Source organism: Polypterus senegalus, chromosome 3, assembly GCF_016835505.1.
Source record: "Polypterus senegalus isolate Bchr_013 chromosome 3, ASM1683550v1, whole genome shotgun sequence".
Classification (NCBI taxonomy): Eukaryota; Metazoa; Chordata; class Cladistia; order Polypteriformes; family Polypteridae; genus Polypterus; species Polypterus senegalus.
Genome location: NC_053156.1, coordinates 208488737 through 208777094, shown reverse-complemented (window position 1 = coordinate 208777094; position 288358 = coordinate 208488737). Strand labels below are relative to the sequence as shown.

At 38.2% G+C, this 288358-nt stretch overlaps 2 protein-coding genes across 3 annotated transcripts; one reads left to right on the top strand and one right to left on the bottom strand.

Moving 5' to 3' along the window:
- The first annotated feature begins 52077 nt into the window (after positions 1-52077).
- On the top strand, positions 52078-164791 carry LOC120525794 (fasciculation and elongation protein zeta-2-like). Of its 2 annotated transcripts, XM_039748392.1 has the most exons (9): positions 52078-52490; positions 110667-110775; positions 112132-112248; positions 115853-115997; positions 120719-120987; positions 127350-127430; positions 140152-140227; positions 142272-142337; positions 163853-164791. In XM_039748392.1, exons 1-9 carry the CDS (start codon positions 52183-52185, stop codon positions 163867-163869), a joined length of 1188 nt encoding a protein of 395 aa, XP_039604326.1. In that variant the 5' UTR covers positions 52078-52182; the 3' UTR covers positions 163870-164791. The 2 variants fall into 2 exon arrangements, with proteins under 2 accessions (XP_039604326.1, XP_039604328.1); XM_039748394.1 differs by lacking the exon at positions 127350-127430 and having other exon boundaries at positions 52082-52490.
- Positions 164792-201023: 36232 nt separating this feature from the next.
- riox1 (ribosomal oxygenase 1) lies at positions 201024-287980 on the bottom strand. The gene is made up of 15 exons (XM_039748390.1): positions 287434-287980; positions 273926-274186; positions 263699-263844; positions 263261-263360; positions 255982-256095; positions 252833-252939; positions 245207-245314; positions 240250-240284; positions 239334-239512; positions 239059-239163; positions 221828-221969; positions 219072-219192; positions 216456-216555; positions 207120-207206; positions 201024-201417 (listed from the first exon to the last, which is right to left on the bottom strand). Exons 1-15 carry the CDS (start codon positions 287488-287490, stop codon positions 201349-201351), a joined length of 1731 nt encoding a protein of 576 aa, XP_039604324.1. The 5' UTR covers positions 287491-287980; the 3' UTR covers positions 201024-201348.
- Between the last annotated feature and the right edge of the window lie 378 nt (positions 287981-288358).

Sequence of the window (288358 nt, the reverse complement as noted above, 5' to 3'; positions counted from 1 at the left end):
AAGCCAAAAGAATAAAACATAATGCACAGTTAGAATTTAAAATTAAAAGTCCGTCTGTGTTACCTAAGAGAGATATAGGCAGACAGATAGATAGATAGATAGATAGATAGATAGATAGATAGATAGATAGATAGATAGATAGATAGATAGATAGATAGATACTATATTAATCCCCAAAGGGAAATTCACATACTACAGAAGCAGCATACTGATAAAAACAATATTAATTAAGGTGTGATAAAAATGCAGTGCAAGTTAAAAAACATAAGGTGGAGACTGCGAGGCAGGTATAGCAGACAATAACATTGTATATTGGTAACGTTTACCCCCCCGGGTGGAATTGAAGAGTCACATAGTGTGGGGGAGGAATGATCTCCTCAGTCTGTCAGTGGAGCAGGACAGTGACAGCAATCTGTTGCTGAAGCTGCTCCTCTGTCTGGAGAAGATCCTGTTCAGTGGATGCAGCGGATTTTCCATTATTGGCAGGAGCCTGCTCAGTACCTGTCGCTCTGCCACGGATGTCAACCTGTCTACAATAGAGTCTGCCTTCCTCACCAGTTTGCCCAGGTGTGAGATGTCCTTCTTCTTTATGCTGCCTCCCCAGCACACCACCGCGTAGAAGAGGGCACTCATCACAACCGTCTGATAGAACATCTGCAGCATCTTATTGCAGATGTTGAAGGACGCCAGCCTTCTAAGGAAGTATAGTCGGCTCTGTCCTTTCTTACACAGAGCATCAGTATTGGCAGTCCAGTCCAATTTCTCATTCAGCTACACTCCTAGGTATTTATAAGTCTGCACCCTCTGCACACAGTCACCTCTAATGATCACAGGTCCATGAGGGGCCTGGGCCTCCTAAAATCCACCACCAGCTCCTTAGGTTTGCTGGTGTTCAGATTTGGTGGTTTGAGTCGCACCATTTAACAAAGTCCTTGATTAGGTTCCTATACTCCTCCTCCTGCCCACTCCTGATGCAGCCCACGATAGCAGTGTCGTCAACGAACTTTTGCACGTGCGCAGGACTCCGAGTTGTATTGGAAGTCCGATGTACATAGGCTGAACAGGACCAGAGAAAGCACAGTCCTTCTGCCTTGGCTGTCACAGTAATGGTGAGGCATTATGCAGGCATATTGCTGTTGGTATAAAGAAGCCCCAGTGCCGTTTATTGACACACTATTGTTGAATAATTTGTTGCCAGAAAGTATTAAGTGTTAGTGTGTCAGAGAGAGGATGTACAGCATTGTTCACAATGGCACTTAATTTTGTTTAAATTCTCTCCCCCACTACTACCTCCAATGGAGTCCAGAGTGCATCCCATAACAGAGTTTACCAGTTTACTTAGCTTGTTGATTCGTTGTGCCTCTCTGGAAGTGATGTCACCAGTGCAGCAAACCACAGCATTGAAAATCACACTGGCCATCACAGAGTTATAGTAGATGTGAGGATGTCACCTCCCACATTAATGGAACGTAATATCCTAAGGAAAAAGAGAATGTTCTGCCCATTCTTTTATAGTTCCTCTGTGTACCAATACCAGCCCAACCTGTTATTAATGTGGACACCTAGTCAATTCTAGGAATTCTGTACTTCTAGGTACATCCACTCCCTGAATAGTGACCAGACATAGAGTTTCTTTGGTTTGGCGAAAAGTCAATAGCCAGTTACTTCGTTTCGCTGATGTTAAGATGCAGACAGTTCTTTTTGCAAAAAGAAACAAAGTTGACTCCTATACTGTGTGCTATCCCCTTGATCAATACACCCCATAAGTGCAGAACAATCTGAGAATTTCTGCAGGTGACATGACTTGGTGTTATATTTGTAGTCTGAATTGTACAGAGTGAAGAAAAATGCCACATGGAACACAAAAATGATATAATTATAAAGCGTGTTTCCAGATCTAATTATGCACATCCAGTCGTCTGGATGACTTTGATTTATGTAAGGACGATTCCAGTACGGCTCGAAGACGATTCTTCATGTCGTCAGTTCACACACTTCTCGATGGCCTGGGATTTTTCGGGTGATTTTCTATGTGATAAAATTAATAAGTTATAGCGTAATGAAAATTGCATAATTAATTCTGGACCGCCCTATACAGTATATGTAGCTGCATTTCTCAAGACTTTCTAAATAGTTCAAAACAGTTAATAGATCAAATGCAGCAACCAGAATGGGATTTCACAGTAGTATGACTCACCATACATAAAAAAACTCCACAGTATAAGTGTCTATGTTTTAAAGATTTTAGTGAAACCAAAAAGCAAACAGTTCACACATTAAATAAAGAAAAAGGTTGATAATATATGCAAGAAAGAGAAAAAGGGAAACTTCTTGTCTATTATAAGTATCCAGATAACATTCTTAAGGTTTCTACCTGTTATCACATACACTAGGACCAACGTTTGATCTACATACTGTATTGAACAGCACAAATGGAATGACATCCTGACTGGGACTGGGATCAAGGATCCTTGCCCAGCCAGGAGGCCAGTACAATGGAAGGACACGGGGAGATGAGCACTGATAAATATTTTCTCCCTTAATAGGCTAAGTGGCAGCCTCCCTGGATTAGGATTCACAGAATGACCATGCAGAGTTATGTGTGGCACACCTGGGGGCGCTGAAGGGATTCACAATCCCTTCTTTTGGGCATTTTCAACTGACCTATTAAGGAATGCCTTAGCACTGGAAATACTCTCAGGTCCAAGATAAACGAGACCACCGATCAACCTCATCCAGGCCATGTAGTTAGGTGTGGAGGATGGACAAAACTTGCCTGGGAGGTGTGGAAGAGTAGAAATAGGGAGAATAATTATGTTCAGATGTATTTATGTTACTTTTGGAACCTTGTGTAAGGTATTTTGTGAAAATAAACCTTTTATTATACCAGAACTTGTGTCTGTGAGGTTGCGTCTGGGGTTTGGGGTTCTGGTTTAGTGGACACAATACATAACTTGCATAATGATCTAAAAACTGTATGCCCTTAATGCCTAGCTGACTGACAGTTCATGTTTATTACTAGCTGTCTAATTTCAATCTATGAGCTATTCTATTGTCACACAGAGATAACATTACAAACATTCCACTATCTTTAACTCATAGAGGGTTAAAACTGAATTAAATTATATTGTTAAATTACAATATATTCAATTTCAAAACGAAGCAAACTAAGATAAATATATCATTAACATTAAAAGGTTTCGTCTCTTACAATGTCGATGGAAAATCATGCATAAAATTGTTAAGATAACAACAAATAGTTGGTAACACTATAAGAAAGGGCTTTTTGGTTTTGATATAGCACATTTATTATTCACATAGTGTTATGTAACACAAATGAAACCTATAACCATAACTAGATGAACTTAGACACACTCTCTGGTCTTAAGTGTTGTTACTGTTGTTTTGCAGGTGCTATTAAAATAAAAAAAAATTTATTATTACATAGCACTGACTGACTAATAGATGCATCTTAGTAGGCCCTATTCAAAGTGTTACCAAATAATTTTTATCAGTGCTACACATACAACAGGTGTATGAAAGTGGATATGTTCCCTTTTGACATTTCTAACTGTATCAGGAATTACTTAGTGTGACAGACAGAGGGCGCTATCGTCCTCTTGAATCCTCAGACTATATGATAGACACCAGGTAAAAGTCCATATATTGACTTTATTATTAATAAACAGTGCACAAAGCACCCTCCTCTCCACAATGCTCATATAAATCACCACAATAATCAATAATACAATCCTTCTACTCTCCCAGATGCATTGCCACCCTTCCACCCTGCTCTGCTTGTCGTCTGGAGATTTCCCACAGTTCTTTATAGTCCTTGACCCAGAAGTGGGTCAGATAAAAATTACTTTTTCTTCAAGCCGGAAGCACATCATTCCTCTTGTCCATGTGACTCAGACGTATTTCCGGGACGTAGGGCAAATACTCTTTGTTCTTCCCTGCAGTATCCTCTAGTGGCCCCCATGGTATCCAGCAGGGCTGTGAATAAACACTCCAATGTCCATGATGCCCTGCTGGAATTCGGGGCCCCTCCATGCTACAGAGAGGGCTCCATCTGGCGGTCTGGGGGTATTGGCCGGGATGAACTGCCGGCCATATATCACATTAGTAACAGAGATAGTATAAAACAGTATCAAAACACAAGGCTAGACCAAGAGATTCTAAACAGTAGGATACATCGTTATCTTTACTTAGCTCAAAAAGCATAAAAATGTTACATTTTAAATATATATGTATATATTTTTAAAATGTCAAATGAAATTATAATCATTACTTCTTAAGGACGATTTTACAATTTTTAATTTAGAGATGCTATGCTGTTTTAGCTTTCAGTTTCATCTGGCAAGCTTCTTTCACTCCTGCAGGAATGTTTAAGGGCCTGTTATTTCTTTCTACCTACACCTGAACAGCGTTTCTTTGCATTGCCATTTAACCACAAGGTGGTAGTCTTGTGATCTTTAGAAAATGATAACACAGAAAGTTAAAATCATGTTTTTCATTTATTTTAAGACAGTGTATAACATGCACATGCACATACACAGAAACAAAAATATAAACTAACACCAAAACTCAACTCATCAGATCCTTCTTCAGGATTGATTAGATGCTACTCAGGCAGTAGCCTTTATTATCTGTCATTAGATTTTTTCATACCAGTCCCTCTTATTTCCAGTTCCATTTTCTGGTCTAGCTTCATTTTTTCACATTTGTTTTCCCCTAATTCATTATATTTATGTATTGTAGCATCCTAGGTACGGACCTGAGTGAAACAAGTTCTTTAGGTGGAGGTGAACTTTCAGAGGTGGTACGATAGCTGGAGAAGGAGAGGAGCAGGGTAGGGGTCGGGGAACAGGGGATTTCTGTTGCAGACACATAAAGAACCCTTCTTATGCATCTCCCTAATGCTAAAGGCCATAAGCTTGAAAGGCACCAGCGAGCCTAGATTTCTACTTTCAGATTTGTTACCTTGCAGTTGAACTCCAATAAAACTGAGGTGCTTCTTATGGGCATGAAATCTGCAATTGCGAAGGCATCAAAGATCTCAGTATTAATAGACAACACATTTGTTACCTGTACAGGTCAGATAAAAAGCCTTGGTGTAATTCTGGACAGCACGTTGTCTTTCCAGTCTCACATCAGTTCTGTTACTCGAGCAGCTTACTTCCACCTGTGAAACATTAATCGTCTGCGTCCATTTCTGTCAAATCACTCTACTGCCATTTTAGTCAACAGTTTCGTCACCTCCCGCCTGGACTATTGCAACTCACTTCTCTTTGGTCTGCCCCAAAAGTTACTACATAAACTTCAACTTGTTCAAAATTCGGCTGCTCATATAATCACCAAAACACCCTACTCTGATCACATCACACCCGTTATTCAGCAGCTTCATTGGCTGCCAATAAAGTTCAGGGTCAACTACAAAATTTTAGTCCTTACATATAAGGCCATTCATAATCTTACCCCCACATATCTCTCACAGCTCCTACAAGTCATTAAACCCTCTCGCATGCTCACATCCTCTTCTTCCATCAACTTAAATAATCCACCAGCACATCTTGTCACGATGGGATACCGAGCATTTAGCAGATCGGCACCTTCCCTATGGAACTCATTACCTGCTTACCTTAGGAACATGACTACCCTTCATCAATTCCAGGCTAATCTCAAAACTCATCTGTTCAAAATTGCTTATTCACTGTTATTGGTGTTTTATCTGATGTTTTATTTTGGTTTTAAATTTTCTAGTCATTGAATGTTTTTATTTTTTTAACCTGATTGTACAGTGACCTTGAGTTTTTTGAAAGGCGCTCCAAATAAAATGTATTATTATTATTATTATTATTATATTACCAAGCTAATTATTCTTTTGTATTTTGTTGTTTTTTCCCCAAGAGTTAACTTTTCAACAACACTCTAATTCAAAAATCATTTAGTTTATATTACATATTTTAGCATTTAGAAGGGACTGGGCGGTCTCATGGTCTGGAATCCCTACAGATTTTATTTTTTTCTCCAGCCGTCTGGAGTTTTTTTTGTTTTTTCTGTCCCCCCTGGCCATTGGACCTTACTCTTTTTCGATGTTAATTAATGTTGATTTATTTTGTTTTCTTATTGTGTCTTTTATTTTTCTATTCTTTATTATGTAAAGCACTTTGAGCTACTGTTTGTATGAAAATGTGCTATAGAAATAAATGTTGTTGTTGTTGTTGTTGTTGTTATGGGTGGGGGGTTTTGTGTGCTCCAATGATTTTTACAGCCATGTTGCTAAAAGTTTTCTGTTCCTGGATTATTTATGGAAAATTTGTCTCATTGAAGATAACAGAGGAAAAACAACTCATGGTGGCTGTAGTAATTAAAACCTTGTCTGTGACCAACTATTGAAGTAAGGCTGGGGGACTGATGTGTTCTTGAAAACAACTGGCTGTCTATCCATGCATCCAAGTACCATGGGGCAAAGACCAATAATCAACTCTGTAGTTTGCTGTATATTTTTTGTCAATCCCCAGGCACAGAAAATTGATGACTTTGTATCTGGTCATTACCTGGCACTGGATTGGCTCATACACGTAGAGCATTCGCTCGACAGACCTGAAAGAACAATACAGAAAGTAGTGCTGTGCTAGGAACAGTTAGCACTTGCCTGTTTTGGGGCTTTGAGAGGCTGGTCCTTGACTGTGTCCTCTAAGCCATTCTCAACAAACAATGGAGAAATTTAATATTCTGCTAAATATATCACTTAGACATGGAAGAAGCATTTCAAGGAAAACCCATGGATATGCCTTTCTGGCTGAAGTCACTGTGGTGATTGGAAAACATGATTATTGCAAGGCTGTAGGGAGAGATGAGATAATGCACAAAAGTGCTAAAAGCATTGGATATTGTGGGTGGTGTTAACAACCCTACCTTGTGTTGCCTGTTACAATGTTTCAAGACTGGTAGTATGTAATGGTGGTCACTATTTTTATACAGTGGAAAACAGTACTACAAATATAACTTCATAGTTGAATCACAGTTGAAAGAGTTCTCTTCGGGCTCTGCTTTGAAAATACAGGATTCTGAGGCCACTGTTTCATGACATTCAGTTCTTCTACTTGAAAAATTAGAGGTTTCCATATCTGCCACTAAAAACAAACAAGTTTGATATGAACAAGAAATTTAGTCAAAGGTGTGTTTTGATTCCTGTCAAACTTTTAATTTTTGTGTAGATGGAAACAAAGCACATATATGATAAAGCTTAGAAATTATCTAGTTTAGGGACCTAAGATTCGCATCTGATGTTTGCAATGATGTTTTCCTCTTGGCTCCTTTAGATTGTTATATGTCTGCACATAACTGAAAGGTCCACTGCTACACGTACATGTTCTGAGTAAGAATTACCTCCTCCAAGTCTGAAGTCAGGGTCCTCTCTAGTATAGGAGCAGTGTGTCCCCTGAAAGGAAGTCTGGCAGCTGGCCCAAGTGTTCAGGATTGAAGGTATAGGTGACAATGAAATTTAAAAATGAATTTTTGAATGGGTGACAGTTCTGCAGATTTATTTTTACTGGGAAATGGTGAAGAAGTGGGAACTAGGTACTCAGAATACACTTTTAATTTACTGATAAGTCATCTGAATCCATTCACATGGTTATGAGCTCTAGAGGTTAACTATGATAGTAGTCACAGTCCACTGAGAGAAAACTCAGAGCACAGTGTGTGGATTATCCTTTTCAGACAGCCTGAGAGCAGAGAAGACCTGCATAGAAGGTGTTTAACACTGCTGTTAAAGACAGGCAGGCCTAGTCTACTTAGCTTGCATGTTGCCACCTGACCCACTACTGGAAGAAGCTGATCAAAAGTAAATTAGTTAGCCAGACTTAAAAATGTATTTATTATATGTTAGGGGTCTCTTTTGAAATACCTCTTGCAAATTGAATACTTTTGTTTAGCTGACTTTGTGTCCAAAATTCCACGCAGGTCTCAACAGTGCAATTAAAGATGCTGCTAACTTATTGAAACACTGTCTGCAATTGAAGCCTTTACATTACCACTTATCATTATAAAACAAGTACAGTGACTTCAGGTTTGATTTTGTGCAGTTTACTTAAGATGATCCCATTTCATCCAAATATCTTAACCATTTCCCCATATGTAAAATAATGGTGCCAGTTGTGTTTCTTTTAGTAAAGACCTCAAACCAATTCAAAGTGTAATGAGGAATACTGTAGCTAATAGAGATGGGGAAAATACATACAACAAAATATTGCAATATTTATGTTTGGTCATAACACCAATACATAGAGGATTTTTTTGACATTTTTGAATTTTTGCACTTTGTATACATATGAGAATTTACACAGTAGTGGCAATGTTTGTTATTTGCAATCTGTTGGAAAGTCAGTCAGTCTGTCAGTTATTATCCAACCCGCTAAATCCTAACAAAGAGTCACGGGGGTCTGCTGGAGCCATTCCCAGCCAGCACAGGGCACAAGGCAGGAACAAATCCCCAGGCAGGGCACCAATCCACCGCAGTCTGTTGGAAAGTAAAAAACAAATTCATTTTATTAAACCATGTCTTAGAAAATCAAAAATACAGTCCTACAGCTGGCATACAGTGAAACTTAGCAATTATGCATTGATTCTTATACTAAAAGCTCAGACTATGACTGAATCAAACATTCAAGTTCATTTTGTTTTTCACAAATAGTACTGAAAAAAGTGCTTAATGTGAAAGCAAGCATTCTAAAATTAAAATAAAGTACTGCAGTTAACTAGATCTCTCTCTTCAGATGGAGCTAATTTGTACTGAATTTACAATTTTTCAAAAGTGGAAAAGCAAGAAACTTTATCTGAAATCACTCATCTTTTGTATGCTCCATATTGTTTACTCCTGTCCTGACTGGCCAAAGTTTAGTTGCAATGATGCTTTAGTTGCAAAAGGAAAGCTAGTGCTCTTAAAATAAAACAGATAAAGGCAAGAATTAAAAATATCACAGAACTTTTTCCCTAATGAATAACATGACATTTTTATACCCCTCATGCAACTCCTCTGTGAATAGATGAGTTGCTGCTCTCAGCTTTCCTACTGAACCTTAATCAGGAAAAACTTAAAGATGTATTCTTCGCACTGGTTGTTACTTTCAGTTATAGCATCACCAATACCCAGAATAAATTAGCTGGCTTTATCCTAAATACCAAGTTACAAACAATAGTTCTCAGAATTAAAAGCAAATGTCTTACGGTTTGGTTCTTGTTATTCCATCCATCCATCCATCCATCCATCCATCCAGGGTCATGCCAGTCCCAGCAAGCATTGAGCGTGAGTCAGGAACAATCCCAGGACAGGGAGCCAGCTCATCGCAGGGTGAGTAAGAGCACACATACACTAGTAGTGTCAATTTAGCATCACCAAATCCCCTAACCTGCATTCATTTAGAAGGAAACCGAAGCACACGGAGGAAATACCCACCAGGAAAACATACAAACTCCAGACAGGGAACACCCAGGACATGATCCCCTTACTGCTAGGCAGCAGCGTTTCTGCCACACTACTGTGCTCACACATGTTTGTTAACAGTATACATTATTTAAATGAAGTTGACAATTTATCTGTAAAATCTAATAAACATGCTTTTATGTATTTTGTCATAAAAATGATATCAGGTATACATCCTAGTATTCAAACAGCACACAGCTCCAAGAGGTCAGTTCTTGGAAATGTAAATCGACTTAGAAGCCAGTCATCATCATGGGACAGGAAATCAGTATGATCTCTGAATACGTGCTCTCTTCTAATTCTTCCATGTGCAATGTCTTCTAACAACGATAAAGCAGCCCGGACTGCTGGAATGCTTTGGCCATTCTGTGCAACATAATATTGTTACAGAATGATTATGATCAAATTCGTTAAATTTTTAAATGATATGCAGTTAATTTCAGTGTATTTGATAAAGCCCATGTCACTGATGAGAATCTTAAAAAGAAAAGGACACCACACAAAAATAGTAGCACTGCTTTAACACTGAGGGCCGCCCGTTACAAAACAACACAAACATACGTATGCATGGTTTGAGGCTGCCATTAAAATGTGTGTAGCTTTACACCAAGTTTACTTTTTATACACTTTGATGTGAGGGTGGAAATGGCTGTACAAAACATTCTTGTGTGTATTGTTAACACATGAGGCAAAGTTTCATCCATCAAGGTTGTCAATGATTAAGTTATGGTTCTACATTCACTGATCAAGTGTTTAAACATTGCTTCACTAAGAAATCTCTGGATGTGATTGACCAGTCTTATCAGAGGAGACCCTGAAACTGAATTATTATTATTACTTATTATATGGCTCCAGTTCATCTGTTGGAGTATAGAATGTCTGTTGGTAGTGGTACTGAGTTCTTGTTATGAACAACTTTATCTCTTCAGTCTAGTGGTGATTATTGTGTCAGCATTGCTGCTTTTCATTTAATTTCAATTATTTGGATATGCTTTATTAAAGTAGTTGTCTTTAGGTTTTGGTTATATTAATTAGTACATTTGTATAAGTTATATTCCTCTTCTACATGGCTCATAGCCCCACCTGTCGGCAACAGGTCCTCAGTAGAAATGGCAGCAGAGATTCTGCCTGCATATGCTACCTCTACAAACAATAACTTGACAGAGCAAATTACCATCATTCATCTTATACAGACTTGTTAAAAAATATGTATTAAACAAAAATGTGGTATCAGTCTGTTTGATGAAGTAAATAAAAAATGAATGCACTCCAACTTTCAAAATAGTTAACACAATCCACAAATGTACCTGAATGTTACACCATACATATTGTACATTTTCCAGCTTATTGACAAAGTAAAACTTTTATAGCAATTACAATAAATAGGCGAGCAAACTTAAAAAAAACATTTTCTGTTATTTTAACATTGTTAGATGTATGTGTGTACTTTTTTCTAATATCTAAACATAAGTTTAAAATGAGAGTTACTTTATATTGGAAGCTTATATTACAAACAATGTATGGTATTTGAGTTGGGGCAATAATACAGTTTTATGGTTCATCTGAGCTCCAGGCCTTAATGTCACTTTGCCAAAAGTTAAATAACACTAATTTCATCCACATCTGCTACTTTGCTAAAGGTGATAGGTACAGTAAATTGGTGAAAACTTTGCTGGAAGCCGAAAGTCTGTTAAGAATGGCAGGACTTGCTTTTAGTGCAAGAAGAGCAAAGCTAGATTCCCAAAATTAACCAAAAAACACTTTAGCTTTAGATAAGGATAGGAGGACAGGAGCCATAGAGAGAAGAACCAAGAAGGTAGGGGTGTGAAGGATAAAGAATAGAAGGGATAGAAGGTAGAAGGAGATGGATATCTAAAAGCGGAAGAAAAGAGAGAGTAAAATTTGATACAAAAGGAGAAAAGACTGAGCTATGGGAGAAAAGGACAGACTTTTGTTTGCAGTTATATTACAAAAGTGTACTATCCATCCATCCATTATCCAGCCCACTATATCTTAACTATAGGGTCACAGGGGTCTTCTGGAGCCAATCCCAGCCAACACAGGGCACAAGGCAAGAAACAAACCCCGGGCAGGGTACCAGGCCACCACAGAAAGTGTACTGTTAGTGTTTTTTTGATTTTAATAAAATGTTTATTTGGCAAAAGGAAGGCAGTATGGATTATTTTCAGTGTGTAAGATTTTTTTGACTATATATGAAACAATGAAAGATTCTACATTTACTTTTGATGCTTAAGTACACATATGCTGGATGCTTTAAACCTTCTATTTGAATAGGTTTCTCATTGGCAACCTTTATTTAAGTAATTTTATAGAAAGGTATCTCTACTTTAACTCAAGTATGGTTATTGGATATTTTGTTATACACTGAAAAGGACACCTGCACCAGTAACACCACATCTGAGTATTTAAAGAAAGAGAATGACTCTTGGGTGACAACTGGGGTACACCTTCACAAGTCTGTGACTTGGATTTTTGGTTAGTTTCTTGGTCTGATTTATTAAGATCTGTTGAGACTTCAACTGTATTTACTCTATCTGTTCAGAAGGTAGCTCTCTTGATCTGTCCCTAAAAGCACACCAGTGTAATCTGTCCTTCAGTTGCTACAGCAATTGCAGCTTTTTCATTTCAACCAAACCTAACCATTGCAGCCGTCCATTAATTCAACTTCAGGCACCTGGAGCTCCATAGTGTAGGCTCTGGGCTGCAGAGATACCAGATTCATTGAAGCTTTGGTTCTGTTTGACTGAAAATACTTGATCTTCACTGGATACAAATACTTACACAGAAAAGAATATTAGAGGAATTTAAAAATGTTTGGTTATCTAGATGTGAATTACACTAGTGTCCATCACTGTGCAGATTATTTGTCCATGAACTTTGCAGTGTTTTTTTTTGTATTACAAAGTAATGTTCCATAACTTTTCTCAGTTAGGCAGACTTGAGTTAGAAGACAGTTGCAAAGACAGCTTTTTGTGTCATAATGCAACTGCTGAAAAATTAATTTTTAGTGTTAATAACTTGTTTTCAATTTTGCACATTTAAAGAAAAAATGTCAAAGTGTTTGTCCATTTTTTGTTTTCTGCGAAAACCATTAAAAAATAGATAAATTACATGTTTTTTTTGGTTTTCAATACTGTGTTCAAAATAAAATGAAAGCAGTCATGCCCTTCTGTTTCTCACATTCAGCCATGGACAGATTTCTATAGTACTGTAAAGGACATCAGCGAGCTTTGGTATTTTAGGACTGATGTGCACAAATGTGTTACCTACAAGGGGAACAATTCAGAGAGTATATCAAAGTAACTGAATTATTTAGAAGAGATGCATAGAGCAGGTACCATGCTCTTTGAAAAGCTAAATTCTTTGATAAAGTTGAGTTTATGCAGTTTCTGTGTTGTAAGTCACTAATACACTGGTTTACAGTATGTCCTAACATGCGTGGGGTGTTTTGTCTTATCTTTGAAGCCTGCTACTTGGTATTTACCATCATAGAGAATCTATGTAGCATGCCATACTAGAAAGATAATGTGGATTTTTGCAATACATTAGAATTACGTCTGATGTTAAGAGGTCCATGAAAATGTGAAGTTTCAGTTTGACTTCATGTATCTATTACTTCAGAACATCCTTCATGAGGATGGGGGTTACATATTATTAGACATTTCTAAAGAGTGTTGAGGGTGATGTTAGGTGAAAAAACATACTTGAAATAAATAATGTGGCCTAACTTGATCCTATACTGTTATTTCACTCTCTTATTCATTAAATATATTCACAAAATGATCGTCTATAAAATGAACACACATATTTTCGGTTTCAAACATCAAACTATAAACATACTGTACTTAAAAATCATTAACTGTTAATAACATTTGCCTTTATTGATTTCTGTAATTTGAATTGTGATCACATTTTTTGTTTGGGATTAGAGCTATGAAACCAATGCCATGTTTCAGCATCCTGTTGTGTATATTCCCACTCTCAGACTGGTGAGATCCTTTTCCATGCCTTAATCCACTGTCTAAAGCAGTGTTTCCCAAACTTGGTCCTGGGGAACCCCTGTAGCTGCAGGTTTTTATTCCAACCAGCTTCTGTTTTTAATCGAACTCCTGGCTTAATTAAGTGAACCGATATCTCCCAAATTCTGTGTTTAGGAAACAATATAGAAATTAGAAAACTAAGTTTGCTAAAAGAAAAAAAAAATTAAAATGTACCAAGCTGTTATATAGGAATAATGTATTTTTTTTCTTTTTAACAGTATTTTCATCTTGATTTCATCCTACTTTTCAAGGTGTTCTAATTGTTTAATTAATCTATTATTTACTAATTAGTGGGTCTGACTGATTATTCAGTGTTTGCTGGGTGTCTGATCTGCTCATTTTAAATTGTCATTAATAAGATACAATGAAGGGGGAAAAACAGCACAGAGAAAGGGCAAAGTATAATGAAATCAACAAAAGAGAGTTAAACATTTAAATCTATAGCAAAAGCAGAACTATTTATAAATATCTTATAAAAGTAAAAATCCTGCTGCTGTGCTTTTCTGAATGTCGAATAAAAGAAAAAAAAATACCAGCTAATTAAATGAGCTCAGTGTTATCAGGTGTTATCACTGATCAGAAATGTGGCTGGAACAAAAACCTGCAGCCACAGGGGTTCCCCAGGACTGAGTTTGGGAAACACTGGTCTAAAATAAATATGGAGGGGTTCAGTAGAGCAGAGTCTCGATTGCTCATTCAGAGAATTAGCAAATTGGGGCTGGAACTAGTTCAATTCTTGTTAATGCTTGGTTTTGGACTTGATCTTGGACATGGTCTCACTATTATTTGGACTTGGTCTTGAACCCTCTTAGTCTCTGCCTTGACTCGATCTCGACTAGTTGTGGTCTTGGATCAGTCGTGAACTCAATAAAGGTGAACTTAACTACAGCTTTAAAATTAACTAGCCCAGTATGGGTGAAATTGGTTGTGTAAATACTTTGAATTTGAGGAAGACAGAATCCTAAGAATGAAGAAACACTAAAATAGGGAAAACAAGTAAGCTCCACAGAAATGGTATTCCAGCCTGGGATTTCAGCTCTGTTACATATCCATGCTACATGTTGTGCCACTCCTGTTTAAGATGTCTTTAAATAATACAGAAAACGGAGTACTCTTCAGCTATCCCACACCCAATCTGACAAAACTGGATTCCCAAAGCAATAATAGAAAAGGGTTTACTAAAAGGAAAGGAGTATTTATAGGGTAACAAGTATAAACAAATGGGTAAAATGAAAAAGACCTATACCCTACTGAGGCAAAAAAATTCACTGACTCACCCTGTTCATCTTCCAAACACCACAACTTTCATTGCTCTTTCCTTCCTTCTCCTGCCAGTTGAGCCCTTGTTCAACCATCCTCCTAACTCCAAGCTGAAAAAGAGACTGGCTGAATGGTGCTTTTATAGCCAGATCCCTAGACACTTTCATGTAAAGCCTAGGACTGTCCACAATCATCATAGCCAGTGAGACAATGAGTCGATAACCCCCACCTTGTTCTGCACACATGTATACAAACATATACAAACACTTGGCTGGATACAATACACTTAGCCTATGATACAATACATACTGCAATTGAAACTTCACAGCACAATATGGCCATTATATGAAATCTTCATAAAAGAAACTGTGTACTGTATTTAGTGCTATTTATTATTGGACATTTATATATTAAAAACACTACAAAATAAATTTGAATAAGTACACATATACACAGGTTTTAACATATATTTTTATAAGCTTCTTGTTTTTATTGAAATAATCTTCAATATTAACATAAAATATTTGCATTGCAGTAACATAAGAAATTTTACTTTTTGGCAAAAAAATTCAGCCAACTGTGTAATATAATTTACTTGACAGGATTTCTTAAAATAAGCTAAATAATCTTAAGTACAAATTTCTTCATAAGTCAATAAATCCTACAATGAGGAAAACAAGAGTTAATTGTTTGATACAGAAACTTTTCACTTGCTTAGATATTATTTTTTACAGTGGGGATGTTTAAAAAACTTACATAGGTGTGATGATTACAGGTCCACAAACTTTTCGTTATATAATTTATTTTGCATAAGTGAAGTCTATATGTTAACTGATTTAGTAATGAAATAGTAGAAATAAGAGCGGAATGTATCATTGTGATAGCAATGTCATATTATTTTCTTACCCACTTAATCCAGTCCAGGGTTGTTGGTTGCTGAAGCCTGTCCCAACTAGCAGAGGGCACAATGCAGGAATCAACCCTTGACACCAGGTGTGATGGTAATATCTTTTTTTAAATTTTATAAATATGGGGTACGTTTTATTTTTTAAATTTCCCACTCTCTTTTATTATGATAGAGTGAGAATATGGATTACTTGTCTATATAGTGGTTTGTACTTTACTTTTTCACCCTTTAGTATATGCTTTCAGAGCTTCTTGGCTATTTTGTGTGAATTATTGATCCCAAATCACCATCTTCTGTCTGAATGGTTAGGTATGGCCTATGCCTATGGAAATACATTCCTAAAAGCTGTAGTAATTCCTTTGATAGCTCTCCTTTTTTCCACAATTTCACCTCTAAAGTTAAGAAATCTACTTCATTGGGTATGGAAGCCAAATGCTCTTTCAAGTTCAGCCTTTTCTGTTACCTTCAAGAATTTTAGTGAAAAACACTTATACCAATTTAGTAGGGTTCAATATGCAAGGGTACCACAAGAATTTTAAAGTTTACAGTAAAAAAAAATAAAGTCTACACACTCAGTTGAAAATGAACACAATCAGATCTAAAATCAAGAAGAGCAATGTGCAGCTCCACAATGTGAAATGTTTGCTAACATCCAGCATTGAACCACTGGAGCAGATCAGGACTGCTACACATAACAAGGTTATTGTTTTAGAAAGCAAAGTTAAGAAGTTTTGGAAATAATTTCTTGATGAGCAAGAGTATAATTAGGCACAAAAATTTCAACATTTTTAGCAGTCAGAAAAACATGGAGTCTAGCAATACCAATACATTCATTTTAGCGTTTAGAAACATTCTTGGAGATGCTATTAAGACAAATCTATAAATTGAATATGTGCATTGCTTACCTGGCAGACATTCTCCTAGGGCAAGAAAAAGGAAATATTGTGTGTGGAATCAAAATAAAACAAAGAGGTTCTGTATGAGAACAACCCATCTATATTTTTCTTGACTTTTTTAGTGTAAGTGCAAATGTCCCAAATTACTAATAAAACTGGGCAGCAAAATTAAACACATAAAAATTTAAATTGTAAATAATTATTGTTATTTGTATTTATTCAAACAAAAAAATCTAATTAGAATGTATCCATCACAACACATTTAAGTACAAAGAAATTTAAATAAAATATTACAAATTGCACATTTTATTCATGTATACAATATTGTTCTAAATCACTTTAACATGAAAATATTTGTTCAGTTTCATATTTTGAAACATATATGTAAAGAAAACAGTGATACATATTAATTGACTTACATATACCTTCTCTAGTTTTTTTGATCCAAAACTTTGATTGGTGGCCAGTTGTTGTACACTTTTTCTGGTGCATCCCTATGAATCACACAGCAGTAGTGAGTCATTAAATTGACATCCCAACAGCCCTGGTATCTTATTTCCAGGTCCTTGATAACCTGATGAAGTCTTTTACCCTGCACTTCACTCACTGCACCAAGAGTTTCTGGGAAAAATTCTAAATGCAAAATCAGAAAGTGAGCCTTGAGACTCCTTACGCTTAACTCATATAATTTTCACAATTTCTCTGTAATTTGGATTTTTATTGTAACCTAAAAACTTCTGACTTCTTTGAATGATACCGAAGCATCTCATTCAGGAGGTTCTATGCAAATTCTACATCAGAAATCAGTTTTATAATTTCCTCTTTCAACAAATCTGGAAATTTTCAGAGCAAATACATAAAACAGACATCATCTTTTGGTTAGGGCTTTGATAAACTGCTTCATTAAATTAGGGTTAATATTAAATAGTGGTAGCAGCAACACCAAGTTAGGTCTGATGATGTTTTTGGCACCAACTTGTAGCTTTTCTCTAACTGGCCATTCCTCCTGAACTCAGTGTAAATTCTTGGCTCCTATATCCCAATCACAGAGAAAACATGAGAATTTTTTTGTGCCCTGAATGCTGAAGATACACACAACTTTAATTTTCTCAAAAAGATTATCAAGGTTCTCATAGGTTTCTTTCAAATACACAGAATGAGCAGCAGGTATTGATGAGTGTTTATTACTGTTATGAAGAAGTACTCCTTTTAGGCTTCTTTTAGATGAGTTAATAAGTAGTCTCCATTCTTCTGCAATGTAATTTCTGCCAAATTTCCGCATTAGGCCTGTTAAATCAGTGCAGTAAACCAAGGATCTTTCTTGAAATATACTGCAAACTTTTCTTCTTGGTTTCAGTACCTAGAAAAAATTGTTTCTGATGAGTTTATGATGAGTTTTTATCTATATTATCTATTTAAATAATGAATATTTTGTGGCAGCTATGACACATGTGTACGCAATGTTTTGGAGAAACTGGGAAATGACAACACACTTGATCAAGCAGGGAAATGCAGCCAAACCTAGTAAATGCCGGTTCATGCGTTTAATAATTTATATCACCAGATGTCATTGGAATGTATGTTGAAATGACAAACATATTACACTTCAAAAATGATGAATATGATGTACAAGAGAAACCAGTATTGTCTATTTGCACTGAAGAACTTGTTTGGTTTTTCATCAGTTTATATCAGCTACTTGTTGTTAGTTTGCAGGGAACTGGCCTACAGGACAGGAATATCTCGACCAAGCTTCCCTCCATCATGTTTGATGTGCTTGAAGCCATTAACTGACCAGTGAGACACTACATCCATTTTTCATATGATGTGGGTGTACATACATAAAACATAACATGTTTTTGCCAAAGTAAAAAGGCAATATGCAGAAGTGTCTGGTTCTCATAATGTAATTGAAGAAATGTACTACACTTACTGCAATAAGGGCACCTATAGCTGCTTTTATTAATTGTGAGCATTAATGCACAAGTCATCTGTGATGACAAGATGTGATGGATAAACATCATGTCTTAGTGGCCAAGTTCAACCTCTGATCAATTTATTTTGAGGAAAAGTAGCTTTGGAAGACATGATGGTACTGTACATAGTGGCAGGCTTGCTGTTAAGGCAACTGGATGAACCTTTTGTGTTTCATAGGGCCTGTACTATTCACTGTGACAGAAATCACGTCATTATGTGTGCCAGGTGATAGAGGCTACCCACTCAGACCCTGGCACCTTATTCCTTTCCTGGACCCTAAGAATGCAGAGGAGGGGAGCTATCATGCTGTGCATGATCTTGCATTCTCAGTTGCAGAGCACAATCAGATACCTTTGAATGCAAATGCAGGGGTCTCGATGTGTCAGGAGGGAGGCTGCTCTACCAGCCAAAGAAGTTTTGCAGCATTGTGATGGCATATGTATGAAGTTGATTAGTTTACTCCATATATGGAAGTTTCAAGGTGGCATTTAAGGCACAGTCACGTATGCATATTTACAAGGTGACTGTGATTTTTAAAGTGTAAATTGTGTACATCGGTGCATAAATCTGGTTATATAAAATTGATTTTTTTTTTTTTTTTGCCATTTGCATTTTCCTATTTTTTTCGATTCCACATAAAGTTTCTAAATGAGGCTCCAGGACTGTTAACATAACCTCCAGAGGCCATAATATGAACTAAGAATACAACAAAAAAAGAAAAAATGCTTCTGTGATCACTTCCAAGTGAATTGAGCTACTGAGGTCTGTTTTCTACATGCCTGGTGCATTGTGTTTTATTCCAGCTATATTCTGACTTTATTTTCAAATAAAATAATGGTTTTGCTTTAAACACAATCCATCCAACCATCCATTATCCATCCCGCTATATCCTAATTATAGGGTCACAGGGATCCGCTGGAGCAAATCCCAGCCAACAAAGGGTGCAAGGTAGGAAAGAAACCCCGGGCATGGCGCCAGCCCACCACAGGCTTTAAACATTGATTTTAATATTAGGAAATATTAAAATCAAAAAAAATAATTAAAATAAAGTACTGATAAATTATAGAGCAAAAACAAATTTAAAAAACCTGCACTTGACAGCTAAAAATGTGTTTTGTGAAAAAATGTAACTTGATGAAGAAAAATGGTTTTTATGTTTTAATTCAGCAGCCAAAAATATTCAAAATTCTTTTAGTAATCAAAACAATTTTTTCAGAGTATACCTATTATCTTTTTTATCCAACCAAATGTAAAGTGGTACTTTCATGTTCCTATGAGTGAAGTCTTTGAATATATTTTGCCAGATTTATTTCAGACTTGAATAGGAAAGAATTTTTAAAAAGAACAGAAAACACATATATAAAGAAAGCTTCACTGTGTAAAATGTGTAGAAATAAGTATGTGATTTCTATTACAGAACTGAAGTGACAGAAGGAAAAATAAACAAAAAAATAAAGTTAAATGCAAATGATCTTGAGTATTATAGTGATATATATACTGCTCAAAAATTAAAAAAACACTCTTTAATCAGAGTATAGCATCAAGTCAGTGAAACTTCTAGGATATTGATCTGGTCAGTTAAGTAGCAGAGGGGGTTGTTAATAAGTTTCAGCTGCTTTGGTGTTAATTAAATTAACAACAGATGCACTAGAGGGGCAACAATGAGACGACCCCCAAAACAGGAATGGTTTAACAGGTGGAGGCCACTGACATTTTTCCCTCCTCATCTTTTCTGACTGTTTGTTCACTAGTTTTGCATTTGGCTACAGTCAGTGTCACTACTGGTAGCATGAGGCGATACCTGGACCCTACAGAGGTTGCACAGGTAGTCCAACTTCTCCAGGATGGCACATCAATACGTGTCATTGCCAGAAGGTTTGCTGTGTCTCCCTGCACAGTCTCAAGGGCATGGAGGAGATTCTAGGAGACAAGCAGTTACTCTAGGAGAGCTGGAGAGGGCCATAGAAGGTCCATAACCCATCAGCAGGACCAGTATCTGCTCCTTTGGGCAAGGTGGAACAGGATGAGCACTGCCAGAGCCCTACAAAATGACCTCCAGCAGGCCACTGGTGTGAATGTCTCTGACCAAACAATCAGAAACAGACTTCATGAGGGAGGCCTGGATGCCCAACGTGTTCTCACTCCCCGGCAGCCTGGAGCTCAATTGGTATTTGACATAGAATACCAGAATTGGCAGGTCCACCACTGGTGTCCTGTTATTTTCACAGATGACAGCAGGTTCACCCTGAGCACATGTGACAGACAGGATAGGGTCTGGAGAAACTGTGGAGAATCATTCAGCATGACTGGTTTGGTGGTGGGTCTTTGATGGTCTGAGAGGCATATCTATGGAGGGACTCACAGACCTCTACAGGCTAGACAATGGCACCTTGATTGCCATTAGGTATAGGGATGAAATCCTTGAACCCATTGTCGGACCCTATGCTGGTGCAGTAGGTCCTGGGTTCCTCCTGGTGAACGACAATGCCCAGCCTCATGTGGCAAGAGTATGCAGGCAGTTCCTGGAGGATGAAGGAATTAATACCATTGACTGGCCCCCACACTTGCCTGACCTAAATCCAATAGTACAATTTTCAGTTGCTGCAATGAAATTTTAACAAAATGGATTAAACTGGCGCATCATTTTTTCACTTTGATTTTCAGGGGGGGTCTTTGAATTGAACCCTCTGTAGGTTGATAATTTTCATTTCCATCAAACAATGTGGCATCTTTTCATTCCTAACACATTACCTAGTCCATATCAGTATAGACATCCAGCATAATTTTATTCCCACTGAGATCTGATGTGTTTTCAAAGTGTCTCTTTAATTTTTGAGCAGTTTATATTGTAGCGACCCGTGGTCGAGTCTTGAAGTTTTTAAAGCCGATCTCTGCCGTGCACCTCTCCCAAGCTGTCGGCTACCGGTTTGCCAGCGTTGTGCACGCAGCTGTACCCAGCTCTTTAAGTAACGAGCACTCGTGTCCCATACACCGCACGACTACGAGTGTCTCGGCAGCACCCAGCTGTACCCAGCTCCTTAAGTAACGAGCACTCGTGTCCCATACACCGCACGACTCCGAGTGTCTCGGCATTAATTGCTTAGATGAAATCTTAGCAATGAATACAGCTCTGTCCTGTTGTATCTCTTTATTCACAGATAGCCAGTAAACAAAGCTCGACATTATTGCACTGCCATTGTCAAGGTCATGCACGAAGACACATTTCACATAACCGGTACTTTTTACAAAATAAATAACCCCGGACGGCGATAACCCAAACCCACCCAACTAATTGAACACAAACACAACATTATTTACAAGTTAAGAAATTAATAAATACAACAGGAAAAACATTAGAAAAATCAGTGAACGTACAACCTTCCCACAATGCATCACTCCGGCAGCGCTGACTGCCGGGTCGCTACATAGCCCCCTCCCAAGAGGGTTTAGTGTCCTCACAACCCTAGTCATTACATTCAAAGTCTATTAAATATCCCGGTCGGCGACGGACACGCTTTGGCCTGCTTGACTCTCCACGACTCGTGTCAGGTTCAGTCCGGAGACTTTCAATGTCTGTCTCGACACCGAGTGTGGAGGTTGGAGAGCCACTTTGAGTTCTAATTCCTTCTGGTGCTGGGGCCAATGGGTGGTATGGTGCTAAACGATCTTTATGTAGCACCATCCGTCTGCCCCGTCCAGGCATTCGGACTCGAAAAACAACTTCCGAAATTATGTCCAGAATTTCTCCCGGTCCCTGCCAATGGTGTGTCAGTTTTGGGGACAACCCCCGTTTCCTTTGTGGGCAAAAGACCCACACTTTGTCCCCTTGCTTGAAAGTTGGACCATGAGCCCGAATGTCATATGCCCGTTTCTGACGGGCTCCAGCTCCCGCTAGGGCCTCCCTGGCCAGTTGATGCACGGTGTTCAGCCGCTCTTTTAATCGTCGGAAATAGTCCGTTTCGTGACCACCAACAAGCTCAGTCTCAGGGGGCGAGCCAAACACCAAGTCCACCGGCGTGCGCATCTCTTCCGAACATCAGCCCGCCGGTGTGCATTGACTCAATTCCTGAACGGCCGTCCTATACGCCCACAAGACCAGAGGCAAATGTTGGTCCCAGTCTCTCTGGTGTTGACTAGTGAGGATGGCAAGTTGGGCGGCCAGGGTGCGGTTAAACCGTTCGACCAGTCCATCGCTTTGAGGGTGAAGGGGAGTGGTTCGGGTCTTCTTCACCCCCAGCCGCTGTGCAGTTCATTCGGCACCCCAAATCGAGTGAACATTTCATCCAGCAATTTTTGAGCGGCTGTGGAGGCACTTTGATCTGGAATGGCATATGCCTCCGGCCATTTAGTAAAGTAGTCCATCGCCACCAAAACAAAACGATTTCCGGCCTCTGTGGTAGGGAAAGGACCCAGTACATCTACCCCAATCCTCTCCATGGGAGCCCCGACAAGATACTGTTGCAATGGTGCGTGAGAGCGTTGGCCAGGTCCTTTCTGCGCAGTACAAACGTCACAGCAGTGGACGTGCATCTCCGCATCTTGTCGACACCCGGGCCAATAGAATCGCTGCCGCAGCCGACGCACTGTCTTTGCATTTCCAAAGTGCCCAGATCCAGCTGCTCCATGAACCCAACGGAGGACCGTTGTACGTAAAGCCTGGGGAACCAGAAGTTGCAAACGGTCAGTTCCCCCCCTTGGTGCCTGCCATCTTCTGTAGATCACACCATCGTGCAACTCCAGGCTGCCCCACTGCGAATGTAACAACTTGAGTTCCGGCCCCTGGGAAGACACGGTTTGCCAATCGGGGCATTCCTGGGTCTCCAGCCAACCCCTTACCTTCTCTAGCACTTGGTCGTTTGCCTGTAGTTGCCGTAACTGTTCGATGGTGAATGGTTCCCCTGCTCCATCAGTGTCCTCTAGCCCGGCTGCTGCTGATGATGGTCCCATACCCCTTTCTTCTTGTCGACGACAATATCGACAGTCGTTGAGTATGCATGGTCGCCTGGAGAGGGCATCAGCATTTGCATGCTGCCGTCCTGGTCGGTGTTGCACCTCGAAATCATACTCCTGAAGTATCTCTATCCACCTTGCCACCTGGCCCTCAGGTTGCCGGAAATTTAACAGCCATGTAAGGCTAGCATGGTCAGTTCGAATCGTAAACTTAGTGCCCAACAGGTAAGGCTTGAAGTGTCTACTGCCAGGATCACTGCCAATAGCTCCCGCCGGGTAACGCAGTAATTTTTCTCCGGTCGACTGAGGCTGCAGCTATAGTAGGCCACCACTCTCTCTCCGGTCTCCCCCTTCTGGGAGAGTACTGCGCCAACCCCCACATTACTAGTGTCAGTGTCCAAAATAAAGGGTTGGTTGGGGTCAGGGTAAGCCAGGACAGGTGCACTGGTGAGAGCAGCTTTTAGTTGTTGGAAAGCGGCGGCGCAGTCCTCCGTCCACCCAAACTGTTGGCCCTTACTCGTCAGCTGGTGCAAGGGGCTAGCAATGGTTGCAAAGTTTTTCACGAATCTCCGGTAGTATGAGGCTAAGCCCAGAAAGCTCCGCAGCTCGGTGATGTGGGCTGGTGGGGGCCAGTTGCTCACGGCAGTCACCTTCGCTGGGTCGGTAGCCACTCCACTCTTGCTAACCACATGTCCCAGAAACTGAGTCTGTCGGGAGAGGAGGTTACATTTCGCGGGGTTCAACCGCAACCCGGCGCTACGAATGGCTGTCAGGACTTCCCTTAAATTGTGGACAGCCTGATCAAAGTCTCTGGCATGGATTAACAGATCGTCCAGATAGACCACACATCGGGTTCGGGGAATGTCTTTTAGGACCCGCTCCATCAGTCTTTCAAAGGTGGCCAGTGCGTTACACAGTCCAAACGGCATCACCTTGAATTGCCACAGCCCTTGTCCGATGGTGAATGCGGTTTTGTGTCGGTCCTCTGATGCCAGTTCCACTTGCCAATACCCACTGCGCAAGTCCAAGGTGCTGAACCAACAGGATCCAGCCACATAATCCAATGCATCATCGATGCGTGGCAGTGGGTATTAATCTTTTCGAGTGACTTCGTTTAACCTCCGAAAGTCCACACAGGGGTGCCAACCCCCCGTTTTCTTCCGTACCATGACCATTGGTGCAGCCCAGGGGCTGTCCGAAGGCTCAATAACATCGTTGGCTGCCATCTCACAAATCATTTCCTCGGCAGCTTGACGCTTCGCAAGAGGCAATCGGTGGGGGCGCAACGAATGGGAGCGGCATGGCCAGTGTCTATGTGGTGTTTCACTAAATTCGTTCTAGTACAGTCCTCCTCTCGAGCCGCAAAAATGTCCACAAAGTCTCTCAAAAGTTGTTGAAGTTGCTCCTGCTGTGGCGCGTTCAGATGTTCCCCACTTCGACGGCCCAATTCCTCTACAGCGGCAACTGTCTCAGCTGATGGGTGGTCGCGTGAGGAAAACCGTTGGGACGCACTGGTCTGAGCTGCATCACTCTCCTGGGGGTCCTCTTGAGTCTCTGCATCTTCCGAACAACGGTCGGGAGCCGGTGAGCCGTGGTATCCAGGCAAATCCAAGCCAGCAGTCCTTCCAGGACGGTTCCAGCCCGATTGGAGCGACACAGTCTCATTACCTAGGCAGAGGACGGCCCTAGACACATCAACACATGCTCCCCAGTGGGCCAACAAGTCCAACCCAATAATGCACTGATCTTTAATGTCCGCAAGCCAGAATTCGTGGTTGGTCTGGCTCGTCCCTACCAACACAGATAACAGTTTCTTTCCGGGCATTACTGTCCGTTCACCCGTAACCGTGCATAGTTCGCTATTTGTGGGGGTCCAGCCCTCGGGAAGAAGACTAGCTGTTTCTGGCAACACTCCTTTTCTTAGCAAACAAATAGTGGACCCCGTGTCCACTAAAGCACTGCATGGCCGTCCATCAATAGTGCAGTCTAGGTATAGTCCAGTGGAAAATCCACAGCGCCCAACTTTGAAGCAGTCTTTGTTGAGGGGTGCTGAAAAACGGAGCGAGGGTCCCCTCACGGCCTCACCCCGATGTCGTTTCCCTGCGGTGATGCTGTACGAGGCAACGGACTTGGGGCAGGGCAATCCCTGGCAAAGTGCCCTGGTTCTCCGCGATCGAAAACAGCAGTCCACTCGTTGTCTCTGTCGGGGGGTTGATGTTGATTGGGCGCGGCTGACCTCCACTACCTCAGACAGGTCCCCTTCCGCCTCGGTTCAACTGCTCTTGTTAGTCGACTCGGGCGTGGCGTTCGTCTTGTCGGTGACTCAGCCTGTAGTACGTCTTCAACTCGCTCAGCCTCTTTTAGTGCCTCGCTCAAATCTCGGGGTGACGATAGACAGACATGCTGGCGAAGACGTTCTGGTGTGAGGCCCTGCAGGAAAGCATGAAGACTGAGTTCTTCCCTCACTGCTGTTGAGAAAGTAGGGTAACCTTTTCGTGTATATACCCTGACGTCAGCGGCACAGGCTCCTACACTCTCACCTTCATGCCGACGTCGGCTAGTCAGCTTTTCTCTGCTGCATTCTGCTGAAGTTCTTTGTCCAAAGCGACGGGTGAGAGCAGCGGTGAGAGCCTGAAGATCACGACACTCTTCCGATGACAGATCAATGAGTACCTGAAGTGCGGGACCCTCCAAGGCAAGGGCCAAGTGTGTCGCAGCTTCCTCACGGTTCCACTCATTGTGTATCGCGGCCAGATCCACTTGTGCGAGGTATGGTTCTAAAGGAGTCAATCCGCTGTATCGCGGCAGCTTAGCAGGTGACCGTGAGAAGCGGACCGTCCGACTGGTAACCTGGGGTATCGCTGCGGCAGCCGACGGCCCCTCTGGCGTGCTCAGAAGATCACAACACTGTCCGGGAAATACTGGTACCATCAGGCCGGTCTGCCGCTTTCCTCCGCACAGCTCCGCTGATCAGGCGCTCTAACGTAACGCTGTTCTCTAAGATGGCACCCTCTAATTCTTCAAGACTCTGTTCCATAACGGCGTCTTCTAAACAGCCTGGTCTCCCACTTCTGACACCAATGTAGCGACCCGTGGTCGAGTCTTGAAGTTTTTAAAGCCAATCTCTGCCGTGCACCTCTCCCAAGCTGTGGGCTAGCGGTTTGCCAGCGTTGTTACATGCAGCTGTACCCAGCTCTTTAAGTAACGAGCACTCGTGTCCCATACACCGCACGACTACGAGTGTCTCGGCAGCACCCAGCTGTACCCAGCTCCTTAAGTAACGAGCACTCGTGTCCCATACACCGCACGACTCCGAGTGTCTCGGCATTAATTGCTTAGATGAAATCTTAGCAATGAATACAGCTCTGTCCTGTTGTATCTCTTTATTCACAGATAGCCAGTAAACAAAGCTCGACATTATTGCACTGCCATTGTCAAGGTCATGCACGAAGACACATTTCACATAACCGGTACTTTTTACAAAATAAATAACCCCGGACGGCGATAACCCAAACCCACCCAACTAATTGAACACAAACACAACATTATTTACAAGTTAAGAAATTAATAAATACAACAGGAAAAACATTAGAAAAATCAGTGAACGTACAACCTTCCCACAATGCATCACTCCGGCAGCGCTGACTGCCGGGTCGCTACAATATATATATATATATTAGGCCTGGGAAAGTTAACATATTAATTTTTGTGAATAATGTAGCCAGGTTAACACATTAAGTAATATTTTTGCATCCAGGGCAGGCAACGAGGTGATCGTCTCATACTGGTGTTCATTTTCTTGTTTTACACATACCAACATATAGCGTTAAGGAAGGCAGTCAAATGCGAGTTCATACTAGGATGGCAAGACCTACCCAAGGAGAGTTGAGCACAACACCTACACAGAAACACCATCACCTGCTAAACCAGCCCACTGAGTTTGTCTAGTACATCAGTCTTAACAAGATACTAACTGAGGTGGACAGATGTGAATCTGTCCGAGCTGTGCAGCTTGCACAGAGGAAGCTGAATGCCCAAAGATCAGGCATAGCATCTGGGACACAGGGATTGAGATGCAGTGGTGGTAAAGAGCCTCTTCCCAGGCAGACAACATTATTCTGATGCCCATTACTGTCTCTCTCAAAGAATGGCACCTCCGACAGGTTGGCACTGTGGCCACGTAGGTTACATACAGAAATTCTGCATGACAGGCACAAGAAGCGGGAACTTTGGCAAAGCGAGGTAGGTGGGGAGCGCAATGGTCATGATGCGAGGTGGGGGGTCTTTGTCGGGTTCAGTAACAGTCTCAGGAGCCCAGAGACAACCTTAAGCCTGAACATTGGTACTCATAGGGTAAATTGGAACTGATTATTACTGCCACCTGCACACCTGGATTGGTGGCCAGGTGGTGAAAGCCTTAATTGACATGGGGGCAACAGCATCACTAATCTGGCTTCACATGGTCCCTGAGGGCACAGGATCATCCACCACACAGGGATGTTTTTCCACAGCTACCAGGGAAGTGGCTGTCATGAAGGGAAAAGTGAAGATAAATGTCTGCACTGGGGAATGACGGTGAACTCAGCAGATCTGGTTGGCAGACATATGAGACCCCTGTATGTTGGGGCTGGACTTTTTAAAGGACATTGGGTCACAACTGGATTTTAATCGGGTGATGTTAACCTTGGAAGCAAGAGGATGAGGGTGCTGCCTTGCCAGTCTCATCAAGCATTCTGAATCTTTGTGGAGCTTGCCTGTAGTCTTAGTAAAGAAAAAGAGCCGGAGATTCTGTGTAGACTACAGGCATGTGAATTCAGTCACATGCACACTCATATCCCCTGCCATGTATTGATGTGTCCTTGAATTCGATTGCGGGGTCAAGTTGGTTTCATCACTCAACCTCCAGAATGGTTACTGGCAGGTAGAACTGGCCCCTGTTGCAAGGGAGAAAACAGCTTTTTCTGTTGGAGGAAGACTCTGCCATTTCCATGTCCTACAGAAGGACAGGTGGCTTTAAGCATTGCACTCATAAAGAAGAAAGGGAACAGGAGCATATCTTACAGGAAGGAATCTGCTGCTGTGCACTGACTGTACCAGAAGCAGAGGAGTAATGGAGTAAATGCCAGCAAGCAGACCCTGACCTATGCCAAGTGAGGGGCTGGATAGAAACCAACACCCTCCCCATCTGGAGTAAGTGGCTCCAGAGAACAATACCGTCAAGGGACTTTGGTCCCAATGGGACAATTTAGACATTAAGGATGGAAAATTGCAGCGACAATGGTGCAACCCCGACACTTATTTTATTATTATTTTATTATTATTTTTACGATTATTTTTTTTCTCCAGCCGTCTGGAGTTTTTGTTTTTTTTTTTCTGTCCACCCTGGCCATCGGACCTTACTTATTCTATGTTAATTAATGTTGACTTATTTTATTTTCTTACTGTGTCTTTTATTTTTCTATTCTTCATTTTGTAAAGCACTTTGAGCTACATTTTTTTGTATGAAAATGTGCTATATAAATAAATGTCTTTGTTGTTGACACTGGAGAGGGAAGTTGGCATGGCATTTCATGGTAGAAGAATCAACAGGATGCACATCCATGCTGCTGATGCTGGACTGTGAACTCAAGACTCAAACGTCTCTCTAACAGACTGCCTCCTAACCATCCAAGGGAAACCCTAGGTTCTGAATACACCTATAAGTTGCAGAAGAGAATTGAAGTCACCCATGACTTTGCTAGGTCATGGCCACAAGAAACTAGGCAGAAACAGAAGACACATTTTGACCTACGAGTATGAGGACATCCCTTTAATGCTGGAGATTTTCTCTGGGTATATAGCCACAAGAGAAAAAAAAAATGGTCACCTAAACTGGACAGTGCCTGGATAGGCCCCTGTCATGAACAGAGTGGGGGAGGTTGTTTACTGGGTACTGCTACTATCTTCAAGTCGAAGGGTACTTTAACACTAAGATCGGCTAGCACCATACCGAGGCAAGGCAGATGAAGCACCTGAAATCGACATGGTAATAAACCCAGAAAAGCTGGCCTCATCCCCTCCTATGGCTGCAGTTCCGCAAAGGGCAAAGTGACACACATTGCTGCTTGGTCAATTCAAAAACTTTGTATTATCCTTGGGGATGAGAGCTTGTGGTGTTGGGGGAATCAGTGTAATGCTAGACCTTTGAGGAAACCACACAGGTGAGGGCTGTACAGCAGCTGAGGAAGGTGGCGGAGCTGTGACCAATGAGTGACATAAAAACGGACCAGGACAGCTACCTGGAACTGACACTTTTAATCACTGGTGGTGGTATTTCCCATAGCCACACAACCGGAGTTTGAGATGGTGATTTAGAATCCAGTGGGGCATTCAATAAAGAAAGCTTTTGACAACTACTGGTGTCTCTTCAGCAGTCTTCCTTGCTATTGGTTCATTACAGTATCTTTGCTAATTTATGCAAAGAACACAACATAAGCATCCAAGTAATGCATGGTGTTAGTTTATAAGCGAGATAGCAGCTAGTGAGATCTTTCTTAGCACGTCAGGAGCAACGGTGTAGGTAGAGTAGTGTCTTCCAGCCATTTTTCTGTTGGAACACTTTTTGTAACTCAGAAAATCCCAAGGCACACCACAATCCTACCATCTACAAAAGCATTAAACGTCATACATGTGTCAAACTGTTTGGAGTGTCTTTACTACCAGATACGCCATAAAAAAATCAGTTTGGAGACTATCACTCAGAGACATAGCACTTAGTGAGCACTAGTATGCCCACTGTCCCTCAGCTCTGCAAGAGTAACTGGTGAACACGCCACCTAGCAGCTGAACCCCCAACACATCTTCAGGCTGCTAAAGTGCACTCTAATTGCTGTGTCTGCAAAACAGTGATTGGAGAACTGCTTTTATGTTGGCATCTCCAGGTAGTCCTGCCCTTCTCAGACAGGTCTCGACCACCTGAGGAGCATGGCTCTCTCTTAGGTCAGGTCCCGGGGAACTACACTGTTATTTCCATGGCGCAGCAGTTAAAAAAAAAATTGTGTAGGGTATAACTATCAAGTCGTTGATGATGATGTCCAATAGTGAATTTTATTTGTGCAGTTTTAATACAATTTTAATGTATGCCCATTTAGGAGATGCATATAGTTACTTTCAATTAAATCAATCTTTAGCTGCGCATTCAAAATGTACGTAGTTATTTCGACTGTTTAGTTTTACTATGACACGTCTGTGTTTTATATACTATGCCAATTTGAGAATCATCAAAAGACTTTTTTGTTGTAATTTTTGTATGTGCTTATAATACATTGACCTCATTTTCTGATTGCATTCTTTTCAACTTACCTTTTAGGAAGGCATTAAAATTTAGGTTGCACTAGCTCATATTTTATTATTTTTATTAGTATTTTGTTAAATGTTCAGGTTTAAGGTCGTTCTATAAGTTTAAACTATGCCATTATTTTTTTTTAATTCCTTTGTGTTGATTCTACATTATTTTTGTGATTCAGTGTGTTTTATTTCATGATTTAAGTACTTATTTTAAGATTACAAAATTTAATGTTAGATGCAGTTCATCACAATTAATAACATGGAATGATGCTATTAATTAGTTATTTTTTCTTAATTGATTCCCACCCCAATATTTACATATATATATATACAGTATACATATAAATATGTATATACAGTATATATATGTACTCTCGCTCTCTCTCTCTCTCTCTCTATATATATATACGTATATATATATATATATATAGTTTTTGTGATAATAATATAACACAGACATCATAAAGAGTTGGGGCAGCCACCCGTATATTGTTTTTCTGGGCTGCAAAAGTTTACGTCTTTTAATCACGATGTGTATAGAACAGAGTCCACAACATAACTGATTACAATAGACAAAGAGGGAGTCTTCAAAGGCCCGTAGAGGAAGTCACGTCATCAAAAGGGCCAGAACCAGAAGTGATGTCATCTGGACCGGAAGTGACATCAGCACAGGGACCGGTGCTAGAAGTGACGTCAGCACAGGGGCCAGCTTCAGAAGTGATGTCAGCAAAGGGGCCAGCTCCAGAAGTAATGTCTTCTGAGGCCCTGGAACCTTGCAGGATTTCCCGGGAAAGGTCTGTAGGGAACTGAGAAAGACAGTCAGCACACTCTGCCGCCCCCTGGTCAGATGTTTTATTACAATTACTCAGACCCTTTAGCTGCCTCCTACTCACACGTGTGTGACAAGGCCCCCCCCCCTCAGCCCAGACCCATCGGATCAGGCGTCCATCACAGAGAGGTCATGGGCATGAGAGACAGCATCAGCGCTGGCATGGAGACAGCCCTTACAATGAATTAGCGAAAACTTGTAAGGTTGGAGGTCAGGAAACCACCTAGTGACCCGTGGATTCAACGCTTTGCGATGGGCCATCCACTGTAAGGGAGCATGATCTGTCACCAGAGTGAACTCCCAGCCCAAGAGGTAGTACCTCAAATGCGTAATCGCCCATTTAATTAATCGCAAGGGCTTCCCTTTCCACCACTGCATACCTGGTCTCCCAGGCTCAGCACAACTCCCAGGCCTATGTACAAAGCATCCATCTGGAGAATAAAAGGGAGAGAAAAATTAGGAGCTTTTAATATTGGTGCTGAAGTAAGAGCCTGTTTTAAGTCACAGAATGCAGCGTCTGTCTTGTCAGTCCATACCACATGATTAGGAGCCCTCTTCATTGTTAAATCAGTCAAGGGTGCCACTCTCTCTGAAAACCTAGGTACGAACCGGTGATAGTACCCGGCCAATCCGAGAAATGCTTGGACTTGCTGCTTGGTTCGTGGACAGGACCATTTTAAAATGGCATCTATGTTTGAACACTATGGTTTCACGGTACCCCGATCCACCAGGTATCCCAAATATTTAGCATCTTTCAGTCCAAAGAAACATTTCTTGGGATTGATATAAAGCCTGTCTTCTCCTAGTGCCCGCAATATTGCAGTGACCTGCTGAATGTGTTCCTGCCATGTGCTGGAATAGATGATGACGTCATCCAGATAGGCAGCACTATAAGCATTATGGGGTCGGAGCACTTTGTCCACCAGACGCTGGAAAGTCGCAGGAGCCCCGTGTATCCCAAATGGAAAGACAGTGTCCGCTAGGGGTGGTAAACGCCATCTTGACCGTTGCGGAGTCTGTTAAAGGAATCTGCCACTACCCCTTTGTCATGTCAAGTGTGGTCAAAACTTCTGCTTGGCCAAGCCTCTCGAGGAGGTCATCCATGCGAGGCATGGGATAAACATCAAATAGGGAGACCTGGTTAAGCCGACAAAACTCATTGTGCCTCTTCCATATGACTTTTTATATTAGATCAGATTTTCCCAAATCTATCACGTAATTGCGTGATATATTCCAAAATATCTGTAGAGGGAAGAGCCTCTCCTTCCCAGCCATCTTCCAAAATATCCAATATACCTTGGGGTTGTTGTCCATATAATAATTCAAAAGGTGAGAACCCCGTAGAGGCTTGTGGGATTTCCCGATAGGCAAAGAGAATGAGGAGGAGGAGTTGATCCCAATTCCTCCTATCCCCGCTGACCACCATGCGAAGCATCTGCTTTAGAGTCTGATTAAATCTCTCTTCTAGACCGTCGGTTTGAGGATGATACACTGAGGTCTTTAAGTGCTTTATTTTCAGTAACTTTGCCATTTCCCTGAATGTCTCCAAGGTAAAAGGCGTCCTTTGCTCCATTAGGACTTCTTTAGGAATGCCAACATGGTCAAAGAACCCTACTAGTTCCCGTGCAATTGCTTTAGATGTAGCTGAGCGCAAGAGAACAGCTTCTGGATATCGGGTCACATAATCCACGAGGACTAATATATATTTATGTCCTCAGGCTGAGGGCTCTGAGGGTCCTACAATATCAACCCCAATTCTTTCAAAGGGGACATCAACTAAGGGAAGGGGAACAAGAGGAGCACGGTCCCTCCTAGGAATTTGCCATAATTGACATTCCGGTCAAGAAATACAAAAATGGCGAACCTCCTCGTTAATTCCTGGCCAATAAAATCTGAGCTTAATCTGCTCTAAAGTTTTTTCGGAGCCTAAATTGCCTCCAAGTAAGTGGACGTGTGCTAATTCACAAACCTGACACCGGTAGGTTCGTGGGATTAACAACAGTTTCCAGACCTCCGTTCCATGTTCCATGACCCGATATAATAGATTTTCTACTAAAAAGTGAAGTCCTTGTGGCATGGGCTGGTGTGTGCGTTGGCTGTGACAAGGACTACTGCATTTTTTGCAAATTTAAGAGAGTCATCATTCCACTGCTCCCTTTTAAAAGAAGCCGGTGTTTTTCTAAATTGAAAGTGTATGTCAAAGAGAGGATCTGGCCTGACCTCAAGGGGCGGGGATTCCTCCCAACTTGTTGAGGCACGGGTGGATGAGATATTCGCCTGAGACAGTCCAAGAATCTCCCCGTCCTCCTTGTGGGCTTCCATATCTCTCTCTGCTGGCTGTGTACACGGCGTGGAGACAGCTTGAGACGAGTTATCCCCATCTATAACGAGAAGTTTTTATTGGGAGTAGTCAATAGTTTACTGCATTTATTTTCAGACCAGTCCCACCCCAGAATCACTGGAAAAGGTGGATTAGGGTGGACCACCATGGGGAATTTTTTTAGTGATCCTCCCTGACTCACGAAACATGAATACATTTAATACTGGTCTTTTCTTTAATTCTTTGTCGCAGTAAGACATATCGGAAATCAACAATAAATGTTGCTGCCCGAATCAAACAAGGCATCGAGTTTGTAACCATTAATGACCACGGATCCTGTATTCGATAACCGTCTCCCCCCTTCCACCTATATCCCGCCTTGTTCCTGGGCAGGTCGCACGCCCGGCGGCCTAGGAAGTCAGACACAGGTTCCGATTTATGTGGAAGAGATTTATTTTGTAGGACGTAATCTCTAGGAAATCCACTAGAGAACTGTTCTGCTGTCCCAGATTTTGAGACTGGCATGGGTGTTTTTATGAGCTTTATAAACTCTTCCATAGAATGGAAATCTCCCTAGTCCGGCTGGGTAAAGTTTTTGGGGAGGCTCTATAAAAAAGTAAAGCAGGCTACCTGCTGCACTATTTGGTAGGTGGTCAGTTCAAATGGCCTTAGCCATATGGCCGCCTGCTCCCAGAGGGTCATAGCCTGCCCCTGGATTGATCTATCTAGATCAAATTCCCATTTTTTTATTATTCTTGCCTGCTGGACTGGGGATAGCCCATATTTAACTGGGAACTCAGCCCCAATGAGCAGCTCAGTTCTCTCCTCTGAGAGAGCATAATAAGCCCTTTTTGTTTCATCCCAAAAAACCAGCCTACATCTGTGTGTCCCTTTCACACTCTCCACTTGGTAAGTTACATGCCCAGGGTTGTATTTGGGAAGCGGAGCCTGTACTGAGTCCTTCCTAACCCCCAAACTCACCCCCCTCCCCCAAGAAACTCGGCCCCGGTACTTTCCTACCTGATTAGTGTCATGTCCGTGTTCCGATTTCTTCTGGGACTGTATCCTGCCGAGTACACCACTGTGATAATAATAATACAACACAGACATCATAAAGAGTTGGGGCAGCCACCCGTACATTGTTTTTCCCGGCTGCAAAATTTTAAGTTTTTTAAGCACGATGTGCATAGAACAGAGTCCACAACATAACTGATTACAACAGACAAAGATGGAGGCTTTAAAGGCCCATAGAGGAAATGACATTATCAAAAGGGCCAGAACCAGAAGTGATGTCGTCTGGACCGGAAGTGACGTCAGCACAGGGCCCGGTGCCGGAAGTGATGTCAGCACAGGGGCCGGCTTCGGAAATGATGTCAGCACAGGGGCCGGCTTCGGAAATGATGTCAGCAAAGGGACTGGCTTCAGAAGGGATGTCTTCTGAGGTGCTGGAACCTTGCAGGATTTCCCGGAAAAAGGTCTGTATGGAACTGAGAAAAACAGTCAGCGCACTCTGCCGTCCTCTGTTCAGATGTTTTATTACAATTACTTAGACCCTTTAGCTGCCTCCTATTCGCACATGTGTGATAATATATATCTATTATCACACACGTGTGAATAGGGGACAGCCAAAGGGCCTGATGGAGCGTGATAGAACAGAAGGTGGGGGATTGGAACAGAGTATTAACGCCTTTTTCCCTTCATCAATAGAAAAATGGAAGATAAACTGTCCTACCTTATGTAGCACCCATGTGTTAAAGTCCGTTCTGGCTTCAGAAGATGACTCCAATTCCAGTTCCCAATGATTACTTCACTTCCGGTCTCTTCCTGATGACTTAATTTCCGTCTCCTGATTATGACGTCAGATCCGGCTTCCTCGATCATCATCACATCTGCCAAGATTTCATTTCCTGTTTGTCATTGTATTTCCTGCCACGTACCCATAAAAGTACCGCCAAGTAATTTTGTAATTGTCAATGTCTGCTTTATATATCTTTGACCATGACTTCAGTCCAAAACTGAATCAAAGATCCATCAACATTATATAGGACATTCCCCCAATACTTGATCTTTCTTGTTTGTGTTTTATTTTATTACAATATATATACAGTATTTATATATAGTCATGGAACCAGGTCATCAACATGCCCCAAACCCCCAAACATGATCACACATAGTCCCGGGTTCAAATAAAGGATGGTTTATTAAGGAAAAAAGTACCTCCACAAAGTTACAAAAGCACAGGTTTTCTTTTTCCACAAATCAATTCTTCTTACAATTCCTCTCACCACAGCACTGCCCTTCTCCAGTTGAGTGCTGCTTCATGTCCTCCCAGCTCCGACTCGCCAGAATAAGGGAGTGAGGTCCCTTTTATTAAAGACCTGTGAGTACTTATGGTGCCAGGGCCACTGCCCAATGGATGTACTTCTGGGTCATACAGAAGTCTCATAAATTGGGAGGCGCATCTTCTGACAATGCCCCCTTGTGGCACTCACGGTCTCAGCAGGGCTGTGTTGCTGGACTACATATCCTAGCATTCCTTGCTGATTCCCAAATGGGGGCTGATATGGAAGGCTGCTCCTATCTCATGTCCTGGGGGAATAACTTATCCCCTGTGGTGTATTTTACAATTGATGGGCTGTCTGTTCATCCCTTCTGGGTCTGGTTCCTTCCTCTTTCCTGGTCAGGATGCTCATCTGCCTGCTCAGAACCTCCCGTCCGGATAAGAAACCATCCCCTTTATTGGTCGAGATGCCCGTCACACGTGTGTGGGAAAATATAAATATAAGTAAGTATGTGTATATAGTATGTATTTATGTATAGTGTAATTTGGTAATATATTTATGTTCGGTTGTTATTTTATACTTGTTACTATATTCATTTATTATTTGTTATTTTTAGCAGCTGTTTTATCTGCTATCATCATTGGGGAACTGCACCTATAATTTTATTTTAATTTTGTGCAATGACATAAAACCTTTCTATCCCATTCTAATCTATTTTAAGAAGGGCTGCTTACTATGGCATGATTTTTAATATGCTACCCCATGGCTGGCACTGTAGGTGCTATTTTCAGTAATTATCTGCCAGTTCAAGATGCTATTTCTTCTATCCTTGGCACTGAAACTGTTCTTGTTTCTTGACTGTCTCTGCTCCTACACTCAGCACGGTTACACACTGCTAACATGTTACTGATGCTGATAGATATCCATTTTTGAGTCATAGCTTGTTTAGCTGTGGATGTAGGGGCTTATCCCAGAGATAATGGCATTCTAAGTGAACCCTTACACCCATAGCCAATTAAAATGTCTCAGTTGCAGTCAGATTACCTAGAGGAAATCCATATATTTACAGACACAACATATAATCTTCATGCAGTAGACACCCTAGATGAGAACTGAAAAAGGGGTTGAAACATTCTAAAGCAGAAACTCTACCCATTGCACCACTGTTTAAGCATTACCGGCAAATTGTTTAAACTACAGTGAATATTAAACAATCTTATGGATGGCAGAAGTTAGATACTGATAGTTTATAGAATGTACAGTTACATTTTGTGCTCTTCCGGGTCATACATAAACTCCTCAAATAGGGATATCCATTCTTCATAGTGCCCCATTGTGGTACCCAGGGACCCTGAAAGAGTCGCTCTTTTATACTACAAAGTCCTAGGCAACCCTGCAGGTGTCCACGTGGGACCCAATCAGAGGAGCACTGCCAGCTGTTCATAATATCTAGCCATACCCCCATCCATCTGTTATTTGTTCATCCCAACTGGGATATAAACCAAGGATCATCCCAGCTGGGATATGACTCTGTTCCTGTGATTCTTCCATTAAGGCCTTTCAAACTGAGTATGGAATCATCCTCGACCCCAGTCTTGATGCCAGTCCACCCAGTTCAGCACTTACATGAGAAAATGAGAAACTAATATACATTTAGTTTATGTGCTGACCTTTTCATTTGTGGAAATTTATAATATTTATAAAAACAACAGAAAACCTTAAAGCAGGTTTTGGTTTTACTTACCTTTAGATTACTGTTCTATTTTGCAGACTGTATAGCTTTATCAGCTTAGTCTACCACAGAAACTATCCATCCATTCATTATCCAATCCGCTACAGCCTAACTACAGGGTCACAGGGTCTGCTGGAGCCAGTCCCAGCCAACACAGGGCGCAAGGCAGGAAACAAACCCCTAGCAGGGCGCCAGCCCACCGCATACCAAAGAAACTAGTATTTATTATATTGATAATTAAAAAAACTTTTTAAAAAATCAGTAATCACGCTTCACAATCGCACATCAAACCCCTGAAAGTCAATGTTAAACTTTATTTTTCTTAATCAGTTTATTAACATATATTATTATGAAGAATAACTAACATATTACACAACCTTTTAACATGAAGGATACCACAAAAATGTATTTCTTTTTGTCCTGTTCTGTTTAATTATTATTACATTGTCTACTGCAAAAGCATTTTCTTTCTACAATGTTGTTACTCCATGTTCTAACAATAAAACCTTTTAAATTTATTTTCAGTATCATTCTATCATTATCTGCTTTGTAGGCATTTGTAGGCATATCAGCAGTAAGTATTTAAGAACAAATTCTTGCCCTTTGATCAAAGAAGAGGGAGTGCTGGACCTTGAGCAGACAAGGGTAAAAAATAACAATCACTCACTCAGCAAGTACTACAGTAAATAAATTATTTACATTAAAGGGTGCTTCGTTTTATTGTGTTTTTCCTAAATCTGATGAACCCTTTTGATATATTTTATAATTTGAAGTGTAGTGTGGGAATAGTAGGTGACACAGCACATTGCTTACCTTTCAGTGCAGTGGTGCTTCTGACTTAATGCATACTCTAAGCTCTTATGGTTTTAAAGCTACCCTCATTCCATTCAATGCACCTTTCAATGCCAACTCAAAACTGAGTGTTTATAGCGCAACAATTGCCAATTACAGTACAGGTTGAACTAAAACTGGGGCATGACAGACTGAGGGGTCAGAATGTACCAAAATTAACTATTATACAGTTAGTTACAAAAGAATTTATAAGCACTTTAGCATAAGAACCTAAACTATGCAGGAATTATTTTTTTAATATATTAAAAGAACCCAAGTGACTTAGAATCAGTTATTATAGGCTTAAGCAGGATGCGCTATCTGCAAGGTGAGAAGTCAAAATCTGGTCAAGCAAGCTCAAAGACCTTCTGAGCACAATATATTGGTCCTTTATCCACATCTCATCAACATTCCAATCAATAAGCAAAAAAAAAGAAAAAGAAAATCTGCAGTATATGTAACAATGGTACAGTCAATCAGTTAACATTTTCTGTTATGAATAGATGTCACTTATGTTCCAAGTTTACATGTAAGAGCACTTTTTTTAAATATATTTGTAATGGTAATCATGTCTAATAATAATGTAGTATTTAAACTTTTACTTTATAATTGACACAACTGTCACCAGTTATGACTGAATTCAACTTACTGTGCAATACTAGCATATATAATATTTTCATGCAACACAAAGTGAATATTAGCAAATTATTATACAGTTTACCTTTACTTACACTGTGAGTAGCAACTTATGCTAATTACAGTATGTGTTATTAGTTTCTGCAATTTTTGAAGAATAACTTTATTATTCATCTTAAAGAAACACCATAATGGGTTGATAAATGTCAGAAACCTGTTCAGGCATTTCAAGATACCAAATAACAACAAAATGTACTGAAATATGACTAAGAGATGACTAAGAAATCAACAGATGTCCTATAAACAGCTAGGATAGACAATTGTTACATACACAAAAATTTGAAGGGTTGCAGCTCAACCCTCAAGAAGGATATAATAAAGTAAACTTTTATTTTAAATAGATCATATGGGTGTAGATCAAAGAACCAACCAAAGTAAAATATATGCATAGATTGGCACTATATATAAATTCAATAGTTTATAAATAAACCTCTAATCTTAGTTTCTCTGATCATTCTGACCATGCTGTAATAGATTGTTTTTGAAGAATGCTCTCTCTAAAGGCATTTTGCCAGGGTTTAATTAAAAGATACAGTGAACTGATTTTTCTCCTGCCTGATTACTGATTCATCAGGTTAAAGGATAAGTTTCTTTGTTTAATCATTTGATGTTGATTTCTACTACATAATATGAGGAAATATTACAAAGTACCTCATAAAATGTTTAAAATTACCACTGATAATTACCCCAATGTTTTATTTTTGTTTTTTACCTTTGTAATTTCTCTGTTTTTTAAATAATAAGCATATCTTATAGAATAAATTAAATTCCAGTATGAAACAAATGATAGTCATAACAAACCTTAACAATCCATACTCACCTCACTGGATTTACCTCAAATGACTGACACTAAATAAACAAAAACATCAATTTTTCTTTGACAATAACCATGCAAGAAACCAGTTTAATAAAAGCTTATCCTAAGTACCCAAATATATTTTGTTTTAACAACTTATTCTAATATTAGTGTAGTAAAACATGTTTTTCAAAATGGTGCAGTGGTAAGTAAACACTCAATCTGTGCATTTAGAAACCTCTGATTACCTGATATGCTACTTCTTACTTTCCTCTCTCATTGTGCATTTTTGTTGCCTTTGTTCATCAGACATACTGTACATCTTTCTTTGTGCTTATGCCTTTGTTCATCGGACATTGCAGCCCACTTGTTGACACCAAACAACATTACACCTGGGCACAGATGCTGAACATTTTGTCATTCTAAGTATTGACTAGCTGTGCTACCCATCAAAGATGGATTGAAATGTTAGTAATCAACAGAGTTCTCTGCGTTGAAGTTTGCAGTGCACCATTAATTGTAATGTATTTTGTAATGTATGTAGTAATAAAATGCATTGCCTTTGTCATTCCAACAGATGGTACATCACAAACATCCACCTTAATAAAAGGGCAAGCGTCTGTGTATCTGTTTGTCAGTGGAGTTGCTATGTCTGTGTCATTCTAACAGATGAGCAACACAAACATTTACAGAAATAAAATGCATTACTACAAATGCTTGTGATGCACCATCATTTATTCCCTTAAACTGTGGAAATTAAGACAAATTTAATAATTCAGAATGCAAAAAGAAAATGTTTGACTTATAAGTGGGCATGCAAAGACCATTCATTATTAGGAAATAAATTATAATTCTTGATGGGGCTTATGCATTACCTGTTGTATTTAAGGATGAAATGGGTAAGAAAAACATAAATTATACCTTTCTGTTTATGATATTTCTACATTTGGAAAACATATGAGCAATATATATTAGGAATTACTAAAAATCAGTATTAAAACAAAATTAACATTCGCAATACACAAACTTTTCATGCCTACTTAATCCAATTCAGCATAATGAGCAACTGGAGAAAATTCAGCAGCACTGGGTATAAAACAGTCTGGACAGACAACCAGTACATTCTAGAACCCACTCACACACAGGGCCAATTTAAAATTGCCAGTTAACCTACCTGAATGTCTCTGACAATCTGCAGTATGTGCAAACTCCACACAGACAACAATCAATATTGGATTCAAACCCAGAACACTGGATCCATGAGGTGACATGCCACATGACTAACCACTGCATTTTCACAACACCTGCAAGAAGACTCTTCATGTAGTTATTGATTCCAGTGCAGTTAGTAATTTTGGGCCCCTGCTCCCTTTAGGTGAAAAACATTTGTTGGTTTTTAATTCTGAATTGCTACTTTAAGGTCTTTCTACTGTAGAATATATCAACAGTATGTAACTCTGAGCAATTCCAAAACATTCTTCTGACTTTCTAATATAGACTTGTTTTGAACATTGCCTTACTGAATGGACCAACAAAGAGATGTGGCCAGTTAGGCACATTCGTGGGGTCCAGCAGCTGTGGGGCATCTGTTGGTGAAGAGAGATTCACTGATCTTGATTTTGCCGATGATGCTGTGATGTTTGCAGAGTCAATGGATTCTCTGATCAGGGCTCTTCAGACTGAGTGAGGATTGAGGAGTGAGGAGTGTCAGGACTTGCGAGTGTCCTAGATAAAAACCAAGACCCATCCTTTAATGCCCTCTTGGGTGCAGTCATCTGCAGTGTGTCTGTCGGCAGAGGGACTGTAGACCTTGTCGAGAGGTTTACTGACCTCAGTAGAGACATTGATGTCTCTGGTGACTCTTCCTTTGAAGTCAGTAGATAGATTGGGAGAGCATGGGGGGGTCATACGGTTGCTGGAAAGGGGTGTGTGACGCTCCTGATATCTCTGCAAAAGGACAAAAGTCTTTAGAGTCCTGGTGCTCCCAGTTTTGCTATATGGTTGTGAGACATGGACACTATCCAGTGATCTGAGAGGAAGACAGGAATCCTTAATTGTGGCTCACAGAATCCCAAATGAGGCACATCACTTGTATTATGAGGGAGCATCAGTTATGGCACTACGGCCATGTGGTGCGATTCCCAGAGGGTGATCTGGCTTGCAGGATCCTCATTGCTGAGGACCCGAGTGGCTAGACAAGGCCAAGGGGACAACCACGAAACATCTGGCTGTGGCAGAGAGATGGTCATTTCTAGAGATTGGGACTGGGCTGTGTGACTGTCTGGGGGATTGATAACTAGGATCCCATTGTGTTTCATCATTTGGTGGATGTGTCAACCAGTGCATGCTCCCCAACTTGACCTGACCTGCCAACCTGTATTTTCTATTTATTGATATTAGTCCATAATAAAACGGTTGCGATTAGGCTATACTAACACAATTCTTTTTTTTTCCGTTGAGCACTGAGAATATCCTCCTGAGGATGTCCCAGTTTTTAACAATGGGAACCACCACCCTGGTCTCCACTCCAGATATACAGCTCTCAGTGGCCACAAAACTTTGAAAAGGCATGTCAGCCATGACAATCCAATAATGTCCAGAGCCTTTAGCATTTCTGGGCAGATCTCATCCATCCCCAGAGCCTTGCCATTGCAGAGTTGCTTAACTACTTTAGTGACCTCCTTTAGGGAAATGGTAATTGATCCCCAATCAGCTTCTGGCTCTGCCTTCATCCACAGAGATGTCCATCAGATTCAGGAGCTCCTCAAAGTGTTCCTTCCACCACCAGTAAACATCTTCAGTCTGGGTGAACACTTCTCCATTCTTGCTGAGAACATGAATACATGCTTTTTCTTTCTGAGTGGCCTGATGGTTTGGTAGAACCTCTTTGAGACTGATCGATGGTCGCTTTCCATGGTCTCTCTGAGCTCCTCCCACATTCTGGTTTTTGTTTCACTGACCACCAAGGCCGCAGCCCTTTTAGCCTGTTGGTACATCTCTGCTGCTTTGGCCTATGGTGCTCTGATACCATGTACACTTCAGAGCCACCTTATGTTCGAACATGGTGTTTGTTATAGACAGACCATGCCTAGCACAGAAGTCCAAAAACAAAAAAACACTCGGGTTTAGTTCAGGGAGGCAATTACAATCATACCGCTTCAGGTGTCCCCATCATTACCCATGTGGACATTGAAATCATCCAGCAGAACAATGGAGTACCCAGCTCTTACCCCTTCCAGGATCCCTTCCATGCATGCCAAGAAGACCTGGTACTCCAAACTAACATTTGGTACATAAGCACATACAGCAATCAGAGTCCTCCCTTCCACAAAGCTTAAACTGCAAAGAGGTAGCCCTTTCGTTCTCAGGAACAAACTCCAACATGGCATCAATCAGGCAGGGACTCAATAAGAAGCCCACTCCTGCCCAATGCTTTTCCTGCCCCGGGCAACTCCAGATTAGAAGAGAGTCCAACCTCTTTCAATGGGTTTGTTTCCAAAACCATGTGAGTGCAGCTATATCTAGTTGATAGCTCTCCACCTCACCCATTAACTATGGCTCCAATACCCCCCCCCCTCCCCCCACACCCCAATAGAGGTGCATTCTACATCCCAACAGTCAGTTTGTGAGTTTGGATTGCAGTCTCCCAAGGCCTCTGCCTTCGACTGCCTCACAGCTCACATTATACCCAGCCTTTATTCCTCCTGTAGGTGGTGGGCCCACAGGAGGGCAGTCCCAAGTTGTGTTTTCAGGCTGTGCCCAACCAGACACCATGGTAGGTCCAGCGACCTGGAGCTCTTCAGTGAGCACTCCTCCCAGGCCTGGCTCCAGGAGGAGGCCCTATTAACCCCATACATGGCAGGATACTCTTTTTAAATGCAGGGGTTTGCTTCAAAAGGGGCTTCAAATGGCTCTTTGTCTGACCGCTCAACTGTGATCAATTTGCCTTGGGAGGCCCTAAACCAGGAACTTCTACTCTAGACAAAATACAATAGCTCCTAAGGTCACAGGGGCGCATAAATCTTTCCACCATGTTAAGATGGTGATTCCCAGAGAGGAGAAGTAAAGTGGAATGACAAAATTTAAAGCTTGAAAAAGACATGGGTTTAGCAAGTGTGAGTATAGGTGTTGCTTCACCAGAAGCAAAAAGGGAGGGGGAGAGAGAGACAGAAGCAGAGGAGGAAGTGCCATCCTTGGCTAGACACAGAACTCCCTATTCTGTCTACTTTTTCTTACTCATTGTAATGCAGTTTAAAATACATACCAATTCAAATGGTGAGGGAGGGGTTTGACCCCCTTGGCTTGTGTCATGCATCTGCATCAGAGGACCACCTTCCAGGCTCATCGAAGGTGATACCCTAATTAGACAAGAGGGGGCACTGTTGGCACCCTGGAAGGAATGTATCATTGAACCCTGACTTAAGAAAGCATGGAGCTCCCAAACATCAACCCACTCTGTTTAGCCATTAATTAATTAGACATCGATGCACCAGAAGGCTGATTCTTTAAGTTGTTTTATTACTTTGTGTTGTGCCCTCAAGCACCTGTTTCTTTTTCCAAACATAGTTTGGATTTAAAGAGGTGACCTGGTTGGCACCACAACATTCCCTTAGACTCCTCTTGCATCTTGCATTCACAGGCCGAGTTTGCTGAAGATGAAGCACACCATGAGGCCATGCATGCACACCACTTATGAAGGGGCCAAGGTATGGCTCAACTACTCATCTTGATGCACCCACAGGATAATCTAGAAACATAATCCACTGATCTTGAAGCATACAGCCACTCTGCAGTTCTGACCAGTGAGAGACTGGGCACATCTGATTGACTTGCTTTTGTTTGAGAAGGCCAGTGGGCATATTACAATATGGAAGAGCATGCTACTGTGGACAACCTGACCCTAAAGTGTGAAATTTTAGCCCGCTATGGACTTACCTTGATATGGCAAACCCAGCATGGGTGCAAGCCTTTGACCTGTGGGGGAAACTGGCCTGCTGGTTCTGGACAGGTAAAAATACTACCAAATAAGTATTGGAGACATTTGTCCCAGACTGACCTCCACTTTATCAAATCCCACTTAGTTACTTTCTTTAAGTTTTGTTTTATTGTTTTGTGTTGTGCCCTCGAGCGCCTTTTGTTTTTCCAAATGAACCAAGGGTTAAAAGGAGAGACCCAGTTGACATCCCAATATTTCATTGAACTCCTCTTGTGTCCTGCACTCTTCCACAATTGTTATGCAGGCTTACATACATTGTAACCAGCAAAGTGTGCCACTCAGCCCCAAACTACAGACATAGTAAAGTCCAATACACTTGTATGTTAAATAAAAGATATTTATTAAACCATGCACCTTTCAAAAATCACCCTTCCAAAGACCAGTCATAATATACACAAAATCAAGTTCTTACTCCTTCCATTTGCCTGTTGAATATTACCCTCTTCCTCCAAACTCTTAACTCGTTTGATGTAAGGTGGTGGGCACCAGCCAGAAGAAATGCCATGCCTTTGTCAGTTTAAATGCTTGCATAGCTTAGTAAAGGGGTCCTCATGGCAATAACATAGATAGGGTGTGCCTTTTACATACGGTTGCTCATGTTATTGTTTCTTTTCACCTGTTCCTTTCTTTATAATGCTTAAAACATGCAATTCATTGAATTGGCCATAGGAATGTAACAGTATAGAAAGGTCACAATTCAGTTCACACTACACTTGGACATGATGGTTCTACTGTACAGTATATGAGTTTGGTACAATGAGATTTAAGCAACAAAAAATTCAAAAGCATAAGGCTAAGTTTCTTTTCATTTTTTTTAAACAGACAGTAGTAACAGTTACCTTCTACCAACCCCTGAGATACTCTAGTTCAGAGGTTCTCAAACTTGGTTCTGGGGAAACCACTGTGGCTACAAGTTTTTGTTCCAAACAGCCTCTTTTTTTAATAGGAATAATGGGCTAATTAAGTGAACTGTTATTTCCCTGATTCTGCGTTTTGGGTGCAACATAGAAATTAGAAAACTAAGTTTGGTAAGAAAATTTTTATTAAAATGTACTAAGCAGTTATATTAATTTATTTTGTTTTTCTTTTTAACAGTATTTTCATCTTGATTTTCATTCTAATTTCCCAGGTGTTCTAATTTTTTAATAAATCTATTATTTACTAATTAACGGGTCTGACACGAAAGTATTTTGCAGCTTTTCATGTTTCAGTGTTGTTTGCCTGGGTTCTCCTCGTTATTAAGATACAATGAAGGAAGCAAACTGCAACAGAGAAATGGCAAAATATAATGAAATTAACAACATAGAGTTAAGCATTTAAATGTATAGCAAAAATAAAAATATTTATAAATGTCTTATAAATGTAAAAAAAATCCAGCAACTGTGCTTTTCTGAATGTAGAATAAGAGTGAAAAAAGCCAGCTAATTAAACAAGATTAGTGTTATCAGTTATTGTCACTGATTATTAATCTGGTTGGAACAAAAACCTGAAGCCACAGTGGGCCCCCAGGACCAACTTTGAGAACCCCTGCTCTAGTTGATAGCCTACAGCCTGTAGTGTATTAAGCATTAAAACCAATAACACACACTCTTGAATATATTTTTTATGGATGGCTGATAAAAATTAAAAGGCAATAAGTTACAAACTGAAACATCTCTTGTGTAAAAGGAAACAACCTTACTAGTAGAGGGTGATTGAGATAGCAGGTACAGTCAGGCTTCATTTTGCCAAATGGTAACTTTAGCTGTTTCTTTATAAAAATAAGGAACTAAAACATGTTCATGTGTTAAGCAGTGTAAACAGCAAAGAAACTCACACTGAAAATACATATACACTAAAAAGCATATCTTATGGTATGAATATATTAAAAGATAAATAGCAATACAGAGCTGTATAACAAATTTAAATACCTGTGCCTTTAACAGCAATGAATCACATCTGTGAATAACTTTGTGATTGATTACTATATCATTATACACCTCCTGTATGTGGTAAAGTGCATGGACCACTGATTGGCTTATGTGCACACAGAATGGAATGTTTTAATGAGGTTTGATCACTTATAATAAACTAGACATTAAACCCGTTACAATAATGGGTGCTAGAACAGTAGTGCATAAACTTTAGTAGGAACAGTATATATTAAATGGCAAGGGACCTTGTATGTGGCTGTGATATGCGTCACTGTATTGTGTGCCTTTAATTTTCTCTCTCAGTAAAAAATGAAAATTTGAATAATCCATAATTTAATAAACAACCAAGAAAACTAACATTGCAACAATGCACGTGCACGTGTGTGTGTGTCTCCCTCGCGGGCCTGCGTGTGTGTGTGTGTCTGTCTCTTGCGTGTGTCTCTCTTAAGCGCGCGCCTCTGTGTCTGTGTGTGTGTGTCTCTCTCGCTTATGTGTGTGTGTGTCTGTCTGTCTGTCTCTCGCGCCTGTATGTGTCTGTCTCGTGCACGTCTGTGTGTGTGTCTGTGTTGCGCGTGCCTGTTTGTGTGTCTGTCTGTCTTGTGCGCGCCTTTGTGTGTGTGTCTGTCTCGCACACGCCTGTGTGTGTGTGTCTGTCTCACGTGTGCCTGTGTGTGTGTCTGTCTCGCGCACGTCTGTGTGTGTGTGTGTGTGTGTCTGTCTCACGCGCGCCTGTGTGTGTGTCTATCTCTCTCTCTCTCTCTGCACAAGGAATGCACAGGAAGAGACTGAAAATGTGTCGTGTGGCCCTGCGCATGCGCACCTCACCAGAAGACACACACACACGAACACCTGGACGCACACAGGGGTTTTATTAAAGAGGATACTTGAAGCTGAGGTTTTCTACCTCTGCATATGGCCACATAGCTGATGAAATGTAAATGCCACTTGCTTCTGAAAATTTTTGGGTTCTATCTGCAGTTGCATCTAGGGACTGCTTAAATACAGCGGGGATCAGTATTTGGACTCTTGGCTTTTTTTTACGTAGCTTCAGTGATTGGAGCATCTGGGTGATGCCATCAAATATGTGTTAGCATGTTTGATGTGTTTCTGCACACATACCCTACAGCTGCCAAACAATGCCAGTACATCTTCCTTGTCCGATCTACCGCTTGCTCTCCATTGCCATCATAGTTCACTGGGAACCCAAAATATTCCGACACAGCTGATTTTAAAGAAGAAGACGAGTGTTCCAGCTCATCTGTGTCATTTATACTGCCATAGTGTGACTTATTTCGTAAGATATCAATCAGCTTGTGGCTAAACTTGCTAAAGGCTTACAGGTTAAGGTTTCCTTGTGGAACTCAAGCTTGTACATTTGGTTCCACATTATGTTAATCAATCTTTATACATTCGCTGCATATTCTCCATATGACTGCATGTACCGAACCGTTACACTCGTACCATGACGGTTCGGTTCGAATACATGTACTGTTACAGCCCTAATTGGCTACATAGATGTGTACCCTGTAAATGTCAATGCTGTATGTAATAAGTTAAAGTAAACTGCAATTCAGTATTAGAACTTTATTTTCTAGTTGTGGCATTCAGGAAAAAGTAATGATAATAATAATATTATAGTACTGAGTACTGCTATTACCTGTTTGAAGTCAAAAGAATACAGTTTTCTAAAAAGCTGTGTTTTCCAATGACCATCCACATAATGAATAAATAAAAAAATAAAATAAATAAATAAATAAATAAATAAATAAATATATATATATATATATATATATATATATATATATATATATATATATATATATATATATATATATATATATATATATATATATATATATATATATATATAGTGAAATAACCAGCCGGACACACAATGAAGATTTGGGGCAGCCACCCATATAGTTTCCCTGGCTGCAAAAGGCATGTGTTTGAGTACAATGTATACAAGTTAGAGTCTAAAATAGAACTGATCAAGTATGGAGGATGAGGGGTTTTATAGGTGGTTCAAAGGAAGTAACATCTTCAGGGCTGGGACAGGAAGTGATGTCCTGGGAGTAGAATCGGATACAGGCAGGATTTCTCGTATTTGGTCTGCGAAGAGAAAAGAGAGCGGTTCAGTGCAACTCGCCGCCCCCTGGCCTGGCATGGAATTGGTGTTTTCTGGTCCCTGTGATTGACTCCCAAGCGCACGTGTATGACATGCCCTCCCCCCTCCACAGCCCAGACCCATTAGGTTGGGCGTACCTGGCTGAGAGGTTGTGACACCTCGAAAGGGCATCAGCATTGACCTGTAGGTTACCTCAGTGGTAAAGGACTGAAAACTTATACAGCTGGAGGTCCAAGAACCACCTCGTGACCCGTGTGTTCAACTCCCTGTGCAAGGCCATCTACTGCAGAGGCGCATGGTCCATCACCAGGGTGAACTCACAGCCCAAGAGGTAGTACCCCAGCTGGGTGATCGCCCATTTAATTGCTAGGACGTCCTGTTCCACTGCTGCATACCTGGTTTTGCGGTCTATTAGTTTCCAGCTGAGATACATGACAGGGTGTTTAACTCTGTAGATGCTTTGGCTCAGCACGGCGCCAAAGCCTGTGTCCAAAGCGTCCATCTGGATGATAAAAGGTAAAGAAAAGTCATGAGTTTTCAATACTGGAGCTGATGTAAGGGTCTGTTTCAAGTCACTAAATGCAGCTTCCAATGTAGTATCCCATACCACATGATTTAGGGACCCGTTTTTTGTGAGTTTCGTCAAGGACGTTGCTTTCTCGGAAAAACGGGGCACAAACTGGCGGTAGTAACCCGCTAGTCCCATAAAGGACTGGACTTGCCGCTTGGACCTTGGACAGGGCCATTTCAATATGGCATCAACTTTTGAACACTGCTATCGTACAGTACCCCGACCCACCAGATAGCCGAAATATTCTGTTAGCCCAAAGAAGCATTTCCTTGGGTTAATTCGTAGGCTGGCTTCACTTAGTGTCCACAATACTGCTTGTACCTGCTGTATGCATTATTTTCACGTGCTAGAATAGATAATAACATCATCCAGGTAGGCAGCACTGTATGAGTTATAGGGATGGAGTACTTTGTCCACCAGACACTGAAAGGTCACGAGAGCCCCATATAACCCAAATGGAAGGACACATTACTGCCAGTATCCGCTAGGGGTGCTAAATACGGTCTTTTCCTTTACGGAATCTGTTAAAGGAACTTGCCAGTACCCCTTTGTCATATCAAGGGTGGTCAGGAATTTAGAGTGTCCTAGCTGCTTGAGGAGGTTGTCCACTCATGGGATCGAATAAGCATCAAATCTTGAAACCTGGTTAAGCTGACGGAAGTCATTGCAAAACCTCCAACTCCCGTCAGGCTTTCCAACCAATACGATGGGACTGGACCAGGAACTATGACACTCCTCTATTGTACCTAGTTTCAGCATTCATTTGATATCCAGCTTAATAATTTTAGAAGTAGTATGAAGAGTCCTTTGGAGGAGCATGCAATCCTGGCAACTCAGGGTTACTAAACCGCACCGTGATGCATCAGATCAGGATATGTTCAATAGTGCTGAAGTAGAACTTCACCAGTATTTTGATTGCAACCCCAAAGCTCTTTAGCTTCCTCATCTCTCCTTGAGGATGCAAGTGATGCTAACAGACACTCAGGGCACTCAGTGATCTGGAAACAGAGGAACCTAAAACTGCTAACTGACTTGACAGGTGAGTCGCTCAAATGGAGTGAAGTGTGAATGCCTTTGTTTCTCATGAACTCAACAATGACCTCCTTTGTTCTGCTGACCTTCTGGTTGAGGTTGTTGCTGTAACACCCTACAGCCAGGTTTTTGACCTTCCTTCTGTTGGCAGCTTCATCATGGTCACTGATGAGGCCAACCACGGTGCTGTCATCCACAAACTTGATGTCTGAATAGATTCTATATCAGCTGGGTGAGGAAGCAGCCATGTGGATAGTCAATGTTACTGAACAGTGTGGAGGAATTCTTGTTGCAAATCCAGAATGTGTGGCTATACTGTATACTTTGCAGGGCACCACTGGTGTCATTCTGGGTGTGGGATTTTGTTCATATGTATGGTCAAAAAGTGCAGATGTCCTTTTGGAAATGAAGAATGCGAGAATGGGATGGAGTCCTGTTTTCACTGTGTAAAGTGTAGAAAGGCACCACTTAACATACAATTTTTGTTAAAAACGTCAAAGCAGAAGGTAACATTTAAAAAGGTCCTTAATCTTTATAATAGAGGGTGGTAAAATACAAAAAGAGTACATCTTACTAGGCGAAGGCATCTGCATTTAGATTACACGCAATGCATTTTTCTTTTAAGTACAATGTAGAAGACATATAATTAGCTTTGCCTCAAAGTAATTGTAAAAAATAAACAAAAAAAACTTTTTTTTTATGCATGCATTGGTTTTCTAGCGAAAACTCTTCAGGTTTTACTTCCATTGTCTTTTCAATTATGGGTCTAAATGCTTACGATGTCTTTAGGCTTTGTTTTTGTGTCAGACAAAGAAACGGCAGCAGAAAATGAAAAAATCTCATTCCGCATACCTGAACGTTGCAAAGCTACGCTGTCGCTCGTCTGACATCGGCGCACTTGGAACGCCCGCCTCCTTCTGGATCACAGACACAGTCGTCAAGCGGGAATCCCGCCCTTTACGACGCTTCCGAACTGTCAGACTCTACGGAACTGGGAACCCCGCCTTCCCGCCGTCTACTTTTGTTATTGACAGGCCTCGTGCGTCACTGCACTGCCCTCTTGTTGATGTCGCTCCTCTGCAACGTCACGATGATCCCGCCCCTTGTTGGTATCTTCCCAAGCCTCATTCAGGACAACTAAGACAAGCAAGCGGAGGTTGCGGAAGGGTCCTATCTTCCAGCTGCAGTTATGGCGGCGCCGTTAGCGCAATTTGACGAAGACTGGCAGGACTTTTATGAATTCAAGCCGGCAACTGGTTCACAGAGTCGTCTTGATCAGGTCAATTCAAACGTGGGGGAAGTGCCAGGTCTACTGGAGGATTTTTCTGATCTCGACAACAGCTTCTCCGGGGAGATTGGCAGTTTCAAGTCTATGGAGGACTTGGTAAACGACTTCGACGAGAAACTAACAGTTTGTTTTCGTAACTACAACACCAAGACGGAGAACATTGCGCCGGTCAAACCCATCACGGAAGACAACATCATGAAAAACGATGAGTGAGTGACAAGAGTGTTTTTGCACGTTTCGCTTTGATTACATCCCAGTGCCTGATCTGATGTGATTATCTGATGTGATTTGTCTTGTCCCACTTAATTTGTATGTATAATACAGCGCATTGTCATTACCTACTTCTGCTTTTAAGCATCCAGGTAGGGCGTTAAGAAGAAGCTGCCCTTATGCAATGAATGGGTCACAGGGAAACGGGAAATGGTGACACTGTTGACTTTGTTAATCGGTAGTTAAAAGCAGCGTGGCATGCGTTGCGGTAAAGTGAGACGTAATGACAGTCTAGAGAGCGGTGAAAGAAATATAATAGACTATTCAGAACTGTCCTGGATTCTTAATCATATATGACATTCTTAGAGTGAATTAAATAAGATCTCAATATTAATCTCCGCTTAGATCAAACTATCCTGGGCCTGTCAACAGCTTAAGTGTTGTTGTTTGCTGCATAAGTGCCTGCACAGCAGTGTCTTGTCACGTTATGATCAAGCGCCAGGGCATTTTGCTGAAAGCCGTTTTTATGCACGTGTCCTATAAAATAACAAGGCTTGCGACATCAGTGGTCTTCAACAAAATCAGGTTGTCTTCATGTGATACAAGGCTATAAAAAGAATTATAGCAATATTCTAAATGAAATGTTAAAGATTTTTTATTTATTAATTTAAAAACAGACATGTTTAATCACATTATTTTAACTTTCACGTTTCATCATTTTTTTAATTAGAAGCACTCTTAGTTTTGAAAAAACCTAGTTGATTGAGACTTACATTTTCAATATCTTTATTTCCTGCTGCAGTGCTTTTACATATTGTATGCAGCTATAAATATCATGATTTAGGACAGCATAAAGGCTTGGTGGTTACCCTCCAAATATGCATTTTTGGTTAATGGCTAATCTAAACTGATTCTCAGATTGATCTCTCATCAAGTAATGAATTAGCTTGTTGTTTTAATTGGATTAAAAACTGATTCACAGTTCAAGAAATGAGAGCCTCCTCATTTACAGTTTTCACCCACAGTTTAGAAATTGTCAGGAACATATTCAAAATGTGCCTTTTATATTTTCCTCATAAGTACTCGGAGGATTCATTACACATGCTATTGACCAGTTATGCAGTATATTTTAACATTTATTTATGTATCTTATCTGCTTTAGTGTTAAGTTATTGTGCACTTGGCATTGGATTGGTGCCACGGTCTTGGACTGGGGGTTTTGGACTGGTTAAATGCTGTAAGACTGTTTACTAGCTTACCTCTATCCAATTTGGCAAGAGTTCATTTAGAAAACAGATTGCAGAGATACAGAATTAGGCACCTTTTGCCGGGCAAAAGCTCTCTGTGTAACTATACATTTGCATATAAATCAAACTTAGACTGGAAATGGGTAATGTTAGTAAAATCTGGGATGTATTATTTTAACTAAAGTGCAGAAGCTACTTGCTAGCTGCATCACATTGGTTACTATGATGGACAATTTAACCAAAAATCCACATCATGATTTATCATATTCTTGACAATAAAGTGTGTAACAGTAATTTATATTTAACTGTTGTTTACAGTCCAATCAAATTCCATTCCATTGTGACAACTAAATGGTTGTAAAATATAGAACACAAAAAAGACCTGATTCCAGTTTGAGTATTTATTTACTGACATGAAATATGCATTTTCTTAAAATCACTGTAGTGCTTTACGAGTTGTCTATTTAACATGTGCTTTGCTTCAGTGGCCTCATTTGCACACAATGACAGTGAATTCTGCTTCAACACAGCCGTATTGAGTTTTGTTGCACAAAGGAGAATTCAGTTTTTGATTGAGTTCCTTTCTGAACAAAGGTGGATTATTGGATCTTTTTCTCTGACTGAGCACCTCCACCTTGTTGATTTGATTATTGAGGTTTGTCTCTTAATTCAAATGTTATTGTCAGTTTTGAGCTCACTTAAAAACTGCAGGCAGATTGTGTTTGGGAAAAAAAAATATGTGTCTGTTCCTCTGTATTGATTTCTGTTGAACTAACTTTGGCCAGTACACAATGAATCTCACAAACATTTGCAGTTCCATTGCTCGATTGCTTATTCAGTTAAATGGTGCATGATCGCTAAGAATGTATGAGCAGCATGGAAAGTTGCAATTTTTAATCTATTTTACTCAAAACATAAAAACCTTACATTCAAATTACTTTGAGTAATGAATGATGAGATTGATTAAGGTTGTGATCTTCAAGTGTGAGGAGTTTTGGATTAAACATGGCAACACATGTGGTATCCGGCACCAGTCACAATACTGTAATGGTTTTCTTGGGTATGACTTGTCAGAATTCTTTGTGCACCCTAAGATAACTAGCAAAATATACACACATTAAGAATACTGTGCTGCTTAAGTGTTTTGGTGGAAAAGAAATGAAAGCAGGTACCTTAAAGTGTCATGACAGTCTCACAAAATATTTACTATGGGTTTAAAGTTGAGTAGGCTTTGTATACACCCACTTCTTTCCAGTGTGGTTATGATATTTCTTTATAACTGCTGTAGTATTTTTTTGTTTTAATCCATCAATGAGAAGGTGAAACAAATTTGTTTATAAATATTTGCAGCAGTATTGCTTGTCTTTTTCTATTCAAGCACATTTGCTTTCATTGTTCAAATACTGAAGTATGCTCGGCATATGGGGAAAAATAAATTAAGGCTGCAGTATCGGAAAGGGGAGTAACTGAACTAGGAAGAGAAGAAGTAGGGAAAAAGAGAGCAATTATTCTTTAGCAGCAAAGACAACTGAAGTAAAGTAAAGCTGGATTTATTTAGAAGTTTATTTCTTAAGTTCAAGTACTATGCACTTGTATATATATTTGTTGTGTACAGAAGTATTGAAAATATTCCATTGTAAGTAAATAGTTTGTGTGTGTGTGTGTTTTGTGTTTTTAAATGTCCATGAACTAGTCTGATTGTGGATATTTTGATTATTTGAATTATTAGCTTCGTAATGTTTTTCTTCACTGAGCAATACTATAGCTAGAATGAAAAAAAAACATTGCATTTTGGGTTCTTTACTATAAATGCAAAGGTTTCAGCAGTATCTGACAGCACAGAATGACTAGCATTGTAGATATAATAGATTTTCTCCCTGTGATATTCATGTGGGAAAGATTCACATAATTTTTCCTGTGCAGATTTCTTGCTAAGTGTTAAATAGTAGCACAGCATGATGGTTGTTCTGTTTAATTCCTTTGGTAGACATATGTTTATGACTTTTTTCAGCAGTTTAAAACAGACTATATATTTGTGTTTAGTGTGTCTATGCGTATAGTTAATTTTCAGAATTTCCATGACAAGAATATAGGATATGTTCAAATATGTTTTTCTTAAACAATTATTTTTATAACAAGGGAGCCTTACTTCTAACAACAATATTTTTATTTTAACACCATGTGCTGGAATTAATATTAGATGTTTACTATGCCTAATACTCATGGTAGTATTCTTATTTCAATAAATTGTTAGCTTTAATTTTTCTGTGCCACTGTGATAATTTTCTAACATCAAAATACATAATTAATTAAGCTGTATGGCCCAATACCACCTTTAAACCGTGCAAACTGGTGGTACATTAAAATGAGAGAAAAACTTTCTAGAAGATATATGCATTACAGTGGCACAGTTGTTATTGTACCAGGCTTTAGTGGTCTATTGACCTGGTTTCAGTTCTTGAACTACTCGTTGTCTTTTGCTTTGTTCACATAGTATAGGAATTTCCAGAGTTGACACATATTAAGTCTCCCAAATCTTCCAACTCTGTTCTGTCCACATTACTTTCTGGTTGGTGTCTTGGAAAGATTGCCAGGTAACCTTTGATTTGCTGTTTGGCCCTGGCATAAGCAGTTTAAAGGTAATTTTTTTGTAACAAGCGAAAGCAAACTAAGTGTAATAATTGCACCTTATATCACTGGTTGACTTGGTGTGGCGTTGAAATATTTTTTGAAAATTTGATAACAAATAGAAACAAAGGTAACATGGTTTTTAAACAATTGGAGCATGAGCGGAAAACAAGCAATAAAACATTCATTATAAAAGCAAGCCTTCACTCGTATAACCAAAATTAATTCTTGTAAAGGTAGAAAAACAAACATCCTTATTACACTTAAAATAGATCTACCACCCACACAGCAGATCCTGAGGGTTTGAAAAGCTAGATGATAATGTAGTGATGATGGTGATGATGATCACTGGCCACATGGCACAGGACCAGCTAAACCATAGTTTCCCACATTGCAGTTTTGGAGCTGGATGACCCGTTAATCATTCCCACTGAAAGTTCAAAAAGGATAATGTCAAGAATGGAGGATATTTAAAAAGTAATTAAAATTAATTCAGAAGATTTTCTGTGAGAGACTAGTTCTGTCTTTGCAGCAATTATGCCCAGATAGAATATCCTGAACTAGATGGAAGTAAGGGTCCAATAGTGGGAATATTGAAGAAACCATGAGACAGTGATAGATATGATAGCAGACAGAGAGTTATTGATAGACTAGACATTAAGCCCATTACAATAACGGGCGCTAGAACAGTAGTGCATAAGCATTAGTAGGAACAGCCTATATTAAATGGCAAGGGACCTTGTATGTGGCTGTAATTGTGTGCCTTTAATTTTCTCTCTCAGTAATACTGGTTTGTATTTCCGTAAAATGCCTGTAATTTTGTCTGACAGTAATACAGTGGAATCTCGGTTCACGACCATAATTCATTCCAAAACTCTGGTTGTAACCTGATTTGGTTGTGAACTGAAGTAATTTCCACCATAGGATTGTATGTAAATACAATTAATCCGTTCCAGACCGTATGAACTGTATGTAAATATATATTTTTTTAAGTTTTTAAGCACAAATAGTTAATTATTCCATTGAATGCACAGCATAATAGTAAACTAAATGTAAAAACACTGAATAACACTAAGAAAACCTTGAACAACAGAGAAAACTAACACTGCAAGAGTTCGCACTATAGACTTACGACCCGCTCGCTTTTTTTTTTTTTTTTTTTGGGGTTTTAAGCACAAGGAAAAAAAATGAACAGTTGAAAAATCCGTAATTTAATAAACAACCAAGAAAAGTAACATTGCAGCAATGCACGCGCGCACCTGTGTGTCTCCCTCATGGGCCTGCGTGTGCGTGTGTGTCCATCTGTCTCACGCACGCCTGTGTGTGTCTGTCTCGCACGCGCCTGCGTGTGTGTGTGTGTGTGTCTGTCTCGCGCTGCCGCGTGTGTGTGTGTCTCTGCTGCCCTGCGTGTGTGTGTCTGTCTCGCGCGCGTGTGTGTGTGTCTGTCTCGCGCCTGTGTGTGTGTGTCTGTCTCGCGCGCGCCTGCGTGTGTGTGTGTCTGTGTCTGTCTGTCTGTCTGGCGCGTGCCTGTGTGTGTCTCTCTCTCTGCACACACAGGGAATACACAGGAAGAGACTGAACACGTGCCATGTGGCCCCACGCATGCGCACTTCACCAGAAGACACACACACACACGGACACCTGGACGCACACAGGGGTTTTATTAAAGAGGATAATCCAAAACCAGAAAGTGGCAAAAGTGTCAAGAGGGATCAACTGAACATTTTTTTTCTTTTTTCCACAAAGAGTCCCATCAGGAATTGCCTAGTTGAAAAAATAATACTTATCATTTGTCTTAAATGAGCAAAAGTACAATATTCATAATCTCCCTGTAATTGGGTGTTGTTTATCTTTTTGCTCTGGTTTCTTCCCATAACTTATAGAGATACATATGCGCCTTTTAATGGTTTGTGAATTTTGTATCATTATGAATATACAGACTGATTCTTGCTTCCTGTGATTCTGTAATGAAGAGGGCAGGTTCAGAAAGTGGATGGAGGGGTGTAAAGTTTTTCTCCCTCTCTTCATGACATCTTGAACTTGTAAGTAGTTAAAGGGTGGAAATTAGTTTTTAGTTTGTTGTTATGTTTGTAAATGTAAATATCAAAAGTGCTTTAATTAATTTATGAACAGGGTAAAACTGCATGCTGATAAGGTAGAATGGTTTAAGATCTCCTGCTTTGAACTGAACAGAAACTTTGGAGAACTGCAGATCGATTCTATTACTAAGCATTAAAATTAAAGTGTATAGTTTTCCTTTGGCTGTTACTTCATATGATGTGTAATAAATGCTGTGTTAAGCGTAGTTTAAATCAACAAAGTTTAGCAATACTATTTTTACTTATATGAAAGCATAAAATCTGGGGTGTGTGTTTCCTGTAGTTTATGTTCAGCCTTAGGCTATGACTAAGGAAAAATATTGTTTGCCATATTAGGAGTACAATGTTTACCCTTTTCACAGGGCACGCAAAACTTAATGTTAAAATAACAAATTCTTGTTTTTTTTATTCCAAATTGGCTCAAATTCTCGGGTGAAAATTTTCTTGATGTTGTGCAATAAAAGAATGCAATTTTAATGTTTCATGTTTTGATTTAAATATGTACTTTAATAGTTAAGCCAAAAATGTTTATTTTGTCCCAACATATTTCCAAGTGGAGTTGTTGGTGCCATGTATTAAATGTGCTAGTGGTTAACAATATAATTATGTGTTGTGCTTAATCTATGTTTAACTCTGCATGAAAATGGGTAATTATGCCCACCTAGCCCTATTATTTTAGTGTCAAGTGTAGACAGATGTTGTTACAATTCTGTGTGAAAAATTTACTGAGTACAATCATTCTTAATATATACAAAAAGTACTGGCATTTTCATACTTTTCTTTGTTAATTTACATACACCAGTCTATTATTTTTCATCACTGCTTATTTATTTATTTTTTAATCTTTGTTTAAAGTCTTAGCCTGGGCTCTTCCTGTAAGGTGTTTGTTAGTTTTCATTGTGTAGATTTTTTACTCTGGGCATTCTGGTTTTCATTCCCTGCCTTATGGATGTGCAGGTTACATTATGCACCAATGCTAAACTGTCCAGTAGCCTGACCTGAAAATGATAAAAAAAAAATGAATTGGCTGTAGAATCCTTTTTTAAAGTTTTGTTGCTTATGATGGTGTGCACTCTTTGAATAGTTTATCAAGACTAAAAATTCGTACATGAGCGTCAGTAGGCTTTGCGCCCTAAGAACCAAGTTATCTGAACTATTCAATAACATTTTAGTAATTATTTACCACTCTTATGCTGATCTTTCTAATCATAAAATACATAATTATGATAGCAATTGACGAAAATAATTCATAATTAATTGCAGAATTATGGTATTTGAGGGTTCGTCTAGAGTGCCTCTTTATCTTGCACAATTTGGCTCAAAAACTAATCCGCACATCGTCATCTCATAACAGGCTTAAGTTTCCAGTTTGATGTTTTTCCGTCCAGCCTTTTTAGCTCTAGACCATCCTCAAGAAACTGTGACACACAGACACACACCCATCATCAACATATCAATGTTTTCGGTATCAGGGGACCCTAAAACGTTGAGATCTGTTGAAAACCAGAGCTCAAACGTTTTGACAAATCTAAAGCTTTCACTTCTCCCCCATAGATGATAGGTTATGGTGGAGGAGGGCTCAAATCAGAATTGAAGTAGTGAAGTATGGCATGAAAATTGATTTTGAAGAAAGAGAGCAGCAATCATTAATTTGAGAAAGGTTAAGGAATTAAAATTTACTTATTAGTTTATTGGTTAAACATCACAGCATTTGAAGAGAAAGTTGTGCAATTAACAACATTTTGTTACTTATACAGTATTGTCTGAAATGAGCGAACTTAAAGAGTGAAAATATTAGCATGCAAATACAAATGACTAAAATACATTCATTAAGCAGAATAAAGTCAACTTCTGGTTCTGATGATGACACCTTTTAGTACACTCTGGGCCTCCTCAACCATTAATTGAATTAAAGGAATTTGATAGTGTTATTTATATGGTAGATATATGGTAGATCTAAGTGTCAAATCAGATTGTTGTTGCAAAAACTAATTGAACTTATCTTTTATAAAAATTAATCAATTAAAATTTTACTCTTACAGTCCCAGAAAAAAGGAGCAACCTAAACATCCAAACATTGGAATCATTCAAAAATACTAATAATAATAACATTATTGCTTTCATAATTTGTTAAGCAGAAGTGGCATAATACAAAAGTACTTCAAGTATTTAAAAGGAAAGCATTCAGCTGTTAGCAGGAGACCATGAGTTCCACCATGGGAATTACATAATGGCAGTATTTTTTCCTTCCAATTTATGTGTCATACATTTAGTATGTAGCATGATTGCACAAAATATATCAAGCACATTATTCATCTCACCTGACATAGTAATTAAAATATATTACAGCAGCATCTAATAAGAAGTACAGCTGCACTACCTTGAAATCACACCCATGCATATATTAATAATATCAGCCCAGGCTAAATAAGCATGTGTGCCATTGTATTCTGAAGCGGTTTATGTGAATAATGAGGTGTATAAACTGCAAAGGGGAAAATGGTAATAACTTGAGGAAAATATCTTTCTGTCTATATTTTCACAGCTAAATTCTTTTGTTTAGTCTCATTCAACTTGAGATGCAGTGCCACAAAAAAGAGGGAGACCACTGTGCATAGTGGCATAAAAGAGTGAGATCAAAAATTATTCTGTTTATTCGCAATATATATCTTGTTATTGGCTAACTGCTGTTTTGCTTAGTTTGTATTGTTTTGCACTTTTACAAGGTGCTATGTCTTGAATTGCAATTTCGTCATGCATGGAATGTGAGTGACCAGCAAAATAACATTGCTGTACAAGAGTAAATTGCATTTAAATGATGTATCCACATATTGTAAATGTTGCTGGGTATAGGCAAAACCAAGTTTGTTTTGCCTTACTGCTATCATAAGTGGTTCTCTAAGGGTGTTTTAACTGTAAATGATTTTTAGCATACATGTCCTGGGTATGACTTTAAGGTCCTCCAACTTGTAGGGAAAACTTGGGGGTTGGCACTTCAGCCACTGTTTTTTTTTAAAAAAAACCTCACACTGTTCACTCCATTCATACCAGTGTGGTGCTAAGGTTTCACCCATTGGATGCTGCGCTTGGGTCCTAATTTGGGTTTCTGAGGTGGTTTGTCATATGATGGGTTTGGCAAAGTGCTGTATCAGTGCATGCTCCTGACCTTATATATGATGAACCTGAAGTAGAGAATATAATATTATCTGCAATAACACTGGTGTCATTTCAAAGGTGTTTAAATTTTGCAATATTCAAATATTGTGATGCAAGCATGTTGGACAATGTTCGTGTGTGTGTGTGTGTGTGTGTGTGTGTGTGTGTGTGTGTGTATGAATATATATACAGTATATACTGCTCAAAAAATTAGAGAAACACTCTTTAATCGGAGTATAGCATCAAGTCAGTGAAACTTCTGGGATATTGATCTGGTCAGTTAAGTAGCAGAGGGGGTTGTTAATCAGTTCCAGCTGCTTTGGTGTTAAGGAAATTAACAACAGGTGCACTAAAGGGGCAACAATGAGATGACCCCTAAAACTGGAATGGTTTAACAGGTTGAGGACACTGACATTTTCTTCTCCTCATTTTTTCTGATTGTTTTTTCACTAGTTTTGCATTTGGCTACGGTCAGTGTCATTACTGGTAGCATGAGACAGTACTGGCATCAATTAGTGCCATTGCCTGAAGGTTTGCTGTGTCTCCCAGCACAGTCTCAGGTGCATGGAGGCAATTCCAGGAGACAGGCAGTTACTCTAGGAAAGCTGGACAGGCCATAGATGGTCCTTAACCCATCACCAGCGGTATATGCTCCTTTGGGCAAGGAGGAACAGGATGAGAACTGCCAGAGTCCCAAAAAATGACCTTCAGCAGGCCACTGGTATCAATGTCTCTGACCAAACATCTGAAACAGACTTCATAAGGATGGTATGAGGGCCCGACTACCTCTAGTGGGCACTGTGCTCACTGCCTGACACTGTGCAGCTCTATTTGCATTTGCCATGGAATACAAGAATTGACAGGTCCACCAGTGGCACACTGTGCTTTTCACAAATGAGAGCAGGTTCACCTTGAGCACATATGACAGACATGATAGGGTCTGGAGAAACCATGGAGAATGTTATCCTGCCTGTAACAATGTTCAGTATGACTGGTTTGGTGGTGGGTAAGTGATGGTCTGGGGAGGCATATCCATGGAGGGACTCATAGACCTCTACAGGCTAGACAATGGCACCTTGACTGCAATTAGGTATCGGGATGAAGTAGGGCTGGGCCATAGTATACCTTTCACGGTAATACCGGTACAATGTTAGGCAATGATAAGAAAATGAAATATCGCGATAGAATATGGGTAGAACATGCAAGCGGGCCGTCGTGGCAAAGGGAGGAAACACCACAAACCTATTTCATCATTTGAAGCAGAAGCACTTGTTGGAGTACAACAAAGCTGTTAAAGCACGGTGGTGGTGAGACCAAAGAAGCTGACTCAACAAACAATCGGCGTAGCTTTAAATAGCTGCACGCCTTATGACAAAAGTAGCAAACGCTGGAGGGAACTAACTAATGCAGTGACTGACGCATTATTTAGCCAGGGATATGATGCCCATTCAGAGTGTGGAAAGAGAAGGTTTCACAAAGATGCTTAAAAAGTTCGATCCACGCTACAAGCTGCCCACCAAGAAATACTTCTCTAAAGTCGCCTTGCCTGCTTTATATGAAGAGGTCCGTACTGAGGTGTCAAATGCATTATCTTCGGTGGAGTTTTTTGCGTCCACCACGGACATGTGGTCAAGCCGAACATCAGACCCCTACATGAGCCTCACAATACACTACGTTGACAAAGACTGGAAGCTACAAAACAAGTGCCTTGAAACAAGTTTTTTCCCCCCGAGGACCATACAGGGGAAAATATAGCCAAAGGCTTAAAAGAGTTCCTTAGCTCGTGGAATCTTCAGGAGGAAAAACAAGTGTGTGTGACGACCGACAATGGGGCCAACGTTGTGAAAGCCGTCGCACTCAACAACTGAACAAGACTTTCATGCTTCGGACATCGCCTGCACATTGCAATAGGTAAGTTAATTATAACGTCAGATTAAGCATTTTTTGCATTAGTTTATATGATGGTAATAATACTGTTTTAATTAATCTTTAGTTGTCTTTAAAAATGAACAGGCAGGCTGGATGTGCTGCAAGATATATATATATATATGTATGTGTGTATGTGTGTGTGTGTGTGTGTGTGTGTTATACGTAAAACTTAAATGTCACACATTCCACACCGCATTAATAATGGCGTCAAGTAATGAACTGTGTTTCCTTTTAACACTAGAATTACCGTCTTTTATCTTCTAAATGTGCCGAATAAGACGAGCAACAAGTAGCTGGCTATTCCATCCCCCACCGTCGCAGAACGTTCATTTAGTTTTCCCAGTTCATGCCTTGTTTGATTATCTGGGAGTGACGCAACTGCTGGAGTTTTAGAGTGGAAATAATAGATGGTTATTTGGAACACATGCATTTCATGTGTGTTCCATTTCTACAGTAATCTATGTAAACACATTGTTAAAACAGAAACTTTCATATTTTAATAATAAATGTTACAAAATGTAGGCATAAACTATAGAATGTGTGAAGCCTGATTTTCAAAGATCAAACAAACCCGTTCACAAAAGGTTCAAAAAATCTATAATACCTTCCGTGGCGTATCGCTAAGATTTGCTTTTCAGACACCGGCATGTTTATCGTGACTCAGAGACCTGAGTTCGATTCCCTGCTGAGGAGGAAGTGTTAATTTTTTTTTTTCTTTATAACCTTCGCCGCTCTGCCTGCTTGCAGGTGTCTGCTTTCTGTGTGCAGGGGAGTTGTTTTTTTTTCTTTTTTCTTAAGTAAATCGTTAAGTTTAAAATGTCGATCGCGGTTATTTCTGTTGATTAATTCATGCTTTCATTCATCATAGCTCATACTGTTATCAAGTGGTCGCTATTTTTGCCTGTTGTATACAATCTATCTAGCGTCTTTATCTCCACTGTCACTGCCCGCTTGCCTACGTGCAGCGTGTGTTGATTGATATATGATTTAATGTAATTTAGTGTACATGTTAGTGTTTCTGACAAAGAATCTTAAAACTTGAAATGTACAGTAGAAAACTTCCGTGAGCAGTAGCAATAATTTATCCATGTTTTTTGTTTGTTTGTTTTGTTTTTACTCGAGTTTGTGCAATTTTATTATTTGACTTATTTATTTGGCACACTGCAGTTTTATGTTGCAAAGCAACTCTAAGTTTTGTGGAATTATACATGATTATGCTCAGGATATGTCAGCCCATTTCCACTGGAAATGCCTTTTGGTTAAATTGTCAACAAGGAATTTGCGTTTGCACTGTTAAATTTTCATATAGCTTTAATGTACATAAAAACAGCTGCTTGTTTAAGTGAAAATAAATTGAAGGGTTTTTTTGCACTAATAAAGTTGTGGAGTTGTAAAGTATTTTGTCTCGTGTCAATCATATCGTCAGTTATATCGTTATCGCAAATGTTCAAATATATATCGTGATAAATATTGTTGGCCATATTGCCCTGCCCTAGGATGAAGTTCTTGGACCCATTGTCGGACCCTGTGCTGGTGCAGTAAATCCTGGGTTCCTCCTGGTGAACGACAATGCCCGGCCTCATGTAGCGAGAGTATGCAGGCAGTTCCTGGAGGATGAAGGAAGTGATACCATTGACTGGCCTCCCACGCTTGCCTGACCTAAATCCAATAGAATACCTCTGGGACCCCGACAACAACATGTTGCACCTCAGACTGTCCAGGAGCTCAGTGATGCCCTGGTCCAGATTTGGGAAGAGATCCCCCAGGACAACATCTGTCGTCTCATTAGGAGCTTGTCCCAACGTTGTCAGGCATGCGTACAAGCACATGGGGGCTATACAAACTACCAAGTACAACACTGATGTGGAGAGGTGCGAAGGAATTTAAGGTGGCCCGTGATTAAGAGATTTTTTGTTGGCTTCAGGGATTCTAGTGTTAATGGCAAAGCATTGGTGCTACCGGAATTCATTACAAACTCCAATCTTGATATGCCATGTTTAACAAAAACTTGGCAAAAATCAACCAATTTACATCTCTTATCGAGGCAACATCATCTGGATATTAGTTAAACATCAAAAGAATTCCATTTGAATATCCATTGTTTTTTGAATGTCTGGCGAGATTTCATTATTAGCTTATCTTTCTTGTTGTTCTCTATCATCCCCCAAAATACATTGTGTCTTTCTTATCTGATCTTCTTGAATTATTAACTCACTCAGCCACAGCACCTGACTTCAATGAGGAATAAGATTGCATGCCATCCTTTTGACATCAAATCCTGGTACTTGGCCTTCTTAAATTGGTGACAGATTGCTAGCCTGTCCTCCCAGGGAGCTGTTATTTGACCAACACCATAGTTTTCGTACTCCTAAATAGAAGAACCATGTTGGGATGGAGTGAGGATACTGCCACCTCAACTGGAAAAACAAGTTTCTTCTTCAAGTCAATCTACATTTCCTAGTCTGAAACTTGAAGCAAGATGGAGAATGGGTTATTCACAACTGAGCTTGCCTTTGCGACCTTTATGGTCTTGCCTTTGAAAATGGATCGTCTCAGGTGGTGCTACCTGCTGTTTGTTGGCTTTGACCCTCTGAAGATCCTTCCACTTTGCGATCTCTATTAGAACTTTGTCTTGCCTCCTCCTGTATTGGCCTTTTCCCAGTGCTTTGGGACATCTAGTCAAAATATTATTCAGGGTACAAAGAGTTGCTCCATACTGCTTGTAGGATAGGTTTTTCTTTGTCCCCAGCTCCTTCGGTTGCTTGGGGTTGGCAAGAGGTCATCCAATGCACGAAGAAGGAAGGTCAACTTACCCTGGTTGGTGCTCCCATTGTTTCTTCCAGGATAACAGTCGCTTCAGGGCCTGATCCCACTCCATCCCTTGCCCCTGGCATGCAAGCTGAAGCACACTTATGTGCTAGTCTTCTTCTGCTGCCTCTCTGACCCTCTGCATCACCAGTTTTCTGTTTTCTTTGGCACTGGCCATGCTCAATTTCTTAGTTTTATAATCGCCAAGTCCTAGCCTTCCTTGGGAAATCAACCCAACAATCTCCTAATGTTTCCAGTATATTTCAGCTTCCCTCACTGCTTCCTGAGGCTTCCACTTCCTGCCGCACTTGATGATCTTGTTGGCATGTCTAACTTTATCAGTGTGCTGACTGCTCTTGTCTTTGTGGCTTTGAATTCGTCCACCACAGATGAGACAGGTAAGCAGAGCTTAGAGGCCTTACTGTACAGGTTGATCGAGGTGGAAGTAGAGGGAACACCCAACCATTTTCATAAAAACTTGCTGCACAGTCTTTCCATTGCTTCCTCTTGAGTCATGGGGAAGTTGTATAACAGAAATGGCCATTGAAGTCTGGGTTTGATGCCACCTTAACCCTCCCTATCAGTTGGTTGTCATCAATTGCCTTGAGTCAAATGTGCAATTGGCCCATGGTGTCTTTGAGATTGCCACTGTCCTTGAAGGTTCTATGATAGTTCTTTCCTAAACATTGTATCTCTTGTGCTTGATAGTCTTGTTGACTACTATAACTCAGCCCTTCATTTAGTACTATATAAAACAGCTCCTTTAAAACATAAGGTGGTTTCCTTTAATTGTTTAGCTCCATGGTTAAACTCAGTATTACAGTCTATGAAAACAGCTAGCCAACGCCTTAAGAAAATGTCACAAACCTGGCCTTACTGTGTACATCCAGGCTTTCTCTGACCATTAAAGTGCTTACAGAGATGCACTAACTGCAGCCAATAAAACACGTTATGGCAGAATAATAAAAAGTATTTATTATTATCCTAGGGGGTTGTTCTCTATAGTTAATAAACTACTCAACCTGCATCTGGCCCAATTACCTCTTATTCTGAAGTCTGTGAAAAATTCCACCACTTTTTCTTTAATAAAATTAAAAATCTAAATAATTCAACTAACATAAATCCATCATTCATTTATATCTTTCCCTGTCTTCACACTCTATCCAGCTCCTTTTCTAAATTTTCACAAGTCACATCTGCATTTGTTAATAACCTGTTTTATAAATGAGGCCGACTACTAGACCCCATCCTCACTAAAGTTCTTAAATCCTGCCTTTATGCCATAATCCCAGCTGTTTTGACAATATGACACTGGCTTTGTGCCAGACATTTTTAAAATCTCTTCTGTAACCCCAATGTTAAAAAAGTTTGGTGTTGGTGCTAACAGTCTTTAACAATTTTCAACCTATTTCTCACTTACCTTTTCTGTCAATAGTTTTTGAGCATATTGTAGCCTCCCAACTCAACTTCTAATAAATTGATGTAACCCTTTCAATGTATTCAGAGAGCAGCACAGCTGTAAAACAGGTAACTAATGAATTGATTAGGGCAGCAAACTCTGGATAAACTAAATATTTAGTTCTGTTAGACACTGTTAACCATGATATTCTACTGTTCAGAATGGAGAACATTCTGGGCATCTCTGGTACTGCCATCCAGTGGTTTAAGTTCTAACTGACTGATAGGCAAGAGTTTGTTAGAGTGTACTCACACTAGGCATGTTTGTTCCATATCGTGCCCAAGCATGATTGTCTTCCCTCCCTGCTCCCCTGCTGGCTTGCACTCACACTGAGCTTAATGTTCTGAGCCCGGGCATGCTTTCATCATGACCAATCGAATTTGTGTAAAGCCAAAACAAGATACGAACATGGAGTGACAGCATGCATGTCAAAATGATTTTACTTATTCTGTGGTTGTTTTGGAGTCATGTTGTTCCCTATTACAGATCTATTGAGTGTGCAGTGCAGCATTTTGCTGTTAATCATGCTGCAAATATGAGAAGATTTTCTATGGAGACAAATGATGTTAAGGAAGGAATATGTAGGTATTCTTGCCAACTGCAATTCATATTCATGTGTAAATGGAGAATAAAACCCTGTTTTTAACTCAAATGGTATAGAATGAAATGGGAATAACTTGTTGCATCATTGACATCATATCTGTTTTCTATGCTCAGGCACGTTTAATGATCCCACTGTTCCTGAATGCTACTAAACCATGCTCGGGCCCACATCTTCCAAGCAGGCCTAGGCACGGTAAGGTTGGCCTGCTGGTACAGAGTGATCACACTAGTCAAACGAACTAGACTTTGCAGGGTTACATGTAGACAAGTGTGCTTGAGCACAGAATGATTTCCTGTGTGAGTACACCCTTGGCAATCACAGATTCAGCTCAGCACCAGTAATGCAAGGAGTTCCTCAGGACTCTATCCTCAACCCTCTGCTCTTTTGTATCTACACTCACCTAAAGGATTATTAGGAACACCATACTAATACGGTGTTTGACCCCCTTTCGCCTTCAGAACTGCCTTAATTCTATGTGGCATTGATTCAACAAGGTGCTGAAAGCATTCTTTAGAAATGTTGGCCCATATTGATAGGATAGCATCTTGCAGTTGATGGAGATTTGTGGGATGCACATCCAGGGCACGAAGCTCCCGTTCCACCACATCCTAAAGATGCTCTATTGGGTTGAGATGTGGTGACTATAGGGGGCCATTTTAGTACTGTGAAGTCATTGTCATGTTCAAGAAACCAATTTGAAATGATTTGAGCTTTGTGACATGGTGCATTATCCTGCTGAAAGTAGCCATCAGAGGATGGGTACATGGTGGTCATGAAGGGATGGACATGGTCAGAAACAATGCTCAGGGAGCCCGTGGAATTTAAAAGATGCCCAATTTGCACTAAGGGGCCTAAAGTGTGCCAAGAAAACATCCCCCACACCATTACACCACCACCACCAGCCTGCACAGTGGTAACAAGGCATGATGGATCCATGTTCTCATTCTGTTTACACCAAATTCTGACTCTACCATTTGAATGTCTCAACAGAAATCGAGACTCGTCAGACCAGCCAACATTTTTCCAGTCTTCCAACTGTCCAATTTTGGTGAGCTTGTGCAAATTGTAGCCTCTTTTTGCTATTCGTAGTGGAGATGAGTGGTACCCGGTGGGGTCTTCTGCTGTTGTAGCCCATCCGCCTCAAGGTTGTGCGTGTTGTGGCTTCACAAATGCTTTGCTGCATACCTCGGTTGTAACGATTGGTAATTTCAGTAAAAGTTGCTCTTCTATCAGCTTGAATCAGTCGGCCCATTCTCCTCTGACCTCTAGCATCAACAAGGAATTTTTGCCCACAGGACTGCCGCATACTGGATGTTTTTCCCTTTTCATACCATTCTTTGTAAACCCTAGAAATGGTTGTGCGTGAAAATCCCAGTAACTGAGCAGATTGTGAAATACTCAGACCGGCCCGTCTGGCACCAACAACCATGGCACGCTCAAAATTGCTTAAATCACCTTTCTTTCCCATTCTGACATTCAGTTTGGAGTTCAGGAGATTGTCTTGACCAGGAACACACCCCTAAATGCATTGAAGCAACTGCCATGTGTTTGGTTGATTAGATAATTGCATTAATGAGAAATTGAACAGGTGTTCCTAATAATCCTTTAGGTGAATGTATAGTATATGCATCTCCTTGGCCATATTATTTGTAGCTTTGGACTGGGTTGTCATTTTTATGCAGATGATACTCAACTTTATTTCAGTGTTAAAAACCATACTTCATCAGAGGTTTATCAGCTGACAACTTGCCTAGGTGAAATTAAAATGTGGAAAGAACAGAACCCTTTAAAATTACACTGCATTACAAAGCTGAGCTCCTGCAAATTGGCACAAAAGTGCTACTTAAGAAAATGAACTAATTTTCAGTCACTCTTGACAGTAATCTAATCAGACCTTTTAATTCAAGGAATCTTGGTGTCATTTTTAATTCCTCCCTTTCTTACTCCACCCCCATAAACCACATTAAGAAAATTTCTTACTTCCACCTCCATAATATATCTTGTGTTCACTCATTCCACTCGTTTTCTAATGCAGAGAATCTTGTCTATGCTTTTATCATATCCTGCATTGATTATTGTAGCTCCCCACTGGCAGGTGACCCTTCAAATCTTGTATCACGGCTCCAGTTGATTCAAAACTCTGTTGCAAGAGTCCTCACATGAACCAGCAACAGCGAGTACATCACACCCATCCTGCTTTGCCATTACTGGCTTCCTGTGTCTTACAGAACTGAATGCAAAATTCAAGTATTAACCTACAAAGCTTAAAATGGCATTGCACCAGACTACATCAATGACCTTCTCCATTGCTATGCTCCTGTTCATCCACTACGGTCCTGTGATTCTGGCAATCTTGTGGCCCACACTAACCTGTACTCTATGGGTGACAGGGCCTTCAGCTGCATAGCGCTCAGACTTTGGAATGACCTCCCTAAATTAATTAGATTAGCTGCCTCCATTCATTCCTTTAAAAAACAACTTAAAACTCATTTGTTCAGGAAGCCCTTTAACCTTAACCTAACATTCTGCTCCTTCTTTCAGTTTCAAACCTCCCCAACCACTGGTTATAATATAACATCATTAATTGTTGAAGTTTAAGGGGATGAGTGATTGACCAGAAACTTTTACACATTGCCCAATACCACCAATTGCACCATGTAAAAGTCAGTTTTAAAAGTGTATATATGAATCAAGGGAAGTTGTACTCTGCATTTTTACCATGCTCCATGGCCTTCTGAAATGCCATTCTGTTATTTTTTGTGTGCGATAGTAAAACTGGCCCCTGAGGATTTGTAATGGGTAGGGGTCAGAAACCAAGTAGAGGAGGGATCCGTGTTCATTGTCAATGAGTTAACAAAAAGTGTTTTTATAAATCAGGGCAAACAGTCCTTTTCTTCACGTCACATGACTATGACGTACTCCCGGGTTATAGGGCACACATGAGCACACAAGCCCCCACTACAGCGACTCCCAGCGGCCCCCAAGGTATCATGGACCTTGTAGTGTTTATACACAGCCCTGCTGGAACTCTGGGCACGATCCTGCTGTCGGTAGAGCTCCTCCTGGCGGCCTGGGGGTGAGGACCGGAATAAGAAGCCGGCAGTCCTCCACAAATATATATATTTATAAATAGATAAATAAATATAGATAAATATAGATATATATATATATATATAGATAGATATAGATATATAGATATAGATATATAGATATATATATAGAAATATATATATATATATACATACATACACATATATATACAGTGGTGTGATAAACTATTTGCCCCCTTCCTGATTTCTTATTCTTTTGCATGTTTGTCACACAATGTTTCTGATCATCAAACACATTTAACCATTAGTCAAATATAACACAAGTAAACACAAAATGCAGTTTTAAATGATGGTTTTTATTATTTAGGGAGAAAAAAAATCCAAACCTACATGGCCCTGTGTGAAAAAGTAATTGCCCCCTTGTTAAACAAATAACCTAACTGTGGTGTATCACACCTGAGTTCAATTTCTGTAGCCACCCCCACGCCTGATTACTGCCACACCTGTTTCAATCAAGAAATCACTTAAATAGGAGCTGCCTTACACAGAGAAGTAGACCAAAAGCACCTCAAAAGCTAGACATCATGCCAAGATCCAAAGAAATTCGGGAACAAATGAGAACAGAAGTAATTGAGATCTATCAGTCTGGTAAAGGTTATAAAGCCTTTTCTAAACCTTGGGGACTCTAGCGAACCACAGTGAGAGCCATTATCCACAAATGGCAAAAACATGGAACAGTGGTGAACCTTCCCAGGAGTGGCCGGCCGACCAAAATTACCCCAAGAGCGCAGAGACGACTCATCCGAGAGGTCACAAAAGACCCCAGGACAACGTTTAAAGAACTGCAGGCCTCACTTGCCTCAATTAAGGTCAGTGTTCACGACTCCACCATAAGAAAGAGACTGGGCAAAAACGGCCTACATGGCAGATTTCCAAGATGCAAACCACTGTTAAGCAAAAAGAACATTAGGGCTCGTCTCAATTTTGCTAAGAAACATCTCAATGATTGCCAAGACTTTTGGGAAAATACCTTGTGGACTGATGAGACAAAAGTTGAACTTTTTGGAAGCAAATGTCCCGTTACTTCTGGCGTAAAAGGAACACAGCATTTCAGAAAAAGAACATCATACCAACAGTAAAATATGGTGGTGGTAGTGTGATGGTCTGGTGTTGTTTTGCTGCTTCAGGACCTGGAAGGCTTGCTGTGATAGATGGAACCATGAATTCTACTGTCTACCAAAAAATCCTGAAGGAGAATGTCCGGCCATCTGTTCGTCAACTCAAGCTGAAGCGATCTTGGGTGCTGCAACAGCACAATGACCCAAAATACACCAGCAAATCCACCTCTGAATGGCTGAAGAAAAACAAAATGAAGACTTTGGAGTGGCCTAGTCAAAGTCCTGACCTGAATCCAATTGAGATGCTATGGCATGACCTTAAAAAGGCGGTTCATGCTAGAAAACCCTCAAATAAAGCTGAATTACAACAATTCTGCAAAGATGAGTGGGCCAAAATTCCTCCAGAGCGCTGTAAAAGACTTATTGCCAGTTATCACAAACGCTTGATTGCAGTTATTGCTGCTAAGGATGGCCCAACCAGTTATTAGGTTCAGGGAGCAATTACTTTTTCACACAGGGCCATGTAGGTTTGGATTTTTTTTCTCCCTAAATAATAAAAACTATCATTTAAAAACTGCATTTTGTGTTTTACTTGTGTTATATTTGACTAATGGTTAAATGTGTTTGATGATCAGAAACATTTTGTGTGACAAACATGCAAAAGAATAAGAAATCAGGAAGGGGGTAAATAGTTTTTCACACCACTGTATATAATATATACTGTATATAGCAAAATCCCCGCGGATACCACGTTGTCAGTTCAGCAGTCCGGTTGTAATATGACCATGCTGTGCATTGAGATTACTTTTGAGAATGCAACGTCTAGTTTTGTCCAGGAGGAAAGCAATGTTGCCTCAAGTCAATGGCAACCTTTTGTGGGGTGTGTCCCTGAGACTTATTAATTGTCATCGCGAAGCAGAGCCTTACTGGAAATTTGAGGCATTTGAATTGAAATGGGAGATCAGAGGGTATAACGGTGATGCGAGGAATACATTCAGCGTGTGGCGCTCTGCTGTTTTTTTGTGTAGCTGCCTTCACACATCTTCCCCGCTGCTTTATAAACGAATGGCATATAAGGCCGTTGTTTCTTCTTGCTTTGCGGTTCTGTACTGTTTTATTGTTCATTTATTACGATTCTTATAGCTATTGTGTAGCTATTCGACACTTACTGTACTGTTTAGGTACCCATTTCCTTTATTTAATCCGCGGCTTGTACGCTATTTTTTGTTCGTTTATCACGATTAGAGATATTCATTGATTCCCTTCTTTAGCTGACTGCCTGCTCATATAAGGCGCTCCGCTGGCTTTTTGTGAAGCAGCCTTTACACAGCTTCTCCGCTGTTTTATAGACGAATGACATATAAAGCCATCCTCTTTCCTTGCTTTGCCAAGAAAGCTGCCTTTTTATTTAATCCACGGGTTCTCCGCTGTTTTATTGGTCGTTTATTACGATTATTATAGTTCTCTTTATATATCACGTTGTCAGTTCAGCACTCTGGTTGTAATATGACGAAGCTGCGCAAGCTCACTCTTGAGAATGCAACGTATAGTTGTCCAGGAGAAAAGCAATCTTGCCTGAAATCAATGGCAACCTTTTGTTGGGTCTGTCCCTGAGGCTTCTTACTTCTCATCGCAAAGCAGAGCCTTACTGGAAATTGGAGGCATCTGAATTGAAATGGGAGATCAGAGGGTGTAACGGGGATGCGAGGAATACATTGAGTGTGGAGAAACTCTAGAGACAGCGTGTGTATTAACTTGTGGATTTTTCTGTGAGTATTTGGTGGCAGCGTGACAAAGTTGCTTCCACAAGACCGCGTTAGCTGCGGAGCTCAGCTCAGAGCGAAATGAGGTGAATGGGAGGGGAGAGGATGATGTCACTCCCCCCAAAAACACAGTCTCTCGGAATTTGCATAAGCACAGCCCTTCACCAGCAATTTTAACTTAGTTACAAAGTGATCAAAACTCTCGTTTATACCCTGCGTCCTCTCATTAAACTTGTATCCCGCATTAGTCATAGGCTGCCGCTGGCGTTTGTCATGCCCATCTATGAACTTAATTTAAACTTTAGGTTTACACCGTGCTTTGTTTCCGAAGTAGCTGCAGTCATCAATATGCTTGTATGCGTCACTGTGCATGACAAACGGCAGTTGGAGCGTGTCTATAAACTTAATTTAAACTTACGGTTTACACCGTGCTTTGTTTCCTCAGTAGCTGCATTAATGAATATGCTTGTATGTGTCACTCGCTCGCTTCTTATTGTTTCGCTGCCTTCTCAATTGTATAATGCATGTTTTCTTCAGCGCTTTTTGGAGCTCTTCCTTGTTTTCTACGTACTGCGCTCACAGTCAGTTCACGTGATTACGTGGGAGGCGTGATGATGTCACACGAAACTCCGCCCCGCCACGGCCATCGAGCTGAACTCCATTACAGTATATGGAGAAAAATAGGTTCCAGTTATGACCATTACGCGTAGAGTTGGAGAATTAGTGATGAGCGAGTCAGTGAGTGAGTGAGTGAGTGCCTTTTATTAGTATAGATTTATACTGTATATCCAAATGAACATATCTAAATTAATACCTATATCCAAACAAATGTATATAAAAGCTGATTGCATCTGTTTAAAGCAATAAATATGTCTGTGTGTGTATATATAATCAGGTGTGCACATAACTGGTATGCTGGTGCGCTAAAATTGTAAATGCGTAACGTCATCTGTGTCCCTATAGCGCCAGTGCGTACCTGACTGTCAGAGAGGGCATCGACACCTCATGTTGCTAATATATGTTGTTTTCTTTTTGGTTTTGATTATCTTGTGTTGCCAATATGTCTAAAAAAACAACAGACATTAATACTAGAATGACCAGAGCCTACGAAAAAACTTGTAGATCTGTCCCACCTTAAGTCGCTTCGCACCTCACCATTAGCGTCTTTTGTCCTTTAAATGTGTTGATAAGCAGCAAGCAGCCTGCTATCACATCCCCCACCGGCACACAGTTTTCTCAGCTCAAGTCTGTTTACCTGCATGTCAGTTGTATAGAGTGTATAGAGTGAGAAGTCAAGCAAAATCACATCTTTTATAAATACTTTATCATTATTTGGAACACATCAATTTCATTTGTGTTCCGTTACTTCAACAGTCTATGTACAGTAAACACATTGTTAAAACAGAAATGTTTTTCATGTTTTAGTAATAATTGACAAAATGTAGACATGAAGTGTATAATGTGTTAAGCCTGATTTCCAAATATCAAATAAACACTTTCACAAAAGGTACAAATATAACAGAACAATTGCGCTTCTATTCAAGAATATAACTGCAGAAAAAGAACCTGTGTTAGGGTGCGACATTGACATGCATTTACTACGACCGCTTCGGTGGTGCAACGGTATCAACTGTTGACTGGTAATCAAAACTTCCAGCTTCCAAAGAGATGAACTCTAAGGTTGAGGTCCATCACTGTCTGATTGCAACATCTGTTGCTTTTTCAGTGACAGTGGGCTCAGTGGAAGAAGGAGGACTCCACTGTTGAAAGAAACGCATAAAAAAGCCAGATTGGAATTTGCTAAAATGCATATTGGCAAGTCACAATGCTTCTGGAAGAATGTGCTTTAGACTGACGAGACAAAACTGGAACTTTTTGGCAAGTCATATCAGCTCTGTGTCCACAGATGAAAAATGTAGTTTTCAAAGAAAAGAACACCATTCCTACTGTGCAACATGGAGGAGCCTTGGTTATGTTTCTCTTTACCACATCTGGCATGGGGTGCCTTGAGTCTGAGAAGGAAACAATGAAATCTCAAGACTGTCAAGACATTCTGCAATGAAAAGTACTGCCCCATGTCAGAAAGATCTGCCTCTGTCACAGGACATAGACCCTTTCAAAGGATAATGCCCTAAAACACTTGGATAAAAACACCCAAGAATGGCTAAGAAGAAAACATCAGACTATTCTAGCGTGTCCTTTTATGATCTCTGCATTGAATAATCTATCTAATGGAAAGAACTAAATGAATCATGCAGTCTGGAGAAGGCACCCTGCAACCCTGATGCAGCTGTAGCAGTTTTCTCAGGAAGAATGGGCCAAACTGTTGACAGGTGCAGAAATCTCTTTGAGAGCTTTAGGATTGGCTTGTTTGCAGTGATTGCCTTTAAAGTTTGTGTATCAAAATATTAGGTTATGGGTCTCATCATTTTTGTCCATGCCATTTACATTTGTGTTATTATTAAATACGGAGTAAACAATGGGGGTTGAAAGTGATTTTTATCAGATTCAAATTATTTCAGAAACAATTGTGGGTTCTTTTTTTTTTTTTCATGGAGGGTTGCCAGCATGTGTATATAGTCTGTCTGTCAGCATGTCTGTAAAGTTTCGAAAGTTATGCTTCATATAATAGAATATAGAATGAAAATCAATCCGTGTAGGTGCTTAAATTTTATTTAATTAGCTTAATTTTAATATTTTAATATTCAGTTTTATTTAAATGTCAACTATACTTCAAATTATTTTGGTTATATATGCCAGTGTTTATTTTTATAGTCTATTTATTTAGGAATTTAAGTGATAATATGTGTAATGTTATAAGGATATGCTATCTGCCTAGTCAGAAATTTAGGTAGTTCTGTAGAATGGTAAATATTGCTGTTTTGTTGCAAAGTCGCATTTTCTTATGCGGCAGTTTTTAATTTTAATTGTTCTAGTAAAACATGTGAATAGGCATGTCATCTGTCATGTTAAAGAAGAATTTGCACTGCACAGAATACAAGTCAACTGACACTGAGTACTATAGATATATTAAAAACTAATATGGGGCCAGAGAGAGTTTTTCATTTTAGATATCCTGCTTTTTTTAGTATTTTTATCTTGATTAAATTCATTTGTTTTGATTAAGCAGACAGTTGTGATTGTGTGGGTGCTAATGATCAACTGTGAATTACAGTTGGTTTAGTTGCATAAATAATGTAATTTTTTTTCTTGACTATTTACTGTCTGAGTTTCATGACAAAATTTTTATTTATATTAGCCAGATGGGTTGAAATTATTGTCTAGTACAGGAATTCTCAACCTTTTTGTCTTGGTTGTTCACCCCTATACTGTATGTATTAGGCAGAACTAAAGATGGTATCTCTTTTGATTTAGTAAAAATATACAGTTTGGAGCTTTAATTTTATGCTAGCAGCCAGAGATAGAGAGAGAGATACTTTCCCCAGGGTAACAACAAAGGGTGGCATTTTATTTGAGTTTGGAGTTTGTAAAGAATGTTATGATGATCATGTACAACTGTATTTATTGTACCATGTACATGTGGTAAATTTATTTTCTTACAGTTTCTGTCCATTTACTGAAAGTAAATACTACTAGAAACCAAACTAAAAAAGCTCAAATGTTGGTACATCATTTCTATAAGAATTAGTGAATATGAAAGTCAAACTATTTTATTTTGCACAAATTCTTTAAAGCAACTGTGGGTATCAGGTTTGTGAGAAAATCATTTTTTGTCAACTTTTAGATTTGTCCCTACTTTAGGATTACCTTTGTGAACTGAACACATTACAAGTTGTATCACTATCAGGCAAATGCGTATGTTTTGAAACAATAATTAAATATGTTTTATTTTGGAATGATCTGTAGTTAGATGTGTGTGTAATTGGCACCCTGTCCAAACTGGTACCCAAGCCAGGCCCTGAATACCAGTGTTTCTGAAATGGATATGCTGATCATAAAATTGGTGGTTGGACTCACAAATGTAGCAATATTCATAACAATCTGAAGATAAATGCAGTTTCTGTTCCTGTACCTCAGCTGTGTGTGACAATATTTAAAAAGGGAATTATCTTCCCACTTACTCAGCACACTCAATTAATAGTTGATTAGTTACAACATCGAATTCTGAATACAAGCATGAGTCACATATTTTTATTTTACAGTAATGAAGGCTTTTTTTGCTTTGAAAGTATAGCAGCATTACCCATGTTTTTCAGATTAAATCATGTGGGGCTTTTAAGTAATAGGTAGGATACCTGCAATCATTGAAGATCAAGCCCTGGAATTGCATGTTGAGATGCAACTAACTGCAACCTATTTCTTCTCATTTCTTTGCATGCAAGGGTTCTCTCCCTGCTGCTGCTTGTGCTTTTTGTACCCATTTTAATTTTTTTGTATTCCTTTGCTTACCAGGTTGAAAACCATTGGTCTCGATTGTAGCTTGCAGGCTTTCAACAGTGATTTTATTCTGCTTCTCTTTGTGCATCTTAACTTAGTTTCACTTTATGGACCATTTTCTTTGACTGAGAACAATGTATTGAAAAGTTATTAACATACCCTTAAGTTATATTATTAAGTTACTTAAGCATTAGTGTTTTTAAAGGTTACTTTGTGGTTTTAAGGAACCTGATATTTCATTTTAAAATTTATGCTGCAACTTTACAACAATATGTAAATCTTATTAACCTGTTTGAAATATGGGTGTTGCCACACCTATTGTTGATTGCTAGGAGTGTTTGTAGTTTTGGTAGCCAGACTGTATTCAGTTGTGATGCTGAAGAACAAACTTTAAAAACAGATAGAAAAGCTATACCTTTTGGGTGTAAATTTGAATGGCAATTAAGCATTTTAATGAAGGATAGATTTCCTCTATAGTGCAGGCAATATTTATGCAGAAGAATAAAATATTGAAAATGGCTGAGACTTCTTTAAGCATGAAAACTGTGCTTTTAAGTAAGCCTTCAGTTTATGAGGAGTACCCAGAAATTGGTGTAGTTTGACAATTTATTAGATGAACACATGTCAATTTTCTGCTTATGTAAAAGATATGGCCATTTCGTTGTTTGGTTTCTGGAATGCACTGACAGTTGGAGAGGATGATGAGGTGATAAGGATTTAAGGTCATGGTTGGTGCAACTACTTTAGGATGGCGTGACCTATAAAAAAACCTGAAGGCAGAGGTAGCATTTTCTGAAGTAGGTGCATCATGTCAGTATGTATATACAGGTTTTGAAGGTGTGAAAGAAGAATGTTTAAAAGAATAGCAGGAAGAGCCTGTGAAAGACGGAAGACTTATAGATTATGAATTAGTTGCATAATTTGTTCTCAATTATTAGAAGTGCCTGTATTGTGGTGAATGATAATAATAAGTCCTGAAAGGCATCAGAAAACTAAAATACTCATGAGAGAATCAGCTAAATTCTACTGATAGCTGTTTGAATTATGGTAACAAGCAAAGCAAAAAGTGGTTTATCTTTTTTAGTTTAGCTATTACTGCTGCTGTTCCTGCTACTTGCTCATGAGAATGCGGCCCTTCTTCCTTCTCACCTCTTTCTTATTTTTGCCTACCCTCACTTACTGTCACCTTCATCAATACAACAGTGACTATTCATTGCACCACTGCTTCTGTTTACTTTTACATCAAATATTAACATTTTAAATGAATGTGATATTAATGGAATTGTTTCAGTGATTTCTTTATTCCTTTTTTTGATTATGATTAGAAACTGTGCAAATAAATAGTGAATATCACGTTTGTTTTGTTTACGGGCATACAGTAGATATAACTTTATACTGTGTAAAAATCACAAACATGGTTAAAAACTTAGTGGAATAATTTGTGTTGCACAACTTGCTATCCCTTCCAGCTGAGCTCCAAATTCAAGAACATACTTTTGCAGGTAATGTTTTTGTTGGATGTGACTTTCACAAGATTGATTATATACATACTTTACCCTTTAAGTTAGTGTTGAGCATTTTCTAACCTTTAAGGTGTCTTAAGCAATCTGGAAAGAAACATTGGCTTGAAGATTTAATTCTGCATTGTTTCATCCATTCTCACATTCCCAGCTAGTGTTTAAAAAAAATGCTTTTCCCAGTCACACAAGTCAATTAAATTCTGCCTGTAGTTCAGTCTTACAGAAATTTATTGATGTCTTCTAAATTTTAATGCAGAAGGAATAATAATTCAGACAGAAAATGTAACTTGCAGCAGTCTTGTAACAAATCATTTTTATGCTGATGACTGACATTAAACCAGTCTGAGCTGTTAGCTCTACTCCCTGTTGTACTTTGAGTACATAGTGGAGCTAGACCTTGTATAAAAGCAGGAAGATGTTTGCATTTAGACTTTTTTTTTATTTTTAAAAGTGCTTTCAATTTTAGGCTTATGAGAATGTATTATTATACAAATTCAGATTTTAAGTGACATAATGCTAATTGTAATTCACTTAGAATTTGTTTGTGGCTACAACTGTGGATGTTGTCATTCTTTGTATAATATAATTTATCTTGCTTATCTTGCTCTGGGTGCCCTATTAATATGTACAGTGGTGCCTTGAGATACGAGTGCCCCAACGTACATGTTTTTTGAGATACAAGATGTCACTAGGTCGATTTTTTTTTTTTGTCTTGAGTTATTCAAAATACGAGCCATCAAAGAGCTTGTCCCCGCACATTCCGAGGAACTGATGACAGAGGAGTTGACGGAGCAGGAGCAGGATACAGAGGTTCTTCAGGAGATCAGTATCACGGAGAAGGTTATCTCTTAAAGTGAGATAAAGGAAGTGTTTGCAATGTGGGAAAAAGTTTTGAACTTTAAAGAAAAGAAACACCCTGAAAAAGTTACAACTGATCGTGCAGAGGCACTATTTAATGACACTTGCCTAACACTCGACTTTATTGAATAGAAACTGATCGTGCAGAGGCGCTATTTAATGACACTTGCCTAACGCCTGACTTTATTGAAAAGAAACTGATCTTGCAGCGGTGCTATTTAATGACACTTGCCTAACACCTGACTTTTTATTGAATAGAAACTGATCGTGCAGTGGCGCTATTTAATGACATTTACCTAACGTCTGATTTCATTGAAAATAAACTGATCGGGCAGCGGTGCTATTTAATGATGCTTGCCTAACTCATTTCAGAAACATTCTAAAGGGGACGACTAAACAAAGCTCCTTGTACAGGTCTCTATTGAAACGCCCTGCAAATGAAAGTAACGAAAGCATGGCAAAAAAGAAAAAAATAGATGAAGACGAAAATTAAGTTAAGCAAAAGTGAAGTGAAAGAAAAAAACATTACAATACGCTAATCGGCTTCGCCAACATCTGTTTATCTCTTTAGATTCTCTTTTATGTATTAGGTTTTATTTTGTTTGTATACAATATTTTTTCATTAGAAATTAATTTTTCTTATGTTGAAAACATTTAACAAAAAATTGGGGTGGTTTTTTTGGGGGCTGGCGCGAGCTAATCTCATTTCACTTAATTTCAATGGGGAAAATTGATTTGAGATACGAGCATTTTGACTTACGAGCTCGGTCACGGAACAAATTAAATTCGTATCTCAAGGTATCACTGTACATTGAACAATGTGAAGACAATTTAATCATGTAAAAACTCCCAGATTAGACAGTATGACCACCAGAAAGAGAACTCTGATAAACACCATTCTATTTCTTAAATACAAAATCAGTTTTATTTTCCCAAGAAGCAAATGCATTCTGTAACAATCAGATTTCAAGGCTCTAATAGTATACTTTGGCTTTAGTGGGACTTTACAAATGTTCTTTTCCAAGAGTCTTTCCATCTTTTTTCTTGCTGACATTCTTTCTTTCTTTTTCCATGTGAGCTAGTGTCCACAAAAGAAATGTAGAGAAAAGTTTCAGCTTCTGCTGCAGCTGGATATAAAATCACCTGCTGCTAAGTCATACGGCCCAAAATTGTGGTTCTGGACAAACATTTTGTGGACCTCATGGGTTAGGTCTTCTCCCCAGATGTTTTACTGATCCTTCTGGGCATGGTCAGTTTGCACTGATCTTCAGTGTTCTCCTATAGATAGAAAAATAGCCTTGGTTGCTTTGTCTGAGTCCCTAATTCAGACTTCAGTGAACAGTGATGGTACTTTTATCTCTAATTTCAAACCTACATATTCCAATACTTGATTGAGTAGGACTGTGGAAACCTGTCTTATTAAAACTGGGTGCTCTAGATAAGGTGTCAGTCCTTCATACATTACACATCTTAATAGTAGTAGTTGTAGTAGCAGTAGTAATATTGGTAATAATACATTTTGTTTATATAATACTTTTCCCTTGTTCAAAAGGTACAACAGTAATAGAAGCACAAAAAGATCAATAAATAAATCGGGACAAATAGTAGTGTCAAATTATTAAACATAAAATAACATTTAAGTACATGAAATGCAAAGTCCTGGGATAGAACAATGTTTAGTTGTGGGGAGAGTGAAACTTGCCAAGTTTGTTGTGTATTGGACCACTCCCACGCACCCTAAGCCTAGCACAAATATTCAGAAAGACACACACTTAAAACAACCTTAAAACGCACTGGTGACACCAAATATATTCTAAACGTTAAATTCTGAAATATCTTAGTCCCCGGATGTACCCGAAAACTCGAGACTGACTCAATATGTGCAGACAAAGTATACATTTTTTTTTACTAAAACAGAAAAATAAAATAGAATAATATAAGCAGAAAATATGAATGAAATAAATGATAGAAAATATAAATGAATAGCAAAGTCGATATATAAAACCCTAATAAAAATACCCCTTTGTTTCAAAGTCAAAAAGCTTGTCATAAGGATATGGACGCTAAAGAGTGGCATTAAAAAAAACATTTGTACAAGGGAGAGAGAAAGAAGGGAGGAGGACAAGCCTTTCCGGTAGCTTGTCTTGACTTGGATATCAGGCTGATGCATGGATGGCAACTTTGATATCCAGACAGAATGATTCTCTCTGATGGAGTGGAGTCTCTCTATGACCCTCAGACGGTCCATCCTTAATGTCAAAAGCATCAAATGTGGTTCTAGACCATGTGATCATGGCACAAAAGCTTTAATTTAAAAAATTTGTGAAAAATACTTTATCTTGTCAATTGTGTTTGTCTATACTGTGCCTAGTTACAGTACTCTAATCTTAAGTTATAGTCTCGGCAGGCATTCTAACCTAAGATTATAATGTGAGTTTTACACAAACATAACGAACTAAAGCACAAAATGAATTCTGACACTGGTGTTCTGTATGAAACATGTATGACTCAAGTTCTAAAGGTTAAGTACATTTCATCATAACTTGTCTGAGCAAAACCTGTACAGAGCAAAATGTCCTCATCTCCAAAATGGCAATGTTAGCGAACTAAACAATAAACAGGAATTAACTACAAAATAAAGACAATAAACATATAACCTACTGTAGTTAGTGATGCTATCTATCATCATAAACACTTGGGACAGATAGTGTGAGTTGACAGAAGGTACAAGAATGTCAGTGTAAATTACAGCGTTATAAAAAGTCTAAACATCACTTCCAAAATCATAGATTTTCTGTAATAAAAAAATTAAATCAAGATAAATGCTGTCAGAACTTATTCCATCTTTAACGCAGAATTACAAATTATACAAAGAAGGTGAAAACAAATCAGAAACTGTTTAGTGAAAAAAAATCATTCAAAAACCTGGTTGCATTTGTGTGCACACCTTTTAATGATCAAGGATGTGGGTGCATTTAGAATAAACCGATCACAATAAGTCTAATCTCAGATAGTAGTTAGTACTCGTATATACCTGACATCAATTATAGTGGATCTGAATGAGCTCAGATAAAGTTCAGCTGTTCCTGTAGGATTCTGATATCCTCTTGGTTGCAACATGCTCCAAAGATCCTTTAACACTAGAATCAAAAATTTACACCGTATAACACATATCAAATCAATGGTGTGTTTTTATTATATAAAAATTAATAATAATAGCAGCTCACTACTCAAAACCATAAATGCGGGGAGAACTCGGGATTGTACCTGCAACCTCTTGATTATGAAACAGCAGTTCTTACATCTGCTACAACCATGCAGACAGGTCTATTTTGTATCGATTGATATTTGGGCTTCAGTTTTTAGACATTGACAGCAACATGTAAATTGAATGATTTATTTGTCTTTGGTTATATTCTTGAATAAAAGCGCACTTGTTTTGTTATACCTTTTGTGAAAGTGTTTGATATTTTGGATTTCAGTCTTCACATATTATACGCTTCACATAAACATTTTGTCATTATTACTATAACTTGAAAAAAGTTTCTGTTTTAGTTATGTGTTCAACATTTCTTGCTTCGCATTTCCTGTCATCCAACATTTACACATATCGTTGTAGACATGGAACACACATGAAATGTATGTGTTCCAAATAACAGTATTTTATTTACCCTATACAATTCTAGACACCTAGCTCCCAGATAAATAGACTTCAGCACTGAGAGTTTGTGTTTGACTTCAGCTGCCTTGGTGGGGGATGAGTGAGCAGGCCACTTGTTGCTTGTGCTGATTTACACATTTGCAAAATAAAGATGCTGATGAAGAAGTGCAAGGGAATTTTAAGTTGGCCTGGCAATACTAATATTTTCGTAGTCTTCAGGGATTCTAGTGTTAAATAATTAATGGTATCTCATCATTGAAAGGTATTAGTCACGACATGGTTACAAAAATGTATCCATAGCATTAAATATCCCATGGGGCACAGTAAAGACAGTCATCAACAAGTGCAGAAAATATTGCTCAACAGTGACAAGAATGATGAGCAGACAAGGAGAAAACTGGTCAGGGAGGCCAGCTATTTGGCCATAATTCCAAAAGGTATGTTTGCCACAAAAATAACACAGCACATCATCAAAAGAACACCATACCCACAGTGAAGCCTGGTGGAGGCAGCATCATGTTTTGTGGCCACATTTTTTCAGCTGCAACTAGGACGTTAGTCAAGGTGGATGGAGTCATGAAAAACTCCAAGTACCATTCTATTTTGGCACAAAAACTTCAAGCATCTACTAGGAATCAAATGATGAAGAGGTACTTTATCTTTCAACATGACAATGACCCAAAGCATACATAAAAATCAACAAAGTATTAGTTTCATCAAAGAAGGATCAATGTTCTGGAATGGCCCAGCCAGAGTCCAGAGCTTAATCCAATTAAAAATCTGTGGGATGACCTGAAGAGAGAGCTGTGCACAGGAGATGCTCTAGTAGTTTGACGGATTCTGTTTTCCTTTTTGATTAAACAGTTTCTTTGCTTTCACCTTCTTTATATATAGTGGAACCTTGGATTGAGAGTAACTTCGTCTGCGAGTATTTTGCAAGATGAGCTAAAATTTTTAATAAATTTTAACTTGATAAACGAGTGAGGTCTTGCAATACGAGTAGTACGTATACACTGTGTCTGCCGAGTGTCACGTGATTACAACTGAGCTGATCGTTCCTCTCTCTCTCGCTGCGGGATTGGGGGTAATCGTCTATCGGTGTGCCTCACTCATATACTCAATATCTGTACGAGCGTATACTGTTTACTACAGCATTGTGACCACATGTGTGTGTTGTAACGTGTGAGTCTCCGTCTTGCACCCCAAAACACAAAGCTGAGTCTCAGTACTTTAGCGACACCAGCGTTTATTCAGCTTGAAACAGGAACAGCGCAGTTATTTATTGTAGCGGTATCTGCCGCTCTCCTATACACAGATACAGCAGTCAGGCAGGGTCATGCCCATATTAGTGGCCGAGTAATATTGTGTCCTGCACATTTATAATGTTCCTTGTATCGCCCATTGACGGCAGGCGCTCCTTTCGGATTCGCGTTTACAGCACACTCCTACAGCGCTGGGAGCCTGCAATTGCTTCGGGGCGCTCTTCCGCGTGTCGTCCCGTTGGAAACTCGCTCACACCAGCCATGAATCTTTTCAAAGGTAAAGTGCAGGTTAATTTGTTTTATGTATTTTTACTTTATATTTTGTATTAATCATTTTAATATGAATAGTTTTGGGTTGTGGAACGAATCATCTGAGTTTCCATTATTTCTTATGGGGAAATTTGCTTGATATACAAGTGCTTTGGTTTGCAAGCATGTTTCCGGAACGAATTATTCTCGCAAACCGAGGTTCCACTGTAGTTTAAAATTTTGTAATAAGGCGGAGTAAGTTCTGACAGGATTTATCTAGGTTTCATTTTTTTATTACACAAAATTTGTGATTTTGGCAGGGATGTGTAGACTTTTTATATTCACTCTAAATACCTTCCTGAATTGATGTGTTCGAAGTTGTCCTTTCAAAAATGAGTTGAACCATTCCAATGTCTGTGCATAATACATTTGATGGCTTACATGGCTTACAGTGCATAGGTTAGTTTACAGCATAACCAGATTGCTAGCCTCCATGGACTTAAGTGGGTAAACAAGACTGTAGTGCTGCAGGAGGTTACTGATATAGTCTGGTGCAAGGCCATTTAAAATTGCTATGTTAGCCACAGGTATTTAGTCCTATAAGACACAAGGAGCCAGTGAAGATGGAATAGAATATGTATTATCTGCTCATTGCTAAGGGCCCAAATAAGAACTCCTAAGGCAAAATTTTTGGAACAACTGGAATTGAGATTATAGATTAGAAGGAGCACATACCATTGGAGAATTACAGAAGTCCATGCAAGGTGGAATGAAAACACAAGCAAGCTTCCTAATTTCAGATAGCAAAGTAAATATGTTGGCATTGTGAAAGGAACCCTAATAATGTGACGTATGTGAATATAATTAAAAGAGGATAGTCAAAAATAACACCTGGATTCCTTGCAAAAGACAAAACGTTTATCCTATCATCATCTTAACAGAATGAAGTTTGTTTTTTTGCTTTAGTGCAAGTTGACATGAGTTTTATTTTGTTGCACTTTTAGCATTGACTTTCATCAAGTCATGAGCCAGGATATATCTGAATCTGTACATTCACTGTGAACACTGAAAGTGATGTTAATGATTCGAATAATATTTGAGTATCCTAGCCGATGGACAAGTTAATCCTGGAAATGCCTGAGCATACTAACCTTGTTTTACATGTACACCTCACTCATCAGTAAATGGGTAAATAACCTTTCATTAGTGTTTTAGAACTCAGAAGTTCCTGCATAACCAGTCATGTAAATGCCTATTGTTTTATATTAAAGTGTTTACAATTAAAATAAAGTGTAGACCAATTTAAAGGTTAATAGAATTACATTATCATAAAACTAAGAAAACAGCTGCAAAAAGTATTTTATCGCAATCACTTCTCGTAACAGGCCACTGTAGAGTCTGCAAAACTACATTGTGAATATATACAGTCATGGCCGAAATTATTGGCACCCCTGGAATTTTCCCAGAAAATGCACCATTTCTCCCAGAAAATTGTTGCAATTACAAATGTTTTGGTATACACATGTTTATTTCCTTTATGTGCATTGGAACAACACAAATAAACGGAGAAAAAAAGCCAAAATTTGACATCATGTCACACAGAACTCCAAAAATGGGCCGGACAAAATTATTGGCACCTTTTCAAAATTGTGGGTAAATCATTTTATTTCAAGCATATGATGCTCGTTTGAACTCACCTGTGGCAAGAAACAGGTGCTGGCAATATAGCAATCACACCTGAAGCCAGTTAAAATGGAGAAAAGTTGACTTTTGTGTTGTGTGTCTGAGTGTGCCACACTAAGCATGGAGAACAGAAAGAAGAGCAGAGAATTGTCTGAGTACTTGAGAACAAAAATTGTGGAAAAATATCAACAATCTCAAAGCTACAAGTCCATCTCCAGAGATCTTCATGTTCCTTTGTCCACTGTGCGCAACATAATCAAGAAGTTCACAGCACATGGCACGGTAGCTAATCTCCCTGGACGTGGGCGGAAGAGACAAATTGATAAAAGACTGCAACCAAGGATAGTCCGAATGTTGGATAAACAGCCCCAATAAACTTCAAAACATATTCAGGCTGTTCTGCAGACTCAGGGTGCAACAATGTCAGCTCAAACTATCCGTCGATATCTGAACGAAATGAAACACTATGGCAGGAGAGCCAGGAGGACCCCACTGTTGACACAGAAACATAAAAAAGCCAGACTGGAGTTTGCCAAAATGTACTTGAGGAAGCCAAAATCCTTCTGGGCGAACGTCTTGTGGACAGATGAGACCAAGGTAGAGCATTTTGGTAAAGCTCATCATTCTACTGTTTACAGAAAACGGAATGAGGCCTATGAAGAAAAGAGCACAGTACCTACAGTCAAGCATGGTGGAGGTTCTAAGATGTTTAGGGGATGTTTTGCTGCCTCTGGCACTGGATGCCTTGACTGTGTGCAAGGCATCATGAAATCTGAAGACTACCAAAAGATATTGGGGTGCAATGTAGGGCCCAGTGTCAGAAAGCTGGGTCTGCGTCAGAGGTCATGGGTGTTCCAGCAGGACAATGACCCCAAACATACCTCTAAAAGCACCCAGAAATGGTTGAAGACAAAGCGCTGGAGAGTTTTGAAGTGGCCAGCAATGAGTCTGGATCTAAATCATTTATGGAGAGATCACAAAATTGCTGTTGGAAGAAGGCGCCCTTCAAATCTGAGAGACCTTGAGTAGTTTGGAAAAGAAGAGTGGTTGGAAATTTCAGTTGAGAGGTGTAACAAGCTTGTTGATGGTTATAGGAAGCGCTTGATTTCCGTTATTTTTCCAAAGGGCGTGCAACCAAATATTAAGTTGAGGGTGCCAATAATTTTGTCCAGTCCAGTTTTTGAGTTTTGTGTGAAATGTCAGATTTCGCTTTTTTTCTCTGTTTTTTTGTGTTGTTTCAATGCACATAAAGGAAATAAACATGTGTATACCAAAACATTTGTAATTGCAACAATTTTCTGGGAAAAAGTATGCATTTTTTGGGAAAATTTCAGGGGTGCCAATAATTTCGGTCATGACTGTATATATTTTTTTGGAAATTTAAATAATGTCTTAATTGATTGCACACTGTAAACATGCTATGTAATTTATTCTGCCAAAACTACATTTTGTAATATGGAAGTGTTACATTAATTGACTCGGTTTAATAATGTAAAAGAGTAACATTTAAAGACAGTTTTTGCTGTCTAAATCAACCAATAATGTGGAAGTTTTTGTGCTACTCAGGCTCAGATTTCTTTTCTTACAATATGACCAAGTGATTCTCCTTTGGAGCTCAGAAACCTCTTACACTGTTCAGGGTGAAGTAACCACAACAGTTTCTTTAGCAAGGGTTGCTTGCAGCTGTAGACTGGACATGAATTGTAATGAGGATCATTACATTTTTCACTGAAAGACTAAACAGACTTTTATACAAAGTTAAAACATCTGGCTGTTGTGTATTTTTTAGTTACCATGGAGGCAGTAAGTGTTCACATTGTGGGGTAGTTTATTTCCTAGCAAAATGAAATGTAGTTTTAGAAAAGCTACAAGTTAAGACCTGAGAAACTATTGTCAAATCAGAGTGATCAAAGGTAAATTATCTACATGTACATTTTCTGAAATCACTTACTCCATTAAAATGTTTTTGACCATTGTACATTATCCCAAACGCATGCAAGGTCAATTTAGAGTTTTTATTAAATCCTCACGTGCACATCTTTCAGATATGGTTGAAAACTGAAGTGAGTGTACCTCAGCATGGTCACTTTCTTTTGAAAATGAAGACTGTTCCTTATTATTGGAAAGGAATCTGTCCCTTTTTAATTAATGACGATAATTGTTCTCCAGCTAAAAAATCCAAATATCTTTTTCTGGGAAAGATGTTTGAATATGAGATAAGGATCTGACAGGTCTTGTAGTATTACATAGTGACATCTAGAGTATGAAAGTGGTCATTTGTGACATTAAGATTTTTCATTAAACTGTAATGCACAGTCCGGTAGATTTAAAGTTTTGGCATGAATCTGACAGTTTGAGTTTAAAGATTTTGAACAGCCTCTGTCAAGGTAATAATTTCACACTTGGTTGATTTTATACCATGTAGGCATGTTTGCCTGTTATCTTTTATTATAAATATATTTTTTATTCTTGAAGCAAAACATACATTTTGATTGACTTTTTAAATGAATGTTATGCTTTAGCTTTTCATATTCTCAAATAAATGAAAATGCTGCTATTTTCATCATATGATTCTGAAACATGCAGTTAATTATGAGTGTTTTATTTACTGTCGAAATCCAATTAATAAATTCTTGGATTATTCAATGTAAAGGATCCACATGTGTGCTCAAGCATCAAGTCCGATGATAAATTAGTATTCTTACAATGAGTATGGTTATTAGATATAATGTGTTCAACTTTTAATCCTTGTTATAGAATACAAATTTTAAAATGGTTTTGTATGGCAAAATGTATTTTTTAACTGTGTCTTTACTTTACCCATGATTGCATTTATATGATTTTGTGATAGAGCACAGTGTGTATGGGTTGGTATGATGGTTTAGTTTTAAGTGCTGCTGCTATTCAGATCCAGTGTTCCACAAGCTCCTCATGTCTCCAAGTGTGGAGTGTTCACAAGCTCCTCATGTCTATGTGGATTTTCCTCTGGGTTGTTCGGTTTTCCTCCTGTATCACCAGATAATCTAAAGCAAAAAAGTTAGGCTAACTGGTAATTCTGAATTAGCCCCATCTGAGTGTGGACATGTGCTGAATCCTTGGCAACAATACTGATCATTGTACAACTGTGTTGTTATATAATGTGTATATTATTTACACATTATACGTACTTATATACTAAAACTCCCATACACACACAATATATACAGTCCGGTCCATACGTATTTGGACAGTAACACAATTTTCATAATTTTGCCTCTGTACACCACCACGGTGGATTTGAAATAAAGCAATCATTATGTGATTGCAATGTAGACTTTCAGATTTAATTTAAAAGGTTTAGCAGAAATATTAAGTGTGTCATTTAGGAATCACAGCCATTTTTCTGCATAGTCCTCCGATTTCCTGGGGCTGAAAAGTATATGGATATTTGACTGAAGCTGTTCCATAGCCAGGTGGGACCAGTTTCCTCATTATTTCATTAACTATTAAGCAGGTAAAAGTCTGGAATTGATTCCAAGTGTTCAATTTGCATTTGGAAGCTGTAACTGTGAACTCTCAATATGAGCTCCAAAGAGCTGTCCATGCAATTAACAACAGTCTGTCATTAGGCTGAGAAAACAAACCCTTTAGAGAGAGAGTAGAAACACAAGGAGTGGTCAAATCAACCGTATGGCACCTTCTTAAAAAGAAGGAACACACTGGTGGACTCAGCAACTCCAGAAGGTCTAGAAAACCACAGAAGACAACTGTTCTGGATGACTGCTGAATTGTCATTATCCAGTAAAAAAGGAACTGGAAACAACAAACAAACACCCTGTATACATCATACCCCACTGCAGCGCTTCCAGTCCCCCACACAAACCATGAAACGAAACAGTCAACAACATACACCACTAATCCTTTAAATATTCACTGTTAGTCATAATTATCTACAGTCTGTAATGGCAAAGGGTGCACCAAGCCGTACCTCCTGTTCTGGGAAACCGTAATACTATGCAGTACCTTATACTGGCCTGTCAGATCCTCTCCCGATTGACTTCACCTCATTCATAAGAAAAGAAAAATGATTCTTAACCTGGCTTCACCTGACTTTTTCAAGCAAGTTGAGTAGCTTTCCCTCTTGTCATTTTGGTGGCATCTCATCTCCTTTGGCTCTGGCGCTCTCTTCTCCTCTTCACCTTTTTCCCCATCACAGATTTACATATGGTCAGCTCCTCCCCTTACAGTTTGTTTAGCCCTCTGAGCCAGGTGCTCCCTTTCCCATGAACCATTGGCCAGCCTTCCACATTCAGCCATTCCATCATTAACAGGTCTAGGAAAAGGTGTAAACTGCCAGTGACCCTCACACATATCCTTGACGACCATTACAATTTAACCAAACCAAGAATACTCATTGGGAGTTAGACCTATCATTGCCAAAGTGTGCAATCAAGAGAAGACTTCATGAAAGTAAAGGCCTGGCAAAGTATCACTAGGGTGGAAATCAGGGACGTGAGGAGTGCCATGGGTTCCAGACTTCAAGGAATCATTGACTGTAAAGGATTTTCAACCAAATATTGAAAATGATCATGGTTTTATGATTATGTTAGTATGTCCAAATACTTTTGAGCCTCTGAAAATAGGGGGACCATGTATAAAAATGTCTTCTAAACAGCTCATAACGCCTTGAATTAAAGCTGAAAGTCTACACTTAAATCACATAATGATTGCTTTATTTCATATCCATTTTCATGGAGTACAGATCCAGAATTATGAATACTGTGTCGTTGTCCAAATATTTAATGGACCCACTATTGTGAAGATAAGATATCATGCTATGTCAGGCTCGACCTGCCAGAATTTAATATAGATAACATGGACATTGCTCATATGTTTTCTTTAAGCATGTTTCTAGTGTTTTGATTGCATTTAGACAGTGTGGCCTGGTACCTGTGGATTACAGTTGTTAATCACAATGTTGCCAATTCACTACTCTCCATGAACTTGCTGTGTGGCCCAGAGCAAGTACTTTAACCTGTCACTGTTTCAGTTTTACAAGTATGTAAACAGTTGTACTTCCTACAGATTTCTAATCTGTTGTCTGTACTAGATAAGGAGATTTAAATAATTCTGAATCTCAGAATGAGAATCAGAACACCAGTGGATTAGCCGGTCCCAGACCACTGGATTTGAAGTTGAGTGTTGACCTGCCCATCAACCACAGACTACAGGTCTAAGAAACAGAGGGAACGTAGTGTGAAGATTATTGACACATTGTCTAAAAGATGAGTAAAACAGCACAAGCAGCCAAGGAAAGGGAGATAATATTGGAGGAATTCTTTACTGCTAAACTTTGTGTGGTATATTGTTTGTTGTATTGTGTGAAATGTACCCCATGTGATATTATTGTACTTAATTACTTATTACTGTATGCCCTCAAGTAAGCATTGTATTCTGTTTTTGTAATGTCAACGATGTCAAAAAAGTCTTAAAACCTTTTAGTGTTGACATACATTGTTCAGCATACAAAGAGTTGTTCTAGTCGTTACTTTGAGAGGATTTTGAGTACAGTGGAACCTCGGTTAACGAACGTCTCTGAACACGTACAAATTGGGTTACGACCAAAAAGTTTGCCAAACTTTTGGATCTGTTCACGACCACATTCGGTTGACGAAAAAGCCAATTTCCCTTTCGGTTCGTACACGCTAATGATTTCTGCCGTTGCATCTATAAGGGAAACTAAGTTTAAAATTTAGTTCAGCTCAGGATGGCTTCTTTATTTTTACCATAGGTTTTTTATGGTAAATATTATATAATAACCCTAAAAATAAAAAATATCTTGACAGTATGATAATGTGACAGGGTTTTCAGTCTTATTGTGTAGCTATGTTATTTCCTTCAAGCTACCGCTATTTTTATCAGGGTTTAATGCAGAAACATCATTAACATAAGATCAAATTTATATGTAGCAGATGTGAAATAAAGCAAAATTATAAGTGCACTTTAGTGGTTAGTTTTATTTAATCCTGAATCCACACTGTGTTTTGATCGGTGAGTAACTACAATGTTTTATAGGTAATGTTATCAAGTAAATATTGAAATCACTGATCTTCATTTTAAGCACATCTATTCAGTTGTGCATTCTGTCTATCCATTTTCTGTATTTGTATATAGCTTGTATTGATAAAAAAGGGTTTAGTAAAGGGCACTTGACATACAGGACAAGATTAGATTACAGTCATCATGGAACAAACTGTTGCAAATCCACAGCTGTCAATTTATCAGTGAGAGAAAAGCTACATGAATATGAGAGAACATATTCCCTAAAAGATAAAAAAAAAAGCTGGTGTGCATTATTCTGCTTTGTTTATTATCAAATCTTGAGTATATCACTGGTTAGTGCGTTGGTGTTAATCTATACTAATAAAAGGCAAAGCCCTCACTCACTCACTCACTGACTCACTCACTGACTCACTGACTCATCACTAATTCTCCAACTTCCCGTGTAGGTAGAAGGCTGAAATTTGGCAGGCTTATTCCTTACAGCTTACTTACAAAAGTTGGGCAGGTTTCATTTCGAAATTCTACGCATAAGGGTCATAACTGGAAGCTATTTTTCCCCATATAATGTAATGGAGTCTTGAGTTGGAGATGGCCGTGGGGGGCGGAGTTTCGTGTGACATCATCACGCCTCCTACGTAAGTACGTAGAGAACAAGGAAGAACTCCAAACAGCGATGAGCACAAAACGCCATTTCACAATTGAGAAGGCAGAAAAACATTATGAAGCAAATGATGCATACAAGCATATTCATAAGTACAGCTACTGCGAAACAAAGCACGGCGTGAACCGTAAGTTTATATTAAATTAAGTTCATAGACAGGCTGCCACTAGCGTTTGTAATTTAGTGCCTGCCCATATAAGGCCGTCCATCAGCGGCAATCCAATACAAACACTGCCGGTAAATGTTCACGGGTGAAGGACTGTGCTTATGCAGAGGAAGATGAGATGGTCAGGGTGGTGTTTGGCACAAACTCATTGAAACTGCGAGAGAAACTTTTAAGTGCCGGGTCTTAGCTGACATTACACGAGATGGCACCAGCACAGCTGGGAACCTTCGATGCAAGAACACCAAGCGGCTCACGTGAACTGGCGCAATGCGCAGACAAAAGCAACAGTTCCAAAGAGTGCTGAACAAAACCGAATTACACAATTGAGAAGGCAGCAAAAAAATATGAAGCGTCTTATACATACAATCATATTCATAAGTGCAGCTACTGCGGAAACAAAGCACACGGTGGAAAAAGTGAATGTCCTGCTAAAGGAAGACAGTGTAAAAAAACGTGCATGCAGTTTGTCACATCTCAGATAAAAGGAAGACGAGCTGTTTATTGATGCAGTAAGGAACTAATCGATGAATGAAACCTCTTATCTTTACAACGATTGACAAACACGGAATGTAACTTGAACACATCCTACAAATACGAGCCTGATTGAAAGAAATAATGATAATCAAATCCTTGATGACAGCAACATTCAATAACACTCACAAAACAATTACTGTATATTGACAATCATGTTACGTTATTTTTAAAATGTTCCCTTTTCTTTTCATAACTTCTACTTCTCCACTGCGATACGGGTATATATATATAAATGTATATATATACCCGATCTACAATACATACTTTAGCATAGACAAGCCACACGCTGTGGCTAATTGTAGAGTCTTAAGCCTCTAACGCCGACATTCGAGGTTCGATTCCGAGAGGGTGTACTGACTATATGTAGCGCTACCGATTCATTTTACCTTGCATCTCCTTGGTTTGGGGCGTATGAAAAATATTAGGTTAGCGCAGAATCATGTTACGTTATTTTTAAAATTTTCCCTTTCTTAGCACAAGCACAGCTGAGAAGCCTCGATGCATGTACTCCATAACGCGTTAAAAATAACGCATTTAATCACACTTTCAATTCCAACTTTTGTCAATGCATGATTTCCTGGTACATCCATTACACTGATGCACACATCACAGCTACAAAAATGTTAGAGTCGGAATAAAGCGTTCCTACGACTGATCATTTCGACTACCCGAAGCGAAGCCTTGATAAAAGCATGGTTTTGTGCACACTGAAAAGCAAGCAAAATTAGATGCATTACAGAAAGCGGACTTTGTGGCTCTTACTGGGGATCATTGGACTTCCGTGACCGTTAGTAATTCTAAATACATCTAATTACAAAATGTTCAATGATCACACTGTTTTAGCCTAATGTACAAAATAATTTTGGCTAATGTTACTCAGAGTTTAAAGAGTAAGCTGGTCAAATTACCTTTTATGTTTCTGACTTATTTTTTAAGAAGAAAACTGCACTTTATGTTGAAATTTTGGTTATTATTATTTAAAGACAATACTATTCTGAAAATGTACTTAAAGTACTTAAACTACCACTTTATTTTTAAGTCTGCCCAATTTTAACCAGGGATGATATTTTTGTTTCTGTTTTGAATTCAAATGCAGTTTAAAAGCTTTTTTTTTCAGAAATTAAAACGGCTTCAGTTTACAATATTCATGTCCATGTCTATTATTTGATTCTGTAAGCCCACTAAAACCGTTTTAAATTAAAAAAAACATTTGCGATTTGGGGCAAATTTACGTGTCGATTACATACGATTAATCAAGATTAATTCTTACACAGCCTCTAATTAATTGGATTAATTTTTTAATCGAGTCCCACCCCTAATATATATATGTAGATATATATATGTAGATTTGTATATATATGTGTATATACAGTATATATGTAGATATGTATATGTTGTATATACAGTATGTATATATGTGTGTGTGTATATATACAGTATGTATGTATATGTATATATATGTATGTGTGTATATCTATATATATATAACTGTATATATGTATGTGTATAGATGTGTGTGTGTGTGTGTGTGTGTATATATATATATATATATATATATATATATATATGCCAGCAACACTCATGACAAATTTTACATGTTACGTTATTATTAAAATGTTTCCTTTTCTTTTTACTTCTCCATGCCAATCTTGGGTATTTTGCTATATATATATATATATATATATATATATATATATATATATATATATATAATATAAATAGATAGATATGACAACAACACTCATATCAATGACAAAACAATTACATTAACAATCATCTTACGTTATTTTTAAAATGTTTGCTTTTCTTTTTCATAATTTCTTTAACACACTACTTCTACGCTGCGAAGCGCGGGTATTCTGCTAGTCTAATGTATAAAGCAGAGTCTGTGTGTGTGTGTGTATGTTTGTTTGTCCGCCATTCAAATCTGCACTGGGCTTCCGATCACCACCAAACTGGGCATGGGGCTCTTTTGTGACCAGGAAAAGGTCATGGGGTAGGTTTGGTTGGGAAAAATGTTCGTGGTCAAGCGCAGGGCACCTTTTCACCGACACCATGTTTGGCACACGTCCCCGTACTTAAGATGGCCGCACATTACAACAGACGGCCACCACGGCACTATCAAGTGGCGGCTTTGATCTCTGTGTGTGAAGGGGAACTGCCATATAGATGTAAAACGTGAATGACCCAGTACGCGTGACCAGCTGACACACCCGTGTTTCCGCACGTCACACTCCCACACGCACTGATAGTGCTGTAAGAATATGAGAGGGAAGAGAATTCCCGAGTTGATGAGCACTATGGGAGACGCTCGAGTTCTCATAGCACAGAATTTGATGTGTGGTACAGAAACTCGAGCTGCAGATGACGATCTGAGCGAGCGAGAGGAGTGTAAGTCTGTAGAAGATCAGTGAGGTTGTGGAGAGCTTTAAATGTTAAGATCAGTATTTTGTATTGTATTCTGTAGTTAACATGGAGCCAGTGAGGTTGAGAGACAATAGGTAGGATATGTTCAGTGGATTGCAGCAGAATTTTGAAGACGTTGTAAGCGATGGATAAGTTTTTGTGGGATGCCAGATAGAATAGCATTACAGTAATCTGTACGTGAGGTGACTCGGGCATTAACCAATACTTCAGTACTGTGTTGCGTTAGAACAGGACGTCAAGAAATGTTTCAGAGATGGAAGGAGACAGTCTGAGAAATGTTACTTATATGGGAGGAATTATTTAATAATAATAATTATTATTATTTAATACTTGCCATTATTAGTATATAAATGGATATAAATAATTGCATTTAAACGACAAAAATCTGTTGTATGTAAACGATATTGTTTTAAATGTTATTGCTTTTTCATCAGAATACCTGGTTTCCACGTCTACCTGTATTAGTTTAAATGGCACTTTCGCCACTCGCAATAGGGTGGTCGCACTGACGTATCGTGTCGACTGTGCAACACAGTGATTGCGGTGTCTATGTATATTTAGTATGTCTATGCTTAAAAAGACAGCATCCTTCCCCTGCTGTGCGTCGCTCTTTACCCATGTTTCTTTAAATTGCCAAGAGATGGTGGAAGTGTCTAAGTATGAGAAGACTGACTGCTTTGATTGCGTGAAGGGGAACTGCCGTATGAATGTAAAATGTGAACGACCCAGTGCGCGTGACTGGCTGACACACCTGCATTTCCGCACATCACACTCCCACACGCACTAATAGTGCTGTATTTCATTCTCCAATGTCCTTTATATGCAATCACCATTTTCCCCAAACACAGCACCGGTTGTATGTCAGTTCTCTCTGTATTTACCAACATCTGTCAGATAGCATCACGCTTCAACACAGATGCTCCTTACAAACCCAGCACCCCTCCCCACCGTTTTTCCCACTACGGTTTCAGTGATACTCTTTCTCACTGGCTTTCCATATTTGTAGTGCTGTTTGCTCCCTTTCCGACTGACAGTACGATTTCAGTGTTGCTCTTTCTGACTGATTGCTCCTATTTGTTCGCTTTCCGAGGGATTGTAAATACCATAAATTCATCTCAATGTAGTGCATGTTCCGTACGTTATACAATGTAACACATTATATAATTGTCCTGCTTTTCGCTAATACAGTGATCCCTCGCTATATCACGCTTCGACTTTCGCGGCTTCACTCTATCACGATTTTTTCCTCATACTCGCTTACGTCACTACGCATGCGCTTTCTGAGAACTTTTATCTAAGCCCCACAATGGCTCCTAAATGTGCTGCTTTTTCTAAGCCTTCTGACAATAAAACTAAGCGCCAGAGGAAGATGCTTACTATCCAGGAGAAGGTGAAACTCTTGGATATGATCAAAGATGGCAATACCCTACAAAAGCCTCCTCACACATATGAAAAGACAGCGCCAGCAACTTCCTATCAAGATGTTCTTCAGCCGCGCACCCAGACACCCACTGCCTACTCCTAGTACACCTTCAGCAGAAAAAGATAACGACGCACCTGCTGAAGATACTGCACCACCTGAAGACTCTCCTACTGAGGTCGTGCCTTCATAGGTTAGTGGTTGTGTGTAAGAACTGTGTGTGTGTGTGTAATTAAATGTACAGTACAATAATCTACTATATAAAAGCAGATGGGATTGTCCTTCCGTCCTGTGAGTGCAAACCGTAGCGGTATTCCACTTATCACAGACTTGCGGCTTGCGGTACGAAGTGACGTGATGTGAGCAGAGTTCTGGTGCTCTCATTGTTCCATTGCTTTTGTGCGCGATGCGCTGGAAAAATAGACAAAATTATGTCTCTGGAAATAATTAATGTTGAAAAAGTAAAAAAATGCCTCACCGCGTAGTAAATATCAGGGGAGATGGTGCTTGCTTATTCTCATCTATAGCTTATTTTGTGCATGAAACTCCGTCTTTAGCGGTACAGATTCGGGCTGACATTGTACGACTTTGGACAGGCACTCGGGGATAAAAAAAACCTAGGTTTTCGGGAGATGTTATGAATGGGCACTTTGATGTTCTCATTCCCTACCTACACTTACATGCCTGATGTACACATGGAGTGCACACAAAGTGAGGATAAATGTCGGTCGCCTTAAAAGGCGGGTGAGCCTAGTAATAATATGATATTTGTAACGTCTAAAATGTCTTATGTTCTCTTATTTTGTCTAATATATTGGGTAATACGAGTGTAATGGTGACTAAAGGGTGTTATTTCATGTCGAGAGGGTTCTAATAATGTTAAAAAACGTATTTAGAAGGTCGTGAACAGGTTTTCTATTATCTAACTGCGAAAATATGCGATTTATAAATAAAGAATCCTACTTCGCGAAAATTCATTTATCACAGTAGAGTCTGGAACGGATTAACCGTGATAAACGAGGGTTCACTGTATACCCATGCCACCAAAAAAAAGACGTAGAATTGGAAGGTCCACTTCAGCTGCCACAACAAAGTCTATTTCAAGCCCGTCTCAAACGGCACACCACACAGACTCCAGAGTATAGGAACCTACAATGACATGTCAGTCAGAAAAATATTTGTTCCATTTCTATGTTCTGTTTCTTTCATTTGGAAAATTCACTGGTTATAGATTCCTGGGCTGCGCAGCGTACTCCTGCTAGTATACTATAATATATGATGTGTTTAGAATAGTTGAGCACTAATGTAATGTTCCAGTGACCATGGCCTACAGTATGTAATGTAAGAAATATTCTTGTGTAGCTGTAGGTTTGCATATGTAAGATGTCATTCTTGCAGTTGATATACTTTAAAATAGAAGCAAGATTATTGTTTTATATTAAATTGTGTTCCCTTCAAAATAGAAATTATAAGGCTCATAATTTATTTTCTTTCAGTTTAGGCTAAAAATAGATAAACATGATCTTCGTACATTTACAAAATATTAGCAATGCCTAACTACATACGATTATGACATATTCATGGTCCTTATGGGCATAAAACCTGTCAAGAAATACTTGGTTGTTATCAACATCAACAGATACTCACCACATTGTTAAATGTCATGCAGCTGTATACAGTAGGTAGAGCTGCTGTATAATAGTTTTAAGGAAGTACAGTACACCCCCAAAATTTATGGGGGTTCCGTTCCTAGAACACCCGCGAATTGTGAAAAATCACTTTTGTATGTGTTTAAAAAATTGCCTATTTTCATAGTTTAAACCCTAAATATGCCCCCAAAACATTTTAATTTAATTTCAAGCTCAGCTTAATACATTAACTAAAAATAAAGAATGTAAAGGTAAACCTGTATACTGTACTGCTATGTCTCCCGCAGTGCTAGAATGTAAAATACCGATGTTACTGCTATATGTACTGTAATTTATGCATGCACGTTTTTATTGCTAGAAGCCTTAGACGGTGCAGCTTGTTTCGGCGGCATCTTGGGGCTTTAACCCTTAAACTGCCACACACTTGGGGGTTAATGCATCCCTGGACGCAAAATACTTTTTTGCTGCACTTTAAGTAAACGTCAGAATTATCGAAGAAAAAGTGAAATTTTAATGGAAAACATTTTTTTCATGCAAAGAGCATCATAATTACTGTAACACTGATCATTTTACACACTGCTAATGAACTGTAAAAACTATTTAAAAAAACTACTGGAACAATATGTACAAAGTGCAAATGCGCTTGAACTGGCTGTACGTACTGTAAGCACACAGAGGTAAGCCACTCCTCCTCGAAGGTGGAGTTTGCATGTCCCAATGATCCTAGGAGCTCTGTTGTCCGGGGCTGTATGACCCTGGTAGGGTCACACAAGGCAAACTGGTCCTAGGTGAGGAATGAGGCAAGGAGCGGTTCAACCAAACCTCCTATGAAGAACAAAAACCTTGGACGACGTTTTCCCTCGCCCAGACGCGGGTCACTGGGGCTCCCCCTCTGGAGCCAGGCCTGGAAGTGGGGCTCGATGGGGAGTGCCTGGTGGCCAGGCCTGCACCCATGGGGCTTGGCTGGGCACAGCCCAAAGAGACAACGTGGGTCCCCCTTCTTATGGGCTCACCACTTATAGGAGGGGCCAAGGAGGTCGGGTGCAGTGTGAGTTGGGTGGTGGCCGAAGGTGGGGCTAGTCTTAGTGCAGCGGCTCAATCCCAGGGTGATGCTGCAGTGCTGCAGGGTGTCACAGAATTGCACAGAAACACAGGAGATTGTAGAAACAGGAACTTTATTGAAACACAATATGTCTCTTTCAGAAGTAAAAGGAGCTCAGTATACAGTTAGTTATCGATTAAACAATAGACAAACATCATAGGGGAGCACAACCCCCATCAAGAGCAGAGAATGTCTGGGGGAGGAGAGAGAGAAACAAAGCAATAAGCCAAAAAGGACAGGTACTGTTCAGGATTTTAAGTAAGCGTAGCATTGCGCGAGAAGCTGCAATCGAGAAGACGATGATTTATTTATTTTATGGTGGAGATTCCAAGGACGCACCCAGCTTTGACCCGAACCGCGCGCACTCACAAACAGAGACAAAAACAAAGCAAACCGGTAATCAAACAGCAAATAAAGAATGTAATGAAAACAAATGAAATAAGAAAACAACGATACCACCCCTGTTCCCCTTACAGCGATTACACATTAAATACAACAAAGCACAAACAAAACACACATTAAATCATGAAAATGTTCATGAAAAGCGGCAACGGATGAAATGTTATGATGAAAATAGGTAGTCCAGAGATCCGCATGTTGAATGGGAATGTACAGATAGTCCTACCGGTAATTCCTGAAATGGTGAAGATGGGTGGACAAGTTCAGGAGCACTTTCTTTGCAGGATGGCCATGAATCCACTTACAGTCCTCATGTACACAGGCAGACAATCCAGACACACAAAACGATCCAGGACAAAATAAATAACTACAGGTATCCCAATAGAAGACAGAAAGACAGAGAGGAACTTGAAACACAAATTACAAAAAACTTTTTTTTTTTTGCTTTTGTTCACCGGCCCCCTTTTTAAAAGCCGCACTGATATCCTTTGACCTCAACAGCCCTAGCACCCTCGGCAGAAGACCAATCAGAGCCACTGCAGGGACTGCTGGGAGTTGCAGTTTCAAATTCTATTGGCTACTTTCACCATCCCATTTCTCTACAGCTGCTTCCTGTTCTCTCTACAGTACAGTATTGCCACGAAAAAAGCCACAAAAATTGAGGAGGATATTTGCGGTTTCTGCTAACAATTATTAGTTAGGTTCTAAGGAAAAATTTGTGAATGACTGAGGCCGTGAACTCTGAACCGCAACTTTGCGGGGATCTGCTGTACACTATATACTACAAACTACTTATTTCCCCATAGTTGACCATCAGATTTGCTTTGGATTCCGGATCAAAAGCTGCCTTTTATAGCAGAAACTAAGTAAATTGTAGAGCATCAAAATCATTTTGTAATTAGAGTTGTAGATGTTAGAGATGTATCAATGGAGATTTTATGGCTGAATTTGATTTTCCATTTTTTAACAGCAAAATAAAATATTAAAAATTTTAAATGGCAAGAGTAAGCTTCCATAGTATACAGGGGAAAAAACACAATATCTTTGAAACAGTAATGATAACAATTCTCAAAATAAGATTGAGCATTTATTATAATGGGCCTTCCAATGAAGCAGATCACCATTTGGGCACCCTAGAATTAAAATTACAAAACTCTGGAAGAGAATGCCAGGTGCAACTGAAATTATTTAAGTGCCTAATCCATGAAACCCTGTAAAATCACAATTTCGAGAGTTTTAACCTAGTATTTTCTAACAGATGTTTTGAACAATTCTCACACCTGATCCTATTACTTATTAGCACAGTAATCTGGCAAAAATGTTTTTATAGCTTCTCATAAGAGCCTCATCCAGGGTTGACTCCTGATTTATATGTGATGATCCTCAAATACTTACAGTAGATTTAACCTACCCATATCCTTGAATTGAAATAGTTAGATTAAAAAATTGATCAACATGATGAATAAATTATACTGGTATCTATGGTTGCAGTAGTAGAATTAAACTATCCTGTTGATGCATTGTATAATTCCCTTTCTTTGTCTTAATTGGTGTGCCTCAGGCATTCAGTGGTATTTGTTGACATTGTGTCTACTGGTTTCATTTCAAATCATGCTTGCACAAAGACATGGCTTTATTTTTGCCAATGCAATGAGAACAGTGTGTTTTTTTGTTTCTGGCTAAACCTTAAATATAGAGGTGAATTTTCAGAAATTCATGTTCATCTTTATTTTCACTGTTAAGCTATCTTGCAACACCCATTACACTTTTGCATTTGGCATTTACATATTTCCCCTTCTTATGGGTTTGCCCAAAAACAAAAAAATATATACAAGGCAACTTAAATCTTTGAGATGATATGAAACGTCTGTTGGTTCACTGACTAGCTATTACAAATTACTGGAAAATATATCTAATAATTTCATAACATTTTTCTCAGTGAGCAAAGAGAGAGAATTTTTGTGGACCATATGTTGCCAATTTTTCTCTAGAGGAATGAAAAAAAACATCTGTTTTCATTGTGCAGAGAATAGGATTTAGCATCTTGGAATATGTACAAATTATCAATTTAGGGCTGTTTATTATGCATGAACAGTTCATAATATACAATGCAAAAGTACTATTACAATTCAAGGTTTTACATATATTAAAAAGATAGAAACAACTTGAAAGCAAAATGATCTCATACAAAAATGGGTTTTCTCTTTTTTGGGACAAATAAAATATCTGTTAGTACAAATAAAGTGTGATGAAAGCAGTGTGAGAAAAGCACAGTTGTGGGTCCCCAAAGGAGTCAGAATTTCCACAATAATGCAAAGCAGAATAGACAAAAAGATCACATGGGGAAATCTAGGGGGGGGGGTGGATTTTAAATAAAACAAGAAGGGTAAGAAGGAAGTGAATAAGGAAATCAATGTTTTCTTTGGTGATGGGGAAAAAAAAACTGGATGATCACTGGTCAAAAGACTTTGCCAGGGCAAGAGTGACCTCATCAAAGTATTACAAGCCTTTTAAAGGAGAGTGGTTTGACTTCCTTTATTGGTTAGATGCCAGTGGCAGAAACTGAGAGACTAAATATACAGCAAATGTTTGTAGAATCTGTGTATTATCTTTCTGGTTTTATATACTCAGGAATGACTGAGTGACTGTCTTATTTATTATTACCTTTCCATCAGTTCTAACAAACTGAACCATACATTATTTACCACAAATGCATGCAGCATGCAGTTGTCTGGTGTTAAACAATAACCAATCTGTTATTTTATATTCTTCATTATACATTTTTGTTGAGGGAGTATTTTGCTCAAGTTATGAGGAAGGGAACAAAAAATGGTGATTAGTGTTGGCCTGCATAACGAAAAATTGCACGGAGCAACTTGCATGGTGATGTTTAGCCAGTTAGCCTGACTGGGGTGACTGTTACAAATAAGTATTTGTTAACTATGTAATGCATATTGCATATATTGGTGTCAAAAAGCTGCTGTGTAAAAGTTTTTGTAAATGAAATGTTAAGTGAAAGTATTCTAAAATACATTCATATTTACTAATTTGCACAACAGTAATATGTTTACATTTTGACTTTGTTAATATTAATTTTAATTATTCTTTTCTCATTGACGAAACAGAAAATGTCAATAAATACATAGTATATGCAGGTATTCCATGATGATCATATTACTCTTTGTAAAACCCATACAGAATCTTTCAAGGAAAATGCAATTAAAATTGGGACAATTTTAAGTGCAGAGCAGTTTTGACATTCTGGAGTGAATAGAGGGAGGGAGGTTTTCACAAGCTCTGAACTTTTAATGCAAAATAAATAAATTTAGTACAATCGGCTGTCTAAACCCCTTTTTTCAATATTCATAATGGATTTTATTCCTTTCATAGTCTAATAAGCATGTGTGTGCTTAAGCTATTTGGTGAATCAGAAATTGCCCTCTGTGCTTGAAAAAGAGAAATAGTGAGAAAGTGTGTGTGTGTGAATGTGATTGGGTATGTTTGAGTATGTTGGGCAATGGATGATCTGGGACATTGTCCTGCACTGATTCCTGCCTTGGACCAGGTGCTGGCATGATGGGCTTCAGCTCTAATGAACCTAAATTTGGAATAAGCATGTTCAATAAATATATGGATAGAGAAAAATGCATTAAACATTCTCAAAACCATTAACCCAATACAGGGACACCATGGGTTAGAACCTATCCTTATAACACTAAGTGCAAGCCAGGAGAGAGGGCGCCAGTCCATTTCAGAAACTACACTCACTAACTGTTAGATGCACACAGGGCCAATTTAGAGCCACCACATAATTTCAGTTGTCCATCTTTGGGGGATGTAGACATTGATAAAGTGTTCTGACTCTGTACTAGTACTGTAACTGGTTGTGGTTGTCAAATCCATCTCAGGTCTAGATAGCTCTTGCAAAACATGTTTTAAGATGTTTTGAAATAACTTATTTTATAATATTTGAAAATGATTTGCTGTGTATTTTATGATATTTTATTTTATGATATTTTATTATACTTTGAAAGAGTATCTAGAGATATCTCATATTAGTTCTATAAATGTGAAATCTGAACTAACTTTGGGGTATCTCAAGTGTATTTTACCTTTCTAAAAATGTAATTTAGCTTGCCATTATATATACACACTATCAAGTTTCAATTAAGTGACAAAGTTAAATAACTTTAGCAGTAAGAGAACAAGTATTATTAAACATGCCCGACTGCTTCTCATTCAGGTGAACATCAAAATATTCTGATTGTCAGTATCATTACTATACATCTAGTTCATCTACCTCTGTTTAATTTTATGGTATTTATGAGACATGCTGACATTTAATCTTCTCTGAATGTGGTTGCCATTGTTTTCATTTGATTGGTTGTTCCATATGATGAACATTAGAGTGCAAAACTGCAGAATGCAATTAGAAGCATGGGTGAGTTTATGACTTTGTTTGCATTTTTAATGTTATAAGTTGATATATTTTAATGCACATGATTTTAAAATGAACTCTTACGACTGCCTAAGGTTTTTTTTTTCTTTTTTCCTTGTCTACCTATACTGCTATTGCTTTTTTTTTTGTTTTTACTGTTCATAAAGATCTACTCCTTTATAATTATAATATGGAGAGATAATATAATTAAATTTTTTGTGTAATTTTTTTAACAATGTTTATTTAACAAATTTGTTATTAGTTTTGTATTATGTTTTGAAATTTCATTAGTCCTATGTACAATATAGCTACAATACAGAGGGATAAAGGCATTGACATTTACACATACTGTATATGAGGAATGGACACCATCCACCAAAATGTTGCACAGCCATTTCTTGGTAAAAAAACACAAAATTGAAATAGAACCACAAGAATAGTAATTCCCTTAACTTGGGGTTAAGAATTCAAGAAAATGGAATACACAAAAATTAGTCTTTTCCATTTTCACTTCATTAGGTTTATATGTTAAGTTGAGCACATCTCTCTGCTAAATCCACAGAATCTTGCTTGGCTATTAACTTTTAGAGGGGTGGCTTGGCATATGCAGTGTGGTGTTGTGGATTTGCTTGAAAATTAAAGAAAACTGTACAGAAGCTAAGTTAAGAGACAGAGATCTTTACTTATTCACACAAGGAGAGAAATATAAGCACTTCTAACCTTAAGCCCTAAGCCTTATATTTCATTGCAAAATACCAGATCATATATATTTCCTAGACCTTCTTAATCTTAACAGCCTAACAGTATAATTGTATTCAATTAGCACACACTGGTTATTTTGTCTGATCACAAAGCCTGTACAAACATTTGCATTTCCTTTCCAGCTTTATGGTTGCATAATTTTCTTCAGCCCTAGACTGTTCTGTTCAGCAACCAGCGTACTGCTGACATCCTATGCAAAAACACTTCCAAGCCAAGCCTAGCCCAGCTGCTAAAGTCCTGTTAAACATAGTCTTCAAAATATACTGTAATGTTAGCCTTGTTTACATATTTTATTCACTTAGAAGCTGGATCTCATCCAATAATCCTATATTAACACACACAGGTTTAAATATTACAAGTCTTACTACAAGTCTTGGGATGTACACCTGCAACCTACCACCTTGTCATGAAAAACTGGATTTATTGGATGAATGATCATTATTATTCTGTTCAAATTAATCATTAATGCATAAAGTATTTTTAATGTTTTACATCTGCAGATGCATTACAAAAAGCCACCTATTTTCTGAACCTACATCCTTCAGTTTGAATATGCATACCTGTATTTAATAGCATGTCATATACATTAATTCTGAAGCAATTTTAAGAAATACAGTGAAACTTTAAGTGGAATGGAAATAAAGATAATGAGATCCCCGGGGCTGTAACATAATCTCATCTTGAAAGATAAATAGCATATCCTTGTGATTAAAGAAACATGTCATCAATCTCCAGAAGCAAAATGTGTGAAATTCTTATCACTTAAGAGTAAATGATGCAGAAGTTACATAAGCAACTAAACAGAGCTTGGCGGATTTTGTTTTTTCCTTTGTATTTGAGCAATTCTCATCTGCTAATTTGGAATTTTAATCTCTGTTTGTTTACCCTGCTACTTTATATTACAACTGTGAGTTATTCCCTCATCTTTCATGCTTAAAATAGTGATTTCAGTCCTAAAAGACTATATGCTTGACTTTGCAAGATGTTTGAATTCAGAGTTTCTGATTTGAGAGTTTCGTATTTGAATTACTCCATTGAAAAGATGTTTGCAGGAATTTCAAAATCAATGTATGTCATATTAAGTAACACTGTCAGAGTTGCAATTTTTTAGAATTTTTTTGACAAAAATAGGGCTTAAGGAGCTCATTATTCTTAGTTTTTATACTTTGTTTATGGCCATTTGGAAGGTTTTCATTGTGTTCTGTAAACTCTGTGAATTCTGTTTTGTTCAATGTGCCATTTAGTGGGTATTGATGTTTACATTATTGCAGAAACCTTGTCTAGAAATTTATAGTGCCTCACTCCTATATGAACTTTAACACCTTATAGATTTGTGAATTATGGATTTGGTGTAGCCTTAAGAAGATTCTGTTTGTGTTGTTCCTATGTATCTGTTTAGAATGCTTGCTTGTTTATTAGGACACTGATTATACCTTTAAAACTCAAAATTACTTTGTTACTAAGTGTAACATGTAAGTCGAGTATTTATTTCCTGTTGTTCTGCCTCTTGGGGCCTTATCAACATTGGTTTTATTCCAATACATAATGTTTTATTTAGGGTATTATTTTGATGTTATTAAATATTTCACTCTTTATTTCTACCTGGTGAGTATTAGTAAGTTCTGCTGATTAGTGAGGAATGAGCGAGTAGTGGTTTTCCGCTTTAATTTCTTGTGTATTTTTTTTTTTCCCCCAAAAGATTTAGAGAAGGCGAAGGATAGGAAGTAAGCCTCCCTTCATTTCCTTGATGAGATTTCAATAAGTAATGTGGCAGTATTTTTGTTCACTTGGCTTTAATTTTTAATCTCATAAAACTGATACTACAGAGCAGCTTATAGTTGAATGATTTTGTAAGAGCCGTACTTGTTCCTTTTTATGGGTTATTTTGTGTCATTTTCATAGGCTTACAGTATAATAAATGCTTAGGTAACTTACATTAATTGACTTATAATGTAGTGGTTATAAAGGTATCGTTATAAAGAGATTATTGTACCTTAAAATTGTAATTTTTGTTATCTGTTTTTTGAAAAATTAAGTATTTAAAGGGTCACAGTTATAGATGCATATTTACAGCCTACAATTGGTTATCATGAAATTATAGATTACCTGCTAGTATCTTTTCTAGAATTGATGTTTTTAACACATATATAATCCAAAGTAAAGTCCATAGCCTTAAAGGAATACTCCACAAAAATTTATATTTTTATATGTTATTTACCCCATTTGTAGTTTGTAGTGGAGATTGAGAAAAATGTTTAATCTAATGTTTTTGTGGAGAAAGTAGGTAACAAAGATTTTGATACAACAGGACCCAATAGTAACCAATGCTGGAAAATAGCAAACAATGTGAAAAATGTCCAGGCCTTAGGAGATGGATTTCTCATGCAATTTATTTCCATTCATATGCTTCAAACATGCATAACACTTGCATGTGATGCTAAAATATTATTTATACTTCAAGAAAATTCAGTGTACAGCATAATCAAGAAAGGCTTGTTCCCATAATGCCGTGCTTTTGAAATGATGAAATGAAGACCGTTTTCTTGACCAGCGAATGAGGAGGAGTAGGCAGATCTTCAGTTTATAAGCACAGTAATATAAGAATGTGCCTTTTTAGTTCATATTTTATGTTGAATTTTCCATACATACAGTTCGTATTACACTTTTAGCAAAAAATACATGAATTATGTGACATATGTTGTATGATAATTTTTTTTTCTCTCCATATGGACGTTTTTCAAATAGTTTTCTGCTGTCCAATGTTGGGTCTTGTTCTATCAGAAGCTTTCACTACAAAAGTATAAGATTTAAATGTTTTCTCAACCACCACTATAAACTATGAGATATATATAACACATAAAAAATCATTTTTGGGTGGAGTATTCCTTTTATCTTCTTCACCAGAATTTTTATCTTGCCATTCTACTACTAATATACTGTATATTAAATACAAATGTATTTTATATATTTCTTGACATTTATGAAATATTTATTTTAGAGATTATGATTTTGCCATCCATAAAATAATGTTTCCCTGTTTCACTGAAAATGTATATCATTTTGATTTTTTTTTTTCCTTATAGAATTTGGAATGCATTAACAGATAATTATGGTAATGTGATGCCAGTGGATTGGAAGACTTCTCATACTCGCTCACTTCACCTACCAACGCTCAATTTAATGGAAAAAGGAGTAAGTTTTGAAGGTTTAAGTCAGTCTTTTTTGTGTTCAAAATGATTATTAAGACCTTGCATATATACTTTGGAATGTTTTAAATAAAGCTTATTAGAATGTTGACAAAAAGGAGATTTACAACATATTTTGCCTTATTATATAATGCAGAGAAATTATACCACATGATGTCTTTCAAAAAGAAAACACATTGAAGGAAAAACAATTCTGCACCTTATCTGTGCAGAACAGTAAATGCCCCCTTGCTTCAGTTTGATTCTGACATTAGTTGGATTAACTTTTTGACTTGGGGTCATTTTTTCTACAGTATTTGTATCCCTTTAACTTTTTGCAAGTATGTTGGTGTAAGCTTTTGAGAATTTCCCTTGGGAAATAATATATGTGGTTGTTTTCTTATTGTTGTCTTATGGATTTTTTGGTTTGTTTCTGTTAAAAAAAATAATACTGTATTTTGTGGTCTGTTGGTATTGTCAATTCCTTGTTTGGTATGATTTATAAAAAGATGTATGTATGCTTTCTGCCTGTCCGTACTTGTTCCTTCAGTTTAAATAACTATTTTTGCCTTTTTTTTTTTATAGAGGAAAGGTTTTGGCCATGCATATTTTTAATCAGTAAACAAACAAAATGGCTACGCTCCTGTGCAAAATCCATGGAGAATTGTAATTTTAGTCCAACATTAGTAGGGCTGCCAACTCTCTTTCTCTGGAAATGAGGACATTTGGATAGAAAAATGAGGACTTTTGAGGACACCTTTCCCTATGCTGCCGTAATACGCCCTTAATACTGTATTATGTTTTTTTTTTTTTTAATGATATAAACCATTAGCAGCAGTTTATCACTACAATTATAGTATGATGACCACAATCACAGTCACTGGCAAACTGATAACCCATTAAATATTTTGAATATGTGTCAAGCTTCTTAAATTAACAGAATTCATTCCTTCCATTCTTATTTGGATAGCTTACGTGTCATAAACCTGTAAAAAAATAATACACATGGTAAATTCACTTCTAGTAAAATACAAATACTTTTTTCAGTTTAGTTTATTTGAATATACTGTATCTACATTCTTTTATATTTTTCTACTGAAGCTATTTATTTTTTCAGTAAATCTGGGTTCTTGGATATATATGTATAGAAATCTTTACATAGCATGATGCTAAAATGTAATCTTTTGAGCCTTAGCCCCTGAATTGGATTTGTTCTGCCCTTTCAAAAACAAGGATATTTGTTGTTCAAGTAATATGTACTTGCACTTTCTTTTCGGCATAATGGGTATTCCTGAAGTTATGTAAATGAAAGAATTATCAAAATAATACTTTTTTTAACAATATTCTTTCCTTGATTTAACAGAAAAATGACAATATAAATTTAGACCTATCAGATGATGAGGAGCTGAGGGAACAGCTGGATATGCATTCGATCATTGTATCCTGTATAAATGATGAGCCCTTATTTACTGCAGAACAGGTACAGTTCTCGCTGATCGAAGAGTCTTCATTTAGTCTTCATTTTAGCTATATTTGAAAGCTGTATAGTGCTTTTGTGAATACTGTAATACGTAATAAGGAAGACACAAGTTTTGAGTTGATCACTTACTTGTGGAACATTACAATGGCATCTCTGACCTACTGCATTGGCAAATTGAGCTCTGTATGGGTTATTGCCTTTTTTTTTGACTGAGTCTAAGAGTTGCATCGCAGATTTTTTTTTTTCCACTTGCTAATTTTTTTATTTTTTCTTATTTTTTTTAACTAATACATTTGTTTACTTTCCTAAAAAATCATTAACTTTGCGTACTCAGTGTTATTGTTAATTGCTGGTTATGGCAAAGTGTTGGTCACAAGGTCCCAGTAGTTCTACCTGTCACCTTGGAAGCTGTGGGTCTGATCATAACACTTTTCTAGAGTTCAAATTTAATCGTGGAATGCAGCATATCTGTGTCCAACAGGGGGCGCATGTGTTCTTTTAGAAATTCAGCTCATAATTTGAATCAACATGTATATCCTTTCAGTGGAAATATTAAGGCAAGAGTAATATGGTACAAAAGAAAGGATATATTTTACTTGCTTTAAAATGTAGCGTTCATTTCTAATATACATTGCAGTATAATAATTTTTTATATGTACAAATATGCCGAAGAGAAGCTGTTAGAAGAGTGCAATTGTCTTTGAGTTTTTCAGTGATGTCTTTGACAGTTGTGGTTCCATCTTTTGGTGAAGTGGAGGCATTGTTCTTGGTACAGAGTTTGCTGACGGGGCTTCTGAATTTGAGGCATCCTGAGAGGCCTTATATTTGTTTACTTTCCACTGACCAATACATGGTATTGGTATGGTAGATTACTACCAGTTTAGCATATTCAGTGAACTATTTGTATGTGATATGTATAGATGAGTCTAAGACTTCAATATATCACATACTTTCATTATCTGTGAACAGTGCATCTGCTCTAATCACTTAAGGTCCATGCCTGAAAGAAATGTCTTTGCTGCAGCTAGAAAACTGTATGTAAGCTAAACATAGTTAGGCTAAAAAAATCATATTATCAAGTAGTTGTCTTTAAACTCTGGTTACAACATCTTTGCATAATTAATATCATTTAAACTTCAGCCCATAAAACAGAAAATTATTCCTGTGATTATGCAGGCATTGCTCAAATTGTGTGATTTTTTTCTCTTTGTCAGCATTTTTGTTTAATTTCAGAATTGTGAAAAGTTCATATTGTGAGATTTTTTTTTTTAACTCTTGAGACCCTCCTCAATGAGGCAACATGGCGAAACGTGATTGATGCGTCTGTCGAAGGTTGCTTGTCTGCCGCTGAGGCAACCACAGGTGTGCAGTGACCCACAGGATCACAGTGCCACAGAGGCATCTGTAAGCTCACTGCCTCCTTGCGCAACTCATCTGTCGCCCGATGGGTGATGCAGGGAGCAGTATCACTTGGCCACAACCCTGCCTAATTGCTGTGTCTGTGTATAGGAGAGTGGTAGATCCCGCTACAATAAATAACCATGCTGTTCCTGTTTCAAGCTGAGTAAACGCTGGTTTTGCTAAAGTACTGAGACTCGGCTTCATTGTTTTGTGGTGCAAGACAGGAACTCACACGTCACAATGTACTGTACATAATATCAGTTATCCACTGACTTAAATGAGGTGGGCTAAGTTAAGTCTACATACTAGGCAATTACAGTTTGTTTGTCGTCCTCCACTTTAAGCCCATCTGGCAGTACACCAAACACAGCTGTTAATGGATTAGTAGTGATTGCTCTCAGATAGGCATTTAAAGATTTTGGTCCAGAAATATGTCAACGTTGTGCACGCCCAAAACATGTGACACAAAGAGGCTGGAGCTTGACTGCAACATTTGCAGGTTGGATCTTGCCCTGAAAATATTTTGGACAATTTTAAACAAGATAGATGTGCTTGATGAAAGATTTTAAGTTGAATAATTGTATGCTTTGCGTGTATAGAGCTGCCTTGGTCTCCTTTTCTGAAACATTGAGTAAGAGAACCTTTTCCCATTGTACTCTGGGATCTTTGAAAGTAAGGGAGTTTGAAATGTTTTTATAAATTATAAAAATGCTGCCTGAGTCAAAACAGATCAATATTTCTTCTGGAATAGAAATAGGTGAGGAAAATTGGGTGGGTTTTGTTTAGCAAAGTTTCTAATTTGGAAATAGTGGAAAAATTGTGTTGATGGGAAGTTAAATTTGGAGTGTAATTGTTCATAGGATACAAAAGCATTATCTATGTGCAAGTCTCTAAATGATTTAATCCTCTATGTTTTCAAACATTAAAAGCTGTAAGTTTGAGAGGGTGGAAAAAGTGTAGAGGTGCCACAGACAAAAGCTTCTCTGTCTTGAAGTGCTTCCTGCATTGGTTCCATATTCTGACAGTTGGGTTGTTAGTATATTGCCGATAACTTGTATTTATTGGGGTATAAAGCAAGGAATATAAAGAAGTACTGCAGGATTTTATTTCTATTGCGGACCAAGCTTGTGTGCGTTCATCTGTTTGTGCCAATGTTCAGGTTTTCATAGCTTGTGTATTTGCTGGCCAGTAATAAAATTGAAAGAGCCATGCCGCATTCTGCTTTAGGTGTTTGTAGGGTCACCCTTTAGATGCGTGGATATTTTGTATTCCCAACAAATGAGGTCATGATTGAATCCAGTTTATTAAAAAATGATTTGTTAATGTATAAATGTTCCAGGCTTTTAGGAAGATTTTCCGTAACTGTTGTTATGACTTGAGCTACTTATTATTCTTTTCTCCATCAATGTGTTCCCATACAGCTTCAGTCATGTTTAGGATGGAGCTCTGAGGTGGCCAGGTCTATTATTGTTAGTATTCCATCTGCAGACATACGCTCCAGATAGATCATAATTGTGTTTTGGGGGTATTATCATACTAAAACATAAAGTGTACTGCCAGTAAGTTATTTTCTTCAACGTACAGCATGATAAATCATACTGTCAATATCCGAGCAGTCATCATTCCATCGGTTTTGAGCAGATGCCATGTACCAAGCTGCAGATTTTTATTCCAACCCAGTTCCTTAATTAAAAGCTAATTATTGCTGCTAAAGCAATTAATGCTCAAGCAGCATTTTTGGCTGCTACAATATACTACAATTTAAAACTTACATGAAATGGCAAATTGAAAACAAGCAGTTTTTATATCAGCAAGGATTGGCTTCTAACTAAGCACACTGATTGGAACAAAAATCTGCAGTCACTGCTTCAATCCAGGACTAAACTTTAGCTCTGAGATTTCCATATTCAAATTGCACTTTTCTTCAAATGTATATATGACAGCTTAAATGCTACATTTTGAAAATTTGGTCTGACGTGCAATTGTTCAGTCATACTAGTGTTGTTGATATAAAACTATGATTTTAAGCCTAAGTCCTTGAGATACAACACAAGGTGAGAGATGCATTGAACAAATGTACAATGCTGTATAAAGGAACAAAATGCCCTGTATAATTTCTGTACTCATTGTTACTTTGTTACTGCTTGCTTAGATATGGTTACATTTTTTATGGTCTTTGGATTGTATTTTTTACTTCCTTAAGGTGATTGAAGAAATTGAGGAAATGATGCAAGAATCACCAGACCCTGAAGATGATGAAACACCCACACAATCGGACAGACTGTCTGTACTGTCCCAGGAAATCCAGACACTCAAGAGGTCCAGTACTAATAATAGTTATGAAGAGAGTGAGTGTGTCACTTTTAATATATTTTTATTTTCTTCATTTTATGCTATTTCATGCTGTAGTTATTTAATAATATATCCTAAATTTAGCATCTTTCATTTGAATACTTCTGATGACAAAGATTCCCTAATTAACTGCTTACAGTCACTTTTCAGTTAGGTGTTAAGAACTTTGTCACATTTTAAGGTGTGTGTGGTTTTGTTGCTTATGGCACTAATATTGATGTGCACAACATCCTTTATTTGCCATGTACATTCATTAAGGTAATAGTTACTTTTTTATATGCAATATTAAAAATTGTATTGATAAATTACAGGTTTCTGTAGTGATTTTTTAAAAATAAATATTTTGGTAGCAAGGAAATAACTGGTGCTAGTATTGTAAGAGATGCATGTAAACAAAACTGAACTAGGTTTCACTTTAGATAATTTCTTAACTTTTTTTGTTTTATTTTTTTTTTTATTTTGGATTTAGAGTGAGCTGTGTGTTTTTTACATTTTTTTTTTTTTTTAACTCAATTTACACTGAACTCCATTTGGAAAGCATGATCTTGATGCAGTACCAAACCCTGGAGTAGTTTACATTAGGTATAAATGTGATCTGAAATGGGTCCGATCTACATGAAATACTGTACATTATAAGTGAAACTCTTTATGCTGTAGCAGTCATAACTAAGCATCTGCTGACAGTAATTAAGGACTCCCATTCACAGCATAATGAGTCGAGGGTTAACATGGAGCATTAATAAAAAGGTACAAATAAAAATACACATGGGTACAAATGTCATATATTTCACATAAAACAACTTCCAAAATTATCAGTCAATCAGAGCAAGCCAAGCACCTGTTTCAAGTATACTGCTTCTCTTGCATGCAGGATCAGAAAGTAGCTGTTAATCCACTTGTTTACACGTGTTGATCAAAACACATAAGAACAATGAGCAAATGCAATAGTCTTACACTTACACTATGAAAGTTGTGCGCACGGGTGAGGCGGGGCATCCTATCAATGTACACACTAAACTTGACATATGTCGTAAACGTTACTAACACATTTATCCAGGAGTTGAGACAGTAGACATGTGACTTGAGATAAACTAAATTGAGGTTATGTTCATACAGTGGCTACTGGAAAGTAAATGAAGAACATCACACATTTAAGTGAAGCTTACCTGCTACATCTGCTGTCATAAAACTGAAGCACATACCCTGAGCAGAGCTGGCTTTCTTTTAAACACGCTTATTTCAAATGCAGCAGTGCACAAACACAATTGTTTTTGACCCTCCATGATATTTATTTACTGAAAAAATATTTCTGTCCAGTGAAAGAAGTTCATGACATGGCCATAGGGTGTTTAATGATATGTTTAATTTGCTTGAATGTTTGCAATGTGAAATGCAACCAAACTATAAAAATTAAAACAAAGTACCAAATCAACCCCCAATTCTTGTGCTAAAACACCTTATGAGTGAGTGCTTGACAACGTTCTTGTGAGACATGCAAAATTAAAAAAAAAAAAAAAGAAAAGTGACGGATGCAGTTTCACATTCCCTTCTTGTCTTAGACCCTAGTTTCTAGTTTCCATATAGCCAGGTGGAAAAGAAGATGGGTGACAAAGCAGTCACTTTACATGGAGTACTGCTGCAGTCCCAGGCTCATTGGTGTCCTTGAACACCCTTTTTGTCAGTCATGGATGGAGGAAAATATGCCGTGCTTGTCTGGACAGCTTACTAGTTGCTTGTTTTTCTGCCAGTCTTAGTTATCTTGATTTGTACAGCTAGCTCCCACCTGTATTTGTATTTGTAAGTGGAGGAGAGTTTCCTAACAGATTAGCTGCTGTTCAAAGCTGATTCTGAAAGGGAAGTTTTGGATTGTATTTTGTGTTGTGGACACTACAGTAGTTAAATTAGTTACTTTTTTCATTGTTGGTAGCCATAATAAAACTTCGGGTGATGCATCATAATTTTTATACTCTCAACATGCATTTTATTTAATATGAAAGGGGTTTTAAGCCCTGTCTTTAAGGAGCCATTATCTTCAGAATGCAGTAGTTGTTTGTGGTCATTTAGACAGGACTGTCTCGAGGCACAAATCTGGAGAAGGTTACAGAAACATTTCTGCTGCTTTGAAGGTCCCAATGAGCACAGTGGCCTCCATCATCCGTAAGTGGAAGAAGTTCAAAACCATCAGGACTCTTCCTAGAACTGGCTGGCCATCTAAACTGAGCAATTGGGGGAGAAGGGCCTTAGTCAGGGAGGTGACCAAGAACTCGATGGTCAGTCTGTCAGAGCTCCAGAGGTCCTCTGTGGAAAGAGAAGAACCTTCCAGAAAGACAACCATCTCTGCAGCAATCCACCTATCAGGCCTGTATGGTAGAGTGGCCAGACGGAAGCCACTCCTTAGTAAAAGGCACATGGCAGCCCACCTGGAGTTTGCCAAAAGTCACCTGAAGGATTCTTAGACCATGAGAAACAAAATTCTCTGGTCTGATGAGAAAAAGATTAAACTCTTCGGTGTGAATGCCAGGCGTCATGTTTGGAGGAAACCAGGCATCACTCATCACCAGGCCAATACCATCCATACAGTGAAGCATGGTGGTGGCAGCATCATGCAGTGGGGATGTTTTCCAGCGGCAGGAATGATAGGATCAGGATAAAGGAAAAGATGACTGCAGCAATGTACAGAGACATCCTGGATGAAAACCTGCTCCAGAGCGCTCTTAATCTCAGACTGGGGCGACAGTTCATCTTTCAGCAGGACAACAACCCTAAGCACACAGCCAAGATATCAAAGGAGTGGCTTCAGGTCAACTCTGTGAATGTCCTTGAGTGTCCCAGCCAGAGCCCAGACTTGAATCCGATTGAACATCTCTGGAGAGATCTTAAAATGGCTGTGCACCGACGCTTCCCATCCAACCTGATGAAGCTTGAGAGGTGCTGCAAAGAGAAATGGGCGAAACTGGCCAAGGATAGGTTTGCCAAGCTTGTGTCATCATATTCAAAAAAACTTGAGGCTGTAATTGCTGCCAAAGATGCATCAACAAAGTATTGAGCAAAGGCTGTGAATACTTATGTACATGTGATTTCTCAGTTTTTTTATTTTAATAAATTTGCAAAAACCTCAAGTAAACTTTTTTTCACGTTGTCATTATGGGGTATTGTGTGTAGAATTCTGAGGAAAAAAATGAATTTAATCCATTTTGGAATAAGGCTGTAACATAACAAAATGTGGAAAAAGTGATGTGCTGTGAATACTTTCCGGATGCACTGTAAATATCGGGAGCGCCACATACCTCTTTCCAGCGACCTCATGACCCCCCCCATGCTCTCCCAAGCCATCTACTGACTTCATAGGAAGAGTCACCAGAGACATGAATGTCACTGCCAAAGTAAGTAAACCGCTCGACAAGGTCGACACTCTCCCCGCAGACAGACACACTGCTGATGGCTGTGCCCAAGAGGTTATTAAAGGCCTGGATCTTAGTTTTTATCCAGGACACTCGCAAGCCCAGACACTCAGAATCCTCATTCAGTCACTCAAGCGCCCCAATCAGAGCCACCATTGACTCCGCGAAGGTCACAGCATCGTCAGCAAAGTCAAAATCTTTGAATCTTTCTTCACCAACAGATGTCCCACAGCCGCTGGACCCCACGACCATGCTCAACACCCAGTCCGTATAAGCACTGAACAGAGTAGGAGTAGGAACACACCTCTGACTAACCCCAGAATCAACTGGGAAAAACACAGAGGTTCTGCCTCCACTCTGCACAGCACTCACAGTACCAGTGTATAGGCCGGCCATAATATCTAGCAACCTCCAGGCGATACCGCGAACCCTCAGGATGTCCCACAGGGCAGCTTGATCAACTAAGTCGAACACTTTACGAAAATCGACAAAGGCTGCAAAGAAACTCTGCCAATATTCGCGTTTGTGCTCCATGAGAACCCTCAGTGCCAGGATGCGGTCGATGATAGACTTCATAGGAGTAAAACCAAACTGTTCCGGTCGCTGGTAGGTGATCAAGTGATCACAGATCCTATTGAGAATGACCTTAGCAAGGACCTTACCCGGCATCGAGAGCAGTGTTATCCCCCTGTAGTTGCTGCAATCCAGGCAATCACCCTTCCCTTTCCAGATAGGGACAACAAGTAATGTTTTCCAGTCAGTTGGGATACAACTGATACTGACATAATGTATTTCAATTGTATGTATTATTTATTTATTTGTTTATTACAAATAATACATATTGTGCACCTCTTTATCTGTTAAAATGCATGTTAACATTCTCCTTCTCAAGTTTATGAGCAATATTCTTAAAGGGGTAGACTCATTACAGAGATCACAAACAAGTAAATATGCAATGACATACCTATAAGACATTAATACAATGGGAGTGTTATTCCAAGGCACAAAAAATAAAGGTAATATTTGTTAACATGCAAGGGATTTATGAGTTTTGTATGTATTTACTATATTAAATTCCTGTACTTTTCTCCACTGCAACTGCTTGAGATTAAAAGAGTAGGCCATTAGCTATGCTGTTTTGTCACTGTGATCCCAATATTGATATTAGTTGTTAAAATTTTGCTGTTTGGGACATTATTCGTAACACAATCATTTCTATTTACTGTTCTTATTTTGTTGTCCCATTTTATTTATGGAGAGATTACTCTTCCATTGAAGACCTGGTTGACACTGTTACATTATTTGTCCCTTTTCAGGAGTAAAACGGTTATCAGTTGCTGAACTGAATGAGTTGCTGGAAGAAGTTGAGACTGCCATCAAGAATTTTTCTGAGGAGCTGATTCAACAGTTAGCACTACGTGATGAGCTTGAGTTTGAGAAGGAGGTCAAAAACAGCTTCATATCAGTGCTTATTGAGGTCCAAAACAAGCAGAAAGAACACCGTGAGATGGTCAAGAAGAAGAAAAAGTTAAAGAGTGGAAGTCCACAAAATGGCAAGCAGGAGAGGAGTCATATGCCAGGAACTGTGAGTCCTAGTATAACTTAATCTTTTTGAACCATGTGACATCAGCATTAGAGGAATGTTGCATGAAGTGATAGCTAGAAAGGCCATTGTTTTTTTTTTTTTAATCTTGCTGAAGATCAATAGCAATTAATAATAAAAGAAAGGTACATGTTAGTTTTAAATTACTTTAAATTAATTTATATATGTGAGAGATGCAGCTGGTAAAAAGTGTGTAACACATATTAATGTTTTTCTAATAACTGACAACAACTACAACTGCTACCCCATCCATGATTGGTTCTTGTGTTGCACTGGATATTGCTTGACTAAGGTTTGGCCCCTGCATTCGAAACATTGAACAAATTTGTTAGAATTTGAATGGATGGATGGATGGATGGATGGATGGAAGGAGATGGATGGATGTATGTAGAGCTGCAGCAAAAGAAAATTACATCTTGAAAAATGAGAGCGGCTGTTTCAAATAATGTTTAACGTTCTTATTTGTTGCCTACAGTATATACCTTTACTAAAATAATAAGGTTCAACTTAAATTCATTAACATTTTATTTATTGTCAGTCTTTCACTCAACAAAAGTTTGTTCTTTCTTTGTATTAACATGAAATTCAAAAATAATGTTCAGAGTTAAATATAAAAAATGATATAACAGGATTCAAATTAGTTAAAAGTTTAATAAACTTCAAATAAGGTATACTTTAAATCTAACTGTGAACCAAAAAGAGCAGCAAGTAAATATTTTTTAGTTTAAACATGGCTTCTGGGAATTTCTGAAAAGCCCTTATTGAAATGAAGACAAGACAGCATGTCAGCATATTCACACCAGACTTGCTCTCTTTTTCAAGCAAATGTGTCCTGCAGCAATGAAGAGAATTTCCAGTGGTGTCAACATAGGAAAACCTCTTTCTTCATCTGTGTTCTTTTACAAATTTTAGCTGCAATGATGAACATTAATGAATAGTAAACACTGTTCATTTCCCACTCTCTGTCATTTAACAAGGTTAACACTGTGGTCTATAGTGATTTTACTTTTATTTCAAGAGGTGAGCTATTTACAGTATTTTGGTAGCTGACAAAATGAACTGTGTTTGAGTAGGATTACAGGATGAGCTATTTGTTTTTAGGTTAAACAATTTTATGTAACAAAATCAGGTTGTCACTGTCATAGGTGAGCTGCTGATTGTTAAAAAAGATGCTCTGTCTTCATTGAAAAAACAACTATATCCATATGATGAAGGTACAGATTAAAAGAAAACTTTAAGTCAATAATAGGGGGTGCCTGTAATAATTCTCATTTACTGAATATTTCTGCTTCTTTAGGAGTCTATTCTAATAATTTTTAAAACATAATTGATACTGTGAATGGCAGTTATTTTTTAATAAGGGAAGGTCATTCTGACAGTGTGTTCTGACCATTATAGCAACTTCTATGACTATTCAGCAAATAGGGATAGGAATGGTGCTTTGTTGTATTTATTGTGCTACAGAGTTCTCTTAGATACAAGGAGGTTTCTTTTTCAAAATACAGTGTCTCGTCTTTTTTTTTTTGTTGTTGTTTTGTTTTGTTTTCACTTTGAGTTATGAAACTAAAATAGCATTACTGCCCTCTTCAGGCTAACTCATTAACTTGCTGGTGGTTGTAGGGTACTTTGAAAAAGTGAGAAATATTCATTGACAAATGCAATTTTGTTTTTTTAAATTAAAATATACTGAGGATGTGGGCCATTTATATTTCAAGGGCAATAGATTTTGTGGTACATTCTCATAACATTTTTTTATTGTTATGAAAAAATTATTAAACAGACATCGTGTTTTTGAGCACATTTCACAATTTCAATTTCAGTAAACATTAAAATGTACAATACATGAAAATAGCCATAAACCAAGGGTGGCAGGGCTTTTGCAGCTGCTGCCCCTCGCCTGTGGAACTCTTTACCTCATCATATAAAGGAGTCGTCTACAATTGAACTGTTCAAAACAAGATTAAAGACTCATTTCTATTCACTTGCATGCAAATGGAAGAAACCTTAGGAAAGGCAGTTCAAAGAGAGACCCCTTTCCAGGTAGGTTGGGCGTGCAGTGGGTGTCAAAAGAAGGGCGTCAATGCAATTTAGTACACAGAACAAATACTTAATACAGCATAATAAAAATTTTAGAAGTACGGAGCAGAATTTAACAGTAGATGATATCACATAATAATATTTGAATATTTTTAGAGTCCTGGAGACCTCATCCATCAAGCTGCCTCCCCATTTGGCCATTCCACTGCTGAAACGTTGCTCGCCAGCCAATCCGATGAAAGGACCCCTTTTCCCATGATTCCTGTGATCCTCCATCAGGGATGACTTTACCACAGGCAGGCAAACAACTTGGCAGGTGGGCCGTGGCACCAATTGCCACATTTGAGTACCGAGAACAGAAACAGAATAGGTGAGGGTTAGTAACAAATTATAACAATCATGTTACTTATGTTTTAGTGCTAATGACTAACAACAGAGATGCAGTATGTACAGTTAATCAGCAGCTCTAGTCAGGATATGCTAAACTGAAGTAGTGAGTCTTCAGCCGAGATTTAAAGGCTGGGACCGAAGGGGCATCTCTTATAGAAGCAGGAAGACCATTCCACAGTTTAGGGGCCCTGTAACTAAAATCTCGACCTCCCACTGTAATTTTATTAATCCTTGGAATCATAAGCAGACCGGCATCTTGAGATCTTAATGTGCGCTCAGGTTTGTAAGTCATGATAAGTTCAGACAAGTAAGCCGGACCTCGGCCATTTAATGCTTTATATGTTAAAAGGAGGATTTTGAAATCTGCCCTACATTTAACCGGGAGCCAGTGTAAGGATTTAAGAACTGGAGTTATGTGTTCATATTTTCTTGTTCTTTTAATAATTCTTGTAGCCGCATTTTGGATTAACTGGAGGCTGTATAAAGAACAGTTTGAACAGCCAGTGAACACCGCATTGCAGTAGTCAATCCTACTAGAGATAAATGCATGAATTAATTTCTCAGAATCCTGTTTATTTAGAAAGCACCTTAATTTCCTAACATTTTTAAGATGGAAGAAACATGTTTTGGACAACTTTGTAATATGTGCTTTAAATGACATGCTAGAATCAAAGATAACTCCTAGATTGCGGGCTGATTCAGTAAAATTAATTGGGATTCCAACTGAGTTAAAATGATCACAAAATATTGCTGTGATCAGCGTCATTCCCTCCAACAATTAACATCTCTGTTTTATCTGTATTTAAAGACAAGTAGTTCTCATTCATCCACTCCTTTAATTCACTAACACAACATCGGAGAAACTTCATTTGATTTAAGTGAAAGGTATAACTGGGTGTCATCTGCATACGAGTGAAAATTAACATTATGTCTCCAAATGAGAGATCCCAGTGGAAGCATGTAAAGTGAAAACAATAAAGGTTCCAGTACTGAGCCCTGCGGGACACCATATTGAACTTCTGTGTATAATGATGGAGTACTGTCAGAACATTTCTGTACATATTGGAATCGATTTGATAAATAAGAACTAAACCAAGCGAGTGCGGGGCCTGTAAGCCCAACATCGTTTTCTAGCCTGTGCAGTAAAATAGAATGGTCAATGGTGTCAAATGCTGCACTTAAGTCTAACAACATAATTACAATGGAAACAACATCATTTCAGTGGAATATATTTTATATATTTTATTTTATTTCTATTTATGTTATTTATGTTATTTGTTTGTTTTCTTTTATTCTATTATTGTAAAGCACTTTGGGCACAGCATTCCTATTTTGTTTTAAATATGCTATATAAATAAATTGACATTGACATTATTGCACTGTACAGTACATATATCAGACTTTTTAGAAGTTAGAATGTGATTGAACAAAACTTTATTTGTAGATTACATTATACTTTTTAAATGAAAGCACAAACTTCACAGAAAGCACTTTACATGAGTTTAAAAGCACTCAGTTGTTTAGTATATATTGGCCAAGTTCACTAAAATATACAAAACATAATTATTCTTTATGTATACATAAAAGTGACATGTAAACACCGTTCACCACTCATTGGTGACTATATATGATATGTAAAAGTAGCTCTATTTTGTATGTTAAATTGGTAATTTACTGAACTGGTAGTTTGGCATCTTTGTAATGTGTCATTGTTAAAGTATAATTAATCTCTCAACTATTTAGGCTGCCGAGGAATGATTAAAATGCCAGAGTACCAATTGTGCTTTTATTTTATTGCAAATACTGTATGCTAACCTGCCTTTTGGCATTTCTTATTAATTTCAGTGGACATTCCATGGATCAAATTAGGTGAAACTTGAGGCTACCTTATATATTATTTTTCTAAAAGTACATCAATGTATTTTTGCTTGAATTTTTAAAAGCTTGTATAATATTATTGGTCTAATGGTGTTTTAATAATCTTAATTTCTATCCCCAGAGTAACATTTTTTTTATTTTGTTTTGTGTTGAGCTTAACTACCTTGAGGGGTATACACTATAACAAATTCAGTCTTTAGATGCTATATCTAGCTCTCTCACTTCCTTTATTTCAAAGAAAAACAAAAAAATATTAATTATGTATTTTGTTTATAAATTTATAAATCAAACTATTCAATGAGGCTTTTGGAGCACAATAATAATAATAATACTAATAATAACAATTCCTCATGATGAATTACATAAAAGAAAAAATGTAACATTTTCCATTTCCCTTTCTTGTTATGTTTTTCAAAATATCGGACAAGTAAGTGCAGTGTTTTATAATTTTTTCTTGTTGTTTCACTTCAATCTACACTTTTGTAGGAGAGATTGAAAGGCCTGGTTTCAGAACTCACCAACTCCTTTTTTGGCTAAAATTATGCCATGTACCACTTGGGAAGATGCCATACTGTGTACTATACTGTACATTGTGTTTTTTTGTGTTTCAAAATTATGTCATCTTTCTATAAATCAGATTACAAAAATGTGCACAATTTAAGTAGTCTTCTGCATACATCAAGCAAACAATAACTCTGCCTGTGTTTATTGTAGTTATACCAGATGTCCAACTTTGCAGCATTTTTAATAAAGTACAAAGGGGGGAGGGATTGTGCAACTTTATTCATAATGACACTCGCTTTTTTATTTTTTATTTTCTCCTTTACGCACCACATATTCAAAGTCTTACAACTAAAAATATTTTCTTCCTTTGTTGCTTTCATATGAGGTCAGACGTTACTGCTTAGGTTAGGTGGTTGACATTTGCTGTCACATGCAAATATAAAATAAGCTTAAGGTTAAGTATGTTATAATTCCAAAAATAATATATATTACCTGCCTAGCAAATTGCAGCACAGCATACTGCAAGCATATTCTGATTTCTCCTTCTTTTTGGAGTTTGTTTAAACCTCAACAGAGTTGACAATGAAAGACATACATGAACATATATTCATAAAGAGTGCGCATACGTTCGTATATAGTCCATAGTTGCTGTGCTTGTATTATGTGAATTACAGAGAAAACAAATATCAAGTATGTTTAGATTGTTCCCAACTGAATATTTATATATTCTGTTATATAACGTATCCAAGTTGGATGCGCAATTTTAACACAATCGTATATTTGAAAGATTGTAAATAATGTCTATTTGTCTCATCATGCACATATTGTAAATATCATTTTAGTAGGTTCATTATATTTTCCCTCTTCTGTATTCAGTTCAATTGCTAATTTTGATTTAAACAGTCTTTCTTGATTACTAGACATCAGTTTTGAGTTATTAATATGATAACATGCAAGTAGTTCAGGACACTTTAGATTTATGACATATAACATTAAGTGACCCTGTTTTTCATTTTATATACATTCCTAATAGATGAGCATTTACTTTTTATTTGAACCTAATAAACATCCATCTTATACATTTGTAAATAAAAAAAAAAAATCCAAAGTCCTCCTGTAGTTTAAAGATATGCACTGAAGCTAATTAGCAACCCTAAACTGTCCTGGTTTAAGAGAAAGTGTATGTATGGGTCTAGTGTTCAATATAAAGTAAGGCTTTGCCTTACACTCCGTTTTAACAGGATGAGGTCTGATTTTTTGTGGCCTTGCAGTGGAAGAGTGGGTTCAGAAAATAAATCAGATCTGTCTCCTAACCCACTTTGTCTTTGGTATATTTAGCGTGCATGGTTCTACTAAATAATGCTTATTGCTGCTTTATTATGAAGCATGTCTACTGTGTTCCTGTCCTTGTGTGTTGTCCAGTGTCAAAAGTTTTCTGCTTTGTAATTACATATGCTTTTATTTGTCTGTATCTCTTCATGTTATTTTCTTCTTCTTCTGTCCTCTTCCTTTTGTCTCTGCCTTACTGCTTTCAGCGCTTCAGCATGGAGGGAATCTCAAATGTCATTCAGAATGGCTTCCGCCAGACCTTTGGCAACTCAGGTGGTGATAAACAGGTGCCTCTTTCTTTTTCACACTCTTTAATGTGCTTTTTAATGTATGTAGCATTTTCTTCCTCTTTTGATAATGTACAGGGTGGGCCATTTATATGGATACACCTTAATAAAATGGGAATGGTTGGTGATATTAACTTCCTGTTTGTGGCACATTAGTATATGTGAGGGGGAAAACTTTTCAAGATGGGTGGTGACCATGGTGGCCATTTTGAAGTCGGCCATTTTGGATCCAACTTTTGTTTTTTCAGTAGGAAGAGGGTCATGTGACACATCAGACTTATTGGGAATTTCACAAGAAAAACAATGGTGTGCTTGGTTTTAACGTAACTTTATTCTTTCATGAGTTATTTACAAGTTTCTGACCACTTATAAAATGTGTTCAATGTGCTGCCCATTGTGTTGGATTGTCAATGCAACCCTCTTCTCCCACTCTTCACACACTGATAGCAACACCACAGGAGAAATGCTAGCACAGGCTTCCAGTATCCGTAGTTTCAGGTGCTGCACATCTCGTATCTTCACAGCATAGACAATTGCCTTCAGGTGACCCCAAAGATAAAAGTCTAAGGGGGTCAGATGGGAGACCTTGGGGGCCATTCAACTGGCCCACGACGACCAATCCACTTTCCAGGAAACTGTTCATCTAGGAATGCTCGGACCTGACACCCATAATGTGGTGGTGCACCATCTTGCTGGAAAAACTCAGGGAACGTGCCAGCTTCAGTGCATAAAGAGGGAAACACATCATCATGTAGCAATTTCACATATCCAGTGGCCTTGAGGTTTCCATTGATGAAGAATGGCCCCACTATCTTTGTACCACACCATACCATCAATTTTTTTGTTCCAACAGTCTTGGAGGGATCTATCCAATGTGGGTTAGTGTCAGACCAATAGCGGTGGTTTTGTTTGTTAACTTCACCATTCACATAAAAGTTTGCCTCATCACTGAACAAAATCTTCTGCGTAAACTGAGGGTCCTGTTCCAATTTTTGTTTTGCCCATTCTGCAAATTCAGTGTGCCGATCTGGGTCATCCTCGTTGAGATGCTGCAGTAGCTGGAGTTTGTAAGGGTGCCATTTGTGAGTAGCTAATATCCCCGAAGGGATGTTGACTAATGCCACTCTCCAGTGACATGCGGCAGTGCTACGCTGTGGGCTCTTGCTGAATGAAGCTAGGACAGCCACTGATGTTTCTTCATTAGTGACAGTTTTCATGCGTCCACATTTTGGCAAATCCAACACTGAACCAGTTTCACGACACTTAGCAAGCAGTTTGCTAACTGTAGCATGGGAGATGGGTGGTCTTGTAGGGTGTCTTGCATTGAAATCTGCTGCAATGACCCGGTTACTGCGTTCACCAGACATCAACACAATTTCTATCCGCTCCTCACGTGTTAACCTCTGCGACATGTCAATGGCTGTAAACAAAGAGAAACCTGTACATAACTCATGAAAGAATAAAGTTGCATTAAAACCAAGCACACCATTGTTTTTCTTGTGAAATTCCCAATAAGTTTGATGTGTCACATGACCCTTTTCCTATTGAAAAAACAAAAGTTAGATCCAAAATGGCCACCATGGTCACCACCCATCTTGAAAAGTTTTCCCCCTCACATATACTAATGTGCCACAAACAGGAGGTTAATATCACCAACTATTCCCATTTTATTAAGGTGTATCCATATAAATGGCCCACCCTGTAGTTTAATTACAACAGTTTCAGTATGCCTCTTCCCAGTTTTGCTTGTCATTTTCCTTTTATCCTTTAGAATATGCATTTTTAGAACACACTTATAGATGTCAGAATTAGCATCTTCAGTAGAGTGTCTTTTAAAATGGATTTCAATAGATTACAGATTAGACTAATCTTTAGAGCAATGAAAGTTACTCTCCTTTTCCATCATAATTTCCTCTCTGATGTGTCACATTATTATACTTAAACACTAATGTATTTTCTTTATAATATTGTATTTTAATTGCACTCTCATATGCATTTAACATTTTCAAAATTGAGTGTTTATATTTAATCAACATAAATAAATGGCCACCCAACATAATTAATATATCAAACATTCCTTTAGTTACTGTTAGGTAGGAAATCACATTTCTATTAACATTCTCACTAAACTGCGTTACCTTGTTCAATTTTAACTTCATGAATGTGTGGTGCAATTTTCACTGTGTAAAAATAAATGAATAATCACAAGGTAAATTTGAATAAAATTCTGCAAAAACATTTACCACTTTTAACATTTTTCCTGTTAAACTTGTACATATCCTAAAGGATAATATATGCATTTTTCAAGTCATTTGTTTTTTTCCAGAATCATGTTCTATACTAAAGTAAAGCCTTTCATTAAATTTTGAAATGTAGTTTAAAACATGAAAAAGTTACAGGGCAGGGGCCTTAAAAGTTACATTTATTTTTAAGCCAAAATGTTCTTGAGTATTGATCTACATCTTGATATTGCTTTTATATTGTAGCACATCATATCCATATATAGGTTTTGAACAATATATATATCTTTCCGAGATTCTGCTATTTTAAAAGAAATCAATGGCAACATTTCACAAATCATATTGTTGCCATTTTTGCTGATTTATGCACTTTGGGAATGGCCAGCACCATATGTTCCTGCAGGAGTAAGGGCCCTGTATCCACTTACATTTGCCCCTACTCTGACAAACACACACACACACACACATTTTCTTTCTTACTCTTACCGGGACAAATGAGAATGCAGGAGGAAAACTGGAGTACCCAGAGGAAAATTAACTTGGACAAAGGAAGAATATGTAAACCGTACATGGTTGTTGTGTGGGATAACACGTTCAGAATATTCGCTGGTAACTTTATTTCTTAAAAATTTATAAACACTAGGGGGCTGTGCCTCCTGCTTGGTTCATGCGCTAGCCACTTCGCGGCTCTGCCGCGCGCAAAAGGGAAAGTGAATGTACAATTTAAACAGTTTATTTTCATGGGAATTGTTATATATGCATAATAGAACTATTTTACATTACAGCGAGCAATTAACCATAGTCAAAAATAGTAAAACGTAATAAATTGAAAGAAAATTATGTTTCCTGTTGAGTTAGAGGTATTCGTTGCATTACATGTATTTGATATTTGATCCTTTTGGCTTTGAAATTAACATGCAAATAATTTTTAAACTTAGTTTTACTGTAAAAGTTCAGTAAAAACAATATTTGGAATTAACGTTTCATCAATAGTGCATTGAATGTTGATTCCGTGTTTGGACTTGCATCATGACGAAGTAACATATAACTTGAGAGAATATGGTTTCTTTCTCTCTAATAAATAAATCGACTTTTTCAAATGTTTGTCCCTGTGATATGCTAATTGTTGTAGCAAAAGCTATTCAAACGGGAAACTGTAAATGTTTTAATACAAATGGCATATCAAGATCTCCTTTGGTGTCTAATGTTATCTGCGGAAAATGTACTACATTACCTTTCTTGTTGCCTGTTAAAATTTTACAAATTAGAATTGTTCGACCAATTATTAATACAATTAAACTTGTCCTATTGCATAACCCATCACTCATACATAAATTACGCAATAACATTGTAAATTGATGTTTTCATCTTCCGCAACTGTTTCAGCATAGTCTATTGATACGCATTTAACCAATTTGCCATGTAACTGATCAACAATTTTCATGTTAATTCGTTTGACTTCATCGTTTCTCTGTGCTAGGATTGCTCGTGTACTCATTTCTTCTGTTGATAACCCTTCGGGATGAAATTCTTCAATAAGATTTAGACACAATACATCTTCTTTTATTGGGAACTTAAAGTGAGGAAAACGTAAAAGTAAAAATTTATAATAGCTTGAGAGCGCAGGAATTGTGTCTGACAAAAGCATTCACACGAATGAGAGGACCGTGGGCGTGGGCTGTTAACCGGAAATGTTTAAGAGGAGGGCGGGACCCACTCTACCAACTTGAAAAAATCTCTTGACAATAGTCTCGTCTCGTCTCAAGATTTTCTTTTATAATAGAGAGATATAACATATATCAGAAAGAATAAGGTGTTCCATTTTGAGAAACTGCCTAAAACATAAGTAGATGAAACATTTAAAATTTGAAGTGTAGTGAGAAAGCAAAGCAATGCAAACAAACTACCAAGCAACACGTCTTTGAAATCTCCTTGGTTGCCATGCTGTTTGGAGTAGGAAGTGGAGGTTCTTGAGAAGAAATTAGTGACATTGCTTTCAGAAATTAGAAAATCTAGTTGGTAAATGTTTTGCAAAGGTGGTAACAAGAAAGGACAGGAGGTTTTCAATTATAAGTGCTCAAATTATAGGATCTCCAATTTACATTTTGACCACTGCCACCCTAACCTTAGTTAAACTGACTCCATCTTATATACTGACCCCCCCGAAGCTCTCCAAAGATGAAATCTTAACTTTAACTGCTCCTCTTAATGTTTATCAATTTAAAAGTGCATTAGATTCCATGGAAAGTCTCCAGACCCAGATTGGTTGCCAGCTGAAAATTTTTAGTGTTTTAGAAGCAAATTATTGCACTCTCTTTTTGAGATGTTAAATTCTGCTATCTCTTTCACTTGAAGGACTTGGTTAACACTGCAAAGTAACATTATCACTCTGTTGTTAAATGTAAGGTGAAAAGCCCACTGATTGTTCAAGCTATCAACCTGTCTTTTTGAAGAATTCCAGTGCTAAATTGTTTTCTAAGCTTGTGACACACAGTCTTGTCACACAACTTCCACCCATCAATCCATTATCCAACCTGCTATATCCTAACTACAGGGTCACAGGGTTTCCGCTGGAGCCAAACCCAGCCCACTGCAGGGTGCACACACCCACACATCAAGCACACACTAGGGACAATTTAGAATCGCCATTGCACCTAACCTGCATGTCTTTGAACTGTGAGAGGAAACTGGAGTACCTGGAGGAAAACCATGCAGACATGGGGAGAACATGCAAACTCCACGCAGAGAGGACACGGGAAGCAAACTCAGGTCTTCTTATTCTCTGGCAAATTATGCATTTGATGCAGTAGGTGGTGATTTATATTATTATGGTCAAGATATTTCATTCATCTCCCTCTGTAGTTACTTGTACCAGCTCAAATGTATTGCTGCTCATCTGGATTTTGAAAGAAGCCAGTCAGGTTTTCCTCTCTCTTTCTTTCCAATCTTTCTCAAGCCTTTTGCACAGTGGTGCCTCTGAGGATAAGAATCTGTGCCAGAAACAAATCCTGTAAAAGCCAGGAAAAAAAAAAAAACTCTCACTGTTCCAGCGTGGTGCTTAGGTTTTATGCACTTGGGTCCCAATCCAGGTAGTTCGTCATGTGATGGGTACTGCAACACGCTATCAGCGCACGCTCCCACCCTCAAGCCTTTAGCCATGGCTTTCTGAAAGTTAGAGCTAATATCTCCTGTAACTTCATATGGCACTTGCCACAGAATACTGTTCTATGCTGACAATATCCTGCTCTTTCTCTGTGACTCCCCTTCTGACTCCTAACCCCCACATATTCTGAATTTATTTAGCACCTGTAAGACGGTGACTGATAACAAAATCAGCTGGTACGAATATGCTGTTTATCCCAGGTATCTTTTATACTAATTACTTTGGAATGCCAAAAAACCTTCCATCAGACATTCTGCTGTGATCTGTGATAGGTCTGATGACAGGGTTGTCACATCTAGAACTTTATCTTTTGGCATTTATGCTTGGATCTGTTTGGTTCTGGATGGAATCTTATGATCTTCTTCAATCTAGACTCCTGAGTAAGGCTAACTTAACTTTCTTGCCGAAGCCTGCATTCCCTTACTCCAATATTTCACAATTCAAACTTATGTATTGGGGAAAATCCCATTTTCATTTTCCTCTGGGTTGGTTGTAGTACAGTTTCTCCATGCTAGGTAATATTTTTGATAAATCTGGACTACTATCATCTAGTTGCTTAGGTCAGAGTTGTCTATACCATCTTTCTCTTTATTCATAAAACTTGGGTTTTTCTAACATCTCATGCCATTTGTCTATCCTCTTCCTCTTTCTTCCCATCGTTTGCTATCTTTTATTCAGTCATTGGCATCTACAATGAAACCTGTTTCTGCATTGAATGCAGCTGTGTGTAAAGCCTTTTAAGCCATTGACAGTTCTGTTTGTTTAGTACCATAATCTTCCCTTCTTCACTGTTGCTTGGGGTGGGATTTCTAAAAATATCTCAATTACTAGCGGACCCAATTTAGATTTATACATTGTTTCAAATTTTAATTCTTCACAGACTTATTTCTTCCTAAATCCATTTCTGTCTGCTATTTTTTGTTCTTTTTGAACTGTTTCCTCAATCTAGCAGTGGCTGCTTTCTCAGCGTACAATGACACCTAAATCAATTCTTGTCTCTTACCAGAAATACCTTTGTATAGTATCTTTGAACTTCTGGAATATGTGTTTTTTTAACGTTATGTTATTAGAACTGTCTGCATCCATGATTGACGTTCTGTCCAGCCACTATTTTAAATAAGCTGTTAGTCTTTGTCCATTTAAAAGTCCCTCAGGGCTTTCTTTACATGAAGACTGGCGGGCAGTCTTAGGTTTAAGAGCTGTGGTGTGCGTATTTTTTATTATTGTAAAAACACTTCAGTTTACAATTGCTTGTAATTATAATTTGTGTTTTCCACTTGTCTAATTAAAATTTGATATGTTCATATTTTCATTAATTCCAAGTACACCTCACTACAACCTACTGAACAAGGTGGGACTGGGTGTTGGTAAAGCACAGTTGCAGTGTCAGTCATTTCTCACAGCTAAAGCTGCATTCATGTGGTGTTGCTCATGTGTCTTCTCTCATTGTGTCGAGCATCCTGGCTTCAAAAAAGGTTGTGAAATAGTTGAAAAGCCCAAGAAAGATCAAAAGGGCATTTCTTTGAATGTGAAACATAGGTAAAGCATAGGTAAACAGCTTTATTAAATACTTTTAATGAAAGAAAAATGTCTTATTAGGGCTTGTGTTGATAATTAATGTTGTTATTAACCAAATTATGTTAATGTTCATGTATTGTGGTGTTATTTGACCAAAAGGGACATTTTTGGGGCCAAGAAATGTTTGTTTATTTTTCCATTTGATTTAATCTAAATTATTTCTTCATGGCACAAAAGTTTTTTTTCTGGAACAGCTAGGTCATGCTCCTGAAAGCTGAATGGTTGCTATTACTGATAAGCAATATTTGTCAGCTGTATGTAATTCTTTGAATGGGTCAATCCTGTATTTTATTTTACTTATTTTTGTAAATTAACTATATAGTCATTGTAAATTTTTTATTTTTGTTAATGGCAATAATGAAATGTTTATAAATTGGTAACCACTACTTATATTAGATACCTAAACTCATCTATTACCAGTTTGAGAATCTCTCTGGTTTTTTAAGGCAAATTGTAGAGATTTTTAGGTGCATGTTTAATAATGGGAGACATGGAAAAATAAAAGCTTTTAAATTCAAATTTGTTCAGATTACAGATAACTGTCATTTTTTTTTTGCTATAGCTATGAGTGATTGTTGTTCCTTTAATAGCTGCACTTCTTCACCAGTGCCTTTCTTGCATAATTTCTTTTTTTTTTTGAGGATGCCTAACATAGTAGGGCTCCAGACTGATTAAAATGGTCGCAAATGCAACTAAAAAAGGCTTTGGTGATTATCATTTCTACTTAATTCGCCATTGCCAAATGAAATTATTGAAACTTTAAACTAATTATAGCAGATGCAAAAGACCATTTTTTTTTATTGTTAAGCGGATGTTATGCTAACATCTGTGTCGGTACGGGCTATCCATTGGATAGCCATGAGCCACATAAAGGCTGGTTTATACACTTGACGTGTCTGCGCTGGGTAATTGGGACTCATGGCAAAAATGTTGTCAGACTAGGAGAGACATGCGTGAAAATATTTCTAACTAAACGTTGCAGAGCCTGTGTATTCCAAATGGTGAATTTCAAGCTGGTTACGCTTGTGCCAGAACAATAAATGATGCACTGAATATAACGCAATCTGCCATCAAAAAGAAAGTAAGGCATGAACTGCATTTGAAATTCATCTGCCCATCATGTAGGATTCCTGTTATGAAAATATCTATATAGTGACAGTCCATTCTGATTTTGCGCAGGCATACTAAAATGTGACTGTTATGGATCTCCTTGTGTTCAAGCATCTTTGCATGCTGCTTCTCTTTTTGATTTAACACATGCCTCATGCAAAATGCCAGCCTGTTCGTCAGTAAACATGTATTCACAACCGCTGGCCCACTGTTTTCCTCATGCACAGCAATGTCATGAAGTCTGCGTGTTTTTTTTTAGGTGTACATTAGTGTCATTTTACTGGGGTGCTGTTTGATTGATGGCGGACAGTACACTAAAATAGTATTGATAAATGCCACTTTATTAGTTGTTACTTAAGTCATTTTGGTGTGTGCACAATATGTTCTGTTACCAATAAATTCTTCAATGGGAGCTCATCAACAAAGAAACACGTAAAGTAAGATTCAGTACAAAAAATAATAGTAATAATTAAAATTAATAATTCATTATTTGACACCCAAGAACTCTGTAGAAAGACATTTTAAAATAAATGTACTAATTCACTTTCATGCCAAACATGATGCCTTGCTCTTAAACATTTATTCAGGTCATTTTTTTTAATGGAAAAGAGAGTAAAAAGACAATTTCTACAGGAAAGTCTTTTTTTGTGGAACCTCTGTCATATGAGTGAGTAAAACTGTGTGAATGAGATTTAGGTTCTATCAAAAAAAAAAAATCCCTTGCCTGACATTACCACCCCTTTAAACTGGGGGAGGATCTCATTTTCACAGCAGGCATCATTATCTTATAAAACTCTTTTTCCTGTATACTTCATACACAGTTGATCATGATAGATTAAAACTGATCAAACTGTGAACAGTTTGTAGTTAAAATGTCTTTAATAAGCCTATCATACAGTAATCTATTGCACGCTCATATCTCCTGTGCCCCTGCATCCCTTCTACCAGAGGGAGCACTCGTTTCCACAGCTGAGCCTTTGCTTTTGAAATGTGTGCCCCTGTAAGCTGCTTGCAAAATGAACACTGTATTGTTAAAATTGTTCAAAATGTATTCTAAAAGACTGTATACAGTCTTCCATATTAATTTCATATATAATGTGCCTCTCCATCCCATCCACTTTAGGGGACACTCAGATTATGAATCTTACTGACAAAAGAGCTTTATTGCACAGATTTCCACAATATTCTGCATCTTGTTGAGATCATGCTTGTTCTGTCTGTTTCAACAGCTAAATGTAAGTGTGAAACTCACTCAATGTCTCAACCTTGGAGTAGTTAGTCACAATCAGCACAGAAGGCCCATCAGTTGAGCAGTTTCCCAAGCCCTTTGTCAAACACTGGCTCACTTCAAACAAGAGTAAAAGAAGGCCAAATGACATTGGATGGCCCTCTTACACTGACATTCTGATGATCAGTGACACAGCTCAGAGCCTGAGTAAAATGCACAGTGCTTAATGATTGTACATAGTTTGAAAGTTACCCAAATCATCAAGACAGACATAAAAGCACAACAGAAGGATGCATTGCACAGGAGAAAGAAAATAGTTATGCACACATACATTGAGGTTAGAAAGGTAGGAGATTAAAGATTTTACTTATTTGATTATTTTGCACCTAAATCAAAGCTATTGGCTCCTAATTTTTTTTTACTTTTATGAGCCACTGGCTCTTTGAAGTGAATTTTTGTTAGGAGCACTGCATAGCAATAATTCATGACTGTAGCATAATTTCAAGCAGATTTTACTGTAATTTGGGGGATTGTCGAGTCTTTAACACTAGAATTACCAGAGCCTACGAAAAAATCTTGAAATGCGTGTGTTCCAAATAACAATCTATTATTTCCACTCTAAAACTACACTTCACTCCCAGATAATCGAGGCATGAGCTCGGAGAAGTTTGTGCATGTTCTGAGTCGGTGGGGGGATGGAATAGCCGGCTGCTTGCAGTTTGTTTTTATCGGCACATTTACAGGACAAAGGAGACTGGCGGAAAGGTGAGAACGGTTTTAAGAAGTGATTTAAGGTGGGACGGATCTACGAGTTTTTTCGTAGGCTCTGGTAATTCTAGTGTTAAAATTCAATTGTACCATTTTGCAAGTCTTTGTTTTTTTTTGTAATTTTATCCCATATTTGCTTAGAATGTTCCTTCATGATGTATGTTTTGAGGGCAACATGGTGGCACATTAGTTAGTGCTACTGTCTCTCATTTCCAGAAGCCTGTGGTCATATCTTGACCCAGATGCTGTCAATGTGTTATCTGAAGACTCTTCATGTGTCTGCATAGGTTTTGCTCTGGAACCTGTAGTTTTCCTTTCCATAACCCTCAAATGTGCATGTTAGATCGTCTTACTAGATTAAAATCAACATACGTTAAGATTCCGTATTGTAACGCAACAAACGGTGCAGAGGCCCAAAGGGCAAGGGTGAATATACATCTAATAATGATAACCTTTACTGAGGAAATACAGAAGATGCACTAGGCTTCCATGTTTATCTGTGTTTACTTTATAGGTCAATAATCATTTCTCTGAATATTCATTGCTTGAGCTTTTCAATTAACATAGATTTTAAAAATACTACTACTACTACTACTACTACTACTAATAATAATAATAATAATAATAATAAAAATAATAATGTAATTGTACCATAATCTTAACAGTTAACATTATTACTTAAAACAGTAATCAAATGAGTGACATTCACTTAAAAGTATGGAATATGAATAACTTCTTAATACTTATTGTTGTATATTTTGATGTTTCCAGAAACTGCAGCTTTTACCTTTTAAAAGTTATTTTATTGTTAGCTAATATATCAGTAGACACACATTGCTAATACTGATTGGTACTTTATTGTTACAGCATCATCCATAGCTGAAATAAAATAGTTTTAGACCAATGACATCTGTATGGTATAGAAAGTGAGGATAGATAGATAGATAGATACTTTATTGTGCAGGGAGTAAAATAACACGCAAATAAAATATCAGACACTGGATTGTATTAGGTGGTAGTGCTGGACGGTATGACCAAAATTCTATATCACAGTATTTTTCAAAATTATACTGGTTTCATGGTATTCAACGGTGTTTTTTTCCCATGCATTATTGGATGTTAACCACATTTTCCAATGCAGTTACTGCAGTAGACTGGCTAAGAATAACCTATACCACAGTCATGACAACTGTACATTGCACAAAAAAATGTAATGTGCACACAAGTATTAATACAGGTTTGCATGGCCCCATAAAGTGATAATTTTCAAGGGGGTGGCACTAATGAAGAGAAGGAATCACATTGCATGACAGATGCAGTCAAAATATAGAACCTTTTTATTGAACAAATTTTGCATACAACTTAAACTATAATTTTGACAGCATATTTTCAACCATCCAAAGAGACATTTAGACAGTAAAATATCCAGAGGTGCTTGTCAAAAGTTGTATTGCACTGATCATGTCTTCGAAAAGGAATAAATACTAAATATTTTTTGTAAACCAACAACACTTTCTGTTAATGTTAACAATCTCAGTCCACTATAGCTATATGGATTGTAATGGCGTTGGTTATCTAGCTTGCTTTTTTTTGTCGTAGGCAGTACCTCTAGCAAATGCATCTACAAGTGACGTCTGACTCGAGTGTCCTGTAGCTTTTTCAGTTTTACCTGAGGACGTGAAGGGTACCAATCTTCGTTCCATACATTCATGGTACCCCAAAGCATGTTTGCGGCTAAGGTGGTGTAGCAAATTGTTCGTGTTGCCGCCTCCGGCAACAAATTTAGCTCAACGGCATTTGCAGTAAATAGTGGTTTGGTCCATGTCCTGCCTTTTAAAACCAAAGTATCTCCAGACAACAGACACAGCTCCTTTTTTTTAGAAAAAGTTCTTCTGTGTCATCATGTTCAACTTTATCGTCTGTTACAGGTTCAGTTTCAGAATGTTCTTTGCCCATTTTCACCGCTCAATAACTCCACTAACGCATGTACTCCATTGCATGTGTGTTTAACAGTGTAGCAGTGAAAAAGGTGCCCCCTTAAAATAGTTTCTCGCTGCGCCACGTTCCAAACGTTTTTTAGGCTATTTAAACTGGTGTTGCGGTGTAATAAAAATCCATATCCTAAAAAAAATAAAAAACGGTTTTCAGTATGAACCTGTATACCTCCCAGCACTATTAGGCAGACCAATTTTATTGAGCACCGTTTGGGTTCTCTAGCTGTGTTAATTTTGCCCTAGTGACCCCTCTCAAACCAAATACTGAGGATCACCAGACATACACCTGACATGCACCATATTGTAGTTTGTTCCCACCTCAAGCAATTCACTCTGACCCTTTATTCTAATTTTTACTATAAGTCAATACTTTGGGTCCTGGCCTTACAAACTTGTTGAGTGTATTTAAAATGTGTATTGTTTTACATTTCAGAAAATGTTTTTGCTGTTTTAAGTTACTCTCCTTCATTGTAAAGTGAAGAAATTTATATAGTATTATAAGATTGGAGTGAAATCTTGATTGAAGTACTTCTTGTGGTTTTTGTCAGTGTATCTTATCTCAGTCTTGCATTATACATATTAAAATTAGGAGTAAAATATCAGCCTTAACTGAGAAACAATTTTCGTACATGTCTTGCAGTACTTAACAACAGTCATTCCTTATGAGAAGAAGGGAGCCCCGCCATCCATTGAAGATCTTCAAATCCTCACCAAAAGTAAGTGTGCAAAATGGTTGATTCAGTTAAAAGAACTATTTTAAATCTTATTTTTCAAGGTAACAAAAGAGGAAAGTAAATATATTCAGATCAGAGGCCTGCTTTCAAGTAGCAATGAAGGATATGTAGGAAATAATCAATGTTATTCTCAAGCGATGGAGAAACAATGACCTCAGTTGGGGATACTGATGAATTCCAAAACATGGTAAAAATCCTTTTTTCTCACAGGAGGAAATGCTAGAAGCATTGCTTAAGACTGTGCCTCAGAGGTCAGTGTGGTGACTGAAATTCTCCATAGTGAAAAGGCCACAGATGTGGAAGAAATCTGAATGGAAATGTAAAATGTATTGGATATTGTGGAGGTGTTTTGACTGTCTTGCCTCTTCAGTGTTGCATGGAAAGCCGGAAGAGTGGGACTGCAGAATGTAATAGTGGTCCCTATTTTTTATTAAAAGGGAAAGGGTTTTTGATTTAGCAATGGAACATACGCCTCACCTCCTAGAAAAGGGCTTTCCTGTGGTGCTGAAATGGAAATGCTGTCTGATTGTTGAAGGTCAAATTTGGATTAGGAATTTGGATTCAGTCCTGATTGTGAAACACTGGGCTTTATTCTTGCACACAAATTTTTTAATTATTTCTATTTGTAGACTTGGAAAAAGCTACTGACCATATACCCCATTGTATCTTGTGGAAGATGGTACAAGAATATGAACTTTCTGGATACCATTTGGCCTTAGTGTTTGTGGAGCAAGAACTGAGTTTACATAGTTCATATCAAGACATTTTGAAATAGGCTTTGGACCCAGACAAGGGCGCATCTTGCCTCCTCTCTGGTTAATTATTATTATGGGCCAGATATTAAGGTACAGCCAAGGTTTTGGGGAGATATCCAGTTTGTATACATAGTGGTTGTAGTTCTTCAGTTTGTAGATGATGTTATATTTTTTGTTCAATTCAACTGTGATCTCTGTTACACCATGGAATGGCCTGAAGTGAATATAATGTATTTAACATGAGAATTAGCATCTGCAAATATGAGGTCATGATTGTGTTCAAGAAATGTCTAGCTTGTTGCCTGCAAATAATGGGTGAGTAGCTAAAATACCTCCGAGTCTTGTTCACAACATATGCAATAACTAAAAGATAACTAAAAGATAGCAAGTGCAAGCAGCCAAATGAAGTTCCTGCTGCAGTGTTGCTGGGCAAACTTACTGTGAGAATGTGAGGAGCGTAGTGATATGGTAAGACCAAACAACAGAAACACAGCTTCTCTGGATCAAGAAGAGCCAGTTGAAATGGTTTTTAGCTTGCATTTAAAGTGCGCCCCTGGGTACATCTCATGGTAGGTATACCAAGCACTGCCTATGGGCACCATCAGGATAACATCAAGAAATTATATCACTTGACTGTCCTGGGAGCCTTTGGGTATTCCCCAGAAATGACTAGAGGAAGTTCCTGGGAATAGACAGGTCTGCTCAGTTCATCTTCACATTTATAGTGTAACCCTGACCAGGAAAAGTGAAACAAAATGGTGATTATATTGATCAGACAAATAGTTTCAGAAACAGTTTTAAAATCAATGTTTAATTGCTTTAATGTATCATTGGCTGTGTGATGCATTGAAATTGTACAGTGTGCCTTTCTAGATATTTTATATCATAAGAACAAATGGAAATAAGAATGTTGTACTGATTGAATATTGAAAATATGAACTTTTCATTAATTATAATGTAGTTATAAAAATGATTCACAAAAAAACAAACTAGGCGACATAGGGTTATAATAGACTGAGATTTTTGTGTATTGATGTTTTGATGATTTGTCTACTGAACTACCATCCCAATGCTCATCATTCTGGTCAGGTTAATTGTACTTTGTGCATTCAGATTTACCATCTCTTAGACTAAGAAGGTGGAGCATTGTCCTCCAGTGCTTTGCAAAAATACATCTTATGAATTAAACTCATGTGCTTAAGATTTCAGCTGAAAAAAATTCAGAACCTGGCATATCTGTTTCTCTATTTACAGTATTTTTTTTTCTTTAGTTCTTCATGCTATGAGGGAGGACAGTGAGAAAGTGCCAAGTTTGTTGACAGACTATATTTTAAAAGGTAGGCTTATTCTATATAATATATATATATATATATTTTTTTTTCTTTAATTTTGTACTGTAACTTTCATTCAACTTTTTTTTTAAATAGCTGGAAATAAAGTGTTTTTAAATTAAAATAAATTTGAACATACATACCTTTTCTTTAACAGGATGCTTTTATTTTTTACCTACTTTGTCTTTTGTGTTAAGGGCTAGCATGTCACAAAATATGTAGCATAAAACATTTATCAGATTATTTTGAGTAATTTTCCACAGAATTCCCTTTGATATAAATCTGGTAACGACTTTGTGTCAAAACGGCAATTGAGTTATTTTCCATGAGATTTAAGTTTGTTTTTAGTTTCTCTTTCTTTTAATTCTTTAAATAGTCTTTGTCTTACTGTAAATCTTGTATCAGTGGGATATTATACTAATGTCTCTTTCTCATAAGGGTCTTGGGAAATTCCCTGATTATCCAGCCCCCTAATTAAGTTGCATTTGATCATTCAGAACGTTAAGATGACCTGATAATTGCCCTTGTTAAAACAACCCAAAATGATTACACACTTTTTAATGAAACCTCTTGCAAATTCTTACACATGTAAACATTAGTGTCTTATGATTGGTTTTCTCTTGTATGTTATGACCATGCAGCCTAGGGTCACTATATGTCCATTGTTTGTTTAAGCGACAGATGTTGCATACTTGCATACGTGGGACGTTGTGGATCAGTTGGGGGAGTACCTAGAAGACCTCCTCAATTCCACTAACTTGCCTTCCAATGAGGAAGCAGAGTCTGGGGACTCGGAGGTGGGCTCCTCCAACTCTGGAACTGAGGTTACTGAGGTGGTCAAAAAACTCCTTGATGGCAGGGCCCCAGGGGTGAATGAGATACGCCTGGAGTTCCTCAAGACTCTGGATGTTGTAGGACTGTCTTGGTTGACACGTCTCTGCAACATCGCATGGACATCGGGGACAGTGCCTCTGGATTGGCAGACCGGGGTGGTGGTCTGCCTCTTTAAGAAGGGGACCAGAGGGTGTGTTTCAACTGCAGAGGGATCACTCTCCTCAGCCTCCCTGGAAAAGTCTATTCAGGGGTTCTGGAGAGGAGGGTCCATTCGATAGTCGAACCTCGGAATTAGGAGGAACAGTGTGGTTTTTGTCCTGGTCGCGGAACAGTGGACCAGCTCTACACCCTTAGCAGGGTCCTGGAGGGTGCATGGGAGTTTGCCCAAGCAGTCTACATGTGTGTCGTGGACTTGGAAAAGGTGTTCAACTGTGGCCCTCTGGGAATCCTGTGGGGGGTCCTCCGGGAGTATGGGGTACCGGACCCCCTGATAAGGGCTGTTCGGTCCCTGTACAACCGGTGTCAGAGCTTAGTCCACATTGCCGGCAGTAAGTCTAACCCGTTTCCAGTGAGAGTTGGACTCCGCCAGAGTTGCATTTTGTCACCGATTCTGTTCATATCTTTTATGGACAGAATTTCTAGGTGCAGCCAGGGTGTTTAAGGGGGTCCAGTTTGGTGGACTCAGGATTGGGTCACTGCTTTTTGCAGATGATGTTGTCCTGTTTTCTTCATCAGGCCATGCTCTTCAGCTCTCTCTGAATCTGTTCGCAGCTGAGTGTGAAGCGGCTGGGATGAGAATCAGCACCTCCAAATCCAACACCATGGTCTTCAGCCGGAAAAGGATGGAGTGCTCTCTCAGGGTTGGGAGCAAGATTCTGCCCCAAGTGGAGGAGTTCAAGTATCTCGGGGTCTTGTTCATGAGTGAGGGAAGAATTGAGCGTGAGATCGACAGGCGGATCGGTACAGCATCCGCAATGATGCGGGCTCTGCATTGGTCTGTCGTGGTGAAAAAGGAGCTGAGCCATAAAGCAAAGCTCTCAATTTACCAGTCGATCAATGTTCCTACTCTCACCTATGGTCATGAACTATGGGTAGTGACCGAAAGAACGAGATCTGGGTGTCTGGGCTGTCCCTTAAAGATAGGGTGAAAAGCTCAGTCATCCAGGAGGGGCTTAGAGTAGAACCGCTGCTCCTCCGCATCGCGAGGAGTTAGATGAGGTGGCTTGGGCATCTGATCAGGATGCCTCCTGGACGCCTCCCTGGTGAGGTGTTCTGGGCATGTCCAACCGGGAGGAGGCCCCGGGGAAGACACTGGAGGGACTATGTCTCCTGGCTGGCCTGGGAATGCCTCGGGATTACCCCAGAAGAGCTAGAAGAAGTGGCCAGGGAGAGGAAAGTCTGGGCATCTTTGCTCAAGATGCTGCCCCCGCGACCCGACCTCAGATAAGTGGAAGAGGATGGATGGATGGATGTTGCATACTTCTGTTTACTGTACAAACTAATAAGACAGAAATATATCCTCAACTGTTACTCAAATAATGAGGGACTGATACATAATCCATTTAAGGTCCCATTTCCCACAAGTTTCACCTTTTTGTTCTTTTTATTTAAGTTCATTAACTATACTGATGCTCACTTTTAACAAATCTTTTTGTTTTCCCAAACATTTTTCAACAAACTGACAATGTAAGCAGTTTGAAATTTCAGATCTTATAGGAATGAAGGTACATAACCACAGAACCAATAGTAAACATAAAGAGACACAGTGACCAGTTTTGAACACCAAACTGCACCTTATCTCCTCTACAAATATGTTTTTGTTCATGTGCAGTGTGGGTTAATTTTAAAGCACAAGGTGAAACACCTTTACATTACAGGACATACACATGCACATATTCACACTTCACTTATTCACTCAATAATATTTTTCTGGACTTTGTGCCAGATATAGGATTGAAATTAGCTAGGAACAGTTTTCATTTCACTCACCATTGTTTGATGGAATGAATATCTGGATTTGCAGAGAATTTCCCTCTAACTTATCAGGTCACAGGTTGTATAGAAACTTTCTACATTGTTGATTCAATTGCTGTCCTGAAACCGGTTACAAGAATTTATTCAACATTTTTGGATATTGAGCTGTGTCCAAAAGTAGGCTGTTTCTATAGGATATCTAAACAATAATGGTTTTAAATTTTCATCAGTATCTATTTTTAGTACACTATTTTCAGTCTTTTCTGCAATTTAGATTTGCTGTCTTAATTATCTTTTCATTTGTTACCCTTATTAATAGCCTGACAAATGCTGATAACAAAATGAATACTACTTCATGATTAGACTACATTATGGTATAGGTTGCTTTTTGTCTTTGTTTAAAGTATACTTTTCTCTTTAGGTACAAATTAAAATAGGTAATTTGTGTAAACCAAGTTAAGATTGGTAGGTCAATAACAAAAAAGGGCTTGGTTTTGTTTTACTGAATGTTTAAACTAGATAGTGTACAACCTGAATGTTTGTGCGTTACTATTAATTTTAATAATACACTTAACAATGCTATTTCTAAGAACACTTTAACCTGTGATGAATGCATATTAAAATATCTTTAACTGTTGTAAAGATGAATTTTTATACAGTCATGATGTCAATAGATCTTGTCAGTTAATTGCTCAAAGTGCAGTTAAACTGTTTTCCAAGTCTCAGTATTATATTACAAGTAAAGTCTGCTCTTTATTAATTACACAATTAGTCACCAGTCTTTTTCTTCTCATAAAAGTCTTGACATTATGGGGTTATGGAATAAAATGGCCACACAACTGTTTTGTCAGATGTGGAACCAAGATATTACCAGTTTAAGTTTCTGTGCTCTCATAGTATATGGTGTTGTATACATGAAAGAATTATGAGTTGGATGCTTCAAGCTTGTTTTTTCAGCAAGGTATATTTGTGCTTAGAAAAATAACGTTAATGCGTAATGGTTAGTTAATACTTTTTTCTGTCCAATTTTTAATACCTTCTTTGTTGCACATAAACTAAATTTTTTTTTTTATTTTACACATTGTTTTTTACATATAGTTTGCTTTTTGACTTTTCACTTTTTAAGTTATCATTTTCTATGGCTTCTGATCTTTCTCCTTATTTACTTTTGTATTATTGCTAGCGTTCGTATGAAAGCTGGATTGAGGTTTGTGTACACTATAATGTATAAAGCACCAGGAATGAGGAGTACCTCATTCCTGAGCACTACACACTGTTGTAGTGCTGTCTAACACACATTTCCTTAATGTTTGCTTCCTTCATCCATAGATATCCTTTAATTCACCATCCTTGCCCTTCATATTAAAAGCTTCACTACCATGCTTGAGTAGTTAGTGAATTAGTAACAGCTTTTCCCCGAAGTAAAATGATTTTTTACCCCATTTAGGAGTGTTGTTTAGGAATTACAGTACATTATGTCAAAATTTATATTGCCTGCTGTTACTTGTATTTTATCCTATATGTTCCTCCACTTTACTTGTGCAGTATCTTTAAATATTTGTCTACAAATGTATTTTTTGTAACTAATTTTCAAATACTAATTTGGTGTGGAAGTCTGATAAACTCTGAATCTGTCAGTATGTCAGTAGGTTAGGAAGTATAGTTTCACATAACGTCTTTGCTACATTGTACTTTAGCCAAGGAAGATAAATGTGCTTATTAATTATAATATATATTAGAGGTGGATATCATTTATTATTTTTCAAGTTTAGTCAGGTGTTGAGATACATTTTTTACAATGTTCTAGTATATTCTTAATTTGTGTTAACTTTCTATCAAGCCTGCCATGGTACTGATGAATTATGAGGTAGATAGCATAAATAATAAGTTATAAACAAATTGTGTTTTTTTGTTCTTGCTTATTCTTGACAAATCAATTACTGGAAACTAATGATACACTTTAAATGAAAAAAATATCATTCACTTTAAAAATACTCCTTTAAATTTGTACCTGCAAGCACTGAGCTTAAACATTGTTAGGGTTAGGATTCCACGTTCCAGATACTTAAATTGATGTGTTTATTAGATTTTGCAAAAATATATAAAAGTGTTAATTGCTTATAAATAGCTGACTTATGTAAGAAGTATTCATCTACTTTGTAGTTTCTATTGTTAATTTACATCCTCAGAATGTGTTAAATTTTTCTATTTTCAAAATGAATTAAAAAATGTTCAATTTCTTTGCCATTTTAAAATCTTCTCCTTTGTCAGATATGAATTCTGCATTGGCAGCACTGTGTCTGTGTTGTTATTCTTCATATTTGATATTTGAAATATAATGCACTCAGATAGGTTTTTGAACATGATACTATGCCAAAACAGTAACCTTTTAAAGAATCCCAAAAGCCAAAACAAGTGACATGTTATGGCTTGTTTTAAAGAAAGGTAGATGAGGAAAAAACATCCATATGCTGGAATACAGTACTTAAGGTGCATGGAACTGTAATTGAAGAAATGACCTAAATGGCATGTTTTACACCTCATAGCAGGCAGATGTCTTGCCTGACTGGTGGCAAGGCAGACACCGAGGTCTCAAGTATAGACTTTTTGCATCTACCTTATAAAACAAAAAAAGCTTTTTTTTTTTTATCTAAATATACAGTGCCAGCCAGTTACAAGATGTCTCTTACTAGACTGAATAAATTGATGAGGTTAATAATCAAAATGGCTATGGATATGAGAGAAATGCAGAAGAGTTTAATTGACACAAAGTAGGGCAGGGTTTTCAGTGAAAGAGGAAGCAAAATATTTAGCTAAATCTTCTTCTTCTTTTGGCTGCTCCTGTTAGGGGTCACCACAGCGGATCATCTTCTTCTATATCTTTCTTCCCTCTGTATCTTATTCTGTAACACTCATCACCTGCATGTCCCCTCTCACCACATCCATAAACTTTCTCTTAGGCCTTCCTCTTTTTCTCTTGCCTGGCAGCTCTATCCTTGGCATCCTTCTCCCAATATACTCGGCTTCTCTCCTCTGCACATGCCCAAACCAGCGCAATCTTGCCTCTCCCAATCATCCAACTTGAGCCGACCCGCTAATGTACTCATTTCTAATCCTATCCATCCTTGTCACACCCAATGCAAATCTTAGCATCTTTAACTCTGCTACCTCCAGCTCTGTCTCCTGCTTTCTGGTCAATGCCACCGTCTCCAACCCATATAACATAGCTGGTCTCACTACCGTCCTTTAGACCTTCCCTTTCACTCTTGCTGATATCCGTCTATCACAAATCACTCCTGACACTCTTCTCCACCCATTCCACCCTGCCTTCACTCTTTTTCACCTCTCTTCCACAATCCCCATTACTATGTACTGTTGATCCCAAGTATTTAAACTTATGCACCTTCGACAACTCCACACCTTGCATCCTCACCATTCCACTGACCTCCCTCTCATTCACACACATGTATTCTGTCTTGTTGCTACTGACCTTCATTCCTCTCCTCTCTAGAGCATATCACGACCTCTGCACCTGCTGCACATCTTTCCCAGCTCGGTCCCTCTGTCTAGCCAGTCGGTACAGGTCCTTTTCTCCCTCCTTATTGTCCAACCTCTCATACAACTCATCATACGCTTTTTCTTTAGCCTTCACCACCTCTCTCTTCACCTTGTGCATTATCTCTTTATACTCTTGTCTACTTTCTGCATCTGTCTGACTATCCCACTTCTTCTTTGCCATCCTTTTCCTCTGTATATTCTCCTGTACTTCCCCATTCCACCTCCATGTTTCTTTTTCCTCCTTCCTCTGTCCATATGTCATGCTAATCACCCTTCTTGCTGTCACCCTTACTACATCTGTTGTAGTTTCCCAACTGTCTGGTAATTCTTCACTGCCACCCAGTGCCTGTCTCACCTTCCCCCTAAACTCAACCTTGCAGTCTTCCTTTTTCAACTTCCACCATTTGATCCTTGGCTCTGCCCTCACTCTCTTCCTCTTCTTGATCTCCAGTGTCATCCTACAGACCACCATCCTATGCTGCTTAACTACACTTTCCCCTGCCCCCACTTTGCAGTCTTCAATCTCTTTCAGATTGACCTCTTCTGCATAGGATGTAATCTACCTGTGTGCATCTTCCTCCACTCTTGTATGTAACCCTGTGTTCCTCCCTCTTCTTAAAATACATATTCACCACAGCTATGCCCATCATTTTTGCAAAATCCACTATCTTCTGACCTTCTTCATTCTCCTTGACACCATACCTACCCATTACCTCGTCTCCTCTGTTCCCTTCACCAACATATCCATTAAAATCCGCTCCAATCACCACTTTCTGTTCCTTGGGTACACTGTTCATCACTTCATCCAACTCACTCCAAAAATCTTCTTTTTCATCCATTGCACACCTAACTTGAGGGCCATATGCACTAACAACATTCATCATCACACCTCCAATTTCCAGCTTCATAATCATTACTCTGTCTGACACTCTTTTCACTTCCAAAACACTCTTGACATACTGTTCCTTCAGAATAGCTCCTACTCCATTTCTCCTCCTATCCACACCATGATAGAACAATTTGAAATCCATCTCCCATCCACCTGGCCTTAGTCCCCTTCCATTTAGTCTCTTGCATGCACAGTATATCAACCTTCTTTCTCTTCATCATATCTGCTAACTCTCTCCCCCTACCAGTCATACTGCCAATTTTCAAAGTTCCTACCTTCAGTTCCACTCTCTTTACCTTCCACCTCTCCTTCAGCCTCTTCTTCTTCTTCGATGAACAGTAGCCCAATTTCCGCCAGCACCCTGTTGGCTAACAGTACTGGTGGCGGTCGTTGTTAATCCGGGGCTCAACCGATCCAGTATGGAATTCTGTATTGTTGTCCGCATACTGATTTTGGCAAAACTTTAAACTGGATGGCCTTCCTGACATAACCCTCCCCATTTATCTGGGCTTGGAACTGGCACGAAGAAACACACTGGTTTGTGCATCCCCTGTGGCTGGGTTAAAATATTTAACTAAATATTACAAGCAAAATGTGAACAGTAAAATTTTATATGATAGGTTCACAGATTGATGACTTGAAATACCTGTTAGTATCTCACATTGAACAGCTGTGTGAGTGCCATAGTACTTAGAATCCTAGAGTTGGTTTGAATAATGGTATTTAGCAGCCTCTGCTTGCTGTATTCATCTGGTACAGTCTTATCTACACCCTTTCTCTTGAGGAAGCAGAGAAGTATTAGAAAATGGGGTGGTGTGCTAGGGCAGAGATCTAATTTACTCAGTGCTCAAACTTAATTATTCAAAGACATTTCAGGTTACTCTGCTGGTTGTATCATTGCTTGTCAGTTAAAACTCTTGAAAAATTCTTAAGAGGCCAGATAAAATGCTGAATTTCTTTAAAGTTAAAATATCTTAAAGTTTTTTTTTTCTTCAATTTTGAAAAATCAGCGAATACTTTAAAGGTAATCAGTACATAGTTGGGTTTGGATTCCAGTATTTGCGCTGATTAATTTATTATAATTCAAGTTGAGAGACCTTTGTTCTGAATTCTAAACTTCCTTTTTATGTATTTGTTGAGCTAAAGTCTTTTTGGTCTTTTCTGCATGTTTGTAATAACAATTACATGACTTATACATAAGTTGCTTAGTTTCTATGTAGTCAAAAGGTTAAATTCTTAATCTTAATCAACTTTAGAAATTTTGGAGCTCCCTTTGGATGTCCAGACTTTAATTCTGAGATGATTTTTTCACTTGGAAATGCCTAGATCGTTTCCTACAGTGTACCTGCAGATGACTCTGGAGACACATTTGTTTCTAATAAATAGATCAAATTATGCAAAATTTTAATTTATAAAATCCTCATTCACTAGCATTAATTTGGTACTGGTAGAGCATGAAGATTTGAGCTCCAAAATAAAAGTGAGATCTAACAGTAATGTCTTATAAAATTCAGATGAGTGTAGTAAATGATTAACAATAAAACAATAGTCGATTTGTGATGTATGTGCAACAAGAAAAATATTCAGTATTTGGGCATAAAAATCTAATTAGTCAGTGAGGTCATCAGCCTTGATAAACTGTGAGATGAACGCAGTAGATTGGGATTTAAAGTCTGCAACCATTATAAGCTCATGAGAATTCATATCAGGAACTGGTACAAGATCCAGTTTAGGACATTAGAAAAATTGAGGTGAGAACAGGCCATTCTGCCCAACAAAGCTCATAAGTCCTATGCACTTAATTCTTCCAAAATAAAAAAAAGTCTTAATTTCGAAGGTCCTTAAAGTGCTACTGTCTACCACACTACTTCTTAGCTTATTCCATGTGTCTGTGGTTCTCTGTGTAAAGAAAAACCTCCAAATGTTTGCGCAAAATATGTTGTTAACATGTTTTAACTGTGTCCATGTGTTCTTGATGAACTAATTTTAAAGTAACCATCTTAATCCACTGTATTAATTCCCCCCTCATAATTTAAACACTTCAGTCACATCCCCTCTTAATCTTTTTTCACTGAAAAGGCTCAGCTGTTTTAATCTTTTTCATAACTCATCACCTGTAGTCCTGGAATCAGCCAAGACACTGTTCTCTTGACTTTTTCTTGCACTTCTATGTGTTTTCTATAGCCCAGGGACCAAAACTGTAGTGTACTAGATGAAGCCTCAGCAGTGCACTATAAAGCTTGAGCACAACCTCCTTTGACATTCTGTTAGCCTTCTTAAATTGCAGACTTTCTGGAGATTTATAGTGATGAGTCCACTGCAACTCCTAAATCTTAAAGTAGTGAGGTAAAGACAATTACAGTTTGTTTGTCCTTCTCCACTTTAAGCCCATCTGGGAGTGCACTAAACACAGCTGTTAGTCGATTAGGGGTGATTGTGTCACCAAGGCTGTCTGAAAGGCATTTAAAAAGTTTGATCCAGAATGATGTTAATCTGGTGCACGCCCAAAAGATACGGCCCAGTGAGGCTGGAGTTCGATTGCAAAGTTCACAGGTTCGAATTTGCCCTGAAAACATTTTGAACAATTTTTAAACGAGATCGAGGTGCCTGATACAAGATTTTAAGCTGAATAATTGTATGTAATCTTAACATTTTTACTTCCTACATGTAATACTTTTCATTTACTGACATTGAATTTCATTTGCCACAGACCTGCCCAAGATTGTATGCTGTCCAAGTCCATCTGTAGTGATTCAATGGATTCTAGATTATCTGCCAATCCACCTAGCTTGCTATCATCTTTAAACTTAACCAGCTTGTTATTTATATTCCTGTCCAAGTCATTTATATACTCCACAATGTTTGGGACAAACACGCATTTTTTTTATTTATCCCTCTGCTCCATAGTTTAAAATTACAAATCAGACAGTTCAGATGTGATTAAAATGCACATTAAACTGTGATGTAATTCCTACATTGTATGACCAAAATGTATGTACATACCCTTAAAGTCTGGAATATGCACTTGAATCAGTCAAAATTGTTTATGGTGTAAAAGCAGAGGGTAAATCAAGGAAAAATGTGTATTTGTCCCAAACATTATGGATTGCTCTTTATATATACTCACTACACCCTGAACTCCCACTTCTTTTAGTTGGATGCCCAGTCTCTCATATGTGGTACCTTATCAAATACACCACTCTGATCATAAACTTTTGTGACTTCATCATAAAATTGTAGCATGTTTGTAAAACACAACCTTCCTTGTCTGAACTCATGCTGACTGCCAAGTAAAACTCCTGGTCTTGCCATGTGTTACTAAATAATTCTTTCCATTAATTTACCTGTGTTACACGTTAAGTTTACTGGCCTATAGTTGATTGGATCTGCCTGATCACACTTTTTAAGTAACAGGATAATATTTGCCATTTTCCAGTTCTTCAGAATTTCCCCAGTGCTCAGTGACTTTCTAAAATTATGTGTCATTGGATTATATTTGTACTCGCTTATGACCTCAAGGATAAAAATTATCTGGTCCTGTTAATTTGTTTGATTTCAGCCTATTTAATCTATTCGGTCACCTCTACACCCTGAATTCTACCCTGGTGGTTATAAAATACTACAGTGGTGTGAAAAACTATTTGCCCCCTTCCTGATTTCTTATTCTTTTGCATGTTTGTCACACAAAATGTTTCTGATCATCAAACACATTTAACCATTAGTCAAATATAACACAAGTAAACACAAAATGCAGTTTTTAAATGATGGTTTTTATTATTTAGGGAGAAATAAAAATCCAAACCTACATGGCCCTGTGTGAAAAGTAATTGCCCCTTGTTAAAAATAACCTAAGTGTGGTGTATCACACCTGAGTTCAATTTCCGTAGCCACCCCCAGGCCTGATTACTGCCACACCTGTTTAATCAAGAAATCACTTAAATAGGAGCTCCCTGACACAGAGAAGTAGACCAAAAGCACCTCAAAAGCTAGACATCATACCAAGATCCAAAGAAATTCAGGAACAAATGAGAACAGAAGTAATTGAGATCTATCAGTCTGGTAAAGGTTATAAAGCCATTTCTAAAGCTTTGGGACTCCAGCGAACCACAGTGAGAGCCATTATCCACAAATGGCAAAAACATGGAACAGTGGTGAACCTTCCCAGGAGTGGCCGGCCGACCAAAATTACCCCAAGGCGCAGAGACGACTCATCCAAGAGGTCACAAAAGACCCCAGGACAACGTCTAAAGAACTGCAGGCCTCACTTGCCTCAATTACGGTCAGTGTTCACGACTCCACCATAAGAAAGAGACTGGGCAAAAGCGGCCTGCATGGCAGATTTCAAGGCAAACCACTGTTAAGCAAAAGAACATTAGGGCTCGTCTCAATTTTGCTAAGAAACATCTCAATGATTGCCAAGACTTTTGGGAAAATACCTTGTGGACTGATGAGACAAAAGTTGAACTTTTGGAAGGCAAATGTCCCGTTACATCTGGCGTAAAAGGAACACAGCATTTCAGAAAAGAACATCATACCAACAGTAAAATATGGTGGTGGTAGTGTGATGGTCTGGGGTTGTTTTGCTGCTTCAGGACCTGGAAGGCTTGCTGTGATAGATGGAACCATGAATTCTACTGTCTACCAAAAAATCCTGAAGGAGAATGTCCGGCCATCTGTTCGTCAACTCAAGCTGAAGCGATCTTGGGTGCTGCAACAGGACAATGACCCAAAACACACCAGCAAATCCACCTCTGAATGGCTGAAGAAAAACAAAATGAAGACTTTGGAGTGGCCTAGTCAAAGTCCTGACCTGAATCCAATTGAGATGCTATGGCATGACCTTTTAAAAAGGCGGTTCATACTAGAAAACCCTCAAATAAAGCTGAATTACAACAATTCTGCAAAGATGAGTGGGCCAAAATTTCTCCAGAGCTGTAAAAGACTCATTGCAAGTTATCGCAAACGCTTGATTGCAGTTATTGCTGCTAAGGGTGGCCCAACCAGTTATTAGGTTCAGGGGCAATTACTTTTTATACAGGGCCATGTAGGTTTGGATTTTTTCTCCCTAAATAATAAAAACCATCATTTAAAAACTGCATTTTGTGTTTACTTGTGTTATATTTGACTAATGGTTAAATCTTGTTTGATGATCAGAAACATTTTGTGTGACAATCATGCAAAAGAATAAGAAATCAGGAAGGGGGCAAATAGTTTTTCACACCACTGTAAATTTAGACAGGCTTCTCCCCATGTTGGTGCTTGTAACATAGTGTGTTAAGGAGCAGTCATTGAATACATCTAAAAGTCCTGCTCTTGTACTCTGCTTATTGCAAGGTTAATATTTGAAAAGTTAAAGTCCCCCATGGCTATAATATCCCACTGTAAAGTTGCCTTTTTAGTATTATTAAAAAGATGTGTATTGAAACTACTACTGCCTGCATTGGGGGTCTAATGTACATTCCTAAAATAAGGGCTCTTTCCCCTAATACTTTTCAGACATTTTCACAAAGATGTGACACATCATCCAACTGAAGTAGACTTGCCTTTAAATTATATTTTACATAAAAGACAATATCCCCACCTCACAGTCTGTTCGTCCATCTGTCTGTCCTTGATAAAACATTTGTAACCATCTATGTTACACTCATACCCATCTTTACTATTTAGCCAGGTTTATGTTATCGCTCTAATATAATAATTATGCTCCGCTACATACAACTCCAACTCACTTGTTTTATTTCTTATACTTCTAGCTTTAAGGCTAGTAAATGTGTTATTTATTTTACTTTTGCACTTTAACATTGGGTTAAAATGTACGTTACTATGCATATTTGTTTTTTACAATTTTTCCATCCCTTCATGTATCATTGCAAAACTGGCCTGTCCTAAGCTCCCGTCACCCATATTCCCAAATTTAAATTGTCCTCAACTTACCTACTCGTATGTCTTCCCAACACATTGCTGCCATTCTGGTTCAAATGTAACCTGTCTCAGCAAACCAGGTTTCATTTGTTCTAAAAGGAGTCCCAATGACCCATAATCCTATACCTTTTTTTTCCTATACCAAGAGTTGAGCACGTGTTAAGCCTTCTGAACTTCTCAATAATGCATGTTGTAACAAAGCACCCCATCTACTCTGCGGTTTATATTATAGTCCCAGTATTTACAGTAAAAAGGGGAAGTATTAGCTGTAAGATTCCCAATGAATTCATCATTCAATCTGCTTTATTCTGTTGATTTGTAATGAAGAAATCACTCTTATATAGTAGGTACAGAAAAGAATCACCCTCTTTGAAAATATTCACAATTTGTTACTTTACAACCTAAAATGAATACATACTCAAAAATATTTTTTCAGCTTTACTTATTCAATGCAACCAGTAACATCCAAGTCAAAGATATATAAGCAACAGTTCAGGAAAATAATAATGAATAAAAATCTGCTAAAATTCTAAATGATATAGGATCAGCCCCCCCATGCCAGTGCTTTGTGGAACCACATTTTTCTTTATTTACAGCCTTGGGTCAAAGATACTGTATAAAAGCAACAGTTTGTAAAAATAATAATAATAAAATAAGAATAACAGATTGATAAAGGATCAGCCCACCCCACAAACAATACCAGTAAACTCAAAGTAATTGGCTTCTGCCTGTGATCAACTGTAATCATTGTGATTAATTTAGTATAAAAATAGCTATTTGTGGAGCATGTCATTGCTTTATAGTGCAACTGAAAGAAAACAATTGACTGGGTGACAAGGCACTTTCAAAAGATTTCAGAATTAAATATTGTGGATAGGCACAAGTCAGGAGATGAATACAAAAAGATTTCAAAAGCTTTATCATTACCTAGAAGCACAGTAAAGTCCATAATTAAGAAGTGTAAAATGTTTGGTACTACTAGGACTCTCCCTGGATCAGGCCATCAAACTAAACTGGATGGAAGAGAGATGTGGAAACTGGTTAGAGAGGCTACCAAGAGGCCAATGGCCACTTTGAAACAGTTACAGAACGTTATGGCAAAGAGTGGTTATTGTGCGCATGTGACAACAAGATCACAAGCACTCCACAAATGTGGGTTGTATGGGAGGGTTGCAAAAAAAAGCCACTCCTCAAGAAAGGCCACATTAAGTGTTGTTTAAGCTTTGCCAAAACACATACTTGAAGATTCTGAGGCCAAGTGGAAAAAGGTGTTAGGGTCAGATGAAACCAGAATCAGACGTTTTGGCCTCAACACCAAATGGTACACCTGGTGGAAAGCCAATACAGCTCACCATTCACACCATACCAACAGTAAAGCATGGAGGTGTTGTCAGGGAGCATGCGCTGATAGTGCATTTCCACACCCACCACACGCCGAAACTATCTTGATTGGGACCCGAGTGCATTGGGTGACACCTCAGCACCACATTGGTACAGTGTGAGGGGTTAACAGTAGCTGAACTGCCAATCCTGCCACCAACCACCAAGTTTTACCTGTCAGTTGGAGGACCTGTTTACAGGGCTGGATGCAGATTAACACCATACTCAGGGCAGAAGGAAAAACAGATGGGATAAAATACTGTCAAATTCTTAAAGAAGAAAGTTCACCTTTCAACAACAATAACCTGAAGAACCCAGCACAATTGACCACATGGTGGCTGAAGAAGAAAAAACAATGTCCTTGTGTGGCTTAGTCAGAGCCCAGACTTAAACCCTATTGAATATCTTATCTGAAGTTTGCAGTACACCAACAGTTACCATTCAATTTGGCTGAGTTTGAACAGTTCTGTAAAGACAAGTGGGCTAATATTACTCAGTCGAAATGTGCAAATTTGGTATCAAAGTATCCCAACAGACTCAAGGCTGTAATTAAAGCAAAAAGTGATTCCACAAATTACTGACATGGGGGACTGATCATTACAATTTTATATCATATCTTTATCATGTCAATTGTATCAGTTTTTTATTTATTATTATCTTCCTGAACTGTTGCTTATATATCTTAGACTTGGATGTTATACTGTAGGTTGCATTGAGTGATTAAAGCTGAAAATAAATATTGTGTGGTGTGTTTTCATTTTAGGCTGTAAAGCAACAAAATGTGAATGTTTTCAACTGGGGTGATTATTTTTTTATACCCACTGTATGTACAGTATATGAGCACCATGATATTAGCACAGTGTCAAAATACTTTAATCTCTATCTTTGAGGAGCACATATTTGTCAGATTCTCTGTACAGTCTGTATATCAATCACAGGGTAATATCTGCTGTGAAATTAACAATTTAGTTAACTTTAATTATACTGAAAACACTGTGTTAAATTAATCTAGCTTAAAATAAAGTGTAATTTTCATTTGTCTTGCTTTATAATATACAAATATTGTTTTAAAAAGTTACTATCTTTCAGTGACACATGAATGTCACATGAATGTGTTCTGAATTAAATAATATCTTCTCCATGTATGAGGATGAAATGCAGACAGCCCAGAGCTGATTCTGAGTTTGTGTTCAGCACAACAGAGCAAAAATGAGATCTACCTTTTTTAAGTGCCTCAATCTTGTCCATCCTGCATGTTGTTTATGTGTAAAGTTAAATATTGCATTTCTATTTTTCAATATTTCATGTAAAGAAATCTTAACCAATACTGCATTCTTAATTTTTCCTGGTTCCTTACATATCCACAAGATTGTTCATTACTGGAATATGCTCTTTCAAGTCCAATCTTAAAACTTATCTATACACTCGACACCCAGTATTACCATTCCTTTATTAAGACTTAATGAGCAGTCAAGCGAAATTACACCTTTTATTGGCTAATTCAAGTTACCCAATAAAAGGTTTTATTTTACTTGACTTCTCATTACATCAATAATGGCTAACACGGTACAACACCGTGGTACTATTTATTAAGACTTGATAGTTTATATTCCTTTTTTACCTTTAAATTTATGGTGTTATTTTAAAGTTATTTGTACTCTGTATTTTGTTTACTTATTTTTTTTTATTTTATTTTATAAAGTGACCTTAGATTTGAGTAAAACACTAAATAAATAAAACATTATTGTTATTATTATTATTAGAAGAGGAAGAAACCTCTAATTCATTTAGTCCTGAGCCAGCATTATTAAAAAAAGAGGCAGTTTTTACAGGGCTTTCTCTGGATGACTAAAAATATTTTTGAAAGTATATTTTAAAAACTATATTTAATATAAGACCCTCTTCACACTCCACACTCCCATTGCATATTGAAATTTTTTTTTTCCATATTTGAAACAGATGAATGTGAAAGTATTTGTTAGTAGTGGGACGAATTGTGCATTAAGCCATCCTCATTTTACATGTATATTGTAGACAACTGCAATATTTTTAATTTAGCCTTTAAGAAATATAAATATCACTATGTATTTTTAATTTTTTGTCGTCTTAGCTATTCATATACAAGGTGGGTTTCTTTAAAGTGTTTCAAAAAGGATGCTGTGAAAGAATTGTCAATCACTCCCAAGTGGATATTTGCTAATATACTGGCGTATAAAACCTGGAAAGCTCTGTTGAGCTCTGTTTTTATTTTAAGTGCATTAAAATACATTTTAATATACAGGTAAAATTCCGTTACAACAAACTCTCAGGGACCTAATAAATATTTTGTTGTAATGAGATTCTGTATTTGTTACTATAGCGCTTTCTTTGACTTGGGTCCAGGTGTTTGCAATCATTTCAATAGCTTCTTTCACGTTAATTTTAATCTCCTCCTACCTACAAGTTATGCTGATGAGAATTTTTCTCAGCATTTCCTTGCCATAATACACTTTCAGGGTGCAAATGATGCCCAAATCCAATGGCTGAAGCACTGCTGTGCAATTGGGTAGGAGGAATTCAACGTGAACATTATCTAAATGTGGAAGCATGTTATGTGCAGCACAGTTATCAATCAGAAGCCGAATCATCCTTTTCTTCTTCATCATATTGTGAGGTTTCTGAACCACTTTTGGGATCCCCACCCAAGGGGAACGACATGCTGAAGTGTGTCCCGAAGTGGGATTGCAGCATCTGATTGTTTGTCCTTTTCTGGGGCAGGGCAATAGCAGGCTCACAGCGGTGCAGTGAAGTGCCACAGAACCAAATCATAAAAGATCGGGGTCGCGCTATAAGTCCCTGTCTTGCACCCCAAAACACGAGGCTTAGTCTCAGTACTTTAGCAAAATCAGCTTTATTCAGCTTGAAACAGGAATGGCACAGTTATTTATTGTAGCGTGATCTGCCACTCTGCTATACACAGACACAGCAGTCAGGCAGGGTCATGGCCAGGTCAGTGATCAAATAATCCTGTTATCTGCATTTACAATATACGTGCTCCTAGCCTTGCATCACCCATTGAGATCTTTTCTGTGTAATTTGATGGAGAGATGCAGTATAGCTGTGAGCCTGCTTTTGCCCCGTACAGTCACGGAGGTCGCACTTTGGGACGCTCTTCGGCATGCTGTCTAGTTGAGGGAGGTCCCAAGAGAGTTTACAAACCTCACATTTCCTTGAATGAGTGCCGCATTAATAGGAATGTTTCTTGAACGAGCATCACTGAACCACATAAAAACTGCTTTTTCAACGTCTTCAAATGCAGCAGTTCACATACATTTGCAACCCGAGATTTTTCCTCTTTTTTTGCTCTGTCTTTCAAGAAAATTCACAGCGTCGATGGTGAAATTCCGAATTCACTGGCAACGTCATTTTTCTTTTTGCTGCAATCAAGAGCGGCAAAAAATTTAAGTTTTCTTTTTTTCTAATATTTTTTCGTGTCTGCCGTTTCTGTGGGAGGGTGACAATGAGTTAAATTCCAATGGATGTTTTTCAAATGTTGACGAGCAATAAGCAAAAGGTATCACTGAAAACCGCAAAAAAAAACACAGTACGAGGAAAGTTCAAAGAAGTGTTTCTGTTTGGGGATCGTTGTGCACAACTGAGCTGTGGCCACATTAATTAACTGCTCTGCGGATGATTCATTCAGGCATTTCAAGGTCTTTTGTGCAACTTCGTTGTAATGAAAGTATCTAATGAATGTACTTCGTAGTAACGAGATTTCTATACACTCGTGTCATATAGGGAAGCTGTCAGGACCATAAAAATACTTCGCTGTTATGAAAATTTAATTGTAAAAATATTCGTTGTAACGAAATTTTACCTGTAAGTTTTTTGCTAACCTACATTGTGCTATTTCTGCAGCAAAATGAAAATCATAACGCAATATGTGTCTTTTTTAATAAATTATTTTTGACTTTTATTACAGCACACTGGCTACATTAAGGAGTGCTGTCACTTCCAGATTTGGCTTCTTTTCTATTGTTGTCACTGTAGTTGAAAGAAAACAGTGCTTGAAAAAGAAGAGTACATTGTGTGTATAGCTTTGGGACAGGCCGTGGCTCCTTGTGGTCTTGTATATTAAAACTATTCTAACTTTGTCAAATAATAATCAAGATAAATTTCTTTTAAGAAGGACATGCATATTTGTATCCTTTTGTCTGTTTTCTGAGCGATGAGAAGTGACAAAGCAGAAACTAACTTTGGACAAAATACCATTAGGTAAAACTATGCTCGTTTATACAGGTAAAAGTAGAGTAACTAAACATTTCAAACTTACACATAAAACTAATGTCCTGTCCTCCACACAAGAATGATCAACCACCATCTTAGAAAGCCAAACCACAGATACGTTCATCCAGTTATGGTAACTGTTTAACGTTTTTACTACATGCTTATTTTGAAGGCTTACTTCATTTGAGCACACGTGTAATGCAACTCCAGTGTAAAATCTGCATTTTGTGCAACACCTAATAAACACAAAAGTGATTTGAGTTATTTAGTTCAGTAGTTTTCCTTGGTTTTCTGTCTGCCTATATTTTTGGGCTACAGCAGAATATGCGTTTTTAAGCATTTTCAAAGCAAAAGGAATCGGTGTACCACATCCCAGTCCAATAAATAATTAGACACTATCTGTAATAGCCTGATTAATTAGCATTCTGCATGTTATTTTTTATATACCATTAAACCCCATTGATATATATTCAGTTAAAGGGGTATATTATGTTGAAGACCCCTACTACTACACAAATTTGTGTAACTGTATCCGTGCACCCATACTTTTGACTGATGATGCTGAATTTCTGATTTTCTGTATAAAAAGGTTGAGCATCGCTAATGCAAAATACCTTGGGCCAGAAGTATTTTGGATTTTAAATGTTTTCAGATATTGGAATATTAGCATCTTCTTGAAAGAGCTTCCTTAAATTCCTTTGGTCCATGCACTTTAAACTGCCAGGGTTTCAAGGAGAGAACAAAAGAAACTGAGAAAAAAAAAACTTGATGCTGTGAGAAAATAAAAAGCAAAAAAAAAACTGTTATCCATTCAGTATCTCAGTAGCAAGGTAACTGAAGCTTAATGATGATGAGAGGACAGACTAGACAGACACACACATAGACCACTGCAGCTACATATTTGAGAAGTGCTTCTTTTTGCTAAGGTATCTTTTTGTCATTTTGGAATACTGCATCACTATTTGGAATAACAACAGCAAACAGATTTAAAATGAGCATTGTAGTCTATGTATATACCATGTGTTAAAGTGCTGCAGCTATATTCTGTCACATTGTGCTTACATTTCCAATTGAATAGCAATGTTATCTTCCTTTAGTGATTTGATTAGGCATGCAGTTAGAAGGTGGGTGCTGCTTATGCTGGTGGTGTTAGGCACATTTACTGATTCGGGTATTTTGAGTACTGAAATCTGCATCTCCTGTGGCATTTTATTAACAGCTCTCTTAACGGAAGTCCTTCTCACCTCCTTTTAACAGGGTGTGACACATTTTTTACTTTGAATGCATATTTTATAATTCATATTTTCACAAATGTAGCTGCCAGTTCTTTCTACCTTACATTGATTCCTACACTGTCATTGTAAGTGAACAATAGTGGTTTCAGTTTCAGATTTTGGAGCATTTCGGATTAGAGATCCCAGTTCTTTACTCATTTTAAATTTTAAAAGCTGAAAGCTTTTGACAATGGAAAGCCAAAAAGAAATCTGATCTCTCAAGTGAGGGTGGGTGATTGACTGATTGTGTCCTGAGACAGACTGGTATCTGTGTGCTATACTTCTGGCTTTCCTTAGTACTAAACTATAGGCTGAAAAAGCTGGTTCAGAAACAGATCAATTAAAAGAATGGAAAATGAAAATATCAGTTTGAACATGCTTCTTCTATACCTCTGTTGGTGTCACCAATGCATCTGTTCAGTTGCATGCTCTACATACATTTGCCTTTTTTTTGCTTTCTCTGAGTGTTTGTGACCATTTGTCTGTTCTGTCATTTATATTGTACTTGGGCTGTTAATATTTTCCTCCACACAAATAATACCAGGTACATCTCATGATATTTATTGAGGTAAATCATGTATTAATTATTTTTAACTGTTCCTTCTGTCCTATTCTTACAAACTTCCTATTTCATTGGACTTGTATCTGGTCAACCCTCAAGCTCCTATAGCCTTTACTGTTCTGACAGCCTTTTTCAGAAGCAGTTTTCCTACACTGGTGTGAATTTTCCTGTGCTCATCTTGAAAGGATTATGGGAAAAGCTTAAAAAAAAGAAGAAAGTGAGAAACTTACCTAACTTAGCCAAGTTCACCTATGCTGTTGAATATATTGTGAAACGTATCTAGAGTAGTTCGGGTTTGGATGTAAAACAAAGATGGTGTTGTTCATAATGCCTTTTTAGTATATCTTCATAATACAGCAAAACTTAACTTATTGATAAAAAGAAAAAAGAAAAAAAAAACATTTATTATTCATCAGTCCCTGAACAAATCCAGAAGAAGTTGCTATGCTTACAGCCTTTATTATGTGTATACACAGCTGTTTTAGTTTAACCTTTAAGCATTTCAAAATATTATGAAAGTCAGAGAAGTGATAGATTATGCGTTTACTGTGAATGTTTTTTTTTTATTTAAATAGTTTCTGATTACTTGACATTTTTCAACAGTTTTGTAAGAATCCAGTTACAGTCTGTAACAATATTTTTAAAATCAGTTTAATTTGTATGGAAGATTGAAAATAAATAATAATGTTTTACTTGAAAAATTAAGACTATATTCTTAATGATGACCACTGAAACTTTTGTTGAAAATATTCAGCAAACAGTGCTTTTTCTTCTTTAAAACAAAGTTGAATGTGCTGGTTTATGTCTTAACAAGAACTTGTAGGAGTGATACAATGTAATCTTTTCTTTTTTATTTTTGCAGTTCTTTGTCCAACATAATTGAAGAATATGGTGTTGATGAAGAATAAGTCATTAGTCATCTGGATGGATTCAGTCAGTTCATATTATGACTAGCAGGACTCATTTTTGTGACTTTTAGTGAAAGACTTTATTTTCCCCTTTGGGTCTCATTTTGCCTGTGCATAGTTTCCATTTACAGTGATATGTAGGTCTTATTTTAGCATGGCAAGAGAGACCAAGTATTTAGATCAGCTTTTTCTGGTTTGGTATTTCATGAACCTTCTTATCATGTCATACTTAATTTGTGCAGAAAAAGTAGGAAAAAAAGCTACATAAAAAGGGAAAACTAAACCATGGTAACGAGTATAATGAACAATTGTATAGTTTTAAAAGTGCATATTGTTTTTAGATGTGTAATGACTATTTTTACAGTGTGTAGAAGATAGAAGTTTCTCCTTTTCCAGTAGCAAGGAGAGTTGTTCATTTTTACATGTAAATTGTCTAACAAACCTGTAATAAGTGACCTCCCAGTTTTAAAGGGAGATTGTGTTTTGTTGGGGGTTCTGAGGACACAAGCTAAGTTGTTTGCACTGAAATAGTGTAATGCATTGCCAAAAGTGTGCAATCTGACAGGTTTACCAACATACTGCTATAACATTTTTTGGAAACAGTGTTTAATGAAGGTTTGTGTATTGGCAGGATTTCTCAGAACTTTTGAGCAGTTGTCCTGGTTTTTTCTTTTTTTTTTTTTCTTTTTTTCATGTGGCTGGGATTGGTGAAGTTTTGCTCCAAACCAATTTTCCTGCCTGAATACTTCTAAAATATATTGTGCCCCCTAGAGGTGTCTTGTGGCACAGCCTTAGATCTGTTGATTGTCACCATACATTTCTCCCTTCCATCTCATTCACATATCTTCTAAGTAATAAGCAAACATTTGCATACTGTGCAAAAAAAAAAAAAAGTATAATTGCAAGTAAATGCAAAGTTACATATATGCATGCAGTAGATCCTTTTTAAAAAATGAAACTCAAGCTTTGAATTGATAAGAGTTACTTTGTAAACAAAGAAAATTATTGCACAGACCTGCCATTTACTGTGTTGCATATGGGAAACTATCAGTATAGCAACAAAATTGCTTGACTGCTATGTACAGCAGTCACCACATTTACAGTGCTTAAGAGTCATAGTCAGTTCTATGTCGTTCATGTGTATCACTTGTATTAAGCAAATTTATTTTACTTTTGTTTTGATAGATATGTTTTTAAAGTAATCGAGCAGTATCTACCCCTTTTTATTCTTGTGCTAGAATTAAGTTTGGACTAATAAGTAATGTTTTAAATTGACAAATAAATTGACTTACTTGGTAAGTATGCCAGGGTTGTAGCTTTGAAATGGCTTATTCAACTTAATTCTTTATTTCTTAGAGGGACAATTGTAGCCGTTATATGTTAATGCCTACAACCCATTTTTCACCTAACACTAGTCTTCCCCTCATCAATACTTTCAAACACTACAGTCCAGTTTAGGTGTATGTGATCTTTGTACTGGCTGACTTTGCAGTGTATGAGGGTTTCACAAACTGCTTTTCAAAAAGCCAGAGATTAGATCATTCAGACTCTTTTTTTATGCAGTGTGTAATAAGTTTTTATTAAATATATTAAACATAAGCATTTCACCTTTTTTCTATAGAGTTATTCATTTATTTCCATGTTATAATGACTGCATTAGAGTATTTATACAGCAGTATCTGTAGTTGCATGATTGATGTAGGGTATGTGGTAGAGTCTCAGACATTGCAGACTGTGTCTGTATTTTCTATTTTGACATTATTTGTAATCACACAATTTCCTTATGCAATTTATAGTAGGTTGCTATATTTGATTGTACATGTTTAGTCCATTTGAACTATGGGAAACAGTAGTACAATAATCAAAGTAATGATTAGCTGTGATAAACCACCAATAACAGAACCACTAACAATATAACTTATACATTTTAGAATAATAATATTTCTGTTGGAAATATCTTAATGAATCATTCTTTGCTTTATATATCATGGTTAAATAGCATGTACCATCACACAGTACCTAATAGAAGAAAGAATGAAACAGTACAGTATCAAAAAAAAAAACTGAGCACTAGCAGATACCTTTAGAAGCTTGGAAGTATCAAAAGGATAGAGGTGGGCAGAGTAACAGTACATGATATATTATGGGTGCTTTTTCTGCCCTACTCCTAAGAAAATTCCGTCCTGTTTCTGCCTACTCACTTTCCATTGTGTCTGAAAAAGGTTCCCTTCTGCTCCTATCCGAATTCCAGCTTTCCCATTTAAAAAGGAACTTGAACTGGATACATAGCCAAAGTAGATCCTTAAAACAGTAGAACAGGAATAGGCAATATATTGGTACTGAAAAAGTTAAGGAAAATTCTGTCCTTAAAACTGTAACAGCATTTTGTAAATTTTGGTATTGGAAGTAAATGGTAGTTTTTAAGCACTGTGCATTTAGACATTTATTAGTGCAACCACAATTCCAAAGGGAACTCCCAAATACTCCCAAATGCCCTTTCTATGATTCATTTTATGTATTACATCTAGGCTGAATCACAAAGGGGGTAACCCACCAATCTCGCATTCCTTCACACCCCAATTCCCACTCTTCAAAATTCTATATTTGTAGAAATTTGCTCCCCCCAAGAGACCAAACGCCAGCAATCCTATGACTAAGTTGCATATTGTGGCGGAACAGGGATGTGCACTGGAGGAATAAAGCAGGTGTGAGATAAGGGTTATCAAAGTTATCAATTATTTGCTTCTGTACCATCTTGGAGTAAGTATATCTGTTTTTCATAGTACAATCAGAGTTGATCAGTTGATATAATTTTCAAAAAATATTAATAGGCAGATGAATAGATACAGGTTAATGAGACATCCTGGTTTTCCCTGCAACGTCCTCTTTTTGAAACCTAAACTAGCAGTCTGGCTGGAATTTATAAAAACCCTAAGGATGTTGTGGATTTTGTCTTTTCATTACTTAGACTATGCAAATAAACAACAGGCCTGCATATTTTGTCAAATCCATCACAGACATGCACACTGCTTTTCTGACTGTATGCGCTTTTACAATAAGACAGTATTGGTTAGGTTATCAGTGATAAAGTATAATAGCAAAATAACAAATATGTGAATTAATTTATTTTTCAAGACTAATCTTAATGGTTCATCGACGCACTGACGACTTACTCCCCACCACATCCGCTCACTACTCTTAAATTTTAGTCCCGTATTGGTCCCTTGGAATTTTCACAGGAATTTCAGACTAGTTTGGTATGGCTTACAGTGCAATGGTGACAGTATTTTCACAGTGAATAACACTTGTAAACAATGAAATGAAACAGAAATGAAAGTACTTCAGAGGAAGGGTCTTTAGTTCTGGGTATTGCATGTCATGATAGACTGAGATTCATAATCAAACTTAAGTGCTTAAACTTAGAGCTTTATTTTATTTCTTTGATGTTCTGTTGCTGCACATTTTCAAGTTTCCAAGTGCTTTGACCTGTGTTTTCATTGTAGATGATTTTCCACCTAAGCCTGGGTGTTGTTGGTGCAGAGTAAAGTTGTGGTAACTCAAAAGTGTTGATTGGTTTCTTTAATATTAAAGGAACAAAACTAATAACACAAGTACACTTCTATAAGCAAAAATAAAGAGAACATTGGTAAATGTGCAAGTACATTGGAAGATATGTTTGTTACCTTTCTTTTAAGTTAAAGAGATGTAAGGAAGCTAATAGTATACTATATAATAGTTATATAAATCAAATCAAAATGCTTCCTTTATATTAAAGGCCAAGATTTCTTACTAGCTTCCATTAGTTTTGCCTGGTCAGCACTTCTGACCTAAGCCAGTTCTAGTGAATTGAGTTTCTGATAGTGGACACTGCACTAGGGTTTGCAAAAGAGTGGACATCTTCAGAGAAAATGAGAAAAAGCCCCGAGCTTTAAAGAATTTACATACTTTAATTCTATTCAGAATTACAGAATTTGAATCCTTAAAGATGTAGTTTAATTTACTTTTAATTTTATACATGCATATATGTGTGTTTTTAGTATAAAAGCATCATCTTCTAAGTTTTGTTCCATATTTGTTTTAATCATTAATCGCAGTAGTAGTCCTGTCAACCATGCTTAAATTAGTGATGTAGTGGAATGGCTTCTGTATTTTAAGAATCCTCAGATCTAAGCTAACTGAAGCCTTGTACTCATAGTATGGTTATCCTTGGCAATTTAGTCTAAGCATAGGAACAAGACAACTGAATAATGGACTTCATACAAAACAGGGAGACTGGTCTGTGGGTGGTATTTGCGAGGAAGCCTTTCATGAGCAGGTTACCTTCATGGTCCAGTTTTACTCAACCCCAAGGAGCTACATGCAGCTGTGGTGTGGGCTCACTACCCACAGTGTAATGTGATGATGATGATGACGACAATGACATCTCTTACTATTCAGTTCAAAGAATATTATTTTCATCATTACAGCTACTTACAAAGGTATATTTTTGCTAACTTAATGCATACTTCATTGAGTAAGTGTTACCTTACAATTTAAATTATGATTAAGAAAGTATCTGCATGTTTTTCCATTCTCTCAGCACAGACCTTAAGTGTTTCAGCATTAATACGATGCCATGACATCTTTGTTTAAAATGTGCTTCTTTTTGGTACTTTTAAATGTAAATGGTTAAAAATCTAATTTTGTTAAAACCGTATATTGTCTGCAGCATAAAACTCCACATCCCATTTTTGGTCAGACAGGTATGCTATATTAAGACAAAAGGAAACAATGTTGAATCTTGCTGTCAAGCACTGATTTCAACTTTATGATATTTTAGCAGTGTTTATGCCTTTCACTTTCTTTTCATAATTCACTGGATTTTTTTTTTCTTTGCAATAATGAGATACAGAAAACTGGATCTTTTGCCTTAATATGTCTCATTTCCTTTTTATATCCCCTAATAACAGTATGTATTTCAAAACTTTTGGTAATGTTGAACCATAACTATCTCGATAATTATGTGATAACTGTTTATTTATCTTAGAATTGTAATTTAAATACATTTCCCAGAATATTATTGTTACCGTTGTTGCTGGCACTTCATTTATCTTAAAAGTAGATGCATGTTAACAATGAGTTGCATGGTGTACTGTGCTCTTTACAAGCACTAAATGGCAGGATTTGGTCTAAGCTGTGTGAAGCAAAAGACAGAATCCTGCCTTGTCTTTCCTGTAAATGATCCAAGGGCAGCTACTTGATGATTTTATTAAAGACTAGTCAGAACTAACATTAAAAACCTTTCACTTCAATCCTAGTAGTGCTACTGGTATATATATATACAGTAACTTATAATAAAAACAATGTTCTTTATTAGAACAAAAAAGATGGTTTATTTACTTGGAAGGAAATTTGACTGCATTATGTTTGTATCATTAATCCAAAGCTTGACCTCTTAGAAAGGCACAGGACTTGATATACATTTTTGACTTTGTTCCATTTGTTTAATGCAATGCTTCTCAAAGACGGTCATTGTGACTGCAGGTTTCAGCTTTTAACTGGGCCCCTACTAGGGCTGTGTGATAGTGGCAAAAAATTACATCTCAATATTGGCAAAAAATTATATCTCAGTATTTTCTGGGACTTTAATGATAATTAGACTATATTTTATATCCCTTTATAACATGTAAATTGTAGCTTACTAATGAGATTAATGGAAACAATAGTTAAGAAGAACTGGTCTTATTTATTTACTTAAAACTGAAGTAAAATAACACAAAAACATTAACATCACCAAAGTATTAATGAGATTAAACAGTATAAGTAAATCATTTCAGAGTGGCCTACAGGATTTGCACAAAGACCAACAAAACTATTAAACAGACACTTACCCTCAATGTAAACAAGGTGCGAATCCAAAAGCAATAAAATACCAATCATAATTGAACTACAGGGCATGAACATTACAGTCTGGATAAACAAAAACTGCTCTGCTGTGAGGTGAGGCGAATTGTGTAGCATGCAAGCAAAACAGAAATCTAACATACTGTACTATTATGTAAAAATCCAAAGTTCTGTCAAATACAGCACAGGGGAAAAAAACTATAATATTTGTAAAGAAGTTCTGTCATATATTGCACAGAGATAAAGAAAAATGTTTTTTTAATAATGAACGATTAAAAAAAAAGTGCTTTGGAAGCTAGGACCCCCAACCAAGAAGGCTTGCAAAATAAAACGCGCTTCTTGCAGAAATAAAAATAATTTATTCAAATAGATTTTTTTTTTTGGGTCTAACACCGACAGGGCTCACTACTTTTGGCGCATTGACCATGCCCACCTATGTGCTTGCTTTGTGCATGCGCAGTATTAGGTTACATGAGACTTTGAATGAGTGCACTCTAAAGAGGTGTTTTTGATTGTTTTTTGCAAAGTGACTGACATACTTGATAATTTCAGCTCGCACTTCATTGAAACAACAATTATGATATTTTCAGATAATAAATATCACACACTCCTTAAATAAGCATGTTTTCAGTTGTCCCCAATTTTGTGTGAAAGTAGCAAATATTTGTGAGGTACATGAGGGTACATTAGTTTGTGATACACAGATGGATGCAACATAGAAGTAGTAGTTTACCTTCAGCAGTTATTGTGCACCTCAGTACAGCTAAGCAAGCTAATACCACAGAAAACAAAAGAGAGAATATCAAATATATACAAATACTAGCCATCCCCTACGGCTTCGCCCGCGAATTAGTGAAACAGGACAGTGAGGAGGGCCTCGCCCAGCTTTCTACTGCTGAAGTCACTCTTTCCCCTCCCCTCGGCCTGCAGCCTCTGTCTTGGATTAGTGTGAATATACTGCTCCTGCAAGTGAACTATGATTCTTAGCGCAATGAGAAAAGTCGCAAAATCAACTGGAATGTTCAAGCAAATTATAGAAAAAAAAAGATCTAAATCCATTAAGTAGTTCTCCGGTTTGCTAACTAAGCAGAGTTAAGGTTACACGCCGAGGCAGACGCGTGAGTGATGAGGGCTCCGTTCCCCTCCCCGCAGCCTGATGAGTCTCTCTCGGATTCGCATTAATAAATCGGTTCTGCAAGCTATGTATGATACTTACCGCGATGAGAATGTTGCAAGCAAATTATACAAAAAAATAAACCTGGACAGACTAAAAAAAGTGGACAGACATACAAACGGGTCTAAAAACCTATAATAAATTTCACGCTTGGACTACGAAATTTTTAAAACCGTTTCTTAATGAGCACCTATGTGCCAAGGGTAACCTGCATTCCAAATTTCAAGTCCTCATGATTCGGGAGATTTCGTGATGAGTGAGTCAGTGATATTTGGCTTTTATATATATATATATATATATATATATATATATATATATATATATATATATATATATATATATATATATATATACACCAGCAATGGCGCACTGCACAATAACGTGCAGTGAATATACTCAACTTGAGCATTCCTAGTTTTCATACTTTTTCTCTGTATGCTTAGCATTGGTTTGGAGGTTGATGTGCTTGCTGCTTCCTGAGTGGCTCTTCTTTTCTCTATGCTAGTGGCCCACTTCTACTCTTCTTTCGTCGGCTTCTTTTCGCGTTAAAACTGATTAAGTCAGTGTTTGTGTTGCAATTACTTGTTACGTTTTCTATAATTTTTCACTTAAGCTGGCACTTAAGTCTTCAGTCTGCTTCAAGAATGATTTAAGATATGAATAGGTAGGGGAAGTGATGGTGAAGGTGGTAGGGATGAGAACGGCACCCATACGCATCATTGCTGAGGGTTGAATCTACAATTAAAATACAAATCAAAAGTGGAATAAGCTTGGAGGTTAATCATCACCCTGAAAACGGGTAGTAGACGTCACATAGTATATGCATACCAAATTTAAGGTCAATAGGTCAAACGGTTTGCGAGCTACAGGTGATTTAAAATCTTGGACAGACAAACAAACTGCCACGGTAGCGTATTATATATAAAGATAGATTCATGTGCTAGCCCCATCTTTCTAAATAAATAATTCCACAATAACATCAGTCCAAAATACCAACATCAGGACTAAACTTGCAAAAAAATTGTTTAAAAAATAGAGAGTCACAAGGCACTTTTATATCTTGCAGAGAGACAGGGATCATTTTTATGTAAGCTGTTGTTTCCAGCACTTTTTACAATATATACGTGGAAGTCGGTGGCACTGCACTTCCTAAGTGTTATTTTAATGGAGTACTCTAATAATGTAGGGGCCTTTATCCATGACTCAAAATTTAAAATTAAAGAAAATGTGTGTTTAAATGATTGGTATTGGTTAAAGATTCTGCAAAGCAGAACAACTTCTATGTTCAATTGATGGGCTTACTTCCAAAATGTGCTCCAGATTTTAGTAAAATGAGGCCTAATAACACCTGAGTGAATATCATTATTAGTTTTTTTTTTTTTTTTCTTGAATACAGGAACAAAATATGCCTTGTTTTACTTAATATCTGTTTCACTTAACCCTATCAGTTTTGAAACTAAGCTCTTAATGTATATTTACTGTTGGATTCTAATTTGATTTAACAAATTGTTTAGTGACAAGTTGCATACACACATCAAATTAACTTAACATTTTGAGATAATTAGTGCTTTTCACTGGTGCATTGGCCGTAACTTTGGGCATTAACAGCCGATGAAAAAAAATCGGAGAATTTTGGATTATGATACACACGTACTGGTAAATGTTTCATTTTTAGTAACTTCAAGAGTTGCTATACAGGGAACTTCTAGCCACATCAGTATTGCTTTCTTCTTACTAAAGCTGAAATATATTTGGCATATGTTATGCTTAGCAAACTTTTTATGCATATTATTCTCAAATTGTTAAATTAAAAAAATAAATATTTGCTCATAATTGAGCTGCTTGCGCTAACTGTATAGCAATTAATTGACACATATGTATGCCTCTAACATACCCTATCTGGCAAAGTCACTAAAATACCTTTGGCAATATCTAAAGATATGTAAATATTAAAAAAGGGATTTTTGTAATGCTGTTTAAACTTTTATTTGTAGCTGACTTAGTACTTTAATTTATTCTGTGTGTTTTGTAACATGTACATCTGTAGAAGTAAGTTTTATTTCATACTGGAACCCATTGGAGGTCAAAAATAAAAAATAAATTAACTGACATTTTGAGCATTTGTTGTTTGTTTTAAGTTTTCCATTTCTGATACAAGTCTACTTCATTTTGGTTGCACTAGATCAACAAAAGGTCAAAGGTAGGTATCAGTACTAATCTTAACAGTTATTTGCTTTAACACAGTATGTCTAAATGAATTTCAGTTTTCTCATTTTTTTTCTCAGTAAATCAGGCAAATGTGTCATACTCTTCTAAAACATACATTTCATAAAGTAATCAAATGGCAGTAATAAATACATACATGTTATTAAGCAGCCCTACAGTACTGACTAATGTTGAGGTCAGGCAAGGCCCAAAGCGTAACTCAGGTTCAACTTTGTCAACAGAACTGATCTGCTTTGAGAGACCAAAGCAGGCAACTGTTTTTGGCACTGAGATTTGTCACATTGTTCAAGAAAATCCAGAGGATTTATTACAGCAGCTGCACTCATGTCAAAAAGTGAGTACATCCCATGAAATGTTTTTTCTTTTTTAACATATAGTCCCCTCTGAATGTATTGAAACAGTAAGACCAATTCATTTGTTTTCACCATACACTTAGGACAATTGAGTTTGTGATCAAGAATCAAAATTTCAGGTTTACTTCATGGTATTGACATCTAGATATGTTAAATAATATAGAAGATGGCAATTTTCGTAGCAGACCACACAATTTTTATGTGGGAGAAAGTATAGGAAGAGAGCGTCTCAAAGTAAATAACACTTAATATTTGGCTGTATATCCCTTGTGTCAATCCTGAGGCTCATTGACATCACTAAATGGCTGGTTTTCGTCTTTTGTTATGATTGTACAGGCAGTTACTCTAGCCTCTTACAGTTGTTCATTTTTTTCCATTCAGTCTTCTCTTTGGGTTAACATTTGGGGCCTCATGTGTAAACGGTGCGTACGCACAGAAATGTTGCGTAAGAACTTTTCCACGTTCAAATCGCGATGTATAAAACCTAAACTTGGAGTAAAGCCACGTACTTTTTCACGGTACCTCATACCTTGTCGTACGCAAGTTCTCCACTCGGTTTTGCAGACTGGTGGCACCCAGCGTCAAAGCAGTGCTACTGTTCCTGTGTGGTTATTCCTTATTTTCTTGACGCGGCTTTTATAAATACACCAAAACTAACCGCATATTGTTTATTAGTGTAATGCATCTGATTGTAATTACCTGTAACAATATAATAGCCCAGGGAACAGCCGTAGTATTCCAAATACCATAACTGCTTTAGCGTTGTTACTCTCACTGCACCTTCTTTTTCTTCTTTCAGCTGCTTTAGGGGTTGCCACAGCGGATCATCTTTTTCCGTATTACTCTCACTGCACCACTCGGAGTATTTATATCACTGTATCTGAGTGGGGAATCACAGCAGCAGCTGATCGGAAAGATAATTATCGGTATACAGCTTCAAGCCCACGCTGCCTCAGCCCCAGCAAAACGTTTCAAAGCCTTTCCTGTACGGACCTCGCGATTCAGAAACAGTTTAATCCCAAGAACTATAAACGCACTCAATCAAGTGCTCCTTGTAGAACTGTTGTACTTATAAGTACAATCACCTCACTGTAAACTTGCACTACAGTTATAATATTGCACAACCTGCACCACTTTATAAAATGCATATTTACATATGATCACGATATCATTTTTAAGATGAAGTGCAGCAAAATATGTTTATATTATACAGATAAAACTTTAACTTCATTTAAATAATCTGTATTGTTAATAATTAAACATGTGAGGACACAGTGCCGCAGCGCTAGCAAGTTCTTGTATTGTTCCTGCCTTGCGCGCTGTATATTTGCCAAGGCTGGCGCGACGCTGGAAGGATAGTCAGATAGAATAATTAAACACGTACTATGAAGATATTTCAATGTTCCTTAAAAGTTTTGAAGAATCGTCGTTGTAAGCTTACAGATGGCTTCACGTCTATTACAGATGGGTATTTGGGGAAAGAAAAGTAAGGACAGGAATTGCAGGTTAGTACGTTTGAAAGAGACAATACTGCTGCAATATATTATTTCATCGAAGGTCGTGCATGGCACAATAGCATCTTGTGTGAGACATGAACAATCACTGCGCCACCGTGTTCCCATGTTTAATAACATGCTTTCATTCCAATCATCATGAAAATGATATCACGTATACATCTCGGTATTTATTATTCAGAGAGCTGTAATGTAATGGATTCTGTGTCCTGTCGGAGAAAGGGAAAGAATGGAAGCACGTAGTGATTCACACACATAGAGCACATAGAAGATCAAATACAAAACAAAGCATTTAACGTACTACTTTAGTTACAATGGGATTTGAGAAACTAGTAAATTAAATGATTTTAAGATGAAGTTTATGATGTTGTACTTTAATGATAAAATAAACTACGTGATTAAAGTGGAAATTTCGAGATTAAAGTTGACATTTTGTGCTTTTTCCCAGTCTGTGCCTATTTTTTTTGCCTATACCCTAATAAGCTCAAGACGGTGGGCTATAACTCGCCTTTTCACGGCGACTTTGATATGTGACTTCTTTTTTATTTTGGCATCGTACGACTTTGTGAACTTGAGCTTTCGAGTTTCTCCGACACGCTATGTCACTCGATCAACTTCCTTTTGTTGATTATACCACTGTTTAAATCAACAAATAGTATGTTTTTCCTTTGCCTCCATTTGGTATTTGCTGAAATTCTTATATTTTCCCCCGTGCTTTTCCCATTGTCTTTTCACAGAACGCTGAGCTTAAGGGTGATTTATATTGATTTGCATATTCAAAGAGGCGTAATTCTGGGAGGAGTTGGGATGGGACATGAAGCGCGTGCACGAGCGTTACTTTTCACGCTGACTGGGATTTATGGAGCGAAAAAACATAGAAGTTGGAGTACGCACAGATTCCTGCATCTGGATTTTTCTGTGCATAAGCACATTTCGACTTTTGTGCTTACGTCATGTTATAGTGCGAGTTCTACACACGGCGTTATGCATGAGGCTCCAGGAGAACACTGAACAACAATGGTGTGCATGGCAGGGTTGCAAGGAGAAAGCCTCTGCTCTCCAAAAAATTGCTGCTCGTCTGCAGTTTGCTAAAGATCACGTGGACAAACCAGAAGGCTATTGGAAGAATGTTTTATGGATGGATGAGACCAAATTAGAACTTTTTGGTTTAAATGAAAAGCTTTATGTTTGGAGAAAGGAAAACACTGCATTCCAGCATAAGAACCTTATCCCATCTGTGAAACATGGTGGTGGTAGTATCATGGTTTGGGCCTGTTTTACTGCATCTGGGCCAGGGCAGCTTGCCTTCATTGATGGAACAATGAATTCTGAATTATATCAGAGAATTCTAAAGGAAAATATCAGGACATCTGTCCATGAACTTAATCTCAAGAGAACGTGAGTCATGCAGCAAGACAACGACCCTAAAAACACAAGTCGTTCTACCAAAGAATGGTTAGAGAAAAATAAAGTTAATGTTTTGGAATGGCCAAGTCAAAGTCCTGACATTAATCCAATCGAAATGTTGTGGAAGGACCTGAAGCGAGCAGTTAATGTGAGGAAATCCACCAACATCCCAGAGTTGAAGCTGTTCTGTACGGAGGAATGGACTAAAATTCCTCCAAGCCGGTGTGCAGGAATGATCAAAAGTTACTGGAAACATTTAGTTATTATTGCAAAGGGGGTCACACCAGATACATACTTTTGCCACTCGCAAATATGTAATATTCGATCATTTTCCTTAATAAATAAATGACCAAGTATAATATTTTAGTCTCATTTGTTTAACTGGTTTCTCTTTATTTACTTTTAGGACTTGAGTGAAAATCTGATGATGTTTTAGGTCATATTTATACAGAAATATAGAAAATTCTAAAGGGTTCACAAACTTTCAAGCACAACTGTAGCTTGGTTTTCTCCCATTAACAGACAGCTCTCTGGTCTTCATGTTGGTTTGTTCTGTTTAACAGCAAATGCAGTCTTCAAAGATGAAACCCACGGCTAAAACTAAGAGCTCACATTCAGAGCTGTTTATTGTTTGCTCAACACCGTCAGGTCAGTCACATGATAGTATACTTTTGAGTATACTTTTGTTTGTCTTAAAAACTGGGTCCCATATGTCTTTAGTGTATAGAAAAAAGAAATGAATTGGCTTTGCCGCTCCAGTACTTTGTGGACATATCAAAATGTAACCTTCATTTAAGCAATATTTAACAGGCAATGTACTTGGGGGTGGAGGTAATAAAGATAAAAGGTTGCATAATTTACTCAGCAAAACACAAATATATTTAATTTCCTTGGCTGTGATAGTTGTTGTTTTCCCCTTTAGCAGAAAAAGTCTCAAGTAGGTGTTCCTTATAAATTTTCTCACTCCTCCATGCAGAATTCTTTCAGCTGTGTGTTGTTGAAGGGGTATCTTAAATGGTATTATATCGTATTGTACTCAAGAATGGCTTCCATCTAGCCACTCTACAATAAACACTTGATTAATGGAGTGCTCCTTACATGGTTATACTCCTGACAGGTTCTTCTATCTCATCTGAGGACTTCTGAAGTTCTCTTTTTTCTGACCATTGGGTTCTTTTGCACATTCCTGACCAAGGTCGTCCTTCTTGCCCATTTACTTTTTTTGGCCAGACTACAGTATAGAAAGAGTTCTGGTGGTTTCAGACTTCTTCCACTTCCCACTGTGCTCCTCAGAACACTCAACGTTTTAGAAATGGTTTTATACTCTTGCCCTGATTTATGCCTCATCTCAATTTTATCATGAAGGTCTACAGAGAGTTCACTGGACTTCATGGCTTGGCTTTTTTCCTGACATGCAGTGTGAATTGTGGGACCTCATGTACAGAAGTGTGTGCCTTTCTAAATGCTGTAAAGTCAATACAGTTTTCCACAGATGTGTCTAGATTAAAGCCCATCTAAAGGGTAATTAAAGCAAACAGGAGGCAGCACGGCACAAGCCACAGCAAAAGGTCCCAACATCCATTGAGAGACTTCAGGTTCTGATTTTTACTAAAATTGTAAACCTTTCTGAAATTATGTTTTATCGGAGAATTATGGGAGTGTGGATTGATAGGCAAACATGGCAAATTTAACCATCCATCGATCCATCCTAACTACAGGGTCATGGGGATCTGCTGGAGCCAATCCCAGCCAACACATGGTGCAAGGCAGGAAACAAACCCTGGGCAGGGTGGCAACCCCCCGCAGGGTGCGCAGACACACACAGGGACAATTTAGAATCGCCAATGCACGTAACTTGCATGTCTTTGGACTGTGGGAGGAAACCCACGCAGACACAGGGAGAACATGCAAACTCCACGCAGGGAGGACCCGGGAAGCGAACCTGGGTCTCCTTACTGCGAGGCAGCAGCACTACCCACTGTGCCACCATGCTGCCCAAATTTAACCATTTAAAAGTAAATCTGCAACCCAATAGTGTATTGTGTACAAAGTGAAAATTGCCTGTGCCACAATTTAGACTTTCTTCTTGGAAAGTGTTAGTTTGATGATGATGATGATGATGATGTTGTGGTGGTGGTGCTGCTCCACAGTATTGTGGTGGCTGAGTAGACCACTCAGCTCACGTCACAAGGAAACTCTCCAATCACAGTGTTTAGAAAGCAAGGCCACCACCAACAACATTTATTTATATAGAACATTTTCATACAAATGATGTAGCTCAAAATGCTTTACAGGATGAAGAAAGAGCAGAAAGACAAAATAAATAAGAAAACAGAATTAGGGAACACTAATTAACATGGAATAAAAGTAAGGTCTAATGGCCAAGGAGGACAGAAAAAACAAAAAAACTCCAGACAGCTGGAGAAAAAAAACAATAAAATCTGCAAGGGTTCCAAGGCCACGAGACCACTCAGCCCCTTTAAGGCATTCTACCTAACATAAATGACCTCACAATCAATCCTCATTGTATTCAGGGTTCTCATGGAAGAATTTGATGATGACAGTCATGTGGACTTCTGGCCTTTAATCCATCAATGTAGGGACATCATGGTGCTTTGATTAGGTGGTGGTGCAGATCGCCACCACAGTAAACCAGAAAAAGGACAGCAGAGAAAGTAAGGGTTAGTATGGACTATGGAGCCACCATGAATAATAATGATAATTGAATGCATATACAGAGTATCAGTATTAAGTTAAAGTGAAGTTATAAAAAGGCCATGTTAAAGTAATGTGTTTTCAGCAGTGTTTTAAAGTGCTCTACTGTATTTGCCTGGCGAATTCCTATTGGCAGGATATTCCAGATTTTAGGTGCATAACAGCAGAAGGCCGCCTCACCACTTCTTTTAAGTTTAGCGTTTGGAATTATAAGCAGACACTCATTTGAAGGTCTAAGGTTACGATTTGGAGTGTAAGGTGAAAGACATTCTGAAATATAAGGTGGAACGAGATTATTTAAAGCTTTGTAAACCATAAGCAGTATTTTAAAGTCAATTCTAAATGACACAGGTAACCAATGTAAGTGACATGTGCTCGGATTTTAGCACAAGTCTCAATGGATAAAGTTGTAAAGAGGCCGCTTCTAAGATCTGTGGCCTTGTGGCTCACCACCAGCAGTCACTCTGCAAACTGAGATGGCTTATGGTGCAAGTCTATGGCAATGGAGTCAACATGATAGTGTGCAGTGTGCTGGTCCGACACCATTAAAATGACTCCTATCCCAGTTACCCTGAACTGGATTAAACTGGCTTTAAGAATGTTGTGGCTGACTTTTTACAATTTCTTCTGAAAATCCTTGAACATCTTTGTCTTCCCTATGCCTCACCACAAACCATTAGATGCACATGTGCGTGCCCACACTGCTAAATAAAGAAGGGTCCTGTCCTTTATCTGTCACACAAAAACATGGCCACCTGGCCAAAGTTGTAAGCTCTTCATACGATTATGAAACTTCAGACTAGAATAGAAGTAATTTGGCATGGAAGGTCACAACAGTTTACAAAGAAGCAACTGATGCAGGGATGCTTACCTTGCTGTTATGATGCTCTCTTCCAGAACTATCATCAAATCCTTATAGCCGAGAATTTAATTTGCAGAATGAACTGCCTTCCTAAGGGGATTTAGTCAGCCCAATTATATAAGGCAAGCAAATGCATGACTGTAGGGAATAAGAAAAAAAATAACTGTAGTAAGCAATCTTTTTCAATTATTATTAAGGCTCAGTTATGGAGGTAAGCCATTAGGCTGTGGTTCTTATTAAGAATAGGTGCTAAGAAAGCATTCTGGGAAGAATAAAAATTAAAGAATTCGGTACGGCTGCTGTCACTCAGAATTTTCGGTGCTGCTTTCTACATAATTTTAGCCTAAAAGTTAAACAGCTTTTTCTCTAAGATAATTTTAATTACCTTAAATATGCAAGCTTTGTAAGGTACGTCTACCACTACTCAGGTCCGAGGGCTAAGATTGTCACATCCAGTAGGTTTGATGATAGGAAATGCAGCCATGTAAAGTTTGTTTCACTTCCCTTAAATGATCAAAGCCACAAACGCAAAAGCAGCAGCAAAAATCATACAAATCATGTGTATCTCAATTATATTTAAAAATGTTCAGATTAGAGTCCACAACAGGGTCCCCCATTGAATATTGATGGGGTGGTGAGGATCTTCTCCCTGTTAAATGAGGTGCTTTCAGTGCTCTGGTTGTTGTCTTGTTCAGCTGCTCCAGCGTGTCTGCAGTTTGCATTGTCAGGGTGTAATACATTTTAGAGCTTTAAGATCAAACTGACTGTGCTACCCATCTGAGATGGTTTGAAATAAAAGTAAACCATGTAGACCTCAGCATTAGCATTTGCTGTGCATCATCTATGGAAATGTATTTTGTAATGCACTTAGTAATAAAATGTATTGCATTTATCATTTCAACAGATGGTGCATCGCAAACATTTGTAGAAATAAAATGCATTACCACAAATGTTTACGATGCATCATCTGTTGGAATGACAGATGTAATGCCATTTGGTATGGGATTTGTAAAAGCAGTGTTAATGTTTGTGAGGCACCATCTGTTGGAATGACAATTGCAATGCATATGTCTCTGTTGAATGCCATTTGGTATGGGATTTGTAAAAGCAGTGTTAATGTTTGTGATGCACCATCTGTTGGAATGATAATTGCAATGCATGTGTCTCAGTGGGCGGCATGGTGGCGCAGTAGGTAGCGCTGCTGCCTCGCAGTTAGGAGACCCGGCTTCACTTCCCGGGTATTTCCTGTGTGGAGTTTGCATGTTCTCCCCGTGTCCCACAATCTAAAGACATGCAGGTTAGGTGCATTGGTGATTCTAAATTGTCCTGTGTGTGTGTGTGTGTGTGTGTGTGTGTGTGCCCTGCGTTGGGCTGGCAGCCTGCCCTGAGATTTGTTCCTGCCTTGTACCCTGTGTTGGCTGGGATTGGCTCCAGCAGACCCCTGTGACCCTGTAGTTAGGATATAGCTGGTTGAATACTGGATGGATGGCTGGATATGTCTCACTTGAATGCAATTTGCTTTATGATTTGTAAAAACAGTGTTAATATTTATGATGCGCCATCTGTTGAAGTTACAAATGCAAAGCATATATGTCTGTTGAATGCCATTTGGTAGGTGATTTGTAAAAGCAGTGTTAATGTTTGTGATGTGTCATCGGTTGGAATGAAAATTGCAAGGCATTTTATTACTACAGACATTTGTGATGTGCCATCTAGAGGAACAGACATACAGACACTTATCCTTTAATTAAGGTGCATGGTTTGTTTAATTAGGAGATAAACACCCAAAGACATCTCTGGAAAAGAAAGAAAGGAGAAAGGGCAGAACTCGCCGTAGCTGCTAACCATTGTACAGCATGGGTTCCATCAGAAAGTATGCTATTGGAGGTCAGGAAAAGGGGCAAACAAGAGTGTGCCAGAAAACTGGCACTCAGCTGGTAGACATGGCATGGGTTGTGATTTTCAGTCGTTACCGTTTCCCAAAACACATTGAACGAATATGCAAAAACAAAATGTGGAAACTGTTACAAAATGTCACAATCCCTCAAGAAAACTCATCCAACACCCAACTCAAGTTCAACTCCCAGGGACTCATAAATAACCTGACAAAGCAACGCCCTCTGAACTCCCACTATACGTTCGTACTCTCCCAGCATACACTGCACTCAAGCTAAATGCCTACCACCTGAAAAGTTTTAAGTGTCCCCTATACAGTACCTCAGTGGTCTTTACAGCTTTGCTCCCCCAAGGCTGTGTTAGCAGAGGGGCGCCTTATGATGGTTTGAATTAAAATAAATTGAGCCTTACCCTCAAAATATAAATGAATGTTTGAGGTAAGGTCACAGTGATGTATGACAAGGAAGGCGGAAGCTTTAAGATATGCTCAGTAATAGTGGCGTGGAGAGTTGTGACGGGTTGCATGTTGATTAGCGCCTGCATGCAGCAGGTTTACTGTACTGTGTACACGTGACAATAGCAACAACATGTACTTCTATAGCACATTTTCATACAAAGTATGTAAGTTAAAGTACTTTACAAATAAAATGAGGTAACAAAACAGGAATCCATTCATGGAGTAAGATGAGAAGACTGAACAATTGTGTGCATGGGCCTACCTTCAAGGTAATCTGTGCAGAGTCCTGGTATGCCTCCCTCGATTTGAATATCTTCAGAGGGGAAGATGTCACGAAAAAAGATGTGTGTCATGCTTGAGTTGCCACCTTTCACAAACAGGGACAGATGAAGTTAGGCCAACACCTAAATCCTGCTGTATTTTGTCCTCCAACACCGATTTATAAAGCTAAAAACAAACCACAAAATGGGAAAATTGTAAAACATTATAAAAACACCAAAATTTTGCTTATTAGAAATACCGGTACACCTGCTTATCCAAACAATGATCTAACCAGCCAATCATCCTGAAGCAGCACAATGTATATAATCATACAGATGCAGGTCAGGACAAAAAATATAACCTCAGTGATTCTGACCATGGCGGGTGTCAGGTGGGCTGCTTCAAGTATTTTTGTAACTGCTGATCCCCATGGGATTTTCGTAAACAGGCGCTAGAGCACCGGGTGGGGTGGGGAACTCAAATCCTGCAGGTCCGCAGTGGCTGCAGGTTTTCATTCCAACAAGTTACATGATTAGAAGCCAAGCAGATAACGACACTTGGTATTTAGTTATATGGCTTGTTAGTGCTTTCATCCTTCTAAGACAGGGGTCCTCAATCCCAGTCCTGGAGAGCCGCAGTGGCTGCAGGTTTTTGTTCTGACCTGGTTGCTTAATTAGAAAGCAATTCTTGCCAATAAAGCACTAACAAGCTATGAAATTAAATTAACTCTGCTATGTCAGGTCATTCTCATATCCTAGATTTTCTTTCCCTTTCTATCATGCAAATGATTTGAAGGCTAAAATGGACGAGTAATTCTCAGTCCTTCACTTTTTTCTCTTCATTTTTCTTTCAAGTATTTAATTAAACCCAATAGTGCAGATAAATACACACAGGTGTAAATGTAAATAAGCTAAATAGAGAAATGCTGCTCTCTCTTGTCATTTGCATGTTATTGATAATAAGGAACAATTAAAGTAGCTGTTTAAGACAAAATTAAGCAATAAGGGCTCAAAATCACTAAAGTGAAGCAGAAGTGTTACTTTAGCAATAAGTGCTTTTTATTAAGCAACTGGGTTGGAGCAAAAACCTGCAGCCACTGCGGCTCTCCAGGACCGTGATTGAGGACCCCTGTTCTAAGACATTGTAGATTTTTTTGTTTTCTGAGAACCTTATCAATATGTTTTGTTATACCTTTTGGTCCTTCCTTTTTCTCTCATTTATTTCAGCACATTGCAATAACACAGATACTTCATGATGCCTGCACATGGGTTTAACTGGAAGCAGCTTATGGTTCACTTGTCATTTTCAATCTCATTATTAACCGATGGCTGGTTAAGAAAACAGGCCACAACTAAAACAGCTGTTTAAAACTAAAATATGCAATAAAGGGTTTCTGAATAGTAACAAACTGGCTAACTGAAACAAAACACAAAAGTACATATTACTCTAGAAGTCATTACATGGGTTCTAATTCAAATTTTGGTTAAAGCAAAAACACCTGCATCCACTGCGGACTTGCAGGAGTAGAGTTTAGTATCCCTGCTCCAGAGCTTACAGTGAGGTCAGAGGAGAACAGCCAGACTGGTCCAAAAGGTAACTTACAGTACATAACTACTCCGTAAAACTGTGGTGAGCAGAAAATAACACTCCGAACCCCTGAGGGAGTTCTCTAAAAACGCAGAAGACCACATCAGGTTCAGCTTCTATCAGCCAAAAACGGAGAGCTGAGGCTACGTTTGGCACAAGCTCACCAAATTTGGACAATTTGAAGACTGGACAAACATAGCCTGCTCTGATGAATCTCGATTTCTGCTGAAGCACACAGAAGCTAAGGTCAGAATTGGCACCAGCAGCATCAAGCCATACACCCAAACTGCCTTGTTGTATCAACAGTCCAGACTGATGGTGATGGTGGTGTAATGGTGCGAGGAATGTTTTCTTAACAGACTTAACAGACCTAGGCCTGTGAATACCAAATCAGTCATTACATGAATGCCATGGCTAATCTGAGTATTGTTATTGACCATATGCACCCCCTTATGGCCACAGTTTTCCCATCTTCTAATGGCCAATTCCATTGATAATGCACAATGTCACAAAGCAAAAGTCATCTCAAACTGAACATGAGACGGCAGTGGCTTTGCCAGTCACCAGGGGCCTCATGTATAAACGGTGCGTACGCACAGAAATGTTGCGTAAGAACTTTTCCACGATCAAATCGCGATGTATAAAACCTACACTTGGTGTAAAGCCACTCACTTTTCCACAGTACCTCATACCTTGTCGTACGCAAGTTCTCCGCTCGGTTTTGCAGACTGGCGGCACCCAGCGTCAAAGCAGTGCTACTGTTCCTGTGTGGTTACTCATTATTTTCATGACGCGGCTTTATAAATACACCGAAACTAACCTTGTACTTAACTTGTAACAATATAATGGTCCAGGGAACAGCCATAGTATTCCAAATACCATAATTGCTTTAGCGTTGTTAATCTCACTGCACCTTCCTCTTCTTATTTTTCTTCTTCTTCTTTCAGCTCCTCCCGTTAGGAGTTGCCACAGCGGATCATCTTTTTCCATATTACTCTCAGTGCACCACTCGGAGTATTTATATCACTGTATCTGAGTGTGAATCACAGCAGCAGCTGATCGGAAAGAGAATTATCGGTATACGCATTAAGCACACGCTGTCTCTGCCACGCAAAACGCGTTTTAAAGCCTTTCCTGTACGGACCTCGCGGTTCAAAACAGTTTAATCCCAAGAACTTTAAATGCACTCAATCAATTGCTCCTTGTAGAACTGTTTGTACTTATAAGTACAATCGCCCCACTGTAAACTTGCACTATAGTTATAATATCGCACAACCTGAGCCACTTTATAAAGCGCATATTTACATATGATGACGATATAATTTTTAAGATGAAGTGCAGCAAAATATGTTTATTATATTATACAGATAAAACTTTAACTTCATTTAAATAATCTACTGTATATTCTTCACTGGGACTGGCGTGAAGGATAGAATAATTAAACATGTACCACGAAGATATTTCAATGTTCCTTAAACATTTTGAAGAATCGGCGCTAAGCTTACAGATGGCTTAACGTCTATTACAGAGCTGATTGTGTGGCGATCGGTTACTTGGGGAAAGAAAAGCAAGGACTGCAGTGACGGCTACACCAATATATATTGAATATAAAACAGAAAGAGAAAATAACCACACAGCTAAAAACGCAGCGACAAATTTCGGCAAAAGTTAAATGCTTGTGTCATGAGCACGAGGCGGCTGTGCAGTGTCTGCAACGGACGTGGCCATCCACCGTGCATGACATTGGCGGGCGAAGGAGCCACCGATTCTTCCTCTGCCCAGTGCCACCACAAGCCTAGAGCCGCCCGTGAGTACTGCTGCAATAAATTATTTCATCGAAGTGAAACACATGTTTAATAACGTGCTTTAACTCCTATCATCATGAAAATGACATCACGTATACATCTCAGTATTTTAGTTATTCAGAGAGCTGTAATATCACGAATGTAATGGATTCTGTGTCCAGTTGGAGGAAGAGAGCCGGTTTAAGAAGCAAGTAGTGATTCACACACATAGAGCACATAGAAGATCAAATACAAAACAAACCATTTAACGTGCTACTTTAATTACGATGTGATTTGAGAAACTGGTTAATTAAACGATTTTAAGATGAAGTTTATAATGTTCTACTAAATGACAAAATAAACTACATGATTAAAGTGGAAATGTCGAAATTGAAGTTGACATTTCGTGCTTTTTCCCCACTGTGTGCCTTTTTTCTCTGTACCCTAATAAGCTTTCATATGACACTCAGACAGTGGGCTTACAACTCGGCTTTTCACGGCGACTTTGATATGTGACTTCTTTTTATTTCCGGCACTGTGCGATTTGTGAATGTGAGCTTTCAAGTTTCTCCAACACGCTATGTCACTCGATCAACTTCCTTTTGTTGATTATACCACGGTTTATTTGAACAAATAGTATGTTTTTCCTTTGCCTCCACTTGGTATTCGCTGAAATTCTTATATTTTCCCCCGTGCTTTTCCCATTGTCTTTTCACAGAAGGCTGCGCTTAAGGCGATTAATATTATTTTGCATATTCAAAGAGGCGTAATTCTGGGAGGAGTTGGGGCGTTACATAATGCGCGTGCACGAGCGTTACTTTTCACACTGATCGGGATTTATGGAGCGGAAGAACGTGGAAGTTGGAGTACGCACAGATTCCTGCATCTGGATTTTTCTGTGCGTAAGCACATTTCGGCTTTTGTGCTTACGCCATGTTATAGTGCGAGTTCTACGCACGGCGTTATACATGAGGCCCCAGATCTGAATCCAAGAAAACATCTTTGGCATGAGAATGGGAGATTTGCAGCATGAACATGTAGTTGACAGAGCTACACAAATTGAGTATTGTCAAGTAAATATGGACCACAATCTCAAAGGTATGTTTCCAACACCTCCATAGAATGAAGAATTGAGGCGGTTTGGAGCCCATAAGAAAGTCCTACCCAGTATTAATATAGCATTCCATAATAATTTGCTCAGTGAGTGTATTTAGCTATTTACAGAGACTGAAATTGAGTAAGATAGAAAATCACCCATAGACAACACACACACACACACACTGAGCCCTGAAAGTCAATGTGTAATCTGGGGGAGATGAACCCTTTCTCCATCCATCTCCATCTTCTTCTGCTTATCCGAGGTCAGGTCACGGGGGCAGCTGCTTGAGCAGAGAGGCCCAGACTTCTCTCTCCCCGGCCACTTCTTCTAGCTCTTCCGGGGGAATCCCGAGGCGTTCCCATGCCAGCTAGGAGACATAGTCCCTCCAGCATGTCCTGGGTCTTCCCTGGGGCCTCCTCCCGGTTGGACGTGCCAGGAACACCTCACTTGGGAGGCATCCAGGAGGCATCCTGATCAGATGCCTGAGCCACCTCATCTGACTCCTCTTGATGCGGAGAAGCAGTGGCTCTACTCTGAGCCCCTCTTTCTCTGTTTGAAATGCAATTTATTATCACTATGACAGGCCACTTTCCAATATAAGAATTAACAAGTATAAGTCTACCAGTCTTGTCGGTTCTTCTGAGGTGTGCCTCTACCCTAAAGAGTACAGTGGGCCAGGTGTGGTCCAAATGCTCCCCACTGACCTTCTCAGGATGTTGCTTCTGTAATTCCATGGCTGTGGATTAAATTTGAAAAAGGGCTCTCCTTGTACTGTGGTGGTTGTTGTACTGATTCAGACATCTTGTTGCCTCCACCACTTCCAATTTATGGAATGTAATATGTAAACGGAATGACAAAAACTACACTACCCATAAGCCCCTCCTTTAGATGATCATTGCTACTATGGTGAGTTCTACTTCATCAAGAATATTTTCCTGGACTAATAACCTTTATTTCTATATTCAGTAAAACACAAATGCAGTATCCTAAAAATGAAATGACCAAATGATAGCCATGTCTAAGTAAAATGATTAATAAGTACAGTCGACCCTTGACATACGACCGGCCTGACATGCGAACAACTTGATTTACGACCAAAATTTTTGTTTTGATTTACGACCAACATCTTGCGTTACGACCCGGATGCGGTCACGTGTATCCGCTTGTGCGATTGTAAACAAACAGCCGAGAGCGTTCGTAAGCGTCAGTCGGAGCCCAGATACATGTGTTTGTGGACGTAATTTCGGTCAGTGCAGTGATTTATCTATATATGTATTTCACTAAGACCATGGCAAGCAAGACGCATTATTGCTAAGGAAGGAAGAGAAGGTAACGAAGGTAAAGAAAGCGATTGTTAAAGGATGTTAGCTAGCGGGCTGGCGCGGCGCGGCGCATGATGATGTCATCAGGCGGAGTCAGGACCGGCTTGCTTTGGAGTGTATTATTACCGCAGTTCACAACACGGCCAGCTTTGAACTGAGTGCTCGACTACTGTCATTATTAACTTGAGAAACAGCGATCACAATCGAAATGAAGAAGGAAATTGTGCAGAAATATGAGAGTAGCGTTCGTGACTGATCTCGCTAATATGTACAGCATGTCGAAATCCACCATCTCGACAATTTTACAAGGAAAGATTTGCATAAGGAGGCTCCTTCTAAACAATAACCACCTTCCATTTCATTCCCATCTTCCTCCCTTCCTGCAGCCCAAAGATGTCCAATTAAATGGTGAGTACAGTATGAAATTGTTGTTTCTGGTAGGCTAGGCACTTTTTATAACTTTTTGGTTAGTACATTAGAAAAATTATTGGTGTTTTGGTAAATTATGTGCATTATACAACCCTTTTTTTATTATGAAAAGGTTAAGTAAGTGTTGTTGTTGAAGGTTCGCATTATGGGTATTTCCATTATTTCTTAGGGGAAAAATAGTCTTGACTTGCAACCAGCCCTCGCGAACGAATTGAGTTCTTAAGACAAGGGTCCACTGTACTTTGAAGAAGACAATGAACAACAGCAAAAATATACAAATACCTGTATATAGTGAATTTCCTCCATAGGTCCCCTCGGAGGATGATCTATCCACTATAAATGCTATAGCACAATCCAGTTTTATTTGAGTTACCAAGGATCAGTTAGTTTGGTATGGATTGGCCTACTCTTGCTCACTAAGCCTAATATACCACAGGTATTTACACTGAACAATGAAAATGTTGCTTCCTGAACACGTTTGCATGTGTCTTACAGATTTTGGCTTGCTGATCACAATAATCTCCTTTACGTATTCCAATTACATACCATTTTATTGCAATTGCTTATTTTTGTGTTTTCCTCTCATGTTATAATTGTAAACACACAGTACAATCACTACAACTGGAACACCTATGGTGATCTAAAAGTAATCGCACTAGGAATTCAGCTCAGATACACCAGGTAGTGTTGTTTTATTTGCTAATGGGGCTGTTGTTTTAAAGAGACTCTGTAAGCCGTTGGTTCGGGGGCAGAAAAGTGGGGCACATAAACCAGTTGTCGAACCAACTCAGATATTATTGCCGCCTCCTGATATAAAATTTGGACTGATGAAAAATTTCACAAAAGCAATGATGAAGGAAAATAAACTATTTCAACATTTCAGACAGATGTTTCCACGAATAAGATTAAGGAAAGCATTTTTGAGATGTCTGATTTGCAAAACAACATCAGGGACAAGCAATGTGGAGATCCGCTAGTTGGTCTGAAGGAAATTATGTGGATGTTACTAAGAACCTTCTTGGCAAGTACAGAACATCAAACTACACCCGGTTTGTTGACAACATGCTTCAAGCTTACAAAATGTTGCTAAAGATTTGTTTTCTGCATTCATATCTAGTCTTCTTCCCTTCGTGCAGTCAGTGACGCTGAAAATGATCAAGGCAAGTGGACTCCATCAGTTGAACACACTGAAATGAGAAGCATCAGATGCGGAGTGCAAATGAAAATCAGCAGCAGAACACCTTTAGTTCAGTTGAACAAATGCAGTGTGTCGGGATCATTAACTGATTAAACACATTAAACTCACGTAAAGTTAATTTCAGGTTTCTCCAAATTTCTATGTGATACAGCCAATCTAAATCTATACCAAAAACTTCTCAGGAAACAAAACTTTTGAAAATATTTGTTGGCCACTGTATAGCCTGTCACTCCTCAGTACTCCACATAAGGACAACACATGGGTGTGCCCAGATATAACCTAGTCCTAAACGGTTATAAGCCTGATTCCTGAGAATAACCCTAATAACTAGACCCATGGAGACCAATACACCTTTTCGGGTGTCCTCAGATATAATCCATAACCAAAGGCTACCTTGGTCTACAAAAATAAACACATGGAGGTTGATACACCTTCAGGAATGTCCACCAGATATATCCTAGACACTAATGGCTGAAGTACTGTAGTCCTGACAGATGAACACTCATACATCTTGACTAATGCCACTTACTGACCAATGATACCCATGTCCAGCCATGCTGCTTTCCATTAGAGTTGTATGCCCTCAGCTGCTAACTAACCCTGTGAGAAACAAAATGGCCATCTCTACACAGGTGCACTAAATCTGTTTTATTACTTCAGTGATTCAAGATATACGAAAACAGTACAGACATTGAAAAGTGTAGCTGTATTTATTACAATAGAATAGCAGCAAATGAAATCATCCATCATCCAACCTGCTATATCCCAACCACAGGGTCAAGGGGGTCTGCTGGAGTCAATGCCAGCCAACACAGGGTGCAAGGCAGGAAACAAACCCCAGGCAGGGAGCCAGCCGACCACACCATACATGGACAAAAAAATAAAAAACCTCCAATGTGCAGAAAACAGCATCTCCAGAATTGAGCCAATCGTCATGGCTCAGCAAACCAACATCATCAAACTACAGTCTTCCCTCCCCATCATTACAATCCTTGTTTCCTCCTCTGTAAGTAAATGTTGATTGGAGTGGTGCCACCTATGATGGCATTGTTTGGTATGTCCTGTTGTCTGCTATAGAATTACTGATTGTGCATAAGACTGAATTTTAATACCATGTGCGTGTCTTTAAGTAGGGGTTTCAGGGATCAGGAGGGGCTTATGGGTAGTGTAGTTTTTGTCATTCCGTTTACATATTACATTCCATAAATTGGAAGTGGTGGAGGCAACAGGATGTCTGAATCAGCACAACAACCACCACAGTACAAGGAGAGCCCTTTTTCAAATTTAATCCACAGCCATGGAATTACAGAAGCAACATCCTGAGAAGGTCAGTGGGGAGCATTTGGACCACACCTGGCCCACTGTACTCTTTAGGGTAGAGGCACACCTCAGAAGAACCGACAAGACTGGTAGGACTTATGCAGGGCACGCACACACACCCACACACCAAGCATACACTAGGGACAACTTAGAATCGCCTAACCTGCATATCTTTGGACTGCAAATGAAATTAATGAGAGAAAATAATTAATAATAGTAGAGATCAGAGGTAAAGATCTAATAAAATGACAACCTTGCTTCAAAGAGAGAAAATGTCCTGAACATTAGCAAACATCTCTGTCAGAAAAAGCAGCATCGTCATGGACGATTCAGATTAGATGGATGGAGTTTCTCTTTCATCCTCAGGCAGGTTGTTGTTTATGCTGATAACTCCACTGATACTTACAGATAACTGGCCTCCTACTCTGCTGATGGACAGATCTGCCTAAAAACCTTGATCATAAATGTATTTGCAAAATACTCTTATCTTGTCAAGGGTGCATCTGTATATGTTGTCCAGTTCATCTGGGGAGAGATACCCCTATCTGGTAATTAAATGTTGAATCTGCAGATCATTCTAACCCAAGGCTATATCCAAAATACATTTTCATTTTAAAATGGTGTTTGTAAATGAAAATGATTTCTGCTCACACTAGCATTTTCACAAAGTATACAAAATTATCCCTGCACACATTAAAATGAACAAAAATACATATATCACACACACTGGGTAGCCTATACATAAATTGGCAGAAACAGGAAGAAGCAGTGAGTTCCTTGAAGGGTTGGTTATGACGCAGGCCATGGGATTTACCACACGACTGTAGCAACCAGTAAATGCGAGTGCCTTCTGTGTGTGTAAAGAAGCAAATCTCTTTACAAAACGCAATTCAGATGCACAAAGGTAGTTACACAACAAGTGTCATGGAATGCAACTCCTCTATGTCTGGTATGTTGGAATATGGTCTTCTTCCATCATGGGTGACCAATCATGGAATGAGATGTTGTAATGAGCACGATCCAATCAGGGAAGGTTGGTGCAATAAGCTCAACCCATTCAGACTGTGATTATCGAGTCTGTGCTTTCAAAACTCTTTCATTTTCAGCCCTCCACATTGCAATGCGGAGTCAGCATTTTCAGAAGTATACTGTTCGGGAGAGTGTTTTTTCAGAGTTAAAAATTCCAGACTAGTGTGGGTGATAGATGAAAACGGGTACTAATATTTGTGTTTTTAAATGAAATCATACTATTGTGGATATAGCATAAGATTATAGTGCAAGTACGTACGTAAAAATTTATTTGTAAAGCGCCTATCATAGACAAAAGTCACAAAGCGCTAAATAGTAAAATACAGAAATAAAATGAAATATCAACACAACATAAAATCGTGGATATAGCGTATGTTTATAATGCAAATATGTACGTAAAAATGTTTTTGTAAAGTGCTTATCATAAACAGAAGTCTCAAAGTGCTAAACAGTAAAATACAGAAATAACATGAAATATCAACACAATATAAAATACAAATTCAATATAAAAGTCATCCACTTGCTGTCACCTGGCAATTATACTTCGAACACACACGATATTGTATATGGTGTTCCACAAGAATCTCTCCTGGGTCCGCTGCTCTTTTCGATCTACATGCTTCCATTAGGTCAGATTATCTCAAGCAATAATGTGAGCTACCACAGCAATGCTGACGACACACAACTGTATTTATCAATAGCACCTGATGACCCCAACTCTTTTGGTTCACTGACCTAATATCTTTTTTGTGTTTCTGAGTGGATGAGTAGTAATTTCCTCAAACTAAATAAGGAGAAACGGGAAATCTTAGTGATTGGAAAAATTGGAGAGTATGAAGAGTATTAGAAATAAACTTGATCCATTACTTTTAAAAGTCAAGACAGAGGTAAAGAATTTAGGGGTACTTATTGACTCTCACCTAAATTTTAAATCACATATTACTCAGATCACTAGGACACCAATTTTTTACATAAGGAATATTGCAAAAATTAGATCCCTTATAACTTTGCAAGATGCTGAAAAATTACTTAATCCTTTTGTAGGTCGACTAGATTACTGTAACGCACTCCGCTCAGGGCTACCCAAAAAAGACATCAATCGATTGCAACGAGTGCAGAATGCAGCTACCAGAATCTTAGCTAGGAAAAGAAAATCCGAACACTGCTCTCCAATTTTTATGTCACAACATTGGTTGGTCATTTAGAATTGACTTTAAAATACTGCTTTTGGTTGATCCATCCATCCATTATCCAACCTGCTATATCCTAACTACAGGGTCACGGGGTCTGCTGGAGCCAATCCCAGCCAACACAGGGTGCAAGCCAGGGACAAATCCTGGGCATTACAAAACCTTAAATATTCTTTTGCTTCATCCTATATTTCAGAATGGCTTTCACCTTACACTCCAAATCGTACGTAACCTTAGATCTTCAAATGAGTGTCTGCTTATAATTCCAAGAGCTAAACTTTAAAGAAGTGGTCAGGCAGCCTTCTGCTGTTTTGTACCTAAAATCTGGAATACTGAAAACTGCTAAAAACTTAATATGGCTTTCTCATAGCTTCATCTTAGTGTAACTCTGATATTCTGTATATGCATTTAATTATCTTGTTTATCATGGCTCCACAATCTGTACTAACCCCTACTTTCTCTGCTGTTCTTTTTCCGGTTTTCTGTGGTGGTGATCTCTACCACCACCACCACCTGATTAAGGCACCATGCAGTCCTTACATTGATGGATCGAAGGCCAGATGTCCACATGACCGTCATTGTCTAATTCTTCCACGTGAAGCCTGAAAACCATGAGGACTGATTGAAATCATTTACAGTATGTTAGGTAGAATGCTCAGTGGGTGCTGAGTGGTCTCGTGGTCTCAGAACCCCTGCAGATGTAGTTTTTTTTCCTCCAGGTCCCTGGAGTGTTTTCTTTGTTTCTTCTGTCTTGCTGGTCATTGGACATTATTCTTTGTTACTTAGTATTGCCTAATTCATTTTTATATTTTTCTTTTTCTCTTTCTTAATCTTGTAAAGTGGGCTACGTTGTTTGTATGAAAACATGTTATATTATTAAATGTTGTTGAATTTAATTTTGACCTGGTTGCTCTGTAACTGAATCATCTCTGGTTGGAATGACGCCTCATCTATACACGGCCATAAAGTCAAGGCTACAAATGTGCCACTTGTTGTGACAATGGTTTCCAACAAATAAAAGCAATTCACTCAGCATTCTGAAATTGTCAATGAGACTGACAAGCACTGCCTCCATCATAGAAAGTGCAGTCGGATTCACGGAGCTTGGGACATTACTCAGTGGGAACATGTAACAGTTTTCCTTTCATATCATTTAGAAATAAGGCCAGGGTTGCATGAAATGAAATTCTGTTACTTTTGCAAACAGGTCCCCAATGTTTACATCATGTCCTTGCAGTTGTGCATTGAGCTTATTTAAGTGGTTAGTTTTTTCACACGGAAATGTAACATAAGATGTTAACTCTGCATCATGCGTGAACAAAGAAAACTTTTTTGCTCTGGCAGATTTCTGATTTATGGGAAATTCCATTACGTCATTTTGTTGTGAGAAGAAACACTCCAGAACCTGTCCCTTGCTCAGCCATCATACATCGTTATGCTGAAGGGGGGTCTTTGTGCTCTGTTGTCTTTCAGCAACTTTTTAAAAAAGTTGATGCTACAATCTTGAAATAGAGCAAATATAGTTGATTGTTTTGGTGACCATATTCATCATGTTTTTCATCTTGCCAGATGTCACATACAACACAGTTTGATGAATTATGTACTGCAGCAAATTAACAGTGGGATGCTCTGTTGCTAAATGAGAGGCAAAGCTTTTCTCCTTACCAACTATTACAGGACTGACATCAGTAACTGGGAGTTCCAAAGATTTCTCTTCGAAAAAACCTTTCACTGTTGCACAAACCTTCCTTGCAAACTTCACCAACTTCACTGCACTTCAGTACCTTACAAACACTGACAGGCCATATCCGTATTATCTGTGGATTCATCAACTGTGATGGATAGGTGATCAGCCGACTTCAGTTCTAATACAACAGCTGAAAAAGAGTCTTCATACAGAATTTAGAGTCAGACACTGTAAATGTTTCACTCAGTTAACAATTTTATCTTTACTTTTATCTTCAGCAAAGACTTTCTCAAACATGCCCAAAGTGCAATGTATTACCAGCACAGCATTCAGAAATGTCTTGCCCTTTTTAGCTAATTCCCAAGTAACACAAAATAAAGCTGTTGTTGCCTTCTCCTTTGTACAGTAGTTGTCGCTGCTGTCACAATTGTTGTAGAGCTTTCTTAGGAGCATTTAAGGGAAGCAGATCTGTCTTGGCTGGCTGGGCTTATCAGGCAGAAAAGGCGCTGTGGAACCTGGAATGCTGAGTTTCATAGAGCTGTCTGATGTTAGAAACCTTATTAACTGATACTACAGTTTGACAAATTAAATAGAGTGAACTGGAGCTGGCATGGGGTGGTACAAAAAGACAAACTCGTCTGTCCATGGAGCACTGAAATGTCAGTTTTCATTGTACTAGATACCTTTCAGCCTTTGCTTCCAATTGTCATTGTTCCCGATGTCTTCTGATTATAAATATAGAGTGGCAGCTTCTTATTGGCTGATTACCTATTAGATGTTGTTGCTTTCACAGTCATTATTAGGCCTGCGGGCCGGACTTCAAGTATTAGCGGTACAGATCATTAATGGGGAGGTGTTAGATATCCACTCTCCACAAACCGCTACTGTACTGCCAGCATCAAACAAAACAAGCAAACCTCATTACACCCTCAGCCATAAACTCAACAGCCCACCAAATTAAACAGATGTTTACACTGGTAATGCATACAAATCACAAAACCCATGTCTTGACCCATGAACAGCAGTTAATTTCTTTTTCTTTTGAAATTGTATTCATTTTATTGCAATCATTCCATACAAATCAATCAATTTTTATAAAAAGTAGGATTGAGAACAAGTCGACCCCCACCCCTGAGACAGAGAGAGAGAGCATGGCCAACGGAGTAAAACTTAAGGCTTGTAAACATACCTAAATTGATGAGTTGATAAGCCAATAGAGATGATTGGAGAAGAAAAAGAAATACAGAAATAATTGCTTCCTCTGTGCTTTAAGAGTTTATTCTAAATTATTACTGATTAGATCCTGCCATGTTTTGAAAAAAATCTGTACAGATCCTCTGAGTATTTGATTTTTTCCAATTTAAAATTGAAATTGATCTTGATAAATCACAAGATCAAACTGGATTTATCAAGGGTCAACACTTATCTTCAAATCTTCGTCGTCTGTTTAATGTAATATACTCACCAACTAAATCAAACACCCCAGAAATATTATTATCATTGGATACAGAAAAAGCATTTGACATGATTGAATGCAAATACCTTTTTACTACACTGGAGAAATTTGGGTTTGGCCCGAACAATTGTGCATGAATCAAACTACTGTGTACCAATCCAGAAGCTTCAATTTGTATCAACAACATTTGTTCAGACTACTTTACACTAGAATGTGGTACCAGACAAGGATGCCCTTTGTCACCGCTGCTGTTTGCGATTGCCATTGAACCACTGGCAGTTCACTGTTAAAATGCTCATGAGATAAAGAGATTATCAGAGAAGGAGTGGAACAGAAAATTTCTTTATATGCAGATGACATGATACTGTATATATCAGACCCACAAAATTCTGTGCCTGCAGTCTTAGCAGCACTCACAGAATTTCAAAAGATCTCTGGTCTCAGAATTAATTTGAATAAAAGTGTACTCTTTCCAGCGAATTCTCAAACATATAATATTAGATTAGATACCCTACCTTTTATCATTGCAGAACAGTTTAAATACCTCGGGGTAAACATCACAAGTAAACATAAAGCTCTTTATCAACAAAATTTCACCGTCTGCATGGAAAAAATTAAGCAAGACTTGCATAGATGGTCAACTGTTCATCTCATTCTAGCTGGAAGAATTAACACTGTTAAGATGAATATTCTCCCTAAACTCCTTTTTATTTCAAAACATTCCAATATATATATCAATAAATCATTTTTAAGCAATTAGATTCAACAATAACCTCATTTATTTGGAACTCAAAACATCCACTTATCCAAAGAGCGACCCTACAAAGACAAAAGGCAGAAGGTGGCATGGCTCTACCTAACTTCCAGTTTTATTACTGGGCAGCAAACATACAAGCTATAAAAACCTGGACACAAATAGATGAACATACACAGGCCTGGTCCGCAATAGAACTAAAATCCTGCAGCACTTCTTTATATTCACTGCTTTGTGCCCCAGTAAATGCAAGTTATTGGCAATATACTAATAACCCAATTGTGCTTCACTTATTCAGAATATGGAACCAATGTAGAAAGCATTTTAAGATGGAGAAGCTTTTATCTGTTGCACCTCTGCAAGAGAACCACCTCTTTCAACCTTCGCAAACATACGCAGTTTTTAATATCTGGAAAATAGTTGGGATTAGCTTGCTTAGAGATCTTTATATAGACGACGTCTTTTCATCCTATGAACAATTACATTCCAAATTTAAAATTCCAGCTACACATTTCTTTCACTATCTTCAAATTAGAAACTTTGTTAAACAGAACCTGCTCGATTTTTCTCATCTTGCACCCTCATATGACCATGCTGAAAAAAATATTGCTTGATTTCAAGGACTCGGATACCATCTCTGCAATATATAAAATTATTTTACAGTCCCTCCCTTTCAAAGATCCAAGAGGACACTGAGAAAAAGATCTCTCAATTAATATATCAGAAAAGGAGTGGAAAGTAGCAATGCAGAGAATTAACTCGAGCTCCATATGCGCAAAGCATACAATTATTCAACTCAAAATTATATATCGAGCACATGTCTCACCTAAAACTCTCCAAAATGTTTCCAGGGCAGGATCCAACCTGTGAACGCTGCAATGAAGTCCCAGCCTCACTGGGTCACATGTTCTGGTCCTGCACCAAATTAACGTCATTCTGGACCAACATCTTTAATTACCTTTCAGACAACCTTGGTGTCACAATCCCTCCTAACCCATTAACAGCTGTGTTTGGGGTTCTTCCAGATGGGTTTAAAGAGAAGGACAAACAAACTGTGATTGCATTCACTACACTTTTGGCACACAGACTTATTTTGCTAAAATGGAAGAATCCTGACTCTCCTCTTTTAAGTCAGTAGCAGTTCATTTCTAACAAAAGCTGTCGAGAACAAAGGGTTGTAGTTTCTTGCCAGGCTACTTCAAAAAAGTCATGAAAAAAATGTTGCTGTACTAAATACAATTTAATAGCAATTTGAGGCTTGTTGCCATGATTCATTTTGACATATCCCTTTAATCTGTGTTCATTACTGGGTGTCCAACATGTTTTGCTGTGTATTCAAAAAGAATTGATTTAAGGCTTCATGATTAGGCATTTGCGCCATATTAGCAAACTTGCAGTGGCATCCATTCTAGAGTTTGGTACAAAGTTTGGTCACTGTGGTTCCCAGTCTAAGAGTCTGAACACAAATATTAAGGGAAATATTGCTAGGATGCTTTCATGTCTTCCAGTTTAAAATTGCTTTTACTATTTTTATCTTTATAACTTTTTATAGGCAAAAATGCAAAGTAGGGATTACAGGTTAAGAGACAGTGGTGCTAAGTGATGGGGGATAAAAATCACTGGTGGCAAATTAACTTTATTGGCCATCACTTAGAAAACCACACACTTCTCTTCTGATTCTGGTTTGGCATTGGCTCTGGAGTTTCCTCCAATTCACAAATTACTTCCGATTGTGTAGGAAACTGTACTCACCGACACCTTGTCTTTCTTTTTAGTATTTCTCTAAAGGAAAGACCTGCAAGTTTTGAAGGTTATAATTGTCTGATCATTTGTTAGTTTCCTTTTTCTTGCCATTATGATAGCAATATACAGTGCACTACTATCCAAGTAATGCTTCAGCAACTCAATTTGTTCCAACACTGATTTAATAAAGACAGTAAGTAATCAACAAAAGTTGGGACACCCTTAGGAATTGTTTGCATCCACATCCAAGGTTTAGTTTTTACTGCTGCAGAAATTAAATGAAAATTCTGATAGTTTTCAGTTTTTGGTAAGCCACTCAAAAGTAGTTTAATTCCTTCTTCACCATTACCTTTAATGCATTTTGTGGAGTTTGGTGAAGTTCCTTAATACTTCTGTGATTTTGTTGACCTCACAGAAAACCAAAATCCAAATGGTTCGCTCATCACTGTAGGCCTGTTCAGAAAGGACATTTTGATTTTCTGATATTTAAGGGTAAAAATGCACTGCTCAAGAAAAACAAACACCCAAAATCTCAAAAATGTCTTCACTGATGTGATTCAAATTTGGTGATATTATAGAATAAAGAAAATTAGCCAACACATTATTTTTTTACGCATAAATATTTAGAACTATTATGTGAACTTACGTGCTCTGAACAGTATTGCCAGGGGGGCTTTATACAAACAAAGGACACATAAGAAGTGACTGATGATAGCACTAGCCAAAACAGTGGACAGATGAGTGAAGAAAAACATAGACTTAATAGTGTTTACTGTGTGCAGTGATGTATCAAATGGAAAAGAGAAAGTTGGGCAAGACTCAGTGTCCTGGTGCAGGACAATGCCCAGCCTCATGTGGCCAGAGTGTGTAGGCAGTTCCTGGGTGGCAAAGGCTTTGATGCCACTAACTCGCCTGCTGGTTCCCACAGACCAGAATCCAATTGAGAACCTCTGAGACATCATATATCATTGCCAAGTAGTGCCACAGACTGTCCAGGAGCTCACTGATCCCCTGATCCAAGGTCTGAGAGGAGATCCCCCAAGATACCATCTGCCATCTCATCAGGAGTACGCCCACATGTTGTTGGGAGGGAATACAGGCACATGGGGCCATACACACTACTCAGTAACATTATGAGTTGCCATGCTGAAATTCATGCAAATTGGATCAGCCTGTGATTTCAATTTTTGGTACATTGTTGAATCCAGCCCTCAATGGGTTGTTGATTTTGGTTTCCATTGACCGATGTTAACTATTTTGTTCTCAACAAATTACACAGCATTACAAAATAATGATTTTCCACTTGAATGTTTTGTTCCACTGTGTGGTTTAGGTGTTGCCTTTTTTCAGCAGTGTGCGTGTATATATATATAAAATATATATAAAATATATATAAACACCACACAAATACTGACAAACTCACCTTTTAGTCTGCTTGCACTGCTGGTCACAGTATTAATACATTAATCAAAACAAAAGTTCTGTTTACAAAATGCAAAGATCAGAAGCTAATCTGGTAACATGTATTTAAAAAAGATTTTTGGGTACACTGCACAAATAAATAAGTAAATAATTAGTACTATATCATATACAAAAAAAAAAACACTTTATTGAAACAATGCAAATGTTACAATGACTTCTTTTTTAGAAATTCAATTAAACAGTATTATGAAACCACTGTATCGTGAAGAATGCCAACTTACGCGAAATCAGAGAAATTGTGCATGTGAAAAACAGCTGACAGTCGCTTGATGAACTTTTCCAATCCGTGTTTACTCACATAATGTAAATTTTACAATTACTTTTTTTTTTAGTAACTCGATTATATAAACAGTATTATGAAACCACTGCATTGTGAAGAATGGAAAACTTACAAGAACTCGTGCATGTGAAAAACAGCTAACAATAGTCGCCTGATTAACTGTTCCAATCCATGTTCACTCACATAATGTAAATGTTACAATGACTTTTTTTCTTTAGAAACTCGATTATATAAACAGTAATATGAAACCATTATATTGTGAAGAATGCAATGAGAAAACAGAAAAATCGTGCATGTGAAAAAACAGCTGACAGTCACTTGATGAACTTTTCCAATCCTTGTTCACTCACATACACAAGGTTCCTCTGTTACAAGCAGGCCTTTTTCAAATAACAGCTTAGCAACTGAAATCTAAAAAGAAAAGAAGGAAAAAATCTTACAAATTAAGAGATCATTAATTCCTCTTTAATTACACCTGTTTCACTAAAGTCCATTGGTATTTAGGGTCAAAATGTGGAATTGCTGTATAACTTTTTAGATGTATATTGTAAGGAGTCCTGATGTTTATTTACTGAAGTTAATGAAACTAGATAAATAGACATTAAAGGAGCATGCATATTTTTTTCTCCAGCAACCAATCCACTGTAGTCACGCATGTAGAATATGAATTACTGCGTCCCAGTGCGTCAGTGTTAAGTGACAGGCCAGCGATCAAAGAGGAGCACATGGGACTAGTCTAACAAAATTTTGAAGAAACTGAAGAATACTGCATTAGTGTTGAATTAAAGTAAACATAGACAATGAGAATCAGACACCTTCCTGTTTCAAGTGCAAAATAACAAATGATTGCAGAAATGTGTGCACAGGATAACAGACACAAAGAAAACATAAACAAAGATGCAATTGAGGATTTTGGAAGGAGCCAGTTAAATGTCAGACCTAAACCCCTATATATACACAGTATGGTGGGTGCTATACACAGGTAGTGCAGGGCTATATTTATTTGGATAAAGCAGTTCCAATAAAAATTAAGGGTAGCAAGATTTTTAATTCAAGGGTAACCCCCCAACCCATCCAATTACATAAGGATGTGCAAGATTTTTTTAAATAAATATTGGCAAACTAAAATTTTAGTGTGTTATGAGGCAAATAATAACTGAGTAACGGTATGGTTTCTCACCCTGCTACACTCATCACAAAGGCAAGAATTACAACTACACTACTTTTGTGTCCAGGGTAAAACTAGGTTTAGACCTTCAAAAAGCCAGGACCTCCAAAGGAAGGGTCTAAAACGAAAAAGGTCTGAATGAGCACAAGCTACCCTAATTCAGGGCATTCATAAGAAATGTAATGATTTACTCTATGAGGTAGAAGTACATAATAAGAATTGTTGATCAAATATTTGAAAAATTAAAATGATAAAAAATATAAAATTTGCTTCAATTTAATTATTTAAAAGTCTAAATATTCTTGATTGTAATAAAAAATGGTCATTTTGATTCTCTGATAGAGGTCCAAAGATGGCTAGATCCTTAGTAAACAATCAAAAATAACATATTTGCAATCACTGACCTTATAATAGTCTAAAACAATATCCCGTATGCTTATGTTTGAAATTTGTCATTTTTAATTTTCTTAGAGTGGCTCTTTGAAGGCTAGAACCACCAGCAATGAATCAAATATCAAAAATATTACATTCATGATCATCAGCTTTAAAATAACATAAAACAACACTCCACAAGCCTATATTACCACCAGCAATTTGTTTGTGGTTTTGTAAAGTCAAAGTCAAAGTCAAAGTGAACTTTATTGTCATCTCAACCATATACAAGTATACAGATAGACGAAATTGCGAAGCTCAGGGTCCACAGTGTAACAACATGATGTGCAAATAGTAAATTAAAAATAGAATAAAAATTTTAAAATTTATAATTAAAACACAAACAAACAAGACAAGACATTGTGCAAAGATAGGACAAACAAGTAGCAGCAATATTGATGTGTAAGATATGTAATATAATAAGTAAATAAATAATAAATAATAGATATAGATAATACAGAAATTATCAGTGTATGATAATAGTTGTTTAAGACGTGTGTAAACAATGACAGGTCAGAATGTTTCATAAATCCTTAGAGGTCAGTATGAGATTTTCAGTTCTTTGCAGGATAGTGGTTTTCATGTATAAAAGTTCTGTTTTGTAGAGGAGGTTGAGGCCGTGTGGAAGGTCCCAGGGGGCAGCCTGGTGTTAAGGAGTCTAACAGCTTGGGGGTAAAAACTCTCCTGCAGCCTCGCAGATTTGGCTTTGATGCTGCAATATCTTCTCTTGGATGGCAGAAGTGTGAAAAGTCCATGTGAGGGGTGTAAGGGTCCTGCACAATGCTGCAGGCCTTGCGGACACAGCGTTTGTAAAATATGTCTTGTAGTGAAGGGAGAGGCACCCCAATAATGTTCTCTGCTGTCTTCACTATCCTTTGCAGGCGCTTGCGGTCGGATATGTTGCAGTTGCCATACCAGACAGTGATGCAGCTGGTCAGGACACTCTCTATGATGCCTCTGTAGAACATGGTGAGGATGGAAGGGGGAAGACGTGCTTGATTCAGCCGCCTCAGGAAGTGTAGTCTCTGCTGGGCTTTCTTGATTAGTGATGAGGTGTTATGTGTCCACGTAAGTTCCTCAGTTAAGTGCACACCGAGGAACTTGGTACTCCTAACAATCTCCACATCTAAACCGTTGATGCTGAGCGGGATGTGGGCAGGACGTGATTTTCTGAAGTCCACGATTATCTCTTTTGTTTTGTCGACATTGAGAGATAGATTGTTGTCTTCACACCATGCGGACAGCCATTTCACCTCATCTCTGTATGCTCTTTCATCATCCCTGCTTATCAGTCCCAGCACCGTCGTATCATCCGCAAACTTGATGATGTGATTGGTGTTGTGCGTGGCTGTGCAGTCGTGAGTCAGCAGGGTGAAGAGCAGTGGACTAAGCACACAGCCCTGCGGTGCTCCAGTGCTCAGTGTGATGATGCTGGAAGTGTTGTAGCCCATCCGAACTGACTGGGGCCTCTCTGTCAAGAAGTCCAGGATCCAATTGCAGAGGGTGGTGTTTAGGCCCAACCTGCTCAGTTTTACAACCAGCTTTGGAGGGATGATTGTGTTGAAGGCAGAGCTAAAGTCTATGAATAGCATCCTGACATATGTGTCTTTTTATCCAGATGTGTCAGGGAGATGTGAAGGGCAGAGCATATGGCATCCTCAGTTGACCTGTTTGAGCGGTATGCAAACTGAAGAGGGTCAAGGGAGGCCGGAGATTAGTCTTTATGTGTGACATGACTAACCTTTCAAGCACTTCATTATGATTGGTGTGAGTGCAACTGGTCGGTAGTCATTCAGGCATGTCACTGATGACTTCTTTGGCACTGGTATGATGGTGGTCGACTTGAAGCATGTTGGGACTGACGACTGGCTCAGAGATGTGTTGAAGATGTCTGTGAGGACACCAGCCAGTTGACTTGCACATTCTTTGAGCACAAGACCAGGTATGTTGTCAGGTCCTGCAGCCTTCCTTGGATTGACTCTGGATAGAGTCCTCCTCACATCTGTTATGGAGAGACAGAGTGCTTGGTCAGTGGAGGGAGGTGTTGCTTTTCTCGCAGGCTCTTTGTTCTGTGCCTCAAACCGTGCAAAGAAGTTGTTCAGCTCATCTGGAAGGGAGGCATCACCATCACTGCTGTGTGGATTGGGCTTGTAGTTTGTAATTGCCTGAACACCCTGCCACATACGACGTGTGTCTCTGGTGCTGCTGAATTGTTTGTTGATCTTCTGCGCGTATGCCCACTTAGCTCTCCTTATAGCACGAGACAGGTTGGCTCTGGTCACCCTAAGGGCGGCCTTGTCTCCAGATCTGAAGGCTGCATTTCTGATCTTGAGCAGCTTGTGCACTTCTCTTGTCATCCAGGGCTTTTGGTTGGCTCTAGTGGTAACATCCTTGGTAACAGTAACATCCTCTATGCATTTGGAGATGTAGCCAGTCACAGAGTCTGTGTACTCCTCCAGATTGATGGAGTCACCATCCATAGCAGCCTCTCTGAAAATGTCCCAGTCTGTCAATTGAAGCAGTCTTGGAGAGCTGAAACCGCACCAACCTGCCACACTCTGATGCTCTTGCGGGCTGGTTTAGTGCGCTTCAGCAGGGACTTGTATGCAGGAACCATAAAACGCTGATATGATCTGAACAGCCCAGGTGAGGGTGGGGTAGTGCCTTGTAGGCGTCAGGAGCGCTGTGTAAACATTGTCCAGACAGCTTCCCCCTCTAGTTGCAAAGTTCACATTCTGGGAGAATTTTGGGAGAAATGACTTCAAGTTGGCATGATTGAAGTCTCCAGCAATAATGAAAAATGCCTCGGGGTGCGTGTTTGCAGTTTGCTGATGATCTCGTAGAGTTCCGCTAGCGCCTGGTTAGCATTTGCGCTAGGCGGGAGGTAGACGCCACCACCATCACGCAACTGTATTCCCTCGGCAGGTAGAAAGGCCGACACCTTACTGATAAAACCTCTATCAGCGGGGAACAGTGTCGCGCAACTGAGGCAGCGTTCGTACACCACTCTCTGTTCACATAAACACACAGTCCGCCTCCGCGGGTCTTACCGGACAAAGAGGCGTCTCTGTCCGCTCGGAAGATGGTCAGTCCGTCTAGCTGGATTGCCGAGTCTGCAATGTTTTCCTGGAGCCATGTCTCAGTGAAAATAAAGATGCAGCAGTCTCTCATTTCCCACTGCTTGGCCCGCTGCAGCTTTATATAATCCAGCTTGTTGTCCAGCGATCGGACGTTCGCAAGCAGAATAGACGGTATCGCAGGTCTGGTGGGGTTAGTTTTTAGCCTTGTGCGAACACCGCCGCGTTTACCTCGTTTCTGTTTCCGATCTCTACGCTTGCGTTTTCGCCCACTCAGCTTCTCAGGCTGCGAAGTAAGCAAAGGCTGCGGAGCGTCTCAGTCACCTCACTGGGTATTTCGGCGCAGTTTCTTTGGAAATCTAGCAGGATTTGCCGCTCGTAAATGTATGTCTGCGTACTACTATCACTTAAATCTACTTTTCTACTTATACTAGTTAACAAAGACGAACAAAGATTAACACTAAACACTGCGGACTCGGGAGCTCTGTAAGCCGCAGCCTGCACGGGCGCCGCCATACTTCAATAATAGGAGTAACCTGTATCCCATTATGAGCTTATGATTATTTTTGCTGATGACACCTATTATTGGTTTACTCTATCATAACAATGTAATCTCTTGCACAAAATATGGCCCAATAACGGCATAAAAAGACAGGTTTTCAGGTCTAAAAGAACAAAAATAGTGGGATCATCAGAAAACTTGATGTCTTCCATAACTAGACATTAAAACAAATTGAACAGTATATCATATTTGGGAGATTTCTTGTACCAAGTGGGATGCAAGAAGTGCCAGACAAGCAAAAAACTGAAATGATTTGGAAGCTTTCATAAGTTATCTTATGAAAACAATAAAGGACTCTTATAAAGAGATACTTAAAAATGACCACAGTCCTTGCAGATGAAGCAGTCGGAAAGAAAAGAATCTCAAAATTAAATAGGCGTGTTATATATATGCTTATTCATAAGAAAACTGAAAATAAGTTAAACTTGCAAAGTAAAAATGTTTAAAATGTAACACTCTGAAGACCAAATCACAGCAAGAGAGGAAAACATCTAGGTGTGGGGGAAAAAAAAAAAAGAGAGTAAGAAGAAATGACTGTTGTGTAGAAGGTTATAAAATTCTGGCCAATGTTGGTGATTCTTGCTCTTAAATCAAAGGTTCTAAATCATAATGTTGGTGCACAAACAAAATGCCAAAAGCAGCCTTGATGTGAAGAAGTGATTAATTAGTACAGTATATGCAGCAGTTGCTGCTGGGAAATGGCAATTGTAAATTCATCTTTGCATCACTATATATAATTTCCACTCCAGTAATGTGCCAGGTTCATCTTGTACAGTATGAATGGCCAACATTACATATGTAGAAAAAATGGTTTGCTGATTTTAACATTCATTTTGTATCTCAGGTCAGTAAAACAAGAAATTTAAAGTGATACCTTCTCAACAAGTTTTTCACATGGAAGACTCTCCACAGTAACAAAGCTGGGGTAAGAATTTATCAAAAATTCAATGCTGTCACAATGCTGTAAAACAAAACAGACATTTTGTGTTAGTTGTTAATTGTTTTCAAGCCTAAGAGAGAAACGGAGTTTACATTTACTGTAATAGTAACATTTCCTTTACTCACAAAATATCTGAAAAAAATCATATTGCCTTAATTGTGTTAGCCAGGTAGGACTAGATCTGGCCACTGTGTGACAACATTATATCAGATACACCTGATCTGCATTTCTCAGATCTGACCATATAGAGAATTAAATGTGGAAACACTATATGCAAAGGTTTACTGAAAAGGGTCAAAGGCATTTAGGTTTTTTCCACCCTTTCTCCAACTTCATATTAAACTGTATACAGAGGCCCAGTGGTTAGTACTATTGTCTAAGTTCCCCATGTTAAAGACTAAAGAGATCAATTAATTCCCTTAACCTGAGAGAAGGACATTCTGCTTATTCCAGGGATGCCTTTGCTTCTCTTCTGAGCACTTCTTCCAAAACTGCCTTTTCAAGTATTGAAAACTAAAAAGCAGACAGTACTCAAAATTTGTGGTAGAAGTAAAAATGCAGCAACTATAAACGCTAGATGGTGTCATTTCTACAGAAGCGTATTAGGGCCACGGGTGAAAAAAAAATACGGACACAGTGAAGAAAAAAAAAATCTAAATGTCGAGATTAAAATTAGAGCATTTATACTTTATTCTATTGTTTATTTTGTCAGTAGAATGTCGCAAACTCAACATCTTAAAATGAATGTTTAATTTACTAGATTTTCTCAAAACCCTTCATTAATTAATGTAGCACATTAAATGCTTTATATTAAGTGTTCCCCGACCCAGTTTTTAATCTCTATGCGCTTCTTCCACTGACTTCCTCTTGCACTGTGAGGCGCAGACAGCGATCGCCGCACATTGACTTCATGATGTTCCTACTCTAAGAACATTCAGAATACTAAGAGAAATACTTGATATCTTCTTCACGATGAAATGCATTAAAGCATGTATTAAACATGGGTGGCGTGGCTATAGAGCTGCTCCCTTTTTGGGACTTTGCACTACACTGAACATACAACTGGGGACCCCTTAATGCAAGGGAGCAGCTCTATAGCCACGCCACCGTGCCCCCCGCCACCCATGTTTAATACATGCTTTAGTGCATTTCATCGTGAAGAAGATATCAAGTATTTCTCTTAGTATTCTGAATGTTCTTCGAGCAGGAACATCATGAAGTCAATGTCGATCGACGCTGTCTGCGCCTCACAGTGCAAGAGGAAGTCAGTTGAAGAAGCGCATAGAGGTTAAAAACTGGGTCGGGGAACACTTAATATAAAGCATTTAATGTACTACATTAATTAATGAAGGGTTTTGAGAAAATTTAGTAAATTGAACATTCATTTTAAGATGTTTAGTTTGCGACATTCTACTGACAAAACAAACAATAGAATAAAGTGTAAATGTCGACTTTAATCTCGACATAAATGGTGAGAATAAAGTGGAAATGTCGAGAATAAAGTCAACACGTCGACTTTAATCTCGAAGTAAATATCGAGAATAAAGTCAGCATGTCGACTTTAATCTCGACATTTAGACTTTTTTTTTCTTCGCTGTGTCCGTATTTTTTTTTTTCACCGTGGCCCTAATACGCTTCCGTACATTTCCAATACATTCTAATCCAGGCTCAAAATAAGTTGATAAATCTAACAAACACAACAAAGAAATCTTAAAAGAGCTGGAAAGACAAGGAAATTATTTCACTAGCTGCCCTGCACAAAGCAGATATCTTAAATGATATGCCAAACTTATAGTGTGTTTGTATAAAATATGTTGAGGGGCTATAAAGTGAATTTTAAAGAATTCACCATAAGTGTATGTAAACGTCTGACTCCAACTGTACTAGTAAGACTGCATCTGGAGTACTGTGTGCAGTTCTGGTCATCACAGTACAAGAAAGACAGCAACATTTAAAGCTGTGCAAGAGAGCTGTAGGAGTGCTACTATTAGTTAAAACTGCATCTCCCAGCAGTCCCTGCAGGGGCTGTTGGGGGTCAAGGTGATTAGAGGTTTTTAAAAGGAGGGCAGGTGTCCGAAGGAGGAAAAAAGTGTTTTTTGTTGTTGTATTTTGTTTTCCGTTTACCTGTGGGCTGCCTTCTGTTGATTAAACTGTATTTAGTCACTGGTCCTGGATTGTATTCGTTGTTGGGCTCTGAATCATCTTCTGTCTACCTGTGTGCTAAGGACTGATTGTGAATTCATGGCTTTCCCACAAGTAAAGGAGCGCTCCTGAACCATCCATCCGTTTTCACCCTTATAGTGTCTACCGGTAGGACTGTTTTTTTTCATTCCCTTTCAACATACAGATCTCTGGACTTACTCTCGTCATCTCTCATTACATCTAGTGTGGCTTTCCATGGACTTTGCGGTGTTCAGTTGTGTTTTTGTGTTTAATGTAATATTGCTGTAGGGGTACTGGGATGGTATTATTGTTTTCTTTTAGATTATTTAATTTCATTATATTCTTTAATTGTTGTTAGTTCCCAGTGTGATTTATTTTGTTTCTGTTTGTGAGTGTGTGCAGGTCGGGCCAAGGCTGGGAGCGTCCCTGGGATCCTTTATAAAAATAAATAAATCACAATCATCTTGACAGTATGAATCTTAGAGGCACCTGACTGCTACAGAGCAACTAAGTGCATCCCAGGACTTAAGGACATGTCCTACTCCAACAGACTCAAAACATTAAACCAGTTTAGTCTCAAGCAGGGGAGAGTTGATGGGGACCTAATCCAGGTATTTAAAATCCTCAAGGTCATTGATAAAGTAGATCCTGCAACATTCTTTCAGCTGAACAGTGAATCACGTACTCGAAAGAATCAGTGGAAATTAAGGAGGAGCGCTTTTAAGACTGAAGCCAGGAAGAACTTCTTTATGCAAAGAGTTGTGGGACTCTGGAACAAACTACTGAGACATGTAGTTGAAGCAGAAACCCTGATGGCGTTTAAGAAGAATGTGAATGAGATATTGGGACAGTTTAGCAATTAGCTCAACAAACAGGATTGATGGACTGAATGGTCTCCTCTTGTATGTCAGATTTCTTGCATTCTTATTTAGTTTCATTCGTGTGCTACAGCACTTTGCCATAATGTTTCTTGATGTCTAGTCAGCAGTTAATCTTACATTTTATTCATCACTTAATTTGCTATTGAACAATACCAAGGATGATAATTTTACATCAATGTACTCCCCTTAATTCCACATGTCTGTTCTTGGCATCCTTTGCATGTCTGATTAAACTTGGGCTTTGCTGCTGGTAAAAAATTAAACACTTCTTCAACAGAAAAAACACGATTCTATCCAAAAGCAACTCACTTAATTGTTAATATAATTACAGCTGACAAAGGAAGTTAGCAAAATTAATTCAGTGTTCCTAGTAATTTTAATCATTCAGAGGTACTTACAATATTTTCCAGACATGGTAATGAGCATTAAACAGGAAACAGTAAAACAAAATTACCAAGTTAAGAGGATATTTGAGATAAGCCAGTAATTAAATCAATATGGTTTGATTTTATACATCTCTCACTGGAGTTTAAAGGTTCTTTGCCCAGAGTTATAAGTAAAACTCAAATCAAAAATATAAAATGATAATTTATTTTCATTTACATATTCATCCTTTGAATTTGTTACAGATCAAAAACCACTGATTCTGTAACACTGCACCTTCCACAAATTAGTATATTTGTCCAGGAGTTACATTATGAGATTAACACATTATGGCTAAATGACTTTACTCAAAATGGTGATCTCTCTCTTCTGGCTGTAGGAAGAGTTTAGCAGCATAGATCTATTTTGGATAGGGGGAAATGTGGTAGTAGCTTAACAATGCTTTGCCAGTGTTCAGTGGCTTACACACATGATACATTGTACAAACTGCCAAACAAATTATTCAAAGCTTTCAATCATAAGAATAAGTGTGAACTAATAATAAGCTAATTTCATTAGTTTCCTATTGAGTATTTCAGCAAAGTGTATGTCTTTAGATGCTATGGTTGGATTACCTGCCTCCTTTCACATATGGGCAGGAGATTCCTGCACATCCGACTAGTTGGATATTGATCATAGTACAGTGAAGCTTGAGAGAAAATAATGAACAATGTGCACTGCTTACAGCACTTCCGTAAAAGGGTTCAACTTTCACTTTAATGGATGGCCATTTGCCAAAGTACAAGCATGCACAATTTTCTGCCAGACTGGACTATGGCTGTAATAAAACCAGAAAATCTTATTAGAATCCAACAAAGTTTGTAAGCAGCCATTCAATTATGCAATGAGATGAGGTCAAAATAGGGTTTACAGTTAATGTTATATTTATATATAATTCCTAGGCCAGTTCTGTTTACAAGCAATTCGAAGGATAAAACACGGGGCTTTCAGCAATTTTCCCCAATTCAACTCACAGTAAGGGCATTTCAAATCTGAAGTCCTCAAGCCATGCATCCAGATCACTAATTCAGATCCAGCATAAAAATTAAATACTTAAAAGAGTGTTCAATTCTGATGCTGAAAGAAAGTACTCAAGTGCAATTGTATGGTGGACTATGCAAACCCAAAAGTTAAAATTTTCCAAATGTTAGATTTTTTTATTTTCAAAAGAAATTGATTGAACTTTCTGATGACTTTGTTTCCTCAATATTGCATGCTAGCACTAGCAACATGTTATCAGCAGTCAGAAATATTAACGAGGAACTTCTTCAGTTCTGTGTTAACATATGTATATATTTAGTTTCTGGCCCATAACAAAAATTGTACAAATGTGATGTAGAACAGTGGTCCCCAACCTTTTCGTGACCATGGACCGGTTTCATTCCATACACAGTTCCGCGGACCGGACCAAACCGGGGGGATGGATGATATATGTGTAACAAAACACATTGAATTGTGTGCTGTTGTGCAGTGGTCCCCAACCTTTTTTGCGCCATGAACCAGTTTCATGTAAAACAATATTTTCACGGACTGGTATCGAAACAACTAAAAACAAAGTGCGTAAAAATACAACTCACCATCCCGCAGAATTAGTGGGAGCCCTGAGTTTGTTTCCCTCTTATGAGCTGGTCCCATCTGGGGGTAATGGGAGACAATGTCACCCGAAGTGTGTTACTTATGTCTAGTCTACTCCATAATTTGGTTTTGGTCGCTGCAGAAAATCCCGCTTCACAAAGATAGGTTGTTGGAAACGGAAGCAAGGCATTCAGTGCTTTTTTGGCGATCTCTGGAAATTCTGCCTTGATCTTAATCCAGAACGCCGGCAGAGTTGTTGTTTGAAACATACTTTTAAGGCCACTGTCATTTGCAATCTCTAGCAGTTGATTTTCTTCTTGCACGGACAGGCTCAATACATCTGGTTTGTTCACAAATGGGTCACGTATCCATTCTTTTGAAGTTTGGGGGTCTTTTGTGGTTGGAAAGTACTGCTCGAACTCTTTTAAAAGCAGAGACAGGTGGTCGTGCACGAGCTGTGATAATTTTGAATCAGGCTCAGTTTTTTCCAAAACCCCTGCTGTTTGAAACATGTCAAATATCTCTCTGTTCACTCGGTGTCCGCACAATTCAAGCTTGGCTTTGAATGCAGCTACTTTGTCTGCCAACTTGAAGACAGTTGTCATTTTCCCCTGAAGTGACAGATTGAATTCATTAAGCAGATCGAATATGTCGCACAAGTAAGCAAGTTTTGCGACCCAGTTCATATCACTGAAATGTTCTGCCAGCTGTGGCTTTTTTTCTGAAAGAAATCTCCGCAGTGGCTCTCGTAACTCAAAAACTCTGGCCAATGATCTCCCTTTAGATAGACATCTTACTTCTGTGTGTAAGAGAAGGCGTTTGTGCTCTGCATCCATCTCATCACAAAGCTGCTCGAACAGACGCGAGTTTAGGGCATTTGCTTTGATGTAGTTAATGACTTTAATGACATCGTTCAATACGCTGTTAAGTTCAGGTAACATTTTTCGGCAGGCCAACATTTCCCTGTGAATGACACAGTGCGTAGACTCACATTCAGGTGCAGCCTCCTTAACACGAGCAATTAAACCAGAAATCCGTCCACTCATGGCAGCAGCTCTGTCCGTGCATATGCTGACACAAAAGGACCAATCCAGCTTTCCTGATATGTAATCATTTAAAGATTTGAATAGTTCTGCGCCAGTGGTGGTGCTTGGCAGTGACAGTGCACATAACATGTCCTCATGCACATCCTTCTGATGTATACGTATATCGCACAAAAACAAGTAATATTGCCTTGTTGTCAATATCAGTAGACTCATCAACCTGAATTGCATACCAAGGTGACTTATTAATCCTCTCCAACAACTGTGTCTCAATGTCCTCAGCTATATCCTCAACACGCCTAAGGACGGTGCTTGCCGAAAGGGGAACCTGTGCTGTCTTTTCAACAGCAGCCTCTCCTAGCAGTTCATGGCAAATGTCCTTAGCAGCAGGCAGGATCAATTCCTCACCTATAGTAAAAGATTTCTTCAACTTAGCAATGCGGTTAGCCACTAAGTATGAAGCTCTCGGTGTACTTGCATTTGATGAGGTGCTGGCCATTAGCAGTTGCCTCTATCCATCTTGTTCATGTTTTCTCCTTTCAAAAAATTGCAAAGGCTTGTCTTTTAATGCAGGGTGCTTGGCCTCTCCGTGCCGAAGCAGTTTTGAAGGCTTCATAGCCTCATTTGCTAGCATGTCACCACATATTATATGCAGAGTGGGCTTGGGGCGTGCGAATCACCTGTAGCGATAAACCCGTATTTTAAGTAGGAATCCTGATATTGTCTATTAAATGCAGCTTTCTTTTTCTTGGAAGTCGAAGGCTCTTCTTCTGTCTCCTCATTGGGCCTTTTTCCCTTTCCAAAGAAGCTCTCCAAAGACGTTTGTTTTTTACTCATTTTTACTAGCTTGTGGGTTAAAATTACCCCAACCTTTTTGTGACCTAGAACCTTTTAATTTAGGTAATTTTTTCCACAGACCGGGTTGGGGGAGGGTGCTGAGGAGTGTAACAAAAAATAATGAAGTGCGCAATATATAAACTGTTCACCAAGTGCGTTGCCTTATCTGCACCTATGAACCACAGATGGAAGTGTTTTCCAAAATAAAACAGCCTCCTTATCCGTTTGGCGCAGCCCGGCACGAAATGCTTCACGGACCGGTACTGGTCCGCGGCCCGGTGGTTGGGGACCCCTGATTTAGAATATATAGTTTTTCATTTTTCAGTTTTTCACCCAATGTTGGTTATACTGCATATGAAAAGCACAGCTCATGTAAATGATTGTTTATTATACATTTAGTTTTGCTCCTATTTCATAGTTACTATGTAAAAACACCTTAGAAATTACTGTCCTATATCCTTTCAAAATCAATTCAAAAGGAAACCACAACAATCTTCCAGAGTATAACTCAACCCTGTTTAGATTCTATAGTGGGAGTTAGATTTCATTTCAGGATAAATGGGTTTGGAAAATAATTCACAATATGGGATAAGCAGGTATACCAATCACCCTTTACACAAAGCATCAAAAAGTAGGAAATGCAAATTACCACCTGAATGGAAGGTTACTGCGCATTACATAGCGCAGCAATTAATAATAATACATTCTATTTATATAGCGCCTTTCCCATGCTCAAGGCATGTACAGAATATAAGAAAGAATGGCAAGGTATACAGTATATAGCATTGTACAAACTAAACAAATAAATAAAGAAGATTACGACAGTGAATTCGGAGAAAAAAGAAGAAAAAGCATAACAGACAACATAATTGATGGTCAAGCGCACACACATATACAGGTTACACGAGCATGACAGAGAGGTAAACTGAAAGAAGGGTAAAAAAGGTCAAGTAGAGCTAAAAGCCTTCCTGAACAGATGAGTTTTGAGTTGTTTTTCAAAAGAATTCATGGAGTCAGCTGATCTAATTAATTTCGGTAGGTCATTCCAGAGTCTGGGTGCTATACAGCTGAAGACCCTGTCACCCATGGAGGGTAGATTAGTGTGAGGCACAACAAGATTGCCAGAATCAGAGGACCTTAGTGGGCGGGCAGGCACATAGTGATGGAGGAGGTCACTGATATAGTTTGGCGTGAGGTTATTTAAGGCTTTGTAGGTTATCAGTAAGATTTAATATTCGATTCTATAAGACACAGGGAGCCAGTGAAGATGGAGCAGGATGGGTGTGTGCTTGCAGCTGCTGGTTCGAGTGAGGACTCTTGCATCTGAATTTTGAATAAGCTGGAGCTGTGATATAAGATTAGAAGGGGCACCTGTCAACAGCGAGTTACAATAATCGATGCAAGATGTGATAAAAGCAATGACAAGTTTCTCAGCATTAGAGAAGGAGAGGAAGGAGCACTGATGTGAAAAAACCATATTAAACCTCAAGAGATGTATATGATGTACAGACTGTATTTGAGTTCCCTTTTAAGGGGCCCAATGCTGCGTATTTGCACTGAAGAATGTTTTTAGTTTTTCGTCAGTTTATATCAGCTAACTACTGTCAACTCCTCAGGAAACTGACGAACAGGTAAGGGATATCTCTGCCAAGCTTCAGCTCCACCATGCCTGCTGTGCTAGAAACAATTAACAGTTAAGTTTCTACATCCATTTTTTGCATTGTGTGGTGTAATAATGTGTTTGCCAACATAAAAGGGTAATTTGCAGCGTGTCTGGTTTTCCTTATTTAACTGGATCAATTAAATTAACTTTTATTACAATAACGGCAACAAGTCACCTGCAATTTATACAGTGCAGCACAGCACTTTTGAATGCAAGTGTTATATTACTCCACTAGGGACAAAGCTTGTCGACTGTGTTTCGTTGCTTAGCAGCGTTTGATACCTTATGGTGTACACCCCATTCAACTTCTACCCCCAGATTGTCTATCTTGTGTTATTTCCTCAAACTCCTCTAAAGAGCAAAAAAAAAAAAAATACCTATGAGAAACAGTAGCTTGATTGTAACTAAAATGTTATATTTAAGCCTTTTCTTCTTTGACTAAAATACATTTAGGTTATATGCAAAGATTAAGGTAAATCCAAAAAACATAGTAATGCTTGCTTACACTATGTAATCTTTGTGAAAAATTTAGGTCTGTACAAGCTATAACCATTACAAATTAGAACTGGAATCAATTACGATCATTTGAAGCTCACTGATATTATGAGAACCTTGATCAACCAGAAATAAATATTTAGTAGCAGCCAGCTTGTAAATATTTCTGTAAGCACTACATTATTCTCACCTCAGAATTCACTTCAAATGACTTTGGCTCCTCTTTGTGGTAGACTCTGGAATTGTCCAATGAATAATACAGAACAATATTTTCTCCTTCACTGAAGAGTCTGTTGGAGGGGAAGAAATAACACTGACAAATGCTCTTAATAGGAATCATGGTTACAAGGGACGAGAATCTATCTCAACACCCCAGGATGAGGTATCAGTTCATGCAGCGCCTGAACGCTCATGCTCACTCTCACACACACACACACACACACACACGCACGCACGCACATATCCATTATCATACTCATACAAGGATCAATTTGGAATGGTCCATTAACCTTACATGCACATCCTTAGGGAAAACCTGAAGTAACCCAAGCATATATGGTAAATTCCACATGGATAACAGAAGGAAGCAATGTTAACCATTGTCGCAAATTAGACATGAAATACAAATTTTAAAAACAAACACATCAGTCTTTGCTGTCAAACATTTCTAAAAGTCCAATTACACATTGAGTATTTACAATGTACAGTATAATATTGACATACTGTATTTATAGGCAAGTAAATCCATGCATTAAATGTTATAAATAATTGCTATATTTTTTAAGCTTCAGCTGTTTAAGAAAATAAGCAGTATGGGTACTTTAATTTGGAAGTTTCAGGAAGTCTGGATTATTATTAATTGCATTTCCACAGTAGTAATAGTGTATATTAGGCAGCACAGTGGTTCAATTCCTGAAATACATGAAAATTCTTCTGGTTGGTCTGATTTAAATGAGTGTAAATGAGAGTAGGTGTGTACCAGTGTACCCTTTTAGGAACATTTGTCACAATATGGGATTCAATTTCTTTTTCATGAGAGTTACATAGAAAATCATCACAATCCTTACCAGGACAAAAGATGGGGGGAAAAAGAGCAGATATCTATTCTCAAAAATCTCTGAAATACATTTTACCATAACATTCATAAAAGTGCCATTGCATTTTTTTTTTATATTTGAGCATTTTAACACATAGCTTAAAATGCTTACTGAATTAGATAAACAGTCCTAAAAAAAGTATATTTATTAATTTCTTTACAACTCTGTATGCTGGAGTGGTGGCTCTGAGGATAGGGATCTGCACTGGCACTCAGACGGTTGCCGGTTCGAATCCCGTAAATGCCAACAAAGGGACTCTGCTCTGTTGGGCCCTTAAGCAAGGCCCTTAACCTGCAATTGCTCTGTCCTGGGTATGACATTAATCTGTATCCATCCCTCCAATCTGCAGGGAAAAACTTGGGGGTTGGTGGCAGAATTTGCACTCCAGCCAAAATCAAAAAAACCTCACACTGTTCCACTCCATCTGAGCTAATGTGGTGCTGAGGTGTCACCCATTGCATAGCTGCACTCAGGTCCTAATCTGGATTCTGAGTTGGTTTGTCACGTGGTGGGTGCAGCAATGCACTGTATCAGCACGTGCTCCTAACCTCTCTCTCACTCTCTCTGTACTGTACTTGGAATACAATCTATTTATTTGTAGTTACACAAAACATTAGACACTCCCTATACTTCACCATCTGTGCTAAAAATGCTTCTGGATATTTATTACAGAGCGAGTCTCACGCTAAAGCAACTTCATAGTCATGAATAACCATAAAATTTTCTTTTCAACTGAATTTTAATTAATTGTTATCAAGCGAATTCCATTTTTCAATTATAGATGACATCTAGTTTTAATGTGGATGAATACTAACAGCAAGAAATAGCACTGCAAACTACAGACTTTTGTCAACAGTCAGTAGTGGGGTTTTGTGCCATCATGACACCCTGTCTAACTCTATGAGATCAACAAAAACTATAGGATGTTTAGACAGAAGGTCAACATACTGTACATAACGGATTTATTTTACATTTTTGGCTTTTAATATTTACGGTACAATAATATTGCTTCACTGTTATTTTACAAAAATGTTTGAAACTTTGTGCAGAGTGATAAATAAAGCATTATAGATTTTTGCCTATATTTCTATTCATTTATGGAAATTTAAAATTCAAGCTCCAAATAACTTACAGACATTAGGTTACAAATACCAGAAGGAACAGAACTCCTCTTAACCCAAGGGCTGTCTGTATAACTTATTCTCTACACTAAAATGTCATATTGTTCATATATTCAGAAACAACACTTTATACTTCTGGAAAAAAGCTTTCTGAAAAAAACGAAACAAAGCCTTGCATAGGTCAATCACAAGAAACACACGAACAGCCAGAGAGTTTTAAACCATAACCCTAAAAATCTAGCTTTATTAATTATTTTTGCATTGCAGGCATGTAGTAGGACCAAGTCTAAAAGGAAGCATGAAAGACAAGAAAATGTGGTTCTTAATTTTGTTTGTTGCTTCTAGCAAGATCTACAGGAAGTCATCTTCATTCATTAGGAATGTTGCTACTGCATACAAGTAATCTGATTTACATACATATTTATAAATGCCAAGTACAGAATTAACTTAATTCACAATTAATGTGAACCAGCTGTTTATTTTATTTGATGCAAACATTGTGCATTGTGATATAGTATGTTGCTATAAAGACAAATTGTTAAATCAAATGATTTCTATAGTACCTTTAACAAAGTCAAGTTTTCTTACCTGGCTATACCTCGTCGCAGTAGTCTAATTTTAGTTTTTCCTTTAAAACGCAAAGCCAAATCTTTCACATGCCCATTTTCCCACCTTGTAGAGGCACCAAAAACACTAGTGGCTTTCTCCTCTGTAACTCAAGAAAGAAAAGATACAATGTTCTATTATATTATATACATTGACTTAATATGTCCTTAGATATGTTAACATATGTAAGTAATTCTTGGATCGGACCTTACTCTTATTCTATGTTAATTAATGTTGACTTATGTTTATTTTTTATTGTGTCTTCTATTTTTCTATTCATTTTGTAAAGCACTTTGAGCTACATTTTTTTCTATGAATATGTGCTATATAAATAAATGTTGATTGATTGATCAGATTTACCATTACTCTCCAGTTTATATGTATCTATACAATGTAGACCAGTGCTTCCCAAACTCGATCCTGGGGACCCCCTGTGGCTGCAGGTTTTTGTTCCAACCAGCTTCTGTTTTTAATTGGACTCCTGGGCTAATTAAGTGATGTGTTATTTCCCAAGTTCTGTGTTTTGAGAACAATATAGAAATTAGAAAGCTAAGTTTGGTAAAAAAAAAAATATATATTAAAATGTACCAAGCAGTTATATGGGAATAATGTATTTTTTTCTTTTTAACAATATTTTTATCTTGATTTTTATTCTACTAGGTGCTCTAATTGTTTAATTAATGCATTATTTACTAATTAGTGGGTCTGACACTAAAGTAGTTGCAGCCTTTCATGATTCAGCGTTGTTTGCCTGGGTGTCTGCTCTGCTCGTTTTTAATTGTTAATATACAATGAAGGGGAAAACTGCACAGAGAAAGGGCAAAATATAATGAAATCAACAAAAGAGAATTAAGAATTTAAATCTATAGCAAAAGCAGAAATATTTCTAAATGTCTTATAAATGTAAAAATGAGACTGCTGTGCTTTTCTGAATGTAGAATAAGAGAAAAAAAATACCAGCTAATTAAATGAGATCTGTGTTATCAGGTGTTGTCACTGATTAGGAATCTGGTTGGAACAAAAACCTGAAGCCACAGTGGGCCCCCATGACCAAGTTTGGGAAGCACTTAAGGTGACCAAACACTTATATGGAGCCGCTGAGCTTAAAAGGAACAAAACAAAAATCCTAAAACCCTTTTTAGTGCCACACCTGATGGAACTGCCAAAATATTGTAACTATTTTTCATTTCAGCAAGAAAATAACCTTTAACCTGTTTTCTCAGTAAACATTCTGACACAAAACACACATACAGCTTACATGTGGATGACTTATAAAATACATTTAATTCAGCTGCTGAATAAATTTTACATAATTAACAAATTCACTTATACTGATGTACAGACAGACACAGTTTCCTATAAATGATTTTAGCAGTGGCTGACATAGAGATGGATAGCTGGAACCTAGCAATATTTCAGTTCAAAAAACTACTACTGCAAATATTTTCCTTTTCTAATCACTCTGCTTTGTCATTTTCTACACAAAGTTTGAAAATGGTAATAGTCATTGCAAAAACAGTGACTGAGATGACCAGGGTTAATGTCATTTGAGATGGTCATTGTGAACAAAATTGTTTTCTCACCTCAAGAAAACAGTGCCAAGCATTTGTAATACAATGTATTAGTTTCAATTTTCTTTTGCTGTCATAAAAATTCCACAGAAAAGCCGAAGGCATTTTTCTTAAAACTGAAAACTCAAAACTTGATTCAAAGATTATGTATTTGGTATGCTTCACAGTTTACCATGTCAAAATAACACATAATATGACAGGAGGAAAAAAAAGTTAATGTGAAAAATACCCAACATATCCTCTAAGAATGCTATATTAAAAATGGAACTGTCAATACAGGACACATTGAATAGCTGATTCTCACAAATGACTATTATTTTTTGGAAAGCCAAACTAGCATGTCACCTAGATGAAATATTTGCTGTGATTCAGGGATATAAATCTATCATGTATGTTGCTTAAAAAGTACAAAAATTGATGAGTGTAGCAGGAACAGCTCTTGTTAATATGTAATCATGCCACTGATTGAGCAAAGGTAAAACACTTATTGCTCTAATTACAGTTATGATACCTTTCTAAGCTATAAGCTATACCTAAAATCATTTGTATATTTTGAAAATGAATAATGGCTGAAAACAAGTTTGTAAAAAATGCTTCAAACTTCTTTCTCCAACCAACCAATATTTTAAACCCTCAACATTTCACTGTTCAAATAGGAGGACTCTAAAACAAAAAGTATGAAAATCTTGCCACAGGTTAAGCAGAAGCAAAACATAATGCTCAAATCATATTGACAATACCTTTCTAAACTACATGTGAGAATCATTTGTACATTTATGAAATATAAAATCTTTGTTCAGCAGAAAACAAAACATCCTTCAGCCAACAATTAATAAATTTACCACATTGCAAATCAATTCAAGCATTAATCAACAATATAATCAGTATGAAACTGAGAATGTGATTTTTCTGGGGGCAATTACAGAAACACAGATTAACACAAAACATTCAAAATGGATGAAATGCTTTATGAACAACCTGGCTGAAGTTTAGCTTCTGTGATTTGGCCATGAAGAATGGCAGGGGACCATGCCAACAATAAAAAGCATCAAATAACTCAGAATACCAACACGATGATAGAGATGGTGATATAATGAATAATCTGAATATGCATTGAGGGCAACATCATTGTTTAGGGCATAAAATACCATTTTTATTAGTTACTACCTTCAGTAAGCACCGGGGGAAGACAATCATGAAGATAGTCTTTGGCTTTTTGATCTACAGCAGCATCAAAAGGACAAAAATCTGATAGCTTTCTGATTAGTCGTTGAACTTTCTCAATAAATGTTTGTCTCCTAGGGTCAGCCTAAACAAAGAGAAAAAAGAAATCATGTTAATATTTATCCATTTCTCAGAAGATGGTGTAGAGCCTGCCCAAAACAACAGGGAACAAGGAAGTAATCAAACTTGGACAGTGAAGCAGGTTCCGGTTGACATAATTCACAAGTAGGGTTATGATTTGGACACATTTTGGATAGATGTTTGCAATACATAACTTTGAGCTGATTTAGATAAAAGGTCACACAGAGTGGTGGAGAGTGTATTTTATTCACAGCTGACCACTCTACTCAAAATCTAACTGAATGTTTCTACCAATCCTTTTAAAAACTTTGGTATAGCGTAGAGATTCAACCTAGACCTTTATAATAGTTAAAAAATGTAAGTTAAATGACTCTATACCTGGTCCATGGGTGCTGGATACCGGATTTAATTTCTCCATTTCAAGGCAGCATCACTCTTCCTCGGTGTACTCTCGTCGTGTAAACACTACGAATCTTAACACGCTCACCCATGCTCATCCCGCAGCGAGCTCTTCTACTTCGATCAAGGCTGCTCTCTTGAACATGAGAACAGTGTCTAATAAAACCCTTATTCTGCAAGACTTTATTATCTAAAAATAATCTGGATTTATTTTTCATCACAGAGACGTGGATTGTAAATGGTGACTCTTCATGTTTTACTGACTTGGTACCATCAGGTTATTCATTTTCAAACTCTCCTCAGCTGACTCGTCGAGGTGAGGGCATTGCCACTGTCTTTAAAAGTACGTTCTTCTGTCGGAGCCTTACAAGGGGATCGTTTAGTAGCTTCGAACTGCAACTTTTTGAATTGTGCAGCTCACCTTCTTTACTGTTTGCTGTGGTTTATTGACCTCCTGTAATTAATGATAACTTCATTTCTGAATTCTTTGATCTCCTGGCTGACATTACCCTCTCCCATGACAAAGTATTTATTGTTGGTGATTTTAACATTCACATTTGTTGTCAATCGAAACCTTTGGTTAACACTAGAATTACCAGAGCCTACGAAAAAACTTGTAAATCCGTCCCACCTTAAATCATTTCTTAAAATCATTCACAGCTCTCCACCAGCTTCTTCTGTCATCTAAATGTGCTGATAAAAATCAGGCTGCAAGCAGCCGGCTATTCCATCCCCCCACCGACTTAGAACGTGCACAAACTTCTCCCAGCTCATGCCTTGATTGATTTTCTGTTAGTGAAGTGGAGTTTTAGAGTGGAAATAATAGATCGTTGTTTGGAACACACGCATATCATGTCTGTTCCATTTCTACAGTAATCTGTGTAAACACATTGTTAAAACAGAAACGTTTTTTATATTCTACTAGTAGATGACAAAATGTAGGCATAAACTATATTATGTATGAAGCCTGAAGTATCAAAGAAATACTTTCACAAAAGATACAAATCTAACACAACAATTGCGCTTTTATTCAAAAATATAACTGCAGAAACAAAAAGCCGCCTTAACATGCGACATTGACACCTGTTTATTATGACTGCCTCCGTGGCGCAATAGAATCAACTGCCGACTGGGAATCAAAAGGTCGCGAGTTCGAGCCTGCAACACTTCGTTTTGAGAAGTAAACTGCTCTTAGTCTTACTGTACTATTTTAGAATAAAAACATACATTTGATTTCAGTCTGTAACAGCCGGTGTAATTTATGGTACTTGTAAAGGTTAGCTTTTTTTTTTTTTAGTCAGTTTTATTATATCAGCTGCGTTCACGAGCACAAACACTCCACACCCCCGCATCTGACACTGCTGTTTTCACATAGACGTGCTGTAACAGAGGTAAACTCAGCTCCCTTCTACATCGGAGCAATAATGCACATACAGTGGAACCTTGGTTCACGACCAAAAAGCTCTGCAAACTTTTGCCTCGGTTCACAACCACACACCCGGTATACGAACAAGCCAGTTTTCCTTGCCTGACTGAGCTGTTGCCTGACTGAGCTGAGAGAGAGAGAGAGAGAGAGAGAGAGAGAGAGAGAAAGTCGAGTGAGCCGCGTGCCTGCAAGAGCCCTGTTCATTGTTCTCAGTCAGACGTGCATGCGTTACCTGCACTCTCTTTGTGCTCTACAGTATTTTGTGTGCTTTTGCAGTTAACTATGGCTTCTAAGCAAGTGAAGAGTGGTGAGAAGAAAGTTTTGAAGAAAACTGAAATCGAAGAAAGAAATTACAAGAGGTGGAAAAACTGTTTACCAGTTTACTCATTTACCAATCTGAGAACCCTCGGTGCTTTCAAGCAGCACAATGTAAACAAAGCCAGACTGCCACTAATGTGGTGGGCAAACACGAAGGGTTGGGTCACAAGGACTTTGTTTTTGGAATGGCTGTATGAGGCTTTTGCTGCCACCAGCTAAACAGCTAAAAACACCAGAAACCCAAGAAATCACAAGAGAGAAAACACTTGAAGGAAAACACTTCATGCCAGAACTCAACTCATGCAAGGTTAGTTTTCTTTGTGGTTTTTGTATTACGGATTTTTCAAAAGTTAATTTTTCAGTTCGTAGCGTGAATTGTTGCAATGTTACTTTTCTCTTTTTTCAAATGTTCCTTTTTAACCGCTGTGCTTAAAACTCATTTTTAAAAAAGTGTTTACAGCGATCTGGCTGTAAGGCTATTAGCATGAATTCCTGCAATTTTTTTTGGTTGCTTGTGGTTGGTTTTTAAAGTTCAGATTTGTTCTAATGCTCCTTTTTTCCGCTGTGCTTAAAATTCATTTTAAAAAAAACTGCTGCACATGCTGCTGACAGAGGGTGGGTGGTGTGTGTGTGTGCTACAGAGAGAGAGCGAGCGCGTGGCAAGGAAGCGCAGAGAGAGAGCAAGCACGTGCTGCTGACAGGGAAGGGAGGGGGAGGAGGGAGGGGTGGGTGGTGTATGTGTGTGATACAGAGAGAGAGAGAGAGAGAGCGCGAGCAGGCTGAGCAGGGAGCCTGGGTGTTTTGTGTCAGTGTTATTCAATGTTTTTACATTAGTTTACTAGTACACTGTGCATTCTATGGTGTAATTAACTATATTTGTGCTTAATCTGTTCATATATTTACATATTTACATACAGTTTGCACGGTCTGGAATGGATTGATTGTATTTACATACAATCCTATGGGGGAAACTGCTTCGGTTCACAACCAAAGTTCTGGAACGAATTATGGTCGTGAACTGAGGTTCCACTGTACAATTGCTTGCATACTAAAGTGTCAGCAGGCACTTTTCGTGGCATTACAAACATTTTTGAGCATGCCCTCTGCACACTACTTGTGACTTTAGGCTTTAGGAAGTAAGTAAATAAATAAAGGTAAATCGTATCATAAAATGATTTCTTCAAAACGTCAAATGTTATTTATTTGGCACGGACATGTCTGCATGCACTTTTTGTGGCATTACACATGTATTTTTTTTCACAGTCAGTTCACGTGAGCCACTCGGAGTACATGCATCAAAGATTCTCAGCTGTGCTTGTGCTATCTCGTGTGATCTTGCAATGTATTTATTTGATGGCTTTATTTAATGTTAGCTAAGACCCGGCACTTAAATGTTTCTCTCACACTTTTACTAAGTTTGTGCCGAACACTATTCTATCCCTGACCATCTCATCTTCGTTTGCATAAGCACAATCCTTCACAAGCAATTTTATCTCCATTACAAAGTGATCAAAAGTCTCGTTTATACCTTGAATCTTCTCACTAAACTTGTTTCTCGCGAATATTGAGTCAATTTTTGGCAAGACATATTGTCGCCTTGTCATATGAGCTTCACCTGTGACTAATAATGGATTAATTAGGCCTCAGGTGTGTATAAAAAGAACCCCAGTACACTAGACCTTCACATCAACTGCCACTAGACCTCTGCAAACATGCTTAACATTCACCCTGAGACTAAAGTGTTGATTATCAAGAGGCTGAAGACCAAATCCACTGCTGATGTGGCAAACACCTTCAATGTGTCTCAGTATCAATTTCAGAGGATAAAAAAAAGATTTGAAGAGACTGGAGACGTTTTTGACAAGCCCAGGTCAGGAAGACCCTGCAAGACAACTGCTCGAGAGGTCCGTCTGTTGGCTCGAAAATCCAAGGCCAGCCCATTTTCCACTGCCGCAGAGCTCCACGAGACCTGGTCACCTGAAGTCCCTGTGTCAACCAGAACAGTTTGTCGGATTCTGTCTCGAAATGGCCTCCGTGGTCGAATCAGTGCCGATAAGCCAGCACTAAACAAAAGACAACTGAAAAACCGTGTGGCATTTGCCAAGACCCACAGCCTGCTAAAAGGATGGACACTGGATAAGTGGCAGAAGGTGGATTTTTCAGATGAATCTTCTGTTGAATTACACCACAGTCACCACAAATATTGCAGGAGACCTACTGGAACCCGCATGGAGCCGAGATTTACCCAGAAAGCAGTGAAGTTTGGTGGAGGCAAAATCATGGTCTGGGGTTACATCCAGTATAGGGGTATGCGAGGGATCTGCAGGGTGGAAGGCAACATCAATAGTCTAAAATACCAAGAAATCTTAGCTACCTCTTATATTCCCAACCATAAAAAAGGGCAAATTCTGCAGCAGGATGGTGCTCCATCGCATACTTCCATCTCCACATCAAAGTACCTTAAAGCGAAGAAGATCAAGATGCTCCAGGATTGGCCAGCCCAGTCACCAGACATGAACATCATTGAGTATATGTGGGGTAGGATGAAAGAGGAAGCATGGAAGACGAAACCAAAGAATATTGATGAAATCTGGGAGGCATACAAGACTGTTTTCTTTGCTATTCCTGGTGACTTCATCAATAAATTGTATGAATCCTTGCCAAACCGCATGGATGCTGTCCTTCAAGCTCATGAAAGTCATACAAAATATTAAATTTGGATCTCACAGCACTGACATATTTTTGGATTTGCAGTAAAGTTGTTCATTTTCTGTATAGGCGACAAATCTTTGTCTTGCCCAAAATTGACCTTTCTGTCTTGATTAAATGCTAAATCTTTTTTCAGTGAAACTAATTTATTTCAGTGCATTTAACATCATTTGGGAGGGCTTTAGCTTTTCATATGAGCTATTTCTAACACCAGTTGATTAATTAAAAGTAAGGTTACTAGTAGGAGTTTCTACAAAATAGAGAAGCGACAAGACTTTTGTCAGGGACTGTATATATATATATATATATAATTTATTGTGGAGGACTGCTCGCTTCCCATGCCGGTCCGCACCCCCAGGCCGCCAGGAGGAGCTCTCCCGACAGCAGGATCGTACCCCGAGGTCCAGCAGGGCCTTATGGACTTTGTAGTGTTTATACACAGCCCTGCTGGATACCTTGGGGACCACCAGGAGTCGCTGGTTGGGGGGCTTATAGGCTCTGTGATGCCGTATGACCCGGGAGTACGTCACGGTCACGTGACAGGAAGAAATGTCGTGCTCCCGGGTTGAAGTAAAGTACTGATTGCCCTGACCCGGAAGAAATAAGGAACTGTGGACTGTTGGGACAGAAACACCTCCGGGTCAGGGGCTATAAAAGGGCGGTGCCTCCCTCCAGACACTGAGCTGTGCTGGGTGGGAGAGGAGCAAAGTGTCTGGGCGAGGAGAGAGAACATTTGGTTTATTGTAGTTTGTGGTTTAATATATGAGTAGTGTGGAAGGTGCTTGGTGCACTGTGAACCAAAATAAAAGGTCTTGGACTTTTACCTGGTGTCTGGAGTTGTACTTGAGGGTTCAAGGGAGCACTAGCACCCCCTACTGCCACAATATATTATATATTTATATATTATATAATATATACATATATAATATAATATAATATAATATATATATATATATATATACTAATAAAAGGCAAAGCCCTCACTCACTGACTCACTACTAATTCTCCAACTTCCCGTGTGGGTGGAAGGCTGAAATTTGGCAGGTTCATTCCTTACAGCTTCCTTACAAAAGTTGGGCAGGTTTTATATCGAAATTCTACGCGTAATGGTCATAACTGGAAGCAGTTTTCTCCATTTACTGTAATGGAGATGAGCTTCAACGCCGTGGGGGCGGAGTTTCGTGTGACATCATCACGCCTCCCACGTAATCACGCAGTACATAGAAAACCAGGAAGACCTCAAAAGCGCTGAAGAAAACATGCATTATATAATTGAGAAGGCAGCGAAACAATAAGAAGCGGCGAAGTGACATATACAACCATATTCATGAGTTCTGCTACTTGAAACAAAGCACGATGTAAACTTACACTTTAAATTAAGTTCATAGACAGGCTGCCGCTGGCGTTTGTAATTTAGTGCCTGCCCATATAAGGCCGTCCGTCAGCGGCAATCCAATAGCAAACTGCCACGGGTAAATATTCACGGGTGAAGGACTGTGCTTATGGAGAGGAAGATGAGATGGTCAGGGTGGTGTTTGACACAAACTCAGCGAAACTGCGAGAGAAGTTTTAAGTGCCAGGACTAAGGTAACATTAAATACAGCCATGGACATAGCACGAGATGGCACCAGCACAGCTGGGAACCTTCGATGCATGTACACCGAGCGGCTCACGTGAACTGGCGCAGTGCACAGATAAAAGCAACAGTTCCAAAGAGCCTGAACAAAACCGAATTACACAATTGAAAAGGCAGCAAAAATATGAAGGCGTCTGATACATATAAGCATATTCATAAATCCAACTACTGCGGAAACAAAGCACACGTTGGAAAAAGTCAATGTCCGCTAAAGGAAGACAGTGTAAAAAACCCGTGCATGCAGTGTGTCAGGTCTCAGATAAAGAAGAAGCGAGCTGTTTATTGATGCAGTAAGAAGCGAATCGATGAATGAAACCTGTCATCTTTACAGCGATTGACAAACACGGAATGTAACTTGAACACAACACATCCTACAAATACGAACCTGATTGAAAGAAATAATGATAATCAAATCCTTGATGACAGCAACACTCACAAAACAAATACTGTATATTGACAGTCATGTTACGTTATTTTTAAAATGTTCCCTTTTCTTTTCTAGCTTTTTAACACACTACTTCTCGCTGCGATCGCGGGTATATATATATGTATATATATAACCCGATCTACATACTCGAATAATGGATACTTTATTAGCCATCAATGATTGTTTTGGTAAAGCCATACTCAGTGTATTCATTAGATGAGCGGTAAAAAGTAAGAGCGAGGGAGGATGACTTATTGAGGCATGCAGGCTGTAGTCTTGCGTCAACTCTATCTGAATTGCGATCACATTTGAAAAATATATCTTTTCAAGTTCTATTTAGTCCATATGTGTCAAACTCAAGGGCAGCGGGCCACATCCGCCCGGTGTAATTATATCCGGCCCGAGATCATTTTATATACTGTATTATTGTTATTAAAGCCGGGTATATGAAGCGCTGGTAACACAATAAACTACAGATCCCATAATGCAGCGCTTCAGCTGCCTTGCCAACACTTACGCGTTAATCAAGTCTACCTTATGATGCTGCAAGTTATTGCGAAGCTAGCTCACACGATGCTGAAGAGAAAAGTTGATTCTGAAAATAGAGCCTTTAAAAACCGATGGGAGGCTGAGTATATGTTTACTGAACCCGTGTGTCTCATTTGTGGAGCTAATGTGGCTGTAATTACAGAATTTAATCTAAGACGGCACTATGAGACAAAACATCAGGGTAACCTGAATGCAATGCAGAAGATACAGAAAGCAGATAATTAAATAAGAATCTGACACTTCAGCGGACGTTTTACCCGTGCACAATCACAAAGTGATTTCAAGTGAAGCTGCTTTTATGGGAGACACAAATGCACCAGTTCACCTTGCCCCACTTTCCCTGTTGCCAAGTAATGTTAAACCAAGTCGTCACTACGGTGTTCCCAAATCGCACTTTGCTGATAAACTGAGCGCACTGCACTGAGTTTGCACGCTTTGGTGACTTTGAAGAACAAAAAGTCCGTCTACATGCGGCTCGAACCTTGTGCATGTTTGGTAGCACATATCTGTGTGAGAAGCTCTTCTCAGTGATAAAGACTAACAAAACAGCACACAGGAGTCACCTCACTGATGAGCACCTGCAATCCATCCTGAGAATCTCCACAACACAGAACCTCACACCAAACAGAAACGAACCTGTGGCCAAAAAGATGCCAGGCGTCCAGCTCTAAAATGACATATGAGCAAAGACAACTGAATGATTTGATTTGTTATTGCTGAAAGGAACACATTTTATTTATATTTCCAGGTTTTGTTATGCAGCATGTTCATATTTGAATTTGTATAATTTTGACAGGATATATTTTTATGGAGAGCAAAATCTTTTGGGATATTTAAAATCTAAGTTTATTTTTATATAAAATTACATAAGAGTAAAGAAATTTGAATGTTTGTTCTTTTAACGTTTACTTTATTTCTAACTTGTATAATTTAGACAGGATATATTTTTATGGAGAGCAAAATATTATAAGTTGTTTAAGGTTTGAGTTGATTTATTCACGAATAATATTCCTGTCTGTTTTTACCATTCCTACCAAAGATATTTCTGTCGACTAAATAAAAATTCCTTCTATTTAAAATTTAAATAGAACTTGAACAAATCGATAGTTCATAATATCCACGCAGACTTGCACGTAAGAGCGGGAGTCATCCGTTTTAACAAGCAGCGTATTGCACTGATACTGAAATAGCTGTGTGTGTATATATGTAGATATGTATGTATATGTATATATATGTTTATATATATGTGTGTGTATGTATGTATGTATGTGTGTATGTATTTATGTGTGTGTGTATATGTATGTGTATATATGTAGATATATATATGTATGTATATATGTGTATATGTATAGATATGTATATATATATATGTTTATGTGTGTGTGTGTAATATATATATATATATATATATATATATATATGACAACACTCATCACTCACAACAGTGACAAAACAATTACATTGACAATCATGTTACGTTATTTTCAAAATGTTTCCTTTTCTTTTTCATTGCTTCTTTAACACACTACTTCTCCGCTGCAAAGCGCGGGTATTTTGCTAGTATATATATATAAAAACTGCTCAAAAAATTAAAGGAACACTTTGAAAACACATCAGATCTCAATGGGAAAAAGAAATCCTCCTGGATATCTATACTGATATAGACTGGGTAATGTGTTAGGAACGAAAGGATGCCACATCGTTTGATGGAAATGAAAATGATCAACCTACAGAGCCCTGAATTCAAAGACGCCCCAAAAATCAGAGTGAAAAAATTATGTGGCAGGCTAGTCCATTTTGCCAAAATTTAATTGCAGCAACTAAAAATTATACGCAGCACTTTGTATGGCCCCTGTGTTCTTGTATACATGCCTGACAACATCGGTGCATGCTTCTAATGAGATGACAGATGGTGTTGTGGGGGATCTCCTCCAAGATCTGGACCAGGGTATCACTGAGCTCCTGGACAGTCTGAGGTACAACCTGGTGGCATTGGATGGACCAAAACATAATGTCCCAGAGGTGTTCTATTGGATTTGGGTCAGGAAAGTGTGGTGGCCAGTCAATTGTATCAATTCCTTCATCCTCCAAGAACTGCCTGCATACTCTCACCACATGAGGCCAGGAATTGTCGTGCACCAGGAGTCAGGGTCTGACAATGGGTCCAAGGATTTCATCCTGATACCTAATGGCAGCCAAGGTGCCTTTGTCAAGCCTGTAGCGGTCTGTGTGACCCTCCATGGATATGCCTCGCCAGACAATCATTAACCCACCACCAAACTGCTCATGCTGAATGATGTTACAGGCAACATAATGTTCTCCATTGATTCTCCAGACCCTTTCACTTCTGTCACGTGCTCAGGGGGAACCTGCTCTCATCTGTAAAAAGCACAGGGCACCAGTGGTGCATCTGCCAATTCTGGTATTCTATGGCGAATGCCAATCGAGCTGCATGCTGCTGAGCAGTGAGCTCAGGGCCCATTAGAGGACATGGGGCCCTTGGGTCACCCTCATGAAGTCTTTCTGGTTGTTTGGTAAGAGACATTCACACCAGTGGCCTGCTGGAGGTCATTTTGTAGGGCTCTGGCAGTGCTCATCCTGTTCCTCCTTGCCCAAAGGAGCAGATACTGGTCCTGCTGATGGGTTATGGACCTTCTATGGCCCTCTCCAGCTCTCCTAGAGTAACTGCTTGTCTCCTAGAATCTCCTCCATGCTCTTGAGACTGTGCAGGGAGACACAGCAAACCTTCTGGCAATGACACGTATTGATGTGCCATCCTGGAGAAGTTGGACTACCTGTGCAACCTCTACAGGGTCCAGGTATCGCCTCATGCTACCAGTAGTGACACTGACTGTAGCCAAATGCAAAACTAGTGAAGAAACAGTCAGAAAAAATGAGGAGGGAAAAATGTCAGTGGCCTCCACCTGTTAAACCATTCCTGTTTTGGGGGTCATCTCATTGTTGCCCCTCTAGTGCATCTGTTGTTAATTTAATTAACACCACAGCAGCTGAAACTGATTAACAACCCCCTCTGCTACTTAACTGACCAGATTAATATCCCATAAGTTTCATTATATATATATATCCATCCTTCCATTTTCCAACCCGCTGAATCCGAATACAGGGTCACGGGGGTCTGCTGGAGCCAATCCCAGCCAACACAGGAACCAATCCTGGGCAGGGTGCCAACCCACCGCAGTATATATATATATATACACACATACATACACACACAGTGGCTTGAAAAAGTATCGGGCCCCCTTGAACTTTTCCACATTTTGTCATTTGAATTCCACGTGAAAGACCAATACAAAGTGGTGTACACTTGAGAAGTGGAACGAAAATCATACACGATTCCAAACATTTTTTACAAAGAAATAACTGCAAAGTGGGGTGTGCGTAATTATTCAGCCCCGTTGGTCTGAGTGCAGTCAGTTGCCCATAGACATTGCCTGATGAGTGCTAATGACTAAATAGAGTGCACCTGTGTGTAATCTAATGTCAGTACAAATACAGCTGCTCTGTGACGGCCTCAGAGGTTGTCTAAGAGAATATTGGGAGCAACAACACCATGAAGTCCAAAGAACACACCAGACAGGTCAGGGATAAAGTTATTGAGAAATTTAAAGCAGGCTTAGGCTACAAAAAGATTTCCAAAGCCTTGAACATCCCACGGAGCACTGTTCAAGCGATCATTCAGAAATGGAAGGAGTATGGCACAACCGTAAACCTACCAAGACAAGGCCGTGCACCTAAACTCACAGGCTGAACAAGGGGAGCGCTGATCAGAAATGCAGCCAAGAGGCCCATGGTGAATCTGGACAAGCTGCAGAGATCTACAGCTCAGGTGGGGGAATCTGTCCATAGGACAACTATTAGTCGTGCACTGCACAAAGTAGGCCTTTATGGAAGAGTGGCAAGAAGAAAACCATTGTTAACAGAAAACCATAAGAAGTCCCGTTTGCAGTTTGCCACAAGCCATGTGGGGGACACAGCAAACATGTGGAAGAAGGTGCTCTGGTCAGATGAGACCAAAATGGAACTTTTTGGCCAAAATGCAAAACGCTATGTGTGGCGGAAAACTAACACTGCACATCACTCTGAACACACCATCCCCACTGTCAAATATGGTGGTGGCAGCATCATGCTCTGGGGGTGCTTCTCTTCAGCAGGGACAAGGAAGCTGGTCAGAGTTGATGGGAAGATGAATGGAGCCAAATACAGAGCAATCTTGGAAGAAAACCTCTTGGAGTCTGCAAAAGACTTGAGACTGGGGCGGAGGTTCACCTTCCAGCAGGACAACGACCCTAAACATAAAGCAAGGGCAACAATGGAATGGTTTAAAACAAAACATATCCATGTGTTAGAATGGCCCAGTCAAAGTCCAGATCTAAATCCAATCGAGAATTTGTGGCTAGATCTGAAAACTGCTGTTTACAAACGCTGTCCATCTAATCTGGAGCTGTTTTGCAAAGAAGAATGGGCAAGGATTTCAGTCTTTAGATGTGCAAAGCTGGTAGAGACATACCCTAAAAGACTGGCAGCTGTAATTGCAGCAAAAGGTGGTTCTACAAAGCATTGACTCAGGGGGCCGAATAATTACGCACACCCCACTGTTCAGTTATTTATTTGTAAACATTGTTTGGAATCATGTATGATTTTCATTCCACTTCTCACGTGTACACCACTTTGTATTGGTCTTTCACGTGGAATTCCAATAAAATTGATTCATGTTTGTGGCTGTAATGTGACAAAATGTGGAAAAGCCACTGTACATATACATATATGTACACTATTGACCATGAGATATTGCTGCTGTGGCTTGAATATCTTGTTGGGCTTAAAGGGGCTGCTCTTAACTGGTTCTGGTCATATCTAACTGGTAGACACTTTTCAGTGACTTCAAATTCCTCTTTTTCATCTACTGCTCCTCTTAAATGTGGTGTTCCTCAGGGATCCATTTTGGGTCCTATTTTATTCTCTATATACCTTCGCACTATTGGAGATATTTTTTAGAAAATTTAACATTTCTTTTCACTGCTATGCTGATACACAGGTTTATACTCCCGTCTGCAACTCTGCAATGAATCAACTGCACAACGGTCTTTTTGAACTAAGATCCTGGATGGCTAACAATTTTCTTGATCTGAATCAAAATATAACAGAGGTGCTTATAGTGGGTCCAAATTGGTCTTGGTTTTCTCGGCTTTCTGTCTTTTGCAAACCTCAAGTCCGCAATCTTGGTGTGATCTTTGACAGTAACCTCTCTTTTGAGAAACAGATTAATTCTGTAGTCAAGAGTTACTTTTTCCAGCTTCATCTATTAGGTAAGATCAAGCCTTTTTTTTTTTTTATCTTCTAGGGATCTTGAGAAAGCTACTCATGCTTTTATCGCCTGGGTTACTGCAACTAGCTGTATTCTGGGAGTAGCAAATCCCTGATACGCAGGTTAAAGTTGGTCCGGAATGCTGCCACTTGCTTTCTGGTTAGGGCAAGAAAATTTGATTCTGTTTCTCCAATATTAGCTTCTTTACACTGGCTGCCTGTCAGTTTCCGAAATGATTTTAAAATCTTGTTGCTAGCTTTTAAGTCTTTACATGGGCTTGCTCCTGCCTATTTATCTGAATTGTGTGCTTTATACCAGACATCTAGAGTGCTTAAATCTTCTGGTCAGTTGTCTCGTTGTCCCTCGTACCAAGTGTAAAACTAAGGGGGGCAGGGCTATTGCAGCTGCTGCTACTCGCCTGTGAAACTGCATTACATAAAGGAGTCGTCTACAATTGAACTGTTCAAAACAAGATTAAAGACTCATTTCTATTCACTTGCATTCCGTGACCTTCAGTAATACTGATGTTTTCCTCATTGTGATTATGTAACGTTACTTCTATTTATTATCTATTTTATGTTCATTTATTTTATCTCTATGTTATTTATGTTAATTTTATGTTTTCTTTTATTCTATTATTGTAAAGCACTTTAGCTACAGCATTCCTATGTTGTTTTAAATGTGCTATATAAATAAATTTGACATTGTAAATTCTACTGTTGATAGTGAGGGAAGTTTGGAAAAAAAATAAGTCAGGTTTCTTTTATAAAGGTTTCCAACTTGCAAGTATAAAAAGAACGATGAAAAGTATTACCTTTGCTATGTACTACTTTACATGTTCTGTTCAGAGACCTCTGAATTAAAAGTTATTAAAATGTAAACAATTTTATTTTTATAATTTTAATTTCAATTCATATACTTAAATTAATTTAAAAATACTGAAGTATGTAATTGTCTTGTAAGGATACATTTGACATTAACATCTCAGCCTTTAAGAGTTTCCTGCATTGTTACCATATTCTAATGGACAGATCTAATTTCTGAAATATTTAGAGATAACATTAACTCATTATATTTTGTAAGCAATGTAAAATATACAGAAACAACTGTGTAGGATTTCTTCACCATGGACAACCAAGCATGTAAATGTTAATTTCTGTTTGAATATTTTTTTTTGTCCCATAGCATGTACATTTGTATTAAAGTAGTGGAAATAAAAGTTAGGTATAGCCATGCTTTTTACTGCTTCGAAGGTTTGAAAAATTATTTTACATGTGACCTTTTAGTATTCCAAATGAAAATGGTTACTGTTGTGTCCAAATTTTCAATGAATTTACTCATCTATACTGAAATGCCCAGAAAAGATATTAACAATATGGAGATAAAGTTGCGTTATTTTGATCTTTCTGTGTATGAACAGCTAACCAGTTACCCTGACTTGTAAGGCCAATTCACAGGAAATAGTTATATTTAAATTTATCTGAAACCCCACATTTTTGTTGAATTCATCCATTATGTTTAGGACTTATGGAAGTGAGGAGAACAACTCAGTATGAAAACATGTAATCTAAAAAGTGGTACCTTTTGTTTAAATCCTCCTGTTATTACTTGAATTTCTGACCCAATATCTAAATAGACAGCAAGAGTTTCAATAGCAATGACAAATAAAAATCAGTGATAAGGGGCATGTCTGTCTTGCTCCATATTCCAAAACAAATGAAAATTTATACCATTTACACAAACTAAAGCTACGGACAGGAGTTTTCTAGTTTAATACATACAGATTTAAGATTTGCATAATATGGTGTAATCTTTAGTTTGTTGCCATGGGGATCTTGTCAACTCTGATAAAGGTTTGGATATGACAATAGTACTTAGAACACCATTTTGGCACCAGTTTCATGCATTAACTCATATCACATTATGATTAGTGATTCCTAAAGACACAGGTAATTATATTGGCATTAGGAACATTTCCTTTTGTTGTCTAAATATTTATACATGCAGCACATTTCAATTTTTGGCTTTAATGCGAATCCTAAAATCTATGTAAAATTTGTCTTTCATTTTTCCCTCCTCAGATACAAGCTAATCAATCAGCATTTGAAAATTTTAAAGGATTGGAATACTTTAGAAAAAATAACTTAGAATCTTTTTTTAAAGTGTCATGTCCAATTTGAAGCCATACAGTTTTTGTCCACAAGCAAAATATTTTCAGAGTGAGTGTGTCTTAAGTTACAGTCTACATGTAATACCTCTGATCAGATTGCATTTAATTAGAATTCAATACTGCATAAAAAGCACCTTAGGACCATTTTTAATTCAATCTTAAAATTATGGAAAGTTTACCAATACAATAATTATAAGACTAATAATGCATACTTTCCCCTCTGACTGTAAGCCTTGAAAGGTTCACATACTTTAAACAAATTTGAATTGGACACTTGAACACATCATCATGCCTGATAGCTGGTATAAGGTTATTTTGCTAAAAGGTCTGTGAATTGCCAAGGACATCAGAATATTTTGATTTTTAAGTCATTACACGATAACCTAAATATGTAGGTGTTTGCATATTTTGCTAAATATTTATTATTGTAATACCATTCAGTTCTACAGTATGCTACATTTGCCCCATTCTGACTGTCTGAAGTTAAAGCAGAAATCATACAAGTACTGCTGAAACTTTTTTTTTAAAGAATGCATGAATAGATTTCAAATTATGTTATCTGTTTCTACAACAAAATTGAGCATGTTTGTTATGGTACAACAACTGTTACACAAACTCTGACTAAGCCTAGCTGTGTGTGATTTTTGAGATGAACCTTTATGGCTACAGTACAGCTTGTGGTAAAGCAAGGTCCACGGGTGATTGGCACCTTTTAAATAAATAATTCCTGCAATTGTGTCTTTGTCTGGGGGTGTGGTCGCATGGAAAAAAGAGATGAATAGGGCGGAGGTTAAAGGATGGGAGAAAAAGCAGGCAGGAAAAAGAAAGGGAGCAAACTGGTGTAAACCACAAAGGAGGAGAGAGTGGCCATCGCTCAGGAGGGGGCTGTGGATTGTTCCTGTTTAGATTCTTAGGAGCAGTAGCGACCATTACACTCTGGAGGTGCTCTTGCCAGGAGGAGCCAGGAAGTAGAGACGGCAGCGGTAGGAGTAGAGAGTGCCTGCACCAGGTAGAGCCAGGTCTGGCAGCGGTTCGGGTGGAGCAGGGCTCGATGGTTGCTCGCAAATGCAGTGAGATTGGCAACGGGACATGGGTAGGATGAAATGGGTGTCTGCACCTGTTGGTCGACATTTCTCTGGGCTGCCAGATCCAAACAGGATAAGCCGGAGAGGAGTCAGTTTTATGGGAAGGCACAAGGGCTTGTGGTTTTAAATGAGTTTCCTGCCTATGTCAACCTCATTTTTAATGGATTTTGTATTTATTGAATTTTAACCTCCACAGACATTTTTTTAAGTGGATTATTTATTTAGAACTTTGCACTGCACTTTGGGACACTGTTTTGTTTAGTTTGTTTTTAATAAAAGCATTGAACACAGTTTCACCATTCCTTTGTTTAGTGTGTTTTGTCCTTATCTGCTCAGCTCATCCCAGCCATGAGTATAGACAGTGCTTGGGTTCAAGAGGCTAATAAAATAGAAGAGGAAGCATGGAGATGACCCACATCGTCACACAGCTATACCAGAAACCTAGAGAAGTTCCACTTATGAGAATGTACCAGTATTGGGTGTTAATATGCAAAGTACGTAAAGGCAGTGCTTCTAAAATGTCATACAACTAATAAAAAAAAAATACCCAAAACATGCTCATGCTACATCAAAAATATTTTCCTCCACTTCATTTTATTTGAACACGATTGGATTTTAAAGTCCTCAACCCAGGAAACATTCTTCCAAAAGATCCCAAGGATAGATTCAAACTTAATAAGTACTCCTATGTTCTTTTGTGAGAGTAAATTTGTTCTCTAGGCTAGTCCCTCATGAATTCAATTCTATTTGCCTAGCATTGTATTGCTGAAATAAGAAAATGGATATTAACTACACACAAACAAATTTCTGTCCTGGGTTTGTTTCAAACACTAAGTTTTTGATTGTCCTTGTGTGATCATTTATAATGTGCACAACTGCACATCTATTTAGAGATTTTATCAGTCAGCAGACTACTGACCAAGCAGCAAACTTACGGATTCCAAACCATATTGCTATTGTTTAATTATCCTCTTCCCACTGAAAGTGTGCGTCATGAAATATCAAACTAACCTATACCACATCAATTTGTAGAAAAAACATCTTATACCTTTTCCGAATTCTGCACTCCCATATAACTGAAATAGTCTAATGGTAATCCTTCTCTGAATTCCACATCCTCTTCCACAGCTATTTGCAGGGCAGCTGGAAGAAGCTGAAAGAAAAGTGATGTCAAAATTTCACTAATCACTTAGTAATCTGTACTATGCTCAGATTTCTTAATTTATAGTCCATTGGAACTAAAAAAAACATGGTTAAGGTAACCCTTTTTTACAGCATCACTTTTACTACTGAGGCTGAAATTATAAATCAAAATATGCTTGCCTTTTCAAGCAGACTTCCCCAGCTGTTTTTCTGATATGATGAAATGGTAATATGCAGTGAGTGTGTATCCGGCAAGCAGTCTCCTTGATGTATATATCCACGAGGGAAATAGAGTAAATCTCCAGCTTCAACAACGACTTCCAATATTGGCTGTCCTAGATCCTCTTGGCTGAAGTTAGCTATTAAAGAACACAAATAAATATAAACAAAATCTTACATTATACTTATATACATATGTTACATTACTTATATTATATTTATATATATATTTATATATATATATATATATATTAAAATACAATATAAAAAAAAGTTTTCTTTCTTTAACACGCAAGCACACTGTACATGCAACGCATTGTGGAAACTGTCCTGCTTTAACACTTTCAGGTTAAAAGAACACAAAGCCCTTCTCATCAAGTAGGTTCATGGGCAGGCTCAGACAGAGTCTGAAGAAAACAGGACAGGAGAGATAGCCAAAGCTTAAGTGGAAGTTCTGTGTTAAACCTTCTAAGCATCATGTGACAAGCATGTTACACAGTAAGGGTGCCGCTGATTCCACACAGGGGTTCTTTAGAAGCGTGTTTGATTCTCAATGAAATACTGTTTAAGAGGTTGTTTAACTGAATATAATTTTTTGTCATATTTTTATGACAAACCATTGAAACTCAAAACTAGTTTCTTCAGTGAAAAACTGTTTTAAGTTAAAACAAAAAGAAGAGGAAAAAACAATATTCACAATATTCATAAAAATGTTAAAACTATTTTATAAGGAGTTAAAGTATATCAGATTCTTGTGATTTTACAATGTTTACTGTACCTGAACATATTTCTGCGTGCAAAACAAAGAAAAAGAATAAAAAGAAGTATAAGGGCTTTAATTTCTGCTGTTATTTACAACACAGTGTATAATACTTACGACTTGAAAATTGAGGTAGGACTTCATCCGCCATCCTGAAAACAAAACATTCAAACATTTAAGTTTATTTTTTCAGGCAATAAATAGATCCATACATTTTCTAACTAACTTATCCATTTCAGAATCATGGGGAACTGATGCATATCCTAGCAGCACTATGCATAAAGCAGAAACAAGCCGGGGGGGGTTGAAGGGTTGCAGTTCTTGCCAAGAAAGAACATGAAAATTTTGACAAGAAAAAGGAGACACTTCAGTCCATCAAATTTGTTAGGTTAGTGAAAGAAATTTCACACAAGTAATACCCAGGTACTGGATTCCAACTCGATAGTCACTTACTACTCTCAGGTTAAGAAATGGAATCCCTGGAAGATTAATAAACTTGAATGTCTCACTGAATAAAAACTTTTAATCCTTGCATCATTTGCCAAGATTTTTAGTCATCTTTGATTAAAACAAATATTACTTGAAAAAATCTGTTCAAAGGGAAGTCCTGCAGGTAAGTAGATTTTTGTTTTATTAAGCAGGTAAATTGTTAGGATGGAAACACACATGAACAGATAGACTGAATGTCATGTTAAATTTAAGGCTAGGTGATACGGTCTTAAATTGCCAAAATCCTATCTTTATAAATAATATGCTACCGTGGCTGGCTGTTTGTCTGTCCAGGATTTTAAATCACCTGCAGCTCACAAACAGTTTGACCTACTGACCTTAAATTTGGTACACAGACCTACTGACCTTAAATTTGGTACACATATACTACGTGATGTCTACTATCGGCTGTTGGGGTGATAATTGACCTCCAAGGTTATTCCTCTTTTTATTTTTGAATCAGCTCTCAGCAGCAGCCAGCGGGGCGGCGCATGCGTACGGGCGCTGTCCTCAGCCCTACCACATTTGCCTTCATTACCCTACCTCTTCATATCTTAAATAATTCTTGAGGCAGATTGAAGACTTAAGTACCAGCATAAGTGAAAAATTAAAGAAAACGTACTAAGTAACTGAATCAAAAACACTGACTTAATTAATTTTAACGCGAAAAAATGCAGACAAAAGAGAGGAAACGGGCCGCTTGGGTGGAGAAAAGAAGAGCTGCTTAGGAAGCAGCAAGCACATCAACCACTAAGCAAATTAATGTGAAATGTACAGGGAAAGAGTATGAAAACTATGAATGCTTAAGTCAAGTATATTCACTGCACATTGTGCAGTGCGCCGTTACTGGTATTTAATATTTCTCAAAATGATCACAAAAACAACTTTAATAACTTCAAAGACTGAACATCAGTACCATACAGAAATGTATAAATATACTTTACATACAAAGATTAGAAACAGGTATATTTTTTCACAATAATGCTATGAAATAATAAAGAAGGAAATGATTAGTTTTTCAAAATGTAACAATTTCATTAATATCTGGGCCTCAAAGTAAATGTCAGCTGCAAGAACATCATGTATTCCATTCAAAACCTTGCCAGGTTCAACAGTATCCGTGTATGTCAGACACCATCATCTCACTAAATAATGCTCTCGACTTTTTGATTCATTACCATGTTAATCACAGATCATAATGTATATACATTATGCATATATTTTATGATTTACGTGTTTTCATGCTGTAACTGTTATTCCGTTTAATGTGTGCATGTACTAATTTTTTAACATTTACCAGCCTATTAAGTAGTATCTTTGCAGCCATGCAACTTTTTTTTTTGTGTGTGAAAGAAGCTATTGAAATGATTGTAAACACCTGGACGCAAGTTAAAGAAAGCACTATAGTAACAAATACAGAATCTCATTACAACAAAATTTTCTATAAAACAAAATATTTTTTAGGTCCCTGGAAGTTCGTTATAACGGAATTTTACCTGTAGTTTAATTGGAAAAGACAGCAAGAGGAACTGGAGAGGAGATGGAAGACACAGGAGTCTATCAAAAACTGTAGTCTTTAAATGGCCTGAGGCCAGAAAACCAAAAGAAATAATCAAAACCAAATGTCAAAACCAAAATACTGAACTAGAAGTCATAGTCAAATATATCAAAGCAAACATTCTCAATTTAGGAGAAGAAATTCAAAACCTTGAAGGAAAAAAGCTTATATAGACAAGGCTTCGTATTGCATGTCACATGAACAGCAACAGACATAACAACCATAAACAGTGTGGTCACAACTATGCAAAGAATGTCACAAAATGACAGTGACCAGTCAGGAAAAACAAAATACAGAATACTGTTGCCAGATGTAGGTGGCCCACGGGATGGACAGGCATCCTGGCAAAGAGTTGGGAGGATTCCTTACCTGGATGGGAGGCCCATAAAGGACAGAAAGGCATTGCAGCTGAGAGAGGGAAGGATTTTGCACCCGGACAAGGCTTCCCTAATCTGCAACTAACTGGAAAGTTCACACACAAACACAAATGCTGGTTAATTTGGCAGGGTTACCTATTTTAAGAAGTCTTCAAATAAGAAAGACAGGGAAATAAGGGAGCCACTCTCTAATGAAAGGTATTATATATTTAAACTACTGTATAGTGAAGAAGCAGTCAGGTCAAGCTTTATTTAACTTCTAGCAACAGTAGGAAAAAAGGTGGTAGTCTACACTTTTTAATCCTTCCTGCTTCACTTTGAGATGTTATTTTTCAATTTCTCATCCATAGAATTTATCTTGGATCACAAAGGTACTGCTGAGACAAGTACATCAAGCAGAAATGTATTTTTCTGGAATCTAGTAAAAAGATAAAATAGACCTCACTGCTATACATCATCTAATATACTTTTTTAAAAAAGGCAATTCCTGTGACATGAGCAGTTGTGAAAAAAAATTCTGAAGCTTCCATTTTCCTGAAAATGCGTAAATACTATTCATCTGAAATGTCAATTATAAGTGATTAACTGCAACAGAATAGATCCCAGTAAATTGTTTAAATAAGCTAGGTAGCAGTTTCATAGGTTTTATAGTAGATGTTTTAATCCTATCCATCTTTGAAGAAAAAACAATCAAGTCTTTCTTACAGCAGTCACTGCACCTTCAGAAGATATACCTTGAATAAGGTACAGTATATGATTATCTCCATTAATTGTTTTATTTTAGGATTGCACATTTTCTTTGGGATCTCTGGCTGTAGCTAAAAATACAGCTTTGCACTGTACCCTAAGCCCAAAAAGGATTACAAGGACAAAGTCTTTTCACCCAACAATGTAAGTTTGCCAGCTTCTCAATATTCTAATGCACACTTTCAGCATTTTTTTTTATTTATGATACATGAAAATGTAGTTCATGTCCTACAAATGCCTAGGGATCTTCTTCAGGACTTTACTGTGAGGTCAGAGAGTTGAAAGATACGCTTGTTGATGACTTCTCCCTTTCTGTCCTTAAGAGTGGAAAATGAATGTCAGGAAGACCTATGACATCACTTCCTCCTTAGACTCTGAAACCCTTTTCCACCTCGAGTAATATATAATGAGGCAAAGAACCAGAGGTTGAGTTCATTTTTTAACTCAAAGAAAACAAAGCCCATACTTTAGAAGCAGTCTTTCAGTCTCTTTAGGAGAACTTAAGACTGTGCCAAGATTGTTCTGAATACTTTTATTTTTTCCTTATTTTATTTTGATCTCAGACATTAAATACTGTTTACCTAAGTCTCTAACCCTTCATCTTGTCTCTATTGGCTTTCTTACACTTGTGTCAAGTTACTATTTCACAATGTAGTACGTCTAGTACCAATTATTTGAAAATTGCCTAAGCTCCATAAACACAATAATGTAACAGAGGTAACAGCATTTTAGTAAATGCAGAATCAACTAAGAAAGACTGTCAACTGTGGATTTAGATACACTTCAGCTCCTTTCCCACCCATATTACTAGAGACTAAAGGCTGACAGATTCTCCAAATTCATTACAAATTAATTTTTGTACAAAAAAAGTGACAGGGAATAACATTAACACTGTATTCTACATCACCGCACTGTATTCTACATCACCGCACTGTCACATTATACTTTTGTTTGTGTCCTGAACCTTCCCAACCAAATAATTTCTACTACTTTGTCTGAATGGCTACTAGAGTAGCTGCTTCCTTCCCCATAACAAACTAAAAAACGAGAGGTGAAGAAATGGTAGTTTGCAAACAGCCTACATAAACCAATAATTTCATTATTACCAACAATGTCTTTGTAAATTATTTTGATTATACACGAAAATGCTTCTACAAAATGTGAAAATCCAATCACCAAGCAATAAATGAACCATTTTTATTCTGTTAGTAGCCATGTTACCTGTCAGGCAATGTCTCTTGCCCTATGTGTACATTCAGTGCCTGTACTCTGTATCTGAACCTCTGTTGACTGGTGCTTTTTCCATCGAGCACACTCCCTTAAAGCCTGCTTGTTAGACTTTGTCATTTTGAGGTGCCATGCTTACCATCAGCCCACTTTTATGATTTTGAAGGTGACTCCAAGCATAGCTCCTCCTCCTTTATCCCTCCTTGTATGTCTCATACCAGCACTCCCTCTTTTGATAAGTGTCACCAAAGCCAAACTGACTTATCTAATTGCTAGGAGGGACTGGCACATAGACCTTTGCATTTTATTTTACAGTAGATTATGCATGAGAATTTGCATAGTTTTGGTATGTGTTGGCTTAGAACAGTTTGTCTGCTGCTAAGGTGCAGATAGTTTAACATACCAACAGTTTAATTACTTGTAACTGTGCTATTGTTTTAAAAGAAAGCTACCCATTTTTAATTAACGCAAAGTAACTCATAAAACATTAAATCAGTTATTCATGTCCAATTTTCAATATGTGTGGAGGGGTAAAATTCTGGTAAACGTATTTACCATAATAAATTTGGATTGTCAAAATGCACAATCTTATTTGAAAAAACTAGATTTGGATCAAAAATGATTAACTTTATACAGGAAAAATCAAGCTGGATAGATATATAGACAGAAAAATAACCTTGGCTGGTAGACTCGCCAGTGTTTTTTGCCTTCTAACTGAATGATAAAAGCTTCAATATCATCATAATGTGGAGCAAAGCCTTGTGTCCCAGCAGGAGTAAGGTATCTGAAATATGAAAAGGAAAAATAAACTGAGTAAATTATGTAGGTATTGTACAAAATACAAACATAAGGTATTTAAAATACCACATTATACTGTAAACATGCATGTATCACCCCCAAAAAATGAGAATGAGGTACAGGAATAGTGAAAGTCAAATCAGCAACACCTTTAAAGGTACACCCATGGGCAAATAAGAAATGGCTAGGGACCCATGTAGATCATGTAATGCGAGGATATATAGCACATTAAACCACAAAATAAACTTTATTGAGAGCCTCCATACAATACTTTGCTAGTATACATTTGTTATACAAAACACATTTTGGGGGAAAGAAAAAAAAAACTGGAAACAAAACTCACATATATAATCTTTGAACACAAAAGCAAATCATAATAGTGATTGCTATATCTAATGTAAACATTCAATGGATATCAAAATACTTCCAAAACAAACAAGGTACCTTTTAACTCAAGGCTTGTTATGAGCTCAAAATAATGTGTAACAGAGATGGGAGAGACCTACAACATGCAGTGTTATAAATACCAATGGAAGTGGATCATATAGCTGGGCTTAGACAGTCCAGCTATAGCTATTCTGAAGTTTATAAGATGCAAAAGGCATCTTATACCTACTGCTCTATCACGCATGGAGAGAATTGGTTAATGTTTTGAAACAACAGATAATGTTGGTTATGTTCCAGATAATCTGGAAGGACCAAAGCCACTTCGTGCAGGGACAAACACTATAAAATTTATGGTACTGAATGACAGAAAATAAGCCAGTGAAAAGTGTTAAGAATTCAGCTCGACACCAAGACATATTAAAGATGGACAATTATTAGAAGGAATTTGTAACTTTCAGAGAAGGAATGATCAGAAGTTACATTTAAAACAGACAATGACCTTGCCAACATTGCAAAGACCACAAAGACGTGAATTGAATGCAAGCCCATCAATCTCATATTTTTGGTGTGGTCAGAGTCCAGATTTTCCACTGCTGACCAACTTTTTAAAGTCACCAAAATTGAGTGCAACAATTCTTCTTTCTATAAAAAAAACTGGCTACAAGTTTTCCCACAAGGCTTTTTTAGGGAATGTTTTAGGGAATCGAAAGGAAAGGCTAACACACGATATTTTACCCATTTGTCTAGTTTTTGTTAATTTCCTAACCAGTACTTCCTGTTAAAAAAAAAAACAAAGATGAAACTTTTTTTTTTTTTTTTGTTCTGTAATTTTTGGCTTTGCCCATTTTTTTGCCTCACCCTGTACAGGTATTTTATCTCTAGTAATTCCAGTATACAGTGATCCCTCGCTATATCGCGCTTCGACTTTCGTGGCTTCACTCCATCGCGGATTTTAAATGTAAGCATACCTAAATATATATCACGGATTTTTCGCTGGTTCGCGGATTTCTGTGGACAACGAGTCTTTCAATTTACGGTACATGCTTCCTCAGTTTGTTTGCCCAGTTGATTTCATACAAGGGAAGCTATTGGCGGATGGCTGAGAAGTTACCCAATCAGAGCATATATTAAATAAAACTCCTCAATGATATACGATATGCTTCCCGCGCGGTGCTTCGCACACTTAAAAGCTTTAACAGCCCGTATTGATTTTTGATTGTTTGCTTTTCTCTGTCTCTCTCACTCTCTCTGACATTCTCTGCTCCTGACGGAGGGGGTGTGAGCAGAGGAGCTGTTTGCACAGTGGCTGTTAGCTTAGAAGATACGGATGCTCCTCTAAAGAATGCTGAAAGGCTACCTTCACATTGATCCCTTCATTAAGGCGCTTTAGCGTGGTGCTTGCATACTTAAAAGTGCAACAGCCCTATTGATTTTTGATTGTTTACTTTACTCTCTCTCTCTCCGACATTCTTCGCTACCAACGCGCACCTTGAAAAGGAAGATATGTTTGCATTCTTTTAATTGTGAGAAAGAACTGTCATCTCTGTTTTGGCATGGAGCACAGTTAAACTTTTGACTAAAGGGTGTTATTTCTTGTCTAGAGGGCTCTAATAATGTTAAAAAAACGTATTTAGAAGGTCGTAAACAGGTTTTCAATGCCCTAACTGCGAAAATTTTAGATGTATAAATAAAGAATCCTACTTCGTGGAAATTCATTTATCTGTCTGGAGCGGATTAACCGCGATAAACAAGGGTTTACTGTATATAACTGTGTGGAGAATATTTATAAACAGTGTGGGAGAGTTTCTAAGGGCTTAAAATATATAAAAATAACCATACAAACATATGGTTTCTACTTCGCGGATTTTCACCTATCACGAGTGGTTCTGGAACGCAACCCCCGCGATTGAGGAGGGATTACTGTACTAAGGTTTTCAGTTTCTTTCTAAATACAAGTCAAATCCTGTTAAAGCAAATACCAAAGTAGCAAAATTTTCACTATAACGAATACTTTGTGAGGGCCCAGACTAACATTCATAGAACATCATTTTAAACGATTTTTGTTTTAACAAAATGTAAATCTCAGAATAACTAATGTTTTTATCAAACAAAAATGCGATGCAATAAATACTTAATGCTGCTCCTACACTTTCCACTCTGAGTCTTGGGAACCCTGTAATAGGTTATCTCAAACAGAGAGGGTCTGTTGCGAAATTTCCAGTCTCGGACAGTCCCAGCAAGCGTTTAGGCACAACATCATACACATAGCCAAATTCTGAGTCAGTGCTCCACTGAGCATCCGATTGGGTAGTTGCGATGAGTGTGAATACCATACTGTTCGAGTTTCACAGCGTTTTTCAAAGTTGTCTTTGTGATTAACAAAGTGATAAGTGGAATTAGTTTACACTGAAACAAAATTTACAATCCTGAAAAAAGTTGATTCCTTTGTAACCGCGCCACCATTTTCATCTAATTTTTCGTTTCCATTCTGAGCTAATACTTGTATTTCTATTTTTTTTTTTTAAAAAGTCTCATTTCGTATTTCTATAAAAAAAAAAAAAATCCAACGTTTCACTTTTACTCTGTATTTATACACACACACACAATATATACATACATACATACTATATATGAGCACAAACCAAGCATGAAGTCAAAGGAATTCTCTGTAGACCTCCGAGACAGGATTGTCTCGAGGCACAAATATGGGGAAGGTTACAGAAAAATTTCTGCTGCTCTGAAGGACCCAATGAGCACAGTGGCCTCCATAAGTGGAAGAAGTTCGAAACCACCAGGACTCTTCCTAGGGCTCTCCGGTCATCTAAAGTGAGCGAACGGGGGAGAAGGGCCTTAGTTAGGGAGGTGACCAAGAACCCGATGGTCACTCTGGCAGAGCTCCAGAGGTCCTCTGTGGAGAGAGGAGAACCTTCCTGAAGGAAAATAATCTCTGCAGCAATCCACCAATCAGGCCTGTATGGTAGTGTGGCCAGACGGAAGCCACTAAGGCACATAGCAGCCTGCGTGGAGTTTGCCAAAAGGCACCCGAAGGACTCTCAGACCATGAGAAACAAAATTCTCTGGTCTGATGAGACAAAGATTGAACTCTTTGCTGTGAATGCCAGGCGTCACGTTTGGAGGAAACCAGGCACCGCTCACCACCAGGCCAATACCATCCCTACAGTGAAGCATGGTGGTGGCAGCCTCATGCTGTGTGGATGTTTTCAGCAGCAGGAACTGGGAGACTAGTCAGGATAAAGGGAAAGATGACTGCAGCAATGTACAGAGACATCCTGGATGAAAACCTGCTCCAGAGCGCTCTTGACCTCAGACTGGAGCGACGGTTCATCTTTCAGCAGGGCAACGACCCTAAGTACACAGCCAAGATATCAAAGGAGAGGCTTCAGGACAACTCCGTGAATGTCCTTGAGTGGCCCAGCCGGAGCCCAGACTTGAATCCGACTGAACATCTCTGGAGAGATCTTAAAATGGCTGTGCACTGACGCTTCCCATCCAACCTGATGGAGCTTGAGAGTTGCTGTAAAGAGGAATTGGCGAAACTGGCCAAGGATAGGTGTGCCAAGCTTGTGTCATTATATTCAAAAAGACTTAAGGCTGTATTTACTGCCAAAGATGCATCGACAAAGTACTGAGCAAAGGCTGTGAATACTTATGTACATGTAATTTCTCAGTTTTTTTATTTTTAATAAATTTGCAAAAACCTCAAGTAAACTTTTTTCACGTTGTCATTATGGGGTGTGTTGTGTAGAATTCTGAGGAAAAAAATTAATTTAATCCATTTTGGAATAATGCTGTAACATCATAAAATGTGGAAAAAGTGATGCGCTGTGAATACTTTCCGGATGCACTGTGCACATGATTCCATTTTGCCTGAAAAAGAGGCCTGAGTTGCCTCAAAAGCTTGCATATTGCAGTATTTTTAGTTTGGCAATGAAAGGTTTCATTTTGCTTGGCTTCTCATTACATCTATAATAGCTAACACGATACAACACCCTAGTACTACAGAGGTACTTTAAAGAAACTCTGTATTACTTTGAAGTATTAGGATGTCACTTATAAATGTATTAACAAAGTCTGCTAAATGATAGAGATTATTTATTCCAAACTATAGAATATTACAAAACAGCTCAGATTACATTAGGATCAAGGTTACTATAGTTAACGAAAACTACAATCAAAACTGAAACTTTTATTGAAAAAACATTTGCGCAAACTGAAATAAAATAATTAACAAAACCGAAATGAATAACTAAAACTAAACAAAACTGTTAAAGTGGCTAGAAAGACTAAATATTTTTAACTTTCATTTTTGAATGAATATTGTTGCGGTTAGTCTTTGTAACGTTTAACTCTAAAACAGAAAAGTAATCGACCACGAGCCGCCTATAATATATTATATATACAGTAATCCCTCGCTATATCTCGCTTTGACTTTCGCGGTTTCACTCTATCGCGGATTTTGAATGTAAGCACATCTAAACATATATCACAGATTTTCGCTGGTTCACGCTTTCTGGACAATGGGTCTTTTAATTTAGGTTACATGCTTCCTCAGTTTGATTGCCCAGTTGATTTCATACAAGGGACGCTATTGGCGGATGGCTTAGAAGCCACCCAATCAGAGCATGTATTGCATATTAACTAAAACTCCTCAATGCTATAAGATATGCTTCCGCGCTGTGCTTGTTTGCTTCTCTCTATCTTTCTCGCTCTCTGCCTGACGGAGGGGGTGTGAGCAGAGGGGCTGTTTGCACAGAGGACAGGGACGCTCCTCTACAAGCTTCTGTATACTTAAAAGCATGTATTGATTTTTTGATTGTTTGCTTTTCTTTGTGAGCGCTCTCTCTGACATTCTCTGCTCCTGACGCTCCTTTATGACGGCGCTCCTTTGAAGATAAGATATGTTTGCTTTCTTTTAATTGTGAGAAAGAACTGTCATCTCTGTCTTGTCATGGAGCACAGTTTAAACGTTTGACTAAAGGGTGTTATTTCATGTCTAGAGGGCTCTAATAATGTTAACAGGGTGGGAGAGTTTATAAGGGCTTAAAATATATAAAAATAACCACACAAACATATGGTTTCTACTTCTCGGATTTTCACCTATCGCTGGGGTCTGGAACGAACCCCAGCGAGCGAGAGGATTACTGTATTATATATATATATATATATATATATATATATATATATATATATATATATATATATATATATATATATATTTATTTATTCATCCAGTGAACAACAGCTGGTGAAGGAGGGAGGGTGTTCACACACTCATTTGCGGTGACAGAGCGAGCTGAAAACGGGCATGTACAGTAAATCGTGTGGCATAGAAAGCAATTTACTGTGCTGGCTTTGTTTTCGCTTGTTGTATATCAAGATGTAATTCAAACACCTGCTGGTCAACAAAACCTTTACCATATGGACAGAAAAATCATGAGTGAGTAATGTTTCAGTTTATTTCTCAGGTGCCTGCATTCTGTTAACAAGAATTCCCCTGACACTTTGCACAGAAGAAATCTTTACTGAAAATAAAACGGCTTTGATCAAGAGACTGACAGTCATCAAACAAGATCAGCATATTTTTACTGCCCAATCCCTTTTGCTTTAAAAAAGTCGTTCAACAATGAACCGATACAAACCTTGTAAAATTCCTGAGCTGGCAATGTCTCTACTGAAATACAGGTAGGTAGGACAAACGAGTCTCTGCCAACTGGTGAAAACTAAACATACAAATGTGTTTTTGTATTTATTCAATATTTAGTTTATTTTCGCACCTCAAAATACCCGATATTGCAAAAATAATCCAGTAGCAGAATTATGTTTTAAAACGTGTCCCCATTTTCTCTCCGTCTCTCAAAATAGATAGTTGAAATATCCTTATATCCTCATATCGTTTTTGTTCTTAACATAGTCCATATCATACATATTGCATACCAGAGACTTTTCATGCCTTGCATCCAGAGCTGCTGTGGTAGGCTCCGGGTTTCCTCTGATCCTATTCTGCATAAACATGTTTAGATAATGTATATATATATATTGCTCCTCATCTCAGATGCTGTCTCTGTTGTTTGTGCACATCCAAACTCCTATTACCTGCTCTTACTGTGCTCGTTAAGGTTTTACTGTTCTTATGCATGGGCTATTCAAGTCTCAAAGGCCTCTAACCTTGACATTAGATGCTTGTTTTTGTTTCCCTCAACACAGCTAGGAGGGGTTTGCACACTGATTCAAGTCTAAGAGTCCCGTTCTTCCTAAGCCCCCATGATTTTCAACCTGTCAGAACGCAGCAGAATCTATTTTCTGATATTTATTATCTTTTCAGGCCTGCTGGTGGCAAAATTCTGTCTATAAATTTATTTGCCCGAGATGGAATCAGAGTTCAATATGGCTGGTAGAAAATAAAGCCCAGTATACGAGATTTTTGAATGGCATTAAACATAAGCATATTGTCTTAGATCAGGATATGATGTGTACTGTACACATTTAGAGTAAAAAAAACCCTCAAACCTTAAAATTCACCTACATTTAATTACAAATTGGCCCATTCTGAGCAAGAAAAAGAAAAAATGAAAAGTATCAACAGTCAGCACACATTTGTTCAGCATAAATGACATAGCAAATATTTTAAAAATTATAAAATTGTTCATATTCAGTATCTGGTTTTGATTATACATGCAACTACGTAGTGTAGTAAGCTTCCACTAACATTAAACTCATATTATATCCCAATCCGTTAAATGTACAGTTCTGTCTGATTGTGACACAAAACTAAACTTGATAGCAGCTCTATAACCAGACCATAATTACTAAAACTGAAACTAATAGATCTAAAAATAAAATAGAAATGTCTTGGTGAAATAAAAACCAAATTAAAGCTAAAAAAACATAAGATGATGAAAAACTAAAACTAAACTGAATTTCTGAGCAAGTTCAGAAGAAATATAGTAATAAAAACTAATATAAAAAGGCAAAATTATAATCTTGATTAGGATACATTTATACTGAGATGAGATTATTAACTTATAATCACCATTTCCTTTGTTAATTTAGATGTTATTTAACTGTTTTAAATAAAGCAACAAAGAGATAAACATACACATTGGCACCAGCCATGCTTCCAAAAAGCTCCTGCAAAATGGAAAGGACATTCCATACGGTAACAGAAAAAGCCTGGGGATTAAGCAAACGTAGAGAGCAGCCATTCTGTAAACAAAGAAAATACAAAGAGTTTGCACTTTGGTCTCTTTCTCTCCATATAATATATAAGTATTGCAAATATTTTTTCTAAATCTTTTCATTTTATAAGATTTAAAGAAGTTAAGGGGTACACCTACCAAATACTAATTCCCCCTTGCTTATAGCAACCCAATATTGTAGAAACATAAACTAAATAACATTCTGAAAGTGAAACACAGGAATTGAACCTAAACCAACTTCAATGTGTCGCAAATTTGTTTCAGTTTATGTGGTAATTAATTCATACTCAAAGCAACTGGCACACTCTTTTCAATTGGTGAAATTGCAAGGCAATCTGGTTACATGAAAAGGCATTGCAAAATTCACTCACTTGTACCTAGATTCTGCAGAACATCATTAGCATATATAGTCATATGAAAAAATTTGGGAACCCCTCTTAATTCTTTGGATTTTTGTATATCATTGGCTGAGCTTTCAAAGTAGCAACTTCCTTTTAATGTATGACATGCCTTAAGGGAACAGTAGTATTTCAGTAGTGACATTAAGTTTATTGGATTGACAGGAAATATGCATCATAACAAAATTAGACAGGTGCATAAATTTGGGCACCCCAACAGAGATATTACATCAATACTTAGTTGAGCCTCCTTTATGCCTCCTATAGCCTTTGATCAGAGTCTGGGTTCGGGATGGAGGTATTTTTGACTATTCCTCCATACAAAATCTCTCCAGTTCAGTTAAATTTGATGGTTTCTGAGCATGGACAGCCTGCTTCAAATCATCCCATAGATTTTCGATGATATTTAAGTCAGGGGACTGTGACGGCCGTTCCAGAACATTGTATTTCTCCCTCTGCATGATGTAGATTTCGAAATGTGTTTTGGGTCATTGTCTTGTTGGAATATCCAACCCCTGCGTAACTTCAACTTTGTGACTGATGCTTAAACATTATCCTGAAGAATGTATTGATATTGGGTTGAATTCATCTGACCCTTGACTTTAACAAGGGGCCCAGTCCCTGAACTAGCCACACAGCCCCACAGCATGTATGGAACGTCCACCAAATTTGACAGTAGGTAACAGGTGTTTTTCTTGGAATGTGGCATTCTTCTACCGCCATGCAAAGCGCTTTTTGTTATGACCAAATAACTCAATTTTTGTCTCATCAGTTCAAAGCACATTGTTCCAAAATGAATTTGGCTTGTCTAAATGAGCATTTGCACGCAACAAGTGACTCTGTTTGTGGCGTGAGTGCAGAAAGGGCTTCTTTCTCATCATCCTGCCATACAGATATTATTTGTGCAAATTGCGCTGAACTGTAGAACGATGTACGGACACACCATCTGCAGCAAGATGTTCTTGCATTAGATTCCTTACAGTTGAAACTGACATTTTAAACCTCAGAGATAGCTTTTTATAGCCTTCCCCTAAATCATGATACTCAACAATCTTTGTTTTCAAATCTTTTGAGAGCTGCTATGAGGATCCCATGATGTCACTCTTCAGAGAAGAGTCAAAGGGAAGCACAACTTGCAATTGACCACCATAAATACCTTTTCTCATGATTGGACACACCTGTCTATGAAGTTCAAGGCTCAATCTAAGCTAATCCAACCAATGTGGTGTTGCAAGTGATCAGTATTGAGCAGTTACATGAATTCAAGTCAGCAAAATTACAAGGGTACCTAAATTTTTGCACAGCTTTTTTTCACATTTGATTTAATTTCATACAACTAAATACTGCTTCACTAAAAATCTTTGTTCGGAAAACACCCCAATACTCAGATGTTCCTAGGAAATGAAAGACATACCACTGTTATCTTTTTTGTTGAAAGTAAATTATTATGCAGGTAGAAAGGGGGTTCCCATACTTTTTCATATGACCATTATCTGCTGAAAAACCCCATTCACAGATGGGTTATAACCCTGGTACCAGTCCATATTTTTAAGACTCTGCATAATGAACTAACAGGAATATTGCCATATCTTGCTTTTCCGTTCAGTATGAATTAGATGAAAATGGAAAAAATAACTCAAAAGGATTCTTTGGGCGTTTGTCTCTATTAGTGGCAAGGAAAAGCAATTTGGGAATGTGAATATGCTGACCGATTGTAAACCATTATCTATGTCTCTAACAGCCCTCTAAAGAGGTCAACTTCTGATCACAGTATCTTTCCAGAAATGTGACACTGTTACACTCAAAAACCTCAGCATGACTGGTATTCTTCATACACTCATGTCAGTGAATCTGAGAGCCACTAAAAAAATACACTGTACACAAATAAACTTTAGTAACTCACAGACTCTCCTAACTGCCAAGACACTGTTTTGTACCTACCTACCTTGGTTTAAATAGCATTGTCCCTTCATGAAATTGTTGCTGATTAAATAGATAATTAAATGAGAAGGGTAGATGTACCTAATTAAAACTGTACTTGCTTCTCCAAAGAACAAAAACAGGCATTTTGACAAAGCATTTAAGATTTAATGACACAGAAAGGATTGCACATACAAAATGTACTTCACACACCCATTTAATCCAATTCAGTGTAGTGCAGGGTTGGAGGCTATCAAAGCAGCTGTAACCACAGGGCAGGACAGTGCCCTTGAAAGGACAACAGTGCACTGAATGACCCATTTATGTAAACACCTTCAAATTACAATAAAGCCAGTTTGGAATAACTGATTAACTAAACCAGCTCATCTTTGGGAATGGGGAACAAAAGCCCACAAAGACACAAGGAAATAGTGTAAACTCAACACAAACAACATCCAGGTAAGGAATTCAAACCTTTAATGCTGGATCCATGAAGCGGGTCCAATTACCCAACCCCAGATACACACAAGAATATTTTATATTTCAAATTCTAAATATCAACAGGTGTTTATTTTTAATGTCTTGTTTACACCCAAATATTTGAAACTCTAAGCCTCAACATAAAATGTTAACTGAATGCAAAATGGATCTTGATGTCTTTCAAACACTTCACAGGACCTTACTGGGATTGTTATTTTTGTAGAGAGATGCTGATGAAGATATTGTTATACCTTGAAGTAATTCCATACACTAAAAGGCAGGGCTCTTCCAGGAGGATTATGAGTCTGTCGCTGTCCATTGGTGTAGCTTGTCACATCAAGATTAACGCCATACTGGACATCATTCTTGGAATTTATAGGTAGAAGGAAAAAAAGGTGTTATATTGACAAACGTAACAGAATATACACTTTTCCCTAGCCAGGTATCTCATCAAGTAACACAAAGATGATTTAGTTTTCTTCAACTATTAACTCTCTGAATAGCAGAATGCTACTATATAAAATACAACCATACAACAGCTTCCAAAAGTTCTCATTGAACAGAAACCCCAGTTTTGGGTATGTGTGTACATGCTATAACTGACTGTCAAAGTAGTAATGAGCTAATCTGTGTAAAATCTGACCAAATACTCATGATTACTCCATTTCAGTTACACGGCAGCAAAAACATAGCTTCCATAACTGAATTAATATTTTAACCTTTATTTTTTTTTTTTTTCTAAAAATAAAAACAAAAATAAAAGTAACCTGTTATGCACTCAAAATAAATTGTACTGCTGAAGGCTAAATACTGACAATTAAAATATGTGTAATGCAAGGTATACATTTCATTATAATCATGGAAGGCAGGGCATGTGATTACATTGGGATTTAGCGATCCACTTAAAATCTTAGGCAAAGTCTCCAAAATAAAACCATCTAATAATTTATTTTGAATATAATTAAAACCTCCTCCTTGAACCGTCACCTTATCGTGGTGGAGGGGTTTGCGTGTCCCAATGATCCTAGGAGCTATGTTGTCTGGGGCTTTATGCCCCTGGTAGGGCCACCCAAGGCAAACTGGTCCTAGGTGAGGGATGAGACAAAGAGCGTTCAATAAACCTCTGATGAAGAATAAAAACCTTGGACGACGTTTTCCCTTGCCCGGATGCGGGTCACCGGGGCCCCCCTCTGGAGCCAGGCCTGGAGGTAGGGCTCGATGGCGAGCGCCTGGTGGTCGGGCCTGCACCCATGGGGCTCGGCCGGGCACAGCCCGAAGAGGTAATGTGGGTCCTCCTCCCCATGGGCTCACCACCTATGGGAGGGGCCAAGGAGGTTGGGTGCAGTGTGAGTTGGGTGGTGGCCGGGGGGACCTTGGCGGTCTGATCCTCGCTACAGAAACTGGCTCTTGGGACGGAATGTCACCTCTCTGAAGGGGAAGGAGCCTGAGCTAGTGCGCGAGGTCGAGAGGTTCCGGCTAGATATAGTCGGACTCACCTCAACGCACAGCTTGGACTCTGGAACCAATCTCCTTGAGAGGGGCTGGACTCTCTACCACTCTGGAGTTGCCCCCGGTGAAAGGCGCCGAGCAGGTGTGGGCATACTTATTGCCCCCCGACTCGGAGCCTGTGCATTGGGGTTTACCCCGTGGACGAGGGTGGCCTCCTCCGCTTTGGGTGGGGGTAGGGTCCTGACTGTTGTTTGTGCGTATGTGCCGAACAGCAGTTTGGAGTATCCACCCTTTTTGGAGTCTCTGGAGGGGGTGCTAGGGGCATACCTTCTGGGATTCCCTCGCTTTGCTGGGAGACTTCAATGCTCACGTGGGCAATGACAGTGAGACCTGGAAGGGCGTGATTGGGAGGAATGGCCCCCCCGATCTGAACCCGAGAGGTGTTTTGTTATTGGACTTCTGTGCTTGTCATGGATTGCCCATAACGAACACCATGTTCAAGCATAAGGGTGTTCATATGTGCACTTGGCACCAGGACACCCTAGGCCTCAGGTCGATGATCGACTTTGTGGTCATGTCGTCGGACTTGCGCCATATGTCTTGGACACTCGGGTGAAGAGAGGGCGGAGCTGTCAACTGATCACCACCTGGTAGTGAGTTGGCTTCGATGGTGGGGGAAGATGCCGGTCAGACCTGGTAGGCCCAAACGTGTTGTGAGGGTCTGCTGGGAACGGCTGGCAGAGTCCCCCGTCAGAAGTAGCTTCAACTCCCACCTCCGGCAGTGTCAACACTGTATATGGTGGGATGGTGCGCTGCTGACCTCACTGACGCTGTGGGTCGGTGGGGGAGTACTTCAAGACCTCCTCAATCCCACTAACATGCCTTCCACGAGGAAGCAGAGCCTGGGGACTCTGAGGTGGGCTCTCCCATCTCTGGGACTGAAGTCACCGAGGTGGTCAAAACTCCTTGGTGGCAGGGCCCCGGGTGGATGAGATACCGAGTTCCTTAAGGCTCTGGATGTTGTAGGACTGTCTTGGTTGACACGCCTCTGCAACATCGCATGGACATCGGGGACAGTGCCTCTGGATTGGCAGACAGGGGTGGTGGTCCCCCTCTTTAAAAAGGGGGACCGGAGGGTGTGTTCCAACTATAGAGGGATCACACCTCAGCCTCCCTGGAAAAGTCTATTCGGGGTTCTGGAGAGGAGGGTCCGCCGGATAGTCAACCTCGGATTCAGGAGGAACAGTGTGGTTTTCGGCCCTGGTCGCGAACAGTGGACCAGCTCTTCACCCTTAGCAGAGTCCTGGAGGGTGCATGGGAGTTTGCCCGACCGTCTACATGTGTTTTGTGGACTTGGAAAAGGCATTCACCGTGTCCCTCGGGAATCCTGTGGGGGTGCTCCGGGAGTATGGGGTACCGGACCCCTGATAAGAGCTGTTCGGTCTCTGTACAACCGTGTCAGAGCTTGGTCCGCATTGCCGCAGTAAGTCGAGCCCGCTTCCAGTGAGAGTTGGACTCGCCAGGGCTGCCCTTTGTCACCATTCTGTTCATAACTTTATGGACAGAATTTCTAGGCCAGCCAGGGTGTTGAAGGGGTCCGTTTGGTGGACTCAGGATTGGGTCACTGCTTTTGCAGATGATGTTGTCCTGTTTGCTTCATCAGGCCGTGATCTTCAGCTCTCTGGATCGGTTCGCAGCTGAGTGTGAAGCGGCTGGGATGAGAATCAGCACCTCCAAATCCGAGACATGGTCCTCAGCCGAAAAGGGTGGAGTGCCCTCTCAGGGTTGGGGAGAGATCCTGCCCCAAGTGGAGGAGTTCAAGTATCTCGGGTCTTGTTCACAGTGAGGGAAGAATGGAGCGTGAGATCGACAGGCGGATCGGTGCGGCATCCGCAGTGATGCGGCTCTGCATCGGTCTGTCGTGGTGAAAAGGAGCTGAGCCGTAAGGCAAAGCTCTCAATTTACCAGTCGATCTACCTCCTACCCTCACCTATGGTCATGAGCTATGGGTAGTGACCGAAAGAACGAGATCGCGAATACAAGCGGCTGAAATGAGTTTCCTCCGCAGGGTGTCTGGGCTTTCCCTTAAAGATAGGGTGAGAAGCTCAGTCATCCGGGAGAGGCTCAGAGTAGAGCTGCTGCTCCTCCGCATCGAGAGGAGTCAGATGAGGTGGCTCGGGCATCTGATCAGGATGCCTCCTGGACGCCTCCCTGGTGAGGTGTTCCGGCACGCCCAACCGGGAGGAGGCCCGGGAAGACCCAGGACACGCTGGAGGGACTATGTCTCCCGGCTGGCCTGGGAACGCCTTTGGGATTCTCCCGAAGAGCTGGAAGAAGTGGCCGGGAGAGGGAAGTCTGGGCCTCTGCTTGTTGCTGCCCCGCGACCCGACCTCGGATAAGCGGAAGAGGATGGATGGATATAATTAAAACATGAGCATATATACAGTACAGGCCAAAAGTTTGGACACACCCCCTCATTCAATGTGTTTTCTTTATTTTCATGACCATTTACATTGGTAGATTCTCACTGAAGGCATCAAAACTATGAATGAACACATGTGGCGTTATGTACTTAACAAAAAAAGGTGAAATAACTGAAAACATATTTTATATTCTAGTTTCTTCAAAATAGCCACCCTTTGCTCTGATTACTGCTTTGCACACTCTTGGCATTCTCTCGATGAGCTTCAACAGGTAGTCACCTGAAATGGTTTTCTCTTCACAGGTGTGCCTTATCACGGTTATTTAGTGGAATTTCTTGCTTTATCAATGGGGTTGGGACCAGCAGTTGTGTTGTGCAGAAGTCACGTTAGTTGGACAATCATTTATTTTTCAACAGGACAATGACCCCAAACACAGCTCCATGCTATGTAAGGGCTATTTGACCAAGAAGGAGAGTGATGGAGTGCTGTAAATGGTCATGAAAATAAAGAAAACACATTGAATGAGGAGGTGTGTCCAAACTTTTGGCCTGTACTGTATATTGAGATTTATAGGTGGTGTTAATAATATTGTAAATAATGCCAAATAAAAAGATAATTGATAAATTACATACTAATGAATAACTTGGTCATGAGTTAGGTTTCATTTGGATCAAAACTAACTTTTTTTTTTTTTTTTTAAGTAGCATGGATATGTTACTCATATCATTAAACTGTGAATAAAGATTACAAGATACTGAATGATCTGAAATGTACCAACTGTTGACATTCAAATGGAGACTCAAGCAAAGCAGGCATTTTTGAAAAGCAAAAGGTTGCTCACCTGGAACAACTTCACTGTTAGTATTCTTTATGTAAAATAATTTGACTTAAAATTCCTTACTTTTTTATGACTCAGGCGCCACCGCGAGTGGCAGCCTTTCCAGCAGCTTCGTGTATGACTCTTTTTCTACCTTTTTCTCTATTTCACTGATCACTCCTACCACTTTCTTTTATGTGGACTCGTTCCCTGGACACTTTTTACTACTTGGACATGGATTTTAACACGTGGAGACTCGTCTATTCAGGTAGTCAACTTCAAGCACTGAGAACAAAGGCCCGTGCCGGTGTGGTTTCCTATTTACCTGACGAGGTAAGAAGTTTGTATCGTGGCAGCAGAGCTGGCGCTAAGCGGCTAGCGAGAAAGTGACGACACAAGCTTTCGGTGCCTTCTGTGATCCTGGGAAATGTGAACTCACTACCAAATAAGATCCAATGAACTGGCTGCGCTGAGGAAAAATGTCAGAACCTAAACACAATGAAGTTTGTTGTGTTTTTGTGAAATGTGGCTAACAACTTAACATCCCAGATGCTAACGTGGAGCTACCCGGGTTTAGCATAGTTAGAGCAGACAGAGACGCAAATAACTGTGAGAAGCGGAAAGGAGGAGGACTCGCTCTCTATGTGAATACAAGGTGGTGCAAATCTGGACATGTAAAAGTCAAAATCTCCACTTCAATATCGAACTGTTGGCCTTAAGTCTGTATCCCTATTACTTGCCCAGAGAGTTTGGACACGTCATTGTTGTTATTGTTTACATCCCTCCTCGGGCGGACGTGGAGATAGAGGGCGACATCATCCATTCTGTTGTTGCTAAACTACAAACGCAGAACCCCAAGGCGCTTGTTATAATCGCTGGAGACTTTAATCATATGACGCTGGACAAAACATTACCTGCCTTCTCCCAGTATGTGGATTGTAACACCCTGGGAAACAGGACTATTGACCTAATTTATGCAAACGTTAAAGACACATACAGCGCCACCCCGCTGTCTGCGCTTTCAGCCTCACTACAAACCAAGAGTGAGGGAGCTACCTACAACCACATGCTCATTCAGGAAGTGATCCCCTGAGGCAGAGCAGGCTCTGAGAGACTGCTTTGGAACTACAGACTTGGATATCCTGCAGGGATCACATAGTGAGAACATTGAGCAGGTTGTTGACTGCACTACTGACTACATCAACTTCTGTATGGACATTGCAGTTCCAGTAAGCTATGCTAACAACAAGCCATGGATTACAAGCGACATTAAGGACCTTTTGAACCAAAAGAAAAGGGCTTTTAAAGGTGGTGATCAGCATGATCTCAAGCACGTGCAGGTAAGCTGAGAGCTGAGGAGACTTCATGTCAGCAAAGCAGTGGGTCCAGATGGAGTATAGCCACGACTGCTGAAGGCCTGTGCGTTGGAGCTGGGCAGTCCTCTACAGCGCATTTTCAACCTGAGCCTGGAACAAGGGAGAGTCCCAAGGCTTTGGAAACCATCTTGCATCACCCCAGTCCCAAAGGTATCAAGTCCTAGTGAGCAGAGGATGCCATCATCTATATGTTACACCAATCCCTCTCCCACTTGGACAGAGGCAGTGGTGCTGTAAGAATTACATTTCTGGATTTCTCTAGTGCCTTCAACACCATCCAACCTCTGGTCCTTAGGGATAAGCGGACAGAGATGGAAGTAGATTCATACCTGGTGGCATGGATCGTGGACTCTCTTACAGACAGACCTCATCAGCATGTACGCCTCGGGAACTGCTGGTCTGACATTGTGGTCAGCAACACAGGAGCACCGCAGGGGACTGTACTTTCTCCGGTCCTGTTCAGCCTATATACATCGGACTTCCAAAACAAATCAGAGTCCTGCCACGTCCAAAAGTTCGCGGACGACACTGCTATCGTGAGCTGCATCAGGAGTGGGCAGGAGGAGGAGTATAGGAACCTAATCAACGACTTTCTTAAATGGTGCGACTCAAACCACCTACAACTGAACACCAGCAAAACCAATGACCTGGTGGTGGATTTTAGGAGGACCAAGCCCCTCAATGACCCTGTGATCATCAGAGGTGACTGTGTGCAGACCTATAAAATACTTGGGAGTGCAGCTGGATGATAAATTGGACTGGACTGCCAACATTGATGCTCTGTGCAAGAGAGAACAGAGCTGACTATACTTCCTTAGAAGGCTGGCGTCCAACATCTGCAATAAGATGCTGCAGATGTTCTATCAGATGGTTGTGGTGAGCGCCCTCTTCTACACGGTGGTGTGCTGGGGAGGCAGCATAAAGAAGAGGGATGCCTCACACCTGGACAAACTGGTGAGGAAGTCAGGCTCTATCGTAAGCACGGAGCTGGACGGTTTGACATCCGTGGCACAGCGACAGGCGCTGAGCAGGCTCCTATCAATCATGGAGAATGTACTAAATCCACTAAACAGTATTATCTCCAGACAGAGGAGCAGCTTCAGCAACAGACTGCTGTCACTGTCCTGCTACACTAATAGACTGAGGAGATCGTTCCTTCCCTTACACTATGCGACTCTTCAATTCCACCCAAGGGGTAAACGTTAACATTATACAAAGTTATTGTCTGTTATACCTGCATTTTTATCACTCTTTAATTTAATATTGTTTAACATCAGTATGCTGCGGCTGGAGTATGTGAATTTCCCCTTGGGATTAATAAAGCATCTATCTATCGAAAAGAATGTAGTTAAAAATAAATCCCTACTGGAGAAAAAATAATGAAAACAAAATATTTATTACACAGTCCATGTGTTTAAAAATCTTTATGCAAATAGACTTTCACAGTCATATCTATGAACCTTACCTCTTTCAAAATCTGATGAAACACTTCTGTTGAAAATAACCCTTTGTAATAGCCAGAATTGCATCTTGTGATTAAAACTGGTTTTGTTTCCCAAATATCACTTTAAAAAAAATAAATACATATTCTGCATTTAGTTACTTTTACAGACAGAAAAATCCAAAGAGACAATTACATTTAACCCACATAAACACTGTCGAAAGCACTTGAATCCCTGTAGAAATGTCACCTTACCAAAAGAAGTATAACTACTAATAAAAAAATTCCAAAAGTTATTACATTATACTTTGAATATTTTGTATATGGATCATTTCTTTCTTGTTATAAATCTGAGCAGTACAATTTAAATATTTTAGAGCTATTTCATGTGTGAATGTCTTCATTCTAGAAATGGTATTTAAAAAAATATCAAGATGTTTAGGCAAATCTCAGTTAACTTACCTGAAAAATATGCTTGGCGAAACAGGCAAAATTAACCACTCAAAGAGTTTATCAGCCCTCGCTTGGCTGTCTGCTATCTTTCCAATTCCTTCAAGTATTGACTCCAATGATGGTCCCACAAAAGGCAATTGGAGACTTGCCAAATTCTTTAAATAAATAATTGAGAGAAAAGTTCCTTAGATTTCAGAGGAAAATGTGAAATGATTCAAATTGAGAATTTATAAAAAGCTTTCATACACATTCCATAATGACAGAGGACTATTCTTTCAAAGGTTTATTGGGTCACTATAATCTTTCATACAGGGTACATTTCAATTTATTTATTTGCATTTGCTAATCAACAAGCAACACATCACCACTCTCTAGAAAATGATTAGCGAGTTTAATAACCTTACCTTGAAGATTTTTCTAAACAAATTTGAAGTCAGAGTTCACAACACTATCCACCATTAGGAGATGTAAGTTTCATTCAAATGCTGAAGATGCTAAGCTATATTACTCAATAAAACTGATTAATAATTGTTCAGTACACCAATTATAACACTGCACACTACCATACTCCACACCACTTATAACACTGTACACTAATATACTCCAAAATCTATGTATTATTGATGAAGGTCCAGGAAGCAATGGATCATAACTAGGACACTAGAACTGTGACTGTATCGGACTTTGTTATAACTGATCATGGGACCCCCTGAGACTATACTCCAGGACTTATTCACACTAGAATTTGTTTTCCTCTCTGCAATTATAAAGTTAAAAGGACTTATACTGATAGGATTTGCTGTAAAAATGTCTTAATTTTTACATAAACCAGCACATTTAATTTCTCCATGAAAAAGCTATCAGCAAATGCAAGGCTTGAATTTTAATGTTTGTCAGAGATGGGCACCCCCCACCAATCCATTTATAATCTTGTGGGAGCACATGGTTTTTAAAGAATGACATCATAAATCACCTTATTTACCTTATCATGTGCACATTCTAAAATTTCTTGTGATACATTCTGTCGAGAATCTGTACTTCCAGAACCCCCCGCGATAGACGAAAATCCGCGAAGTAGAAACCATGTTTGTGTAGTTATTTTTATATATTTTAAGCCCTTATAAACTCTCCCACACTGTTAACATTATTAGAGCCCTCTAGACATGAAATAACACCCTTTAGTCAAAAGTTTAAACTGTCCTCCATGACAAGACAGAGATGACAGTTCTTTCTCACAATTAAAAGAATGCAAATAGATCTTCTCTTCAGGAGCAAAGAATTTCAGAGGGAGAGAGAGAGAGAGATCGCTCGCAAAGAAATGCAAACAAACAAAAAATCAATACTTGTGCTTTTAAGTTTGCCGCGGCATTTTTTAGAGGAGCGTTAGTATCTTCTAAGCAAACAGCCTCTGTGCAAACAGCCCCTCTGCTCACATCTCCTCTGTCAGGCGCAGAGAACGTCAGAGAGAGAGAGCGAGATTAAAGCAACAATCAAAAAATCAATACGTGTGCTTTTAAATATGCCGAGCACCGTAATAAAACGGCATTTTTTTAGAGGAGCGTCAGTATCTTTAAAGCAAACAGCCTCTGTGCAAACAGCCCCTCCATCAGGCGCAGAGAATGTCAGAGAGGGTGAGAGAGAGGCAGAGACAAGCAAACAATCAAGCTCCGCGTGGGATGCATATCTTATAGCATTGAGGAGTTTTAGTTAATATGTAATGCATGCTCTGATTGGGTAGCTTCTAAGCCATCCGCCAATAGCGTCCCTTGTATGAAATCAACAGGGCAAACAAACTGAGGAAGTGTGTAGCATAAATTAAAAGACCCACTGTCTGCAGAAATTTGCTAACCAGCGAAAAATCTGTGATATATATATTTAGATGTGCTTACATTTAAAATCTGCGATAGAGTGAAACCGCGAAAGTCATGTGTGTATGTGTGTATATATATATATATGTGTGTATATATATATATATATATATATGTGTGTGTATATATATATATATATATATGTGTGTATATATATATATATATATATATATATATATATATATATATATATATATATATATATGTATATATATATATATATATGTATATATATATATATATATATATATATATATATATATATATATATATATATATATATATATATATATATATATATATATATATATATATATATATATATATATATATATATATATATATATGTATATATATATATATATATATATATATATATATATATATATATATATATATATATACACACACACACACAGTGGAACCTCAGTTCACGCACCATAATTCGTTCCAGAACTTTGGTCGAAACCGAGTTGGTCGTGAACCGAAGCAGTTTCCCCCATAGGATTGTATGTAAATACAATTAATCCGTTCCAGAACGTACAACCTGTATGTAAATATGTAAAAATATGCACAGATTAAGCACAAATATAGTTAATTACACCATAGAATCCACAGTGTAATAGTAAACTAATGTAAAACATTGAATAACACTGACACAAAAACACCCAGGCTCCCTGATCAGCTACAGGAGCTGGCTGCAGCTCACGCCAGCTCTCTCTCTGTGTAGCGCGAGCGCACAAACACACACCTATCCGTCCCCCCAATCCCTTCCCTGTCAGCTTCCCGGCTCTCTAATCTCTCTGAGCATCGTGCTCAGCGCAGCATTTTTTTTTAAAATGACTTTTAAGCACAGCAGAAAAAAAAAAAGCGCTTGCAAAACCAACTCACAAGCAAACAAGAAAGCGAGATTGCAGGAGATCACGCTATTAAACCTAAAGCCTGATCGCTGTAAACAATGTTTTTAAAATGAGTTTTAAGCACAGCAGAAAAACATCGCACAAATCGAACTTCATTTAAAACCAACTCGCAAGCAACCAAAAAAGTAACATTGCAACAAATCACACGATGAAGTCCTCCATGTAAACAATTTTTAATGAGTTTTAAGCACAAGGAAAAAGCGAACATTTGAAAAAGAGAAATGTAACATCGCACCTAATCGCGCTATGAAAAACTCCATCTGTAAACCTTTCATGAGTTTTAAGCACAAGGAAAAAAGCGAACATTTGAAAAAAGAGAAAAATAACATTGCAACAAATCGCATTATGAACTAAAAAATTACTTTTGAAAAATCCGTAATACAAAACCACCAAGAAAACTAACCTTGCATGAAACGAGTTCTGGCATGAAGTGTTTTCCTTCAGGTGTTTTCTCTCTTGTGATTTCTTGGGTTTCTGGTGCTTTTAGCTGTTTAGCTGGTGGGGAGTGAAAGCCTCATGCAGCCATTCCAAAAAACGTTCTTGTGACCCTTCACATTACTGGCAGTCTGGCTTTGTTTACATTATGCTGGTTGAAAGCACGAGGGTTCTCCGATTGGTAAATGAGTAAACTGGTAAACATTTTTCCACCTTTTGTAATTTCTTTCTTTACTTGATTTCAATTTTCTTCAAAACTTTCTTCTGACAACTCTCCACTTGCTTAGAAGCCATAGTTAACTGCAAAAGCACACGAAATACTGTAGAGCACAAAGAGAGTGCACGTCTTATTGAAAACAATGAACAAGGAGCGGCTTTGCTTAAATGAAAAAGCATGGCAGCTCTCTTTCTCTCAGGCTGCCTGTGGGGAGGGGATGTTTTGCACTTACAGCCTACAGATAGGCAGGCAAACACGTGCAGCAATCTCCTCCTTCCCCTTCCCAGCAGGCACGTGCTCGCTCGCCCTTTTCTCTCTCTCTCTCTCTCTCAACTGAGGACGCAAAGGAAACTGGCTTGTTCAGCAAACACGTGAAGCAATCTCCTCCTCCACCTCCCTAGCAGGCACGCTCGCCCTCTCTCTCTCTCTCTTTCAGCTCAGCTTGCAGGCAGGCAAGGGAACCTGGCTTGTTCGTATACCGAGTGTGTGGTTGTGAACCGAGGCAAAAGTTTGGCGATTTTTTGGTCGTGAACCGAGGTTCCACTGTATATATATATATATATATATATATATATATATATATATATATATATATATATATATATATATATATATATATATATGTATATATATATATATATATATATATATATATATATATATATATATATATATATATATATATATATATATATATATATGTATATATATATATATATATATATATATATATATATATATATATATATATATATATATATATATATATATATATATATATATATATATATATATATATATATATACATACATATATATATATATATATATATATATATATATATATATATATATACATATACATATACATATACATACATACATATACAATGTTGTAAAATAGGAATAGAGAGAGAGGATTGGAAATGTAGATCCCTAACTTTTAAACCTAATAGCAGGAATCATATAATATTAGCTGGAAACTTGTTTAGCTCAATCAGCTATTTCTTTCATATAATAGTAATGTGGTGAATCTGTACTCTCAATTGCACAAAACTAAAATAAACATCATCTGCCCTGTGAGTTTTTGACATGGTGCAATTTAATTGATAATAATTTGGAAATATCCATGAACTGTCCATATTAATAGCAGCTGGAATTGTTGCAGAACTTCAGCTAAAAGTAATTTCAAGAAAACAAATGAATAAATAAATAATTATCAGCTCAGAAAATGTTTAATGCTGCCATAATGAGCTATTCAACACAATATCTGGTAGCCTCAGATTAGCAGAACCATGAAAGTGATACAGAATTTTAGGCGTATTGTCAAGATCCTCACCCTAACATGAAAAATTAGCTCAGCAACCATCCACAGGATCCTCATGTATGCCATATGTTCTCACAATATACCTGTGTAATCAAAAGCTTCATCCAAGGACTTGAGTTTCACATTATCACCACAGACCTGAACAAGAACCACAACACTGGTCAATGAACTGGTGCAACAGCAAAAAACTCTTAATGACCTTTTCTTCTACCTGTCAAGCCAGAACCTGATACACTTATATACCTCGGTAAGCTGCTTACCTATTAACTGAAGGAAAAAAAGTCACTCTTTTCTCTGAAAGAACCATGACCACATAGGTCCTTATAGTAAAAGAATTACATTCTGCTGAAAAAGAGTCTAGTGCACCCAAGACATCACATTCTAATGAAGCAAAGAGGGTGTAACACAAAGTAGCAATCCTTTGGTTTCAAATATGGACACTCTTAAATTTTCTGCCTTAATACTCGCTCCATGAAAATCATGAACAGAAAAGAAACAAGACACACCAATATTAATCAGATATAAACTTAACACCAAATGTGAGAATGTATTGTGGGCAGAGCAGCTCAGCTCCATTTTTGACTTTTTTAGGTTGTCATTAGAACAGTAGAAGGTTCCAAAGCTTTGGAAACAGGATACAGTAATTCCAGTAGCTAAAAACAAAACCTCAAGCCTTAAATTACTTCAGACAAGTGGCACTAACATCACTGATTATGTTTTCATTTAAAAAACTTAGGGAGCTAAAACAGAAAACTCAAGTTTATTAGATATTTTTCAGTTTCCCAAACAGTCTAATGAAGAGACAGAGGATACCATTGTCACATTGTTTTGTGTGTTATACTCTATAATCACTTGAAGAGCACTGGATACTCGTCTGAGGTTCCCGTTTGTAGACTTTTTATCACCTTAATACCATTCAGCCTCACCTTCTTGCACAGAGACTAGTACAAGACTTTAATCTGGACTTCAGTTTGGTAGGGTGACTGATCGACTTGACAGGACTCAAACTGAAAGTCAATGGCTATTTGACTTGCTGTGCCCATCCACAGAGTCTCCTTTAGGGATATGTTCTTTCAGCTCTTTTGTATATCCTATACACTAATGGTTGCAGCAGTAAATTTGAAAACAGGTCAGTTTTAAAATTGCCCGATATTCAGAAAGCTTACAATCTCTGCCGTTTCAAATAATCATTAAAATTTTCAACAAACATTCACAGGGTTAAATCATAGGAAGAACAGCTATTATTTGCACCATTCATCAGTCTGAATATTGTTGTGTCATAGTTTTGAAGTTTAATAGGTTTGATCTAATGGTTCACCATAAATATATTCACTATGGTATTATGTTTAATTGTACTAAGGTTGTTTGTTGGCTGCATTCGTTGTGATGTGTTTTTAATGTTACATTGCAGTCTCTTTGTAAAACCTGCTGATAAACCAAACTTCCCTGTTGGGACAATACATTTGAATTCAAATGGAGACCTTATATGGCTATGCAATAATATGATAATAATCAAATATTTTATACTCCTAAATAACAATAACAACATTATTTAGGAATTTTCTGCGTTACCTACCCCAAAATAGCAAGCTATTTAAAAAAAAATAATTCTAAACCTTTAAGAACTTGTGGCCTGTTTTATATTAAAGTTGACTAACAAGCAAGAGTTATTGATCTAATAACTCACAATGAGCCAACCACAAAACGAGTGGTGAAAAAGCAGTATTTACAGTATACAGTATGTATGGCATTTTATAGATATAGTTTACCACACTGTGTTCAACTTTTTCCACAAAATATGTTTAAATACTCCCAAGAACAAATATGCAAGCATAATTTTAATATCAATTATTTTGATATCAAATTGTTTATTCACATATGTTGCATTTTATTGTAAGCAAATAAAAATAAGTCTTGGTGGACCATTCAGATTCTTTGTTCGTTCATCAATCATTCAACCTTTCTCACAGTGAATCTCCTAGACATCCCTGCCAAAAGCTACCCTTCATGTTATGCTGCCTGCATAAGTGGCAACATTGGCATCCTCTGTGCTAGGATAAAACGACAGTGGCAATCTTCACACTAGTATTTTTAGCCAAAGGCCTGTAAATGAGAAAAATAATCTACCTCTTTTATTGTTTACAATCAAATTATTATTTGATCCCATGTTTTAGATGACTAAAGGTAAAGGTGTTGACCTAAAAGTCTAATAAATATCTTGCAACATGTCTACATTTATACAACTGCTTCTTGCTTGACCAAAATGTCTTCAAAATATACAAACCCCATTTCCAAAACCTTTAACTGGCAAATGACAAAGAAAAGATTTTCTGTCTTTTCGCATATAAACTTCATTCTATTTGTTAAACATGAACAAATTTAGAAATTGATGCCTGCAACACACCCGGAAAGTTGGGATCGAGGCACGTTTACCACTGGGTCACAACCCCTTTTCTTTTATTTACATGTCTTAATCGTTTGGGAACTGAAGAATCTAACTGTTGCAGTTTTTCAAGAGGAATTTTTGCCCATTCCTGCTGTATACAAGACTTGAGATGTTCAACAGTTCAAGGTCTTTCAGTCCATCTCAGATGAGCTTGGGACCAGAGTATGCACCGTTTCTGCACAAAATTGAAGTATGGCTTCTTCTTTGCATAATACAGTTTCAGAAAGCATTTCCTGACACAGTGGCGGAATGTGTTAAGCAACAATGATTTCTCAAAAAACTCCCGAGCCCATGTCCAACACAGTAGAATGATGGTTTCTAATGCAGTACTGCCTAAGGGCTCAAAGGTCACACACATTCAGCAGTGATTTCCACCCTTGGCCTTCAGACAGAGAGATTTCTCTTGACTCCCTGAATCTATTTAAAATGTTAATAGAGGTGTCAGACAAAAATATTTATAGTCAGATCTCATATACAATGCAAACTTGCCAGTTTGGAGATTTTAAATCAGTGCAGCAAATCACGGAGCCTGGCCCAGCCAGGAGGCTTTTTATCCTCCAGTGTGCTCTTCAATGTGTTTCCTTCAGTTCTTGACAATATTCACCAATGAGGTCAATGTGTCCCATCCTTACTGAGAGCAGCCTTGGCAGTGTCCAACTTACCCTAATCAAATGGATTACTGGAAACTCTTTGAGGTCATCACCACCACAAGATCCCAAGATTACTATCATGACAGGTAGAAGTGGGCAATATGGCCAGAAATTTTCATCACAATATACAAGAAAGCAATAATTCTTACTGTATATATCATATTATAATCTTTTTAAACAGAATATAAATACACTTTTAAAAACAGAATCCAGTTTAAGTTCTTCTGTTGGCTCCATTTAATAGGGTAACAGTGGATAGCTCTAGTGTGATGTTTATTTTCATTAGAATCATTTTAATTAACCAGATAATCAAAACATACCTTTATTGTGCAAAAGAGTATGCATCTTTAAAAATGTGTACTGTACAAAATATAAAAAAAATGAAAAAAGACAATAAAAAATAAGTACTAAAAAAACTATTCTTCCCAAATACTTTGGCTCCAATTAAATAAAAGCATGCAAGACTAACTAGACCTTAATATTGCCTTTTAAAACATCTTTGAACATGAAGACAAACCAAGGAAAACATATATTGACTGAATACTGCCTTAGCAGAACTTATTAAAACAAGTCCTAAAATCCAGGATACTAAAGGAAGCTTTCACATTTGTCACACTACTGAAATAATCTCAAAAGCACAATTTTCAATTTTCAAAATCCTCTTTCTGCAGACATCAATGTTGGTGGACATTTTTTTTTTTTTTTTTTAAGATGAATATAATTATTTCTAAGAAACAAAACATCTTCCATTCTATTGCTTTCTACCCTTGAAAATTCATAGTATTTTAACATATACAGTGGAAACTCGGTTCACGAATGTCTCATAACAAGTACAAATAGGTTTACGAGCAAAAAGTTCAAACTTTTGCATCTGTTCACGACCACAGACTCGGTATACGAATAAGCCAGTTTCCCTTTCGGTTTGTGCGCGCCGATGATTTCCGCACGTGTTCAGTCTCTCCCTGTGCATTCCCTGTGCAGCGAGCAAGAGAGAGAGAGACACACACACACACACAGGCAGACACGTGAGCAAGAGAAACACACACACACACACACACACACCTGAGAGATACGGCTGGACTCATAAGGCCGAGAAGGCAGTTTAAAAAATGCACCAGGCTTGTTTTTAAAGAGACAGATCCGAGCATTGTTTTAACCTTGTTGTATTTAATGAAGACTTTTTTCTATTGGATTTTAACCTCCACTTCACTTCTGTTTACAGCGATCGGTTCGTAGCATGTTCATTTTTTCCCTGCGCTTAAAACTCATTAAAAAAAAATGTTTTTAGCGAGCGGTTCATAGCGCTGTAGAGCGAACTCTTGCAGTGTTAGTTTTCTTTGTTGTTCAAGGTTTTCTCAGTATTATTCAAGGTTTTTACATTTAGTTTACTATTACGCTGTGCATTCTATGGTGTAATTAACTATATCTTAAAAATATATATATTTACAAAACAGTTCGTACAGTCTGGAACAGATTAATTGTATTTACATACAATCCTATGGGGGAAATTACTTCGGTTCATGACTAAATCTGTTTACGACCAGAGTTTTGGAACGAATTATGGTCACGAACCGAGGTTGCACTGTATAGATCAAAATATGGTAAAACAATATTTATTGTCGCCTACTTATTATTTACTTATACATAAAATCTGCTTCTATTTTGTTAAAAACTCTGTTATGCCCCATTTCCCTTGGTGCCCAAAACTTGCTTATTTTGCTTAATGGTTAATCCAGAGCTACTTTATTAAAATTATCATAGATAGTGGAAAGTACCTGCATGGATACATTATATGACATCACAAATGTGTTTTCTATTGGCAGCACTCTGTCCTGACATCCTAATAAAGTACTGAACTTAACCATGGTAAAAATGTAATATGAATATTTCCAACAGTCAACAAATTTCTACTGGTGTACAGTGCATCACTAATGACAAGCATCAACAACTTTCTAGTTACAGCTCCATGCAGCTGTCTTCACTACTGAGGTCTTGAACATAATCCTCTCTGTCATGGTGCCACGGCAAACAACTTAATCTATCAGGAGCTAATACAATATTGAAAATCAAAAGTTAATTTGGATCACACATGCAAAAAAAGCTTATTTAAAACAGTGCAACATAAAAAAGCAAAATGTCAAAAAATATATACTTTGTCAAAATTATAAGATACACAATGCAAGAGAGAGGAGATAAACAAAGCACTTGCTTTACTCTATAAAGTTCTTTATTGATATTAGTTTAGATAGGAGTCAGAGTTTAGGATCTACTTAAGCTAATTGCACTAATTCTTTAATTTCACACAAAAAATGTTGAAGAAAAAACAAACAATAATACTGAAAAAAGGGACAGAACATTAAACTCTATATTTACCTTTTTAAAGGGTGATCTTTCATTGCTTTTCCTCTGTATGCTTTTCTTTGGCTTTAAAATCTTCTCTCTGTTGGTTAACCAGTTTGCCTCATGATTTTTTGTGGCAGGGTTCAAACATTCATGATCTGGAGCTTCCTTCTTAGGACTTTGTATGTAAATTTGCACATCATCGTGAAAAGTGACTTTTTTTTTAATTCTAATCCGTTTGCGCTTCTGGACTGGGCTGCAGTCTGCAGGTTTGTTTTCTCCAATACATTCTTCCTGAAAATAAGAAACCATTTTGCAATGATAACACACAAACCATACACAGAATGGTAGTAAATGAAGTAGCAATCTATTGTGTTTGCCAAACATTTCGATGGGAGGTTAAAGGCTTTTAAGGACAAGTGTTCAGCACATTAATGATTTTAATTTTTAGTATTTGTCTCCTGCCTTGCACAACACTGCTTACACATCTAGCAATAGTTATATGAGGCATATATTTAAATAGGTTATGGTATTTATACTATACCCCATTTTCCAAAAACAGTTTAATATTTACTGCCCTAGACACATACTAATCATTTAATGAATAATACAGATGATCAAAAGTAGCACTTTTATGTTGACAATGTCCCATACTTATGGATAAATGATATTTATCATATTACAACCAAGAACAATAAATACAATAAACACTCGCCATACTGGATATGCCTGAGCAATTAACTGAAATCTGCCCTCTTCTTTGTAGATTTGATTTCCCACTTTACACTTTTGACCTACATTTCCATCATTAACGTTAAACTAAAACTACCATAGAATTAATTGAAGGTGTTTATAACTATTTCAATTAATAAAGAAGCCAATGCAGAGAAAAGGAAAATCCATCAACCTTCATAGAAAGCCAGAATATCACATGCCAAACTCATGCATGCATCCAGAGTAATTCATTTAAGTAGTGTCAATCCATTAATTTATTCAAGAGTTTACATACTGTGGAGAATATTTCAGTAGGCCAATTTGGCTGTAGGGTAGGATGTAAAATTAAAATCCAGCAAAGTCTGTAACATTGGAAAGTGGTGCTGTATTTTCCTCCAGCCCTCAGTTGGTGGTGCAACTAAATACATCTCTGCATAAATCATCAACTACAATGGTAATACTTGCATTGGTGTACAAAGTTACAAGTTGAAGAAATGTCAGCTTGAAATAAACTATAATAGTGACAATTAAAACAACTGAATTAGATGGATCACCAATGCCAAATGAGATTTTAAATCTGATTCATGATCTTTTGTTTCATTTTCTATGCATAACGTAAGACTGAATCCTTTCTAGTAGAAGACAGACCATCAGAAATCTCAAGTGTCACAGTAAAGGGTCTACATACTTGGATCAATACAATGGTTCTTTATCTATCATTATGTATTTATCTGTCTTTATGTATCCGTTATATATATGTAATGCAAAGCCGATTGACTTTTCACTCACACAATCAACAAATATAGTATTTCCGTTTAGTGGGAAAAATTAATTTGGCAGGATGTTACATCTAATGCAATATAAATGTGCTAAGAAAGCACATTTAAATAAATCAATATTTTAGGAGTAACCTACAATGCAAAAACAAAATAAGCCTTAATCTCAAAAATGCTTAGATGGATTTGAATGAAATTTGATGAAATAAGTAAAAAAAATTAAATATTTATTAGTATTTAACTTACATGCTCTGTGTTGAGAGTGTGCTTTATGCAAATGAAGGATGCAGCAGAAGTAACTAACTTGCCACGCAAATGGCACCACTATCCAAAAGGGTTGACACTTAAAGATGGGGCAATGTCCTAGACAGGAAAAAAAAAAAAAAAAACAGATTTGATCACATTCTGAAAATGGGAAGGGAAAGCTCAGGGATGCTCTTACTGGTTATCAAGCTCCATTTTCTGCCGTTGACTACTTGCAGTCTTAGGCCAGGTTTATACTTCATGTGACGTATGCTCCTGTTGACACTACTGCTACGCAAGATGGCAGTGCGAGATATCACGGTGAGAAAGCAACGTTCGGTTTCGCCATGTTGTGAACTGCCTGAAACATCCACTAAATTCCAAGGAAATCTTGCCACAATGTAGTATGTAATAAATATACTTTAACGCATTTCATTAAGAAAGTGGTATCAAGTGTAAATTTAAGGATTCTAAATGTGCAGGGAGCTGGAATATCACACATTTAATGTGTTCTGTGTGGCAATTGCAGACTGCCACTGCTGTCAATTCAGGAGGAAGCCCCAGAGCACATAGCGATTAACAACCGAGTCTTCTTCAAGATTACATTTGCAACGGCCTACTTTAATGACAAAATAAACTATGACAGAGTGGAAATTGAGATTAAAGCTGAGAATTTCACTTTAATTAGAAAACATACCTTTATCAGCACTTATCTTGCCTATCCATTCTGCTTCTTCAACCTCTAGCCCCAAGTTGTAGTACAGAAAACCTACCCTCATTCCCACTCCAGCTCTTCAATCACAGTGCAGAAAAAAATGGTCTTCAGATAGTAGCTCTTGAATTTATAATGGGAAAGCCAATGAAATTGTATTGTAATGCTCGAAGCAACTGCTCTATGCTCCTCGGTCTTCATGTTAATACATCAGTTTAACATACTGTATATGGTATTAGCACTTGTGTATATGCACTTCAAGCAATGCTGGGCATATACAATCACGTGTGCACTTTAAGGTGGGACTACGTACAACTGATTAAAAACACTAAAAGAAATACTGCACTTGAGTGAATGAGCCATAAAAGTAAAAAAATTCAATACACGAGCCATCTAAAAACTATAACTTTATTATCATGCACAATAGCAAAAGAAAAAAAATCAAGCTTGAACACAAAAAAATACTTGCGTGAATGACAAACTAATGAAAATCATAAACATCTAATAATGATATATACTCTAATTTCACATTATCCCTACCAATTATCTGTTTCATTTCAAAAGAATATCCTTTCCTGTAAAATTGTGATTTACAATGACCATCAACAAAAGCCAAGTCACTAGGAAAACCAGGAAAAAGTAGGAATTGATCTATTGCTGGAATCTTCTACTCATGTCCAATTGTGTATAACATGTTTAATAGTAGATAGCTCCAGTGACCTAATAAAATTATTTTTTACTTAACCAATGCTTTGATCCAAGATGACTTATAAAATCTGAGATCTAATAGGTTACATTTCTTTTGTTTTTCCAATTGATGTACAGGCATGTGAAGTGTCCTGGTCATGGTGAAAGTGTCAGTAGCAGTACTTGAACCCACAAACTCAGGACTTAAATTTTTGGGTCAGAAGCTTTAACCACTATACCACACTGCCTGCCAATTATATTAGCACTTGGAAAGAAAACAAAAATACAAATATTGTACACTGAAAATGACTACACAGTGCTAACTGATAACACAGACACCTATTGTCTTACAGAAAACTTCCCAGGCAAAGCCAGCTAATATTTAATAACTAGGCTGACCTGCCTTTTAAGCTGACAACTTCTTAAGGCAATTCAATATGTAGATCAATTTGATATTTTATACAAACTCATTAATTTGGTTATATTGCATTTGAGCGGTATTACTTTAATACTCGTAGTTTCTGTTATTTTTGTGATGAAATGTAAACTTTTTTTCTATATTGAGGTCGCCCTTTTGAACCCCCCTGATATTTACTACGCGGTGTGGCATTTGTACTCCATCAACATTAATTATTTCCAGAGACATAATTGTCTATTTTTCCAGCACATCGCGCACAAAAGCAAGGGAACGATGGGAGCACCAGAACTCTGCTCACATCATGTCGCTTCGTACCGCAAGCTGCAAGTAGTAAGTCTGTGATAAGCGGAATACCGCTACGCTTTCCACTTACGGGACAGAAGGACAATCCCGACCGCTTTTATATAGTAAGAAAGAAGAAGAAGATATCCCACAGTCTGGAGTAGAAAATCATCTTTTACCTGGAAAAACAAAACTACAAATCCCATCGTGCACTGCAAAATGGACAGGGCGTGTGTGAAACTCCGCGCCTGTGTATCACTCGCTGGACAAGGATATAGAAGGATTGTGCAAAATTCCCAAAATCCTGTTTTTACTTTGACCTTCAGGGGTATTGAGTTTTGCTTGATGAGGGAAAAAATAAATTTAAACAATTTTAGCATAAGGCTGCAACAAAATAAAAATGTGTAAAAACTGAAGGGGTCTAAATACTTTCTGAAGGCACTGTGTACAGTCCCTGACAAAAGTTCAAACTCCACTGCTGATGTGGAAAACACCTTCAATGTGTCTCAGCGTCAAGTTCAGAGGATAAAAAAAGATTTGAAGAGACTGGAGACGTTTTTGACAAGCCCAGGTCAGGAAGACCCCGCAAGACAACTGCTCGAGAGGACCGTTTGTTAGCTCGAAAATCCAAGGCCAGCCCATTTTCCACTGCCGCAGAGCTCCACGAGACCTGGTCACCTGAAGTCCCTGTGTCAACCAGAACAGTTTGTCGGATTCTGTCTCGAAATGGCCTCCATGGTCGAATCAGTGCCCATAAGCCAGCACTAAACAAAAGACAATTGAAAAACCATGTGGCATTTGCCAAGGCCCACAGCCTGCTAAAAGGATGGACGCTGGAAAAGTGGCAGAAGGTGGATTTTCAGATGAATCTTCTGTTGAATTACACCACAGTCACTGCAAATATTGCAGGAGACCTACTGGAACCCGCATGGAGCCGAGATTTACCCAGAAAGCAGTGAAGTTTGTTGGAGGCAAAATCATGGTCTGGGGTTACATGCAGTATGGGGGTATGCGAGGGATCTGCAGGGTGGAAGGCAACATCAATAGTCTAAAATACCAAGAAATCTTAGCTACCTCTTATATTCCCAACCATAAAAAAGGGCAAATTCTGCAGCAGGATGGTGCTCCATCGCATCCATCTCCACATCAAAGTTCCTTAAAGCGAAGAAGATCAAGATGCTTCAGGATTGGCCAGCCCAGTCACCAGACATGAACATCATTGAGCATATGTGGGGTAGGATGAAAGAGGAAGCATGGAAGACGAAACCAAAGAATATTGATGAACTCTGGGAGGCATGCAAGACTGTTTTCTTTGCTATTCCTGATGACTTCATCAATAAATTGTATGAATCCTTGCCAAACCGCATGGATGCTGTCCTTCAAGCTCATGGAAGTCATACAAGATATTAAATTTGGATCTCACAGCACCACTACTTAATTTGCTGACATATTTTTGGATTTGCAGTAAAGTTATTCATTTTCTGTATAGGCGACAAAACTTTTGTCTTGCCCAAATTTGACCTTTCTGTCTTGATTAAATGATAAATCTTTTTTCAGTGAAACTAATTTATTTCAGTGCACGAAATATCATTTGGGAGGGCTTTAGCTTTTCATATGAGCTATTTCTAACACCAGTTGATTAATTAAAAGTCAGGTTAATAGCAGGAGTTTCTACAAAATAGAGAAGCGACAATACTTTTGTCAGGGACTGTATATATGTAGCATGGCTGTGCTGCTACCTTAACATACAAAGTCAGAATTAGTATCCTGATTGTTCCCTGCATGTTCTCCCTGTGACTTTTTGGGTTTCCTCCTGCAATCCAAAGACATGCATGTTTAGGTAGATTGGCAAAACTAGACTGGCCCAACTGCGAGTTCATCCTGCAATACACTGCCACGTATATACATATACACAAGCACACACGTTTAACCTGATTGTCAAATATAATTCACCACTCGGATACACAGTAGCAATCTCAAACAGTTTAAGAGCTTGTCCTAGTTCCTCAAGCAGGTTCCACTGTTCACCTTTAAGATCTAGGAAATGTCTGGTGTCACTTCTGGGTCTGAAAGAGCTGCTGTAACTGGCCACTTTTGCTCCAGCAAGCAACTGATCATGCAATATGTGCTGATCCATCTAACATTAACATCTTGAATTAGTTTGTATTCAGGGATGCTCAATTAGTTTTGCTTGGTCTGAAGCTTGGAGCTGGCAAATTAACTGTTATTGAAATGCCCTACCAAGCATCTAGCAGCTCCAATCATTTTCGAGATCTGGGAATTATTCAAGGCCTGATTCACTACAATTTGTGAAGTGTGGCCAGCAAAACGTATTGAAGATATCCCTCTTCTCCAAACCCTAAGCGCTGCCACTACATTAGCAATATTATCATGAACCACAGCCATAATTTTGCTTGTAGGAATCCCAAAATTTTCATCTGACCGCTTAATCCAGTTTGCAATATTTTCAGCAGTATGTCATTCTTCAAGAGGCCCAGACACCAAACTGCAGATTTAAAGTTTCCATTTGTCATTAATGAAATGCCAAATAATGCCCAGATACGCCTCTGTAGCTATACCTGTCCATGCATCCATTGTTAGACCAACACTGTTGATGGAAGAAGTGAAGGCAAGTTTGACTTTCTGGAATATGTTCTCATATTTATTTTCCACCATGCTAGTGAAGCAGGTACATTTGGGGAGAACATAACCAGGTTAGAAAATTTTTATCATATCCTGGAATCTCTAATCTTCTACCACTGCCAAAGGTCTCATGTCTTTAATTAGCATGTTGAGCACACTGTTTGCCAGAGCTGCTTCAACCTGTGGTGTGCAAGTATTGGCCCTTAGGAGGAAGTCATCCAAACAGCTCTGCTTTTTATTAAGGGAGGGGAGATACATTTGTGATAGGTATATTTAGAACTGTACATGATGTCACAAAAATAACTATTGTTTTGTCCTAGCTTGAATATAATTTAAACAAATGATCAAATATTTGTATATGTAAGTCACTTTAAGACTCATTACACATGTATTCATAAACAACAACACATAGCACATTTTCATACAAAAAAGTAGCTCAAAGTGCTTTACATAATGAAGAAAAATAAAAGACAAAATAAGAAATTAAAATAAGACATTAATTAATATAGAATAAGAGTAAGGTCTGATGGCCAGGGAGGACAGTAAAACAAAATCCATCTCAAATTGAGATAGATGTCATTCATAGACATAAATATGGCTGCTGGGCATATCTGGCATAAAGCGGTTTAATAATGTTTGTAAAGTATAAATGATACCAGCTGAAATGATATTGCAGGAGACGGGCAACTCGTCTTGAATATTGTTTTTACCTCTGTCTTCTTTTCTATACTTTTGTAGCCACAGAACATTAAATAATTATATGTTAAAACTTTTCAGTAACAATTTTTGCACTGCCAATTTTGGTATAGCTTTGTGCTGTGTTTTGAATATGCAATGACTACACAACTGGATTTTTTTATTATTCTCCTTGCTTGTTACTGCCATCATCACATTTAAACATTTGGGTATTAGTTTGGCCAATCAGTTCAGAGCAAAGTGTTTTCATTGTTTTTTGCAGACCTTTAATGGACATCTGATTTTTCTTTTTGACAATGTGTCACATATGAAATATACTGTAAAAAAATTTGATCATTTTAAATTCTTGGTGTTTGTCAGCAATTTTTCCTTTTTTAAAAGCAATCTACTACATATCTTAATCATCAGGATACCTTGCAAGTTTAACAAGTGCATTAACGATCCATCAAAAATCCAGTGCAAGAGGTTTATGAATTTACTCAGAAGAGTTCTTATGCTAAAAAATGCTCTATGTTAGACATTGGAAGCGAAGAGAAGAAGTGGAAGACAACCTTAACACCGCAGAACACTTCACACGATGCCCTTTATTAGTCATCCGCCTGTTCATTTCGACTTATGAGAAAACATGGAAAGAGCCCAGAACCAAATATTTCACTTCAGACATGCTTACTTTCATACCTTTTTAAAGTTAAAAATGGGATTTGCTAAGCTGTACATTTAGCACTCTAAACTGCAGAAAACATTTATTATTTTTCAACTCCAAACAGCCAGCTGACCAGCAGCAACTCCACTGTGGGTGGGGTGTCATGTGCCCCTATGCTGCAAACTCTCTTTCAGTTAGGATTGTGTCAACTGTGCTAAATAAAAAAAAAATGCTTTCTTGGCCTCACAAGTTTTGTGAGATGAAAGTCTGAGGCAGAACCCCGTTAGCAGCGTTTTATTTTAGTGCTGTTAATTGAATGTCTACAGTATTTTTTTTTCTTTAACCAGACGTTATTATTAGTCCACTGGAGGTCCTTACTCCTGAACATAATACATACAATTTGCCAGGAGTTAGATATCTGTGCCACAGACCAATTCTTGCTCTTCCCAGTGACTGACCTTAGATTTTGTTGACCGTTACTGGAAAAAATACAAATTCACAGGAAACTGTATTCTTTTGAATTCAATTAGGTAGTAGTAGGAATAATGGGAATTTGAGGTATACATATAATTTGAGCCTGTAGAACATCCTATAAAAAGTAGCTTCAATCTAACCTGAATGCTTTTATATTTAACCTTGTATTGTCACTGTTTTGTGGGTTTAGAACAAATGCAATATTAACTGAAACTTATCACAAATAACATTAACTTTTACAGGCTGAACATTTATGTGGGACGTAAAATGAATTGAACATTTTAAATACTGTACAGAAGTAGGTAAAAGAAATAATATCATGAACTATACATAACGTCCCAGTGCTTGAAGTGGAATCAAATTACTGGCATAATTCTGTTTAGTTCCTTCTTGCATTTGGTTATTACTTTTACAAAACAATATATTAGTTAATGGGGGGGGGGAGGTGGTCAGAGAGTTACACTACACTAACATTCGATTGAGGGTTGTGTATGTTCAATCAGTGAGGGACTTCCTTTACTGAGCTGAGCAAGTATTAAAAACTTACTGAGGCATGTCATCGCTCCTTGCTTGTGTTGAGCACAGGGCTCGAAATGAGTGGCACACTGCACCAGCCCTTTACCGTTTATGCTTTTGAACCAGATGGATGTGGCACATCGTAGTCTGAATACTAAGGGGACAAACCAGTTCTCTGCAATATGTTACATGTACTTCAATGCCAACTCCCACCATGTTTTTCAAAAGTATATGTACTGCAAATAAAAGCGATCAAAAAGTCACTGGGGACAATTCCAGTTTTAACATGTATATATTTTATTCTCCATCCAAAGAAGTATACGGAGTACTGCGTATACCCATGGATGCAACTTGCTAAGCATGTCTAATTTGAGTTTTGTGGAACTTCATCCTTCCCCTTCACATCTGGTAGCAGAATCATTTGCATAAAGCAGCAGTCCCACTTCTCTGCACAATTCCTCCCTTTCCACTGATAAAGCATTACTACTGACAAGTTTTTTTTGTTTGTTTTTTTATAAATACCTCTAAATATTGACACATCAAAGTGACCTTTCTTAAGAGATGTCTACTGACCTAGGTCAACCAGCTTTTTAACTAAATGAGAAATAGCATTATTATTTTTGAAAGGCTGCTGGACCAGACACAGTACCTAGAAAAGCACTCAAGGAATGTGAAGATCAGCTTGCCGCTGTATTTACCAATATCTTTAATCTATCCCTTGCCCAAGCCATCATTCCATCTGGTCGGAAGACATCTACATTTATCCCAGTACAAAAAAAGTCCTCGCCCAGCAGCCTGAATGATCACAGACCGGTGGCACTCACCCCAAGTACTTTGAGAAGCTGGTACTAAAGCACATTAAAACAGGTCTCCCACTGACCCTGGATCAACACCAGCATGCTTACAAAGCGAACATATCAACAGAAGATGCCATCACTATAGCTCTTCATATGGCCCTGAACCATCTGGAGCACAGTGAGACAAATGTGAGGATGCTCTTTGTCAATTACAGCTCTGCATTTACCACAATCATCATCAAAAAGCTGTCTGACCTTGGCCTCTCCTCTCGCATCTGCTGCTGGATTAGGGACTTTTTAAACTAACCGACCCCAGACAGTGAAGTATGGCTCTTATACATCTACCACTCTCACCCTCAACACCGACTCTCCACAGGGCTTTGTGTGGAATCCTTTGCTGTACTCACTCTATACCCATGACTGCATCCCCACTCATCCTAGTAATATTATAAGCTTTGCCAACAATACTACACTTATCAGGCTCATTTCATTGGGGGTTGATGAGTCAGCTTATAGAGCAGAGGTACACAGGCTGCTCACGTGGTGTACAGATAATAACTTGATACTCACACTGGTAAAACCAAAGAACTCATTTTAGACTTTAGGAAGTGCAGTGTCGACCCCCTCCCTCTGACTATCAATTGCGATTGTGTGGAAAGAGTTCACAGCTTTAAATTCTTGGGAACCCTCATCTCGGACAGACTCACATGGCCAGAGAACACCACGGCCGCAGTGGAAGATATTTTCTTTTCCTTTTGAGAGGGCAGCATGTAAGCATGCATGGAATGGGACTGAATGAGTGGATTGGCTGTATGAAAGACTCAGAGGGCCAGCTATGCGTTATGCGTGTTCACTCCCTGAACACATTTAAGAAGACTAGGCCCTTCTGCTGGATAAGCTGACCCAGCGGTTTGGACAGGAGGACCCCATCACCACCACTCGCCGACGACGAGGTGAACTTCGCCAACAAAACTAGTCTGGGGCAGTCTGCAGAGGATATGTGTCATCTAGTGACATTAGCATATCCTGGACTAAATTTGGACCTGCAGAAAAGCCACTGATATTTTCCTGAAGGGGTTTCACAACCAGCATATGGCTTATGAAGTCATGAATAAAGATCCAACAACTCTATCCAAAGCACAAAGGTTGTTTGAGGTGCATGAACATAATTACAGAGCAACACTTGGCAGAGACCCCTAGGAAAGGGTACAATTTAGACATGTTTACTGGGTCGATGAGGACATGGATGTTACTCCAAATACTGCCCTATATCCTCAAGAAAACACTAGTCAACTATCTGTGACCAGGGAGCAGATTCTTACTTAAAACAAATATATATATATAATACTTTTTAAAAACCACGCTTCTATTAAGTTAAAAAGTAAAAAATAAGTCTCTCATACATCACTCGTAAAAAAAATAAAAACATGGTCGCTTTTGCTAAGATTTTAATAAGTGTTTTTTTGAATGTTGATTGATGAAAAGCGGCCACGCTTTTATTTTATTTACGAGTGATTTATGACAGACTTATTTTTTACTTTTTTGTACACTTTTTAACTTAATAGAAGTGTGGTTTTTAAAAAGTATTTGTATTTTTATATATATATATATATATATATATATATATATATATATATACACATACACACATATACAGTATTATTTTCAACTTTTTAGTCTTGGGTTTGTTTTACCGCCATCTACTGGTGAAATCTTGAACTATTCCTCATATGAAAATTTAATTTCTTAATTAACATGGATTAATTGAGCAATTAGTGAAACTGATTATTGATTCATGTATTACCATCGGAAGTGAGTAAATGTGCAAAATTTCAAGTCACTTGGACAACAGGAAGTGGGTTAAATATTGATTACAAGATTTGTACCAAACAAACAGGTGAAGTTAATATAAGCGTGGTAATTATAAGAAGAAAAATAATAATAAAATAAAGTGGAGAGACTTAAAGTAACTCTAGAGGATGTCCTAAATCATAGTGGGCCCCCTTCACATGTGCCACCCCCATACCCAAGGGCCATATCATCCAGTATTCGACCTGCAATGGACCGAAAGAGGACCAGAGCACGCCAGCCACCTAGCCCTAGCAGAACAACCCAGCTTCGTTTACCATGCCCATCTTTCGCTGACAAAGGAGTTTGCTACTTTTGAGGTGAAGAAGGCCATTTCAGACATGAGTGCTGGAAGTCAGAGATTCCCAGAGTCTGTGATGGAAGTGTTAAGAAGCTAACCAACTTATCTGTTGCCAGTGTGGGAAAGATGGCTGCACCAGGACCCAGCCTACATATTTCAGTCACTATAAACAATTCGCCTATTCAAGCTATTGTGGATACAGGAACTGAGGTCAACATCGTTTCATTAGAACTACATGAGAAGATGAGATTGGGAGAACAGTCAGCCTCCGCAACAGTGCTGTTGCGTAATGCAGAGTCAGGAAAGGAGATGGTCGCTATAAAAGGGAAAATAGTGAAGTTAAAAATTGGCGGCAAGTAAACGAAATGGTTGGTCTATGTTGCTCCTATCCAAGATCAGCTTCTCCTAGGGTTAGATTTCATGTTGGCCACCAACGTGACCATTCACGCAGGAGGCAAGGTCTTTATTGGAGGTGAACCAGTGCCCACTCGTATAGTGGTAGGGGCTAGAGGAGAGTATGCTGTATCCCACGTACATCTAGAGCACGCATAAACTTTTCCGCCCTGTACTGAACTTGATGTACGGGGGACTGTTGAAGATTCAAGGCCTGGTGTTACAGGAGTACTGGAGCCGACAAGTTTTGCAGATGGCATATCTTCCAGTAGTGTGCAGGTTCAGATGGAAAACCATATACCTGTTTGTGTGTGCAATCCTTCACTACAGGAGGCAGAACTTACACTGGGGCACATAGTGGAGTGAGGAAGGCATTGCCTCTAAGCCAGCTCTCATACACGATGTACAAAATTGGAATACACCCACAAGTATCAAGGAGCTACAGATATTCCTTGGACTTTGCAACTATCACCAGCATTTGCAGAAATTGCCAGTCCATGACCCAGCTCTTGCAGAAGGGAGTCAAATTCAAATGGAGCGAGACTGGGCAGCTAGCTTCTAGGAGTTGATGAAACGGTTGACAACAGCATCAATAATTGGCTTTGTTGTGTTATAAAACAAAAAAATAAGTTGGCTTAGTGTTAGTACTTATTAATGACTTATTTTGAGTATATAGCAAAGCCATACAGTGCTGAAGAGACTCAGCAAGGAAAAGGGGGGCTAGAGCCAGCTGAGCTAGAGCAACGACCGTTTAAGCAGGTTTTTTTTTTTTAAGTTCAATGCAAATGTATTGCTGAATAATTCTGGATAACGTTTAAATAATTAAAGGATTCCTGACTGATACCTTTGTCGTGGACCAGTTCCATTCCACACGGACGGCACAATACTTAGACTTTTTGTAATGGTGTGCTTAAAAGACAACTACGATGTTAGATATGGATTATGACTGCAGATTTGCCATAAATAGGTAAAATATATTTCTCAAAAAATCTTCGTAAAGGTAAATTACTGAACAGAGGCATGTCAATCTTTAACTATATCTGACAAACAGTCATACCTGATTCACCAGTAACCTGTACTGCTCCTAAGTCGGATTCAAACGCCAGTCTAACCACATTATCTGTCTGCTTTTTCCTTTCTTGTTTTCTCTCTCCGGGTACTGTGCACCAACTAGATAATGACACACTCTTTGTTGCTTTTTGGTAATAAAGTAACTCAGACTGAACAGCACATTTAGGATACTATAGCATAAAAATGCGACACGTAATAAAATGTTTTTTGCAGGTACACAACAGAGGTAAATTTCAAGATTTAACGTTTAATATGGATTGTGCGGTTCACTGCAATTTGACTTCTGTGACATTAAAGCGAAAGAGTCAAATATACAGTCATACGTACCTGGCATCTTTTATAGGTTTTGTAGATTTCATAAGCAGACGCGCGGCGTTTCTCCATATTTTTTTTGCACGTGCAACTAAAGTCAACAGTTTCTCAGTTTTACTTCCGCTTCCGTCCTTACGAGATGAGGTAATGCACCTAGTTCGATTCACGCCTGCGTAATACAAGACGTCATTCTAATTAGCCGTGGCGTTGCTTTCAAAAAGTACATCTAACATTGATTATATTATTTCCATATAGTTCCGATTTTAATTTTTCTCGAACTGATTATATTGTCCTTGAATGCAACCTGTGTCCGATTTCCAGATATACAACTGAAACATTCTGAAATGACTTTTATACGTCCATAAAACTGCTGAGACACATGCCATGCGGAAGCAAAAACAAAACAATTTTTGCCCTTTTAAACTCTCTACGTTGGTGTCTTGCGATGTCTGCAGTTTACTCAAATACGCGTTTTCTTCTGTAGCACCCTCCTAGTTTTGGCTGCATTTCCTGCTTGTAGCTCCATTACCTTCTACTTTAAATCACTTTTGTCCCATAAGCTACGTCGCAACGAAACAGACGTGGAAAAGTACTCCTACTGACCGGAGCGTCTACACGTAAACGTCATGTAATTGATCACATATCAGTATCAACACAGCAAAGAATAAACATTTCACTTAACAGCAACCCTTGGAAACCAGTCGCGTTGGGTTTTATTTTAAATACAGTACGGCAGCTGTAGTGTGGGTCCTTAAAAGAGATCCATGCTTTGCATTGCCAACAAACATTAACATTCTCCACTGTTATAATTTTATTTCATCTTTCCGGAGTGAAATCCGTATCTGTTATATATTACCGGTTTATTTGTTTTTGATATTTGCTATAGCAAGCCAATTACAATTAATTGATATCTCAAAATAAGATTCTTTATATTTTAAGA

Excerpts from the sequence above, each read along its gene's own strand:
- riox1 (XM_039748390.1), bottom strand. The coding sequence starts at position 287,490 with ATGGAGAAACGCCGCGCGTCTGCTTATGAAATCTACAAAACCTATAAA. Across the intron at positions 263,361-263,698 it reads TCGCCAAGCATATTTTTCAG|TGATATTTGGGAAACAAAAC; the intron begins GTAAGTTAACTG and ends TTTTTTTTAAAG. Across the intron at positions 219,193-221,827 it reads TCCCCCGGTGCTTACTGAAG|AGGAGAAAGCCACTAGTGTT; the intron begins GTAGTAACTAAT and ends CTTGAGTTACAG.
- LOC120525794 (XM_039748392.1), top strand. The coding sequence starts at position 52,183 with ATGGCGGCGCCGTTAGCGCAATTTGACGAAGACTGGCAGGACTTTTAT. Across the intron at positions 110,776-112,131 it reads TCAATTTAATGGAAAAAGGA|AAAAATGACAATATAAATTT; the intron begins GTAAGTTTTGAA and ends TTGATTTAACAG. Across the intron at positions 120,988-127,349 it reads GGAGTCATATGCCAGGAACT|CGCTTCAGCATGGAGGGAAT; the intron begins GTGAGTCCTAGT and ends TACTGCTTTCAG.